The sequence below is a fragment of the Microtus oregoni genome, unplaced genomic scaffold (genome assembly GCF_018167655.1).
Source record: "Microtus oregoni isolate MIOR12 unplaced genomic scaffold, Mior012 000068F_ref0000429, whole genome shotgun sequence".
NCBI classification, from domain to species: Eukaryota; Metazoa; Chordata; class Mammalia; order Rodentia; family Cricetidae; genus Microtus; species Microtus oregoni.
Window position 1 is genome coordinate 1,720,744 of NW_024543975.1, and position 218,237 is coordinate 1,938,980.

A 218,237-nucleotide genomic window follows, 5' to 3' on the forward strand; every position below is an offset into this window, starting at 1 on the left:
CTGTTACCAACTGAACAGTTGCTGTTCTTCAACCAAAATGACATCCAGTTATTCATCACTTCCAGGAAACAGCGTTGTCTTTCCAAGTAGGACTGCCTGGAGTGTAGACAGGAGCATGCTGCCTTTCTTCAGAGGCCTGTAGCCTGAGTGTACCCGGGAAGACTGACAGCTGGGAGACCCAGCTGAATAAACAGGGTTCCTGACCATGCAGGTTTCCATTACAATAACACAGGAGTCAAGGAAGACTTCAACACAGCCCCGAGAAGCCACCTCTGTTTGGGTTTCAGCAGCTGTCTGCCTGTGGAAGGCTCCAGAGTCGCTGACATGTATTTACAGTCTCCATTTGCTAACGTCATAAGGAACAAATATGTTCAGAGTTTTCCCAGAGGCACAAGGCCATTTGTATTTCTTCAAATTAAAGGGGGAAGGGCAGCAGGAAAGGGAATGATGGACCAAATCATCTGTGAGCACAGTTATAGCAGTGTTTAATTTGCCTAATGGTAGCCCTTGATTTAGAGGTTTGTCTCAGAGTAACCGTTTCCTTCGTAGACATGCTGGCAACATGGCTCCCATCCAAAGGAGGAGGACCTGGGAAGCGAACTCCACAATTTCCAAACAGCCACATCACCAGAGTGCATGGAGAAGCTTCTCAAAGTGCTTCCAGGAATGGGGGAGGGGCTGCTAGGTGCACAGCCCCCATCTCAGTGGCAACTTTGCGGACATGTCCCATCACCAGGTGTTCCTCTGGGGTTTGGATAAATGGTCCGGAAGGTTAGGTTTACTCGCGGTTCTCTGGAGTGGTATTCTTTGGGCACGCGGTGCTAAATGGAAATATTAATAGTTGTCCGGAATAAATACACGTGCATTTTTTTTAGTTCAACATGATTTACAACTTATTTATGAAGATATGGAAATAGCTCCATTTTATCCCTGTCTAAACGAGCAGGTGTTCTACAGTCCCGTGGGAAAAGGTCTCCTCCTCTGAAACAAAATTCCTTGATCCCTGGCAGCAAGGCATCTCCACCCTTTCTAATTGTGGCTTCTATCTAATGTGACTTCACCCACACTGACCTACAATAGTTGTTGTGTTGTGAGTCCCAAGATGGCAGCCACTAAGATTTTTACAAGTAAATTCGTGCTAGTCATATTTGAAGTGGTCAGCACGCAGTGGCCAGAGGCTGCAATGGCAGCACAGACATGGACCCCTCTATCACTACAAAAACCAACCAGAAACCTCTGCTGAGGGGTCTGCTCTGACCGACCCCTTGGGTATGACATCACGTTATTGCTACTTGCTCAGTGTAAGCACTCGCTTCCCTCCCTACGTGTACTCTGAAACAGCTGCTCCTCAGTAGGGCAGAAGCTCCCTCCAGAGAGAAACTGGTGGTAGTTTCAAGTCCTCACCTGCCAGTCAGCTTGTGTGGCTCCTTCCATGATTAGCAAGGTCCCGTGATCCAGTGGTATCTTCACTCTTTCCACGTATGTATAGTCTCCATTCTCTTCCTAGAAGACAGCAGCCATTCCACTCAAGTGTTTGTTCATATGGTCAAAAGCAAGAGAACCTGGAGGCAGTTCCTCCTCAGCCAGGCTGTGGGAGCTTGCTCTGTCCCTTGGCAGCCCCTTGGCCTTAAGGCAGCTAGCTATTTTACCTCTCTACTCCTTAAGGAACTTATTTGTGACATGGGAAAGAAGATAAAAGTAGTAGCATTTGCTACACAGGGCCAGTCTGTGTCTTAGATGATGTGTGTGAAGGACTTGGGGACCCGCAGCAGGAAGAACTGGGTAATATCGTGGAAGTCACTGCTCCCCAGGATGTTCAGTCCATCCTGACCTAGGAGGGAGGTTCAGATTCACCTACCTCTGCTACACAGTGCTACATTACATACTGGGAAGAGACTGCCTTTGATCAAAGCATGCTTCACCTGGCAATAATATGCTAATTTACTAATTCGTAATTATTTTAAAACAATGTTTCTCAACTCGTAATGCTGTGACCCTTTTTTTTGTTTTTTTTTGTTTTTTGGTTTTTCGAGACAGGGTTTCTCTGTGGTTTTGGAGCCTGTCCTGGAACTAGCTCTTGTAGACCAGGTTGGTCTCGAACTCACAGAGATCCACCTGACTCTGCCTCCCAAGTGCTGGGATTAAAGGCGTGCGCCACCACCGCCCGGCTTGCTGTGACCCTTTAATACAGTCCCTCATGTTGTGGTGACCCCCAACCATAAAATCATTTTTTAAAATATTTATTTATTTATTTATTTTATTATGTATACAACATTCTGTCTGCGTGTATGCCTGAAGGCCAAAAGAGGGCACCAGACCTCATTACAGATGGTTGTAAGCCACCATGTGGTTGCTGGGAATTGAACTCAGGGCCTCTGGAAGAGCAGGCAATGCTCTTAACCGCTAAGCCATCTCTCCAGCCCTCCATAAAATCATTTTTGTTGCTGTTTATTAACTGTAATTTTGCTACTGTTATGATTTCTGATGGTCTTAGGTGACCCCTATGAAAGGACCGTTTGACCCAACCCCATAGGGTCGCGAGCCACAGGTGGAGAGCCACTGCTTTAGAACTAACCCCAGCTCTCCCCTTAGCTACTCTAGGTGTTTGGGAGATGTATTCTCAATAGCAGGAATTTCTCAAAGAAAGGCGATCTGGCTTGACTTGGTCAGTGCTGTCAAAGCAGCCTGGCTGTTTGATGTCTATGCTTTTGAGAACGGATCACAAATCCTGAGCACAGTGGAGAGTTCAGCTCAGTGCCTTACACTTATAGCACACCTGCGAAAGAAGTCAACAGGTGGTTTGCTCCTCTTTAAAGCGCTGGTGCAGCGAACAGCTTTCTGGCTTCCTGGCTCAGTCACCAAGAGTGAGAGTCAGCCTGGGTGAGAATGGGACAGATCTGCGCTTCCTGCTTTCTTCACTTCCTGTGGGCAGAGACAATGGGCCCATCCGGCCATCTGCCTCCCTTCCATGCAGCGGTTCTGTTTGGGTTACTGCAGGGTTTACTGTAGTGCGAGTCTGTTTATGTTTATTACTGCAGGGGTCTTTCTGAGAACTTAACTGTTTACAATGATTTCCCCAGGAAAATCTAAAATCAAAACAATACTGAACTTGTACAAACAGTCTACGTTCCAGGGCCCAACCCTTGGCAGTGACTTTGTCAAGGACAGCCAGAATTTTTACAGACAGAAGACATAAGCAATGTTTGAAACAACTTTCGATTGGTTGGCTGGTTTTGTGTGTCTGCCACCTTTTCTCTTCCAGGAATAAGTAAGCAGCAAACAATGACCTCTTGCTGCTCAGTCAAGCAGAGCGCACACTGGGAGTGGCCCTGCCCTTGGAGGCCCATGCTCACCTCCACATTCACCTACACTTCAGAAGGTAAAAGTTGGTGCTTGGAAAAAGTATGCCAGACACAGGACATAAATGCCTTGCTAGAGAAAAGAAAGCAAAAGAGAGGGTCCATTCTTCATGACATCAGAGGGTATCAAGGCTTAACATAGACTGAAAGGCAGGTCTGCTCAAGTTAAAACTTGGCTGGAGGCAGAAGGCTCTCTCCTGCTCTCTATAGTATCAGCGTGTGTGTGTGTGTGTGTGTGTAGGGGGTGGGGAAGAGTCAACATGGCATGAATCTGTAACTGTCTAGACACCATGATGAGAGCGAAATGACACTCAGAGAAGACTTCACACCACTTAGGGCAATTCTGAGACCTTCTAGAACATCCACAACACTGCGGGGAGGTAGAGGTGCTGAGAGCAATGTGGGGGTTGGGAGTGCACACTATAATTCCATCTGGAACCATGAAGTTGACTGCATCTGAGGCCAAAGAGAATTCTGCATGCAAGAGGCCAGCACCAGTACTGACAGGAATGAGCTTAGCACATGCGCTCTCCACTTGATACTCTATGATCTAAATTCTTCAAGGAGACAAAGTTTCAGGCATATTCTGAACACAATATTCAGCACAGCCACTAGCCACACCAAAAGACAGGTCCTTGAGGGTGAGCATTCACGTGGTGCTCAGCATGTGGTCAGAGAGGTAATACTGCTTCTTCCCTGCTTGTAACGTATCCCTCCTAACACCAGCGACTTAGAAAACTATTCCTAATTGCAGGAGATGGGCAGTAATTAAGGCAAGTGTGGTGGTTTGAAAGAAAATAGCTCTTCAAGGAGTGGCACTATTGGGAGGTGTGGTCTTGTTGGAGGAAGTGTGTCACTGTGAGGGTGGGTTTTGACGTGTCTTTTGCTCAAGCTTCCCTCAGTGTGGCTGTTGCCTGCAGGATGTAGGGCAACTCCAGCACCATGTCTACCTGCATGCCTCCATGCTCCCTGTCATGATGAAACTGTAAGTGAGCCACCCCAATTAAATGTTTTCTTTATAAGAGTTGTAATGGTCACAATGTTTGTTCTGGGCGATTTGGGGAGCAGGGGCCTCACTATCAGAGAAGTTGGTTCATAGCTACCAATGGCTACATCACCTCTGTGACCCTCTGCTGTACCTAAGCAGGACAACAATGTGCAGCTTAAGATGAAAATGTCTATCCCTGCTATTAGCTAAAAGAAGCTTCCAGGCTAACAGTCCACCTATGGGGAATGATTGGTGACTGTATATGTTCTGAAGTTTTCCCACTTATTGTAACCTAATAAATAGAAGGAAAAGCCACAGGTTGTTTATTTTTCTACCCTCACTGAAGAGAACCCTCACTCTCCAAGTACAGCAGTTCATCTGGATGCTTCGGGTCCTCTTTCCTAAGGAATGCTGGGGCTCTGCATTCCTGCCCTCATCCTACGAAGGTGTCATCCTATTTACTTTCCTTAGGAAGATGGTACTTAGGGGGACATCCTGGTTATGTTCATTGCTATGTCATTGTTGACCACACAGACAGAAAACCAGGTCATTTCCTTCTCTTAAAAAGGTAATGCACATGGGCTTCCCACAGGTCAGGGAACCCTGATTGCTCTTCGAGCAGATGAGGGAGGGGGACTTGATCGGGGGGAGGGGGAGGGAAATGGGAAGCGGTTGTGGGGACGAGGCAGAAATCCTTAATAAATAAATAAATTTAAAAAAAAAAAAAAAAGGTAATGCACAGTATGGAATTCGGGTTTTTCAGGTAATCACCTCTTTCTTGTCCTAAAGGGTGTTAGAAATTTCAGCCATCATTACTTCAAAACCTTCACATTTTCTTATAATAATACATCACGGCTCATGTTCTAACTTTTCAGCGTCAGTGTTGCCACTCACAGTTGGGGGAAGGGCTGTGTGCTGCTGTTGGTTAGAAACACTCGTACTAGGACACATCAGTAGATGGATGCTAAGTGACGGAGGAAGTGCCAATGACACGCAGACCAGAGTTCACATGCAGTACTCCATCTATACATCACTTCCGCTTCTAATGGATGAGCACTTGGCTGTCTTTAAACAGTAACAGTTCAAAAATGCTGCCATGTAATATTGCTTTGCACAGCATCTTCTTTTCTTGACACTCATTTGACCATCTGTGTGCCAGGCACTGGGCACAGTAGTGAAGATTAATCCATTGTGAGACTGAGATTTTAATACCCCAGTGTTGCTGATCTGCTGCTGCTGCTCTTTGTAAAGGACTAAGAAAAGGTTACTCAAGCAGACTTGAGGCGAAGCATCACTAAACATAATACCTTGGGTAGAGTATTAAAGATGGAACACCTGGGCAAAGGTATGACCTTTAAGGTGCTTGAATATGGTGCCAAACTGCTTCCTCCAAAAGCTTCTGGCAGTTGGTAATTCTGGGAGGAAAATATGGCACTACTGATCTTCTGGTGAAGACCACCCATTGCTGGTGGTGGGGAACGAGGAAAGAGACAACACAAGGAAGCAGCCAGCTCCACATTCCCCATGTGCACACCGCTGTCGCCTCCCCACTGCAATCTCTGTCCGCTATGCTGTGGGGTTAACACTTTCTAACTCATCCGTGACTGCAGACACTGGCAAACCGTTCACCTCGGCGTAAGTGTGGCAGGTACTGTCCTTGTACCCTTCTGCCTTTTAACTATTGTTTGATGTCGGATAGCTCAAGAGTTTCTGGTCATGACTCAACTGACCTTTCTTTGGCCTCTTTCATGGATTTTATGCTTAGAAAGGCTTTTTCCATCCTGAGGAAAGTTAAAATATACAACTGCATTTCCTTAGGGGAAAAAAAAAGAGCTCACATTTTTAGACTTAACTCTTTAAACTACATTTTTGTTTTGTGAGCTTTTGTTTGTTTTCCATGCTTTTGGAGTTGGGGAAAAGGGGCGAGGTTTCATGCATGGCAGGCAAGCACTCTACCCCTGAATTACCCACTAGATCCAATGTTTCTCATAACAATATCCAAGTACTGAATGGAAGGCTTCCTGCTAGGCTTGTAGACAGGTTTAACCATGCTGGTAGCATGGTGGAGGTGGGCATGTCGGGCACTAAATACATCACACACAGCCATCATTAATCCTCAATGCGAACCCACAGGGAAGTTCTATCCATTTCTCATAAGCTCAGGGAACTAGAATGAAAAGCTGGCAGGAGGCAGGGCAGGAGGTGGGCACAGACCTGTGAGTGCCCAAGCCCACGATCACGTCCCTCACAGCTTTCACATGGTGAACTCCTATCCACACTGCCTCCTCATGACATGGCACGTTCACCTTACAGGAGGGAGCCAGCACCTTCGAGGAGCATAAAAAACAGATGCAGCCGGGGTGACAGAGCAGGCAGTGGGGACCCCAAGGAGCCCAGTGTCTGCAAACTGGAGTGAATGCTGATGCAGAGCAGCCTCTCTCACTGTTGCCCAGCACTGGCTCATCCTCTGGCTTTTCTGGGGAAGAAGCTAAGTGGGGATTTTATATGAAATCTCCAGTTGGAAACGTGGGCAGTTAATTTAGTCTCTTTAAATACACTGAAGGCCACACCTAGCTCAAGGTCTTCTCAGCGAGCTGCTGTAGGACCTCAACCTAACTGTCCTGCTTCAACACCAGTCGGCTTGGCTAGTCTGTAACCTCCCAGAGCCAGCTGTCTTTGCTGCTCTTCCTTGACCCCTTTCCTCGTGCCACACTCTACTCTGTCTTCAGATATATATCGCTGTATCCCCCACAGCAGAAAAGGCTCCCCAGTGTGTGCTGGGCTAACAGCAGAACGTCTGGTACTCTACATCTCTCTGAGCCCCCAAAGAGCAATTAAAGAAAACTCTCACTTGTTACTAGGACCCTAATGAAAACAAGACACAAATGAGCAGAAAGGGCAGTCAAGGTAAGCGCCTGCTACCTGCTTCTCCTGTCCCAAGCTCAAGGATGCACCGGGCACATGGCAATCGCTAGTTAGCACACTGGAGGCATCAGAGGAGACTCACAGGCTCCAGTGGCCCTGGAAGTCCAGACAGTACTTAACAAGGAGGTATCAAGCATACCTAAAAGGCAGGCAGATAATTTAGGAGAACAGAGACCCACACAAGGAATCATGGGAACACCGTGCAGGCCAGGTGTAGATAATGTGCACACCTGACAGCCTGGTTGTGGGTTCCTTCCCGCCCATTTGTCCTAGCAGCAGCAATGGCCTTTTCTGAGCTATTAAACCAAATGACAGAAACAGCTCCAGGTCAGCTCTGAGCTCCTTTCCCTCTGTTCTCTTGTCTTGGAAACGACAAATCCCACTGCTTTAGTACTCATTAGTAAACTATTACTAACTTCAGCAGTTTCTAAGCCATCCTGCAATAAGGTGACACTATGTCTGTCATCACCTTATTTGTACAACGAGCACAGTAACAGCAATAACTTGAGATTCAGGAAAGAAGGGCAAAACTTTTAGAATGTGGCCCTGTAGATGGGCAACATGATAAATGACATTTGTTATCAGAGCTTCAGCTGGTGGAACTCACGGTCTGGATGACGTCTCTGACAACTGAAGCCATGTAATGGCCTACTTTACATGTGTAAGTTCCAGGCATCATAAACCTAGCATGCAGGACAAGAATTCCTGGGGCTAGAGATTAAGAACACTTGACGCTCTTGCAGAGAACCTAGGTTAGGTTCCCTGCCACCCACATGATGGCTCACAACTGCCTATAATTCAAGTTTCAGGGGACCCTATGCCCTCCTCTGACCTATATAGGCTTGGCACATACATGCAGACACTCAAAACACAAAAATAAATCTTGAAAGGACCTCTTTACAAAAGGATAAAATCGAATCAAGAAATCTTTCTTTTACCACCTGAGATAACAGCAGCACCTCCATCCACCAAGGAAAAAAGCCAAAACCATGGGAGCCATTCCTGATTCTTGCACCCACATCTGAAACACTGGCAAGTTCTGCTGCTTCATCTCTCCAAACATCCCTCAAATCTACTCTCTCCTCCTCCTCCCATGGCATCTGGTTCAAGTTAGCAGCCTCCCGTTGGGTCTACTGCTTCCCAGGTAGTCTGTCTACTGCTATTGCCTGCCCCGCTGTTATCCACACAGAGCCACAGTTATCCTTAAACATGGGAACAGATCACGTCCCAGCCTGCACTGATTCCCACTGTGCACAGAGTAAAACCCACACTCCTTCCAATTGTACAGCTCCTGGGACTTCCATCTTTCTCCTGCTCAGTGTCATATCCCCAGAGCTAAGCACAGTGCCCAACACACAGTAAGTACTAAGTTAATATCTGGTTGGTGGGGAGGAGAAAGTTGGAAATGCCACCACTCCTAAAATTACTATCTGGCATTGGGGCAATGGGCAGAGGATGATACAGAATGGGGCTGAGAGCACCCAGGGAAAGGCAGTTTTGGGCATTTGGATATGTAGTAAAAGAGCCTGGGATGAAGATGTCACCGGGAGATGGATGAAATCTTTAGACATTTCAATGAAGAACTAGCAGCAAGACAGGGCAGAGGATGGTGCATGCCAGCATTTTTGAGGCAAGAGGATCATAAGCTCAAGGCTGTCTTGGGCTACATGGCAAGAAAAAAAAGAAAAAAAGAAAAAAAAAGAAAAGAAAGAAAAAAGGAGAAGGAAAGAGTGAGAGAAGAAAAGGAGAGAAAGAAAAAAAGGAATCAGAAAGCCAGGACAGTGACATAGTAACTATAGTCTTTTGGGGGGCGGCCAGAGGGGGGGGGTGTTCAAGACAGGGTTTCTCTGTGTGTCTTTGGCTGTCCTGGAACTCACTCTGTTGACCAGGCTGGCCTCAAACTCACAGAGATCCGCCTGCCTCTGCCTCCCAAGTGCTGGGATTAAAGGCATATGTCATCATGCCCAGCTGTAACTATAGTCTTAACAGTCTAAAAAGCTGAAGAACGGGGACTGAGAGTTCAAGGCCAGCTTGGGCAATATTTTATCAAAAAAGAAAAATAAGAATTCAGATCATTTAGACACTGATTTGATGAGAAACAGGGAGCAAAGAACTAAATATAGCATTAACCTGGCCAAGAAATTAGTGACACAATCAACAGAAATGGATTTCTATGCAGTGCATTGTTGGTTTTTTGTTTTTTTTTTTTTCTGAGAAAATAATGACTCAAACTTTAAGGCTGAATTCGGAACTTCCATGTGCTATTATGAAGTAGAAACATCTCACAAATGCAGAGAAAGTGATAGCAGAACCTGGGATGAGAGATTGAGAAGTCGTTCTCCAAAGCTCAGTCGAGGCATGAGATCTGAGGACCTCCTATTTGTTTGCTTATTGCTGCTTAATCAAATCAGTGCTGTGCACTGGGGACACAGTGACAAGACAGAGGCCTCCCCATGTGGCATTTATAAAGCAGGAGAAAGATAACAGAACCAAAGATAAGCTCTAACATCCTTATTTAATCCATCTTAGAATGTCAAGAAAAACCCCAAAGGAGATAAGAAGTAACGAAGAAGGTACATGACTAATCCAGAGAGGACAGGATTGTAGAAGCCAGTAAGAAAAAGACATGGAGTTTCACACTGCACAAGGTGGACAGCACTGAGCAGCAGTGCGTGAGGAGAGGACAGCAAGGGAAAAGCAGTGCTTTTGGCTTTAGATAACGGCATCCACACACTTCTAACAGAGTAGGGCAGGGGAGCAGATGTTTCAAGAGGGACGACACAGACAGTTCATTCAAACCAACCTTACCTCACTTCTCTCTTCTTTCTTTTATAACCTCCCCCTTTCTCATTTAGAATTTTCTGTGTGTACAAGCGCATAGCCATACAGGTGTATGTGGAAGTCAAAGGTCAGTTTTCAGCTTTCGCCGTATTGAGGCAGTCTCCGTATCTGTATCGCTGTCTAGTTTCAGTCATTTCACTCCACGCTAGCTGGCACATGAGCTCGCCTCCCACCTCTGGAATCTGGGGACTGCAGATGTGCATCACTGCATTCTAAAGACAAGCTCAAGTTGTCTGCTGGTCAACCATACTGGTTGGTTCAACTTGCATGTTTGCTCTTTTGCTCCCCTTCCCAACAGCCAGCTCTCTGCCCCCAGAGGGGCAGTGTTGGGGGAATTAGTCCGAGGGCCCTGAAGTACTCTACCACTCCTCCATCCTTAAATCTGTGCTTCATAACCAAGAGCAGCCAAGGCGCTGGAACATGGACAGAAGCAAGTAGAGCTTCCTCAACAAGACAGCAGATAAAATGGAGGCCCCACCCCTACCAGCTCTCTGGTAAAACTGTTTGCTAAGTATACTAAAAGCTGCTGCTCCTTTTTTTCCCCCCAATCTGCAATATTTTAAACAGTAAATGCAGCTACCTATGTGCTAAGGCCACATGTCCCCCTTTTGCCCTACCTCCCAATACATGGCTATGCCAATAAAGGCCCTTTCATCAACAATACCATTCCATTGCAGCTGGTTTCCCTACAGTGTTTCTATTACCTGTGAGCACCTGGCTGGCACTGACGCTGCTTCATGGGTCAGGCACACCAGCAGCAATACTGAATGCAGTGGTGAAAAGGGACACCACAAAGACATCTCTGCAGTTATTCTGCTCACTCACCTCACAAAGGACAGTATCCTGGGCATTGATCCGAAGCACACTACTTTAAAAACAGAAGTAGCCCCTCTGAGATGAGATCTGAAAAAGCAGAGCTTTGGACCACAGAGTTCAGTGGTTCAAAACCAACCATTTGAAGTTCTCTTGCTATATACAAATGTCTGGAATTTTAGCAAATTTTTTCTTGGTTTTTGGCATTCGTTAGGTTTGAAGGGTTCTGGAGAGTAAGTGAGAAAAGTAAGCAGAAAGGGAAGTGGGTGCGACCAGTTACCCCACTCCAGGCACTGATCTTGCGGGACCACACCAGTGCCTTGATGGCTCACAAGACAGTCTGGTGGCCTGAGCAGTCCCTGGCTGCAGCACAGTTCTTTGTAGGCAACAAAGCAGAACACTGCAGCCCACACCAGCAGGCAGATCCCTGGCCTTCCTCCTCAACCAGCCGTGCTAGAAGGAAAGCATTCGCTGATGGTGTTTACTATTCACATTTATTGTTGGCACAGTCCTGGGGGTTGGGTGGGGCAGGCAGTTATGGAACTGAAGCAACAGCAAGTTCAGCTTTTCACTCAGAGCTGTAGCCACTCGAGCTACTGGATGTTGCCTGGAAATCTGAAGTTAGTGATGAGGATGCTGTTTTTAGTGACACACACTTCCTAGAGATGCAGTCCAAAGGAAGTGCTATCATGAAAGAGCGCAGCCCAGAAACAGCCTTCATCCTCTGAAAGCAGGAAAGCACAAAGCTGCCCGGCATGCAGCTGACCACACCACTCCAGAGGTGACCCACCAATAGCAGAGTGCTCATCCGCCCGGCATGCAGCTAACCACACCACTCCAGAGGTGACCCACCAATAGCAGAGTGCTCATCCGCCCGGCATGCAGCTAACCACACCACTCCAGAGGTGACCCATCAATAGCAGAGTGCTCGTCCAGGCTATTCCTGGGCATGACCTGACCACACACACCTCACACTTCCTCCTGCGCCTTCCATCACATCCTCTGGCATTCCTGTTCACAAAGAGAAAGGCTGCCTACATCCTCAACCTGAAGGGACCCTCTTCCTCCTCATCCTAACTGAGACCTAGCAGTCTCCAGAAACACAAACATCCCCTGAAGCCCTCTCCTAAAGGAGATGATCTCCTCTCAATCTAGTAAGAGAAGAGCATTCCCTACCCCAACACCTGTGGACCACTGCTGCAATATCTCCTTAAACATTTCTGCTCCCTCCAGCTCAAGTTTGCTCTCCTCTGTCTTCTTTTCCCTTGGCCCCAGCTGTAAACAACATCTAATAGGCTCCTCATTGGCCTTGCTCTGCTCTTGCTCCTTCTAGCTTGGGCTCCACATAAGAAAAGCACTGACCATTTACAGCATTCATCCAGAACATGTTCTGTTCCACACGTTCATTGGCCTCTTCGTGTACTGAAATGTCCTCCTTGAAGTTCCCAAGAGTCTGCTGGATCCAGCCCTGCCCATCTCCCCTTCTCTTCACCTACTGTGCTCCTCATGCTGGCTCACTGTGCCCCAGGATGGGACTTCCTATCTCTTCCAAAACACTAAGTCCCTTTCTCCTAAGTTATACAGCCATCCTCCAAGAAAGAATCACCAGAACCCTCAGGAACAGAACAGTCTTAGAGTATTGCAAATGGTGGGAAAAAACTCTACTGCTCTGATAAGGCTTGAAGGACAAATTTGCTGGCAAACTTCATGCTTAACAATGGCATACATGGAAATACAATAAATTATTTTGGAAAACATGGTTTTAAATCCAGGAGTACAGAAGAGAAGATGACTGATAAGGCATGAGATACCAAGTCTGGATCCCCATTATCCATAGAAAAAGCTGGGCATGGCACCATGTGACTGCAATCTCAGCACTGGGGAGGCAGAAACAGAAGGATTCCCTGGGGCTTGTTAATCACAGTTTGGCTGAATCAGTAAGTTTGTGTTCTGTGGGAAACAGTGTCTCTAAAGATAAGGTGGAGAGCAATCAATGAAGTCACCCAGAGTCAACCTCTGTTTTCTCCACACATATATAGACACCCTTCCCCAACACTAAAAACCAAACCAAACTACTAAACCTAGGGTTGGCAAGATGACTCCTATCATCCAGCCTGATGATATGAGTTTGATTCCCAGGACCCACATGGTGGAAAGAAGAGAACCAACACACTCCTAAAAGTTGCCACCAATCTCACATGTGTGATGTGGCACACACAGGCCCTGACACATACACATATTACTGATATACACACATGCATATGAATGTAAATGAAAAGAAAACCTCTAAATCACTTCACTGGGTATGGTAGCATACCTATAATCAAACACACAGAAAGCTGAAGCAGGAAGATCCAAAATCCCAGGTCAACCTGGGCTACACGGTGAAAGGCTTTACAGATAAACAAGCAAAAGAAAAACTTGGGAACTAGTTATTTCCAAAACATATCAGGGCACAAACTGTGGATGAGGCAAGGTCCCAAGGAAGCAAATGATAATTCCAAGTCTTCCAGAGCTTCAAGTCTGAAGGTAATGTATCAAGTCCTACAGGGCAATGCTCCTTTCTTTACTCACCCTCCCAGGCACCTTTCTTTTCCCACTCCCACCCTCCAAGGAGTTCAAAGCCCCTCACTATTTCTGAGCGGTGGCTGCCCCGTTCTTGGGGTCCCACTATACTCTTACCACGGTTACTTTTTTAAGCTCCAGCATAGCATTTAGAGTGGCTCAAATCCACTGACTACTCCAACAGCCCTCTTGGAAAGGCATTTCAATGATTCCCTTGAACTTCCTTTCACTGGATGGTGTTTGAGAAGAACGCGGTCATCAGGGCAGACGCCTGGGCGGTGGTCAGATGTAATGTCAGCCCCTGCGGGGAGGCTAACTGTGAGCCTGAGGCCAGGGGAGTTAAAACAAGAAAGATTCTGTCTCAAAACAATTAAAAGGACAGATTATAATAACTAAAAACTGTAGCAGAGGGGCCACTGCCTGCGGTGGAGGCTCAGTCACTAACTTTGAATGCCACACAGTTCCAGGCTGTCCAGCTTCTAAGGTTAAGCCACTCAGTGCTATAACATCTTAGATCTCAATATCTTCCTTGTTTTCTAACGCTCTGGAAAAAAAAATCAATATTTATGAGCAAGAGTATTCCCAGGAGTGAGTATATTATAACTCATTAGTGAAGCGTGTTCTCAGAGACTCTACCATTAGTCTTCCTTTTGCAGCCACCCCTCTGCTGTGAGGCACACCCTTCTTCCTTGCCGGGAAAAGGAATGGCCAGAGAGAAGCCTCCTTTGCCTCAACTCAATCATCACAATGTGGAGAGAAACCCCTCCTACAGGCACGATTCAGCTGATCAGGAAAAGAGCTCATCCAAGGTAATTTGCTACAAAAACAAGGCTTTTGGCATCTAACCCTCCAGTGCATCACAAACTTCCTGCTATTATCTAATAACCCCCCAGCCATCACCGTTTCCACGGTAACCGACAGAGAAATAGCAGCCTGCCAAGCGCCTTTTGTAGCTCCTTTTCTAGTTTGCTCTTCTGTATAGAATTAGTTAGATGGGGAAAGAACCAGGCTAATCTTTGCAAACAGGAACATGATGTAGTCTGGAAAGTACAACTGGGCTCTGGATAAGTAGTGCAGAAAAGCTTTCAGAAACCCACTCTGATAGGGTACAAAAGGTCTTTTGACGTGGATTTGCTAAGTTTTCCCTCATCTTTGGACAGGGAGGCTGGTACTGGCCAGTTTCGGATTTAACCCACACCAAAGGAAGGGACAGGATGCAGAACAAGACCAGCAAAGACTACTGTGCCCTTTGTACCTTACTGCCACTAGAGGAAAAATGAGAGTCAGACTCCACAGGCTGGGAGCAGAGGACAGTGAAGGAAGGATAGGCACCCTGTTCTTCCATGTTTAATCCTGAAGACATGGGCTCCACAAATCAGAGGGTGTGTAGGGATCAGAGATCTCCTTCCATGTCAGCCAGGAAGAAACTGTTTGAAATAGTGTGTAGAACATGGGGCAGCTTTCAGAAGATCAGTAGCCAGGCTGATCTAGGTACCAGACTGCAAAGCAAGCAGCTGTTACAGGGGTGGAAGAGTCTGAATTTGTTATGAAAAAACAATTCTCTTTCTGGGCACGGTGGCAAATGCAATTACAGCACTGGGAAGATAGAGGTAGGAGGATCAAAAGTTCAAGGCTATCTTTGTTACACGAGATCCTGTCTCAAACAAACAAACAAACAAACACACAAGAAGTCTTCGAAAGTAGCCCCCAAAGGCCTCTGTCTCAAAATTCCACAGATAGGTGAAACACATAAAATCTCTTGGCTTTTATTTGCTTCAGATGAGAAAGCAAATCAATGACAGCTCTCATCCGATAGGTCAAAGCTAAGAGGAGCGTAGAAAACTCCCTCCTACAACCATCTTGTTGGCAGACAGGAAAATTACAACAGTAGTGACATTCAGAGACAGGTCCTAAGAGTACTGCAAGTCAGACTCCACGTGCCACACAGAAGAGTGACTTATCCTGTTTAACTTTGGGTCGTGAGTCATGAGTCTTATTCTCTGAGCCACCACCTGAATTTAGACAGAAAAGTAGACAAAGATTTGAATAGCTGACTCCCTTGAATCCTTCAGGAAAAGGCCTATTTGTAATAAGATGTATGCCCTGAAAAATATTTCCATGGCTGTCAACTCAAAGTAAGGCTTCTGCATTTGGTTACTTTTATGGGCTCCAAAGTTTTGTAATCTGTTAATGAAGTCTGAGTGAGTCCTCCAAAGTTTAAACATGTGCTGTGTTTACTCAAGTGGAACTTCTAGGCTGTAATCACCAATGTGTGATTATAATCTCGAACACACTAACACTCAGCTTCTCCATCTTAAACAAAAGTCAAAATTGAGAGTATGTACAAGAATTATGCCAAATTCAATCCCAGTTGAAATCAGGCCAGAAGTCAAAACTTACTAGAGCCAGTAACCTGGGGTACTGACTGTTTATGTTTCTTCCCAAACTCATTTCTGCAGCCAACTTTATTTCAAGACCTCAGATAAATTTTCTCACTTATGAGATGTATTATGTTCCATTAACTCAGCTGGCACAGCTGGAGTCCAGGGACACCGAGGGGACTTGATCTCTTCCATCACTCCAAGACCTATGCTTTCCCCAGGTTCCTGAGAACAGACTTCAGGAAGCCTAAGGAGGCAGCCTCAGTGTGGGCAGTCTCTCTTAAACAGAGATTTGTTGCACACGGCCACACCCAAAAACAACGCTGTATGTGTTTGTTGTATTTGCCGACCAACCTACAACGTAACAAATTACTACCAAGACGGAATTCTAGGCCACCATGTGCTGGGCTTTTGCTTGGTTTGTTTGTGGTGCTGATAGAACCGGGGCCTTGCTCATGTGCTCTGAGCTACAGCCCTAGGCCCCGAGACAGGTCTTCCTATGAGAGAATGAGGAGCCCTGTGCTGGGAGGGCGACAGTCAGGGTGTTTCTGGGCACCCAGGCACTGTTAATGTTTAGCAGTTGGGAGCCACATGTACACTGAAACTAACTACCCAGAAAGCATACTTTGGGGATTCTTAAGTTCCCACCTATACATAGGCCCCTAATTTTTTTCATAAGGGGGTGGTGCTGAATGTATGTGGGCAAACGAACAGTCACTGAAACACTTGGCAACAAAGCAAGTAACTGTGAAGAACCAAACAGAGAGTGACACCAAAGCTTCCAGTACGAGAGCGAGGGGAGCTGCATCTCCCCTACAGCTACACCTGCAGCCCAGGACCCACCGGGAAAAGGGATGGGGCCCACCGTCTGCTTGAGAAGAGGGTCTGAAATGCCATCAGGCACATAGTGCTCCCCCGCTATCTCTAATATCAGAGTCTTACACAGGCAAGAAGAACTTTTCATATGTGCCCCTGGGATCCAAGCGCGGGCCCGTGTATAGAAGTGTAATCATGTGTAAAAGACACCAACAAAGGCCAGATATTTGGTGCTCAACTCACACTCCCTAGTCCCCAAGAAGGCTGCTCCCTAGTTGTCGAGAAGACTGCTGGAGAATATGGTCATGGTTCTTACCCTGGTGACTGAGAATGCTCTACCAACAACAAACAAAGTTTAGGTGGGAACCAAACTGAAGCAAAATTGATCAATGGAACTGATACCAACAATTGGAGTTTGATGTTATACGTGCCAAGTAACTCAGTATGCTATAAAACAGCACGCCTGGAAACCCAATGGCACTGCAGCCTGAATGGCCTGTTAACCGCATTCTTACAGAAGTATCTAATGCAGAGGAGACAGGAGCTCTGAGCAAGTCAGGAGGACTGAATTAGGTCATAATCAAAACACAGCCTGCTGGCCTTCCACACTGATGGGGCCTGATTTAATGATGCGAGCTGAATAGCCGGAACTCTGGAATCAAAATGACTTAGTGAGATTCCTCTCTGGGAGTTTCTTCTAGTTTTCTTTCTTTGTTCTAAGGTTCCTTTTTGATTCAAAACATTAGGGCAGGACTTGAGGATCAGTAGTTCTGAATCTTTCTAATGTCATGTAATCTACATGAGAACTAGGGTGAAAACTGAAATTAAAGTTAGTTTAGTCACTACTTTCCAGCCTCAACTTAGGCACACTACTGCCTGAGAATCTGGGTTGAGCTTCCTCTCGCTCAAGAAGTCACAGGCTCACACACCCTTTCAGAAGAAGACTAGAAGACAAAGAGGATTTGCATGATGCTCCCTCCCAGAACAGAGGTATGCCACACAGTCAATTCAGGGCCTCTTTCTGGAGTTTCTGGAGTCTCCCCAACTCCGAGTCACCCTTCTGTGACTCTTCACACACAGCGTGAGTAACAGGTGCAATCCCTCAGATGCTTTGCATAGGACTGGGACTGTCCCTCCTTTCCAGCAGTGGCACTGGGCCCACAGGACCTGGTGAAGGGGACAATTCCTGCTGGATAAACAAATGCACGAGTGGGTACTTTGGAAGCCACACATTCGGAGGAGGCAATCAAATGAAAATGTTTCACCAATGTTACGTACTCCTACTCCTAATCCCAGAAAGGGCGGTTTTTAGGAGGTCTGGGTTCTTCACCGATTAGGAGGTAAGGGAGGAAAACATGTGTTTAAGGCAGAGAATACTTACAGGTGGGGGTTTCTTCCTCATCTCAAAAGTCCGAGTGGCACCAAAACTAAGTGACGCAATGACCGGGCAGCTCCCCAGCGAGGGTTCGTCATCACTGTGCCAGTCCACACTGTCCTTCTCGTCCCGGTAAAGATTGCACAGCAAGGAGTTGAAGGTGTGGCCAGTGTTCTCCTCAATGCGGCTCTTCAGAGTGCACAGCACAGGATGCCACTGGCAGCAAGCCGAAGCAAGTGCAGGGACAGGCACACAAGGCACAGTAGGCAGGCATGAGAGAACAGAAAAAAAAGGCAAAATGAGCCAAGCTCTGAGCAGGGCAATGTAATAAACAGAAGGCAGAAGAGTAGAGTAGTCTCCTCCCTCCGTCTCTATGCTGAAGCAAGTAAACCTCCTCCACTGGAGTAGGAAAGCACTAAATCTGAAGGCTGGAGCCTGTCCACCCTCTCGTCTCTCTCGCATCCTCACAAAGTGGCCAACGCCAACATGCTCAGGGTGGCTCTGGAAAGGCAGTGCTGTGCTAAGTGGAGCAGTGAAGTGACAGCCAGTGAGTCCACACACTCAGGCTCAGGTGAAGAACAGGAGCGCTCTCAACTGGGTGCCTTCCATCCATCCTATTCCTATTTTATCTCAACAATAGATTTGCTTTCTTGAAAAATAATTACTATTAGAGTAGCTAGCTTCCTAAAAAACAGAACCCAAATCTTTGGCATGGTGGTGTGTGCCAGTAATCTTAGCATTCGGGAGGCTGAGGCAAGCTTGAGGCCATCCTGGTCTAGGCTATACCAACAATCATAAGTGGTCCTTTTCTTTTCTCTAGAATGGGACTCAGAGCACACTCTTAGAACTGTAAAGTTACAGACTTAACCATACTGTGATGTAGTTTGCAGTGTGGCCACGTACACAGGAAGTTACTGTGACATCAGTCACAGGCTGTGTGCACTGGTTCCACGAGAGCTCTGTGTCTTACTAAATCTCAAGAGCCCAGCACACACTTTAGGACAATGGCTTTCAACCTTTACACTAACAAAATGATTGATGTCCTCACTTTACTGTTGTTGATGGAGCCAGGAGCTCACTATGTAGCTCTGGTTGGCCTGGAACTTGCTATGTAGATAAGGCTGATCTTGAACTCACAGAGATCTGCCTGCCTCTTCCTCCCAAGTGCCGAGATTAAAGGTGTGCACCACCACACCCAGTCTGAGCCTTCATTCTTTTAGGTTATAGTTATTGATATTTACTATATTAAAATTAAAGCTGAACTGAGAGTGGTGGTACATGCTATAAAGCCGGGGAGGCTGAGGCAGGAGGATAGAGTTCAAAACTAGCCTGGGCCATACAGCAAGACCCTGTGTCCAGATAAATAAATATACCATTGGCAATTCATTCAAAATGCAACAGCAAATCTGTATAACTGCGTATGAAAAATGTAATTTCAATATAAAACTGTGGTGAGAGCGGCTCTGCTTTGCACACAGTCTACACGGGAGGCAGCGGCTCCCCTGCTTCTGCACTTACTCTGCTAACATCAGCGCACAGCCCTGTCAGAGAGCAGCTCGCTTTGTGACTGCATCCAAAGCTCAGCAGTGGCGGATCCCTTGAGGTAGCCCCACACGGGATCTGACGCTATTTCAAACTTTTCTTGTTTTTCCAGTGGTTTACATCAAAATCTGAAGGGATCTTTACCCTTGCATGGTTTTTGTCACCTGGGAAACAGCAGTCACTGAGTCACACAGACCTGCTAAACCTTCGCGCATGTCACCACCCAGTCATGACACTGTAAATACTGTCACTGACTTCACCAAACAAGTCTAGGTCATGGAAAAAGCCAGGTTCACAGCGATGGACGCTTAGTTTCCCCAGAGTCTGGTTTCCGCTTAGAAATTCAACTTTTATCATTGACAACAAACCCTGGCCACTGTTTTCACTAAAGTGAAACTAATTTCATTTACTGGTGAGGAAATATCAGTCAGATTCTCAGATCTGACAAAGAGGTCTGTTGGCCACCTGTTTTATATAAAAGCCGTCTATGGGGAGAACAGCTTACAACTCAATCACACTCAGTTTCTAGGAGATATGCCTTATGTATTCTTTCAGTTTTATCAAATGAACTACTAAGATGTACTTGAAATTAGTTTGTTTTTTTTTTTTTCCGTCTATCTGTCTGTTTTTTTAAGACAGGGTCTCTCTACATAGCCCTGGCTATCTTGAAACTCTCTCTTTGTAGAACAGGCAGGCAGATCTCGAAGTAAAAGCACTCACCACTCAGGCCTGCAATAGTATTTTTATTTTTAATTGGAAAAAAAATTTAGATTTATTTTCACCTTGTGTGTATGTGTTTTTATTTTATGAATGTGTTTTTGCTGGCATGAATGTATTTGTACTATCTGTGTGCCTGGTGCTCAGAGGTCAGAAGAGGGCATCAGATCTCTTAGAACCACAGTTACAGACGGTTGTGAGCAGCCATGAGCATAGGGAACTAAGTCCAAGTCCTCTACCACAAGCAACAAATGCTCTTAACCTCCGAGCTATCTCTACAGTGCCTTATCTTTAACTGTTGAGATGACATTCTTTTATTGTGTGTGAACATGTGCCCACGTGTGCACAGCAACCAGTTCTCCACTTCCTCCATGTGGGTTCATGGGATTGAACTCAGGTCACCAAGCTTGGGGGGAGGGGCGGTCAGTGCCTTTGTCCACTGAGCCATGTTATGGGTGCTAAACTGAGCATTTTGAAAACCCTAGGTAGGAATGTGCTGCAGTGGGGGCACAGCGGCCACTGGCAGTTTGTTGGAGGTGCCCCCCCATTCACCATTTGCATTTCTATAGCATCAGAACAAATGCTACAGTTACAAACACACACTCTTCGTACTGCTGTGAAAACAGTGCAGTACCTGCAAAAGCTTCCTGGACCCATGGAATGTGCTGCAGGAAGCTTCCGGAAGAGCCTGCAGTGACAGGATGGGCACTCAGAGGACAGTGCAGTCCTGAGTCTGCCCCATCCCCGCCACAGAAGCACTGGCAGCACAGCAGTGTGAAGCCCGCATGAAAGCCAGGCCTCTCTGTGCTTATCACATCACATCTACTAAGCAAAGGATTTAGAGAAGAAACAGAACTCAGGTCAACAGAGCAAAACAAGAAGGTTATTAAGTTGGCCCTTGTTCAAGAGAGCAAATTCTAAAGTGAAATCCCAGCTACGGCACAGGCAAGCTGTGCTTCCTGCCCACCTCCCAGCTAGAATCTACCTTCACAGAGAAAGAGAAAAAGCAGATGCCTGAACTACACATCTAACAAGAAAACAAGAATGGAAAGAAGATGGCTCTAGAATGTGACTGTGAATCTCATTAGCACTTGCCTGACTCGCTTGGGACTCAACACTGTGACAACATCAAGTTTGCATTATGTTTCTAAGTGGTATATGGTTTTTTCTTGGCTATTTTTGGTAGTGAAGTATAGAGAAAGGGAGACATGGGATGGGTAATGGAGGACTAATTTAGACTCTAACCAACTCTCTAAATAGAGATCCTTTAGAACTGAATGTCTAAATTAAAATTAAGCGTCATCTTGCTGCTCAGTAAAGGCATTGTATCCTCAGGAGACATCTGAAGGACAGTGGAGAACGCAGCAGTTTCTAGAGTGGCTCAGTGACACAAAGGTGGGCCTGGGTCTCCAGAAAGGTCATGTCGGTGGGACTTGCAGCTGATTAAGTTTTAATCTACTTTATACATCAGGCCCAATATCATTCAAAGATAAACAAGTTTCAAGACTTACATCTAAAGCTGGGCATTGTGGTCATGCCTCTAACACTATGGAGGCTAGAATATCAGGATTTTGAGTTTGAACATCTTTAGCTAGAGAAATTTGAAATCAGCCTATCTATCTAATGAGGCCTGTCTCAAAATAAATGTATATATACTAAATACATTAGCAATAAACATACAAAATTCCATGATAGGATTATAATTTGAGACTTTTTTGTGTGCATGTGTTTGCACGTGTATATGCTTAGAGAACAGAAGATAATGTCTAGTAGCATCCCGCGGGTACAGTCCGGCTCTTTCTTATTTTGTCTGATGCAGGATCTTTCACTTGCCTGGAATTCACCAAGTAGGCTAGACTAAGTGGCCAGTGAACTTCTCAGCACTGGGATTCCAAACAGGGATTACTGAGACTGGAAAGTGGGTCTCAACTCGGGTCCTCAGGGCTGCGCAGCAAGCACTTACTGGCTGAGCAATCTTCCTAGCTCTGTTCTGGCAATCTTAATGTCCAACAAGAGGCTTGCTTGAATAAATTAATGTAGTCAAAGACTATGAAATATTATACAGGCATTAAATCCATATAGAATATTTAAGACTTGTTAATGATATATAGTTAAGAGAAACAGATAATTTTTAATTTTTATTCATTTAAGGGGCTTTGGTTTGGTTTGGTTGGTTTATGTTTTGTGGTGCTAGGAATAAAACCCAGGGTCTTGTGCTGTTCAACCAAGCCACACCCAAGCCACTTTTGTTTCTCCAGAGAAGGGTTTATTTCAAACCCAGAAGCCCTCTTACATCTTCCTAAGTGCTGAGACTACAATTTCAATAAGGGTGAGATGACAGTTTCAATAAGGGTCAAAAAGATAGTCAGTGAAAAAAATTCTTTTGAAAAATTGTTTTAAAAAATGACTCTAAAGTGAAAGACAATATCCAGGAAGGACCGTGTGGCTTCTGTGTACTCTAAAAATGGTGGTTATTAAGCCCAGGAACTGCCCCCAACAGACATACAGCAATGTTGACCAAAAAGAAAGCTGACTGAAAGACAAGCTGGAACAAAATGAAGAAGGACTTCCCCACAGCCTGTTTAGCTCCCAGCTTTGCCACTGTGGTCATGGACAAGCAGGTGACGAAGTGGGGGCAGCTTCTGTTGCCCAGGTCTCCAAGTCTACTCAGAGAGAGGAGTTTCACACCTTCTGCAGTCACAGCCTGCAGCCTGCTCCAGGGAAGCGCCCCCATGGCAGCAGCCACCTCCTCTGTGCAGCCACACTGTGCTCATGTTGTACCGGGGACGTCAGCACACAGGACCTTTGAGCTTACATGTTGCTAAGGCTCTAAAACACGCCACACTTCTGTGTGTCCAAATGAATAAGCAAAACTCCACTTCTTCAAAGTCTCTTTCAGTAAAGCAGAACATTTTTGCCGAAGGCAAGAGTCCAAGAACTGAACTGGGAGCGCTTTCTTGGGCCTCGACTCTAGCCTTTGACAAGCTTATTTATAGACCAAAATATCTTTGTCTACTGACATGGATTTTTTTTATGAGATAGGGCTTTAGTGTGTTGTTAAGGCTGGCCTTGAACTTACAATCACCCTGCCTTAGCTTCCTGAGTTGTAGGACTGTAGGCATGTTAGTACCATGACTGCCTAGCTATCATGGAAAGCTTCAAAAACAAAAGAAGCAGTAGAAACAAGGCCAAACAGCAGTAAGCTAGAAGTCTGGAAACTGTACCCACAGAATATAAGTATAAACTTAACAAACCCCAGATTTTTTTTCACAAGTAACAACAGAGCTGAGAAATGGAAAGGTGCCCTACCCTCACTGGCCAGCTGTAGGGATGTGCTGCACAGCAAAACACGGCAGTGTTCACACAGGAGGGGCTGGAGAAGCAGCTCATCCCCGACCCTTCACTCAGTCCCAATTCCTCCCGTCCTCTGAGCTCACTTACAACCAGGAGCGCAGAGGACGAGAAGCGGGCAGTTTCTGAGCCAGAGCACTTTCTGAAGCAGGAGCTGTCATATGCCTCTCTGAGCAATGACTCTAGTACTCAACACTTAGACCAGAAAACCACACCAGTGACGTCATTTCAACATACGTGAGGATTTGGCTCCATAGTGATTCTTGAGTAAGTGTAAGGAAGCTCTCCATACCATGCTGTAAGTCTTGGTTGCGGATAAGTTATATCTAAGAAAGAAAATACAGGGCTCTTGAGATGGATGCCGTGGTAAGGTGTGCCCACACTGGAGGAGAAGTGTGAGGAACACAAGGAAGAGGAAGACTGACCCAGTCCCTTCCTCAGGATATGGGAGGTGGCTAGCGGACGCTGGAAGGGCTACACAGGAAAGACATGCTGGCAGGGACAGCCTGGGCAACGGCTCTGGGGAGGGAAAGTGTATGATCTGTTTGTTTCAGTCACAGAAAAAAAAAATCTCAAAAAGCAGAATATGGAGCCTGAGCCATGTGAAATGGATTTGTAGTAATAATCCGCTTGAAAAGCAAGAGAACCTAGTCATCTATATATGTCACAGCAACACTGTACATGTCCTTCTGATCTAAAACAGTGGAAGCAACTGTAACACAACCTGCTTTTGTCACACGTGGATGCTATCTAAACTGTTTTAGAGAGGTCAGGGGCTACCATCTCTCCCCAACAGACATCGGTCACAACAAGATTAACACAGGACTGAGGACATGAAGCTCAGTAGTAGAACTTTCTAAACCTCTAAGACTGCATAAAGCCTTGCATTTGAACCCAGAATTGCTGAAAAAAGGAGTTGGGGGAGCCAGTGTTCATTAAAGGACACACACACACACACACACACATAGGCATTCTGTTAAGCAAGTATCATGCATCATTTTATTTAATTAACATGAATCTTATAATTTGTGTACTATTAGATAAATTTTAAAGATAAGAAAACCTAGAATTACAGAGCCTCTGAACTGTAATTTGCTCAAAATTAACAATTACTTGGAACGCTAAAGCAAGCACCCAAAGCCACACTGTGAAAACTCCTAGAGTAGGGAAGGCTTCCTTAAAAAGGCTCCTATTCTGACACCCGTGTTTAAAAGAAAAAAAAAAATGAAGCCAGTTCACATGCACTTTGTCTCTTTCTTCACAAGCAATTCAAACTGGCTCCAAGTCCTAGGGAAGGAGCTTATGTCAGAGCACAGACGCCTCCTAGTGGCCAAGTGAGGTAGCACAGGCATTGCAGGAGCAGGGAGAGCAACAGTAAGGGGCAGATCAGAGTAAGGTAATCAATGGTGCTGCATCTTCACAAGCTCAGGAGAGGGGACATTGAAACTGAAGGAGACTGGCTGACTCCAGTGAAAGGAATGAGAAAACACAAAGTCAGTAAGTAGGACTTCAGTAAAATGTGTGCCAAATGGAGTAGCAAAAAGAAAGCTCTGGAAACTTCTATAAAGAAGGAACAAGCACCATCAGAAGAGAGAAGCAGTTAAAGCGAAAGGGAGGGCATGTCAGGCTTTCTTGGCTCTCTGAGCTCTTGCCTCTCTCTTGTCCACTCTCCCTGACCTCTGGGTCTCTGCTGGGCAAGACTTCTGCCCGGCACACTAATTCCTGTCTGTCCCTTAGAGAGTCTTGGCTTTTATCCTGTTTGAGACCAGCTATGTTAAGCAGATGCGGGGAACTGCAAACATTTGAACGGGGACTGTGCAGCAGCAACTGTGCCCAGAGGCCTGCTTACCCTCTTTGATGCCCATCCTCTGTTTCCAGGGGACATCCTGACAAAGGCGCTCCAGTATCCAGTCAGCTTCCTTCAAGTCCACGAAGCCAGGATATAAACACACCCTTAATGCAGAGAGAGCGGTCATTAGTGGAACTACACAGAAAAGGCGGACTGAATACCGGCAGAGTTGACTAGACTTTCACTTTAAAGGGCAGATGGAGCTATTTTCCTTCCATATGATCTTCACATAAAATAACACACTCCATTTACGGCACCACTGAAGACACACGGCCATAAGAGGGACACATGAGGCTTTCTAGAGTTCTGCTTCAAACAGTGTTCAAGATACTTTTCTGCCCCGGAGAGAGGAGGCAGAGAGTACTAGCATGGCTCTGTTTAGAAACATTGGACAGGCACTTAATGTCCCTCAGTTTCCAAAAGTATAACCTAAAGATGACATCCATTTCATAAGGTCACTATGAAGAGGAACTAGTAAAATGTAGAGGTCAAAAACTATTTTTTAAAACTATATCCATTAGAAGACAGAGACTACCATGGCTATCAAAACAAACATACCCAAATGAGGTTTCCTTTTACTAAATACATTCTCATCCTGTTACAGATTCAGCTGAAAAAGTCATTTTGTATCTCTTCCCTAAGAAAAGTCTAGAAGTGCACTCTCCTGCAGTCTTGACAGCAGCAAGCCCTCAGAAGGTGCATGTGCGTTAGAAGACCCAGAGACCATCTAAAGCTACCTAGTTAACACAAGACCTGGCTGACCGGGACAACACAGCTGGTCATGCACACTGGCTGGGAAAGTCTTGCTTCAAAGGGCAGTGTCTCCGATAGATGGCTGGTTTGCTTTGTTGTTACTGTTTTTGTTTCTTGTCAACCTGATACAATCAAGGGCCATTCGGGAAGAAAGAATCCCAACTGAGGACTTGCTTCCGTCAGACTGGCCAGTAGGTGAGTCTTGACTGACGATTGGGGTGGGAAGGCCCAGCTTACTGTGGGCAATACCATCCCTGGTCAGATGGTCCTGGGGTGGCTAAGACAACAGATTAACCCAGGAAGAGCAAGTCAGTAAGCAGCATTTCTCCATGGCCTCTGTTCTGTTCCTGCCCGACTTCTGTGACCCGGGAGTTGAAAGGTGGAGCCATCCCTTTCCTTCCCACATTGCACTCAGGAATCGTATTTATCACAGCAATAAAAAACAAAGATTGGGGTTTAAACAGTAGCCACACCAGCCAGTTTTACAGGGTGCTCTATATCCAGAAGAGGATCCTGTTAAGCAACTTTCATTTGTCATTTCTGATGTAATTGTTTATCTCATTGGTTTATGGTGGTAGTTAATATATTGTGCATTAAAATATTTTTAAATAGTGACTACATGTAATATATATATAACTTTACCTTCTTATATATATTTAATATATATTTAACTTAATATATATTTAACTTTACCTTCAATTCACCTTAATGTGGCAATGTAACACTATATAATGAATATATACGTAGTTCATGAAATGCAGCAATAAATAATGAAGCACTCACTAAAGACTGGAGCCAGCTCTGGCACTAAGCTACTGTGAGTGGCGGGGGTGCAGGAAAAGGACTGTCTCTCTGGGCTTGGCTTCCTCGTGAGACTGTGGTCACAACAGTTGCTCTAACAGTCAGAAGCTGTGAAAATGTTCTGATGCTAGAAAGAGTTTGTAAAAAGGAAGTATTACCCGAGTCTTGTTCCTTAATAAGGGGAGGACAATTTCAAGAGCCTATAACTCAGTGACAGCTGCAGTCACGCACCAATGAGGAGTCACCTACCTCGACACACCAGTGGGTGACAGGCTGATTTCATGCACTCCCTCCCTGCTAAAGAAGCAGAGGAAAAGCACGTGTCAGTGTGAGGCAATGGAATCCACCCTGTTTGTGCCCTCCCACGGCCCTGACTCATTAGGATTGGTGGTTACCTTTAGAGAACACTAGGAGGGGGGCATAATCTCCACCCTCCTCCTCAACTGCTAGACAAGGGGCAAAATGGTGGCACATCATTAATGGTACTGGGAACAGAACCCCGATGGGATCAGGCCATGGGGACAAAAGCGGGAGATAATAACCTCTGACTCTACCCCTTTAGGTTTCATGCATGATTTAGGCTGATAGGATCCAAGAACCTATCACCAATGGAGAGTTTAGAATGAGGACTACAGCCCAGGGGGCAAGTGCACACACCTCAACACCTAGAGCATCTGTTACTTTCAAGGACAAATGTCTAGTGAGTTCTTCCTCTGGGTAGAACTCCTTCAGTGTCCCCATCACTGCATTCATGGTCCTTGAGACCTAGACCTCTCTTCTGATGACTCCCACAGAGCCACCATCCTCAGCAGCAACCGCTTGCATTCCTTTACTACAGCACTATAGGAGTTTCCAGCCCATGTTTCTGTACGCAGGAATACTTCCCTACCGGCCAGCAGCCCCTATCCAACTCACCTCCCAGTCTGGTGCAAGGAAAGCTTCTCACTTCCCCTACAAAAATCTCACTGCACCTCACCTCTAAAACTTCCCTGACCATTAATTTGTGCCAGTAACATGACCCATCTCACCCTGTGCCAGTATTAGATCTTATGTACAAAATTACAACTTGTTTAAATGTCTATTCTATTTGTTAGATGTGGGTATTTTAAGGGGCAAAGAGTGGCTTATTCTCACACCTTACACACAGTGGATGGGTGATAAAAGCTTGCTGAATGCTGGGCAGAGGTGGCACATGCCTTTAAGTGTTTGGGATGCAGAGGCAGACAGACACATCTCTGTAGGTTCAAGCCCAGCCTGGTCAGCAGAGCAAATCCCAGGACAGGATCCAAAGTTACAGAGAAACCCTGTCTCAAAAAATAAAAACCAAACCAAACAAACAAACAAAACTTGCTGAATTTAATCCAGTGTGGAAAGGTGTGAAACACAGACATACAGGTGCAAGTTTTATGGCAGAAAAGCAACAGAGCACACAGATCATTTACTACTTTAAAGGTTTTCCTATCACCTCTCTCAGGGGCCAGTGGTTCCTGACCTCTGCACTAGGCTCCTAGGCAGCTGAATGAGCACAACTAGCATTTATTTCTCAAGGACCACATTCTACTACGGAAGTTGTCTAAATAGATTCCGAGGATATAAATACTGTGCTTTAATGAGATATACAGAACTGTATCTAGAAACTCTCTCACTCCAAACATGGAGCACATTTCTGGGAACTGGCAAACAAAGCCTAGGCGAGTTAACTTTGGACACAGCAAGGCTGAGCCCCAAACACCTAGAGAGAGATGCTGTGACATTTCCCTCGACTTGCAAACTTACGACTGCATCCCTCCCTTTTAATCCCAACTGTAATGGTTTCGTGGCTTTGTTCTCTCTACCACCAAAGGAGGTGATACTGCATAGGTACCGTTCAAACAGTCAAAGACTAGTAGACCTAAGCCGGATTTAAGTGACTTTACTACTAGTCCTTAACATACAAAGAAGAAAATCAAATTCTAGAGAGATGGAAAGAACTCAGGACTAGTTATATAGCTAACTAGTTGCAAAGATGTGACTAGATAATTACTGAAATTATGTTGATATTTGTGTGAGTTTCAAATTCTTGTAAAACCAGTCTACAAATATCTTTATAGCATAACAGACTGCTCATAGGCAAGAACATCCATCTGATGCTAATTGCTAACATAAAAGTATAGCTCATACTGATAGCTTATTTACATCAGGTGGAAAGTGAGAGGCAGGAGAAAAGAAGCCAATATATCTCACACCTGCTTTGGAAAACATTCCAGACATAAATGAATACAAGAGGAACATTTAACATTGCTTAAATTGCTCAGCACCAAGCCCATGGTTTTAGGACATGGGATGCAGGGTCATCTAGTTCACAGCAGTTTTCATAAGGACTGCTAGCAAAAGGGCACTCAGGGCTTCCCAGCAAGCCAGGCTGCAGTGACTCAGGACAATGTCTTTTCTGTACCCAGTCTACCCTTCCAGAAACCAATGAAACGGGGCCAGGAAATCAACCCCGGAGTTAGAACGGAATGTGCAGAGATCTTGCTGTTTTCTATACCATCGGTAAACCCAGGAAGTCTCCTCAAAAGATCAAGTTCAACGACTGAGGTAGACTATTCCTTCCAGCCATGTTCTTTTTAAAGGGAAAGTCATCGAGGGAAAGACCCTGGCCATGCACTTCACCGTGGGCAATGCTTACTTACTCAATCACTCTGGGCTCTGGGACTGTACGCACAACCTGCAAGGAAACAGGCAGATCTGAACTCGGGGATGGTTCCCAAGGGTCAAGAATAGCACATACCTCTCATTTCTAGCCAAAACAAGGCAGGTTTACACCCATCCTTTTTCCATCCCACCACCACTACCCCAACAAAGCATTGTTCCTGCAGTTCCTAGAACTATGTCACACTGGCCAGATGACCGAAAATGTGATACAATTAGAACTAGCCAACTTTCCCGTTAGCCAGACACTCTGCAGAAACCTTTTATTAATAAAAAAGACTTTTTTTTTAAAGTAGATGATACATTCTAAGAGGAGTTTTGATAATTATTATATCAGCAGTTCTCAACCTGTGAGCCATGACCTCTTTGGGAGCTGAACGACCCTTTCACAGGGGTCGCCTAAGATCATCGGAAAACACAGATATTTACATTACAATTCCTAACAGCAGCACAGTTATGAAGTAGTAATGAAATAAGAGTATGGTTGAGGCCACCACAACATGATGATTATATTAAAGGGCTGCAGCATCAGGAAGGTTGAGAACCGCCCATCTATATGATTGTTACTATACCAAGATCCCTAACTTTTAAACTGTATTTTTTTCATTTTATTATTCTTTTAAGTGAAGGGGCTGAGGAGATGGCTACAAAAGCATGAGAGACTAAACTCAAATTCTCCACACCATGTAAATGCTGAGTGGGTGCAGAGGCTAATCTGCAATGCAGAGCTCGGGGGGGTGAAGACAGGGAACTCCCAGGGCAGGCCGGCTCATTAGAACATTCTGTATTCAGCTGAGACCCTGACTGGATATAAATGTGGGGAGCAACTGAGGACAATACCTGATGTCAACCTCTGGCCTCTGCACACACGTCTATAGGCACATACACATGTGTGCCCATACATATAAACATGCATTTGCATAACACACACATGAAAATAAAAAAAGAACTGGGAGTTTCTTCAAGAGAGAGCACTTCCCTAGCATACGTAAGACTCTGGGCTTGATCCCCGCCCTGCAATGCCTTTGTCCCCCCAAAACTGAGTCATCTATGTTTTTTACATTTATTTCCTATGGGGCTGGGGGCTAAAAAAATCAGGCATTTTGGTATAATCACTGAAATTTCAGAAGGATTTTCTGTAACAATTCTGAAGAGAACATCATTATAGAACTGTTAGATCTTAGCTAGATAATGCAAGCTCTTGTCACAGTATACCATGAAGCGGTAGCCATGGTACAGCTTCCCTGCCTCTCCCCGCCAAAAAAGACAGAGGGTTTGGAGGGAAACATGGCCATGCAATGAGGACAGAATACAAAGAATCTTCAGGCAGATAAGAAAACCAAAATAGTTCACATTTCATTATGATTAGACTCTTTTTGTTCTGCTACTCTTAAGTACACCCATTCAGCCACCGCTGGGGCACTGGCTCCAGAAACACAGCTTTTGTAAGCACATCTGTTACCACTGAAGGAGAAACAGCAGTTTACCAGCTGAGGCTCTTTGAACACAAACTCTCTGTCAGGCAGCTGCTTCCTCCGCCAGGCCTGCCCCGGTGTCTGGGGAAGATGGCTCCTACCAGTAGTAGCTGAAACAAGAGAGAAGGGCCTCAAACAAGAGCCGATAAACCTCCCTGAAGATGACTTATGACCCCAAAATGTAATTGGCAAGGCAACAACCAGGCTCCACCCACGCTGAAGGTACTGACTAAACAGGAGGAGCCAAGTTAATGCCCTTAGCTCACCATCGACCAGATCAGACAAATGCCAGGCATTTCTAAAGAAAACTGTGAACAACCAGAGTGGGCGTTCATTACAGAGCAAAGGGTAAAAACAGGACGATGGCGGCTGTCCACACCCACACAGTCCCTGCAGGTTCTTGCCTGGCGGAGCAGCCCAGGCTCCCTGTACTCGGGCTCGCCGTCTTTTGTCGTCCATATTGAACACAAAGCTTTCTGTTCTGAGATTTCAGAAGATTTCATTCCTGAGTCAAACCATGGGATGGTTACCTGTGTTCAAAAAGAAACGAGTGCTTTGTTAAAGACGGTGAGAGCCTGGCCTCCTAACGGGTAATTAAAGCCCTTTTGGTCAGAAGAGACAGCACAACAGCAGATAGAGCTCCTACATAAATCAACTGTCAGACGCTGACTCACTAGGACTGCTGGCTATCACAACACTTTCTCAGCAGGCAGTCAGTCTATCACACATAGACTGTGCTATTCATATTAGTCTCAAGAGCAGAACACGCCCCTTAGTCCTTAACATGAATATTGAAAAACAGGCCAAGTCAGGTATGGCGGTGCTTGCTTTTAATCCCAACTCTCAGGAGCCAGAGGCAGGAGATCTATGTGAGTTCAAAGGCCAGCCTGCTCTACAGAGTTCCAGGACAGTCAGGGCTACCCAGAGAAACCCTGCTTCAAAAAGCGGGAAATAAGAAAACGTCAAGACCCAGCTTCCTCGTGCATTACTGCTTACACTGGTTGTATGAGCGTCCCCAGAAGTTTTAAAAGTAGACATGACAGAGGAACCAGAAGGACTTTGGCCTAGTGTAAGAGAAGCACAAACAGGCAAATCCTACATGACCTCACACATAAAGACTGAAGAAAGCTGAGGCCCTAAGAGTAGAATGTGATTCCTTGTGACTAGGGAAGGAGGCTAAATGGGAAAAAGGACACTGTGGATCCAAAGTACAAAGATTCATTTGGACAAGGTGAGTTTTACTGATCTACTGCATGAACAATAACCATAAACACCAAAATCCTGGGTATTTCATAGTTACAAAGAGTAGATTTTAAATATTTCTGTCACAAAATGGCATGTGAAGTAATAAATGTATTCATTTTGTGTTCTTTCTATATCACAAGCATGTATCAAAACGTCACAGTATCCCATAAATACATACAAGAATTTGTCCACTAAAATTAAATTTAAATTAAAATCTAAAATATTCATATCCCACTTTCAAAACTATGATTTAGGAAAGATTTCATTTCTATGCTTACAAGAAGCAGAGAAAGGTAAGATGCTAATATACATGGGGAGCAGGGGTTTAGTGACTTACAAAGTCACTCAGAGAAATCAATACCGACTAAAAGTTCAGCTTTTATCAAGGCTCAGCCTTAAGCTAATCAAATCCCGTACATTTTCGCCCACTAATTATACCCTGTGGCAAATACAGAATACAGGAGGGTCGGGACACATGTTCTGAATTTATGAGCCACTTCTTTATGGGTCTAGGAAAGCTTCAAGTTCCCAAAGAGAACACAGTTATATTAACGCTCAGCCTACAGATCCCCAAGCCCCATCTCCTAGACCTTCTGATCCACAAGAGTAGATCTGGATTCGGGACTCCATGCTTATAAATCTCCTTAAGTGATAAGAAGTATGGTTTACCAGCACACTCCTGTAATCTCAGCATCCAGGAAGCCTGAGTTAAATATTGAGAGCCTGTCTCATCAACAACAACCTATATCAGGTAGAGACACGAAGAGCCTGTCAGCTGCCCCAAGGCGTTAATGAAACGATCAAATCCAACTCTCCAGCCGAGCGAGATGTGCGAAGGAAGCCCTAGGGCATCTCTGAGGTCTTAAAGGCATAAGACGAGGGTTAGCGGGGGTCCCCAAAGGCCTCTGACCAGCGCACCTTGCTGCTCATTCACACAGGAGCGATGTCATTCGTCTAGGGCAACTGCTGAAAATCAAAATTCTCAGAGCCGTCTGAGACTTAGTCTGTGGAGTCCCTGCCACCCTGACACCCAAAGCTTGAAACCCGTAAGAAGAACAAGGGCTCTGGCGGTAGCGGGAACTTGCTTTGAATGCAGATCTGTCCCACCTGCAAACACCGCGCCAACTGACGTTACCGTCTGAGCCCCAGCCTCTCCTTCACAAGCAAGAGCTGGAGCCAGCACCGCCCTCGGGGTTGGGGTAAAGAACAGCGGGGAACAGCCTGCTGATGTGACGGGGGAGCTGGGCTCCTTTCCCTAATTCAGACCGACTCCCTTCCAGCCGGTGGCCTAGGAGCAGTCCTCACACGCGCCGCAAGCCAGGGCTGGGCGTGCCGGACCGAGCCGGCTGAGCTCGCGGAAACTTCCCAGCTTTCCCGACGCTGGGGAACCTTCAGAGTGAGGCACCAGCTCCTGTAACGCCCAACCACAGGCCGCGCTGTCACCTACTTCCTCTTACGTTAAACATTGCCACCGCTTCCGGTGTGTACCCCGGAGTCCGGGTCACCCCATATTCCTGGTGCCTAGAGGGCCGAGTCGAGATACTGAAGGGAACCAGATTAGAATTGTGGACAGGCGCGGGGGTTTAAGACGGCCAATGGGAGGAGGAGGTAGGAATGAAGATGAGTCTCCAAGGCCTATATCCCCACGACGGAAGCTCCCGAAACTAGTGCTGGCATCTTTGGTTTGTTGTGGAAAGAGCAACTATAGTATTCCGGAACTTGGTGGACGGACCCGGGAGTTGGAAGGACTCGGATCATAGTGTGTTCAGCCATAGACTTCCCAAGTGCTCCGTTTCCTTTTTAAATGATCATAGCTCCTGTTAGTGGGATTAAATAAGATCAAAATATCTAGAACACTATATAAATTTAATTATTCAAGATGGCTCAACGTGTCTCCTCACGCATCCAACCTCTTGAGAAGCATCTTTAAAGTTAAGCCCTTGTATCTTACAACGTAACTAATTGTAGCACTGAATTAAATATTTTCTGAAAGCTATTCTCTAAAATTTAGCCAAGCATGATCATTGCCACAATCTTTCAAATAAGCCTTAAGAGTAGCAATAATGACCTTTTAAGGAAAACCCTCCTCTGACTAAGAGAATAGAATCTCCGTCCTGGGGAGACCTAGCCTTGCTATTGGTTTGTGTCAATTACCTGGCCAAAGGACTGCCCCTAGGAAGGAAGGCTTGCTGTAAGCAACACTAAAGAGATAAGCGACTTTAATAAAGTCCTTTAATGAGATACTGTGCTTCACCTCTCTGAATTCCCACCCTCTACCACAGTCTCTTACAGAACATGGGCATAAACAAACATAGCTTTCTTTTTTCTTGCTCTTTCTGCTCTAAGCATGCTTCCTGTCACACTTCAGGCTTCCCCCAAAATTATGTGCTTCTTTAATGCTTCTCTTCTGCCATGGTCTCCCCTCCCCCTTCTCCATTATCTTCCTCTGAGCCCTGCTGAGATTTACAACTCACCTGCCCTCAAGTGTTTTTTTTTGTTGTTGTTGTTGTTGTTTATTTGTTTTTTTTTTGTTTGTTTTCGAGACAGGGTTTCTCTGTCGCTTTGGAGCCTGTCCTGGAACTCCCTTTGTAGACCAGGCTGGCCTCGAACTCACAGAGATCCGCCTGTCTCTGCTTCCCAAGTGCTCGAGTGCTGGGATTAAAGGCGTGCGCCACCACCACCCGCCACCACCACCCGGCTCAGGTGTTTTTCTTTTAAACTAATAAATTGTCCTTGAACTTCTTTTTGAGTCCATTCTTAAATTTTTTTCCTAATGAGACTAAAACACCACGAGGCAATACTAAATAGTGCTTGGCTGTAGCAAGCTCAATGTTCCTGAAACAATGTACTGATATTGCTGCCACTTTCAAGTACAATTTTCAGTGCATCTATTTTTTTGTTATACTCTTGACATTGAGAGAAAAATGATTTATCCCAGAACTGAAAAGAGAGGCAGCTGGATTGTAATTTTTACTGTTTTTTTCTCCATCACCTAGTAATCATTCGATGCCTGCTTCTGGCTCAGGAACACTTGATACATCTCCTAAAGGGTGTTATTTCTTTCTTTTTGATGATTATAGTTTTTGAACTGCAATAGAGATTCCTGGAATGAAGTGCTTCTGAAAATACTGATTAGCACCTAGTCAGCCTCTAATGGAATGTTTTAAAAAATCAGCCCATGACCTGTTGGCATCTGAAATCACAGCACTTTCTTTCGTTTCTTTTATAATATATTATTTAAAACAATTTTTTAAATTAAAATTTAAATATATTTTGTGATAGTCTTCCCATCTCCAAAGTCCTTCCAAATTCTTTCCTCATCCCTACCCACCCAGCTTTAAGTTCTTTCTCAAAAAACAGAAATTCAATACAAACAAAACCCCCCAAAACAAAAATAAACCAACACCAACAAAACAAAACAAACAAACCCACCCAACTGTAGCCAAATAAAAGCAAACAAAACCTGTAGGGCCCATAATATATTGGTTAACTATCACTGAACATGAGTGTTTGATATACCCATTGTCACTTTATTGGAGAAAATAGACTTTCTTTCTCCCAGCAAGTATAAATGATAGCTCAGTTGTTAACCTTTATCCTAGTGGCTATGTTTCATCCATCCATCCATCCATCCATCCAATCATCCATTCATTCTTTTGTGTGTGTGTGGGGGGGGTGTTTCGCTACATACAACAAAATGAAATATAATAAAACAAAAACTTTCACATGGAAGTTGGACAAGACAAACCAACAGAAGGAAAAGGACCTAAAAAAAAAACCCACAAGAACCAGAGACCCACTCAGGAATCCCCTAATACTAAACTGGAAGCCATAATATACACGCACAGGACCCGGTGCTGACCTGGACAGTTCCTGCCTGTGCTGCTCCAGTCTCTGTGAGTTCATATGATCTTTGATCATGTTGGTTTAGAAGGCCTTGTTTTCTCGGTGTCCTCCATCTTCTCTGGTTGTTACTCTCTTTCCACCTTCTCTTCTGCAGGGTTCCCCAAGGTCTTCAGGGATGGATTTGATGGAGACATCCCATTTAGGACTGAGTGTTCCAAAGTCCCTCACTCTCTTCATAATGACTGTCTGTGGGTCTCCCTCTGTATTTGTTTCCATCTATGCAAAAGGAAGCTTCTCTAGTGAACAAGGGCACTTATCTATGGGTATAGCAAAGTATCATTAAGTCATTTTATCTCTACACTTATTATCTTTTCTTAGACCAGTATTAGGTTCACCAGAGGTTCCCAGGACATCTAGTCTCAGGTTCTTGGTCACCATCTCATGGGGTGGACCTTAAGTCAGTTCGGTACAGGTTAATTACTCCCACAAGCTCTGTGCCACCATTGCCCTAGTAAATTTTTTAGGTTGTGGCTGGCTTGATGTTTACCTTTTGCTTTTGATAGCCTGCAGGGTACCTTTCTGTACCAGAGATGCTGAAATGTAGAGATGAAGGCTCACTGTAGGTACCAGGTCAACATCTCCATGTCCAGTGAGTTGTGCAGGCGTTGTCTTCAGCAATGGGGTCTTGCTGTCAGTTTGTGGAGAACACCCTATAGTCCTGGCAACAGTTTGAGTTATTTGGGGATTCCCATCGGGCTCTGTTAGCCAACAACTCAATTAGATGTAACCACTTCTCAGTACTGGAAGCTTCGTTGGTAACAAAAGATGGCAAATTGGGGTTCTATCTCCCCCATAATTTGGAGATTTCATTTAGATCACCTTCATATATGTATATATTTTAGGAAAATTTTACTGTATTAGGTTACCATTCTGCCCCTTGAATGCCCCATAAGTTTTCAGTCTCTTTCTATATTCCCTTCCGTAATCATTTCTTCCTGTCTCTACTTGACCTTCATATTCCAGCCCTCCCCCATTCATCCATAACTATATATTCTATTTCTCTTTCCTAGTGATATCTATCTGTTCCTTCTAGTTCCTTAATCTATATCCACCATCTGTGGTTCTATGGATTGCAGCTTGATTATCATTGACTTAACAGTTAATATCCACATATAAGTGAATATAAACCATATTTGTCTTTCTTTCTGGATCTAGGATAACTCACGCAGGATGATTTTTTTCTAGTTTCATCTATTTGCCTGCATATTTCATGATGTCATTTTATAATGGGTGAGTAATACTTCATGTTAAATGTACCACATTTTCTTAATCCATTATTCTGTTGAGGGACATTTAGGTTGTTTCCAGTTTCTGGCTATTATGAACAGAACAGCAATGAACATGGTTGAGCAAGTGTCTTTGTGATAGGATGAAGTATCCTTTAGGTACATGCCCAAGAGTGGTATAGCTGGGTCTAAGGTAGACCAATTCCCATCTTCCTAAGCAGCCACCACACTGATTTACACAGTGGCTGTAAGAGTTTGCATACCTACTCACAATGGGTGACTGTTCCTCTTACTCCATATCTTCACCAGCATAAGCTGTCACTTGTTATATTGGTCTTAGCTATTCCAACAAATCTAAGATGAAATCTCAAAGGAGTTTTGACTTGAATTTCCCTGATAGCTAAGAATGTTAAACATTTCTTTAAGTGTTTTTCAGCCATTTGAGTTTCCTCTTTTGAGAATTCTCTGCTTAGATCTGTACCCCATTTTAAAAACTGGGTTATTTGTTTTCTTGATACCTAATTTCTTTAGTTCTTTATATATTCTGGACACTAGCCCTCTATTGGGTGGGGACTTGGAAAGAATCTATTTCCATTCTGTAGGCTGCTGCTTTATCTAAATCATGGTGGCCTTTGCCATGCAGAAGCTTCTCATTTTCATGAGGTTCCATTTATTAATTGTTGATCTTAGTGCCTGTGCTAATCGTGTTCTATTCAGAAAGTCTTTTCCTGTTCCCATGAGTTAAAGACCACTTTCTCTTCTATCAGATTCGGTGTATTTGGCTTTATGTTAAGGTCTTTGATCCATTTGGAGTTGAGTTTCGTGCATGATGATAAGTATGGATCTATTTGGATTCTTCTACATTCAGCCATCAAATTTGAAAAGCACCATTTGTTGAAGATGCTGTCTTTTTTCCAGTGTGTGTCTGGCAACTTTTTGAAAAATATTTTTATTGAGCTATATATTTTTCTCCCCTCCCCTCCTTTCCTCTCACTTCCCCTTCTACCCTCTCCCATGGTCCTCATGTTCCCAATTTACTCAGGAGATCTTGTCTTTTTCTATTTTCCATGTAGATTAGATCCATGTATGTTTCTCTTAGAGTCCTCATTGTTGTCTGGGTTCTCTGGGATTGTGAATTGTAGGCTAGTTTTCTTTGCTTTATGTCTAAAAGCCACTTATGAGTGAGTACATATTATATTTGGTGGTCAGATAGGATGCAGGGTGATATTTCAATTTTCTTGTACCTGTTGAGATTTGCTTTGTATCTCAGTATGTGATCAATTTTGGAGAAAGTTCCATGAAGTTCTGAGAAGAAGATCTATTCTTTGTGTTTGGATAAAATGTTCTGTAAACACCTGTTAAGTCCATTTGGTTTATAACTTAAGTTAGCTCCAGCATTTCTCTGTTTGGTTTTGTCTGGATGGCCTATCTACTGGAAGACAGTGGGGTATTGAAGTCTCCCACTATGAATGTGTGAGGTTCAATATATGATTTAAACTGTAGGGCAACATGAGGGGCTAGGCCGGCTTGTTGGGGTTTTTGTCCCGCCCAGTACCCCCACCTGTTTAGCCCTAAAGAAAATCACATATAGGTCTCCATAAATTATAAGCTGACTGGCCCATTAGCTCTAGCCTCCCACTGGTTAACTCTTACATCTTGATTAACCCATTTTTCTGATCTATGTTAGCCAAGTGGCTCAGTACCTTTTTTCAGTGGGGCAGATAACATCCTGCTGCTTTGGTGGTCCAGGCAGGAGTGTGAGGAATCAGCTTCTTCCTTCCCAGAAGTCTCCTGTTCTCCTTACATCATTTCTACTTCCTGTCTGGTTTTCCAGCCTGTATTTCCTGCCTGGCCAATCAGCATTTATTTATAACATGATTGACAGAATACAGACAATTCTCCCGCACCACTTTTCCCTCTTAAAAAAAAAGAAAAAAAAACAAAGGAAAATATTCATAGTCCATTTTTTGGGAATGTGGGTATAGTATTCTAGGCTACTTCCAGCTGGTTGGAAGGGCTGATAATCTTATGGGGACCTAAAGAAAATTTAGAATTATGATCAAGTGTTGTAGTAAGAGCGGCAGGGCTGTGTCCCCGGCACCCGGCCGCCTGCACGGCTAGCTTTACCCGAAATAATTACATGGAAACTGTATTCTTTTAAACACCACTTGGCCCATTACATCTAGCCTTTTCTCGGCTAACTCTCACACCTGGGCTAGCCCATTTCTAATATCCATGTAGCTCACGAGCTGGCTTACCAGGAATGATCTTAACCTGCGTCTGCCTGGAGTGGGAGAATCATGGCGACTCCTTGACTCAGCTTCTTTCTCCCACCATTCTGTTCTGTTTACTCCGCCTACCTATGTTTTAACTTATGAGGGCCAGCCAAGCAGTTTCTTTATTTTTTAACCAATGAAATCAACAGATTGATATATGACACTCCCACATCACTATGTAATGGGCCAAGTGGTGTTTAAAAGAATACAGTTTCCATGTAATTATTTCAGGTAAAGCTAGCCGTGCAGGCGGCCGGGTGCCGGGGACGCAGCCCCGCCGCTCTTACTACAACAGATGGCGCTCAACGTGGGGCTTGAACCCACGACCCTGAGATTAAGAGTCTCATGCTCTACCAACTGAGCTCATAGTCCATTTTTTGGGAATGTGGGCATAGTATTCTAGGCTACTTCCAGCTGGTTGGGAGTGCTGATAATCTTATGGGGACCTAAAGAAAATTTAGAATTATGATCAAGTCCAGACTGAAGTATCCTGTGAGTCTTGATCATCTCAGGCAGCAGTCTTGAACCTGTTCTGGATGAAGAACTCAGACATCTGAGCCATTTATTCCTGCTGTAGATTTCTCAGGTGGTCTTCCTTGATCAAAGCTGTGGAAACAAAAGCAAAATCTCTTCTCCAAAGTAACATACATTTTGACTTCAATTTTGAAGGCAAGGTATTTTCAAAATACCTATCTGCAGCATTTACAAGCAAATATCTTTTAGCAGCTGTTGCTCCTTCCTCAGCATTCAAACAATTCAAAGAGAGCATAACAACATACAGTATCAAGATTCTCTGTGGATTTTCCATCTTTACGTGGCTTTATTTTAACCTCTATTTCTTTTATTTTTACTTTTAACTTTTGGCTTTTTGAGACAGGTTCTCTGTATATCTTTGTCCTGGAATTCCCTTTGTAAACCAGGCTATCCTTGAACTCAAAGAGATCCATCTGTCTCTGCCTCCCAGGCTACTCTCTCTCTCTCTCTCTCTCTCTCTCTCTCTCTCTCTCTGTCTCTCTCTCTGTCTCTCTCTCTGTCTCTCTCTCTCTCTCTCTCTCTCTCTCTCTGTCTGTCTCTCTCTCAGAACTTTAACCTTTAGCCTGTATATATTTTTAACACACTGTAAACCATTTAGAGGTTTTCTTACTCTTTGAATCTCTCTTTACTGTATATCTCTCTTTTTCTGACCACATGGGTCTTTAATTTGCTAAGGAATATGGAGAAGTTTTTTGTCACAACTCTATGGCATTTGAAGGTCCTTGCCAGGAAGCAAGTTGCAACAATGTATCCATAGCTTCATAGTCCGAACTGTCTGCTTGAAAGAGTCAGAGTTTTCCCTGGCAGGAAGGCCCAGAAAGCTGGCATTTTAAACAGAAGCTTTTTTTTCCTGCTATGGCTGAAAACCGAAATGTTTTGCTCTAGTCTTTTCCAAGCTTTCTCAGGCTTTCTGTGGATGCAGTTATCCACGTGGGCGCCATTCTGTAACATGGACGGGACCTGGCCTGCTTGTTTGTTGGGATTTTTGTCCCTGCCTGGTTCCCCACAACTGTTTAGCCCCAAAGAAAATCACATATAGCTCTCTATCAATTATAAAGCTGATTGGCCCATTAGCTCTAGCCTCCCACTGGCTAACTCTCACACCTTGATTAACCCATTTTTCTGATCTATGTTAGCCATGTGGCTCAGTACCTTTTTTCAGTGGGGCAGATCACATCCTGCTGCTTTGGTGGTCCGGGCAGGAGTGTGAGGAATCAGTTTCCTCCTTCCCAGAATTCTCCTGTTCTCCTTACATCATTTCTACTTCCTGTCTGGTTTTCCCACCTATATTTCCTGCCTGGCCAATCAGCATTTATTTATAACATGATTGACAGAATACAGACAATTATCCCACACCATAGTAGTATTTCTTTTATAAACTTGGGTGCCCTTGTATTTGGAGCATAGATGTTAACAATTGAAATGTCTTCCTGATGGATTTTTTTCTTTGATGAGTATCCTTCCCTATCTGTTCGAACCAGTTTTGATGTGAAGTCTATTTTACAAGATATTGAAGTGGCCACACCAACTTGTTTCTTAGGCCCATTTGCGCTTGGAATATCTTTTTCCAACCCTTCACCCTTAGGTAATATTGATCCTTGATGCTAAGTGTTCCTTGGATGCAGCAGAAGGATGGATCCTGATTTCTCATTTATTATGTCAGTCTATGCCTTTTTAATAGATAATTGAGATCATTAATGCTGAGAGCTATCAATGACCAACGATTGTTGATTCCTGTTATTTTATTGTTGTTGTGTGTGCATGGAGGCTTCCCTTCTTTTTATTTTGATAGTCTGGAATTACTTATTTCCTGTGTTTCATTGGATGTAGTTTAACTCTTTAGGTTGGAGTTTCCCTTCTAGCACCTTCTGTAGGGTTGAATTTGTTGGTAGATATTTCTTTATTTGACTTTGTCATGGAATATCTTATTTTTCCGCCTGTGGTAATTTAATGCTTTGTGGGATATAGTAGTCTGCGCTGGCATCTGTGGTCTCTTAGAGTCTGCAGCACCTTCTCCAGGCTTTTCCGGCTTTTAGAGTCTCCATTGAGAAGTCAGGTATAATTCTACTAGGTATGCCTTCATATGTTACTTGGTCTTTTTCCCTTGTAGCTTTTAATATTCTTTCTTTGTTCTGTATGTTTAGTGTTTTGATTATTATGTGCCAAGGAGACTTTTTTTCTTGTCTAATCTATTTGGTATTCTACATGCTTCTTGTACTTTGATAGGCATATTATTCTTTGGAGAAATTTTCTTCTATGATTTTTGTTGAAAATATTTTCTGTGCCTTTGATTTGTGTTTCTTCTCCTATCTCTATTCCTATCATATTTGCACTTAGTCTTTTCATAGTGTCCTAGATTTCCTGTATGTTTTGTGCTAGGAACTCTTTAGATTTAACATTTTTATTGACCAATGTATCGTCTGTCATGTCTTTAATGCCTGTAAGTGTCTTTTCCATCTCTTGTATTCTGTTGGTGATGCTGACTCTGGGGTTCTTGTTTGAGTTCCTAAATTTTTTGTTTCCAGATTATCTTCATTGCGTTTTTTTCAATTTTATTTTCATTTTCAGGATTTTATTGAAAAATTTTATTCATTTCCTTCCACTATTTGTGTTTTCATAGATGTATTGAAGGAATTTGTTTCCTCTTTAAGGACCTCTATCATAAAGGCTGTTTTAAGGTCTTTTACTCATGCTTCAATTATTCTGGACTATTCAGGAATGCTTTGGTAGGGTTGTTGGTCTCAAGTTGGGACATATTGTTCTGGCTGGTATTGATTGTTGGTTTTTTGTTTTGCTGTGTGTGTGTGTTTAAAATTTTGTAGACCAGGTTGACCTCGAACTCAAAGATTCACCTCCCTTTGCCTTCCAAGTGCTTGGATTAAAAGCATGCGCCACCACTGCCTGGCTTGATTGTGGGCTTTTCTTTGCTGGCTTCTAAGCTTCTGCGGTTGGGAAGATTGTAATTCTAGGTACTAATCTCTAGTCTTGTCTTTGTTGATTGGGTGTTTCGTTCCTTGGTTTCTTCTGTTTCCTCTCTTGTTCGTAGGAGGGCATGGTGACTGTGTTGCCTATAGGAAAAATTTGAAGTCCTGCTAGGTGTGGGCACAGAGTAAAATGTATTTCTTGGTTTTGGCACCTGAGACTTAGAAGTGGGGATGGGCCGAAGGCAATGGAGGTGCTTCATAAGAGGGAGGAGATCAGAGTGTTCCACCAAGATCTACTTATTTCCCTGGGAATGAGGTCAGAGAGTGAGGAGAGGCCACAGCAGAAGGCATGCTACAGAGCTTGGGAGGAGACAGCAGATTGGACTTGAAGAAATGAAGGGAGAGGTGAAGATCAGTAGTTAGCCTACTTGCTTCCTTGGTCAGAGTGGCCTGTGTGTTCCCAGAGAGTGCCTGCAGGAGCTGGGAGCTGGGCCACAGAACTTTAAAAAGAACAGAATTGACTTTAATCCAGGTACTCAGGAGACAGAGACAGGTGGATCTCTGAGTTCAAGGTCAATCAGAGCTACACAGAAAAACCCTTTCTTTAAAAAACAAAGCAAGCAAGTAAACAGACCAGAAACACACCTGGATATGACAGCACACCTGCAGTCCCAGCATTTGGGAGGTAGAGGTAGCAGGATCATTCTGAAGCCAGCCTTAGCCATGTAGCTAATTTGAGCTCAGCCTGGGCTACCTGAAGGTCTAAGTCAAAACAAACCCAAACAAACAAAATGATCGCTTGAATTTTTATCAATGCCCACAGTAACAATGTCACATAGAAAATATGAAAACATCTGGGCCACTAGTAAGATGAGTAGTCAATTCTAGTTTGACCAAAACAGGCTTTCTATGCTCATAGTTCCTGAGCTGTGTGAGTTTATGGCATTAGAAAGATTTCGTCATGGTCTGGGCATTTACACCTGGGTTTCAGTTCCTCATTTCTATTTGAGTTATTTGTGTGGCATCTGAGGAAAAGTAAAAGAGGCTATAGGAGAGAAAATGAAGATGTGACCATTGCCATCTAATCCGTCCTCTATTTCCTGGTCCAGAAGACCAGAACATTTCCCCCTTGTCATCTGTCCAGTGGGCAGAATGCTGTAGGAACATTAAAGGGGGCTGGGCCCACACCCTAGTCCTTGTTCCAGTGTGAGCGCTGCCAGTCATCTCCATGCCCAATGTCTGACCAATTATGATATTAGTTGAAACAAAGAACTTCTAGGAGTAGCGGCCAAAATCCTGGCCTCCATTTTCACAGTGAACAGACGTGACCCGTCAGTTTCTAGACTTCATGTATATAATGTAAATTGATCTAAACGCCTATATTCAGTTAACGATTACATTTTTAAAAGATTAAATTCCCACACATTTTAGGGCCTGGACTCAGGACTGAAGTTAAGGTCATCAAGATGGCTCAGTGGGTAAAGTACTTGCTTATGCAAGATTGATGACCTGAGTTCAATCCCCAGAAACAGCGTAGAGGTGGAAAACAGAACAATTTCCACAAAACTGTCTTCTGATTTCCACAAATATACCTCCATGTTCATTCACATCACACACATATTCACACAGGATTTTGATGTGGGAGTGATTTCTTTCTAATCTGTTGCTTTCGTTGGTTAGTTAATAAAGAAACTGCCTAGGCCCATTTGATAGGCCAACCCTTAGGTGGGTGGAGTAAACAGAACAGAATGCTGGGAGAAAGGAGCTGAGTCAGGCAGTCTCCATGGTTCGCCCACTCCAGACAGATGCAGGTTAAGATCTTTCCTGGTAAGCGCACCTCATGGTGCTACATAGATTATTAGAAATGGGTTAAGAGGCTGAAACTAATGGACCAGGCAGTGTTTAAAAGAATACAGTTTCCATGTAATTATTTCGGGTAAAGCTAGCCGGGTGCCGGGAAAGTAGCCCGCCACTCCTAAGACAACAGGATTTAACAAAAAAACTAAAGCTATTTCCTCAGAATCTAAAATACCTCTGTGGTCTAGTAATAAAAGTTAGTAAGAGCGAGAGATTGTGGTACTCGTGTGAGAATTGGAACGGTGGCTCATGCTCGACTCACAAGAGGCTCGGACGACCCATGATTGCTTCAGCAACCATCAAAGCCTTGTCGGACGACCCATGATTGCTTCAGCAACCATCAAAGCCTTGTCGAACGACCCATGATTGCTTCAGCAACCATCAAAGCCTTGGAAGAATGGGATGTGGATGCCTATCTCGTCCCCATTTAAACCATCACTGATGGCCCACTCTGTGGTGAGAGATTGCTGTACTGAGTCATGAAGAGTGGGTATTGGGTTCCCTGGATAGTGAAGACACTTGACCAGCAACGGGAAGACTTGTGACAAGGCAGTCTGGGGGAAAGTGAAGCGGGTGACAAATAACGAACATGTTTGTGTACAGTGTGAAGGCTCAACAAAGGCCTTCCTGCTCCCTGTAGAGGAGGTTTTTATAATCACTTGATACAGGACATGCCCTATCAATGCCAGCCTCTTCTCAGGCCTGTCCAATTAGTTGTCTAAACATAGACACTGTGACAGGGATGGAGGATATGTATGGACTCAATGACATGAATTCTCCCTGCCAACACTTAACTGGCTACTGCTACTATTTCAAACCTAATCTGCAAATGTTGTGACCCATTATGGAGTCCTCCACATGTCACCATGCTCCAGGCAGCCACCAAGTCACTTGGTGACAGAATAACTACGTGGCCCCTTTCCATTTTGATGAGGATAGAGGCTCATTCTCACTGGAGTGTAAACACACTCTGGAAACCTTCCTGGCCCACGCTGCTTTGGCCAGCGAGAGCATCTGTGGATGCTCAAATGTCTTATTCACCAACGGCATCCTCAGGGTATTTGCAGCTCCTGATCAAGGAAATCACTTCGCAGCAAAGGAAATACACCAGTGGACTCAAGTCCACGGAATCAAATCCCCACCACCTAGAAACAGTCGTGCTCTCTAAGAGGGTGTGGAGGAGTGAAACAATATTCCCATTGAGTGGGCATGTAAGACTGCCACCTGGCCATCTTGGGTTCTTTATGTCACTGAACTGAAAAGCAAGGAAAAGCTCTATTCTTTCATCTGAGGTGACTGATCCCAATTACTGGCGGAATTTATATTTGCCGCTTAAGTTTTTGAGAAGCACTTAGTATTTTAAGAAGCCATCCTGGTCAGAAAAGGATTACAGATATGCAATAGGGACATATTCAGACATAAAAGTCCTCTCAATAAGACACAGTGTGTTTAAAAAATGTACGCAGACTTGGGAGAGAGAAGAAAAAAAGAGTAAAGAGACAGTAAATGTAATATTATTTCGGGACTGAGCAGCAGGGAACTAACTAGTGGCCAACTACACCATCAACTGACCCAGGGCTGGGCTGTGCCAGCTCTCAGCTCCAAAGCCACTGTTCCCCGTCTTGTGTGCACACTTCAGCAGCTCTCCCTGCTGCCTGGCGCAGGACTGAGCTTCATTAGTGGAGGGGCCTGCGGGAGATCTCAGCTTGTTATGGTTTGAATGTGGAATGGCCCTAACCAAGCCGAGGTGTGCTTGAATACACTGTCCCCAGCTGGGGGCGCTGTTTGAGACGTTGTGAATCCTCCAGCGAGGGATGCCTCGCCAGAAGACACAGTCTACAAGGAGAGGGCCCTTGAAGGTTATTCCCACCTCCTACTGTGCTCCAGTTCTCTGCCCTTGGCTTTGGAGGTGTGAGAAGGCCTACACACACACTCCCAGCACTATGGAAGGAGTGCTTCCGTGGTCATGCCTTACCTACAGTGCTGACCTGAAACCCTGTGAACCAGAAAATTGATCCAGAAGAAATCTCTTCCCCTGTAAGACATTTCTCTGTCAGGTGTCAGAGAAAACTAGCTAATACAGAGCTCTCCTCTCCGGTCCTGGATACTCCTCTGTCCTTGGTTGAACAGTGTATCCCCCAAATTCACAGTCACTCAAACTGTGAGTGACCTTATCTCTGAATAAGATCTTTGCAGAAGTGCGGGATTTAAGACGAGGGCCTATGGGATCAGAGTGGGTCCTACTCCACCCACTGATGTTCTTTTAAGAAGAGACAGAGGAGCAGAGAGACACAAGAGAGAAAACCAGGTCTTAGGGTCACCACTGCTGTGGTTAAACATAATGACCAAAAACAACTTGGAGAAGAAAGTGTTTAATTTGATTCCATTTCCACATCACAGTCCGTCATCAAAGGAGGTCAGGACAGAATATTCAAGGCAGGACCCTGGAGGCAGGAGCTGATGCAGAGGCTGTGGTAGAATACTGTTTACCAACGTGTTCCTCATGGCTTGCTCAGCCTGCTTCCTTGCATACCCCAGAGCCGCCCGCCCAGGTATGGCACCACTCACACTGGGCTGGCCCATCCCACATCAATCACTAATTAAGACAATATTTCCACAGACTTACCTATAAGCCAATCTTAAGGAAGCATTTTTTTTTCAACTTAGTTTCCCTCTTCTTACCTGACTCTAGCCTGTGCCAGGTTGACATAGAAACTCACTCACCAGCATGCCATGAGGAGAGAGAGGCTGTTGAGATACCGCCACAACCTAAAACTACCAGAGGCCGCAGAGGGCAAGGAAGGACATCTGTGTTGAGGAGAAGCACCTCCCTGTTCTGGTCTCTGAATAATTAAACTTTCTTTCAACTACCCCACCTGTAGTAATTCGTTTTGGCAACTCTGGCACACTAGTGCCTTCCCTCAACTGATGCTGTGGGAATCACTTCAACATCCCAAGTACCACTATGCATTTCCAAGGCTCACCTTCGGCAAACTTCTCTACCATTCAGCAAAACCTGGCCATATTATTCCCAGAATCCATCCCAGAAACCAGAGCCAAGCCTGATCTGTTTCTTTTGCTGTTCTGCCAGTTCTGACCATGTGTGCCCGAGTCTTCAGAGTTCTTCACCCTGCTCATTAAGCCCTATAATGGTTAAGGATGCTGATGTTTGAGCCAGGTTCATATAACCAAGGCTTTGAACTTGTTACGTAGTCCAGAATGACCTTGAACTCCTGGCCCTCCTGCTTCTACCTTCGTAGCGCTAACGTGACAGGAATGCGCCATCATGGCCAGTTTATATGCCTGGGATCAAATCCAGGCCCTGCATCTACTGATGAGCTACTCACCAGTCCCTAGAAAATTACCCTCCAATTACACTGTCCTGTCTGTCGTACTATTGGCTTCTATCTTCTGTCTGAGTATTCACTGTGACAATGACTTTGATCTCAGAGGTTGGAAGCAATGTTTAACAAGTGTCTGGACCAGAGCTGGATTTTGCAAGTAACTATCTTGTCTGTGGCTGGGGTCCTCAGTTCCCACAGCCCTCACTGTGTGTTGCTCTGTTCCTCTCTTCCCAGTGATTACCCTATGATAGGTCACTTTGCTTCCTGCCTTGACCCTCATTGAAGCCAGACTTTCTCCATATGTAGCTGAAAAACCATCTGCATCAGGGCCACGAGGGGAGGTGGTAAAAATGCATATTACAGGTCGGGAGAGAGATGGCTCAGCAGTCAAGAGCACAAACTGCTCTTCTAGAAGACCAGAGTTTAATTCACAGCATCCATGTCAGGCGGCTTATAGCCACTTGTAGCTCCAGCTCCAGAGGACCCAGCACCTCCGGCTTCTGTGGGCACCTGCACGTATATGCATACACACACACAGACACATACAAATAATTTAAAATTATGAAAATATTTTGTTAAAAAATCCCTATTACTTCCACTCCTGAGCCCTAGATGAGGAGCTACTGGCAGGCAGTGACTGCTGGGAAGGGAGGCACTCTTCTCTGGGAGTGTGGCATGAGTAGGTAACTCAGACCTTAGTGTGAAGCACAATTAATAAAAACTTAAGAGAAATTGGGGTTCCACCTGAAGATCCAAAAAGCAAAAGTCAGTCACTGTCTCTTAGCGCAACCTCAATCCAAAAATGGCAATCCTACCTCCAGGGGTCTTATTTTATAATCCTCTCTAGTTCTGGAGTAAAAGCGGGCACCCCTGGGATTGAAGGCAACTAGCATGTTACCATTCCCTGGTCTGTAAGGCTGGCCAGTGGGGCTGTTTACTCTCAATCTTCAGGCAAACTTTATTAAAATACATTTGAAATGCTACTACATTAGTGGATGTGCATAGAGCAGCATTAATTGAGCTGCTCAGTGTGTTTAATCAATTAGTTCCCTTGTTAATTAGTGAATGAAAATGAGGCTGGAGAGGTAGGTCAGCTATTAAGAATTACTGCTCTTCCAGCGGTCCTTGGTGTGGTTCCCAAAACCCACACCAGGTGGCTCACGACTGCCTGGAAGTCTAGTTCAGGAGGATCCAGCATCTTTGCAGATTTTGCACACACACATGTGCACATTTAGGCATTCATACACACACACACACACACACACACACACACACACACACACACACACACAAAGACAATAAATATTTTTAAAAGAAAAGGAAAGACAGGTGAATTGCTATAAGTTCAAGGCCAACCTGGTCTACATAGCAAGTTCCAGCCAGAGCTCCACTGAGAAACTTTTTTTAAAGAAAGAAAAAGAAAGAAAAGGAGGACATTACATTGGAAAGTAGTAGATATGATGACCCAGGGTGAAATGGATAGAGAGGAATGAGGAGTGGATGTAATTAAGATACATTGTATTCATGGATGAAGTACATTTTCAAATAACAAGTTTTTAAAACTTCAGAAAAATTGCCTATTCCAGGCCCTGTCACAATTTTGGTCAGTAGTTCTGGGGCGTACCCAGCAATCTGCATATACGACACTTGGTGTCAGGTTGCAAGCACCTGCAGAGTGCTCTGTCCATTCTGCGGCTGCTTGGTTTCTGCTGCAGGAGACCAGTTTGCTCAATTTCTATCCCAGCTCCTGGCTGGAAAACAGAGAGATGCTTTAAGGGCTGCTGGCTCTTACATATGGTTCAGAGTGCGCTACATATAAGCCTATTTTCAGAAGCCGATTTTCACACCAGAGTCTTGCCAAAACTCCCTGTTTCAATCACTTGTAGTATGCGGAGTGCCTGCTGCTGTACTCCTGAGAAGTCCAAACCAAGGAAAATAATGACACACTATGTTCACAGCTGCCAGGGATGCTCCTGCATGAAGACAGCCCCAGCTCGAAGGACTGTAAGGGGATCCTGCTGGCTCGGGAGCAAGTTCACTGTGAGGCTTTCAAGTCTGCACCAACTGCAAGCAAGTTTGAGGGACTGAGGGTGTTTCCCCAGACTCCAGCAGGGAACTGGAGCTGCCAGTGCTAGCACCACTGTAAATGCTGGAGAAACAGACAGAGCCCCAAGCTGCAGGGAGCAGTTAACTGTCTCTTTGGATGTGGAACTGTGGAGAGCAGACAGGGAGATTCGGAGGGGTAACAGCGGTCATGAAGGTTTGGTGGAGGTTTTACTTATTTTTACTAAATTTAGTGTGTGCGCACGCATGCGTGAACACACATGTGGAAGTCAGAGGACAACTTGTGGCCATCAGTTCCCTCCTTTTACCATATGGGTCCCTGGGATCATGCTCAGGTTATCAGACTTGGCAACAAGCACCTTTACCCACTGAGCCATCTCAACAGTCCCAAGAAGGTTCTAGAATAAGTGGCCCTAAGACAACGCAGAGATAACTCGGAAAAATCATCCCCCAAGACGTCACGACGGCTGGCCTAGCTTTCTGTAGGCTTGGAGACTGAACTATCAGCACATCCCCCATCACTCCCAGTCCAACCCAACAACTGTCCTAGGAATTTTAATTGACTCCTATGTCTCAATATACTCACTTAATACACCCTTAAGTAATCTTTATTCACAAATTGGTCTCTTTCAGTGATTCAACCTAAAAGTTTTTGACTTGAAAATGGTGTAAAAGTGGTACGAATACAGAATGAATGATGCTTTGGATTCTGAATTTTTACCCTTTTCAGCACTAGTGAATGTCGTATAGGATGTCATGAGGTTGAGCAGGGGTCACAACCCACAGCCGTGTCTCCAAGGGCAAACAACCCACAGTTGGTAGTGCACAGGTCAGAAGCAATAAAGATGTCCTTCAGGAGGTAGTAGGAAGTGATAGCAAGCATGGCCTCAAAAGATACTAAGCTTCAATGCACGGTGATAAAGCACAGCACTGTAGGGTCCTGCCTACATAACACTCCAGGAAAGGCAAAATTCCAAAGGCAGTAAAAGGGTCAGAGCCAAAAGGTTGATTGTGGAGGAGGGGACAGATGCTTAGGTGAACCACAAGGGATGTTCAGGGAATGGAAACCATTGAATGTGACATGACAGTGGGGGAACATACGCCACAGTTAGCTGGAATTCATAGAAAAGGGTGAACCCAACGGTGAAGTCCTTTAGTGTAACAACATAACGTTGTCCCTTGTCAGTCACAGTGTATCATTCTGCAATAACCTGTGGGAGGAAGGGGCTTTCTGGGAACTCTTCTTGCTCATTTTCTTGTAGGACTAAAACAGATTTAAGATGCACCCCAGTAATTGTGGGAACAGGAGCTATCTGCTGTGTATTAGGTAAGTGTACCCCAAAAGCCTATACTTTAAAGGCAATCTTGAGGGCTCAGGGAGGTTCTAGGAGATGGGCCTGGTTGTAAGTTTTCAGTCACAAGGGAATGAGCCCTTGGTGAGGGGTACATGGGGATGCTGGCACCTACTCTTTCTTTCTGCTGACTTCCTGAGGTGACCCCATTCCTCTCCACAGCCCCCATCATGAAAACTGCTCATCCCGAAAGCAATGGAGCCAAGATCATAGACTATAACCTCTAGAGCTGTGACCCAGGGGCTGGAGATAAGTTCAGCTGTAGACAGCTTGGCTGGTGTGCAGGAAGCCCTAGACTCACCTAAAAGAGGCAATTCCCAGACCCACCTAAAAAAGGCAATGGGCAAAGTTGTGTATATCTGGAATGCTAGTGCTGGGGGCAGTGGCAGGATTTTCAGAACTAAGGCAATCAGAAATTCAAGGTCATCTTCTCACGCGGCTCTAGAGCAGCCTGAGGCACAAGAGAAGGATTGGGAGTGAAGCTCAGGAAATGGAATGCTAGCCTAGCACGCCCCAAAGCTCGGGTTCCACATAAACACGTCAAGAGAAGATCAGAACCTTAAAAAATTAAAAGAAAAAATTGTGGGGGCTGGAGAGATGACCTCACAGTTAAGAGCACTTGGCTCCTTATGTAGGGGACCCGGGCTCGATGCTCACAACCACCTGTAACTCCAGTTCCAGATGATCTGATGCCCTCCTCTGGCCTCCTCAGGCACTGATTACAGTTCTACATGCAGGCAAAACATCCATACACATAAAATAAAAATAAAAATTATTAAAAATTGTGGGTTAGGTAGTGGTGGTGAATGCCTTTAATCTCAGCACTCGGGAGGTAGAGTTGGAGACCAGCTTGGTCTACAGTGAGAGTTCCAGGACGGTCTCCAAACCTACACAGAGAAACCCTATCTTGGAAAAACCAACATAAATAAATAAATAATATTGTGAATGCAAATAAACTTTTCCTCTTTTCAAGTTGATCGTTCCATGTATTTAAAGTTATTTTTACAATAACAGAGAGTGGCTAGCCAAACATCCAATCTGTAAGAACAAGGGGAGGGAGAGAGAAAAGAGGAAGAACTCCATGAGGCTTCTGGCAGGAGTGGCAGGAATCTGCAGCTTCCTGTAAAGTTAGGCGAGGACGAAGGGAGGGTCTCAAGGCCCTGCCAGAGCCAGCTGGAAGCTCTTTCTGTTTCCCCTTCGGCCTCTGCAGAAGTCTCGTTTCTGCGTGCTGTTTTTATATCTCTATCAATACCCACCAATTTAAACACAAAACAAATAATTGGTCCAGACCCAAATCCCTGCAAAACGAATTAGTTAACACTCTGAGCATTTTAATGCAAGGCTAGATTCACAAGAAACCAGTCAGCTCTCTAAGGGCCAGAAGACTCACTAAGCCAAAAGGGGAAGAACATATTAAGAAGCTGAAATCAATGGGTAGTGAGAATAGGAACCCAGTAGCTTCCCCTGAGAGTACTGCTGAAACCCAATGTGGGGACAGGAGACTAATTACAGAAATCTCTAGAAAGCATAAGAGCTGAGCCGAGACAGTTGCCTCACACGGGGATGGAGTCGTGCCAGCTTGTCAGAAGCCCCAGGCTCAGAAAAGGAGAAAGGAAGCTTTGAGCTGCAAAGGAACATCCCGGCAGAGCCCTCGGAGTAACACAGTAAGCCAAACAGGACTTGGGACAGAAACACAAAATGATAGGGCTGGGAAGATCATGGCTTAGCCAGTAAAAGTGTCTTCTCCTCTTGCACAGGACCCAAGTTCCATCCCCATCACTCACATCAAGAAGCTCACAGTCACGTAACTCTTCCTCTGGTCCCTGAGAGCACCCCCACACATGTGGTGTGTGTACATGTGCATGAATGCGTGCATGCTTGTGTGTGTCCCCCACACCCCGACCACAAGAAAGACAAAACAACAGGACCACCAAGATGGCTTAGCAGGTAGAGACACTTGCCAAGCAAATTTAGTGACGAGGGCTCACCCTCTGGGAAGCACATAAGTGTGGAAGCAGACAACCAACACAGCAAAGCTGTCCTCTGACCAATGCCCACGCCCTAGCGCCCACATCCCGACGTGTGCTTCAGTGCACCCCACCTGATGTGTTTCAAAACGCTTTAAAAGCAGCGCACACACATGCATACACAGCAGACACACACACCCCAAAGAAAACAAACCATGAAAAATACAAATGCTGTATTTAGAGTGGGAAGCATTAAAGCTACTGGACCTGGCGGGTGGTGCACGTCTGTGACGTCAGAGGTGAGGACAGAATTGCTGTGAGTTTGAAACTAGCCTGAGCTACATAACATGCTCCAGGCCAGCCTGAGCTACATGGAAAGGTCCTGCCTCAAAAAGCTAAAAGCCAACAACAGAAATTAAAGCCATTAGAATTGCTAGACATAGGTGATAAGAGTGCCAGCATATTGTTACATACACAATGTACACTGAATTGCATTTGTTTATTATTTTGTATGGTGCTGGGGATGGAACCCAGTGCCCCACCAATGCTAAGCAAATGTTCTACCACTGAACAGCCTCCCTTCAACCCCTGAAAACTGAATTTTTAAAAACTGAAAGATTTAAAGAAATATTTTTCACAAAATATATTTCAGTGATATATTCTCTACCCATTCAATTTTGTGTTCTCTTGGAAAAAAAAAACAAGAAAATTCAAAACAAACTAAAAAAGAAAAAATAAAGTCAGTGATAAATACCAAAACAACACACACACACACACACACACACACACACACACACACACACACGTCTATTTTGTGAACAAAAGGGTTGGCCTAATAAGGAAAGTAAATGTGGAAGAAAACCAACAGTTTAGAAAACCAGGGACCATAATTGGACTGAAAAGCTGTGACAATTAGATCCAGCGGCAGCAAGATGCGTGAGGGGATCTGAGAATGTGTGGACCAACGGCAGGAGGAAGCCTTGGCAGTGAGCAGGACACAAGCAGATGATGTCCACTCACCTTTCAGAAATGAAAAGAGGACAAGAAACTGGAGAGATTTCACACCAAGCCAGCTGATAAAAAATGGCACACTCCGATGCACCTACATAAAACCTGGAACAGCAAGCAAGTCAGGTGTCATCTCTCTGATAGTGACTGCCAGACTCACAGCGGAGCTGGGGGAATCCCGGTCTTTTAAGATATTGTCAGAGATGTAAATCACACTACTGTTTGAAATAATACCAATAAAGAAAAAAGTGATGCCAATTTATTAAGGTCTGGGGTGACAAGGGAAAGGCATGTGAGGAGCTAGTAAACAAGGGACAGTTTATTTTATTTATTTATTTATTTATTTATTTATGATTTCTGCCTCCTCCCCGCCACCGCCTCCCATTTCTCTCCCCCTCCCCCATCAAGTCCCCCTCCCTCGTCCGCCCGAAGAACAATCAGGGTTCCCTGCCCTGTGGGAAGTCCAATGACCACCCACCTCCATCCAGGTCTAGTAAGGTGAGCATCCAAACTGCCTAGGCTCCCACAAAGCCAGTACGTGCAGTAGGATCAAAAACCCATTGCCGGGCTGGAGAGATGGCTCAGCGGTTAAGAGCATTGCCTGCTCTTCCAAAGGTCCTGAGTTCAATTCCCAGCAACCACGTGGTGGCTCACAACCATCTGTAATGAGGTCTGGTGCCCTCTTCTGGCCTGCAGGCATACACACAGACAGAATACTATATACATAATAAAATAAATAAATAAATATTTAAAAAAAAACTCATTGCCATTGTTCTTGAGTTCTCAGTAGTCCTCATTGTCCGCTATGTTCAGTGAGTCCTGTTTTATCCCATGTTTTTTCAGACCCAGGCCAGCTGGCCTTGGTGAGTTCCCAATAGAACATCCCCATTGTCTCAGTGTGTGGGTGCACCCTTCGCAGTCCTGAGTTCCTTGCTCATGCTCCCCTTCTGCTCCTGATTTGGACCTTGAGATTTCTGTCCGGTGCTCCAATGTTGGTCTCTGTCTCTGTCTCCTTTCATCACCTGATGAAGGTTAATATTCAGGAGGATGCCTATGTTTTTCTTTGGGTTCACCTTCTTATTTAGCTTCTCTAGGATCACGAATTATAGGCTCAATGTCCTTTATTTATGGCTAGAAACCAAATATGAACGAGTACATCCCATATTCCTCTTTTTGGGTCTGGCTTACCTCACTCAGGATAGTGTTTTCTATTTCCATCCATTTGCATGCAAAATTCAAGAAGTCATTGTTTTTTACTGCTGAGTAGTACTCTAATATGTACATATTCCATACTTTCTTCATCCATTCTTCCATTGAAGGACATCTAGGTTGTTTCCAGGTTCTGGCTATTACAAACAATGCTGCTATGAACATAGTTGAGCATATACTTTTGTTGTATGATAGGGCATCATCTCTTGGGTATATTCCCAATAGTGGTATTACTGGGTCCAGGGGTAGATTGATCCCGAATTTTCCGAGAAACCGCCACACTGCTTTTCAAAGTGATTGCACAAGTTTGCATTCCCACCAGCAATGGATGAGTGTACCCCTTTCTCCACAACCTCTCCAGCAAAGGCTATCATTGGTGTTTTTTATTTTAGCCATTCTGACAGGTGTAAGGTGGTATCTTAAAGTTGTCTTGATTTGCATTTCCCTGATCGCTAAGGAAGTTGAGCATGACCTTAAGTGTCTTTTGGTCTGTTGAGAATTCTCTGTTCAGCTCAGTGCCCCATTTTATAATTGGGTTGATTAGCCTTTTACGGTCTAGTTTCTTGAGTTCTTTATATATTTTGGAGATCAGACCTTTGTCAGTTGCGGGGTTGGTGAAGATCTTCTCCCAGTCAGTGGGTTGCCTTTTTGTCTTAGTGACAGTGTCCTTTGCTTTACAGAAGCTTCTCAGTCTCAGGAGGTCCCATTTATTCAATGAGGCCCTTAATGTCTGTGCTGCTGGGGTTATACGTAGAAGTGTTGTAGAGTACTTCCCACTTTCTCTTTTATCAGGTTCAGTGTGTTCGGACTGATATTGAGGTCTTTAATCCATTTGGACTTGAGTTTTGTGCATGGTGATAGATATGGATCTATTTTCATTCTTCTACAGATTGACACCCAGTTTTGCCAGCACCATTTGTTGAAGATGCTCTCTTTTTTCCATTGTATACTTTTAGCTCCTTTATCGAAAATCAGGTGTTCATAGGTTTTTGGGTTAAAGTCAGGGTCTTCTATTTGATTCCATTGGTTGACTTCTCTGTTTTTATGCCAATACCAGGCTGTCTTCAATACTGTAGCTCTGTAATAGAGTTTGAAGTCAGGGATAGTAATGCCTCCAGACGATCCTTTATTGTATAAGATTGTTTTGGCTATCCTGGTTTTTTTTTGTTTTTCCATATAAAGTTGATTATTGTCTTCTCCAGATCTGTGAAGAATTTTGATGGGAGTTTGATGGGAATTGCATTGAATCTATAGATTGCTTTTGGTAGAATTGCCATTTTTACTATGCTGATCCTCTTAATCCAAGAGCAAGGGAGATCCTTCCATATTCTGGTGTCCTCTTCAATTTCTTTCTTCAAAGACCTAAAGTTCTTGTCAAATAGATCTTTCACTTCCTTGGTCAGAGTTACCCCAAGATATTTTATGCTATTTGTGGCTATCGTGAAAGGTGATGCTTCTCTGATTTCCCTCTCTGCTTCCTTATCCTTAGTGTATAGGAAGGCAACTGAGTTTTTGGAGTTGATCTTGTGGGACAGTTTATTTTTATGGGGTGACAGATGTGTGTCACTATGGCTGGCATTTCCACACAGTTTTTAGGGAGAGGAACTTAGGACCCTGGCTTGCAAGGCAGGCTCCTTATACTAAACCATCCTCCTTAGGCCAGTCATTTTTATATAAACGTGTGTGCATATAAGAATCATGAAAATATCAATACATGGGACTTTAAAAACAGAGATTAGAATTTTGATTCACAATCATATATAATCACAAAAGGGCTGCTCTTAAGTCCTTATGATGCAAGAGGGCATTCAGGGACCAGAAAACTGTCAGCTGGATTGGGCTCCAAAAAGAGATCAGGAAAGTTTAGGAGTGAACATCAGAGGGTACTACATACAACTTCCAAACTAGAGACAGAGACAGAACCTAATCAAAAGTGGAATACACTGCTGCAATGAAGTCAGCAGAGGATGGCTCAGCAGGGAAGGGTGCTTGCTGCAAAGCTTAAGGATCTGAGTTCAACTCCCATAACACACATGGTAGAAAAGACTTGATTTCCATAAGCTGCCTCTGATGTTCACACACAAACACACACACACACACACACACACACACACACGTAAAAAAAGAAACCAACAGCACAAAATCATAGGATTCTGTTGTGGGAATGACATTTCTAGGAGATAATCTCACAGAAAACTCCCTGCTCTTCTGGCTCTTACAATCTTTCCACCTCCCTCTGCTGATCTCAGCACCCAGGTTCAGGCCTCGTGTTGTACATTTATAGTCCTGTCAGGGCTCCACAGCCCTATTTGGGTTGGTTGTGGGATTCTGTAATGGTCTCTATTTGTTGCAAGCGAAGTTTCCTTAATGAGGGGTGAGAACTATACCTGTCTGTGGGTATAAGGACAAGTATTTAGAATGGAGTCAGGGACTAGGCCAGTTTAATAAAGTAGCATTTGTAGGCACTCTTCCAAGATCCAAGACTTGAAATAGCCCCAGGTTTCCAGTATCAAACCTAATGTCCCTCTGGTTGAGAGGCCTTAAATCCAACAGAGGAGCGGGTGGTTCCTTTGGAAGCTTGCATGACTTCTTCAGTAATCATGAAAGCTAGTCCTCAGGGAAGAGGCTTTGAGGCCAGACCAGCTTGGGTCCTCTGGTTCCTGTGTGTATATAGGGTGGGTATATGATGACTTCAATAGTAGGGACCTACCCTTCACCTCCAGGGATCAAGTAAGGGCAATGCCAATAGCCTATGGCGTTTCAGGACTGTCACAGACCACTCTGACCAAGAACTCAAGAGGGATTCTTGTGCAAGGTGTTGGGGTTTTGTTGGCTTCTGGGGAGAACACTGTCAGTCTGGATGGGGAAATTCCACTTAGTTTATATAAGGGAAGCATACGGACTTACCTGTATTATAGGTATTTTTAGGTATAGTCAATAGTATGATTTCTTGCGAATTTTTCATATACCCTTACTGTTATTTAAGGCTCCCCTCCCTAATTAAAGACCCCATATTTTGATCATATCCCCCATTATCCTCTATGCTTTTCCAGCTTCACTGAACCCCTCTTCCCAAGTTGTCTCCTAATTTCATGTCCTTGTGTGTGTCTCACTGAGTTTAATTAGGGGCGCATGCATGAGCATGGATGGGAGGTTATTTGCTTAAGAGCAGAAAAAAAAAAAACCTCCCTTAAGTGCATTTGGAACACTTAAAAAATTGGCCACTCCCGGACACAAACCAGTTCCAAACAGTTTCTAGTGGGCAGAGATAGAGGGTGGACTCGACACTTGTATCCGTTTCCTAGGGCTACTATAACATTTTATCGCTCCCTAGAGCCAGAAGTCCCAAGCCAGTACTACAATCCAGAAATGAAGTTGTTGGCAGGTCCTTTATCTTCCAGAATTCCTGGGGAATCTCTGCTCTGCGGCTCCAGCAGGCACTCTGGCCACTGCCTGCAGGGCCTCGCTGCCTCACACCCACCACCTGCTGTCACCCGTGTCTTACTGTGACTGTTCTTAGACACTCCCTCAGCACCCCACCCCCATCGCTCTAGCTCAATATTCCTTTTTCGTTTGTTTTGGTTTTGGTTTTTTCATGACGAGTTTCTTTGTGTAGTCCTGGCTGTCCTGGAACTAGCTCTGTAGACCAGGCTGGTCTCAAACTCACTTTAATTTCTGCCTCCCAAGTGCTGAAATTAAAGGTGTGCACCACGGCGTGGTTCCAAGATTCTTAACCACATTTGCAGAGACCTTTCGTGTAAGGTGACTACTGTTCAGAGTGGCTGAGGTGTCATCCAGCACACTACAGCAGTGACACACTCTATACCATGCTAGGTTCTTTGTACTCAAAGGTAGTGCTTGCTGCTCATCAAGACAGGAGAGGTGCTTTTTTCATGTCAAAGGGGGCAGGGCTGAGTTAGAGGCACCAGCAGCCCTCCTGAGCTTAGCAGTTTGCAGCTCCGAGCTGTTAACCGAAACTACTACTTAGCTTTCTATTTGAAATTCCCGATTTACAGGAAATTCACAAGCACAACAGTTCACAAATACTTTCGTCTAGATTCTCCACGTTAACGACGAACTCTGTGCTGCCACTCCCTCTGCGGGTTTCAGTGGGTTTTTGGGAGACCCAGCTACACATACCATGTTCCGTTCTCCTTGAAAAAGATAACAGCACATTTAAAAAGTTACCAAGTTACTAAAGTAGAATCATCCAAGCTCAGGAAGCTAATTTATGGACCTTCACTTAAATCTGACCTGTGGACTAGTGTTCCACTAAAAAAGAAGGGATGTAAAATAGGATCCAACCCCGGGCTACTGCATGCTGCACTCAGTCGCCAAGGGTCTCTAAGTCTCATTTGAAATTCGCAACCTTTGGCGAGTATAAACTCATGAGAATTGTTTGAGAGACATCATCTCTGAATACAGTCCAGGCTGGTCCTCAACTTGACAGCCTTGTACCTCAGTACCCCATGTGCAGGGATTACAGATGTACAACACCATGCCCAGCTCGGGCCAGAATTTTGGAAAAATATTCCTTGACTTACTTTTCCTGCTACTTCTTGACTAGCTTCAGGTTATGCATTATGGTCAAGGTTTTACGTAGGTGTTATGTAAGTCGTTGTGCACCATAACAGGATGAACAAATAAAAAGTTGTCTTAATGGGGGCTAGAGAGATGGCTCAGCAGTTAAGAGCAATGGCGGCTCTTCCAGAGGACCTAGGTTCAATTCCCAGCACTCACAGGGTAGCTCACAGCTGTGTAAAACTCCAGTTCCATGGGCTCTGATACCCTCTTCCAGCCTCTTTGGGCACCTGGCAAACACAGGGTACACTGACATACATTCAGGCAAAATATCCATACACATAAAATAAAAATAAAAATTTGTCTTAATAATGGCAATATTAAAGTGTGCCCCCCCTTTTGAGATACCTTGCAAAAATAAAAACTTGGGAGTTGGGTGTCTTAGGAGAATACAGGAAGACTTGGAAAGTGACAATAGGAAGCAGATATGATACTTCATGGGTTGTATGCATGAAATTCTCAAAATAAGAAAAGTAATCTTGCTATATAGCCAAGGTATAGTGCTAGGGATTCAGTTCAGTGGTAGCATACTTGCCTAGAATGCAAGAGGCCCAAGGTCAATCCTGTACCAGCCAGAGGAAAACTATAAAGAATTAACTCAAAAGAGCATTAGGTGCGGCAGTGGTAGTTCACACTTATGAGGCAGAATTAAAGATCAAGGCCATCCTCAGCTACAAAATGAGTTTGAGGCCAGCATGGACTACATGAGACTTAGCACATGTGAGAATACAGAGAATATGAAGCTGCCAACAGAAAGCTGGATACTGTAACTACAAAATGCGCTTCACTGTTTGAATGACTTCTAGTACATGGTTTTACTAAAACTTCTTTTCAAGGCACTTACTGGAGATGTATGTCTTCCTGTCATACTGAAGTAGCTACAGCCAGAACAGGGGAAAGAGCAGCGAAGGGATTTCCCAGCTGGGGTTACAGCTACCTTCTACCTGGTTATAGGAGACAGATTTTGCACCCTGCAGCATATCCTGCGTGTAGATCAATTCTTTTCGCTGTCTACAGGTGCAAATCTGCCACCTCTCAACCAAAACCACCAGAACAGCCAGAGTGGAAGCACACAGAAAATATCACCCAGGCTACCAGTTCTACAGGAAACAATGGGGGGAAAGAACAAAGATATGTAAATGTATCACATTTTCCTTATCCATTCTTTGGTCGAGGGGCATTTAGGTTGTTTCCAGGTTCTGGCTATGACAAACAATGCTGCTATGAACATAGCTGAGCACATGACCTTGTGGTATGATTGAGCATCCTTTGGGTATATATCCAAAAGTGGTATTGCTGGGTCTTGAGGAAGGTTGTTTCCTAATTTTCTGAGAAACTGCCACACTGATATCAAAAGGGACTATACCAGCTTGCACTCCCACCATCAATTCAGGAGTGTTCCCTTTACCCCACGACCTCTCCAGCATAAGTTGTCATCAGTGTTTTTGATCTTGGCCATTCTTACAGGTGTAAGATGGGATCTCAGAGTTGTTTTGATTTGCATTTCTCTGATGGCTAAGGGTGTTGAGTATTTCCTTAAGTGTCTTTCAGCCACTTTAAATTCCTCTGTTGAGAGTTCTCTGTTTAGGTTGTTACTCTATTTTTTTTATTGGATTATAGAGTACTACACAGCAGAAAAAAATAACGACATCTTGAAATTTGCAGGCAAATGGATGGATTTAGAAAACATCATACCGAGTGAGGTAACCCAGACCCAGAAAGAAAAATATCATATGCACTCACTCATAAGTGGATTTTAAATATAAAGCAAAGAAAACCAGCCAACAATTCACAATCCCTGAGAACCTAGACAACAAGGAGGACCTTAAGAGAGACATACATGGATCTAATCTACATGGGAAATAGAAAAAGACAAGATCTCCTGAGTAAATTGGGAGCATAGGGACCATGGGATAGGATTGAAGGGGAGCGGAGAGAAAGGGAGGGGAGCAGAGAAAATGTAGAGCTCAATAAAAATCAATAAAAAAATAAAAGAGAACAAAGATATACTTTTCATAAAGCTAAATGTATCATATTTAAATAATTATCCTATATTCTGAGATTATTTGTTCCTAACTGGTCAATGCTAGAATACTTTACACAATGATTTTAAGAGCAGATAGCATTTTGTCTATGTATGTTGGGGGTGGGGACGTGTTTTCCTAGCTGGTGAAACTAACAGCTTGAAATACTTAAACACTTCATCAATTAATTTTTTAAAAACAGGTTTGCTGGTCGTTCAAACTAGGAATTGCAATCTGTGTACACAATGATGGTCCTTGCATATTTCACAGTACTGAATCCTTCCTAGTGACATCTCTGTGTATATTTTGATGCTTACAGTCAGTCTTAGCTTACTTCATGGCAGTGTAACTGGGGCTTTAGTTTCCATCATCAAAAAATACTTTCATTCAATACCAGTTACATCATTTTTTATTAAAAGCATATATATGAATTCTAATGGAACACCAACTTAGAACAAGGCCATTCCCATGGCCCATCACTACCACAGAAGGAGTCTGTCGGGTGCAGCGCAGACATGAAGAAGGCTGGGTGTCCACACAGGCTGCTCCTGGATCCCAGTGGCACCAGAGGATGCTGCTGGTCTTGATGTACACTTCGGCCTATTTGCCTTTACATTTCAATCATATTATACAGCGTTCAGCATTTACATACATTTGAACAGAGAAGACATAAGATGTGTTACAAGGATGGATGGATGTTATATGTCAGAAAGAACTCTGTACTTCGATTCTCTTGATGTCATTAGCTACTCTAGAGAACTTTTCCATATAAATACAAGAGCTGGGACTTACATTTAGAAAACCTTAATCTATGTAAACTGCATTGTGTCCACCCATAACAAATCAACAAAGCCCCGTTCCCTCTAATTTTAAAGAACAAAAAAGTAGCTAGCCCTTACACGCTATAGTAGGTTTCAGATAATACATAAGGTGATCATTGGCATGCTGTCTACTTCTGTCATTCTGGGACTTGTTCCTTTCTGTCAAAGTGTTCTCATTCATTTGGCAAGAGCATATATACTCAACTTCAAATTACTCCTGGATGTATCCAGAATTCATATTAAAAGCCTCTAAAAGGAGATTGTTTTTCTACAATTATGCCAACATTGGGCCATGTTAGTAATTACTGAAACAACAGTGGAGATTCTGGGAGCAGACAGCACCCTGGGTGAACGTGCACAGGTCCAAGCATCTGGCCAAGGGGCTCAATGACTCATCAACACTTAGTTCCTCTTGTTTTTCTTCAGATTGCGACTCCGCAAGGACTTGTTTACACCCATTGCTATTTTAAAATAAATCCAACGAGGCAAGATTGAATTTATTGACCCCTAGGGAAAGAAATGGGGAGATACATAAGCACAGCCCACAACTGAGCTAAACCGAAGCCGCCTGTCAGCCATCTTTCATTTCTCTACACTATTACTTATAGAGATTTAAAGTTCTTAAATATACAGTTTGAAATAAAATATAAATTAGTCTATTTTAGGATTAAAGACATATACCACCTTGTCTGGCAAAGTATACATCTTGATTCTAAGAGATCATACAGAAAGAAAAATATGTTTAAGATCCAAAAACATACATACCATGAGAGCATGGACCACATACCCCATGGTCCGCGACTGCAGACCCACCGTTTTGATTGCAGACTTCACAAACGTCTCTGCAGAGGGCTTATCCAAAGTTGGCTTCCGTATTTTCGCCAGTTTTGTAGCTACAAAGTATGGCAGGACACTCTAGAAAGGATACATACACACATACAAACAAAACAAAACAAATCATGCCATTAGTTAGGAAGGCTATCAACTCACAACCGAGGGTGATGATGCCTGACCGTTGGTGGCAACAGAAGAATCCTCATGACATCTAGAGTTTGTATCTTTAGAGAGAGGGAAAGACACACTGCTGTCTAAAGTCGCCTTCACAGAACATATAGCAGCAAAATCATCAACTGTAATACAACGACCTTGGGGCAAAATAGAATTGGAGGCCGGGAAATAGTAAAAATAAGCAGAAACAACCATTTCTGAGTCTTTAAAAGGAAAGCAGCGGGCAGAGATATGGGAGCCGAGGCTCAAAACGCCTTTCCGTCCTGGTCAAGCGGGACTGTGCTCTGCAGTCAAGCATGAGGTTTCTGGTGTCTGACGGAGAGCACTGCTCTACTCCAGCACTCCTGGGGAATTAAGTGTGTTATCAGCTTTAGTCTCTCTCAGGGAAACATGTCACTTCCCTAGCTCACCACTTCTCATCCTTCATGTCCTCACATCCTGTTCCTGAAATCCCATAAGCTGCTATTGTTAAGACATCTTTTTTGACCCTAAGTTTGGGGAAGAGATAGTGTAATAAGAAGAAAATACCCTGGATGACAAAAGTCGCACACCAGGACAAGTGTAGGGTTGTGAATATAAACATGAGCTTTTTCATGTACAAATGCTAGGTTCTCCATTGCATACGCACCCAGTATTTTGGGTGTGACAGAACAGAGAACACAAGGGACCGCCATCATAATGACTCTTGGACCCATGATGAGAGGTACCTTCTATGATCCAAAAGACCTCAGGAGTACAGTAGTTCACAAACACTTGTTGTCATCATGGTGTGAAAGAAGGGATAAGAATCACTATACCAGGTCAAGATGTGGTTAAAATGAAAAATGTTCATACCATAAATAAAGGTGAGGTCTCTCCACACTTTGGATTTCTTTCCTGCTGGGAGTGGAAGGAATGACCCTGCATCTCTTTGGCAGTTTGCATATAAATATATTTTTTAAACAATTTTATATTCTTCTCACTCCCAACTATAAGTCAAAGAATATAGCTTACAGTCCTTAATGTGGGAGTTAAACTCTAACCATACATTAGGAGTCCAATTCCTCATATCTGGTGCGACTCTCCGTCTTGTTCACCCTCATAGACTACGTTACTATCACTAGAGCACATCAACAGCAGGGCGGCTCTGATTATGCACTTTGGCTTCTGAGGATTTATTTATTGGGATTATTAGTACATTTGTCTCTTTTTTCAACGAGTAAAGTGTTTTGTCCATTTTGTTCCGTCAGTATGAAGATAGACTAGGCCGTCTCAGGCTGATGTGCTGTGAACTGTGGGTCCAATTGTGAAGTTCTTTGCTCACCACCTGGAAGAGCCAAGCAGGGCGGAACGGTGTGCATACAACTCTGACAGTAGGTGACAATATGCATGTGCACAGCTTCCTCATCCTCCTGACTTAGGCTTCCGGGTTAAAACACTGAGAAGACAGTCTACGCGGGGCGCTGGGGTGTCTTGAGCTCCAGTGAGAAGGCCAGTCTGTGACTAGGCCTTTCACCTGTGCATAACACTTTGCACCTTTCTCTCATCTGTTTTTCTCTCTCAGGAGATGTAAGCGGCATTCACTGGACTATTTTGATAGTGCAGAATTCAGTTGCACTGCCTGAATGAACCACATGGTGGCACCACAAGATAATGCATGGATTTAGGGTTCAGTTAGCCTGTGGTGGGGTTCTGAAGGAGCCTCCAGCTACGGGGGGGGGGGGGGGGGGGGGGCAGGGAAAGACATGCGTACTTGGGAATTTCTGGTCAAGCTATATTTTCCCAACTAAGAAATGGAAATTCTAAGCTGGAAGGCTTGCTTGGGCACACACCCTGGATATACCAACGTGCCCAACAGTGGCCTTCTGAAGTATGAGGGGTGCAGAGGTGACAACCGCCTTGGGACTAAGCCCTAAAGGAAATAGAGGATTTAAGTAAGAGATAAAGGAACAACAGGATCAGAAGAGCTGTGAAGAGCAAGGCACTCCCGGGGAATTGCAAGGACTCTGACAGGGTCCAAAGAAAACAAATCCAAGCATGGACGAGTCTAGCACACGATCAAGAAGAGCGCTGTATCCACCTCCGTTCTCAGGACCAGGCAGTAAGGGACATCTCGTGTGAGGAGCACTGAACACACCGAGGCCCTGTCCTCTGAGCCAGCATTTGAAATATTCTGAAGCTTAAGCAAGATCATCTATCTCAAAAGCAAGCCCACTGATCTAGCTGTGAAGGATACTAAAAGGCACATGCAAAGTATAAAAATGGAAAAGTACAGAAATGTTTATATCAAACCACCACCAAGGTAAAGAAATGCCCAAGAAACAGTAATTAATCCATCCTCTACCTATGCAGGAAAGCATTATGGGAAACAAAATCAGAAATATGACTGTACTTCTACAGAAAGTTTTTCAGCAGAATAAAACTGAAAAGCCACTTAAGCTCAACCAATCACCATTACAAATTTTTCCCTTCAGAAGCAGCCTGACCCTGACAGCCACAGCTGCAGGTGACTACCCTAGTCTTCAAATTAGAATCTCAAACTGGAAATAATTAGTTAGGCCACAAGACAGAGCTGATGATGCTATGGCTCTGCACAGCTTATTAAATAAAAGTCCCTGCAGACCACAGCTTGATATATTTGTTCCCCTGTTCCCTGGAGTAGATTGCTTAGACTGTGGTCTTCACAGAGCACATGCTCTAGAATCTTGGCTCGGGGCAGGAAAGACACTATAACCGGATGCCATGGATTGTGGAAAGAAGATGGCCTAAAGACACATGGCAATATGTTAAGAATCTAACACCGAGTCTTGGAACTTCACATGGCAGAGCCAACTGTGAACTAAATAAGGCTTCTCAAACCTAAAAATGGTTAGAACTTTCTGTGATAACGCTTTGGGAAAATGTGAACCAAGGGTAGCAGACTTTGCTCTTTGAATAAGATTCTACATGTGGCATCTAACTGTGTTAATGCGCCTTCTCCGGGTCCGTGGGGCTCCTCCCTCCCTGATAGGTTCCTTACCTTTCTTCTGGTCCAGCAAAGTAAAGAAAGTGCATAGCAAAGCCAGCTCCAGGGCAATTTCAGCATTAGGCTGACAAGAGTTGGCACACAGTCTTTTGTTTTGTTTTATTTCTTGTCCAAGTTGTATATGATGTATGTACTTGTTAGAAGGGTGCATGTTCAGATGTCTTTCTTTGATTACTCTCCACTTTTATTTTTGAGGGCAGGGTCTCCTGTTAAGCCTGAGGCTCACCAACAGGCTTCAGGAATCTGCCTGTTTTTCCTTCTTTCCCCAGAGCCACCAAGCCCAGCTACACTTCACACTTAATTACTGAGCTATCTCTCTATAGCTCTGGGGTTCCTATGAGTTCTTTTTTAAATCTGTGTCTTCACCTACAGAACCTTTAGGATCAGAAGTTCCCCAGAATACCTGAGTGACTAAACACATATCATATAGTTCAGCTATTTACATTTCTCTACTGTGAGCTTTTCCATATAAGCCCTTTTGACTTAGTGGCTACAAAGAACTTAAGACAATTCTAGAAGATGTGAGGTAAAGAAATCTTTCTGATGATAGATTTGTCTGCAATGGAAATAAATTATAGCATTTCAGCCCAATATTTTGTGCACAAAGAAAATCTTAGATACACTCTGGGTACTACTGCTCCTACAAAGAACCCGCTTTCACACAAATGGAACGTGCATGCTAATTGTACAAAAATGGAGCCCCCAATTTTACAGAGAAATGTGCACTGCACTGATGGCAGAGGCTTTATCTGCAGTTAGGTTATCAAGAAAGACTGCTCAAATAAGGTCATATTTGTGTGATGTCCCGACATTCCACAGGCAGAGGCTAACCCAGGAAGATCTGACTGCAGCCAATCCAAGCACTGTGGGTACCAAAATGTAGAATTTTACTCTGAAGGACATGAGAAGCTTTGGTAGAATTTTAAGCAGGGAAGTGAAATGACTGGCTTTGCTTTACCAACTGCCTACAGTGAGCAGACAACAGACTATCAGCAAGGACAACAGTAGAGAGGGTGTTGTAGTTAGTGTTGCTATTGCTATGATAAACACCATGACCATAAGCCAGCTGGAGAAGAAAGCTTATTTCAGCTTAGTTATAGCCAGTCCATCATCCAGGGAGTCAGGATAGCAACCCAAGCAGGGCAGAAACCTGGAGGCAGAAATGCCGAAGTCATGGGGGAACACTGCTTACTGGCTTGCTTCTTATGGCTTCCTCAGCCTGCTTTCTTACAGCACCAAAGACCATCAGCCTAGAGGTAGCACTGCCCACTGTGCGGTGTCCCCATCTCCAGCCCCCATCAATCATCCATCAGGAAAATGCCCTACAGGCCAATCTGGGGGGTCAGGGGAGGCATTTTCTCGGTTAAGATTCCTTCTTCCCAAATGACTCTAGCTTATGTCAAGCTGACAATCTAGCACAGGAGGCCAGATAGGGAGGTAGTTCAGGGTAAGATACAGTGGCAGCTGAGATTAAAGGAGCGGCGGTGATGTCACACCTCCAGGACAGACTTGACTTGATACCCAGTCAGTGACCCGATGGACTGCATCTTAGAGAGACAAAGAGGCAGTAGGGGTAATAGCAGAGGAAATCAGACCAGCCTGAGCTTAAATCTGGCTTGCTACATCCTATCTACATGACCTAGATCCAAACTTTCAATCCCTATCCAAGTGGGAACAACTGCAGTTCTTTTCTCTATTGGGAAGGGAATCAAATCAATAAGCTCAGTATGAGGATTGAGCCCTAGCATGTACTAGCAATTCTCTTCTAAGTTTTCTAATGATCAGAAGCAATGATTTTGCCAGGCGGTGGTGGCATACACCTTTAATCCCAGCACTCAGGAGGCAGAGGCAGGCGGATCTCTGTGAGTTTGAGGCCAGCCTGGTCTACAATAGCTAGTTCCGGAATAGGCTTCAAAGTTACAGAGAAACACCGTCTTGGAAAAAAAAAAAAGGATCCATCTCAATCACTGTACCCTATGAGAGGTATAGAAACAGGAAGTTCCAGGGGAAAATCTGCCTGTGGAGGATTCACCTGCTGAACACACAGCACTCCTTTCAGCCTTTGTTATGTAGATCTTCTGGCAAAGGGCATAGGAAAAGGGTCAAGAAAAAGGCACATCGCTGGCAACAATGGAGATTTAACTGGTTGGAGTCCATTTTCTCCAAAGAGGCACAGCTGTGTTCCCAGTAGAGTCCTGTATCACTTTCCATTTCTACCGGACTCCATGTGCACTGAGAACGCCCGTCATGTCTTCTACCGTCAGCAGTAATTACCCAGGAGGATGCATGCGGATTTCTGTTTTCAACTTCCGTAGCCATTTCTCAACATTCAGATTTTTGGCTCTTTGAAGCCAATAGATTCATGATTACTATAAGCAACAACATTTTAACAAAATCTGAAGTTTATTTTTTTATCTTTATTTGTCCCATTTGCTTTAAATCTCACAGAAGCCAAATCCTTTTTGATTAAAAACATGTTTTAAACTGAATTAACTATCAGCTCTCATCACAAAGACCAAAGCGCTGGAAGGCAGCAGCTTCATGGAGTGCGGAGCCCAAAGGGTTTCTTCATGGTATGAAAGAAGATTTAAATGGTGTATTCTTTGGTCTTGCTAAGGATGAGAAAAGCCACTTCCACTTCAGGCCGGCTGAAACCCACAACTGTGCTCTCCAGGTTCACAAAGTCCCATCCCACTTTCTCAACTTTCCTCTCATACAAGATCAGACAAAGTAAATTCTAGGGGTCAATTTCAGTTGGCAACCGATTTCTTGGTTTACAACACTTTAGGATCATTTTCTCGGGCTCAGGGAGAAAACGTGTGTGGTGCAGACATCTCCACCACTGAGAAGCAAGGCCTGCAGACTCACAGTCTTGGGTTTACATAAGCCTGGCTCAGTAACTTCCTACACTTTCTGCACCTGCTGAGATGCACAAGCGCCATTAGTTTCCACAGCACTGTGACACCAGGGAACCACCACAGCCTGTTTTCTTGTTCCCCGTTTTTCCTGCTACTATATCCCCAATTGTCATTCCAAAACTCACACTCGTCATACTTCCTGACTGAAGAAATGTGAAACATAATACACAGACTCTTGCTTTGGGCCCACTGATGGGTGAGATGTTTAAATGTCTTCTTCCTCTGAGGGCCTTGAGGCAGGGGTTGTGAGTCTTATTTACTTTTGTCACCTCACTGACAAACAGCAGACACCCACTGACTTTAAGCAAGTTATACAATTGTTAATTTTTATTTTCCAATCTGCAACATGGGGTCAGGTTAATATCAAGTTCAAATGAGGTAATAATGAGTGAGCATAAGATATTATAGATACTGTATAAATTCATGTTTCTTCTCTATACTTACTATTACTTCCCAGTTTTTGATGTCTTTATATGTTACATCTTTCATCCCATTTGCCTTCAGAAATTAAGGCTTAAAGCAATAGAGAAATTTTGCATAGGTCAGATGACCACCGAGCAGTGACAGTGGACTGCTGACTCTGCGCTCAGTGTCTTTTCCTTCCTGTCTCTAAGTATACAGGTGATAAATGGGGTTTGCATAAAACTAGACTGGACTGAGAGAGTGTCGAAGTCACCGTGCTTTCATTTTGACTGTGGCTTTGGAATGACTAAATCCAAATGGATTCTCTCTTCATAAGGCAAGTTTGTGAAGAAAGAGCATAGGGTGCTAAATCTAAGGTAAACTATGTAAGAAGTAGGATATTTGCATGTTTTAATGAGTCTCCCCACTGATGGCTTATTAGTACCACAGACAGAGATTTCTGCTCTCCTGGGTGATATCCTAAGAAGGACACAGCAGTATATTTCTTCTGTTGTGGGTAGAAAAGTATAGCCTGAATCTAGCCAGGTATATGTATCAGATGAGCCCCAAATACTCAAGACAGAAGAGTGGGGAGGAGTGCACTGTTCTCCCAAAGTGTCAGTGGCATGGAAGAAGTGACAGAGTCCTGGCTGAAGGAAACCCAAGAAATAGGAGAATGGAATACCTAATTCTAGACTGAATGCTTTGCTAGAGAATAAAACATTACCAGAGCAATGGCTGGGAACATAGCTCAGTGGCAGAGCACTTGTCTAGCGCTTGCTGAGAGCTTCTACAATCCTCAGCACCAGCTAAACACAAGAAAACGGTACAGAGGGTGACAGAGCTGGGCATGAAGATGCACGCTTGCAATACCAGCACTCCAGAGGTAAAAAGACAGGACTGAGTTCAAGGCTGGCCTGGGCTATATGAGAACTTGTCTCAAAAAGTAAATAAATGAACAGGTAAAAAAATCAACACAGATGATCTATTCAATAACATTATTTCAACATTCAATCACAAGTTGTTAATTCTATTTTGACAATCTTATTTTTAGATGTCCACCCATGAATTTGAGGCAAAGTGAAACAATATATGCAACTTACTCTCTAATGATAGATGGAGTCAAACAATAACAAAAATGAAATATGGGCAAATACATGAGGGTGGTATTTCTTTGTCCAGTTTTTATTCCTATAATTTAAAAGAAAAACTTTAAAATTATCTATAAATCAAAATGACTGAAGAAGGAGACCAAGAGGACTGTGAAAGCTGAGTTTTGGTCCCAGGTATTTCACACTTGCTCAGCATTCATTGCCAGTGAGCACAGGGCAGACAGGAGCCAGGGACTAAGGCCCCTTCTTGTCAGTTAGACTGTGGATGAGTTTTTTCTTTGAAGAATATATGCATTTAAGTTCCCTTTGCCCCTTCCCATGGGTCTTCAATTGTAAGAAAATAAAAATATTACCAACACCAAGAAAGCAACTCTGTTTAGGAATACACTGCAACCTGGCTTTAAGAAGGCAGAGGCAGGTACATCTTTGTGAGTTCAAGGCCAGCCTGGTCCATACAGGAAAACAATTCCTCAACAAACAAACAAACAGCCACTTTAATGAGCAGGCCAAGGAAAGGCCATGAAGCAGCAGACAGAGGCATGAGAGGCCCAGGGAAGAAGGGAAACAGGTTGAGTGTCTTTGCCTGAGACACAGTGACTGAGGGCAGATGGGCTGTGATCTGAGCCTTGACAAGGCATGGACTTCTAGGGCTTAGGGACAAAGGGCACTTGGAGGAAATGCGGAACAGACCTAGGAGTTAGCCATGGGTCCTTCAAAACATGAAGAAGACACCACACAGTCGATTCTAGCCTGAACATAGGTAGGCAAGAATGCTAAGAGCCTTATGGGGTTTGAATTTAATATTAAACTTCAGGTACAGCCACCTGAGGCCAGTGAAAGAAGCCACTGTACCCGATCTGGGTGTGAATGAGATCACCCGAGAAACATGGGATGGAATCCAAGGTGGAATAAGCATTCAATTCCCCAAGTCCCCAATCTGGAAGACATATGCCACCCAGAGAAAAATGGGTAAGTTTCAGCTTCATTCAGTGGCTTGGGACTTATTCCCACAGTAAGATAGTCATGTTTTTCTTCATAAACGTGAGTTTTCTTTTTCTTAACAAATTCATTCTAAATTTAGATCTTAAGAGAATCTTAGGAAGAAAGACGATGATGGATGAAATTAAATAATTTAAAAATCATTAATGGGAATAATACAAGCTCATCAAAATATGATATTTCAGAAGGCAAACACTAATGTACTTTGGGTGGTTGCTAGTCATATCAGGCTAGTAATATCAGGCACAGAATCCAAGGAAACTAGCTTTGAGGAAAATAGGTGTGAACCAAGAAAAGGGACAGTCTCAGCTACCCCCAGAACTGCTTTCTGTGTTCTCAAGGCAACACTACTTCATGTCACTGGAGTCTTCGGGGTACCAGCCAATGGACCTTTAGAATTCCTGTAGAGTCTCAGTGGGGCTTTAAAATGACTAAATTCACCAGAAAGACAACACTGTAACACTGATTGGCACAGGAGCCTCACCTCTTATCAATATTACTGGTTTCCCCGCCGCCAAAATACAATCTACAGGGTGATCCCAGTTACCAGTATTACAAATGGTATCAACATGGAAAGGCATAAAACTCAGGATTCTACAAAACCCTGTCCTCCCCAATGTAGCCTATAATTATGGGGAGCTGAAAATTAAACAATACCAAGTCAGTGGTCCGTAGATGTCCCTAGGAAGTAAGCTAGGGAGAGGGCTTGGAAAGATGAAGGAACATTTGCCTTGCTCTTCCTCAGGATGGGCGGCTTAGCTCCAGTATTACTGAAATAAAAAGGCTTAGAGAGCACAGCTAGAGAAGCGTGAGGCCCCGCCTGATTATCTAGCAACAAACAGCCTAGCACTTCCTGGTTTCATCATTTCTAGAGCATAGATGGGTCCAGTAGCCTAGGGTGAGAACAAAGGCTTTAACAGCAAACAGACCTATATTTTAGTCCTAGATCAACATGGAAAAATAGGTTAACTGTCTTAGCCTCTATCCCCACATTGTGCTATGCAAAAAGAACCTAAGATGCTACACTAAGTGATCTGATCACAGAAGACCAAACACTGAATGGTTCTATTCAGAGGATGGACCAAGAACAGGTATCACTAGGGAGACAGAAAAGAGAATAGTGGTTGTCAGGGGCTGGGGGAGAGAGAAGGGAAAGTTCAAATGGTGGCAGTGACGGCTCAACAGTGTGAATATGCTCATGCCACTGAACGGCATGCTTACAGATGTTGAAAATGCTATCTTCTATGTTATATAGTTCCTACCACAATTTTAAAGAGTCAGTCAAAATAAACCATGAGAATAATCATAATCATTCACAAAAATGATGCTTCAATTGCTGACATTTAGTTCTAGTTCAGATAGCCTAGTTAAAAATTTGAGAGGCTAATTTTTAAAAACCTAGACCTAGGAGCATAAGGGAAAAGAAACCATGTCTCTAAGGGAGTGCTCACGTCACAATAGCTTACTGAGGAATGTGATTTTCTTTCGTTGCCAAGACAGCAACTGTTGCTGTGGAAACCACACAAAAACAGGGATACTTAACTGAAACAAACTCCACTCACCTGCACAAAGATGCCCTTGCTCTTATACTCCTCATGGAGGCACTGAGAGAAGAAATCTACAAAAGCCTAGGAGAGAGGTGGGAGTGAGAAAGAAAACACATATATTACATCAATCTGCCTGGAGTGTAGCCATAGAAACAACAAAATAATAAATTAACCATTTAACACTACTGTTTCTAGTCATTCCTTTCATTTCAAATGCAGAAGAGATAAAAATACCTTAAAACCTCAGGAGGTTTTTCTACCATAAATGACATTATCTTACCAAATTTAATATTTAACCAATTTTGACTTAATTAGAAAAGGTTCCTCCCCCCAGAAAACTATCCCCCCAAAAGGAAAAAATTCATTCTATAACAAAGGATATGCTCCATTTTCTACTTGCTATTCTAGCAGAAACCTAGAGTGAATTCTGTTCAGCTCTGTTTTGCTGCTGGGTCCTGTGACACTGCATGATTTGAGAAACCCATTTGTAAACTGTGCCAGCCACTTTTCAAATGTGGACTCAGTATCAGGCTTAAAATGCCAAGTTTAATGACAACCCAATGATGGTCTCTATTGACGATAATCTACCTCTGTGGAGAACAAACCAAATACTGGAATTCTAACACAAGATGTCATGTAAACTGCTGACAGTGTGTGTCAGCCACAGAGAAGGCAGGCAGATCATGGGGCTGAGGGGCTGTACCAGAGCTCAGAAGACAGGAATGACTGATTTTCCTCATGTGAAAAGGAGGTGTTTTACACTTTTCCTTCTCTGACAAACAATAAGTTCTTACAATGTATTATGATTTGCTTATTTTCCCCTAAAGGCTTACTTAATTTCAAACAATTAAATGGTTGTTCTTTTCCCTTCAGAAATGTTTTCCATGCCTCAGTGAAGTATCTGAAGTTGAGGCTATTGGCCTGTAGGCAGGAGAAGACACGGTCAGTCTAAATTATGATCCTATCAGCAATGTAAGGAAGTGAATGACAATGATGTATGATGACACAGAGTAGTAGAATTCTAGAAAACATGGCAGAATATTCACACTGCTGTTGGTCTATTTCTTGTCTGCTGAGTATATGTGTGGTGCTGGCAGGATGCAAGTCCTTGCTGTGGGAAGCTGCCTTGTTCATGTTACCAACACTCTTGACTTTAGACTCATTAGTATTAGGTTCTATCACTTGGGCAGACTGGTTTAGGCTAGGTCTCTATGGAAAGCATAAGTGTCCCTGTTAAAATCAGCAAACTACCAGGGAACAAAATCAGTGGCTGTGATACACTGGTATTCCACTTATAAGTCTACATCTATCTGTGGTATTCCAGAAACCCATGTGGGGCACCTTGCTGTCCTTCTTGGTCCACTGGAAAACTACCAAGCATAGCATTTCAACAAAGTTGAAGCTATAGTAACTTCTTGGACTAAAAGTCACCCCTCAGCCTTATACTGGCTTCACTGACTGCAATGCTTTTCACCTTGGTCGCAGAGTAGATGGTCAGCAGTGGAACTGGGAGCATGCCGCTGGCAGATGAGATGTTGAGGATCACCCCTTTAGATCTAGAATTGAAAACACACTACATAAACAGACGGAAATTATATGCACATTTGCTTGGGAATCACAGTCAAGACAGAAACAGAGCAACAGGGCTGCTGCTCTCACACACGTCCCCCTGCCGCTCATGAGCATGTGGCATGTCTGGCTGGTGAGCGAAGCATAATCCCATGAGCTAAAAATAGCTCTTCTTTACGATGAGCTCATTTCCTAGTCTAGGAATCCAAAGCATGACTGCATCTGCGAGATGTCTCCTTTAGTTGTGCCTATACTCTCTGGAGTCCTCTGTGGACACAGCATCAAAAACTCTCATTCACACAGTGGGGATACTGCAGGGTGGAATGCTTGCCTAGCATCCAAGGCACCACAGTCAATCCCAGCAGAGCAAAAGCAAACTGACACCCACACAGACACCTCTGCTCTGACATACTGTCACACTGCAACAGTCCATTGTGTATGTGTAAACACTTCCCTCTCAACAAAGTCTTGAGTTGCTAGACAGCAAAGCCTACTTTTGTTCCCACACAAATCAAGTATTTCATACACCTCTTTATAGCAAAGGTGACAACTTTATGAATTCCCTAGGCTGTGAGTTATCGGGCAAAGAGCTACCTTGAAAACTGCATCTCTGTACTTCATTAACTATATTATATTGCCAAAAGATGAAGTTCAACTTTTCCTGTTCTTTTAGAGACTATTGAAAGTTAAGTCAAGCACCTACCAGGAATTTGTTTCTACAGATAAACGAAATCAGTTTGTGAAAAGCAATGTTCTAGAGACCCCAGTTGTTAGCAAGCACATAAAGGTTCAGCAAGGTGTAGAATTATAACTTTAGGAATATGAAAACTAGCTACCAACTTGCTCTCTCAAATGGACATTGGGAATGGAACCCAGGGTCTTATGGATGCCAGGAAAGTGCTCCGCCAGCTGACCTAGGCCCCAGCCCAGCCTCTCTTCTCTAGCTACTGAAATCTCACCCCACCACCTCTTGTTCACACCTCAGCTTCCTTTCCTTCTACATAGTCTGCTGTTGTCCTCTGTCTGGCTTTCTATTCCTAAGTCCTGTTTTTTCACTATTTCGGGGAGGGAGAAGACCCCTTTTATGTAAAACAGCATAGGAAATATGATTAAATGGCATATATGAGTTATTTTGGACACAAATCCGAAAAGAAATAATCCTCAAAGGTCACGATTCCATCTGTCAGCCTTTAGGCAAGATGCCACTGCAACCATTGAAGGGACTGAGCCCTCTGTTTCATATGTATCACCAGAGACTAGTCAACTGTTTATACAACAGTCCTTATTAGTAACACACATTTTCCTAAGCAGCAAGACCCACTAACACCTTGGTGATAAAAATAAAATTTCAAATTTAAGAATGATATTAAGAATTTTTTAGGTTAGAAGTGGTTAATGTCTTAGTACATCATCCTTATATTGATATCTTTTTTTTTAAGGCAAAAATGGATTTTTTTTTAAATCAGAAGTTAGAACTCAGGCCTTTTAGATAAAAATAATAAACTAGCAATAAACACCTAGTGTTTTCAGCTATAAGAAATTCCTTTGATGAAAGTGGAGCAAAAGAATCTTTTATTACAATCAAAGATTGTCCCTTGGATAAAAATGGAGTAAGAACTACATCTTCAAAATTATCATTTCAGTGTTGAAAATATTCTCAATTAGATTGCGGTGACAGCTGTCCAGCTCTGAATATGCTGAAAATGACTGGACTGTACAATTCAGACAGATGTGTAGTTCACATGTAAAATAAGCCAACAAATCTGTGAAACACAAGGAACGTCTGTTTCTAGTAGAACACATAGCCTTTAGGATGGGTGGGGTTCCAATGAGGTGGGCGCACAGGGCTACAGCTGCTCAGACAACCATGCTTCCTGGGTAGCAACTCCACCTTCACAATCACTCCACAGTAACCTTTAGCCAGGAACTGCTCCATCTCAACCACGCAGTGGAAGGGAGAGAATGCTTATCTGCAGCAGATTCAGGCAATGCTGTCCTTGATGCTGCAGCCTGCCATCACTGCTTAGAGCCAGACATTCTGTTACAACCATGCTGGCTGGGGCGGCTGCACACCCTTGAACAACAGTCACATCTTTCATTCTGTTACCCACAAATGATGTGTAAGGTTGAAGGTAAAAGGTTAAAATTTCATGCTATGGCTTCATTAGAGAAAAAGTCATCTAAAGATAATAAAAGCTCTTCTCCCATTTTATAAAATAACATCAACAACCTAACATGTCACAATGATGCAATCATTCTTTTACTTACCTATTCTTGAGGTAACTAAGATCTTTGTTTCTCAAATATTCTACTCTGACTGAAAATGTGTAGGAGCCGAAGAGATGGGTTGGCACACTGGATATTATTGCAAAGACCTGAGTTCGATTCCCAGAACTCACATGGCAGCTCACAGTTATCTGTAACCCCAGAGCTAAAGAATCAATGCCTTTTCTGCTACATGTGGTGTACAGACTTACATGAAGGAAAAATATCTTTACATATAAGTTAAAAGTGAATAAAAACCCAAAAGAAGAAAAGGAAAAGGAGAAAAGAAAGAAAATTACTAGTGTGTAGAGCTACAAAGTCAAAATTTTCAAATACTTTCACAAAAAACAAAGTACTTATATTTCAAAATACAACAAAACATATTTAAGACTGTCAAAGTACTGTATAAAATGAGAATGTACTAGATGTGAGTAAATACACAGCCAACTCATAATTGTGTCTAAACGACAGCAGAGAAAGCACCCCACCTACCAATCTGCCACTGTTGAGATTATGCATACTTGTCTACTAAAGACCTTCCTATGACTGCCAGTAACAGCATTCAGATCTCTCTCCTCCAGGGAAAAACTATTCTATTTCATTTTGTCTGCACCCCAAACTGAACACTAGTACACCCTGTCACAATCTCTGTAAGGTATCTCCTTATGCAGAAATGGGGTTGAATATTTGGGACTAGGGGTATAAGGGCCTCATCTTTACAATCAACTACTTTGTCTAGCTCTAATCCTTCTAAGCAGAATTAGTGACGTTAAACCAGTTTCCATGGCACAGCCAGGCTCATGACAACTCTGTTACATCAAGCAGAAGGGCAAAATAGGCTACGCCTAATTGCACACAGAGACAAACATAAGTCAAGCTGGTTAATCTCTCACCTTCTAGAGGCTTGGGAATAATAGAAGGACACTAAGAATTTCTTTGAAGGTCTATTACTGAAGACCCGTCTTGCCCATACTTCGACACATTTCCTAGTTTGTTGTGACATCAGATAAACAAATGAAGCAACATTTTCTGTGGTGCAATATTCGTATCTGACCGTGCCGCTTACTTGCTAGCCATCCTGTGATAGTGACTTGGGTGTACAGACCTCTGAGAAGCTACAGGAACTATAATGTTGCCGAAACAGCAGAACAATCAACTCCACTTAAAGACACACCTCTTCATCTCCAGTTACCTCCTTTTTATTAGTCCTCCTAAAGCCAGTCAATAGGCTTGTCAGGTCCTGTAAAATTCAGCATCTTGCATTTACAGCTTCCCTACAGCTAAATTCCCTAGGATTCCCTTAGACTTCGGCACTCCCAACCCCCGCAAGATTCCCTTTAATTGTCACCTGGATTAAAAAAAAATTGCCAAGCTTTTGTTCTATAAATGCCTCACTATTCTGTCAGGCTCTGTGGCATCCCTGTCGTCACCTCTATGAACACTATGGCTGTGGAGGAATAGTCTCTTTTGAAAAAGTCAGATTCTGGCCTGACTCAGGAGAGCTCAGCATTGCCCCACTCTGCAGCAGAGGGAAGAAGGGAGGAGAGCCAGAGGTCAGTGCGTGTAGACTGCTAACCAGTCACAGAATTGTGAGATACAGACTCCATCTCAGTCCTATGCAGTTCCACTACACATGAGAGAAGACAGAAGTGCACTCCTGCAGGGTCATTACAGAGTTTTCTAAGCTTAGACGGAAAACGGAAATTGGTGTAGACAGTTCTCTAATTAACTCCTAAGAACACAGAGAAACTATCAAAACAGAGCTCAATGTCAGAAAAGAATCATGAAACATGGGGTCAGGCATACAATTAGAACCAGCAATCAAATGCTCACACTATACAAATATTGCTTTGTTGAAGAAAGTTTGCAAACATTTAGCACATGAAAGAGAATTACCTGCCCTAAAACACCATAACATGTCATAATTCCACCTTAAGCAGTACAATATGAAAGACGCTATTTTTAGCCTTTCCACAGTTGTTATGGCAACCACCTCTTGGCTCCAGCTGTACACAATGTTTGTAATTCCAGGGAAGTAGAGAGAGCAAGTTTCCTGATAATGTAATTATGCACTTTCTCTGTGTGTCGGTGATAATGTCAGTCTGATTATTGATGCTTGTTTATTGATAGTAGGTTGGCTATAGTTCTAAGGCTTGGAAAAATCTCACACATCAGAGATAGAATCACTGAAAGGGAAGAGGGCAAAGAAACCACCAACAAAGGGCTCCTTCTAAAGGGCAGCGTTCCATTCTAGCTGCTCTTCACACCTCCCCAAAGTGGCCTGTCCTATGGTGGCTTCCATAGGATTGGTATTCTCACTGAGTAAGAGCACTTGTAAGGAGTCTGGCATTCCTTATGGACTAGGTAGAAAAATAAGGGAAAAGAAATCTTTACTATGATAAATCATGAAGTTACAAAGTTAGGGGTTAATCTATCACTCCAGTCAGAACATACTGACTAATATACCTATTAACTCCTAAAACTCCACTTGACATGGATGTCCCTTGTGCTAACACAGAGTACTGATTAATAAGCTTTACACATGTCTAACTAGTCCTTGGCCAGCACCACAAACACCACCCCCCCTCTATGATTCCAGCTTTTCACAGCTTTTATTGGCTTTCTACTAGGTTGTTTCTCAACGTCAGCATAAAAGCAACTTGAATTCTTGAAAGGCAAGGATTGAACTCATTTGGATTTTCCAAGCTAAGCTCTGCTGGATGAACATGAATTCCCCTCTTCATGCTGGTCTTTCATATCCAATGTCAGCTGTAATTGGTGGCATTGCCAGGTCTAGAAATGGCCCTAGATCTCTAGATCAGTCTCTAGATCTGCCTCTGCTTCATGTGCTTCATGGCACCCCGTATCACTGAGTCCTCACCTTCTGCAGACCTAAACAGGGTGGAATTACTTTCAATTAATGCAATGATCTGGGCTTGCCATTCTATGGATACAAGACTTTCTGCTCCAGGAAATGACTTCAGAGCCACGACTTCCCTTTATATAGTTTTTACAGTGTACTTTAAAAAATTCTTTCATAACACTTTTGTGGCACACAACTTTGATGTCCTTATTTTGTTTTTTGTTTTTTGGTGTTGGAGATGGACCCCAAGGCATGCTAGGCAAATGTTGTATAACCGAACCCTACTCCAAGTCCAAAGATTTCTTTATAGTGCCATTGCAGATGTTAAAACTCAGATTAAGACAGTGGCTCAAATTTCACTTATTGGATTCTACTCTGTCCCTCTTAGAGTTCTGGTATGGTTTGATCACTGTCATTTTCATGTCCTATCTTTGGAAGCATGCCCCACTGTCGGTCAATACTCATCTTGAAGGCTTTAAAGGGAAACCTTACTAAAATAAGACAATTAGAATATACAAATCAGTACATTAAAACAGAATTAAACAGTTTCTTAACCAGTCACTGCACTGCACGTGATCAACAAATGGACTCCTAAACGGTGTTTCCTCACCCACAAGGTGGAATGCGGCACAACATATGGAAGGATTTGATATGCATATACTTGCTAGTCTTTTTCTGTTTGTTTTTTGAGATGGGGTTTCTCTGTGTGGTCCTCGCAGTCCTGGAACTCACTCTGCAGGACATGCTGGCCTTCAACTCACAGAGATCTACCTGCCTCCACCTCCCAAGTGCTGGGATTAAAGGCATGCACCACCACCAGCCTACATCTGGTCTTTTAACAGAAGTGGATCCTAGTTTCATTCCTCCCCTGTCAAAGCTTTGACGAAGTGCTAAAATAAAATGACAAGCTGGCCCAACAGTCAAACCCAGCTCTCTTCAGCAGGTTTTCTTTGAATGCCTAGGCCAACATTTCGATTCCTGTGACAGGGAAACAGAGTTAAACTTTATACTCAGTGCTATCTATCTCACATGTGAAAATGCAACCACCCACTTCTCAACAAAAGTGCAGACATTTAGGGAATTCTTCAATTCCAACTGAAACATTAGTAATAGTGGACTTTGCTTTTTCCTCTAAGTGTCAGTCGGACATCTGGTCACTTTCCACCATGCCTTGTCCCTCCGGTGTCCACTCCCTCTCTGGAAATACCAGAGGAATACATCTTACTTCAGGATACTCTACCAATTTAGGCTCTAAGTGGCTACAGCTTTAAGGAGGCGTTCCCGGGAATATCCCAGGAACTCTATCCACCCCCTCAGAATAGCAGGCAATTGAGTTAGTGATGGTGACTCAGGCTGGCTTTTTAATCCTGATCTAAAGGAACCACCGCAACCCTAGAGAGGGAAATAACAAAGTCTAGTGGAAAAGGCCTCCTCCACCAATGACTCATGCTCCACAGTGTGACTCGCCTGGTGCTAAGACAGAGTTGGGTTCATTAGTCACTTTAATAAAATTCTCAAAGAAAGGGTTCTCCCTATAAATAATAATGAGCTCTGCATCCACAGTGTTTGTGTGCGAGCGTGTGACTCACCTTTCTACCATTCCAGGCAGCACCAAGCGTGTCACCTGCAAGACAAAACAAAACATTCATGATGGCTGAGGACACAAGCAACAAAGGAGTGAAGGACATCCGCCCACACCAAAGAGAAGGGAATCACGAATCCACGCATCACTCTAAAGAGAGAAGCTTATTTTATACATGCCATTTAATTTTACTGTGCTAGGAGTACATAAGGAGAGCACACCGAGAAAGTTCTCTGTGAACGTGGCAAGATTAGGTCTTGTCTGAAAAGTAAGGCTGGCATGGGCACCTTCAAATAACAAAGACTCTATAGTATGTGGACATCTCTACGTCCATCCCAGAAGAGAATGATGTTATCACATGTAACATTTCACCTACCAAGATGACTTAGGCTTTCTAATATTAAGACCTCAAATCTTAATTCGATCTTTTCTGATCAAAAAAGGCTTTATAGAGGCAAACGATAGCAAATTTGGCAAATAGTAAGTGCATTCTTTTTTTCCCTGAGGTCCAGCTAGCTGTGAGCAAAAAAAAAAAAATCGGTAACTTTAACCATTTGTGGTCTGTAGTAACCAACAATGAAAAGGTGATATGTGCAGTTTAGCAACTTCATAATTACTGGCCAAATATACGCAACGATGAGATAGGCTACAACTGAACTGTTTGGGGATATTATTCTTCAAGAAAAGTTCGAAGTGCAATCTTTGTCAGGATGACCTCACAGTTAATCAAGTCCTGATTCACCTTGTGCTGATTTTCTAAGCAACACAAGAAGCTGAAATGCTTGGCAAGCATAGACATTTTAAGCCGTTTATATTGAGCAATATCATGCACCAATCAAAATGACAGCCTATTGATAAAAGACTCTGAAGAAAAGGCCATGAAGACTTTCTGCAGAGTGTGCACTGTGGACGTACAAAGGTTAGCTCCGGTCTGGTCAGCGCTCAGCAACAGCGCTCAAGCTCTCACCATATCAAAAAATGGACAGACTATCACCAACTTCAGAGCAAGGACTGGCTTCAGAGTTTAGGGGAAACATTTCAAAAGAAAGATCTGACCAAATCTTCTGGCCCAGGTGCAAAAGGAGAAACTGTAAACCAAGTATAGACAAGAACTTCCCGTGTTCCCTCCTTAACTTTTAGCTGTCTTCCAGCATTTGCTCTTTCCTTTATTAGACTGCAGATAAAGTTTCAGAGCCACTCTTGGTGGTTCCCATAAAAAACATGTTTACAATTTCTCTGACAACTGCATGTGGCTTATAACTACTTTATAAGAAGTAGGACAAACAACGTCTTGGTCATGGACTCAGAAAAGGAAAATAGGTTGTCTTCTCTGCCATCTTTTCCCCTTCTTTATATATAGAAAGTGGATGAAGGGAAGGAGTCATCATGGCATCAGAGTGAATGCCATATGTGGTAGGGTGACAGGCTAAGGATCCCTAGGGACAGAGGAGCTACTGGGTAGCACTCTGAGCACCCGTTCCACTAAGCACCCTGATTTTTAACTTGCTCTGAACCTGACAACCCATTTTGATTCTGTTTATGTTGTGAATGCATTTGTTACAAGACTTATCCAATATTCTCTTTTGTTTGTTTTACAGTACAGGCATGAACCTTGAGGCCCTTTTCCCATGTTAAGCAGGTATGTACTACTGCCCTAGGTACCCAGTGTTTTAGCTAAAACTCTAACTACCAAGATTGACCATTTACGTTGGTAAAGACTGATCAGTGTTAACATTTCACGACTCCTTCCCCAAAAGAATAGTTCCATAAGCAAAAGATTAAATATTTTACAGTTTTGAAAAGACAATCCTCTCCAATTTTCTCAATTTCTTTGACCCAATTCAAAATGTCCCTACTGGGCTTCAAACTAGAACCAAGTCAAAGTAAAGGTTGACTTCAGAGTTTGTCTTTCCAACACAGTTACTTTCTCTTTCCTTTTCAGGTTAAATATGAATTTTAACTTTGCTCACGTTTTTCCCGAGATTTGCCTTTCCAGAGGCAAACAACAGCTATTTAATACATAACCAAAGAATGTTAAGGCAACTGTGCACTCAGGCCCTAATTCCAGCCCTTCTTATGACAGTGTGATTCTGAGCTACGTTCTTCTTCTCTGAAGTCCTAATATGTTAAATGAAGATTTAAATACACCATACGGTATTACATTCTTGACTTAAAATAAAGATGTGTATGTGTGTGTGCATGCGCGTGCATGCGAGACCCCACAAGCAACACACCAAATACCTCTGAAGGGACACTGGTGTCTCCCACAATCACACTACACTACCATTTAGCACCCAGTGCTACCCCTAAGCATTACATGCCCCGTAGTTTAGAACCAAGGTCAGAAACACATTTCAAGGTCATCCATTTCAACTGACCATACAAAAGTTTCTAGACATTTCTTTCAGTATTTTAAAATATTTCATTTGAGATCTCCTTTGGATAGTGGAATAATTTTAAGATTAGGCTGTAGTGATGATTAAAACTCTATATTTACCCAAAACAGAAAAACAAAACTTGAACACTCAAAGCAGAAGAATTTTGCAAATTCATAGTTTTAGGAGAACTAAAATCACAAAGTACTCTTGATGCAACTTTACAAAACCCAGGAGATAAAGACACTGAAAATATTCTCTGCATATCAACTGAGGGCTAGAGCAACACTAGAGAGTAAGGAGCCGTCCTTCTCTTTTCTCTGCAGTCACCAGCATGGGTGAGAGGAACTCAAGACCCACAGCAGGATACTCCTAGAGCAGACAGGGCACTGGTGCTTAGAAAAGGGAGCAGCTACAGCTAGGAGCCAGGTAGAGTTTCAGAGATTATGGAAGTTCATGAGAAAAAAAGTCAAACATCATTAACACTGAAAAGTTACAGAAAAGTTAATTTGAACACTTCATGCTTTTATAAAACCAACTGAAGGTCTGACATTACCTTTCCTGCCAATCAGACTCTAAGTGATAAATCCAACTCCAGGCCTTCTTTTCTTGAGCACATATATACAAATAATTTAAAAATATTCAACATTGATGTGGGAGTGTCATTTATCACTCTGTTGATTTCATTGGCTAAGTAATAAACAAACTGCTTGGGCTCATAGCTTAGAACATAGGTGGGTGGAGTAAACAGAACAGAATGCTGGGAGGAAGAAGGAGTGAGCTCAGACTGATAGCTCTGCTCTCTGGAGCAGAGATGCCATGCCCCACTCTCCCGGGCAGACGCGATTCAGCTCTGACCCAGGATGGACGTAGGCTAGAATCTTCCCGGTAAGAGCATTTTGGGGTACAACACAGATGATTAGAAATGGGCTAAATTAATATGTGAGAACTAGCCTAGAAGAGGCTAGATAGAAATGGGCCAAGCGGTGTTTAAAAGAATACAGTTTCCGTGTAATTATTTCGGGGCATAAGCTAGAGCTAGCCATGTGGGCGGCCGGGTGCCAGGGATGCAGCCCTGCCGCTCCTATTACTACACAACATATAAGTAGACAGACTTCACTATGTTCACATTAAATTCTCTCTAACATCACAATTACATAGGACATTTTAAGTTGTTAAGTCTCATTTTACTTTGCATTTATTGACTAGTATCTTAATATAAGGGTATCTATACCCATATACCAAGTATTTTTATGAAATTTTGCCGTGCATCTGCACTCTACTTCACAGCTCACAGGGTGTTTCTGTAGCTAATTCAATATGCTAATTTTAGACCATTTGCAGGTGATAATCACTGTGCCAGGAAGTCTGATGTTTCTCCTTACATATTTCTAAAATGATGTTATCACAACTGTGAGCTCAGTGGTTAAGAATATTAGGTACATAGTAATAATAAATGTGACTTCCAGCCTTTTTTCTTTTCACTTGAGGTTGCCTCAACAAATGCACAGCAAGTAATTTTAACTCCATTCTATGGTGGTTGGAATGAGAATGTCCCCCACAGGCTCTGTATTTGAATACTTGCTCCCCAGTTGGTGCTATTCTTTAAGGAGGCTTAGGAGGTGCATGCAGCCTTGGAGGAAGCATGTCACAGGAAGCAGCTTTGAGGGCTTAAATACTCGTGTTATTTCCAGTTGGCTCTGGGTGGGGTTCAGCGTGCAACTTGATGCCATGCTTTCCCACCACGATGGCCTCTTACTCCTCTGGAACCACAAGCCCAAACAAACTCCTTCTTCTACACGCTGCCTCCATCACTGTGTCATATCACAACAACAGAAAAGCAACACACAGTTTTCCCCAAAGACAGAAGTCATCACAAAAAGAACTTTTACAATAAGGAGAACTTCAAAGACTGCAGGAAAACACAAATGTTTCATAATTACACATAAACATTTATAGTAATGTTTTCACTAGTCCACACTACTAAAATAAGACAAAGACACTTTAAAACCTAAAAAGTTAATATACATTGTCTCACATGTAGCTCTAGTATCACTTCATAAGTGGCACACAGTACATAAATGTACATAGATATATGAAGGGCTTCACAACAGCTTAAACTAGAATTCATGGGAGGAAGCCACATTTTCAAGAGTAAAATATTTACTGGTACACATATGCATAATCAGGCTAGGAAAGAAATATGAAGTTTATTTACCCCATACAAAATCACAATCACTATTATTGAATCATTTAGTTGAAATACATAACTCTAAAATTAACTTGTTGGCCTAGAAAAATCCTTGAAAATGTATTAAAATGTAGCCATCTGTGGCCAGGATTACACAGGATTTATTTTCTTCTTAGTGTTCATATAGCTTTCAAATATTTTTGGCAACAATCTTGCAGTGCTTTTATAATTAGTAAAGTTCTCACAATCTTATTTCTTTTTTTCCCTTACTTCTAGAGGGAAAAAAAAAAACCAGAAACAAAACTGTCAAAGCCTAATCTGAGTATTTTTCCTTTTATTTCAACAGCAGCACTCCCTGCTGCTGAAGGAACTATATGCCCAGGTGGCTGTCTCAGTGTTCCCACTCTGGTATACAAATTGATATAATACACATATTAGGCAGCTTCTGGTACTTGGTCGTGTGTCCCAACACTCCTATAGTACTCAAAGGCTTAATAGTCTAGAAGAGACAGAGGTCCCTGCCACTCCAGACACACAGTGGTTGAGTGTTTGACAAAGGAACAGCCGACTTTCTATTCTTGACTTGAGACTGCTCCTTTCTATTCCTCAACAAAGCAAATACCAAAATGCAATAGTCTTTACTCAAGTGGAGGTGTTCATGAATTTTACCTGGGCTATAGCACCGTACATCTTCTTCTCTGTTCTAAGGAAGGTAATTACAAAGGTTAGAATATTCCCTCTGTGAGGATGGAAGCCTTGATTTTCTAGCTTTTACTGTATTTACCAAGGCCTGTAGGAGCTTCAGGGGTGAGGACCATAGGAAGGAATGTTTCGCCTTCCTTACGCAGGGACTGTGAGGAGTTAAGGTTTATCATGTGGACAGTGCTCATCTGGAAAGGAGAGAAGTGTCCATCTTTTCTTGAGGTCCTAAGATGATGACTTCAAGAATTAAGGACAAGTACAGTTTGAAAGAGGAAGAGAACCTCAAATGGGAGATAGTGAAAATAACAGAAAGAAGCAGTACAAACAGGATGAGTTTTGCCTATGGATTGCTGTAGAATCCCATACAGTCAGAAGAAGCTAGCCTTCCATTTGCCGGACTCTGGAGCTGTGGCTCCACTCCCATTTTCCAGGCAGTAATCAATAGCAGTTGAACAATTTCATTTGTAAACTTTCCATATTTAGGGAAGGAAATCCCACCAGGCACAAAACAGGAACTATTTGACATGAGGCAGGCTCAATATCCTCACGTCTGTTCCTAATTCACCTATATTTGGAATGAAAGTCATTGTTCTGATGAGGTTTACCCAAGATTTTAGTCACAGAACATCGGAAACTGGGGGAAACACTACCTGGTAGGACTTCTCTTCAAGTCTGATCTATCTGCCATACAGGCTACCTCTCAAGAATTTCTACCACTTACCTGCTATACAGGGAACAAAAACAAGGCTAAATTTAATCCCTAAAGGATCTGAAAGCAGTACTGGAAGAGCAAGCAACAAGACTTTAAAGACTAATGAAGTGAGCCACATGGAAAAACATCCAAGTCATGGAACAAGATTTAAAGAAGAAGCAACCAGGACTGAGAGAGGGCTCAGTGGTTGAGACCACTTACTGCTCTTGCAGAAGACCTAGGTTTGGTTCTCGGCCCCTACATGGTGGTTTACAACCATCCAGTGCAGAGAATCCAACACCCTCTTCTGGCTTCTGTGGGTTCGTGCATTCATGGAGTACACATAAACTCAGGCATGGATGGGCACATGGGCGCGCGCGCACACACACACACACACACACACACACAAACACACACAACAAAATAATACTTCAAAAATAGCCTGGGAGAGCTGTTTACTATTAAACACGAGGGGTGTGTGGCCACAGCTGCTCCGGTTGATATTTCTTCCCCAATATTCGCCTGGATCATCTATTTATCCAGCGATAACCTGAAATTCTTTTGAGTTCAGGATTAATTTACTATTATAATGCAGGGCTTACATGATCTTTACAATCACCTGACCTACTCCCACAGGGTAGGAGCACAAGTCCTAGGATTAACAGGTAGGACCCCTGGTGTTTGTCATCATTTTAAAAAATGGGCTAGACACTTTGCAGGGCTGTTAGATTTGTGCTATTTCATCCATGACACACGCAAGCACTGTTTGGTCTTTAAGCAAGGATGAGATGGATCACATGCTGATATGTGCTAGGAAGCTGTGTGAAGGGCACAGTCTGTGGCCACGGAGTAGAACAAGCTCCAGAATTAAGGGCAGAACCTTGGCCTATTATAGTTAGTATTCTACAGATGGCCAGCCAAAAACTTCATTATGTGGGAAACAGGAGGCCAGCATCTTAAAGCAGTGTCACCAATGAAGTGTTAGTGGGCAGGACTACAAGAGAAAAGATGGGGATCCAGAATAAAACCCTACACAGGTGACTGAGTGGAACAAGTCCAGCAGACAAGCCCATAGCTGGAACTAAGAATTCTACAACATAAAGCTTAAGCACCCGCACAAGGCTTTCTCATTAACTTAGGACTGCATACTGTGAAACACCTCACACTGCCTTCACAGTCATTAGTTTCAAGCACCATAAAAAAAAATCAGAACAGCAGCAATACCATTCATTTTAAAAGGAAACCCAGCACTTGGGGAGCAGAGGCAGGCAGATCTCAGTGAGTTCAAGGCCAATCTGGTCTACACATCAAGTTCCAGGACAGTCAAAACTGTTTCACTGAGAAATTGTGTCTAAAAAAACTAAGAAAAGAAGAAAGGAAGAGTCTTATATTAATTTCTATTTAAAACCTTTGTTTTCTAAAAAAAAAAAAATAAGACCATTATTGCATGTATTTAACAATTAGTATCAGTTTTGAGTTTAATAGCAATAAGAACATTTTTAGGTTCTCTCTAGCTCTCCTTTCTTTCCCACCCCTTCTGTCTGTCTGTCTGTCTGTCTGTCCGTGTGTCTAACTCTTTATTCCTCTTTGACCTTCTCTCCAGGGTCTCATGTAGTTTAACCTGGCCAAGAATGACCTCCAATTTCTGGTCCTCCTACCTTTATTCTGCTTCCTAAGGTACACACAAGCATATCTGGTTTTATGAAGTTCTAAGGACTGAACCCAGGGCTTTGTGCCTACTAAGCAAGCACTCTACATCCCCAACTCTGAGTTTTAGAGCTATTACCTTGTTTCATTCAAACAAGTCACTGAGGTAAAGAAATATCATCTCCAATTTACAGATGAAAAGTAAAGTGAAGAGTAATTTACCCCAAGACTAAAATGGCTAAAAATGGTAATTCCTTAATTATACTGAAATCCTAGAGAGGTTGTTAAAGAATGAACATTTATATGAATCTGGTAAAGAAAATGCCCTTAAAACTATTTAATATATTCCTATTAGCAAAAGCACCAGTTTGACAAATATGGGTCTTGGTCTTCATCTACTCACATCTCCACTGGTTAATCATCTACGTGCTTAAACTTCAGTTTATATAAAAGCCAAACTGCGCGAGCGCGCGCGCGCGCACACACACACACACACACAGGAGTGGGGGAAGGACCCTTGATCATAACAAGGGAAAAGATACAGTGTAGTATCGAACAAAAATATTTGCCATTTTGCCACATAATACATTTGAGTGATCTTTTAAGTAATAAACCAACATTCCTTATCTGTAAACACTGAATTAACACATCTAATCATTTACATTACACGGGGAAATCAAAGTCATACATGAAAAGTCAGGCCAGGTGTAATAGTACTAGGTTCTTGGACTTAAAACCTGTCATGTGAGGGTCATTGCTTGTTTCTCTTGGGATATGAAGACATGGAGATAGTTTTTCTCGAAAATTCAGAATAGAGAAAAACACTAAGTTTTTCCCACCACAAAGTGAAACATTTAATTCTTACTTATATTTTTCACTTTGAATAGTTCTGACTCAAACTATTTTTTATTTCCTTACCTAAACTAGTATATATACGAGTTATTCAAAGTGTAGTGGCTTTCTAATTTAAGATGTAAGAATTAGTTAGTAAGAAGCCTGAGCTAACAGGCTAACCAGTTTGGACTTCCTATACAGCAGTGAACTACTACATACGTCTGGATGGAAACAAATCAGCATGAGCAAGTGGCTCAGGTCAATCAGCCTTTAACCTAAACAAGGTTTTCCAGTCAGTCCTGGTACTTATCATGGTGAATGTGCACAGAAGACATGTGAGAATTGTTAGGGTGTTGGAAAGCAAACTAAGATGAACAGGTTTGGGGTCTTTTTTTTTTTTTGCTTCCTGGAGACAGATCATATTCTCCTGGATACACACGGTAAATAAGAGTTGACAGAAGTGAGCCAACAGACTCCATACCAGTTTTTTTTTTTTTTAGACAGAAAGAGCTAAAAAACATGACAGATTTCTAACAAATTTGCTTACCTTGCAAACAGAAAGAACATTAATATTTATCAGTTTCTTGATGACCTGTAAGAAATGGAATATATAATTTTATTAAGTAATGATGTTACAAATATACTTCGGGGGGACACATCTGAAGTTTCTTTAGATATTGCAAAAAACTATAACTACAGTAGGAGCTGGAGTCAAGAGACAGATTTTTACTTTATCTCAATGTTATAATATGTGTAACAAAAGCAGCAATCCATACTAATATGGAAAATGTAAGGTAAATGAGCAAGTCAAATCTGAAAGTGAAGAGACACATTAAATCCAAAATAAAACACTTAGTAATTTCCTCCCAACTAATAGGGAAAGTGGAGATGATTGGAGTTAAGAGTTTCACTTGATTTTAAAAACTGTCACGGTCCTTCAAGGATGTGACTTCTTAGTTCTCATTAAAGGATTACGCATGTATCAAGGGTGCAGCTTTCATTTTGGTAAAGCTAGTTTACTTCAATCAACTATGTTCTATATATTAACATATTTATTAGTTTTTAAACTGATTTTTGATGTCCCAATACTTAAAATAGAGCTATCTTAATCTAATAAAAATAATAATAATAAAATTACAGTTATTATTGATCCTGGCAATGTATAAATGACATTATATTTTTCATTCAATCCTTCTAGCATTCCTATGAAGCTGCTTACTTTATATTTGTGGGCGAATAAACAAACTACCCCACAAGAGCCAAGCTATGAGCTGTAGAAAGCTGGATTCTGATGCTCAATCTGAATCAATCTTCCATACTGTCTCACCGACACTTTCATGTATTCCTTTGTTACCATAATAAACAAAGAAAGACTCACATTGTCCAAGTCAGGAATTTCTAAAAAGTATTCCGGATACTCGTATGACATCCCCACATTGTTCACTGAAATAAGACAAGATTGTTAGCTAGCACGTTTATTTTAATAATGTACTGAAATGTTGAGATTAACTTATGAGACTAAAATGATACATTTGAAGGTATATCTAAAATACTCATTACTCCAGTTTAAATGCTCTTTCTTTCATGAAGCCTTTCTGTACTTACCATCTATATGTCTTTCCCTGTCCACACTAGCTCTTGGGAGCGTGTGTTCTCCCTCTGTACTAGTCATCTGTAGACAATGCCAATCAATTCTACTCTTTACATCTTCATGTTGTCTATAGAGAGCAGAGAAGGCACAGTGCAGGAGACTGGAAACTTGGGGTCCACTTACAGCCATGGCACAAAAATGTGTGACCTGAAAAAGTCATATCCAGTTCATATCTCAGGCTGCTCAATGCTAATGTAAGAGTTTACTCAGTTATGTGACAGATATTTGCCACAAGCTTGGAGGCAAGGTATATGCTGCTAGAGACTAGAAAGGGCAGGTTCTCATATCACATGGTTTACAACCTGGTAGGAAGAGAAAGGTTCCCAACCCAAAGAATCAGTTATTTCACAACCAAGTGTCCAGTGTCCATTTCTAGAGAGCCTGACTTCGAGGCTTCCTTGTGGTAGCTAAGAGGGCGGATCAGACCAAGTATCTCTAATAAACGGTCCGTGGAAGGCTTTCCTTGAACCCACCCTGCATGATCATCTAACCTCAGCCTGGCACTGTAAGACTACAGATTATTTGGACACTCCTATATTTGAATACTCAGTTATTAATGGTTTCTCTAGACCCAGAAAGTCAAACACGAAATAAGGAACATTCCCAAGATAGATGAAATATCCCCGACTTTACATAAACTAATTAACTCACTAAATACATTATCTATTTCTCTACATTTATTTAACTGCTACAAGCCCACTAGGTAATTTCTAAATTATACCCTAGAAACGGAAATCCACAGCATTTACATGGAATGTGCCCAAGATCACAGGGCAAACTATGCCAGAATTCAAATTCAGAAGTCTGACTACAGAGCCTCAACTTTAATCACTGAAGCCGCCATACACCTTCACCAGGGATTCACTCAGGAAAAGCAACAGTGGTAACTGGAGAACAAACAGGGCACTGAGAGCAATGTTTAACAAAATCGAATTACTAGATCAAAGTTTCAGGTACAAGAAGATAACAATTATGGTCAGTTTGCTACAACCAAATAAACTGATAGGTGTACCTTTTCCATACTAAATTAATAGTTGGAAGGACAGGGATAGTGTTCTCTATTTAACTAAGTCTGTCACTGGAGTCTAAGCCTTCAGATATTCCTTGCAAAATCCTGTACAGGTGGCTTGAACCGCTCACGGATACCCATCTGAAAAGAGGAAAGTCCATGGGTAGGAGTCATGCTGACCTGAAGTGGGAGAATATCTAAAAGGCCAATAACAGTAGATCTAAATTAATTTTTATCCCTTTCCTCCCTCCACCACGTGTCTTGGCAATCACATGTATAAAGGATGTTAAAAATTAAACCAGAAAAGGTCTCAAGTGTAGTTGACTTTAGTTTAACCACAACAGTTATAAAGAATGAATAATTTATAATTATTAAATAGTATAATTGTAAATCTTTTAAGGGCCAAAACTGGTCGGCTATTTTTGTTATTGTTCTGAAATCTAGAACGTTGTAGGTAGAACAACTGACTTGCTATCATAGCATGTGCTACAAGCACAAACTTGAACTAAGGTAGCACAAAAATAACTCAGCAAGCTGGGGAGCATTATTCTGGTTAAAGTATCAACAACGGACAGCTTTCTGATCTGCATCTTCTAACTGAGCAAAGGCAAGTAGCAATGCTGTCTTCTCAAACAATGAAAACCGGGAACTCTTTCCAACAGAGTCATATTAAGAAATAATATACTCTGGTCCAAAGTAATAAACTATCATGCAGGAGGACTATTTAGTATCTTAAGTGCCTAACAAAAACTGTGAAATCTAGAATGGGATTTCAGAGCATCAAGTCTAGGCTTATGAGCTGGATGAGTAAAAACAGATATCAAACTCATCATGGCAAATGCACAGCAGGCACCAGGACTCTTGAGCCCTCACTGCTTCCCAGTGTACATCTTCTGCAATAGCGTGCAGGCTAGCTATCATCTTTCTCAGGGCGTACTCAGTTCAGAGTGCTGTGAACAACTGCTGCTCCTCTCAACACTGAGGAAAGAGTAGCTCCAAACACAGTATCTTGGGATGCTGAGATTTTATATTCAAGTTACTTCAGATTCAGCAGATACTGGATGAAGCTCTGAAGTCATCATCACTACTTAAAGAGCGAACCACTGAAGATGGAGAGAATCACCTTCTACCTTCTTACTAAAAGTTAAAATCACAAATGAGACTGAAAATCAGGCATCATGCCTACGGCTGGAGGAATGTTATCACAGGCCATTAGCTCTTCTCTGTACTACACATCACTTCTAAAGTCATTTCCTGCCCCTCTACACCTATATTCCTCCTACATTCCTCCCCTATGGGGAGTGTATTAAGCTTTAACCATCTGAGTTGAACTGCCCATTTGTGGGTTTCAGTGTACGTGTGTGTTAACAAATCTGTCTGCCATTTCTCCTGCTACTCTTATTGTCGGGCCATTTCTGAAGGCTGTACTACCAAAAATCTTCTGAGGAAAAGTTCGAGTGTCATCACACTCTTCAATAACTGTTTCTACTTAAGTGCACAACACTGAGAATCTCTTGGGAAAAGGCAAACCCACTGCAGTTTTATTTCAAGGCAGTAGGTGACAGCAATAACCAAACAGCAAATAGGAAGCTTTCCGAGAATGCTGAAGGAAGAAGTGCTTTGAGTAGGAGGGAAAGATGGAAATATTCCTATTACAGCTTAATCTCATTAAGAACGGGTGCAAGCAGTGCCACTGCTTTATATATTTATTACAAGATGCTTTACAGCATTCACAAAAACAATCTCTCAAGTTGTTCTAACATTATTAGAATAGATAGTATCTTAAATAATCATTAAACTTGCGCTGTCAGTGAGTTTTGTAGTTTCTTCCCTTCAAGAACCACAGTTCTTTGTTGCTGCTCCCAACCCCAGGGCCTGTAAAACCCTTTCAGTAGTGAATACAGAATCTCATTCAGAAAGCAAAGAGCATCTGTGTAACTTCAGAATTCTCACCGTTCCAGTAATCAGTTCAAGGCCTTTAACACTGAAAACCTTCCCGACACTCTTTATGAAGTTACAAGACTGGGAGAAGCTTGTCTTTATCTCTTGTTCCATTGCTGTGATAAAACACCTTGACAAAAGCAGTCTAAGGGGGAAAAGATCCATTTCTGCTCACCATCTGCGGTCATCCTCCAGGAAGGCAGGAAAATGAGTGTAGGAGTAGCTGGAGGCGTCCGTCACATTGCATCCACCCATAGATAGGAAGCAGGATGATGAACGTCACGCTCACCTCACTTTTTCCTTTTTAAGCAGTCCAAGACCCATCCCAGAGAAATAGATCCGCCCACTTTTAGGATGGCTCTTCCCACCTCAATTAATTCCCCACAGACATGCCCAGAAGCTAAATAATCCTTCAATGGTATGTTTAAAGGCTTGTCTTCTAGATGATTCTGAATCCCATCAAGTTGCAATTAAGTTCAACCATCACAGAGTCCAATAGGAGAGGTGGGGCTGAGAGAGTAGTAGAGACAGACTGAGAAGGAAGGGGAAGAAGAAAAGCATTGGTGGTGTCAAAGGAGCCATCCTTACAGACCAAATCCTCATGGAGTTGGTCCTTGCAGGAAGGACTAGCAGGAAGCTGCACTTGGCTATATTCTCGCGTGCCTATTCTGAATCCCAAAGAATATTATTGTCAAAGTAAATGCTACATTTAGAAAGTAGACTTGGAAAATCCAGAGTAACTCTGGGTGTTATATTAGTATTTTAAATCATATCATAACTGCTTAAAACCATTTCTACATCTCATTCTTTAAAACAAGATTTTGTTCCTTTAAGGTTCATGCGCTGCTGATCTTCATGGGCCTAGAATTCTCCATCACAGTCAGTTACCAGAGGAGGAATGATGTCATTAGAAAATTAGATTTCTGGTATCTGGGTTGGGCATGAGGGTGGAGCAAACAATAATAAATTGCTAGAAAATGAAAATCCATTCATGCACTAACCTCACACAGACCACTTTTAACTGGCTTCATTTTTTACATTAACCAGAAACATAAGAAATTAATGTGGTTTAAAAATACTTTGCCTAGTGGTTGGGCTTCTAAATATAAATTACATAACACAAAATATCTCTGTTTCCTATTGATGACATCAAGGCAGAAAAGGATAAGCTTACACTTTAGCTACATTCATAGTTTTATAAATATATTTGAATCCTGTCCCAGCACTTCAGAGTTTATTAGTAAAACCTGCTTCAAACAATGATGTCATTTCACTGTATTTTGAAATAAATGTTGTTTTTTTAAAATGTGGGCTTCAAGAACAGTCAATGTACCAAAGACTCAGAGAGTGTCTATGAGGTGTGTGTGTGTGTGTATTGGGGGAATAACACTTTCTACCTTACAATTTGGTAAAATGGTCTGGGGTTCGACCTCGGTGGTAGAGCACTTGCCTAGCATGTGGGAGGCTCTGAGTTCCATCTCTAGCACCATATAAGAACAACTGTACAAGGCTACAGAACTCAGAATCCAGCTGAGCTAGGATTCAACCCTGCTCCATCATCACCACTTCAAAAACTGGGGCATAAAATAAGTCTGCATCCTTACTATTCTTCCTACATGGAATAGGAACAATCATTTCAGCAAATTTACTGTTTGGAGCATGGTTAAAATGTCAATAAATGGAGGAAAAGCTACTGCCACGCGGTCACTTAACCGACAAATATTTACTGCCCTCCTATTCTGTGCCCAGTACCAAGAATCTTGCTTTTATTATGTATGATCAGCATCAACACAAACAGATCCCTCTGCCAGGCAGAGCTCAGGGCAGTTCTCAACAGAATAGCTGTTTATACTAGGTAAATTCATCCCAGCACCTCCTCTGTCCTCTTCATTGCATTCAACAGACCTAGTCTCACAGTTGTAGGGAGATAGTGACAGAGATGCAAAGAAATTTCCTTTTTTGCCTTCTTAACATATTGCTAGAGCTAGCACATGTTCATACACTGACAGATGATATTTGGAACACGATGTAAAACATTTTGCAAACTTTACAGTTTTCATACACTTGTAAGTAGCAATTTCCAAATAAAAGAGTTTACAAGGCTTTAAATTTGCAGTGCCTTTAATCAGAAATTAAAAAATTCAAGATTGAGCCAGAGGCAACAGTACACACCTCCCTTTCACTGTTTGATTATAAACTGCTACGTGACCAATCCTCATTACAAAATTAGGTAGGATTTGGCACACACACACAATTGGAGTGAGGCTACAGAAAGAATAACTAACACAAGGCTGATGGTTCAAAGTTAGCTAATAGGGGGCTATCTATCAATTTCTATTTACATTTCTGAAATCACAGAGCTAATTATCCACATTTAAGTTAAAGGTTCTGCTTTAATTAATGCCATTAGCTGAGTCTGAGTGAATGGAAATAAATCTGAATTCTAACAGTCTTATGCTCACTTTGGAAGTCTAATCTCAGTCAGCATACTTGGTGAGATGACAGGGCACTCTCCTGGATGGTGCTCCCAGGATTGCCCCCATATAAACGGGCCCCATGCCTTTGTTTCCATGAAAGCCTTTTACCAGGCTTCTCATGCCATGCAAAGGGTCCCTGCAGGCAAAGGAGGAGATTCTTATCAGTCAATCCTTCTGGCCACATGGTCTGCACTGAATTTCTTTCAACCACTCGAGGCAGCAGAGCTCCAAGTACAGTCATCATTTTGCTTTACAGAATTTTCCCTGCATCCAGAGTCTCTTGTCTAGAAAAATATTTCCCTGTTGTTGAAGACGAAAGCTGAAAGTTGCATTGGGTGGTTACTAATTCTGAACAATGCACTTAACCTCTCTCCATTTGTTCCTTGCCTGTCAAATGGGCGGGGGCTTTAATTTATTTATTTATTTGATTGCTTATTTGTTTGTTTAGAAAAGGTCTCTCTATGTAGCCCTGGCTGTCCTGGAAAACTCTATGTAGACCAGGCTTGCCTTAAACTCATGCAGAATCCTCTGCCTCTACTTTCCAAGTGCTAGGACTAAAGTTGTGCACCATTCTGCCCAGCTTGGGGCACAGGAATGTTCAGATTTAGTTTCTTAGTCATTTCTACCTGTTCCCACTGCTGCCCTCCTAATAGCTGCCTTCACCATCATATCTGCTGGAAGAGCCTTACTGGTTTCCTTACATTCCTTGCCTTCTTCCAATGGAAGTCAGAAGGACTCAATAAAAATGTTATCAGTTTCTGCTTAAAATTCTACTGTGGCTTCACAAAAAAGACTCTTAAACTAAATTTGACCTGAGAATACTTCCATATGTTCACTCCTACTTAACAAACTATAACTTTACTTAGCAAGTAAGCTAACTGAAAACCTAACTAAGTCAGGTCCAAAAGAAACTGGGACAAATGGCTAACTGTTGTGCTTATTAGCACGAAGCACATGCTATCTGAGCTATCTGAGCATAGTAAGTACCTGTTACAGAGTTCTTGCTGGCATCCTGACTGTTATTAGCTCTTCTTACCACACCCCCTTCCCTAAATTTCTCCAGTTCATCGGCTTCCCTTCCCTAAGCTTCTCATTCCTATACAACCCATGGGCTTTCTTGGTCCTCCTCTCTCCTCCCACTTCTCTCTTGCTCCTCCTTTCCTGCTTTCCTGTCTTATGACCAGTAAAGTTCATTGGCCATAACTTCTCTCCCTGCTATGGACCCCTCCAGATGCCTCTGGCTATATGCTCCCTCATATCTACAATAAAAACCTTCTTAACCATACCTGGGAGCAGTCATGTCCTCAGTTTACACAACTTAGGAACATCCTCTGAGACAGAGAGGGTGAGTGATACTACAGCAGCCAAGTCAACCCCAGGCAGACAATGGCTCTGATTATGCTCAAACAAAGCAAACAAGCCACCTCTGTACCTCACCTCCATTTTCTGCCCACATCGCAGGGCAATGTGGTTTTTGAGACTCTGCTCTCAAGGTAACTCGAGGTATGAACAGTTCTTTGCTCAAATACTGTTAAGTTTAGTTATTCTAAACTATTTCCTTCAACAGCTCCGTATTTAGGAAGCTGGCTTTCTAAGCCTTCAAGATCTGCCTAATTACCAGACTCTTCTGCTATGGTGTCCTCTAAAATCCTGCTCCACATTTAAAGATCAACTCTGATGTCCTCTAATATATAAAGACACAGACTTTAAGTATTTGCACACGATACTCCTTCTGCCTGGAAACCCTTCCCACACCTCTTTTTTGCCCTTTAGTTTCAATTTAAACATTACTTTCTTGGGAAGATCACATGTGATGCACATAACTGTCTCAACAGCTTTCTCTTTCACTACATGCAACATACGTTCAAGTAATTGCTTAATGGCTATATTTCATGAAAGCAGAAACAACTTAAATAATTATGCAATTTTACTGTTTTGTCTAATGCAAGAGTTCTAGAATTTTAATAGTTTAACAAATTAACATAAAACTGGTTGAATGAATCAATTAACAATCAAGTGTAGAGAACCAAATGATGGTTAGCTATAGGTAAAGAGCAGTGTAAAAAAAGAAGGATGAAGAGAATAGGTAAGAGTACAGGAGTGCAGCGGACTAGGAGGGAAATGTTTAATGATCTACAGCATTGTGGGGTAACTCTGATTCACAGCCATCAGTGGTAGACTTTAGTATAACTAGTAGGATTTTCACTGTTTTTTTGAGTTTTTCTAACACAAAGTAATAATGAAGGTTTGAGATGACAGAAATTCCAATTACCCAGATTATACCAACTCATATTATTTCCTGCATATAAGTAGCATACTGTCCCCCAAATATGTTTTAAATATAAGGAAAAAAATAATAAAATAGAAACAGCCTGGCTCTTTAAAAACAAAATCTGATTTTTAGATTATTTTACTTTATGTGTATGAGTACTTTGCCTGCATGTGTGTGTGTATCACATATGCCTGGTGCCTGCAAAGGTCAGAAGGTACCTGACTCCTGGAACTAGTTGCCTAGTCACAAGTGTAGGTGGCCTACAGACATGCAACTTGCAGTTGGCCTTTGAAACAGACACATGTTGGGTACTGACTTTGTATCTGATAAAAGCTCTGCTGCCTCTGGGTGGTTGTGAGAAGTTTCACCTGTCCTGAACTGCTAGAAAGGAAAACTACTCCCTCCCCACACAGCCTTCCTGATACACTCCTGGGATCCTGTCCTACACACCTCACCTAAGAATTCCTGCTCGCTCTTAAGTCTCAGTCATTTATAGCTGTGCTTCATGAAAGGCTTCTCTTTGCTACCTCCCAAGGATCATGCTCTCCTGCTCTTCCCCCATTTTCACATCATGTTGACCATCCAACTCTAACTACAGCTTCCTTCAATCTAATCTTCCCCATTTCAAAATGACTCTTCCATTCCTTTCACTAAATAAAACAACCATCTTTTTCAAAGTCACTGGTGTTTTGAATAAGAATGCCCCCCTCAATATCTTTTAACACACTCAGCAGTTAGTGGCACTACTTGAAAGGACTAGAATAGGTGGTGTGGCCTTGTTGGAGAAGTATGCCACCAGGGGTGGGCTTTGCATTTGAAAAGCCCATGTCAGGCCCAGAGTCTCTCTCTACCTATGTGTCAGGATATACCTCCAGCAGCTGCCTGCATGCCACCTGCTCCTAGCCATGATGATAATGAATTAAACCTCTGAAATTGTAAGCAAGCCCAATTTAATGTTCTCTGTTATAAGAATTGCCTTGGTCATGGTGTCTCTTCGCAGCAATAACACTGACTGATTAGCTAAAAGTACAAAAGTAATAAAATGAATAACTAAGCCGGATAAGAAGAAAATGACAGAGGTATCTATACTTCAAAAGAAGATAACAAAACAAAACAAAAGTTTAAAGTTCCTGAGAATAGGAAGAAGATAGGCTACAAATTTATAGATTTCTAAACTGTCTAAAGAAGTAAGAGTCTTTTATTCCTAATTTCCCTAGTCATCCAGGACTACAAAGAGACATAATTTCCTGTGTGGCTTAATCCCCCTTCCTTCCACACAACTCTATAGCTTTCCTTTAACACAGTTTTGCCACTACTTGGTTCCTATGACTAGTCCTCATTGGATGTTTCTGGAACTGAAACCTAAGAAAGCCATTGCCACCAACAAGTTCAGAATTTTCCTAAGTCCTCTTGGTCTTATGTTAAGAAACTTGGAAAGTGGTGTGACTCTGGGACCTCCAAGGGAGTAGACCTGAGCCAAGACCTCTATAGGTCTGGGCATGAGTCTGGGACCTCTAAGATAGTAGACAGGAACAAAAAACCTCTGGGAGTCCAGGTATGAGAGTGGGACCTCTGAAAAGAGTAGGCCCGAACCAAAACCTCTGCAGGTCCGGGCATACATGAGTTGGGACTCCAGGGGAGCAGAGTGGAGCCAGAGACCTTTGTGGAACCAAGCCCAAGTCAGACACCTCCACAAGAGCAGACCCAGACCTCTTTATGGAAACAGGAGCACCAAGCGACCTCCAGGAACATGGAGTCACCAACAGGGTGACTGAATCTGTGGCCCTGAATGCATCATGAGGAGTAACCATTTGAGCCTTGGATCCACTGGCACCTGGAAGATTGATCACCAGAGTTACAGAGGAAAAGATGTAGACAAAAGACCACAAAGAGCAACACAGCACCAGTAAAAAGTAGTGACCCTACAAGAGCAAGAATTTAACAACCAAATATAGATGAAGCAGAAGAAATGACCTAAGAAATAACTTCAGGAGAATGTTTGAGGCCCTTAAAGAAGAAATGAAAAATTCCCTCAAAGAAATGGAGGAAAAGATGAACAAAAATTGGAAGAAATCAACAAATCCCTTAAAAACAAAACAAAACAAAACAAAAGCAACCAAACAGATGAAAGAAATAGTTCAAAACTTGAAAATTAATAAAATAGAGACAGTAAAGAAAACACAGACTGAAGAAATTATAAAACAGAAATCATGAAAAGACAATCAGGAACCACAAATGCAAGCATAAACAGCAGAATACAAGAAACAGAAGAATCTCAAACATTGAAGATACAACAGAGGAAACAGACTCATCAGTCAAAGATAAGATTAAATCTAACAAAAGCTTAACACAAAATATCCAGAATATATGGGACAACATGAAAAGATCAAACCTAAGAATAATAGGGATAGAAGGACAGAAAGTCCAACTCAAAAGCACAGAAAATATTTTTAGCAAAATCATGTAAAAACGTTCCCAACCTAAAGATATGCCTATGAAGATACAAGAAACTTACAGAACACCAAATAGACAAAAAAAAAAGTGCCCTCACCACATAATAATAGAAATACTAAACATACAGAATAAAGAAAGAATATTAAGAGCTGCAAAGGAAAAAGGCCAAGTATAAAGGCAGACCTATCAGAATTATACCTGACTTCTCAATGGAAACAATGAAAGCCAGAAGGTCCTGGTCAAGCATCATGCAGACATTAAGAGATCACGGATGCTAGTCCAGACTACTATACCCAGCAAAACTTTTAACCACCATAGAAAGACAAAACAAGATGTTTTATAACACAGCCAGATTTAACCAATACCTACCCACAAACCTAGCCCTACACAAAGTACTAGAAGGAAAACTCTAATCCAAGGAAGTTGGCTACATCAACAAAAACACAGACAATTAATGATCTCACAGCAACAAATCCAAAGAAGGGAAAAACACACAAAATAACATCACCAACAATGAAAACTAAAAAAACAGGAACTTGCAATCACTGGTCATTAATATCCCTTAATGTGAATGGACTCAACTCACCTACAAAAAGACACAGGCTAACAGATTGGATAAGAAAACAGAATCCATCCTTCTGCTGCATACAAGAAACACACCTCAACTTCAAAGACACACAACTCAACAACACAATTGCATTCATGTAAGCAATCCTAATTAAACTCAATGGGTCTAGTCTATTTCTATTTCTCTCTCTCACACACAAAGACATTAGAGTGCAAGGAGGATGAGTTGGGAAAGGTGATTTAGGAGTGAGATGGGACAAGACAAGGTAACTGGATGTGAATATGATCAAAATACATTATTCACATGTATAAAATTGTCAAAAAAATTAAAAATTAAAGCTATCTATAAAAAGTATTAAATACATTAGTAGAGTAAGTATTTACTTATAAAGGGTATAGGAATAAAAGAAAATAAGGTTCAGCCTAGGTAGATATATATGTGTGTGTATAATAATGATATACATGTATTTCATATGTATAAAATTTCCATTATTATACATTATATATATACATATATATGTATATCATTATTAAAATGAGGCCACTTAAAATTATGGACAAGTTGTATGAACAAAACCCAAAGGCAGTTACTTGGCTTTGGCAAATTATATAACTGCGATGTATTGTGCAGAGTCCTCCAAACCAATCTGGAACACAAATGAGTCCCCTCCTAGATCAAGTAAGCATGACAGCAATCATATTTGGTTAACCAGTTGCTTTCTTAGTCAAAGAACGCACTTTTCTCTAAATGGTGAAACTTCATAAGCTTTCTGGAATCTGGACTTATTGGCATTTGCCTGGAAGACAACAGCACCTGCTAACTTTTTTATATAACAGACTATGGATCTAACTTCTCAGCCTATGCATTTTTAGTCTCATCAGTTTATGGTGACCTTTCAGTATAAATTTGCACAGTTCAGAGCTGTTTTCTTCCCACTTACTTCATTGAAATCTTAACATTTCCTTCATTATAAAAAGCTTTAGCATTTTCCTTTCTAATTCTGAGAATACTAATTTTCCTTATTAAGTCTTGATTATAGTTTTGTGCTTATTGCTTTTCAAATAGTATATCCTAGTGATATTTTTATTTCTACTATTACTAGTTATAATTAATACTCAGTAGGAAAAACTCTTCCTGTAACTTTAATATTAATTGCTAGGTTTGGGGGTCTGGGGAGATGCTTAATTGGTAAAGTGCTTGCCATGTAAGCAAGAGGACTGAGTTCAGATCTTCAGCACGCGCATTAAACAAAGAAACAAACAAGAACAACAACAAAACAAAGCAACGCTAGGTCCAACTGCACATGCCTGCAATCCCAGTGCCGGGAGGCAGGAACAAGAGACCTGCTGACCAGTAAACACCAAACTTAGGAACAGACCCTGTCTCAAAAACTAAGACGCAAAGCAATAGAGGAAAACAAGCCCCACCCCAAACAAATTCACACATACATGTACACAAACTGCTGCGTCATTTTAGAAGTCAATTGATACTTAAGAGTAAACTGGGCGGTGGGGGGAGTACACCTTTAATCTCAGCACTCGGGAGGCAAACGGATCTCCATGAGTTTGAGGCCAGTCTGGTCTACAGAGTAAGTTCCAGGACAGGCTCCAAGGCTACAGAGAAACCCTGTCTTGGGGGGGGGGGGGGGGGGGAGGATGCTATCAAGATCAGAAAAAGGAAGGTAAAAAGAAAACTAAGAATCCATGAGAAATAAAACAATGAGAGACTTACCTCATAAGTTTTAGAGGGTTGCACTGAGCCTGCACATTAGAGTTGAAATATAACATAGGAGTAAGATAAAATTGAGCCTATGAAGGTGCTTTGATAGTGACCTCAAAATTACAATGCAAGATCCAGGTAACCCATTTGCTAGAAGAGACAATAGCTAAGGAGACAATACAGAATACAAAGCAACTTGAAAGCAAAGCCCAGCTAATGAGAACGTGCGTGCAGGTACTGCAGTGATTTTTAGTGCTGATAAAAACATCAGCTGTAATTATTTTTATTATTGACCTGAGTTCAACTAGAAATCAAAACCAAAGCTGTATTGTATTTCAGCAAGTATTCAATCAGTAACTTTATGTGTGTGTGTGTGTGTGTGAGAGAGAGAGAGTGTAAACATGCATGTGTAGTTCAGAAGACAATCTCAGATGTTAGTCCTCACCTTTCAACTTGTTTGAAGCAGGGTCTCTTGTCATTTGATGTTGCATCTGTAAGGCTAATTGGCCCAAGAGCTTCCAGAGATTCTCCTGTCTCCATCTCACAGTAGAAGGTTGAGATTATAAATGCAAACTACTGCATCTAACTTTACATGGATTCTGAGAATCTGAACTCAGGTCCTTAGAATTGTGCAACGGATGCTTTAACCACTGGGCCCTTTCTCCAGCCTCGACCAGTAACTTTAAAGTAGGGTTTTTTTTGCCTAAACTCTACTGACATTTCATGCCAGTCTGCTTTTATGTGATACAGTGTGCTCAATGGCATCCATGGCCTTGACCTACTATGAGCAAACAGAACAAATAGACTGAAGTGACAATCAGAAATGCTGAACATTGCCAGGTTGTCTTTAATTGACAATACAGCTCCAGAATCTTAAGAAAAATGTAGCAGTTGCATTTCTGGCTCTCCATATAAACTGAGAATTAAACATGGCAAATGGGAGCCGAATACCTGGTAGACACATGTCACATGTCCGAATGAGTACTTAAAATATGGCTAGTAAGAACTGAAATATAATCTAAGATGTATTTAAGATTTCAAAGATTTAGTATTTAAAAGAATGTAAACTAGTTAAGTAATTTTGTTTATCTATTATTAATTAATTAATTAATTAATGTCTTTTGAGACAGGAATTCTGTATGTAGCTTTGGAGCCTGTAGACCAGGTTGTCCTTGAACTCACAGAGATCCACCTGCCTCTTCCTCCAGAATGCTGGGATTAAAGGCGTGCTCCAGTACTGCCCAACTCTACTTAAGTATTTCTAAAAACACTTATTTTATTGATTACTGTGTGTGAATGTCAGTGCAGGATGTGAGGGTCACAGGTACACATGGAGATCAGAGAGCAACTTTTGGTGTGGGAAGTCCTGTATGTGTTGCTTTTATTGGTTAATGAATAAAGAAGCTGCTCTCAGTCAATGGCTTAACAGAACATTGCCAGGCTGGAAGACACACACACACACACACACACACACACACACACACACACACACAAACACAGAGAGAGAGAGAGAGAGAGAGAGAGAGAGAGAGAGAGAGGAGGGGAGGGGAGGGGAGGGAGAGAGGGAGAGGGAGAGGGAGAGGGAGGGAGAGAGAGAGAGGGAGAGAGAGAGAGAGAGGAGGAGGAGGGGAGGGGAGGGAGAGAGAGAGAGGGAGAGGGAGAGGGAGGGAGAGAGAGAGAGAGAGAGAGGAGGAGGGGAGGGGAGGGGAGGGGAGGGAGAGAAAGAGAGGGAGAGGGAGAGGGAGGGAGAGAGAGAGAGAGAGAGGGAGGAAGAGAGAGAGAGAGAGAGAGAGAGAGAGAGAGAGAGAGAAGGCAGAGTCAAAGAGAAGCTATGTAGCCCCGCCGGAGACAGACACTGGAACTTTACCTGGTAAGCCACAGCCACATGGCGGTACACAGATTAATAGATATGGGTTAAATTAAGATGTAAGGGGTAGCCAATAAGAAGCTAGAGCCTATGGGCCAAGCAGTGATTATTACAGTTTCTGTGTAGTTATTTTGGGAGTCTGGGAACCAACAAGCAGCCTCCTTACAACAAACTTTCAGAAGTGTTTTCTCCTTCCACCATGGGATAAGGTAGTCAGACTCATGTAATCAGGTTTTCATAGAAAGCATTTTTACCTATTGAAGCCATCTCACTGGCCCTATTTTAATAATTTTTACACTGGTTATAGGTTAATGTGTTAATGTTCTGGATATACTTAAGTTCAAATAAAAGATATTATAATTAAGTCCACCTGTTTACTTTCATCTTTTTTAAAATGTGGGGCTACTCCCTGGTAGGTTGACCTAGCCCCAATAAATGTCCCTATACCCATGGTCAGCACAAATTAGGATGCATTGATTATTATTTTTAAAAAGAAGACATGAAAATGGGAGGGGTGGGAGATGAAAGGATATGGGGGAAATTAGATGAGGGGAAGAGTAGGGACAAATATGATTAAAATACAAAGTAGGAAATTCTTTTTTTTAATATTTATTTATTTATTTATTTATTTATTATGTATACAGAGCATTCCTTCCATGTATGCCTGCAGGCCAAATTATTTATTTATTTATTTATTTATTTATTTATTTATTATGTATACAGAGCATTCCTTCCATGTATGCCTGCAGGCCAAAAGAGGGCACCAGACCCCATTACAGATGGTTGTGAGCCACCATATGGTTGCTGGGAATTGAACTCAGGACCTTTGGAAGAGCAGGCAATGCTCTTAACCTCTGAGCTATCTCTCCAGCCCCGAAAGTAGGAAATTCTTAAAGAATAAAAATATATCTAAAATGTGAGCTTACTGAAACAGGAAGGCATATGTAACTTATATTACAGCTCTACTGAACAGAGCTGAACTTATACAAAGAAAATTCATCCTCCACACCACTGGTGGCCTTAGATGAGGGAAGAGCAATCCACAGAGCTCTGTCTTCAGCTGTCTTCTTGAATTATCTCCAGTCTTTCTGCTCCATTAAAAAACTATTCTTAGATAATCAGACTCCAAACCTATCTCCAGTGAAACCTGGATATACTTTTCCAACTATCTACAATACCACTTGGAGCAGTGGTTCTCAACCTTCCTAGTGCTGCAACCTTTTAATACCTCATGCTGTGGTGAACCCCAACCATAAAATTCCTTTTTTGATACTTCATAACTGTAATGTTGCCATTGTTATGAATGCAATGTAAATACCTGTGCTTTCCAATGGTCTTTTGAAGGTCATGAGAACCACTCACTGTCCTAGAGGCACCACAAACTTAAATGAGCATCTTCCTAAAAGGTTACTCCTCAATAGTTCATTTTAGTATATGGTGCTTAATAAATGGGTGTGTCACCTACAGATTTCCTTCCCTGTGCCATCTGAAATCTGGCACCACCACCAGCTTTTTCTATTTCCTAAATATTTCTGGACTTTTCCTTTTGCTGACCCCACTGGCTAAGCCAAGTCATAATTATGTCCCCTTTTATCAACTCCCCCTGGCTCTTGTTATAGTGTGCCCTATCCCAGATAAAACAAAACAACTTTGCTCATTGTTGTCCTTTCTATAGAACACTACCCTACATAAGGACATATATATCTTTCCTTATTCTCTGTCACACCTCTACTTCACTCATTTATAAATTAACAAATGAACAATCAAATACAAATTACTACCTCACAGGTTTCCACTTACTAAGGAGCTGGATTATGCTGATTCAATTAGCATGGGAGGCATGGAAAACATCTGTCCTGTGTATATATATCAGTGCATATGTACTAAGAAAAGTACTAGAATTCTAGAAAGGAGATCAGGAGGAGGAGTGGGGGAAGCCAAGAAGTGCTCGGGGACCACATGCCCTGAACTCTTATCTCTAACAAATTTACTATGCCTGAACTCAAACTGAAGCCTTTCTTCAGTTCTGATACAGTCTAGATGAGGAAAGAGTGCCCAAACAATCCCCCAGTTTTGCACAAACCTGATGTCCAATATCTCCAATCTCAAATTTCATGATCCTACAGTATCCACCATTTAGCAATGACTCAGTGAAAAGTAGCTGAGATGTACAAAGAATAATTACAATAACACAAACTACTTCTAAAAGCAAGCCATTCTCCCACAACATAACTGTTTCCCAGTCCAGTCACCTTTTATTAGGGATTACCAACCATCTTCCTGCCTAAGATAGCCTTCACCATTCCCCGTCCATCACTAGTCTGAAGGTGGGGAAGGCCATGAGCATCTCTATTAACAAGCAAGTTTAAGCTTCTTTTGCAAGCTTAAAAACACTCAGAACTTTCCCTCGTGTTGGTGGTATTTAACTAATCCCACATTTAGGGTAAGGAAGAAGAACTTTTAAAGATTTCTCCCAATGTATGTATTTACAAAAGAACAGATAGACACAAAGGTGAACACTAGTCCTCTGTTTTTATTCATCTAGTTAGTTCTACAGAAAGTGAGGCAGGAGTATAAATTATACAGATGGGACAAGCATAAGGATGTATGGTATAGACTAGGCAGGCCAGGTTAGCTACATGTCCAAGAATATTTAATGGGATTATACTTGGGTAAATGACTTTAAAAACGGCTTTATTTAGGAGGCCAGGCATGGTAGTGCACGCCTTTAATCCCAGCATGCAGAAGGCAGATGCAAATGGTTCTGAGTTCAGGATCTGTTTAGTCTATAAAGCATGTTCCAGGATAGTCAGGGCTGTTACACAGAGAAAGCCTATCTCTAAAAAACAAAAAACAAACAAACAAAAATTATAAAAAGGCCATCCTAAAGGGACTGGGAAGAATGGTCAGTGTGAGCCTTGTAACCACAAGCAAACAAGTTCAATTCCCAGCATCCTATAAAAGAGACAGGCATGATAGTGCCTAACTGTAATTCCAGCACAGAAGTATCCCTGGGCCCCAGCCTAGCCTAATTGGTAAACTTCAGGTTCCAATAATGGGTCATCTTAAAACACAAGGTGGACAGAAAACAGAGACACCCAAGTTTGAACTCTGGCCTTCATGTGCATTTGCACAGAGACAAGCACACACATGGTATCTCATGTATTTTTTTACTCTTAGCCCCACAACCCTCCATCCCTTTATCCCTTTTCCCCTTTTCCCTCTACTTACTGGTTCCCTTCTTTCTCATAGTTCTCTTTCTGTACTAGTAACTGGTATCATATGTATGTGATTGCTCTCTCTCTCTCTCTCTCTCTCTCTCTCTCTCTCTATATATATATATATATATATATATATATATATATATATATATATATATATCGCAGATTCCACACATGAAAAAATGTGATATTTGGTCTCTTATTTTCCCGTCAGTACTATCTGATAATTTTTTTTCATATCACAGTTCAATACTCCCATGATATCAGCAAAATCATTTGGTTCTCTAGGAACAGCAAGCAACTGAGGTAAAACAAAACACAGCAATAGACTTAGAGAAAACAGAAGAGACAGGCTGGCCTCGGTCTTTCTGTTACTTTAGACAAAACCCAAGGCTCTTGACAGCATGCATTTTAACTGCAGTATTTCTGCGCAAAGAGATGAAACATGGAATATGTGGAGGTTTGAATGTGTATGGCCCCCACAGACTCATGTGTTTGAGCACTTGGCCTATAAGGAGTGGCACTATTATGAAGTATAGCCTTGGAATAGGTACTGCCTTTTTGGAGGAAGTGTGTCACTGTGGAGGCAGGCTTTGAGGTCTCATAAAAGTTCACGTTATGCCTGGTATGGTACCCAGTTCACTTTCTGTTGCCTGCAAATCAAGATGTAGAACTCTCAGTTCCTTCTCCAGCACCAATGTGCCTCACACAACCATGAAGATAATGGACTAAACCTCTGAAACTGTAAGTCACCCCCAATTAAATGTTTTCCTTTCTAAGTGTTGTTGTGGTCATGGTTGCTTCATAGAAATAGAAACCCTAACTAAGACACAGTATGTATGGAAGAGTTCTTTTGTGTATAAAGCAGATAAAAATACTTTTTCTGCAGTGTTAACATTTCATGAAATTAAGACTGTGGACAGTATCTACAAAGGCTTTGCAGGGAACAAGAGTTAACAACTTTGGTAGATCTCCATCTCCTTAGCCATGAATGGTCAGCATCATGCACCTTAAAGGACAGTTACCATAGAAGCATGCTTCTGCCTCCTGAATACTGGGATTACAGGTGTCACTACCAAGCCCAGCCTTTCATTGTGGCTAATATATACAGAGAAGCTGGGACTGGACATAAAGTAAACAAAACATAACTGAACTGTAAAGTCACTGATCTACAAGCAAAGCTTCAAGTACATACAGGTTAGCTATCAACTGGATCAGTAATAATCTTACCACTAAACACCTAACCTCCAAAGAGAAAATAAACACACAATAAAAGCCAAAGAATGAACAAGATGAGTCATAAATGTGGCAAAAATACAAACCTAAAACGCCAATTTCAAGACCGTCCAGGCCTGTCTTAATTTTATCATAAATATCATCCAGTGTAAAGTCAACAGCAATGGTCCTTGTTTCCACTTTGTATTTTTCTTCTGGAAGGAAAAAAAAAGGACAAATGATGAGCAAAAAGGAAAATTAATACATGGCAATTATGATTAAATCACTGGATAACATTATCCTTTCAAATTTTCTCCCCCCAATTTGATATGACATTTAGAGCAGGATAATTTCAAGCAATCATGAGACTATGTAAGAAATGATAGAGAGTCAACAAAACAATAGTTCAGCAATTAAAAGTCCCAGCATCCTTACTGAGTAACCTGAGTGTGCCTTGTCAATTTTCCTCTTGTGAATCAATAACGGTAACCACTTTTTCAAAGTTAAGCACAAATAACACAATATGATTCATATCACATTATATACTCTTTAAATATCACTTCCTTTGTGATTTTAACTGTAAATTGATGTTTCTTAACCTCAGGAAGAAGTCTTTATGGTATAAAGTAGCTTTTAAAAAGATTTTTTTTTTTTATATTCATTGGTGTTTTGCTTGCATGTACGTCTGTGTAAGCACACCAGATTCCCTGGAACTGGAGTGACAGACAGATGTGAGCTGCTCTGTGGGTGCTGAGAATGGAATTCAGGTCGTCTGGGAGAGCAGCCAGTGCTCTTAACTGCTGAACCACTTCCCAGGCTCTGTTGTAAAGTATCCCAAAGTGAGAAACATTAAAAGAAAAAGTTCATCTTAGGAAAAGGAATATGATCTTACTGCAGTTTTTGGATTGGATAAGTTAGTTGAATCACTACACTTAAAAAGCAACATCAAGTGCACAGCAATAAATATACAAAATGACTTAAAAACGACCTCAGTGCTTTCCTCAAGATGATTAAGATCCCAAGAGCTGGGGATGTAAACAAGAGTGAGATCTACAAAAACACACTCATCAAGGATAGCATACAACTTCCATTTCCTTCTATCTTCGCTAGCCAAACCCTTTGAAGAATGTGGGCTCTGAGGTCACCCAGACATAGACACCAATTTCATTCCTATACTTCTCTATAGAATGACTGTTGAGCAAGACAGACATCCTCTAGGAGCCTCAGCATCTTCTGAGACAATGAACTAACCTCTATCCAGCTTAGTCCACAGGCTCAGATGATGACCACTGGTGCAGGAGGCACTTCACAAATGCTAGGCCTTCCCTTCCTCTGCCGCTTGCGGTGATATTTCATTTCTATTTTTTTTTTTTTGAAGATCAGAACACAAAACAGCCACACTGGTCAGACATACAGACCAGGCAGCAATGGCATACACCTTTAGTCCCAAAAGTCAAACTAGCTAGCCACAAAGGCCCGGTGGTGGTGGTGCTCGCCTTTAACCCAATACTAGAGAGATATATAAGGCAGTATGAGACAGGAACTCACTCTCTTTTCAGTCTGAAGATTTAGCTCTCTAGAGGTTTGGCTGCTTTGCTTTTCTGATTTTCAGGTTGAACCCTATTATCTATCTCTGGGTATTTATTAATCGTGATAAAATTGGTACGAATTCACAGAAAAGCCATTTGCCTTTGGCATTTTAGCCACCAGCACCTGGCTTGGCTTTCTTTTCTTTTTTTCCCCAAGCCTCAGAGCAAGTTTGGGATTTTCTTGTTGTAGCCTCTCTGAAAGTCTCCAACTGCCAGCCAAACTCCAGAAGAACCTGAGCTCGAAAGTCATGGAACTCATCCACCTTAGAGAACAATCCCCACATATTTTTCAGACAGTTGGCTCTCTCTCTCCCTCTTCCTCCCTCCCTCCCATTCCTCCTCCCTCTCCCTCCCCCCTCCCCAATCTCCCTCATGAACATTGCTGCAAAAAATACTCAATAAAATAATGGCAAATCAAATCCAAGAACACATCAGAAATGTCATCCTATGATCTAACATCAAACTATAATCAAGTTGGTTTCATACCAGAGATGCAGGGATGGCTCAACATATGAACATTTGTCAATGTAATCCACCATATAAATAAACTGAGGGAGGGGGAAAGGGATGGGAGGAGGGCGGGGAGGGGGGAGGGAAATGGGAGGAGGTGGAAATTTTTAAATAAAAATAAATTAAAAAAATAAAAAATAAACAAACTGAAAAGAAAAAGATCATCTCATTAGATGCTAAAACGCCTTTGACAAAATACAATATTCCTTCATGATAAAGGTCTTGGAGAGAGCAGAGATACAAAGAACATATCTTCCTATACTTCTCTATAGAATAACTATTGAGCAAGACAGACATCCTCTAGGAGCCTCAGCATAATAAAGGCAATATACAGCAAGCCAATAGTCAATATCAAACTAAATGGAGAGAAACTCAAAGTGATCTCACTGAAATTAGGAACAAGACTAGGTTGTCCACTCTCTCCGTATCTATTTATATAATACTTGAGGGTCTAGTTAGAGCAATAATACAACAAGAGGAGATCAAGGGGATTCAAATCAGAAAAGAACTCAAACTCTCGCTATTTGCTGATGATATGATAGTTTATATAAGTGACTCCAAAAATTATACCAAGGAACACCTACAACTCATAAACACCTTCAGTAATGCAGCAGAATACAAGATTAACTCAAGAAAAAGAAAAACATCAGAGAAACATCACACTCCACAATAGCCACAAATAACATTAAAATATCTTAGAGTAACTCTAATCAAAGGAGTGGAAGACCTGTATGACAAGAACTTTAAATCTTTGAAGAAAAATATTGAAGACACCAGAAATGGAAAGATCTCCATGCTCTTGGGTAAGTAGAATTAACATAGTAAAAATGGCAATCTTATCAAAAGCAATCTACAGATTCAATGCAATGCCTATCAAAAATCTCAGCAAAATTCTTCACAAACCTTGAAAGAATAGTACTCAATTGTAAATGGAAAAACAAAGAATACAGAAGAGCAAAAACAATCCTGTACAATAAAGGAACTTCTGGAAGCATCACAATCCCTGACGTCAAACTCTACTACAGAGCTACAGTACTGAAAACAGCCTGCTAGTGGCATAAAAATAGACAGGAGAATCAATGGAAGTGAATCAAAGACCCAGATATCAATTCACACACCTTTGAATACCTGATTTTTGACAAAGAAGGAAAAAAATATAAAATGGAAAAAAGCATATTTAAAAATAGTGCTGGCATAATTGGATATAAACATGTAGAAAAATGAAAACTAGATCCGTATCTACCACCATGAACAAAACTCAAGTCCAAATGGACCAAAGACTTCTACAGAAAGCCAGCCACACTGTGTAGGGTTAAGCCAGCCCATTTAGGGGGCGGGTTTGCCTTGGGCGAATGCATACGAATAAAACAGGCATGCGGGAGGCCGCCCGCCCTTTTCTTTCCTACCTCCTGTGCTACGCGGGAACCTCGGTTCTGTAAGTTTTATTTAATAATTAAATTAGTATATATTCTTTAATATTTGCCTGCGTTTATTCACACCGATACATTTGGCGCCCGCCCCGTGGGGCTTTGCGGAGACCCGCCCCAAATTGGAGTCTCTTGGGGCCACCACCCCCAGCGGTGGTCTCCCTGGGCGCGCAGACTGTACCCTTTCAGCCAGTCCGACTACAGGCTGGGGACACAGCTGAGATTCTGAACGACTCGATCTTTCCTGGTGCCGGCTAAAAAGGGGGCCGGGCGGTGGTGGCGCACGCCTTTAATCCCAGCACTCGGGAGGCAGAGGCAGGCGGATCTCTGTGAGTTCGAGACCAGCCTGGTCTACAGAGCTAGTTCCAGGACAGGCTCCAAAGCCACAGAGAAACCCTGTCTCGAAAAACCAAAAAAAAAAAAAAAAAGTCAAAGGGGAAGGGAGTATTAGCACTCCCCGGCCCCGCCCTGCCTGACAGTGGCACAAGCGCCTCTGTAACAGCGTGATCAGTCTCTGTTCCCCTCCCACCTCCGCCAGCCAGCGCTCGGGTCACATGACGGCGGCACTGCGAGCCGGCTCAAACACACCGGTCCCTTTGATTTGTTCACTTTGGCGGCTTTCTCTCTGTTCCTTTTCGGGCCCAATTGCTATTAATCAGCCTGGTGTCTGCTCCAATTTTGTTTTTGAGTCATTTATTTCAGACTTAGGCCACGTGGATTCAAGTGGACTCTTTTGCCACCACTGGCAGGAACCGGTCATTGCAGGTAAAAGAATTTTTTCTTTTATAAATAAAATGTCTGAGAACGTGAGTATTTCAGATTTCAACAGCTTTTTTGAGTGTATCATGTGGGAGATTTTACAAGAGGTGTCTATCACCCCACATCTATGGATATTTCTGGGATTCTTAATTTCCTTTAGCACTATGTGGTTTGATAATAGGAAAATGATAAAAATCTCTTAAGGCAGAGGTTGAACGTTTAAAAACTATTGAGAATGACAACAATCTTCTCAAGAATCAGTTTGAAGTTCTCCAGGAAGAAAACAGATCTTTGTTTAACATGAGCAAAATTTAGAAAAGGTACAGGCTGATGTTAAGGAGAAATTCATTACTATGGAAGAAGGAACAGCTGAATTAGATCGTAAATTCCAGTAGTCCCTTTCCGTAGGAACTGAAACATTAACTGAGAGAATCAAAACTGCTGAATGTGACAATCGGATTTTGTCTAAAGCTTATGACAGATTGGCGGTAAGATTATCAATACAAGAAGGCACGGTTTATGCCATAAAAATTATGTCCAAAGATAACAAGTTATCTCTAATGGACAAATTTCATACATTAGAATCCTCAGTGAAGGATTTAGAACATAATTCTGGACAAGAGATTCAGACATTGCAGAAGGCAATGGTGAATAGAATTGAAAAGATTGAGGAATTTCTTAATTCTGATGAAGAATAGCAAAGGGTAGAAAGGCAAATTTTAACTACATCTGTGGATAAATCCCTCCGGGACAATTTCCACAACGCTCTACCTACAGCTCTACATGGGTTTCCAGTAATAACAACAGAAAAGGTGATTGGTTCCAGAAACCCTAGGGTCATCAAGGAAGATACATGGGAGCCTGTCCGTATGAATGATCTCAAAGAAATTAAACAGGCTGTCATGACTTTTGGGATGCATGCCTCTTTTGTTAAAGAGATGCTAAAATCTTGGGCCACAACAAGCAGAGCAACCCCCTTGGACTGGCTCCAGCTGAGCTCCGCGGTCCTTGAGAGTGGACCGCAATTGAAATGGAAATGCTTATTCAGGCAAGAGGCTATGATGGAGGAAGGTCATTGGCTAATAAAGGCACTGCCCTGGCCCATTTTATTGGTTAGAGGATAGGTGGGGGGAGAAAACAGAACAAAATGCTGGGAGGAAGAGGAAGTGAGCTCAGAGTCTCAACAGCTTTCCTCTCAGGAGCAGACGCCTGAGAGAGACGCCATGCTCCCGGCTCCTGGGCAGACACACGCCATGAAGCAAGCCGCCAGGTTAGACATGCTGAACCTTTCCCGGTAAGACCGGTGCTCACCGATGATTAGAGATGGGTTGATCGGGATAACAGAATTAGCCAGTAAGGGGTAGGGCTAAAGGGCCAAGCAGTGTTTAAAAGAATACAGTGTCCGTGTAATTATTTCGGGTCATAAGCTAGCTGGGCAGGCGGCCGGGGTGTTGGGGACGCAGCTCCGCCGCCGCCCTTATTACTACAAGGCTAGACTTTTAGAACAGCAGGAAAAGGCGAAGGAAATTGACATTTCCCTAGATAAAATTCTAGGTGAAGGGCTCTTTTCCGACCCTCAGGAACAAGCTAATTTGGATGAAAACACACTATCCATGTGTACTACAGCAGCCTTAAGGGCTTGGGACAGGGTACAAGACCCAGGACAGAGAATGGAATCATTTGTCAGAGTTAAACAGGGTCAGAGAGAACCCTTTAGTGACTTTTTACAAAGACTAACTAAGGCTGTACAAATAGGGATATCTGACCCAGAAGCAAGACGTATAATGATTGAGACTTTGGCTTACGAAAATGCAAATGTGGAATGCAAAAAGATCTTGGGGCCTTTAAAGTTCAGATCAGCGCCCTTGGAAGAATGGGTCTTGCATACACTGAATGTTGACACATTTGACTATGGCACTGAAGCATGGGTAGAAGAAGCAATTTCCAATGGTAAAAGGAGACACCAGAATACCAAATGTTTTAATTGTGGCAAAATGGGTCATATGAAAAGGAATTGTAAACAACAGATATTCAGAAATAATAATAATGCATCTTCTAGAAATAACAGAAATAGAAGGACTCAGCCTTCAGGTTTATGTAGAAGATGTGGAAAAGGCAGACACTGGACGAACGAATGCAGGTCTACAAGGCAATCTGATACAGACGGGAAACGTGAGAGGGGGGGCCTCACAGGCCCCCATGGCAAACATGGCTCAGTCATTTCCAGTTTCTGCAGAGAACATGCCTTGTCAGGACAATTAGGAAGCCACATGCCTACTGTTACAAGCACTAGTAATCAGAAAGATGAGTTACGTGTGTTTTGGCAAACTTCTATAAATGATCAAAGACCTAAGCTGAGAGTGTGTGTAAATGGCATTTTTATTACTGGCCTGCTGGACACAGGTGCTGATGTAAGTATCATTACCCCAGAATCTTGACATCCATATTGGCCTCTTCAGAATGTAAATATTCAGCTCCTGGGAATTGGAACCCTATCTCGAGTAAGGCAGAGCACGAGATGGGTTGAATGTATAGGGCCAGAGGGACAAATAGGAAAATTAAGGCCATATGTAGACAATATTGCAATGAATTTATGGGGTCGTGACAACAATGGAATACCCAAATTAACATTCCTGCTACTTCTAGAGCCTATATTTCTGAGAATAATATTAAAAGATATTACAAACGGAGAAAACCGGCCATTAGGGCTTTGCAAGAACAAGCAATTGATGTCCCTTCAGAGATACCAACAGCCTTGCCTCTAAAATGGTTGACTGAGAAACCAATATGGACAAAGCAATGGCCTTTAGCTGAGGAACAGTTACAGGCTTTAGAACAGCTGGTACAAGAACAACTAGATGCTGGACATATAGAAGAATCTACCAGCCCTTGGAATTCTCCTGTATTTGTGGTTAAGAAAAAATCAGGTAAATGGAGAATGGTGACAGATCTCAGGGCCATCAACAAGGTTATTCAACCTATGGGCCCTCTGCAATCTGGAATTCCTTTGCCCTCTTTATTACCAAAAGGATGGCCTCTCATAGTTATTGATTTAAAGGATTGTTTTTTCACTATACCTTTGCAAAAAGAAGATAGAGAAAAATTTGCCTTCACAGTGCCTACTTAAAACAATTCTCAACCTTCAAGGAGGTACCATTGGGCCACCCTCCCCCAGGGTATGTTAAATAGCCCCTCCCTGTGCCAATATTTTGTGAACCAACCATTGCAAATAATACACAAGAAATTTCCCAAATCTATAGTATACCATTACATGGACGACATTTTGTTATCCGATTCAAACATAGATACCTTGAACAGACTGTTTGAAGAAATAAAGATACTTTTTTACCCAAATGGGGATTGCAAATTGCTCCTGAAAAGATTCAGAAGGGAGATTCTGTTAATTATTTAGGTTATAGAATAGGTTTGCAAAAAATTAAGACACAAAAGGCACAAATTCGGAGAGATCCCCTACGGACTCTTAATGACTTTCAAAGAGTGTTAGGAGACATTTCTAGTCTGCGACCAGCTATTGGGATAACACCTGATCTAATAATTCATTTGAACAAAACCTTGGATGGTGATAAAGATTTAAACAGTCCCAGAGAATTAACAGCTGAAGCAGAAAAAGAACTGACAATGATTGAGGAGAAATTACAACAGGCACATGTGGACAGAGTGAATCCAGAGCTCGATTGTATTCTCGTCATATTACCATCAAAAATTTCTCCTACAGGAATTTTAATGCAGAGAGATGATATTATTTTGGAATGGATCTTTTTACCACATAAACCAAGTAAGAAACTGAAAACTTATGTGGAAAAAGTCTCTGAGTTAATTATAAAAGGCAAGCTGAGACTTCGTCAACTAGCAGACATAGACCCAGCAGAAATTATAGTGCCTTTCACTGCTGATGAACTCAAGAAATTATGGGAAGATAATGAACCATGGCAAAGAGCTTGTGCTAATTTTTTGGGAGACATTAATAACAACTATCCAAACAGCAAGCGGCTTAACTTCATAAAGAGAACTTCTTGGATCCTTCCTCGAATTGTCCATGATGCTCCAATAACTGGAGCCCGTACATTCTATACTGATGCCAATAAATCAGAGAAGGCAGGTTACAAATCAGAAGACTTGGGTAAGGTGGAACAAAGTCCTTATGATTCTATCCAGAAGGCAGAATTATATGCCATTCTTATGGTACTAAGAGATTTTAAAGAACCTATTTTAAAGTTACCGATTCACAATATGCAGAAAGAGTTATTTTACATATTGAAACTGCTGAATTTATACCTGATGATACAGAACTAACCTCATTGTTTATCCAGGTTCAAGATTTGATCAGGAACAGGCTTTGCCCTATGTACATAACACACATCCGATCCCATACGGGTCTACCAGGTCCTCTAGCACAAGGTAATGCAGAAATTGATCAATTATTGATTGGTAGTGTGCTACAAGCCTCTGAATTTCATAAAAAACATCATGTTAATAGCAAAGGTTTGAAGAAAGAGTTTTCTATTACATGGCAACAAGCTAAGGAGATTGTGAAGAAATGCCCTACCTGCTCTTTCTATAACCAAACGCCACTGCCAGCAGGGGCTAATCCGAAGGGCACCCATAGGAATGAAATCTGGCAGATGGATGTGTTCCACTTTGCAGAATTTGGCAAATTGAAGTATGTTCATCACACTATTGACACTTATTCAGGCTTTCAGTGGACAACTGCTTTAAGTTCAGAAAAAGCTGATTCAGTAATCACTCATTTATTAGAAGTCATGGCTATCATGGGTATACCTACACAAATAAAGACAGATAATGGTCCTGCTTATGTCTCTAGGAAAATGAAACGGTTTTTTGATTATTACAATATCAAGCATGTTACAGGTATACCATACAATCCTACAGGTCAAGCAGTCATAGAAAGATCAAATCGAACTATAAAGGATATGTTGAGCAAACAGAAAGGGGTGGAAAACACCCCCAGAAATAGGTTACATAATGCTTTGTTAATCTTGAATTTTCTCAACGCTAATGAGAAGGGAACGACGGCTGCAGAAAGACATTGGATAATGGAAAAGTCTGCTGAACTAAATCAACCAGTTTATTTCAAGGATGTGCTGACCTCACAATGGAAGCCAGGAGATGTGCTGCGTTGGAGAAGGGGTTTTGCTCTTATCTCCACAGGTGAAGAAAAATTATGGATACCGTCAAAATTAATAAAGGTTCAGTTTGAAGAAGAGAAGTCACTTGGAAAAGATAAATAACAATTCATTCACAAGGATGGCGAGCATACTGAGGGTAAGGTTTACAAATCAGTTGGGGGCAGGGTTCTTTTCTTATCTCCACAGGAAAATACTCATCTTCAAAGAATTTAAGGGACCCTGAATATTTAATTACTGATGGATGGAAAATAGTTACGACCCACTAAGTATCAACAATAAAATTCTATACATATTGTAAGTATTGATTTTTTTATATATATTTATATGTTTTATTGAACACTTCTTTATAAATGTGCAGAGCTGGTTTTGGAGTTGGACTATGGCTCAGTCCCTCTTCAATTCCAAGCCTGTTGATAAGAGATATTTCAGAGTTTCTGTCTCAGATCAGGAGCCATGAAATGGGACAGAATAAGAATAATTTTATACTTGATAAACTTTCTTTGCCTTTCCTCATATCTGTGTCTTTCTTTATATGTCAGTATATGTCCTTGTTGTTAATGTTTAAATTTCCCATAACAAGCAACATATTTTCCTACAGTAATCTTTGAAGTTTCCAGGAAGAAGATGGGGTCCCACAACATCAACTCAATCTGGTTTTTATGACGTCATGAATTTTTTTTTAAGCGCTAATATTAGACCTGTTTTTTTGGTACCAACTGCAGGAGACAATTTCGAATGATGCACATTTTTGACAACACTCTGGCCGGACCTTCTCAAAATGCTCAGAGACTAGTTATAATTTTCTTAGGTCAAAGGTTAATTTGGAAATTTTACCGTCATTTGCTTTCACAGGGGCCCCTAAGAAGAACATCGCCCCCATGTCAGCTAGAAGCAATCTAAGAGGACAACGTCCCCTCTCCCTACAGAGTTTGCCCACAGGGTTAGGGACATCTTTTAGTGGTTGGTTTAGGGTTGAGGGGATGGGGAGATATTGTATGGAATTAGGGGTATATTCCAAAAAAGGGGGGGGGTTTAACTGCTTTGATGGGATGATTGGTATTTGTGACTGTTTTTAGGAAATTATATTGGTACTGTTTCTTGTATATTGATATATTGAATATTGAATGTGAGTGTTCCTACCTCTATTTTTGTATAAGAGTATGCTTATATTGTATGGATACATCTATCATATCACATTGTAAATTTCTACCTCTGATACTATTTATGTAATAACATTGTTTACATTTGATATGTAATGGCACTGTTTACAGGTGAAGATCATTGTCTTCATATTTTCCACAGTTGTTTATTCTCTTAGTTTTCAAATTAGATAGGTATTGAGAATTATATGTTTGTCATATTTATTTTTAGGTTAATCAGGTCTTTTAGATACATAGAGATTACTTTTAGTATAGATAGTATAATCTTCAGCCTCTTTGAAGAGCTGTAGAAAATGGCCTTTAATCTAACCTAGAATTCTGTGCCAACAAGACACAATTACTCCTGGCAACACCACTCTACTCCCGAGAGAATGTTGAGCACCAAAGACACTCCACTGGGAGCTTGTCTTCTTGGCAGAACTGGCCTTTGGGTTAAGAAAAGCCCATACCTCAACTACTGACTAAGTTATGAAACAGGATTGTCTTATCTTGCCAAGACAGGGTAGGATAATTCTAAGAAAGTTCCTTGCACTTGATAATGGTATGTCAGTTATGTTAGGCCTTAGCCAAAGTTGGTTGACTCAACATTGCAAACGAGACTTTGGGTGATTGCCCAGGTAGTCAGTTGTCTCTGTCATTTGTTGCACATTTTGGATATCTCTCATTTGTTAAGTAATATTTATTCCCTTCTCAGATCTTTGATGGAGTTGAAGATTATTTAATTGCAGTTACTCTCTACATTATTTAGACTCCTTGAGATAGAATGTCTAGAAAAACTTTTGTTCTCAATGTTGTTCGTTATATTTATCATTTGTTATTATTATTTATAGTTATATTTGGTTTAGTTCTGTCTTATTTAGACAAAAGGGGGTGATGTAGGGTTAAGCCAGCCTATTTAGGGGGCGGGTTTGCCTTGGGCGAATGCATACCGAATGCACACGAACAAATCAGGCGCGAGGGAGGCCGCTTGCCCTTTTCTTTCCTACCTCCTGTGCTAAGCGGGAACCTCGGTTCTGTAAGTTTTATTTAATCATTAAATTTGTATATATTCTTTAATATTTGCCTGTGTTTATTCACGCTGATACAACACTGAACCTCACAGAAGAGAAAGTGGGAAGTACACTTGAATGCATTGGCACAGGAGACCACTTCCTACATATAACCCCTGCAGCACAGACAAGAAGATAAACAATTAATAAATGGGACCTCCTGAAACTGAGAAGCTTCTGTAAAGCAACGAAAATGAGCAACAAAACAAAACAGCAGCCAACAGATGGCAAAATATCTTCACCAATCCCACATTGGACAGAGGGCTAATCTCCAAAATATACAAAGAAATCAAGAAATTGGTCATAAAAAAATTCCAATAAAAAAATGGGTATGGATCAAAACAGAAAACTCTCAATAGAGGAAATCTAAAATGGCTGAAAGAAACTTAAGGAAATGTTCAACACCCTTAGCCATCAGAAAAAAGCAAATCAAAACAATTCTGAGATTCCATCTTACATCTGTAAGACCCAAAGAATGCTCTATCATACCCCAAGGGCATGTGCTCAACTATGTTCATAGTAGCATCGTTTGTCATAGCCAGAACCTGGAAACAACATAAATGCCCCTCAACCAAAGAACAGATAAGGAAAATGTGGTACATTTACACAATGGAGCACTACACAGCAGAAACAAATAATGACATCTTGAAATTTGCAGGCAAATGGATGGATCTAGAAAACATCATACTGAGTGAGGTAACCCAGACCCAGAAAGACAAATGTCATATGTACTCATTCCTAAGTGTCTTTGGACAGAAAGTAAAGCAAAACCAGCCTACAATTTATATTCCTAGAGAATCTAGACAACAATGAGGACCCTAAGAGAGACATACATGGATCTAATGTACATGAGAAGTAAAAAAGGACATCTCCTGAGTAAACTGGGAGCATGGGGACCATGGGAGAGGGTAGAAGGGGAGGGAAGAAGAAGGGAAGGAGTGGAGAAAAATATATAGCTCAAGAAAAACAATAAAAAAAAGAGAATAGAACAGCTTAAAGTTTTCAGACAACCACACTTAATATAACCAGTAGCTTTATGGAATTTCCAAATGGTAGAGGTTTTTTTGTTTTACAGCTAAGTGGACTCCTGTGCCAATGTTAGATTTAAGTTGATTCAAGGAAGCTGTAGTCTCATATGACTTAAGAGTCACCTTTTGTGAAGCAAATGTTAAACTCGAGGTCTGTCTGTAATAGAATTATATCTGAAGAATGGATAGAGGTTAAAGGTGTTTTAGAGCCTGGTGCGATAACAATGGAGTACCAGGTTCAGTGAAGAGGCTAAGACTATTGAACAATGGAGTAATGCTAGAGGTAGGGAAATCCCCCTATATCAAGTTCTTAGAGATGATTATGCTACTATAGAATGGCAAGCTGTATATGATGACTATACCCTGGATTTATATCATGCAGGACTTTTGAATGCTAGAAACAGAATTGGAAAAATAAGAAAGAAAATGGAGTCATTTACAGAAGTTATACAGGGTTCAAAGGAAGTCTTCACAGATATCTTACAAAGATTGACTGAAGCAGTAAATAGAATGATACTAAATTCAGAAGTCAGACAAATAGTAATTGAATCTCTGGCTTTTGAAAATGCCAATTCTCTATGCAAAAGGATAATTAGGCCATTAAAGGCAAGGTCACCACCTTTGGAGGAATGGATTCGAGAAACTATTAATATTGAATCTTATGAACATGACAATCCATGGAAAGGTGAGTTCTAGAGGTTTGAGGGAAAAAAATCAAAATGTCAAATATTATAATTGTGGCAAACAAGATCACTTTAAAGGGTATTGTAAACAGGGCATTCCTAGAAACACTTTTTTTCCTAAAAATAATCCATTCAAAACACCTGGATTATGTGTACACTTTACAAAGATAGGGCAAAAAAATAAGGAGAAACCACAAAGCGAGTATTTTGGAAAACTTCTATAAATGAACATACACCAAAATTAAAAATACAAATAAATGACATTGTCATTGAATGTCTGGTAGACACAGGTGCAGATGTAACAATAATTTCATAAGAATCTTGGCATTCAAATTGGCCTCTTCAGGGCTGGGGAGATGGCTCAGCCGTTAAAGGCTAGGCTCACAACCAAATTGGCCTCTTAAGGATATAAATGTTCAGTTTTTAGGGATTGGAACTTTATCTCAGGAAAAGCAGAGCACGAGATAGGTTGAATATCTAGGGCAGAAAGGACAGAGGGTAATTTTAAAACCATAAGAGGCTAACATAGCAATGAATTTGTGAAGAAATGATTTTTTACAGCAATGGAATACTCAGATTAACATTCCCTCAATCTGAGAACCAAAGCATAAATTAACATATGTTTCTGGGGAAACTATTAAAAGGCTTTATAAAGAACAGTTACCAATCCATTCAGGTTGTACAAGAACAGGGCACAACAGCTGCTGGTATTTCAAAGGCACCAACAGCCCTACCTTTAAAATGGTCAACAGACAAACCTATATGGGTTAAGCAATGGCCTTTAGAAACTGCAGGCTTTAGAGCAGCTGGTACCGAAGCAACTAGATGCTCAGCATATTGAAGAATCAACCAGCCCTTGGACTGTATTTATTGTTATAAAGAAATCTGGAAATGGAGAATAGTAAGAGATGTAAGAGCTGTTAATACGGTAATGGGCTCTCTACAGTCTGGCATTCCTCTGTCTTCTCTATTACCTAAAGCATGGCCTCTTACGGTAATTGATTTAAAAGGTTGTTTCTTCACTATACTCTTACAAAAAGAAAAAAGAAAAAAATTCCCTTCACAGTGCCTACTTATAATAATTCTCAGCCTGCTAAGAGATCAATGGAAGGCTGTCCCACATGGAATTTTAAATAGCCCCACTCAGTGGCAATATTTTGTAAGTCAACCATTTGAAATGATATGTAAGCAATTTTTCAACTATAGTTTACCATTACATGAACAATATTTTACTATCTGATTTAAATGTAGTTACTTTAGAAAGAATGTTTGAAAAAGTAAAGAAAATTTTGCCTTGGGGAATTACAGATTGTTCCTATAAAAGTACAAAGAGGAGATTCTATTTATTGTGTAGGTTATATAATAGGTTTACAAAAAATTAGATCCCAAAAGGTACAAATTAAGAGATATTGACTGTAGACTCTTAATGACTTTTTGTAGAATTTGGAAAACTAAAACACGTACGCAACAACATCGATACCTATTCAGGTTTTCAATGGGCAACTGCTTTGAGTTCAGAAAAGGCAGATTAAGTAATCACCCATTTGCCGGAAGTTATGGCCATGATGGGTATACCTGTACAAATAAAGACAGACAATGCTCTAGCATACGTTGCTAAGAAATCAAACAATTTTTTGTAATATTTATATTGTAATATAAAGCATATTACAGGTATATCACAAAATTCTACAGGCCAGGCAGTTATAGAACTAACAAATTGAACAAACAGAAATCTTGCCAGAAACAGACTGTGTAAGCGTTATTAACTTTGAATTTTCTAAATGCTAATGAGAAAGGAACAACTGTAGAGAGACACTGGATAGGAAAAAAACTACAGAAAAAAAAAGAATTAAATCAGCTGATATACTTTAAAGATTTGCTGACTCAGAATGGGCTATTTCTGTCATTTCTCATATTTTTTTGAAAGTTGATTGCTTGTACTTCCTGCTTACTCAGTTAATATTATTTCCTTCTTGGGTCTCTGAGGGAGTTGAAGACTAGGTAGTTAAGGTTTTCCTTGTTTATCAGATGCAGGAAGCAAGTTATGATAGAAGGTAAATTAGGTACAAGACTTTGGACTCACCAAGATAGAATACATATGAAGTATTTTTTCTTTATTTGTCAAATGTATATGAACTAGACATTGTTGATTATTTCCTGACTGGATATATTGCATATTATTGTACTTATTGTATATAGCTTTTCTTATATTAGTCATACCATCTTATTATCTTTGGCAAAAAAAGGAAATATAGTGATATTTCATTTGTATTTTAATAAATAAAGCTTGCCTGAAGATCAGAACGCAAAACAGCCACAGTAGTCAGACATACAGGCCAGGCAGTAGTGGCAACACACCTTTAATTCCAGAAGTCACACTAGCAAGCCATAGAGGCCCAGCAGTGATGGTACATGCCTTTAATCTCAGTACTAGAGAGAAATATAAGGCAGGATGAAACGGAAACTTGCTCTCTTTGCAGACTTAAGATTTCACAGAAGTAAGAGTTCTCTCATGGCTTGGCTGCTTTAGTTTTCTGATCCTTCAGGTTGAATCCTAACATCTGTCTCTGGGTTTTTGTTAATTGTGCTACAACTTCTTCCCAATAAAGCTAAGAATGTCCTTCTTTGACTTAGGGTAATACAAAATAATCCATTTAAAAACTCCTGCTTCCAAAAAATAAACCATTCTTCAGTGGAAGGCAATGTGAGCTCATCCTGCAGTTTTCACAATGAATCTCATAGGAAGTATCCATTCTTGGTCTCAATGGATTTGTTGCTGTAACTAAAGAGCTGGTTTGTGACAGATTAGATCTTTAGTTAGACTCAACGAAAAGTATTGACCCTATATAGAAATCAATGAACAACCTAGAAAGAACAACTGAACAAGAAACAGCTTTCCCGGTGTTAAAGGTAAACACAGTTCCTGTACAGTCGGTAAGATGTGTGTTCATGCACTGGAGAATAACTGTCACTTATTGCTGCAATTCTGTCTTACTAGAACTCCCTACCTCTCCACTGTACTTAACACCGACTTTAAAACAGTTCCAGAGTAACATGGAAAAAGAAGACCCAAAACAAAACACTAAAAGATACATTATATTCAACATAAAACTTTACTCAAGAATAAAATACTTATAGCTACTTGATTTGAAAAGCAATGCATTTTTTTTCCCACATAAGCACTGAGAACTAAGTAAATGTCTCTAGAAACAAAAGCCCAACACACCACTCAAATTCACCCTGCATATCAAACAGGATTTGGTGAAGGCGCCTGCATTAGTGTACGTCATTGGATATACATGAGGCTACAATCAATTTGATGGACTTTTGGAAAGAAGGCTCTGGGTGAAGAACTCTATAAAGCTTTCTTTGCATTCACACCGTAACAGGCAACATGGCTCCTGCAAGTTTTTCAAGACAATTAAACATTTTTAAGTTATTCCCGGGTAACCTCAAAAATCATGTTCTGGTCCAGGAAGCACTACTACATATCCGTTTTAACTTTTTCCATTGCCTCGACTCTAGGCCTTCTTCTGTTCCTCCAGAACCTCTACATAGTCCCACCTCTTTTGTAGTAAGAGCTGGAAGTCCTTGGCAAGAAGCCTGCTACTTCTCTTGCTCATCTCCAGCTATTCTTCCTACTATTCCTCAGTTCGAGGCACAGGGTTCCTCATAGTTCCTTGAACACAATGTGTTCCAAATACATCTAAGGCATTCACACCTCCTTTTCCTTCTGTCTGGAATGTTCTTTCAAATTCCTTATCTCTGTTGGGTCCTTGAGCAGACAGATATTTACCTTCTCAGAGAAGCCTACTTGCCCAACTTTTAAAGCATAGAGCTCTCTCCCTTAGACACTGACAACATTGCTTTTAATAAAGTATGTACCCATTTGTTTATGTTTATCTGCCCAGGTAGAACTGAGTTTCTGAAAGACAAGGTCTAGGCTCTGTTTTGACACATGTGATCAAAGACTTCCCCATTGTGTTCTCGTCTACTTAGGTTCACTCCCCTTCTTGATTTAATGAGGGCCATTCCTGTATCATGCTGATGACAATGTCCAGTGGAAGAAGATGGGCATTTCTTGGTAAACCCCTTTCACTGACAGGAATCTTGGAGATATCTACTACAATTCCTTCCTAAGATCATGTTCTTGCCCAAGCTCAGGGACAGGCCATGAGAATTCCATGAATGGGTCCCACATCCTCCAAGCTGAGGGAAAGGAAAACAACAGTGCACATCAAACCTGGACAAAAACTCTTCTCTGTGACCAAACACTCAGACGAGAAGTGCTTATGTCCTTAAAGGCTGATATGGTAAGTGGCTAGCATTTGTTTGATTTATTTTTTAAGACTATAATTACATAATTTTCCCCTTCTCTTTTCCTCCCTTCAAACCCTTCCACATATCCCTCTGTGCTCTCTTTCAAACTCATGGTCTCTTTTTTACATATATATATTCTTAAACACAACCTACTCGGTTTGCATAATGTTATTTTATATGTATAATTTTAGTGCTGGCAATTTGGCATTAGATGACCAAGTTGTATACTGTTCCCCAAGGAAGGCTATTTCTCTCACTCTCAGAATGTCTTAGTTGACTGCAGTTCTTTGTATAGAGTTGAGGCTTTGCGGGACTTACCCCATCACTTTGGCATGTCTACTGCTGTTGTCCTTGTTCAGTCATGTTGGTGAGACGTCATGATTAGCTTCTGATATTACTATAGATACACTCTCACGACAAATTCCCTTATCCTCTAACTCTTACAGTCTTTTCACCTCCCCACTCCACAATGTTCCCTGAGTTAACATTCCGGAGTTTGTTTTTGTAGATATACCCACTGGGAGAAGTGGGTTAGCTTCTTAAGAAACTAGGGGAATAATTCTAAGCTAGGCACATCATTCCCTTACTCCCAGCTTTGCTTCTGACTCCACCGCATAATTGGCAAGAATTATCTAACTTTAAATAACACAAGGGTGGAGTAAGCACCATGAACAGAAACACTGACCACTGTATAAATACAAAATAAAGTAACCCTTAACGCCACTTTTACTTCACTAAGACACCAGTCGACAACCAATTCAGCAGCAGCCATCTGCTGGGGAAGACTAAGATACACCAACACCTTAGAATGACTTGTGGCCAGTCTGATCCTTGTCCCTTCTCACCCTACAGAGACCTAAGGAACAACACAGCTTCTATTAAATCTCTTATAGTAGGAACTATTATAGAATAAAATCAAGGTTCTATGGTGATATGCAAGATATTCGTCAGTGTGGCTATGGGACAAGGCCAGTTCAGGCACCCTCTCCTCTGCTGTCCAAGGATAAATCAATCAATAGGAACAGACAAGTAGAACAAACCTACAACAGAATCTGGAGACTGCTGTGGACCTGAGATGAGCCATGTCAGTTGCTTCAACAAGACAATTTTGTTGTTCCTAGTGTGGCAGCCGTTCAGTCCCTCTGGGATTGCCTGGCCCAAGGTCATACCTTTCTGATGGGTCCACATCCAAGGAATTATCATGGCTGGAGTGCAAAGCCATTGAAAAACTGTATCTTCCAGGATGATTCTCAAATTAGAACAAGGAAACAGATGAACATCATGATACTGGTCACCTGCTATTTTTCTGTTCTTTCTTAATAGCCTGCTTTTAGTTATTCAAGTTTCAAGATAGGTTTTATTTTTATTTTTTTAAAATATTTATTGCCGGGCGGTGGTGGCGCACGTCTTTAATCCCAGCACTCGGGAGGCAGAGGCAGGCGGATCTCTGTGAGTTCGAGGCCAGCCTGGTCTACAAGAGCTAGTTCCAGGACAGGAACCAAAAGCTACGAAGAAATTCAGTCTAGAAAAATAAAAAAAAAAATTATTTATTTATTATGTATACAATATTCTGTCTGTGTGTATGCCTGAAGGCTAGAAGAGAGCACCAGACCTCATTACAGATGGTTATCAGCCACTATGTGGTTGCTGGGAATTGAACTCAGGACCTTTGGAAGAGCAGGCAGTGCTCTTAACCGCTGAGCCATTTTAATATCTTCAGCTGGACAAATCTCTTCAGTTGGTCTTCTCTTCCAAGTTTTTGCTTATTCTCATCTGTTTAGTTTTAGTTTTTATTAAGTTTCATTAAGTATTTCAATTAAATTTACAAAGAATAACTATATGGTATTCTCTTTTAAGCTCTCTATTTATTCAATGCTTTATTTTTTTCCATTTATTTATTTAAGATTTCTGTCTCTTCCCCGCCACCGCCTCCCATTTCCCTCCCCCTCCCCCAATCAAGTTCCCCTCCTTGTCAGCCTATAGAGCTATCAGGGTTCCCTGCCCTATGGGAAGTCCAAGGACCACCCACCTCCATCCAGGTCTAGTAAGGTGAGCATCCAAACTGCCTAGGCTCCCACAAAGCCAGTACGTGCAGTAGGATCAAAAACCCATTGCCATTGTTCTTGAGTTCTCAGTAGTCCTCATTGTCCGCTATGTTCAGCAAGTCCAGTTTTACCCCAGGTTTTTTCAGACCCAGGCCAGCTGGCCTTGGTGAGTTCCCGATAGAACATCCCCATTGTCTCAGTGTGTGGGTGCACCCCTCGTGGTCCTGAGTTCCATGCTCGTACTCTCCTTCTGCTCCTGATTTGGACCTTGAGATTTCTGTCCGGTGCTCCAAAGTGGGTCTCTGTCTCTGTCTCCTTTCATCGCCTGATGAAGGTTAATATTCAGGAGGATGTCTATATGTTTTTCTTTGGGTTCTCCTTATTTAGCTTCTCTAGGATCACGAATTATAGGCTCAATGTCCTTTGTTTATGGCTAGAAACCAAATATGAGTGAGTACATCCCATGTTCCTCTTTTTGGGTAAGATAAACGGCTCAATGGGAAATCTTGTGATTGTAGGTCATTAAGAGAAAGAATTTAAAAATTCCATTGGGAAAACTGGAGATGGCTCAAATGGTCCTATGATGCTGCAGCCACCCCATGATCTGCTAAATATGGGTGCTCTCTGATGCTGCAGTCATCTTATGAACTGTTAAATACGAGTACTCTCTGATGCTGCAACCACCTCATTATCTGTAAGTATGGGTACTCTCTGATGCTGCAGCCATCTTATGACCTGCAAGTACGGGTACTCTCTGATGCTGCAGCCATCCCATGACCTGTAAGTATGGGTACTCTTTGACACTCTAGCCATTCCATGACCTGTAAGTACTCTGATGCTATTTTCTCCACCTACAAAACTTATCTGCCAATGGAAACACCTGAATTATTTGTTTGTTCAGACAAGAGAAAAAACAGAGAGGAGATTCCATTACTGTGCTTCAGTTACAAGATGATATTGCCAGGAACACAGAAAGAGAGCTCACGGGGAAGAGAGGAGATGTAAGTAGAAAGGCAGGACCTGAGTGCTAGCTCCAGTGGGGTAGGCAGAGGGCTGCTCACTCAAGATGCTCAGCTTTCACCCCATCTCTTGGCCTGTGATGCACAGGCAAAGCTCTCTATCCTGCATGGCTCCTGTAAAGACACTCTGTGATGGCATGTTAAATGTGCCTTATGAAACTCTACAGCTAAGGAAGTGTATTTTGATAATACATAAAATGGTGCTATGTCTACAAACACAGGTTGCTGTGGGGATTATTTATGATCCCCCATCCCAATGATGATCAGGAACATCCAACTCTACATTTTAAGTTGACTTATTTATTGTGTTATCACCCAGGGGATATGTGTCATAGTATTCTATTTTCAGCTTTCCCTTCAGTATCCAGCTAGTTCTTTGACTCAGTCTGCTTTAAATTAGACTTTTGAATCACTATATTTATCTAATCAAAGACATACATTTTTATTCATCTTTGATCTTTAGAATCATAAAATCTCACAACTGTTAGCAAGTCTGCTTTCTCAGTGCTTGACTTAGTCACTGTTCTATTGCTGTGAAGAGACACCATGACCAAAACAACAGTTTAAAAAGAAAGTATTTAACTGGGGCTTGCAAATAATTTCAGAAATTTTGTCCATTACCATCAAGGCAGGAACATGGTGGTAAACAGGTGTGATACTGGAGATGTAGCTGAGAGCTACATCTTTATCCACCAGCAGGAGGGAGGGAGGGGGAAAGGGAGGGAGGGAGGGAGGGAGGGGAGAAAGGGAGGGGAGGGGAGGGGAAGGGAGGGGAGGGGAGGACAGGAGAGGGAAAACTGGACCTGACTCAGGTTTTTGAAAACTCAAAACCTACTGCCAGGCCGGGCGGTGGTGGCGCACGCCTTTAATCCCAGCACTCGGGAGGCAGAGGCAGGCGGATCTCTGTGAGTTCGAGACCAGCCTGGTCTACAAGAGCTAGTTCCAGGACAGGCTCCAAAGCCACAGAGAAACCCTGTCTCGAAAAACAAAAAAACAAAACAACAACAACAACAAAAAAACCTACTGCCAGTGTCATACCTCCTTCAACACCTCCTAATCCTTTCAAACAGTTCTACTCCCTGATGACTAAGCATTCAAAGATATGAGTCTATGGGGGCCCTTCTTATTCAAACCCCCACAGTACTTACAAGTGGCATGACTACTTGCCATCAACAGTGTCTCAGATTTGATAAAAGCCCAAGACGTTGTTGACATCCACAAGATGGCATTAAGGAGAACAGATCACAAATAAAAGGTTTTGGACATCTCAGAGCTTGTAACTGGCCTTTCATCACTAGAAAAGGAAGCAGAAGACCCCTGTTAAAGCCACGGCCTGAAATTAAAGGCAGGAGGTATTTGCAGCCAGCAGAGCACCTGCTCTGAAGGTGCAGAATGAGTGCGAAGTCTGTGTTGTCTGTTTTTCATCTTTGTCCCTCAGTGTTCAACAGTACCTGTGCATGTAATAAGAGTTCTGACTGAATAAATTCAAGAAACACACTGAGTAGCACCCACATGCCAGACTTTGCCCTGAAGACAACAGTTAATACCCTCAATTGGTGAAGGGGACATATACTGTTCTAATAAATGCGAACAGATTATCAAAGAGAAAGCAACATGCTCATTTTGAGTACAATTTTCAAATAGGACATGACATTTGCATGAAGTGTTTTGAAAGGAAAAACAGGAAGTAGCCATCCAGAAAAGTAGAAAAAGGCAGAAACTGAAGGAGAAAAAAACATGTGTTACGAAACCCCCTGTGGATGCCATGTGGATGCATGGAGAGACCTGGAAAGAAAAAAAAAAAGAGCACTGCAGAAAGAACCTGGTGGAGGTTGCAGGTGTCAGGACAGCAGGTGGAACCTGCTTCAGAATTTGTGGGACTCAGTAGGAAATAATGTAGTCTTTGTTCAAAATAGATTAAGATTTTCAGGATAGTAACAGCAGACCATTAAATAAGAATAGGCCCTTCCAAGGGTGGGACCCTGTACCTATAAGATGTTTCTATGGCAAGTTAACATTTGCCTGGTATTGTAAGCACTTGGCATCCTGTATGTTGTAACTAGCAAGCTAGGAAGTGACAAGATCACATCTGTTTTTCAGGAAGGACATGATGTGAAAAAATAGAGGACCCATAGCTTATTATAAAAAAGCAACAGGTGACAGAGAAAGGACTAAACACCTGCTTCACTGGTCTCCAGAGAAGAGAGATCAGAACAAAGACAGCCATGGAGGTAGGAGACAGGCCGGGGCATGAAAGACTTTGGAGTGGGTGTCTGCACGATTTCACACTATTAGCTGCCCAGCTTTAGGGAAAGAGAACATAGTAGTTTTATCCATTTGCTTTAGAAAACTGGCTATTATCATATTTTACAGCTAAAACAGTTCCCTTGGTCTTACAGATTCTGTGATTGCATCTCAGGGTTTTCTCTTTTTTTCTTATTTATTTATTTATTTATTTATTTATTTAAGATTTCTGCCTCCTCCCCGCCACCGCCTACCATTTCCCTCCCCCTCCCCCAATCAAGTCCCCCTCCCTCATCAGCCCGAAGAGCAATCAGGGTTCCCTGCCCTGTGGGAAGTCCAAGGACCACCCACCTCCTTCCAGGTCTAGTTAGGTGAGCATCCAAACTACCTAGGCTCTCACAAAGCCAGAACGTGCAGTAGGATCAAAACCCATTGCCATTATTCTTGAGTTCTCAGTAGTCCTCATTGTTCGCTATGTTCAGCGAGTCTGGTTTTATCCCATGCTTTTTCAGACCCAGGCCAGTTGGCCTTGGTGAGTTCCCGATAGAACATCCCCATTGTCTCAGTGTGGTGTACCCCTTGCGGTTCAGGGTTTTCTTAAACCATGTTAATACAGCGTTTCTGCTATGTTTTAGAATAAATTTTTCTTCTCTTTGTTGGCCAAATAATGATGATGATGATGATGATGATGATGATGATGATATGAGCCATGTAGGGTAACTAAACTAAAAATCAAGTTAGATGGCAATCAAAGTTATGTTTGTAATCTACCATAAAGGAGAAGGCAGAGATCCCCAGCACCATTCTAACCTGTGTAAGTTAGTATGCTTCTAAAAGTAATTTGTCTTATAGTACTACTTTGTAAAAGAATCCATTCTGGTTTTGTGAAATCTTGCCTGGGGATATGCTTTTCAAGATCTGAATTTGTTATTTTGGTTTGGGGAAGGTTCGGCTTTAAGGGGATTGTTTTGTTCTGCTGTGCTGGGGGTCAAACTGAGGACTTGGCAAAGACTGTTCTAAGTTAAATTACTAATCTCACTGAGGTAGTCAGAAGGAAGATGGCTTAACAATTGCTTTCACTTTCAGTTCTTTTTGTTGTTGTTGTTTTTGAAAACAGGATTTCTCTGTAGAGCCCTCTTTCATCTCAGCACTCAGGAGGCCGAGACAGGGGGATCTCTGTGAGCCTGTTCTTTTTTATTAAAGAACTTAGATAAATTTAATCAAAATCACGAAGTTAAAACGTGTGTTTATTACTTTATCACAATAAATACCATGGAATACCAAGTAGCTCAGGATAGTTTGGAACTCACTGTGCAGCCAAGACCTTGCTCCCCACCCCCCACACCATGGGTTTCACTATGTGACCTGGAACTCCCTATGTAGACTAGGCTGGCCTTGAACTCTGCCTGCCACTGCACCCTGAGTGCTGCAGTTAAAGTCAGGACCACCTCACAGGCTGACCTTGAATTCATGGTCTCCCTACTCCTACCTCCCAGGTACGTAATTAACACTTTTGAAATGATACAATTATTTTTTTTTAACATTCATTAACTGTGTGTGTGGCCTAAAATAGAGGGGAATTTGTACAAATGAGTTCTCTCTTTCTACTATATGACTTGTGGAGAATGAACTCAGGCCGTGATGTTTTACTTGCAGAGCCATTTCACTGACCACTTAAACAACATTTGGCCAAGAGTCGAACCACCTTCCTGCTCAACACAGAACATACCCAATACCCATTCTCATTTACACTATTAAGACCATCGCTTTCATACAGTAAAACAAAATGAAAGCAAAGGTAGATGATGTTCAGGCTCATTCTTTAATACCAAGAATAACAACTCGGTACACAGCATTCTGATCACAGGGTGCCCTACAGGACACACAGTACCATGTAAAATGTGTGGAGCTGAAATTAATATACTACCATCAGAATAGTAATTATTACAGCAAACGGTTACTTAAAATTAACTATGTGCCAAGAACATTATGTCATTCATTCTGTATAAGACTTACTGGCATATTGCTAAAGTTTGCAAATGATTATTCTCAGAAATATCCGTTTTCAATGTTTGAAAAACCATTATATATGCATTTTTACAATAATCTCAGATTTAAAGTACTGTACAGTGAATCCCCATTCCTGAGTCATTTTAAACTGCTGCCTTGATGCTCAGTATCCAAAACTACTTCGATGTGATGTTCCTCAAAACCCATAGTCAATGACAGTCAAATACCAAGGCACTCTGCTGTCTTCACTATGTTAACAGAGAGCAAGGTGGGTGAGGCAAATCAAAGCAGTGGTAGTCAATGTACTGGAGGTCCCTGCATCCTTCACGTGTTTATATCAAAAAGACAAAAGTCAATTCCATTTAATAATGCTCCCTGATCAAGCACTAAAATTATTAGTTTTAATGCATGACTATCCTTTATATACAATTTTCAAAGTTCTATGTGATAAAATGGGATGTATACATTCTTTCTGTGTATCTAATACAATGGCTACATGGAAGTAAAAGATTTGAGTCACTACCAATGTGCTAAATTGATTCCCTTTTCATGTAACACCACTTAACTATAAAAAACAAATAGTAAAACAATATTTACTCAGATTTGGCAGATACTGTATCAAAGATGAATGAGCAAACCTGCCACTTCAAGAAAAGCAAGCAACATTATTTTTGTCCACAATAAAATTTTAATATTTTAAACAACAATTAGTTTTGGAAGACATATCACCACAAGTCTGAGAAAAAAAGATTTTTTCTGATGAGAAAGGGTTGATTCTAACATCTGTGATTAGTCCCCAGATTGATAATACTGGGGTAAATCTATAAAACTCACAAATCTGCAAAGGTATTTTGACACAATACTTTGCAGAAAAATGTACCTTGTGCTATGCTAAAAACCTCTGCTGGAACATTACCAGGAGCACTGTCCCTTCCCCAGAGGCCCTGAGGATTGGCCTGGGCCACCATAACTCCACAGGGTCTGAAGTCACATGGTAAAAATTATCTCCCCCTGGAACTTCCCTGATGGTAAGACTTTCAGGACAAGGCAAGACTCATGGCTGGTTGGTTCCTGGAGCTGCAAGAGGATGTCAGCACTCCTTCACTGTGGGTTGCTGGTGTAGCTCTGCTGCCATGGCTGGGTCTGTGTACCACTACCTTTGGATCCCTCTGTACTGGACAGAGCAATGCAGAGCTGCAGTTGCGGCCCTCTAACAACAAGAAACAAAACACCAGTGTGGCAGTCTCTCCTCCACACCTCCCTTATTTATTTCCTTACTCATTTCTAGACAAGGTCTGGTCTTGAATTCCCAATCCTCCTGTCTTCACCTCCCAAGAGCGCCCAACACCACACTGGTTCCACAGATTGTTCATCTGTGCTGGTGGCAGAGGTTTTGAAGTCTAAATCTTTCTGTCTGGGATGACATTTTGAGCCACCTATGGCTTCTGAGCACCTTCAGTGTGGCCAGTCAAGCCTGGGTCTCAGACACAGTACAAACAATCATAATACCAGTGAGATGGCTCAGTGGGTAACTCAAATTCAATCTCTGGAATCCACATGGGAGAGGGAGGGAACTGGCTTACACCAGTGGTTCTCTGAACTCCACATGTGTGACATGTGTGAGTGCACACACATATACAAATAAATAAGACAAATAATAATTAAACGAATTTAAAAAAAAACAACAACTCATACAAGTCAACATTTCCAAGAGCCCAAATGGATAAAATCATGGCAGATACAACAGCTATTCCAGGTATAAGTAGACAAAGAGTTTTAATGTGACCAACTATGAAGATTTCATTACTATTATTTCTGAAACCATAATGAAAGAAACTTGTAAGAAGCCTCCACCTAGACTTTTAAAAATCTGTACGCATTTATGGACATTTGTGTGTTACAGAGTGCTTGCGGAAGTCAAAGAAGAAGTGTGGGAGTGAGCTATCTCTTTCCATTATGCAGGGTCTGGGATTCAAACTCAGGCCTTCAGGCTTTGTATGTAGTGGCCATCAAGCTAGGTCCTAGTTATCCAGTTTTGATATATCAAAACAATACCAAAAATTACTTGAAGTGGCTATTAAAATTTTTGCTATGTATCTATGTAAAGCTAGATTTTCTTCTTACAATTCAGTCAAAACAACAAACTGTAGACATTGATAAGCAAATCCAATTACCTTTTACTAAGTAAGACACTAAAGAGATTTTTTTTTAAAAAGTATACCAATGCCATTCTATTCAATTTTGTTTCAAAAGTTATTCCCCCAAAAGTTTTCTATTACCATGTAACAGATTTACTGTTATTATTCTTAAATAAATATTATTCTTTTAAATCTTCCATTTGACTAAATAAGAAAACAAACATTAATGGTTGCACTGCACACAAACACAGATTTTCAGATCCTCAGTAAATGTTTAGAAGCTACAGTAAAAGGATCAGAAGACTATAGCATTTGATAATGCTTGCTTAGCATGTACTTACTCAAGATAGTCCCTTAATAAAACCAACCAGATCAAGAAATAAAACCTGATGTAGTACTGGAATCTTCAAAGTCTATTCCATACTTACCAACTTTTTCAACAACTGCCTCTAATGTGGGCAGTTGCCTCTGTATGCTGTAAATGCCATTGGTTAATAAAAAAACTGCTTAAGCCTATGACAGGGCAGAATAGAGGTAGGTGAAAAAACCAAACTGAATGCTGAGAGAAAGAAGGCGGAGTCTAGAGAAGCCATGGAGCCTCCAGAGGGGAAAGACCAAAGCTACTAGCCGTGGTAAAATATAAAATAATAGAAATGGGCTAATTTAGGATATAAGAGTGAGGAAGAAATATGCATAAGCCAAAAGGCCAAGCTGTGTTCTAAATAATATAGCTTCTGTGTGATTATTTCAAAAGTCTAGGCGGCCAGGAAACGATCAAGCGGCCTCCAGCTGCATGCCTCCATAGCAGACATACTGAGTAGCAAACCATGTGCTGACAGCCGCCACTGCCAGCCTCGCCAACCTGGAACAATGTTCTCACTGCTTTGGCTCTTCATGCTCTGGCCCTCCGGAAATTACAGGCCAAGGACCTTTGGTGCCCTAGATGTGGGTGTTCATTTCCCATGGTAGCTTCAGGCCCTGTACGTGTGGAAAGGAGAGCACAGAAGCCATGCTGTGCTTCTCCCTGCATCCTAGCAGGCAACACAGGATTCTGACATGTCCCACTACTCTACCTTCTTAAGGGGTGTCTGCCAGGTTCGTCTCACTGCAAACTTGCTAATTTCTTTTTTAAATTCACAAGAACTTTGACATTTTGTGGGATTTGCCACCATATGAAATTCCATTCTGCCTCAAAATTTCAACTCATTATTTGTCTGAACATATCAACGTATGGAGTGGTGTGAGGGGATTTCTTAGTGATCATGAAAAAACTCCAAGAAAACAAGAAGATTCTTGTGACCTCAGTTTCTTCAAAAAACAAGTTGTTCTTAGAATGCACTTTTATGTCCCTCACGGGTATAGTGGAGTGAATTTGTTTTAGATTATTCATTACAGCTGACTATTGTTATTTGTTTATTTGCCTCTATGAAAAAGATGTTTCTGCCACATACAGTTTGTCCCCACCAGTGGCTTGCCCTTGTGACTATATGCTTTGCTCATATGACTCCTCTTAACCCTCAGATTCTAAGTTATTTGATGCTCTGAATAAAGTTGACTATTGCATGGAATTTATTCTGCTTCATTTTTAGGTTCCTTTCTCCCAAGTTGCACTGCCTTTAGAGTGGTAAACAATTATTAGGTACAGGGGTTGATGATTTCACTTGTTCATTTAATGGATTATAATTTGTTCCTATCATTTCCATTTTAATGCTCAATTTGTCTCTTTAATACAACCTCCTCATTCCTTGGATTTTCTTTACTGTTTTCTGTCATAAAGAGATATTCTAGGTTCTTCTTGTTCTAGCTTAGAAGTAGTGATTTCTCTCTCTCTCTCTCTCTCTCTCTCTCTCTCTCTCTCTCTCTCTCTGTAAGTGCTAATTCTGCTCAGGAGCATAGGGCGTTATCTCTACAAAAAGGCTCATAAGATTAAGTTTTTATCTTCTGCATGGCACAGGACATGGATGTCTCTCCAGGCATTAGTTACTGGCTGGGACATTAGCTAGAATCCTCAAGAGTAACCAAATATATGAGATAGACTTGGGGTTTGCCCTAGCTAGGGAATATCATCTTAATAAACTCACACACTTACATGGTGAAAACAGATTAGTAAAATACTCCACTTTAAACCCCAGTTTAATGAGCAACAGTTTTATTCATGTGAGTAAAAGTCTAAATATATATTAGCACTCTAGCTACAGTTCACCTCTCACACTCATGATGGGAATATATAGCAAAATATATTTTTGAAAAACTTAAGTCTAAACTTACAAAAATAAAATAATAAAATGCAAGCTACTTTTTCAGTGTTTTTAAAAGTCAAAGGCTGAGCTAATTAACCAAATGCAGACATAAGCAGTTCATACAACAAAAACTTGATATCTAAATTTATCCCTTACAAAGTACTGTGCAATCTCAGCTCAGCTGAGGGGTTCAGGTGATAATGACATGCCAGCACAAGACCATCAGTCAGGACAGTACTCTGATCCAGACCTAGACTGAAGGGAAAGCACCCAGCATGTGATCCAGATTGTGAAAAGGAGTATCAGGCACTTAGATCTGGCGGTGGTGGTGGGGGACACGCAGCAGGAATGTGAAAGAGTTCTGTACTTTTTATTCAATTTTCTATGAATTCAAATAGTTCTTTTAAAAAAATGCCTAGAGTACACAGCAAAATTGTTAGGTCTTAAACCTGTGGCAGCTGAGAGGCCCATTAACATATCAAAGCTGACTTGGACTCCAGTTTCTCCCAGCATCCCTCAGTTCCTACTCATTACAGGGTCCACCTAGCTGAGGTGCCCTCCTCCCAGCTACTCCTTTCTATATAATCCATCCATTTTGGCTATGAGGTCTTTTACCCTTTTACCTTTAAGCCTCTCTGGCACTCTCCTTCCTCTGGCCCCTCTCCTCACATGGCCTGGCTCAGGGTCATGGTCACTGTGGCCTCTTCTAGGTGTCTCTGGCTGTGCTCTCCTTCTACAATAAACTGGCCCCACCATACCTAGGAGTAGTCCTATCCTCCTTTTATTCTTTTTTTTTATTCAAAAACATTCCTTAAATCTACAAAGACAAAACTTTCTCCATAAAGCATCCCTCAAGAGATTTCTAAACATTATGGAAGTGGCTTAGGAGCTTCTTATTTTACTGCCCCATACCATTCATAATTAGAAACAGCCTATCTTCCCATGAGGCTTTGTTCTACCCAAGAAAAAGTAGTCGCTACCACGGCTTCATTCCCATCCACAGATGGTCAAAAAGCAGCACTGTAGACACTTAACTCTTAGACACATTTGCACCCCTTAGATTCAGTATAGTGGTACTTCATTTCCTTCATCTACCAAGAACAGCCAGGCACCTTGCAAAAGTACCAGAGAATATGCTGCTATGTAATGATCACTAAGCCCTTCTAGAAAAGTCAGTTATAATCAGGACAAGAAAAATTTTAATTAACAGCACTTTAGTACTCTACATCAATGTGTGAGGGCACAGTAAAGCAAGCATGGAAATAGCACTCCACTGGGGGAAGGTTTTTATTGTAAGGAAGAGAGAGAACTCCAGAGGCATCTAGTAGAGTCCAGAGCAGAGGAGAGAACAAAGAAGCAGACTGCACATGGTCGGGGCTTCTGTCAGAGAAGAGAGAACAAGAACAGTGGAGAGGAACTCGTGTACAATATAAGGAGGATGCATAGCTTCAAGGAGGAAAGCCCCTGGACTGGAGCAGTCTGGGAGTTCAGAATAGAGGAGGTAAGAATGGTCACAGTGCTAGTATGGGCTTTGAGATGTATGGCAAGTACATATGCTAGAGACCTGAGGAGTCTGCGGACTAGCAATGGCTTTGGTAAGCACCAGAGGTGCATGTCACTAGGGAGCCAGATGCCTCATCCACCAGAGAAGAGATAGGGAAGTAACTTTTCCTGGCAGACAGAAACTGTTTCACAGGTTCCTGAGGAATGTTGAAAGTATCCACCAGCAATCTAGTTTAGTGTGAGCTGAGCCAAGACTGTCATTATGGACCAAATCAGTTTTGGAGTGCTTGGGGTTTCCCTTCAGACCTGACAGAATGGTTGCTGGAAAGAAAGCAATGCCAAAAACAAATAAAAACAAAACAGAAAAAAAAACCCCACAAAAATAATGTAACTATCAACATGCATCTGTTCTATGACATTTTCAAGAATGAACTTCAAAAGAAAACTGGAGCTGTCGGCTTGCTGTAAATTGCTTTTATTATATTTAGATATGATCCTTGTATCCCTAATCTCTCCAAGACCTTTATCACGAATGGGTGTTGAATTTTGTCAAATGCTTTTTCTGCATCCAATGAAATGATCATATGGTTTTCTTTTTCTTTCAGTTTATTTATATGGGGCCGCTGATAGTGACACTGGGACGTGTCTCTACTGCATATACCGGCTTCATGGGACCCTATTCCCTTTGGATGTAAACCTTGCTCAACCTAGATGTAGTAGAGAGGGCCTTGGACTTTCCACAGGGCAGGGTGCATGGCACTCCATTAGGGTTGGAGGGATGGGGTGGGAGGGTCTGTGGAGGGAGAGGGAGGGGACTGGGAGGACGGGAGGGAGTGGGAATTTGGATTGGTATTTTTTTTAAGTAAAACAAAAAAATTAAAAAGAAAAAAGAGAAAACTGGAATGGGAGAAGGGGGATCAAAAGATGGCTAACTTCCCAATTAATGAACAACGTGCAGCATATTCAGCCTCTGCCATTAACATAGTTTTTTTAGGATGCACAGTGAAGGCTCTTGCTGTTGGTGACTCAGCATTTGGAAACATGCCAAACAAAGGGATGCTTCCTGGTGAACCAACTCACAGATACTTCATAGAATGAAAATTCAAAGCAGATAAGTAAAAAGGTTGGTTGTGAGGTTTTGAAATATCTATATCCTGTTGAGTTTAAAATTCTCAAAAGGTGCCAGAAGTTAAGACATAAAAATAGACTACTAGTCTCAGAGATCATTGTTGCATCTGGTTCTGCTTTTAAGATGACTGTACACAGAGAGACTTAAGGTTCAGGAGCTGATTCTGGCTCTGTTGCTGGACTTGCACACCATGATCTTCAACACTGCACTTGTTACCTATGTACCAAAGAACCTGAGAGAAACAGCAACACCATATTCTTTAGAAAAGGTTGTCACTACACTTCAAGAATATGAGTCTACTCTGGATGAACTAAGGCCAATAAGAACGGAACATGTTGCCCCTAAACAATAAGATTGCTACTGTTAGTGGTATTAAACTGGAATGAACTCAAACGTCAGCAAAAGAAATCTAACTAAATTATGGCATATCTGTAAACCGAATAAAATAAATGAACTACAGCTACATTTAAACACATGGAAAATTTCAAAAACGTAATTCTTGTTAAAGTCAAACGTCAAGATAAAAACTATTGTATCATGCAATGTGCTATGAAGCTTAAAGAAACTAAAAGTAAACAGTAATATGAGCAGAAGCTAAGCAGCTGTAGGGCTTGGGGAGACAGCAAGAGTGACTGATGAGACTACTAGTCAGTCACAACCAGTCAGTGACTTCCATATGCATTCCACAGGTCTCCAGGGTTCTAAGCATATATGGTAGTTGTAGTACCATTTCTAGGAATGCTTCTATTATGATCCAAAAGCAAAATTAATGGAAAATGTGTATATTGTATTAAGATACCCTACTAGAAGTGAAACCAAATTTGACTATCAGACTATTGAAATAATGGAACCTAAAGAAATGTCCATTTTCTTAGGACTCTCATGATAGGAGAAAGAAAGGGTATCAGTCAGAGGGGAAACTAATCTCACTGAAAGAGATTCACACAGCTTTAACAATTTTACATGATGAGACTGAAGCCCAGAAATGATGGGTCAGAGGTAGGCAGGCCACACCTTGATGGTCTGCTTAGATTAGATATGCATATCGTTGTCAGTCTATTTAAACTTTTATCTTATTTAAGGACTTGGAGCATCTTCAACACATCTCCTGGTCCCACTTTCCAATGCAGCCATACTGATTAAATCTCCTTTTTCTGTTTTTCACTTTTAATTTCACTCTTTTGATTGTCTTACTAAGAATGGGTGGTTGGACATGGTTAGGGGCACAGTTAATGACCCCAAGTTTAAAAACAGAAGAAATACATCTTACTGAAAATAAGGTAAAGCCTAAAATGCTTTTATCATATAAACAATGCCGAATTTCTTTTTATGCATGCCAAGAAATCTTAATAGCTGAAAGGTTGCACATTTAATACCCTCTGGGTCAAGTATGTTACTGAGCAACACTGAGTATGAGGGGCTACAGAAAACATGATGTGATGTATTCCATCTGAAGGACAACTCTGTCATATCTCCAGCTGATAGTAACCCTGCAGGAACATTGGGCAAATGGACTAGACATTGTTGATATATTTATTGACTGTATATATTGCATATTGTTATTGTACTTATTGTATATAACTTTTCTTATATTAGAATGGCCTTTTTTATTTTAGACAAAAAGGGGAAATGTAGTGGCATTTCATTTGTATTTTAATAAATAAAGCTTGCCTGAAGATCAGAAAAGTAAAACAGTCACACTGGCCAGCCTTATAAACCAGGCAACAATGACACACACCTTTAATCCCAGCAGCCACACTATCTTACCATAGAAACCAGGTAGTAGTGGTGCACGCCCTTAATCTCAGAAGTAGGCTTATAAAACAAGAGGAGACAGCTCTCGGTATCAGTCTCATCTTCAGATTTCCTGGAGGCAGATCATTATTTCAAGAGTGAGGTAGAGATAAGAGACAGTGGCTGGCTATTTTGTTTTTCTGACCTTCAGGTTGAGCCCCAATTTCTGTCTCTGGGCTTTTATTAATCGTGCTACACAAGAACAATGGGCCCACCCAGGAATCAAAGATCTTTACATTTAAAAAAAATACAATATTCTGTCTGTGTGTATGTCTGCAGGCCAGAAGAGGGCACCAGACCTCATTACAGATGGTTGTGAGCCACCATGTGGGAATTGAACTCAGAACCCTGGAAGAGCAGGCAATGCTCTTAACCACTGAGCTATCTCTCAGCCCAGATTGTTACTTTTTTTTTTTTTTTTTGGTTTTTTTTTTTGAGACAGGGTTTCTCTGTGGCTTTGGAGCCTGTCCTGGAACTTGCTTTGTAGACCAGGCTGGTCTCGAACTCACAGAGATCCGCCTGCCTCTGCCTCCCGAGTGCTGGGATTAAAGGCGTGCGCCACCATCGCCCGGCAGATCGTTACATTTTTAGGAAAAAACTATAAATTAAAATTTATGTGATGAAAAAATACTTGATTTTTTAAAACAAAAGGTAAGCCATCTACAGAGTATTAGTTAGAGATATACCAAGAGACTGCTAATATAAACAGTTCCCCAAGGACCCAGGCAAGAGATAGGACTGAGATGCCAAGAGAGGGCTGTCTTTTTAGAGAGGCAAACACGTCTTTCTCTGAGGAGAAGGAAAAGTAAGATATACACAGACTTGGGAGCAATGACAGCGGCACAGCAATGTGGGGGCTCTTTCTAACAATGGCTTCTGAAACTCCTCACCACAGGCCCTTTTCCAGGAGAACGCAGAACTTGCTAAAGCACCCTCAGCAGAGCCTGCACGTGGCTGTGCTGATGGTGCCGTCTGCTGCCCACTACCAAGTGTAATCAGAATACATTGAACGCTAAATTTCAGAAATAATCTGTCCTCGAGTTTTAAATTGTATACCTTGTGAGTGGCCTAATAAAACTGCATTCCATCAGGCTCTATCATGCATGGGATGTGTGTGACTCAGAGCTTGGTCCAGCATATCCATGATGTATATGATCCTTAACCCTTAGCCCTTTAGTTTTGTTACTCTGACCAACTGTGCTGATACTGTAGTGCTTAAGTTTAAGTAACCCCATATATAAAGAGTACGTATATAAAGGTCATTAAATATGGAAGGCCAAAATAATAACTATGTTACTATGCCATAGCAGCAGGACAGATAGGGAAAGCACTGTCCACACAGAGTTCAATATTACCTGGGACAGGTGACTATGTAAAAATTGATCAAAGTGATCAACAGTAATTGAGAAAGATCCAAGCCCTAGCCAGGAGAGTGCCCTCACATTGCTGGTCCAACATCTGTTTATACAACCACTACTAAATGGTACACAAAGATTAATAAAGAATTTCTAGCAGAGGTTAGTGAGAGCGGCATCCACCATTAATTCAGAATCATAAGCTCTGACTTAAATGACAAGGCTAGAAAACAAAATTCATACTAAATGAGCTTTTAGATTAGAAAGTAACACCATAAACTAGAGGGTTGGAAGGCTTAAGAACTGTTAAAAACAGGAAAACTAAACTGGAACTATGACTGAAGTCTTCATATGACTTCATAAGCCTATGACTGAAGCTTAGTTTCATAGCCTGCTAAGCGGTCCTGGGTAATCTGAATAGGTCTCTGTCTTCACAGTTGTTCTAAGGGTTAAAACACAGCTGCTCATTTCACTGCACATTAGGAAATGCTGCAATGGTTAGTGCAAGACCATCTGCTTTTACCAAAAGTGTAACAGACACAAAGTTGTCTTTAGGTATCCCTTACTAATCCAAAATGGTAAGACAAGGACAAGTGACCTATTTTAATCAAGATGTGTCTGTCTCTTAAAGATGCAATGATACTATCACAAGTCAAGCTGCATTTCTCCTCTTGATGTTGCATTTTGAGCTGTATCTTACAGAAGTTACCAGTTAACTAACCATTTTCAGTATATTTAACAATGCTGAGTAACGGAAAGCACAAAATGAAGTATGAACTATGTCTACTTCTGCCACTAATTTACGTATTACTTGGTCTTTCAAACTTGGGTTTCTGGATATATAAAATAAATTAACCTATCAGATGTTCATAAAATAGAGAAGATTAAAATAAAATCATGGAGCAGGGGCTAGTAAAATTGTTCAGCAGATATAGGCACAGACTGCCAGGTCTGTCACCCACATGAAAGGAGAGACCAATGCCCCCAAGTTGTCCTCTGACCTCCACGCATGTACGCATACTCATACAAGTAACATTTTTAAAAAGCATTTTAACACATGAGTATGTTTTCCAAACTATGTATGTCTATAATTGAATATTCAGCAATGGGGATATAGTTACATTGTAGCATATATGTTTTGAAACACTCCAGTAAGTCTGCCTTAGACTGGACATTTCTACAGTATTAAACGTAAGGGAAACACAGTGAAAACTTATACGTATCTGTCCTCTCAATAGTAATGAATTGTTTTTACAAATGAGAAGGAACTAAGTAAATCATGTGTGAAAGTTCCTCATAGTTTTAGTTTATAGTATTGCATACTGGACTAGGTATTTAAATCACCTCAGTAACTGATTTTAAGTTTAGTATCTAGCAAAAGCTGCATTAATAAGTAATGGGCAAATGAGATTAACTGAATAACTGGTAATTGGAAAGAACATATATAATTTCATTTTAAAATAACCATTTATATTAAAGTTTCAAAGTATTTTTCTCTTTCTGATGAAAAATTAAGCAAGTCTCATATAAAATTACTGCATTCTATGAAAATTTCAAAGAATATGCCTTTCTACAAATTCTTTTAGGTGTAGACTGTACAATTACAATTATCCACTGAGGGCTCAAGCCTACAGGCAAGAGGAGAAACACCAACCATCCACTTAGTTTAGACTAACTTCAGAGTATCTTGGTCCCAAATTTCCAATCCCCCAAAAAGAGGGCCTTTTTATACAAAAGTCATGGAACCATCAATAATCCAATTGCAAAGACCACTTGCTGTTTTACAGAAACATAGGCAAACATTTTAATTAAGAGGTGCAGCCAGTGTCTGGCCATGATACAGGGCACTCCCACATGCCTCATGCCAGCTGCAGAAGAGCAACATTCAAGCAGCTGACTTAATTGGAGATGCAAACCAGCACATCCTTATTTGGCTGGGTCGACTAACTGGGAGGTCTGCACGTTTCTAACAAAACCCACCCATATTACAGATGTTGTTCTCTCTATCAGTAAATGACTGGTAACAAGCACTAGCGGAGCTGAAATAAGCTCTACTTGGTGAAGTCAGTGAGTTCCACAAGAGCACCATAGCCAGCAACACAACATCTGAGAAGTGCCCACATGCTGCTGAATGAGGTCAAGTTTGCTGCAAAAAATGCAGGACTTGGGCCTTCTCTCTTTAGAATCTGATGTAAACCAAAACATTTATAGCCCTGTGCAAAAAAACCAAACATTTATCAGCAATGAATGGTTTTAAAAAGGGGGTGGCAGAGAAGGTCCATACATCTGCTGCCTTTCGCAGCATAAGACAAAAATTACTCTTTTGTTTCAAACTGGAAAAATATATGAAGCAATATTTTCTCATCTGATAACAGTGCCCCCTTAAAGAAATGAAACAAGTGGTTGAGCCCCATGACTGTCGTCACTACAGCCTGGAGAGATTCTCTGAGGTGGTGAAGAGACGTGAAACTCAGCCTAGCTATCCCTTCTGATCTGAGGATCCAGTACACAAACATCAAGTCATTACAAATAGTTTATATGTCTAAGGATATAGATGACCACTTAAGAAGAAATAAAAATAAAATAATGATTTATTAAAAATTGTAAAAGAGCATGATTAATAGAAAGCAAAGAATGAATTAATAGATTTTAACCCAGCAGATTTCAATTCAGATTATTGGCTCCTTTACATGTAAAAGAGAATCTAAATAGTTTATAGACACTAGTTAATGTACTTTCTAAAGCTAATAAAAGGAAATGAATGAGAATTATCAGACAATGGCAACTGTTCTAATGCTTGAAATGGGCTCACAGTTTCAGAAAGGTCAATTCTTACAGAAATGGTGAGTCTGACTACCTTAAACCAGTTGTGCAGCCCAGGCTGGCCTTCCATCCCTTGTACTCGCTCTGCCTCTCGAATGCTGAGATTACAGGGATAAACAATCACTCTGTAAGTTAACTCTAAACTTTCGTGCTACAAACCATTTAAACTCAGTAACTTTGCACAACCTGTGGAGAAATCAAATGCCATCTGTTTGACAAAGGTGGTACCAATGATGATTCGACTGCGCTGTAAGGTCAATCTAAATATAATCTCTATGGTTCTTAACTATAAAATACAGCCACAAATCAAGGTTGGTTAAATAATGAAGCATCTTTGGTTATGTGGACAAATTCTAAAGATAAAAGTTCATAAAGAAAACTCAAATTAGGATGGCAAACTCAACGTGACTGTCATGTGTACCAACTTACAGCAACACTATGTAAAGTTAACATATTTTAAGGCAAAATTGGAAATGCTAACTTGTCTAAATTTATGTAAAATTGGAATATAAGACATTGAAATAAAAAGTGCTCATGAATTAAACAGACTGAAACCAGTTGTTGATGGGAAATTGATCTTTGAGAATATAAAAAAATATCCTGTCTTGTCATTCTCCACCCTGGCAAGTCAAGGCTCCGGATTTCCTCAGAACACTCCCTTCTAAAACAGTCTGTTACCTTTTTTGAGCTGCTATGTTGACGCTGCCACTTGCTGCTGAACATATTTTGAGAAGTTTGTGTCTTGCAATGGCTCTTTCCTTGACCTCTGTCACTCTAAACTAAGCGCACAGCCACCTCTATTCTTGGCCACCTATGACTTAGGCTTATACTGTGATATAACTAATTTCCTAGCAACTCTTTATGTTTTTTAAAATCTCTTTACAAATTTGGACCCAATTTAAGAATAAAATTATTTGCTAGAATACATTTTTCACCATATATATATATGTATATATATATTTATAATATATAAATATATAATATATATAAATATATATAAATATATATAAATATATATTATAATATATATAAATATATGTATATATATTTCTAGGCAGACACCAGGCAGCACTACTGAGCAGGAGACCACATACGCATACATTCTCCATACTTTCTTTTAGCTCTGCTCTCTGCTGAGAGTTGCTCTATTCAATCACTGAAGATGGTCAACATCCTGGTCAACTGTGTGTAGGCAAGGTGTAACTAACAATGAATACAATCTGATATGTCACACTTCTGAAGATGAATGAAACAGATCTTTGATCCTCTGCAATGACAGACTGAAAATAAAATGTTTTCTAAGATTATGTCTCTAAATACAGAGTACTCTTGTTAAATGGCAGCAATTTTAAAAAATAATTTATGAAGGTCTCTAGAGAGTTTCCAGTACCTTTGGTATACTAATAAGGCTCATGCCCCCAGGATAACCATGACTAAATCATATTAATTGGTTCTACATTATATTCCACCATGACAGTGTTTTAATTACAATAATAAAATTTTAAATTTTAAGCGGTTCCTACTTTTCCTAAGGTTATCTAATATCCCTAACCACACACCAGAGGTCAAAAACCTGAGTCCCAAGGAAGAAACATGAGAAATGGCCCAGTGGATAAAGCACTTACTGTTATTTCCAAGAAACACAGTTTGATTCTTAGCATCCTGTCCTGAAACTAGCTCTTGTAGACCAGGCTGGCCTAGAATTCACAGAGATCTGCCTACCTCTGCCTCCTGAATTGAAGGTGTGTGCCACCACTGCCTGGCTATACTTTCATTTCTTTTAAGACACAAAGAACCACAGCAAACAAGACACAACCAGAAACCAAATTTTTCCTTACTTCTTACAAGTTTACTTAAAAGTTTTCAAGTATTTTATATTCAATCTTAGTCAAGCAAATTGGAAAGGAATTTCTGTGAGAACTTATTTTTCAGAGCCAGCAACAGTCTTTAAAGAAATAACCCTCCTTTTTACAATAATACCTCATCCTTTCAGAATATGAACCCCAGTGTAAGTTCACAGACAAACACAACTCATTCTTGGGTAGAAAGCAATGTGACTGAAACAACGTATAAACATACAAGCATCACATACCACATCCAGAAGCATGAGCCCTACAGATAGTTAGCACACTGATTTACCAAGGAAATGAACAGCACTGATTATATAGCTGCAAGTTTAGGAAAGTCAGCTGAGAGACTGTTCATGTGTCAGAATTCAGGTACAGACCAAGTGTAGCTAACTAACACAAAAGACTGAAGCAGCGTCCCGGTCACACATGCTAGTTCCTGTTCCAGTGGCTCTCAATCACATGTTTTATGTGTTGAAAAAGACTGGAATTCAAAATATTTCAGGATATTTTTAAAATAAGTAATTTATTTTAGTAGAAAATGACAAAATAATTACAATTTAACTCTTATTTTAATTAAATGTGTCATTAAAAGTCATTTTAGTCAAATCACAATAATTCTAAAATGAATTCATGAACTTTCAGAAGAGTAATAAAAATTTCTAAGTTAAAAAAAATCATAATCTTAGCATTCAGGATGCTGATTTAGAAGGATCCCAAGTTCAAAGCCAATATGCTATGTACAGAATTTAAGACTATATCTCAATTTTTAAAAATTTTATATTAGACATTTAAGACGTGTTGTTAGCAATATGGAAGGCAGATTCAGCATTTATAGCATGAGAGGAGTGTGCCACTTCAACTGGCTACACCACCGTGGTGGTCCGGATTTAGAATGTGAAAACTTACTGATTGCGCTGGAAACCTGGTTCAGTTTATCCTGGGACCTGCTGATTAGGACAATCTTCATTCCACGCTTTGCTAACTGAAAACAATAAAAGAGACATGAATCACATCTGTGACGTTTATTCTAAAACAGAAATTAGATATATTCCCATTTAAGAAAACCTGACCAGGTGGTAAGTCAAACTTAAAAAAAAGTATCAAGAGCTGGCAATCCAAACGGAACACTGATTTCCCAGAACCCTAGGTTTCTAACAAAGCACTGGAATCTCAAACCATTTTGGAAGAATGATGATTTGTACTTTTTTTTAGGCCTAAATACATGGTGTGGGCTTTTTTTCACATTGTTAGATGTCCACAACTTCTGTAATTTCAAATTTAGGATTTGAAAAGCTGTCATAGGCTAGATACATAAAACAGGTATCAGTGGACCAACAACGAAAAGTACAGTCAAAATGTCATCAGTTCCTATAAATACAATCAATCTTAAAATAATGTATTTGGGGCTGGATAGTTAATCTTCACTCTCAACTGCATTTGGAATCCCCATGGAAGCATATTTCGGGTGTGTCTATGGGGATGACTCTGGAAAAGTTTAACTAAGGAGAGATACCCACAGGAAACATGGGCAGGCCATCCAACTAAGGAGAGATACCCACAGGAAACATGGGCAGTCCATCCCTTGGGCTGGGGTCCTAGGACCACTGTTAAAAAACTGAGCACAAGTAGTGCTACTTCTTGACTAAAGATATAATAGATAATAGAGGTGTAAGATAATCAGCAGCCTGGAGGTCTTCTGTCATGACTTCTCCACCTTGAACTGGAAACCAAACTAAGCTTTCCTTAGGTTTTCTTTGCTCAGGTATTTGTCACAGGAATAAGTAACACAGACATTAAGATTAAAGGGCAATCAAGATAAAGTACATTAACTATTGCTAATGAATACATTAACAAATAATTTCTTGAAGAGAATCGTCTATATACATATGTACTTAACACTATGTAATATTGCACAGAGTAACAAACATTCACAGTGATGTACCCTGTCCCAGAGACAAATAAATACAAAGGTAGTACAAATAAGTACAAAACTTTGTACTGAACTATCAGACAGTTTACAAGTGAGCAACACTCTGGGTAATATGAAACAGAAGTGATTCAGTACACTAATTCCCAGTTATAAATCCGAAGTCAGCTTTTATTAAGTAACAAGTAATATTGCAAATGAGGCTGCAGAAGATCATTTTTTATAAAAATAACAAGGCCTGGTAATTCACTAAATTAATCTGCTATAAAACCACTAAAGAATCCATTAGTCCACAGTGATACTTTAAGAAAAAAGAGAAACAATTAACAAAGGAGGAGGAGCAAGGAAAAGCTCTTATTTATAGAAAACACCAACTGAGCATGATGGGTCATGGCTGTAATTTTATAGGGATTATAGAATTGAGGTCAGCCTGAGCTACATAATAAGTTCTAGACTAGGTTAGGCTACAGAGAAAGATATATTAGAAAAGCACTATTTAAACTTTACAGTAAACTAATTCAGGCAAAATCAATGGGTGTGAAAAACCCAGTAGCTAGAAATTAGCTAGAAAATATGGTATATAGTCCCACAGTATGCATATATTCCCTATTACTAATATAATGAAGAATTGTGATAAACAACACCGTAATGAATTGTCTGCCTTAACACCATCAATATGGAGCACATCAGTGTGTTGAGCCTCTTGGTAGGATGAGGTCAGAAGGATTAATATCACTTTTATTACCATTTTTGCTAAATATGTTTGCCCTGAATTTAATAATAAGGAGACAAATTCAATTTTGTCTGCCAAACAACAGCCTTGCATTTTTCAAAGTGTCACTTTATAAGGAGCTGAGAGTACACCTCGGTAGTAGAGCCACTCCCTAGACAAGGACTGCAGCCAGCAAGACGGCCCAGTGAGGAAAAGCACCTTCGCAAACAAGCCTGCTGACTTGAGTTTGATCTCCAGGACCCGTGTGTTAGAAGGAAAGAAACCCGCAAAAGTTGTCCTCTGACTTCCACAAGTATGCTGTGTGCATGCATCTACAAACCTACATACACAAATAAATAAATGTGGGCTAGAAAGCTAGCTCAGCAGTTAAGAGTATACTGCTCTTGCAGAGGACCCAAAGTCAGTTCCCAGAATCCACATTAGGCTTCTCACAACTGCCTTTAAGTCTAGCTAGAAGATTCAATGCCCTCTTCTGCCGTCCTGTGTGGTATAAACACACACACACACACACACACACGCACACATAAATAAAAATAAATTAAAGTCTTTAAATATATGTACTCAGAAGGCAGAGGATCTCTGTGAGTTTGAAGCTAGCCTGGTCCACATAGAGTTCCAGGCTAGCCAAGGATACACAGTGAAATCCTGTCTAATAAATAAAACAAAATGACTGTAATAAAATTTTCATCAAAACTACTATTTGAGAGATTATTTTTTCCTTATTTTTAAAACAGACTCTAAAAAGCACTTACCTCTTCTGCATATGATTTTCCAATTCCATCAGTGCCACCTGTAACAACTGAGAAAGAGAAGAAGAATAGTTTAGCTTAAGAACTACAACAAGGAAGTGGTCCAGCTAGAGAACACCAGCATGCCCAAGAACACTAGCACAATATTTGATGGGAAAAACAATATCCAGAGCTGGACATGAAGCATAGTGGTAAAGCACAGGACTTCTCATGCACAAGGCCCTAGGTTCAATTCCTGTTGCAGAATACTTGCCTGCACTGTGACACTCTAAAACTGTTAAAGTTAACCTTGAATCAGGGGGAAAAGACAAGCTGACCATAAAGAATTTGGAGGACCCACGATATGATACAATAGAGAGACGTAGGAAAGGGGAGCAAGTGGCTTAGAAAGATTTACTTGGGGCGGCGGTAGTGCACACCTTTAATCCCAGCACTTGAGGCAAAGGCAGGTGGATCTCTGTGAGGTCGAGGCTAGCCTGGTCTACAAGAGCTAGTTCCAGGACAGCTAAGACTGTCCACACAGAAAAACCCTGTCTCATAAAACAAAACAAAAACACAGAAACAAAACAAAACAAAAATATACACTTGTGTTTCAATCTGGGAAGGGGTATCAGTTGGTCATTCCTCTGCCACTTTCTTGATCTATCAGGTTTTTACCCCAATATCTGACTCCTAAGTTTTTATGAACAATAAAACTTAAACACTTTAAATTACTAGTAAAATAAATAAATATATAAATAAGCAATACCAGTATTCAAATTTAGAATTAACCACTCATCACATCTCAAATTGAAAAGACCAAGACCAAAATATCAAGTGCCGGTGAAATATAAAGAAACTGACAGTCTCCCACTTTCCAGAAGTACCAGACCGGCACAATCCTTTCGGAAAAACTATTCGTCAACAAGCTCAGTACTAAAGATATGTCTGCCTTTTGAGGCAGTAATCCTCAAGAGAAGAGTGGCTGGCGCTCATGGTGGCCTTACTAGTGTTTGTGCTATCTGGTAGTAAAACATAAACATTAACCTCCAGGAGAATGAGCAAGTGAACCGGCGCATAGACAGCGCATAACTGACAGCGGCGAAATGAACTGAGACACACACAACACACGAGTGTGTACACTAAGTGAAGAACATGGAGGACACTCTTCTCCTAGTGCCACTGAAAGGAATGTACATTTATCAAGTGCCTGCTCAGTCACCATCTTTCCAGAAGTTTTTAAATCTTCTTAGAATAAAAAGTAAAAATGAAAAAAATAAAAAACCAGGAACAAATCTTCACATACCTATGGCCCAGTGAACCAATGATCAACTTCATATTAATCTTAGTTTGTCTATAACTGCTTCCTCCCACCTCAGATTTTCTATCTGATTTTTTAAAAACTTTGCATGTGCACGTGTGTGCGTGCATGCATGAGTGGAGAAGCATTGTGTCTGTATGTGTGAGCCAGAGAGAGACTGTGTACAGATTGCTCATGGTACCACAGTACATGGATGGAGAAGCATGTGTCTGTATGTGTGAGACAGAGAGAGACTGTGTACAAAGTGCACACGGTACCACAGTACATGGATGGAGAAGCATGTGTCTGTATGTGTGAGACAGAGAGAGACTGTGTACAGATTGCTCATGGTACCACAGTACATGGATGGAGAAGCATGTGTCTGTATGTGTGAGACAGAGAGAGACTGTGTACAGATTGCTCATGGTACCACAGTACATAGATGGAGAAGCATGTGTCTGTATGTGTGAGACAGAGAGAGACTGTGTACAAAGTGCACATGGTACCACAGTACATGGATGGAGAAGCATGTGTCTGTATGTGTGAGACAGAGAGAGACTGTGTACAAAGTGCACATGGTACCACAGTACATGGATGGAGAAGCATTGTGTCTGTATGTGTGAGCCAGAGAGAGACTGTGTACAGATTGCTCATGGTACCACAGTACATGGATGGAGAAGCATGTGTCTGTATGTGTGTGAGCCAGAGAGAGACTGTGTACAGATTGCTCATGGTACCACAGTACATGGATGGAGAAGCATGTGTCTGTGTGTGTGAGACAGAGAGAGACTGTGTACAAAGTGCACATGGTACCACAGTACATGGATGGAGAAGCATGTGTCTGTATGTGTGAGACAGAGAGAGACTGTGTACAAAGTGCACATGGTACCACAGTACATGTGTGGAGGTCAGAGGACAACTTTCAGAAATCAGCTCTTTTCTTTAAGGGTACTCAAGTTTGAAGTAAAGTTTTTCAGGCCTGGGGGAGGGGGCAACCAAATGCTTTTACTTGCTGAGCTCAGATTTCATCCACCCCCCCCCCCTTTGTTTTGGTTTTTCGAGACAGGGTTTTTCTGGAACTATCTATATATATAGGCCAGGCTGACCTCAGACTCACAGAAATCTGCCTATGTCTGCCTCCCAAGCACTGGTATTAAAGGTATGCACTACCACTGCCCAGGCTAGATTTCCAAGTTAGTCCCAAACATATTAATTCATGTCAAAATATACATAAAAAAGCAAAATTAGTCATCAAATTTCTGCAGTGTCTCTCTGTTTCTTCCCCTCTCTTCCTTCCCCCCAACTCAATTTAATGTTGGACATCCTACATGTGGGTTTCTGCTTTTTCAGTCTGTTATTTGCTGACTGCATTCCCCTGATATAACATAACATGTTCTTCTGTTCTTTGGAAGTTACTGGGAGATAGATAGATTCTTGATCAAGTTCAGGTTTAGTATCTGTGTGTATGTGCTCATGCGTGTTTCATTACTTCATTAGGTTGCAAAAGTGGCATCTAATTCCATAATTTGTCCTCATCTACCAGCGGAAATATCTCCACGGCTAATTGGTTGCCATAACATAGAACTCGGATGTAAGCACAAAACATATACTTAACTTCTCCCATTATCAATTCTCAAAAGAGACTGCCTGGTAATTAGCAGGGTAATTCCTCTTTTCTTATTGATACAGCTTTGTAAAGAACATTCACTCAGACCGGGCGCACGCCTTTAATCCCAGCACTCGGGAGGCAGAGGCAGGCGGATTTCTGGGAGTTCGAGGCCAGCCTGGTCTACAAGAGCTACAGAGAAACCCTGTCTCGAGAAACAAACAAACAAACAAAAGAACATTCACTCACGGGATCTACAATGAATGCTTAAAACTCTCTATACGAAATGGCCAGCATATGAAAGTCTCACCCCGTCTCTGGAGACCAGGGTTCCAGATTTCATCCTGCAGTGTCTCCAGACACCAACATAACACAAGCCTAGGACAAGCAAATGCTAGATTTTTCAACTCTCCTCTTCTCCTTCTCTTTCAGACTCTTCTGTTCTCTTCAAGATCCCAACCCTCACTTTTACCTGGTACCTTTCAAAGCCTTCTTCAGGCTCTATCAACCTCAATGTTCCAGAATACTGAAGGCAAAAAAAAAGAGCCCGCTCTCTGCCCGCCGATGTCTTCTCTACTTTGCAAAGCTGTATGCACTACAGCACTTTACCAAAGTCAATCTGAATTGTACTGCTGCATTTTCTTGTATATTTTTGTTGTGAGTGCACAGTGAAAAGCCTTCTGATTATTGGCAATAGTGGGACTGCAGCCACTTCCTTTTCCTCTGTTTGCAACTGGGCCACAACGATTTGAGAGGTTTGCTATGCTACATGTCCTGCTATGGGGTGTGCTGCTCTCCCTCCAGAGCCCTAAAAGTCAGCAGACCACACAATCATAGCCAAGAATCTTCACACTGTGAATTAAAATAAACCTTTCCTCTTTTAAGATTTATTTTGTTTTTTATGTATATGTGTGTATGCCTGGTTCTCTGCATGTACACCATGTGCAGAAGCCAGCAGAGACCTGACGACAATGTCAGATCCCTTAAAACTGGGTAATTGTGAACCGCCCATTATGGGTGCTGGGAACCTGGGACTGTGCAAGCACAGCAAGTGCTCTTAACCAATAAGCCACATCTCCATCCACCATCCCTCTTTATAAGCTGATCATATCAGGTCTTTTGTTCAAGTAAGAGAACGCTGATTAATACAGTCAGCTCCTCCCTTATCCATTCAATTGTCAAGTCTTACCTGCTGTCAGTTTTTGACCTCCTGTATTCTAGTAACTGCCCTCATCCAAAGACTACATGCCTAAAATATGCAGGCATGAAAGTTGGGCTCCTTGCCTCCAGCATCTGAAGGACCAAGGTCTCTATGACTGCTAAGCCTACAGCTATTTCACTTCTCTCTCAGTTCAACTCTGTCTGCCTCACTTTCCTTACAACTGCCATCCTGGACAGCATTCCCAGTACACCCCTCCCCCCCTCCCCCCACACACATCAACATTCAAATCTGGTTCACCATATTTGGCAGCATGCAAGGAGGCTCCTTTCTTTTTCAAACTGATTTTACTTATATGGAAGAACACAAGCAGTGTTGAGAACAGTTTTGAGCGGTTCAAACTAAAACAGCACTACCTTATACCATTTCTCTGGGCCCTATTACTCCACCCCCGGAAGCAACAGCTGTTACGTTTTTCCTTCTGTCTGTATGTACATTCTAGACCCTTTCTGTCATCTCCTGACCAACTCTTTTTAGTACTAGACTTGCAGCTGATGAAAATTTCCCCACCTTTCTCATTCTCCATCCTCCCAATTAAGTTATATTGCAATGTTCTGTCAATAATTGGCATTTATGTTACTGGAACACTGAAAATACATCCCCCTAGTAACCACAAGTTGGTACAAAGCTGGGGGTGTAGCTTACTAACACTAAGCTAACACATGAGGCTCTTGGTTAAAGCTCCTGAAGTGTAAAAAGAAAAACTGGGGTAAGACAGAGGTATTATCTCTCACAGGTCCTCAACAAGACTACCCTCACTTCAGATACACTCCAATTTCAGAGGTCTCTAACTAGCTTAATCGAATGACTATAATTTAGGGGATTTCCAGAATCTTCTCGAGTTGGATAATTCAAAATTCATAAAACTCAGCCTTCTAATTCACTTTACTGCAGAGCATACGAGTCAGTACCAACTGAAGGGCAGGCTGGGTAAGGTCTGAGAGGGGCTCACATGCAGTTTCCATCCTACCCCTGGGAAACAAATCACAGCAAGGACATAGTCTTCCCAGTACATACATGGCTTTCCCAACCAGGACTTCCACTCAAGCTCAGCTTTCATCATAAATACACAGGAGGGAATCTACTCCTTAACTCTCCTCCAGAAACCAGCAACCAGCAGGCTGAGCCATTACCACTAAGCTCAAAGCTTCAACCTCTAATCACACAGTCTTTCTAGAATGAACAGTTCATTAGCCTCAACTACCGATGGCCCACCTATAAAATAATAAAAATATAAGAATATAGGTGCTCCAACAAGCCACCCCCCAACCAAAGACAAGAGCCAGTCAAGGTCTTTGTTACACCATTATTATGGTTAAATATTCACAACTGAGCCAAATACTAGTCTGTAATTACACTGCACTTCCCAGTCAACCTTCTATTTTTCCTGAACACAAATTTGTCCCTCCTCCTTTATGTGGTCTTTTTAAATCCTCTTCCATCCCCCTAACAACCTCACTTTTGCTGCTGCTGCTGCTTCTTTAAGACAGGGTCTCATGTAACCCCAACCGGCCTCACACTTGCTATATGGGAGGACTTTCTCCTCCTGGTGCTGAGATTGTAGGTATATACAGCCCTGCTTTAACAGCCTCTCGATACAATGCTCCACACAATCAACCCCATTCCAGACTTCAGGAAGGACCTGCCCAGAGCACTCCAGCTCATCTTGCACTGCACTCTGGACTACTTCTCTTAACCTGTTACACCAGAGGTAGATACACCGCCTTGGAATCATCTTCCTCCCTCCTGTACTGAAGCTCATATTTTATAGATCATGGCTTCCTGCCTCAGTATAATAGTAGACTTGGCAGTATCTTCCCAAGGGAAAAATGTGTTGAGACACTTTAATAAACATGTTTTAAAATACATTTTAAATTTTTCAGATAGTTTTAGATGCACAGTTTTTAAAAAGTGAAGTTATTCAGTTATCTCTTCTCCTGTCCCAGTCTCCTGCTAACAGCCTACATGACTATGGCAGCAACACAGAAACACAGCATCTACAGTCCATCTTCTAGGCAGACCTCCTTACTTGTCTCTAAATGTCTTCTTCCGGTCCTAGTATACCATCCAGGGTAGTATTACACTTCCTCAACATGCTCCTTCTGTCACAATGGAAAGCAATGGCTTTACCTTGCATTATCTGTCCTTTAGCTAATTTAAAAAGTGTGTGTGTGAGAGACACAGAACCTGGAGGTGGAGTGTTGTGAGACATTTCAGAGGCGCTCTGACACTCCCAAGACTGCCAATAAAGTTAAGCCTGAAATCGGAGGGTGGCATCAACATTCAGTTGGCCAGAATTAACCATAGAGTTTTTGGTAGACACAGGAAGAACTAAAGGAAGGGGTTAGAAAGATCAGAGGGCCTTTCTGATTTGCAAGTGTGAAGAAGCAGGATCAGGGGCTCATTCCTCTGTTGCACTTTGGATCGATCAGGTTTTTACCTCAATATCTGACTCTGGAGTTTTATTTAATAATAGAATAATATAAGTAATCACTTCAGTGGAGAACTCTGTTAGACACCTCAGCTCTTCAATAACCAGTGCTGTATACAATGGCCAGACAATTGGGGGTTAAATTATCATTTTCACAGCAGAAAAAGTGACAGATCTTTCTGTTTTCCAGGACATACGCCAAATACTACACTTTTAATAATATACAATACAGAGAAGCAATTCTCAGTCAATTCGATAACTGTAGGAAAGAAATGAAGACAGAAATTGAAGAAGGATGAGGAGAAATGTATTTTTCTGCGTTAAAGTTACAACCCCTCTGCAATGAGTTTCAAGGTTAGTATTTTTAAATAAAATAACACTGTGATTCTCAGTGTGAACATTTCACCATTTTTACTGTCAGGAGAGTTAAACTCCATTGTTAACTCAGGAATATAACCGAAACATCATCTTAAATTAAGAGTCTGCTGGTTGCAGCTTCTACAAAAATAGAGAAAGACCTTTTTTAAAAAATTCCTTTTACCATTAAACCGTTCAATCATATGCAGGCATTGCCTTTCCACAAAACAAGGCTCTTTACTGTTAGGCATACAAAGCTAGGAAAACTGAGCCAGTAAGCTCCATTTCTACTCCAGTTTCCCAGAAGGCAGTGCTTCCCAAGATTACTCAAAATTTTCTTAAGGTGAATCATTCTTCTTAAAAATGATGTAATAGAAAACTTAATGATCTGCTTTTTATTCATTTGTTTGATTTCTATTTGAAAAGGCATTAGTTCCTAACAGATTAGTGACAGAGTGACTTGAAAACACTCAAGAGCATCTCTTGATTTCTCTGTAGGAAACAAAGATCTAGATTTGTTTTTATTTCTACACACACACACACACACACACACACACACACACATCAAAAACTAAGCACTTAGAACTGCAGTGAAATGAAAAGATGAAGTGTGTAAAAATGCACTTTCATGTATTTCCCGGGTTAGAGCTTGCTACTGCCTTCCTTACCAACTGTGCTCACTTCCCTTACTTCTTTGCAATGGAAAGTTGTTCTTCCCCAGATATAATAATGGTATGCACCTATAAACCCAGACTGTGGGAGGATAAGACAGGAGGGTTTTAATTTCTGAGCCAACCTAGGCTACATGACAGAGTCCAGGACGGCCTAATTATATAGAAAATCTCTCATCTCAAACAAACAAACAAACAAACAAACAGATTCATAGGAGAGAGTGGTTAAGACTTGGGTTCAATTCTCAGCCTAATACAACAGAGTGGCACCCAACATGCTAATGAACTCCACGTAAAACCTGAGAAGGCTTAAAAATAAGGGAGAGAGAGTTTAACACAAATTTTTGCTGTTTGTTGGTGGCGTGCTGTAGAGAGATTTCCTGATTCGGCATCAGCAGCAGAAAAAACGCTGCGTCATTTTAAAGTGCAGCTTCTTGGGGCTGTGCTGCCAGCGTGAACTCCGGCTTTAAGGCATTTCAATGGATTTTATGTTTGTGTTCCCGCTTGGGATCGGAAGGAGAGTGCTCTGAGACCGTGCTGATGGCTTAGCGCTCCCTGCACCTGGGCAGACAGCAGAATCAGGCTTAGGTCCGCGGAAGAGCATGGCGGATTCCTGCCAGTGTTTTCAGACTGCACAGTGCTCTGCGTGTCAGATTTGGATGTAACTTGGATGAAAAGAATTTCTGTGCTGCACGCTCAGTCTCAGAATTAAAGTGCTGAGTGCCGCTCCCACCTGGCGGCCCCAGAGCTAGCACAAAATGGTACGTCCTCCATTTTGAAATTTTCCTGACTCAGCAGCAGGAAAAAACTGGCTGTTTTAAAATGCCAGCTTTCTGGGCTGTGCCGCCATTGCTATCTGTCTCCTGCAGGAGACAGAGCTTTTGAATGGAGCATTTGGAGTAAAGTGCTAGATTTGTTTGATGGCAACTAGACTGCTGTGTGCCTAAAAGGGGGACATTGCGTGCTGCAGCTCAGAGGCACAAGCAGCTCCGCCATGCTAGTGGTGCAATGTGCAAGGATCAGAGGCACGAGCGGCTCTGCCATGTTGGACTGGGTGGGGCCAGCAGGCAGTACCTGTTTTTGACCTAGGAATGTCACAGCTTAGATTCTTAAGCACCTAGTGATTTAAAGGCACAAATCAAAAGTGCTCCTGGATAGTAAAAAATTGCAGATTCACAATAGGACAGATTCAGACCACTAAATGAGTCACACTGTTGGATGAATGTATGTAGGCTTGAGAGAGAGAAGAAAAAGAATATAGAGAATAAAGTTAATGTTTTTTTTTTAAAAAAAGGTAAAGTCTTAAAAGAGACAGAGTACAGATAGTTAAGAGATTAAAAGAAATAAAGAAAAATAAGCCACGTAAAAATGGAAAATTCACAGAGAGTCTGGATTATGTACATTGTGTTTTCTTTAAAATTTTTGACTGTAAAGGAACTAAGTACAGAGAGACATTTCATTACATGGGCTGCCAAGCTAAACCAGAATGGATACAAGGGTATTACGATTTCAAAATTTGGGTCTAAGAATATGATGCTTTGGAGAGGGTCTTCTTTTGTTTTCACAGAGGACCAGACCTTGTGGATTTCTTCTATTCCAATTTGGTATGATAGACCACGCCCTCCTGAAAGGTTGTTGTGAACACCCTCAGAAAATTGCTTCGCTCAACTGCCAACTGAGATGAAACTAGCACACAGGTTATACCATGAAAGACCTAATTAACGACGCCCCCATTCAGCAGGAAGCAGTTTGGAGAGAAAAAACTACGCCCATGTTCCCAAAATATTGTTTATAAATGTTCTTTTACATTTAAAGGGGGAAATGATATAGGTATGAATAATTTGCATTGGTATGGATTTTAAAGTCATTTTTGTTATATGTATATGTATTTCTGATCTTGAATAAGGTGTTGTGATTGTGTAGTTCATTTTTAAAATGTAATGTATAATTAGGAAATATAGGTTGTTGATGGATAATCATAAATAATAGTCAAGTGTGTAGTCATGTCACTTAGATTTTCTAGATATATAGAGATATATTTCAGATAGGCATTCTTCATATCTCTCAAAGGCTACAGAATATGGCATTTAAAATATTTTAATAACTTAGGGATTTTCATGACAATGAGACACGTCTGCTCCTGGCAGCACCAATCTACTTCAAGAAGAAGATGGGCATCAAAGAGGCACCTTATGGAGTTTGATAGCCATTTGGGCAAGAAACTGCTCTTGCCTGGACTGTTGCACAAACTGGACACAGAGAACCCACAGAGAGAGGACTACTGAACTTGCCTAAAGGTGAGATGATCTTTTGGGGTTCCTGATTCATGAAAGAGTCTGTGAGACATTCTGCAGGACACAGCAGATAATGACTGACTGCCTTTGAAATTTCCTGCTTCATGGAAATGTCTCTGGATACTATGGGCCTGTAGGCCGAAAATGGATGCCCCAATGGTACAGAGGAACTTTGGGTGACTGTCCAGGCAGTGAGATGTCTCTGTCATTTCTAGAGCTTTGGATTTCTTGTTTACTTAGGTAATATTATATCCTTCTGGAGTCTTTGATGGAGCTGAAGAATGGATATAGTTTTCCATTGTTATGATAAAAGATAAAGTAGATATAAATATTGTAACTGTAATTCTTACTTGATAACTGTTTTGTTATATGTAATTTTGCTATGTTAAAATGAAAGCCTTTCTTTTTTGTTTAAACAGAAAAGGGGGAAATGATGTGGGAGTGATTTCTTATTAATAAAGAAACTGCCTAGACGCATTTGATAGGCCAACCCTTAGGTAGGCGGAGTAAACAGAACAGAATGCTGGGAGAAAGAAGCTGAGTCAAGGAGTCGCCATGATTCTCCCACTCCAGGCAGACGCAGGTTAAGATCATTCCTGGTAAGCCAGCTCGTAGGCTACACAGATTATAAGAAATGGGCTAGTCCAGGTGCGAGAGTTAGCCGAGAAAAGGCTAGATATAATGGGCCAAGCAGTATTTAAAAGAATACAGTTTCCGTGTAATTATTTTGGGTAAAGCTAGCCGTGCAGGCGGCTGGGTGCCAGGGACGCAGCCCCACTGCTCTTATTTCTACAAGCATCTACGTGGCAGCTCATAACCATCTGCAACTCCAGTTCCAAGAGATCTGATGTCCTCTTCTGACTTCTACAAACTCTTGTACACAAATCGTGCATATACATACAGTCAAGCACATACAGATACATGCACACAAAATAATACATAAATAAATACTTTAAAAATTATCACTTTTAGGAACAGTTTATACTTTATAATTTCAGTCATTTGCCAAGAAGTGACAGTGTCCCTCCTGTCAACTATATAAAACCAAAACCACAAATCCACTCACTTCTTCCCACTGCCACCACCCAGAGTTCCTCTCCAGGAACTCCAAAAGCATCGAAAGCATTTGCCTCACTTTATTCTTATCCCCCGCCGCCGTTCATTCTCCATACCTGGGCCAAAGTAATTACTCCAAACTACAAATCTGAACATCATTTTCCTGCCTAACACCTGTGAGTCAGTGTCTGTCTATTTCTCCACAAAGTACTAAGCCAGTGGCTCCAACACGAGACGATTAGTGAAGTTCTGGTGGATGGATGAATGAATGAGTGAATGACTAAACTCCCCCACCTTCAGCTTTTACCAAGCCCTTGGTAAGTTGACCTTACCTCCCACCAGACATGCTAGAATGTGTCCACTCCCTCCAAGGCAGCACTCTCTTTATGAGCACAATCCTATTTACTCCCAATATATATTATTATGGTTTGAATATGTCCTTGCTAAAATTTAGATGTTAAAACTCAATGGTCAATGTGATAACAGGCCAAGGTGGGGCCTTTAAGAAGTATTTATGCCATGAGGTTTCTACCTTTTTGCATGAGATTCATCAAGACTTTATAAACCATGCAGCCTTCACTTAGCCTCCCCGCGCTCTGTCCCTGTCATTCAGGGAAACCGCATTCCAGGGGTACAGCAAGTCACTGAACTGGAGAATACTTTCAAATACATGCAAGTCTGTTAGCATCTTGATCTTGGACTTCCCAGCATGCAACACAATGGGGACTTAAGCTTCTGGCTGTCTCAATCTCTGCAGCTGTTCTGGCAGCTCAAACAGAGGCACACTCAAAGCAGAATTCTGCTTTCTATCCTGGAGGTTTTCACTTGAACATCTGCTCTCCTTGCCCCCCTTTACGACTAGACTGTTAGAATCTCACAGTCCTCTATACTTCCCCTCATGGCATTAATTACATAGGTTTCCACAGCACAAGATCTGTCTGGGTCTCCACAGTCTATCTGCTAGGGCAGTGACTGATTTAAAAAAAAAAAAAAGTAACAGAAAGACAGTTCAGTGGTCAAGAGCACTTGTGGCTCTTGCAGACGACCTGGTTTGGTCTTAGCAGCAACAAGATTGATTTATAAACTATAATTCCAGTTCCAGGGAACCCAATGCCCTTTTCTGACCTCCATGGGCACTATGCATGTACATGCATACATGCAGGTAAAACACTCATACACATAAAATAAGTATTTTTTAAAATTATTTTAATGAGACATTCTTGAGGCTTTGTTGAAGAATGGATGAGAGAATGAGTAAGATTCTGAATAGAAAGGTGGCCTTTGTAACAAGACTTAATGCTTTACTCACTCCTTATTTGGAAATCACACCTCATCTCCCCTCAACATCACACCAAGAATCAATAACCCAAAATGAGATTTTAAAAACATGTTACTCTGAGATGCTTAACTTGTATATACTTATAACTTGTTAGATATATATTTTTTAAAGGAGTCTATGGATCTCTTTCAAAGAGCTGGCTTTCACTGGGTACTAAGGTACCGGGGTTGGTCTGCAGTGACACAGTTCCAACAGGATTAGAAGAGGGAAAGCAGCCACTCTAGATTAGTTAAGAAGTCCAAGTTCACTATCCTCATCCCTAAGATTTGCTTCTTGGGTTATCAGTGGGTATCCTCAAATCCCATTTTGGGAGTAAGGCAGTTTTCCACAGCATACACAAGAAAACTACCTTGTGGGTTGGGGAAATACAAGTATGGCTACGAGCAGAATGAGAATGAGAAAGGAAAGGAGGAGATGGGGAAAGGAGATCTTCAAAAGGCTTATGTCTGTACAGATAAACATAACACCAGACCCCATATTTTCAAAAGGCTTATGTCTGTACAGACAAATATAACACCAGACCCCATATCTGCAAGCGGTTGAGAAGATGAGAACTGACAGTTATAAAGAATATCCCAACTTGGCATCCAGAAGTGTTTCTCTTGTTACGGATTATATAAAATACTGGCAACTGACCAGGATTCTACTTTCAGATTTTATACAGTCAACAAAAAGTACTTTAGTCTGTGTAGGTTAAAAATATTCTACTCTTTTTTGTCCTCAACTTGCTAGGAATAGATATTTTTAGTAAGAGCCCAATCAACCTTATCAAAATCAAACATCAAAAATAGACTAGAGGAACACTGGAAGCAAACATGCTATTTTTAGCTCTCCGTTCTCTTCCCTGCTTCTGCCCACTAAAGTCTGACTGCAGAGCCCATGCATAAGAGCTTAGTTATTCTAAGCAAGTTCCTTTTGTGACTCCTCCCTCCCCCATAATACCTGAATGCAGAAACACTCAACTGATTAAAGATTAAAACTGCCACAAACCATGACAGCTGCCTTTCCTGACTGCTTGGGGCGGTGGGAGAGATAGAAAGTGACAGAAAGCTTGGATCAGTATTCCTCCTGGGGATCTATTGCATGGAAAGAAAATTGCTATTTCAATTCGCTTTTGTTGCTAAAAATAGCAGTCTCCATTGATTCAAGCAAACAGTCTACAGGCTTAGCAGAGCTGAATTTAGAAAGCACTGAAGTCCCTCAGAGCAAATGCTAACGTAGTCTAACATATGCCAGCTCATATTTAACAAAGAACAAAGAAGAGAAGCATGCAGGGTGCAAGTTCATAAAACACCAGTAACTTCCTGCATTTTTATTTAAAAGAAATAGTGAAAGTAATACAAAATAGGAACAGGCAGTAAGAACTTCTTCTCCTACTCATAACTTAATTAAAAATTATTTTTCAGAAAAAACTAAATTTATGAATAAACCTAAACATGTGGACATTTCCCACAACTACAGTGTGGGATCATATTTTTTTTTTCCATACAGCAGAGATCACTATGGAATGAGGATGCCCACTTTACTACGGCACTACTATACCAATATAATGCCACCTGTCTCCCAGGCAGTTCTTACCGGTTTCCCATCAAGCAATTCTCTCCCACTTTCTACTACCTCTCTGCCTGGTAGATACTGTAGAGAGCAATAGCATGCCACTTAAAAAGAACACAAAAACCAAAATCAAGCTGGGTGGAGGTAGCACAGCCCTTTAATTCCCAGCACTTGGGAAACAGAGGCAGGCAGATCTCTATGAGTTCAATGGTCTCCGAAGTGAGTTCCAGGATAGCCAGGGCTGTTACACAAAGAAACCCTGTCTTGAAAAACCAAAACAAGCAAGCAAACAAACAAACAAACAAATAAACAGAAAACATCTAAGTACCCAGCACTAGTGCACCTATGGGTTCAGAACAAAGGTAAGAATTGAAAAGCAGGATCCCCTTACAGAGACAAATCTCCTGGCCAACTTCAAGGCAAGGTTGTTGTCTGGTTTTTGTAAACCCTTTACTTGGTGAAGATCTTTCTAAGCAATGATTCATTTCAATTAATGCCGTGTCCTCTTTAAAAATGCAAACACGATGTGAGAATTAAATGGCTATCAATCCTCATGCAAACATGTGACTTCATTAAACCAAATGAGAGGGGAGAGCAGCGGAGGCTGCAGAGTGAAGGGATCTGAATGATCACCACCTTTGAGTCACAGAACTATTAAGACACCATACAGAAAAGACTTAAATACAAACTCAGTAAAATAAGTCAATAAGCTCTTCCAATCAAATCACAACAGCAAAGGTTCAAGGCCAGGTTCAAACCCTGACTCTGCCATCTTCTATTGTTTATTTGTAAAGTTAACATTGTCTATGAATGTCTCACAGAATCATGATTAAGAGTCACAACTACCGAGTAACCACCATACTAGACTAGGAAAATATTAAACGGGGCAATGTATATCATGTGCTTACCGAAGTACCTGGACACAGTCAAGTTCTCAACTACTGTTAGCACTGAGATGAGGAGTATTAGGAAAAAGAAACAAAGGAAAATTGCTATTAATATTCCTTTTTTTCCCAAAGGAAATTGCAATTAATCTTGCTTCACAGTCCCTTAAATTAGAAATAAAACTTCAATCAATGTATCATTCATTTACTTTACACTACTTCATAATATGAGGTCTGCATTTGGACTACTCTCTTGGTTAGAACAGGCCTTTAGGGAAACTAGAGTTTCCTGACTACCTAGCATGTGCCAAATAGCAGCAAACACTTTACAGATGCCATCTTAACAAGTTGTTGCAATTACGAACTGCCCTGACAACACTATGAAGAAAAAGTTAAAAAAAAAAAAAAAAAGAATGGTACCTTGTGATAGTACCTAATTCTACAATGAGGAAACATCTCTAAAGTTAAACAAGTAGCCAAAAGCCATACCGTGCCAAATCTAATGACTAGAACATGAATCTCCTATACTAGAAAATTTGCCTTATGAACCGTCACAGTTGGGTTTAGCAACAGTATACTATATTTACATGAATACACTAGTGTCTTTCTCATTAAACTGATGATGCTAAATCCATTTTTTTCTCTGTTCCTTAATCAGCCTCCCCTCCAGCCAAACTGCTTCATGTTTCCCATACGGAACACAACAGGGAGTCAGCTCCATGTGTGCCTGACACTCCTCAGACTGACAGAAGCATTCTTTATTCTCCATCCACATCAACTATTTTAATAACTTAAAACTTCTAAGCTTTATGGACTACAGCAATCATCCAATATGGCTGGCTACTGGCTTTTAGGATTCCAATCCCAACTAATTTCCTAATAAGAGAGGCTAGATAATGTTTTCACATTCAAAATAGCCACACAGAACCAGAGTTCTCCAACTTGTTAAATCTGGTTAACACTAATCATTAATTAGATCATAAAATATGCTGGGGGGGGCTGGGAAAATAACTCATCTGGTAAACCACTGGTCAAGAACACCTGAGCTTGCACCCCAGATGGGTGTGCTGTCAAACATCCGTAATCCCAGGCTGGAGAGGCAGAGACAGGAAAATCCCCGGAGCCAGAGTCTCCCACTGAGTTCTTTAAATATTAAATATGCCATAGTCAAAGTTACTTTGTGGACCAAAGTCTGGAGCTCATACTTTCTAGCAAGAGCAGGCTGTGGGTATGTGTTCCAGACTGAAACTCTGTCCCACCAGTTGCCTCTCTTCTTATTGTCCTTAAAGACAAATAACCCTGGTCTAAGCTACTGCTCTAAACTAAGTTCATTTGTCCACAAAATAAGAACAATGGTTGCAACTGGGCAGCAAGTAAAATACTAGCAAGATTAGAAGACAATGAGCTGGACCTCTCCCTCATAAGAAACAACTTGCAAAACTCGGGCCTAGAGGGTCAGGACTCTTTAATGATCCGAAGAATGGGATGGGACTGAATCCTTTCTCTCGCCTGGGAGAAGATGTGACATAATGAATGGATAGGAAGGTCATTAACTGGCAACTATCTAAACCTTACAAGATCACTTACTAACAAAGATACACACACCACTTCCTCCTCCCATGGGCCTGTCAGTCACCTAAACAGAAAATGGATTTCAAGAAAGCTGCAGCAGAGGGAGGGGGGAGCACAGAGGTTAAGAGCACTAACTGCTCTTCTAGAGAAACCTGAGTTCCGTTCCCAGCACCCATGTCAGACAGCTTAAAACCACCTGTAACTCCAGCTCCAGGGAATCCAATGCCCTCTTCCAGGTCAGCTGTTTGTTCTACACAGCACTAGAGACAATTCAAAGACTTCCTAAAATGTAGAGTTGTGTATAATGATCCCTATGACCACTGCCCATTCTCACCTTGAGTGTTCTATTCTGCAGTGGTCCTGTGGCCACCTACACTCTCAGCCTGAGTGTTCTGTTCTAAAGTGTCCTGTGGTCACTGTTCACGCACATCTTGATAGTTCTGATCTGCAATGGTCCCTGTGGCCACTGCTACTCTTAATCCTGAATGTTCTGCTCTACAGTGATCTTGTGGTCACTGTCCACAGGATTATGTATGTGTGTGTCTATCATCATTAAGTACTTAGGATAATTACTATATATTACAATCAATGATTATTACAGTATCTGTTAACTGTTATAACGTAATATGAAATACTTTATCAAATTTTATCAAGAATAGATTTGTGGCTCTTGATTGCTTAATGAATCACTAAAAGTAATTTTGATAGAATAACTCATTCTTTCTTATAACTCTTTCTTTGTTAGTCTTCTCCCACTTAGCCCACACTCCAAAACTGTGCCATTTGGTTACAACCTAACGTAAATGGTCCTCCTGTACAAAGCTTTTGATGAGTCCACCTTCTAACAAAGCAATAATTTTTATGTTTTTTTAATCTCTCTCTTTCTAACTAGATCATAAACTTCATGAGGAGAGGCAACGTTGTGCTTTTACTGACAGATGAATACCTGTGCCCTGAGTAATAACTGGCAAGCAAATTATCAATAAATATTGAATAATTAACATTCAACCAAGGCTACCCGGGCTTCTCTGATGTTAGATATATTCTTATATGTTCAAGCCACCAGTCAGCTATTCCAACCTAAAGCTGGAAAATTCCTAACTGCCGCAGAAACAAAGAAGACTCAGAACACTCACAAGCTCCTCACTTCTGCTACTGTTCCAAACTAGAACACGCTCTGTGTTCCAAGCACTAAACTCGGTCATGGGGTGGGAGGACGGTGTCGTTTTCTGTTTTTTGGGCCAGTGTCTTAGCATATAGCCTGAGCTGGTCTTGAACTCATGATCCTCACACGTTGGGACTGCAGTTGTGCACCATGATGCCTGGCTAACTAACGCTAGGTATTTTCTCTACAATGCTGAATAAGCAACACCTTTTTTAAACTTTTACAATAACATTTAAGTTACCTATCAGTTTTTAAGATGAAGTTTCACAGATGGGTTTCAGAAAATCTAAAGAACTTGCCCAAGGTAACAGAGCTAGGGGAGATGAAGCCTAAGTCACAAATCCAAGCTTCTGACTTTAGTGCACACAGTCTGACGGAGAATGCTATACTGCCACCAATGTGAAATACCCACACAAAAGTCTTTCCTTTTTAAAATGCCATGTGCTCTCTAAGTCAACAGTCCTGCTTTCCAAACCACTACATCCAAAGTAACTAGTGCACTAGGCCCTTAAGCTGACACTCAGTGGATGTGTTAGACAGACACGTGAACTCCAGCCCTAAATTTCATGAAAATGAGACACTGAGCTGAGTGTAAGGCTAGCTTGGCCTATATAATAAGTAACAGGTCAATCTGGGCTACCCAGTGAAACCTTGTCTCAAATAATAATGATAATGATGATGATAACAACATAACAATAATAATAAATAGCTTATATTACTATCATAATAGGATGTGCCCCTTGTCTTCCCTTGGTTAATAGAGACTGTCTTCATGTTTTATTATCGATTATATCACTCAAGTATCTAGAATCAAAATTCAGTGTCTCTGGGGTCTGGATGTTTGGTGTCTTCCCAATTTACACACATGTTAAAAATGGTCATCCTTGTGGTAAGGATGCTCTGAAGTGGACCTTTGGAAGGGGATGAGGACATGAAGACAAAGCTCTCATGAGACAAAGGGCTTCCTCATCTGCTTCTTCCATGAGAGGACACTGGGATGTCTTCTATGAGTCAGGATGCAGACCAAGAAGGCACATCCATGAACCAGAACCCAGGATCCAGAACTGCCAGATACTATGCCTCCATCTTGACCTTTAGAATGATGGGAAGTATATTTTTATTTTCTCAACCAATCAGTTCATAGTCTTTTGTTGAATTCTAACCTATAAAGGATAAAGATGGATTTATGCACACCCCAATGGGTGGGGAGGACAGTATTGCTCAGGAGGAGAATGCCTGTCCAGCATGTGCAAGGCTCTGGAGCTGACCCTCAGCACCATTAGAAAGCAAACTGAGCTACTGCCAAGACCATGTGTGAGACAAGCAAGTATAGGAACATATTATACATATATACACAAAGCAACACATCTGGAGAAGGTAGGCAAAAACTGCATGTACCCTTATGTACACAGCTTTCTCTTCCTTGACTTCCACAATGATCTGCAACACCATTCCATATTCAACAGGAAGCAGAAATGAGTAAACAGCAGCAGCTAGATGAATGAACTGTGTGATGCTGAAAATCTCTCAATTGAAGTATCTAATAATGAATTGAGAAAAAAAGAGAAAACTCTCCTCCTCCAAACAGCTGTACAAACAAATCAGAGAGAAAAGAGGAGTTGGAGGGAAAATGAGTTGAAGAACAAAATATGGTCTGGATGGCACATTTATAAAACTGATGGCCTGTCAGCAAGAAACTGATGAATATTTCTGCAGGATAAAAATGGCAACCTGAGTCTAAAAATAAAGCAGTGTGCTGCAGACCTGTCTGGTTCAGCTACACCACTGGAATACAAACGCCTTGCTAACCAGGACATTTTCACTCCTGGCTTCACAAAGAAGAAAGAACCGATCGTTTTGCTAGCAAGATAAGATATTTTATATGCTTTTAAATCAGATGTTTTCTATATAGTATATACTGAAGTTTAAATTGTTTTCATTTTCTAAAACTAGGTAAAAATAAATGGTGAAAGCAATAACTATTAACTCATCTTTTATAAATAATTACTTCTTCCCAACCCCATTATAATAAAAATAGACTGGTATTATCACCATCTCAAAATAATATCCCTTTAAAATATAAATTTAAAAATAAATGTAAGTTATTTCTAAGCCAAATGACTTGAACAGATGAGCTCATCCAAATTCTGTCTTCATCTAAATAACTTTGGGTTTTGGGAAGGAGTTTAAAAAAATCTATTATCTCATTTTATACCCAATTTACAGTAAACAACTGACGGCTAAAATACAAACATGACTAAGACTTCACAAGCAGAGTATTTATTCATCAAATTCAACCCTACGTTACAGATGATTCTGGTCTTAATTAAATGGTGGCTTGAACTTTGCCCAGGCTGGTCTCAGACTTGTTCAAGTCATTTTCCTGCCTCAATCTCCCAATTAGCTGGGACTACAGGCACACACCTCTAGGAAACCATTTTTAACAATAAAACTGAATTAAATTTCCATAACAACAAAGTATACTACTGAATTGTACTTAACACTTTATAAGCACACCCAACCAGAAGAGACAGAAAACAGGAAAGTGGGTGAGCGTGCCAGGCCCAGGCAAATGCGCACTACAGAATAACAAGCCCTTCCTAATTACTGATGATGTTCAACAGCAAACAGCCGCACATGAAACATAAGCATGTCCTCCAAGATACAGCCACGTGCTTTCTCCACTTACATACTGCAAAGTTTGCTATGGTGAAAAAAACACATTAAAGATCATAAAGTGAACAAAATTTCTTTGTGAGTTTTCACCACTAATCTTTTTTTGTAGAAGTCTTTGCAAAGTTAATAATGATCAGGATAATATTCTTGCTTTCCACTCCAAGCTACTGTCAAAATGGGTTGTAGGCCCACCTACTTATCCATACGCACAAGTCAAGAGCCTCAAAGTTGGTTTGATTCTTCTTGTTCCTACATGCCATATCCAAATTATCCATCCAGAAGACCTGTCTACAGCCTCTCAACTTCACACCAAATATAACCACTTCCCATCCTCACAGCACACATTCAATGTTGTAAGGAGACACTTGTTGGTTCCCAGCTGCTCAGCCCTGAAATAATCACACAGAAACTGTATTATTTAAATTACTGCTTGGCCCATTAGCTCAAGCTTCTTATTTGCTAACTCTTACATCTTAATTTAACCCATTTCCAGTAATCTGTGTATCACCACGTGGCTGTGGCTTACCGGCTAAAGTCCATCTCTGGCGGAGCTACATGGCTTCTCTCTGACACTACCTCCTTTCTCCCAGCATTCAGTTTAGTTTTCCTTGCCTACTTAAGTTCTGCCCTATCTGCAGACCAGGGAAGTTTCTTTATTTACCAGTGGTATTTACAGCATACAGAGGGGAATCCCACATCAATTCAAAGCACTATCCCCCTACATGACTGCAAGGCTCCTATGAGTTCATCCCGCTTCTACCCTTGGCCAGTACAGCCTATGCTAACACAACAGCAAGGAAATAAAGGACCACATCACTGTGCCTTTGAGTTCTCTCAAATGACTTCCAACACCCAGCAGAAACCCAAAGCTGCATACATCCTACAGTGCCTATATCCACCTTTTATCTTCTGCCATCACTCTCCATCTATTTGCAGCACAGGTCCAAATACACCAAGTCCAGGCCCACTTGTGGTCTTTCCACTTTCAAACTTTCTGAAATGATTTAATGACTGGCTCCTCGCCCCTCTATTGGCTCCACTCAATGTCCTGTCTTCAAAAAGGTTTCCCTGCCTACACTGTTTAAAACCCCAACTCTACCATTACATACCAGTTATTTCCTATCCAGATCTTTGCTTTGCTTCATCTCCTCTACTTATATCACCTGTCCATCTCCGCTGCTTAGTCTTAGCTTAAAAAGCTAATGTCCTCAATCTAATCCCTTATAGCGCAAAGAATGGAAACTAAGATACCTACAAGGGCCAGCTTGGTAATAAAAGTTTACAAAGAGGCAATTCTAGTTTAAATGGTAATGTAGGCCCAAACAAACAGAATTTTTCAAAATATGACATATAACACAAACTTTTGGATGAAATCTTCCAACTGTTTAATGTTGAAAATGCACTGGTTTTTCTTTTCAAAAAAAAAAAAAAAACCCTATAAGGGTCAAACAAGCCACATCTATAAGCCAAATAAATGAGAGGCACTACTTATTAACTTCTCACCTATAGTAATTCCCAAGTTTATAGTTAAATTTTATTCTAAAGATCACCATAACAATCTCTTCTACTCCACGTGTCCTTCTGCAATGTTGTTTTGCCATTCCTCCCATCAAAATATAGAATCTATTCTCCTTCTTAGATGTGTAACTTGCTTTAATTAACATGTTTCAGTTTCTCTAATATGGTCTAGGCCTTAAGAGGCCACATAAGGAATTCTCATTCAAAACAATTGGATAAAGTTGGGCACAGTGGTTCAGGCCTGTAATCTCAGCAAGTGGGAGGCTGGGGCAGAAATATTACCATAAATTCTTAGCAAAGCTGAGTACACAATGAGATGCTGTGTAAAAGCCCAAACTACTGAATGAGAAGCCTTGTGGAGGGGAGTCGTGATTCCAGATATAAATAAGGATATCTTAGGTCTTCTGGCAATCAGAAGTAGGCCCTACAAAAGTAGAGTCAAATGTTAAATCTTCCTGCCCCAGCAAAGTCATCTTTGTTGATCCTATATGGTACAAAGGTAAGAGAGCTTCGTGAACCCAGCCCAAATTTTGAAGCATTTTACTGCAATGAAATGGCTATTAAGCAATCACATTATAGAGTGATTTGTTTTCCAATAAGAGTAATTAGACAGAAAATGATAACCTAAAAGTGAGGTACCAAAAAATACCACCTAGCCCGGCATAGAAGCACATCCTTATAATCCCAGTAGTTAGGAGATAGAGTCAGGTAGATCAGGAGTTCAAAGCTAGCTTCAGTTATATACCTAGTTCAAGGCCATCCTAGGATACGTGAGACCCTAGCTAAAGAAACAAAACAAAACACACAATCTCTTAAAACACAAAATATCAGATTTAAAAACCTAATACCCAAAGGAGATTAGAAAAGTGATAAACACTTTGTTAGCAAAAAACAGAAAAATCATGAAAAATCTGCTGCTAAAACAGAATGTACAGGTCATGGCAGTGCAATCAGACAAATGCACTCCAAGTTGGAATATGAACTATCAGGCATGTTCATTCCAGGTAGAATACTGAAAGTAAAGTGGCAATTGGTTATTTAATCTATACATAAAAACAGGAGGAGAAAAATCAATGAAAAAAGAAAACTTTAACTCCTAAGCAGAATTAAGAGGACATGCAGGGTGCTGTGGTAGTCTCTTCAACTGGCAAGGATTCTCAACAAGAAACAGGTTTCCAGTAAAACTCAAAAAAGAGTGTGTCCATACAGTTTCTTGCTGAGAACCTGAAAGGATTTAAGGTACTTCCTAAAAGGATTCATCTACACAACTGACTTCCAAGAATCTTAAGGACCTTCTACAACAGTCTAATAAATCCAAAAGGTAGTCTGTCTTGGAAATGAATTATGGACGTGGGTTTTGGCACAGATAATCAATTCTCAATAAAATTCACAGAAATTCTCAAAATATTTAAGAAAAGTGTAGTCACTAAAAGTACTACCAGCTTGTATTGAGACAGAAGCATTTCAAAAGATTTCAAAACCAAACAGCCACAAAAACTCCAGGACATGGGAAGTTGTTATCCTATAGGTAGAAGCACACCCATTTCTCGTGAAAAACAAGAGAGTACCAGCAGAGCGGAAAGTCCAAGTGATAGAGAGAAGTCTCAGAAAACAACATTTCTAAGCTAAGAAACATTTCCAGGAGAAAACAGGGCACAAATCATGGAACATTCCTGCTAAGTGCAGTGGGAGAACTATGGACACACTCCCCATGGATTTCAAAATTGCTGTGGACCAGTGATAAATGTGTTTGAGTTCTTGAGTAGGAGAGTTCATTGTTTCCTTGTTCCTTTCTCAATGCTGTATGGTGGATGGGGGCGAAGAGGGTTAGATAATTTGTCTTTGGTTCTGATAACTTAAGGAGCTCTATCATATAACTGCCTACGAGACCTCATATGCACCTGGATTTTAGTTAGATGATTAAGATACTAGATTCCAAGTTGATATCACAATGGACCACGACTTCTAGTGGAGTGGTAAGTATATTCTGCATATAGAGGTGTGAGAAGAATGTATCAAACCATTTCCAAACATGGCTGTAACAATAACACCCATCTTCTCCCACTTTAAGAATCTGTCAATGTCCTATGTCCCATCAAAAGGTGGTATCTCTTTCTTTCCATTTAAATATGGGCTGATTATGTCTCCATCCAATGAAATGTGGAACTGGCTTCCACCCTGTACCTGCACCAGTGAATGGCAGTAAATGAGGAGAGCCATGGTTGCTCAAAATATTGAGAGTAAGTGATGGCTGAGGGCTCAGCTCTAAACAAAACATTTATACTACTCTCTCTAAGGTTCAGAGAGTGCTGTGGAAGAGGACGCAAGTATGTAAGAACCAGAAGCTGCTGTTGAATGGCTGTGAAATGCCATCCTCTAAACTCAACATAACCTCTGCAATCAAGAACTCTCAACAACTACAGTTACCTGCACTGAGCTGCCACAAAAATGGTCCTATCAACAATCAGTCATGTACAAGGGAAGGACTTATGGGAACCTACCCTTACTGCTGAGCATTTGGCTACTGTTCTAGGGAGATGGAGAGTCTTGTCTTCAGGTGTGCTCCAACTGCTGAGTTTATCAAGCTCCCAACAGCCCTACACAGGTGACACTGACTAAACTCAGTAGTTAACAAGATAAAACAAGCAGAAATGGATGTAAGGAAGAAATTTGTAGGGGCATGGAAGAAAATGAGTAGCAGGAGACAGAAGAGGGTGATGGGAGAGAGGTCAGGTATGTATTAAGTACAGATGTGAAATTGTCAAAGAACAACTTTAGTTTGAAAAGAATGCAGTAGGACTGCCTTGATACAGCTTAAGCCAAAGCCTTAAGAAATATACTTTACAACTTTTGTCTTCACCCTCTCCAAATAATCTCAATACCACATAAGGATGCTATCTAGACTAGTGACTAAGCAGAGAATGGAACATTGCAAATTAACTAGCTGCAACACGTGGACATGGAGGAGATGCCATCATGAGTCTGTTGGCTGCAGTGAGGAAATCCTAGCCAAGAGAATAGAGAAAAGCTGTCTTCTCCTGAGTCCCAAATTCATGATCTGTAAAATTCTGAGCAATACTATAGGTGATCAGAATAATAACCTAGGACCCATCTCTTCTTTCACAACCACCAACTGTACCCTGAGTTCCAGATAGGTACCAAGCACTCTTCTAGGTCCTGAGAAAACAAGAGTAAAAAACAAGGGTAGAGCTCCTAGAGTTTATATTTTCATGAGGGAAACAAGTAAATAAGATGTTTCTCTAATTTTCCAATATTCTAAGAGTTACTGTTTGCCAAGCAAGTAAATCTGGTTTTAACTTTCTCCTTGAAATTGTCACTTAGATATTTCATCACTGTGCCAGGAGCTATTTTTAGCTCAGCTTTTTCTTCAGACTGAGCAAGAAGAAAAACAAGGTCAGGATGATATAAGACCACTAATAAATTTGGTGCACCTGAATCTTCACTAAGTAATGCCTCTGCTTACTTGGAACATGAACACTTTCTCTCCTCTTCCCACATCCTCTATTAACAAATGTCACATGCTTACCCTGCCTGCTGTACCTGGGAAGTCCTGACCACTCAAGTCACCCTGCTCACCTGCACCTACAGACAACACATTGTGAGTACACCATATTCTAATTTTGTGTTCCATTGTTTAACTGTCCCCATAGATTACTAGTCCACCATGGAAGGAACTATCCTTCCAACATAATGTAAAAATTTGCATATAATTTTAAGTGATCAACAAATGTTTGTTGACTAGATGAACCTTAACAGCTTGATTCTCTCATCAATAAGATGGAGCTGACAACCCAAGAAAAATGGAATTACAACTTCTTAGGAAAGCACAAAGCACGATTTTATCATTACTGACCAGATGTAAGAACAAACTGCTCCTTATTAATAGTGAAGTTACTCTTGTGTAGCACAAACCCAGAGTCAGATATTGGGGTTCAACCGGAAAACCAGGAAAGCAAAGCAGCCAAGCCACTAGAGAAGTCTTACCTCTACCAAGGCTGGGCAACTGCAGACTAAGCAGACTAAGCAAGCTAAGCAGACAGAGCCTCTCTCTCCTCTCATTTTATATTCCCTTTAGTGCTGGAATTAAAGGTGTGAGGCACCACCACCTGGATTTGTTTCTGCACTGATCTTGTGTAGCCCAGGGTGGCCTTGAACTAACAGAGATCCTTCTGTTTCTGTCTCCCAAATCCTGTGATTAAAGGTTTGTGCCACCACTGCCTGACCTCTAGTGGCTTAGCTTTGCCCTTCTGATTTCTAGGCAAGGTTTATTTATTAAAATGTAAATAAAATCTCACTATACTCTCAGAGCATTAAGATCTACTTGCTACACTTAAGGAAATCTGGGTTAGCATATCAACTCCTCAATAAAGTTCCACACAGGTACATGCAAGTATTGCTTCACTGGCGCTTCTGTTGTATTTTCATTGGTCACTTTGGCTCCTGTCATTTGTCATAATCTGTCTCTTATTTTTCTTTAAAAGGCAAAAGTAAACCGCCAGGGTTCTAGGTTACGAAAGAGTAAACACAGTTTGTAGGGTTTGTGGTTGGTTTTTTGTTTAAGTTCTAGAATTCTTTACCTAAGCAGACTTACCAACTCAGTTTCCAGAACACTACAGTAGTCATTTGAAAACAGGACCATAAATGATCGCACAGAGGGTGGAAGGGATAGGCATAAACATTATCAGAGCTTAATTCAATCCCTGATGTACATGAAAGACTTAAACTACATTATCCACTATGGTAGCCATAAGACACATGTGGCTATCAAAACTTCCAATCAAAATTAGAAATTTTTTAAAAAATCCCATTACCCACACTCCATGTGCTCAGTGGTTCCTGACTACCAAACACTACAACACAGAGATACTATTTTCATCTTCATCACCTCTGAAAGTCGTACTAGTCAACAGCGATTCAATGAATGGAACCATCTTCATATCAAACTACCGAGAGAACTCTAAAATGGCTTTCTGCCTACAATAAGGAAAACTGTAATATTTCGCAAGAAATAAGCAGTCTGGAAATACATCGTTTTCATAAATTAATTAATGCAGTTTCTATTAAAATTTGTTGAGATGACTAATATTCCAATTACAGACAATTCACTGTATTTTCACTGTAACAGTCCTTTTCTTTCATCTCACTCATCTCAGTTCTGCAGCTGGAACCCATGGCTTCCTGTCCCAGGCTGAATGCTCTATACACACCATGCCCCGTGGGCCTAAGAGCTCTGTGGGCATCTTTAGCACTACCTACCACCTTCGCAGTCTAAGTTAAGGAAGCAATTTTTTACCCATTTTAAAAGCCTGAATATTTTCTTCAAGTTAATATACCACACCTTAGTTTTAAAGTATTCAGCCTCCTAAATATATCATGTATACCTTACTTGGACTCTAAGAGCTAGATATTGAATTCATAACGTCTAACTGCAGTATAAACTTTAGTATCTTCTTTTTGAAGACAAAAATCTGCAAAATTAAATTTAAAAGAGGTATTACTCGATGGCCCAGGCAGGTAGAAGACACCCACAGGCCTGCCTGGATCCTCATAACCCAGGCTGGCTGAAAACATCCACAGGCTCACCTGGCACCAGAATGACCAAATCAGTTACCACCCAGACCCACATCCAGGGCTTTGAGTTGGCCCATCCCAACACCTACCCCATCTATATGACCTGTCAGTGTGCATAAAGAGACTGGAACCATAGCCCCAGAATCTCATACGTCAAGGCAACAACAGAATATCTGAGAGGAGTTTTGATGGAGAGTCCAGCATTGATGGTACACCAGAAGCAGAGGACTTGAACCAAACCAACAACTCATTGCAATGAACATCTTGCAAGCAAAGCTTAGCAGACAAAAGGGTATGCTGTAGGACACACCACAGCTCCCAGAGCCACTAGGATGAATGAAGGGTGTTGGAGAGGCAGGAAAGACAGAGGAGTGAAGTGGGATTTTTTTTTATTTTGGTTTTAATTAATACTGTTTTAATTTTCTTTTTTGGGAGATGCTATGGGATGAGGGGCAGACATGGTGAGACTGAGAAAAAAGCAGGATTGGGGAGCATGATGTGAAATTCCCAAAGAATCAATTTTCCAAAAAAGATAAATTACTCTATCACTAAGAGTTATATTTTAAAACCAAAAAAAAATGCTTTAATATTGGATGCTTTTAAAAAAGGATTCAAAGATGTCTTAGAGTTTTTATGCTGCAACGGAACACCATGACCATAAACAAGTTGGAAAGGAAAGGGCTTATCTGGCTCACACTTTCACATCACCGTCTATCACTGAAGGAAGTCAGGACAGGCACTCAAACACAGCAGGAGCTGATGCAGAGGCCATGGAGGGGTGCTGCTCACTGGCTTGCTCAGCCTGCTTCCTCATAGAACCCAGGGATAGCATCACCCACAACAGGCTGAGCCCTCTCCTATCAATCAGTAATTAAGAAAATGCCCTACAGGTGGTTCTTATGGAGGCATTTTTCTCAGTTGAGGTCTTTCCTTTCAGATGACTCTAACTTGGGTCAAGTTGCCACAAAACTAGCGAGAACAAAAGATAACTTATGGAAATTCCACAAATCCAACAGAAGCCTTAAAGAATTTCAAAAGACAGAAGTAACTTACTCAATCAAAAAACAAAGTATTTTGCACGGAGGGCAAAATGAGTGTTTATTTCTACATACTAGCTAAAATTCAAAAGAAGCTTCATCTGAATAGATGTCATCTTCCATGTAAATTCTAAAAGTCTCCCATGTTCATCAGCCTCTCTAGAGTATATTATTATAGTTCACTTAATCTTACAAAACAAAATTTCATCATTTAAAAATAAAAATACAGGTAAAGAACTTTTTATAACTGAAGTCATACTGAGCCTCCTTTAGTGAGCCAGTTCTCTCTCCCTTCTAGAAGGGCAGAGAAACTGGCAGTGCCCTTGGACACAATGTGCACACCACCATTCTGTAGAATTCAGCATCCTGAGACCACAGGGCCATGTACACCAGACCAGACTCTGTCAGGCACTCCATCACCCGCAGTCACTATTCGCATCCACGAAGTCCAGTATCACCAAGAGGCTATGCAGCAATCACATCATAGCACAAGACACAGCCCTTTCTCTTCAGAACAGGGAATAGTAGCCAACTGCCCATATTCAAAGTGCTTTGAAAAAAAAACACAGAAGTTCAGCAAAATGCAAAATATTTCTTATTAATATCCATTGAATAAAAGAAAATTTTTATGTTGCTAAAGTTACCATTTGAGTTCATTGTAAAAGGGGGAAAAACTTACTTTCTGTTAACTATTCAGAGTTGATTAATGTCTCATAAACTATGTCATTACACAGGACAAAAGGCCACAACACACTGTGTAAAAGACATCAAGACAAAGCACTGCTTCTCAGTCACTCCTTAAGAGTTAACAAACCAACAAAAGATGACCTACCATCATATTCTGGGATGCAAGAAACAGTCACAGGCTTGGTTGGTACATGGATTCATTAAATCTGTTCTTTCCCAGTTGTTACTTGAATTGTTTCATTGCCCTGTGTTTTCTCCACTGGAGGGCACAGTGAGCTAAAAGAAAACTTAGCAAACCTAATCTGTTGTGTCATCCCAGAGAAAAGGATAGGTAAAAATGGTTAGAGCTGTGGTTGGAAGAGTCTTGGCGATATTTAAGGATTTCACTTCTGTTCCTGAAAACCATTACAAAGGGTGCTCTTTAACTAGCAAGACCAACTATGTTCCAAGCACCACTATCTATAAAATATATATAAAAGATGAGGGGAAAGCAAGGAAAGATAAAACTATGGTAGAAATGGCAGAGAGAACACCAAGCCTGCAGTAGCATCCGTTCAGTACACCAGCTGCAGCTGTGCCGGGAAGACATGGCTGAGACAAGATGGTGCTGAAACATTCCATTTTCTCATGAAGACATAAGTCACATGCTCAACAATAATAAGGTTTACTTTTATTTTTTGTATAATCATTTTAGAGTTACACCAGTAGTTTGCTGCTCAGCAATTCAGAGCTATCTTTTCTTTGTACATTTAGAATTGATTCGGTTAATAAAGAGAAATATTTTCCACCTACTTAGATCAGCAGATAAGCACATAAATACTATACTCATATATAATCAATAAATGTGCTGTTCTCAAAGAAGCTTAGACAACAATATGCCATTTTATTGCTTTTAAAAATTGCTTTAGAGGGTGGGCTTGGTCGTGCCTGCAGAGCAGAGGCTAGTAAATCTCTGTAAGTACAAGTCCAGCCTGGTCTACTTAGCAAATTCCAGACCAGCGAAGGCTACGTAGTGACCCTGTCTCGAGAAAAGAAACAAAAAAGTTGCTTTAGAATAAAATTGTTGCAGAGATGGCTCAGAAGTTAAGAGCACTGGCTGCCCTTCCAGGTCCTGAGTTCAGTTCCCAGCAACCACATGGTGGCTCACAACCATGTATATTGAGATCTGGTGCCCTATTCCGGCATGTAGGCATACATGCAGGCAGAACACTATGACATAATAAATAAATGAATCTTTTTTAAAAGTAAAACTAGACTTCTACTTAACCACAAAACTTTCAATCTTTTCTTTATGGTACAGGTAATGTGGTAAGATTTTTATTAGTTTAGTGGAGAGAATGTTACAACTGTGCTGTAAAACTAAAGGTTATCATCTCTCTCCCCAAGCTCATATATTGACATCTGTGTATGAGATCTGCGGTTATCGGGGAAGAGGCCCTATCTGAGACTGGGGTCCTTTTACAGGAGAAGAGCAGATGGCGACTGGCACCCCAGGAAGTGTCCTCTCCTGGCATCACATGCCTTGATCTTGGGCTTCCAAATCTCCAGAGCTGTGAGATAAATGTCTGTTATTCACACGAGCCAGGCTGCAGTGTTCTGTTCATTTGGTTCAAGCCAAAGAAGATTATTTAGCTTTTTGTTATACTTAGTCCAGATTAATTTTTTTATAAGAAGCAAGTAAAGCAAAGTAATTTTAGTGGGACTCAGTCTTCAAAGGGATCCAAACACCATGTATATGCATGTGACGGGCCTCCGTTTAGATGCATTATTTCAAAATGATTTACCAAAGAAACACAAAAGTCTCATCAGGGGTTATCCATGTAACTCAATAACAGCCAGGTTCAGCCTGTGCAGTTCTAGAAGAATTCCATTTGCCTGATAAGAGTTAACCACAATCCTCACCCCCCCACACACACTAATTTAAATTATGGCTACCTATTTAGAGTATTCAAGGCAAAGGAATAAACAAGTACAAAAGTTAATTGTTAGCCAAATTTGCTACAAACAATGAGGCCTATATGGTTGGAAAGGAATGAAGAAATTTCATCAGATCTCAGTTTAGCTGTCACGTGAATGGGAAAGTCTGCCCAATCCTACATAAAAGGGCAGGGATAAACTCTCTTCCCACCCTTCCTCCTCTCTCTCTCTCTCTCTCTCTCTCTCTCTCTCTCTCTCTCCTTTGATCTCACCAGACTTGCCAAATATTTACTTATTGTCTGTCTTCCCATATTAATATGCAAGCTCTATGAAAACAAACATTTTTCCATTTTGTTCAATGTAATAATACTCACAGCACACTGCAAAATACAACACCCCAAAAGCAATCAAATACTCGTATCTAAGCTGGGCGATGGTGGCGCATGCCTTTAATCCCAGCACTCGGGAGGCAGAGGCAGGCGGATCTCTGTGAGTTCGAGACCAGTCTGGTCTACAGAGCTAGTTCCAGGACAGGCTCAAAAGCCACAGAGAAGCCCTGTCTTGAAAAACCAAAAAAAAAATAAAAAATAAAAAATAAATACTCGTATCTATTAAGACTTCCAGTACAGTGATTGTATGGGATTCCTGAGTGTTCGAATAAGCAAACTCTGATTTTAGGGCATTCTCTTGGTTGTTTCCTTCTGTTTGTTTCTCTTGTCTAACACAGATGTGATAATTTTTTTGTTTTTTCTATTCTATTTTATTTTTGTTTTATTTTATTATTCCTTAGAACCCTGTTCTTTTAAAAGATAAAAAGGGAGTGGGTCTGGAAGGAAGCAAAGATGGGACGTAACTGGGAAGAGTAGAGGGAGGAGAACTCAAAGAAAGAAAAAGAAACAGGAAAGAAGGGAGGGACGGAGGGAATGGGGGAGAGAGGAAGCGAAGGAGGGAAGAAAAGAAGGAAAGAAATAAAATGTAACAAAAGCTTAGGACTTCCAGGTAAGGTGCCTACAAGTGTCAGCTGACGGAGAGAGTGAGAATAAGAAAAACTAGATTTATTCCAAAAGCAAACAGGAAAAGATTCAGGAGTCACAAAGCAGGTGAAAAGACACCTGAAAAGTGCAAAAAGATAGCAATGCACCTAGCCCAGGTATGTTGGAATTGCAAAGCAATTTGCTTTCTCTTTGCTGAGTGGTACTGGGAATCAAGTCCTCAAGAAGAGGCTGCTCAGAGGTGGAGAAATGGCTCAGGGACTAAGAGAGCTGGCTCCTCTTCTAGGGGACCTGAGTTCAGTTCCCAAACACTCACATCTGTACTTGCAATCCTAGGGGTTCTGATGTTCTCTTCTGGCCTCCTTAGACACCAATCACAAATGTGGTGCACAGGCAAACATCTATATACATAAAAATAATATAATTTTTAAAAAGAATAAGCTGCTCAAGTAAAACCAGAAGATGCAGTCAAGGCTACAGATACATAAAACACAACACAAAGCCCAAGAAACATGAAAGAGAGGCAGTGTGACTCCTTCAAAACATCACATTCTGAACTCACTTACTGAACTCAAAGACCCTAAAATAGGTAAAATGCCAGATGTATACAAAAGTTAATTGATAAAAAAATTATCAGAATCCTCAAGGAGGATACAAACAAGGTGCCGGAGTAATGCCTCAGAAGTTAAGCGTGTACACTACTCATCAGGACCAGTTCAGTTCCCAGCACATACAACAGATGGCTCACAACCACCTGTAACTTCAGCTTCCAGGTATCCAACACCCTCTTAAAGCCTCCGTGGGCACTGGACAGACGTACACACAAAAACCCACATTCAGAAACACTCGTGCGTATAACTTTTTAAAACCTTTTTTAAAAGGAGAATACAAACAGGGATACAAATCCAATCTAGTACCTGGGAAGTCAGCAAATGAAAGAAAAAAAATCAAAACTGATGAGAGTCAGCAACATGAACAAAAACTCAGCAAGTGAGGCAGGGCAATAGCACAAGCACAAGGAAGCACATACAAACTCACAATGAATAAGCAAAATTGGCCAAAACAACCTGTCAGCAGACCAAAAGCACAGTAACTAATGACATGCACTCCTAACCAATCACAAGCCAGCAGTGACTGCCCATAGTACTCCCCCTACTCCTCGTGCCCTGACCCCAAAGAAACAACAGGCAGCAGCAACAAGCCCACAACTGGCACCCAGTATGGATGGACCTTTTCCTTTTGCTCACCTTCTGGGTCCTCCTTAATACTCTTTTCTGGGCATTTTCCTTTGCGTTTGCTGCCCCGGCTGCTGTACCCATCCCGACTATCTGCCAGAGTCTTCAGTTTATTCCCTTCTGTTGTTTTCGGTGAGTTGACCCCTACTTTTGTTTTCTATGCCCTTGGCAAGTCGGGGCTTTCTTTCCTATCTCTACATTCCTTGTTTCCCCGTTTTTCTTCCTAGTTAGAACACTCCATCGTGACTCGGTGTGCCCCAGTACCTCCACATAAGGGCTGACCACCCTGGAGGTAGAACCAATAAAGGACCCTCAGTCTGGTCCTTCTTACCCGGAGACACTGTGTGAGCACAGGGACGCGGCCTAACAAACCACAGAAGTCCCTCACTATAAGCAGCACACTGGGTCTGCAAGCAATACTTTCCCTTCTGTCCTCATCCTTGCGCAGACTCCCTCACAGCCTGAGAACAACTGATGACTTGTCCAAGGCCACTCTCCAGGATTCTCTGAAGGTTCTCCTTGCTTTACAGGGAGTCCCGACTGCTCTTCAGAGTGTGGACTTTTGGATCTTTTCTCTCCACTTCTGTCCCTTCAAAATCCAGTTACGTGACCACCAGTTAAGAGCCATCAGGGCAGTGACTGGTCTCTTAATTCACTGGAAGGCTTTAGCTGTTCGACTGTGGTTGAATCTCCTTTCCCTTGCAGGCCTAGAACGTTCTCCTCAGACAGCGGCTACTTCCACTAGCTTAACCCCGGGGCGGAGCACACGGACCAAGATGCAGTTGTTGCCGCTCACCCCGTGTCTTCTGGCTGCTTTCTTCTTTGCTGCCCTCCTCACAGGCTCCCCTTGTCTTCCTCCTGGGACCCATTATGAATGGCGCCCCTTCCCCGGATGACGAGGCCTTCCATTCTCTGCCAGCACTGCCACCACCCCGTCTCACAAGTTGGCAAGAGTTCTGTGAGTCCCATGGGAGGGCTGCTCTCCTGGATCTTGCCCGCCGTTTTCACCTCAACCTGGCCTCCCATCCACAACACACAGAGCCGGGAGCACAAGTTGCCTTTTCTGGCAGCTTTCCTGAGCTATTCCGGCAAAACTTCAAAACTGAGGTGAACCAGGCCTCGCACTCACTCACCCTACCTGTCTTGGCCCCGTCGAGCCCTGTCTGTGGAGATTGCATCACCACATGACTTGCCCCTTGAAAACTGCAGGGTGGGTGGGCCCCTGGCTGTGTTGGACCCACCTCTATCTTCTGAGGACCTAGCTGGCCCCTTTCCTTCCTCAGTCTCTTCCTACTCTACAATGTCCTCAAAGCTGAAGCTCAAGAAATGCTTTTTCCTCCGTTGAGTGAGTCGCTCAGTCAGAGGCTCTGTATTGAGGCATTCGGCAGTGGCGAGGGGCCCTTGACTCTTCCTCCCCAGCTGGACCTCTGGAGATGACATCAGGTCCTCCAGCCCTAGGTGGAAACAGCAACTCCAACTCCTCTGGTGGTGCAGGGACAGATGGTAGGGGATTGGCTAGTGATGGCACATTCCCTGGGGAGAGATGGGCTCACCCCTTTGAGAGGGCGAGACTGAATCGTGGAGGGGGAACCTTGAAAGACGGGGCAGGAACGGTACAGAGAGAAAAACTTCTCAGTTTTATGAGGGCTGAAGAAGGTGACCTCGACCCAGCAGGAGTGGGTCGTGGAGGATGGGCGGCTGGGCTGACCTGGGGTGAGGGTGGGGGGCAGCCTCAGAGGCAAAAGTGTTGCCTACTGCTCCAAAGTGAAGGAGGAAGAGGAAGTCACTTGGAGTTCTTCGTATAAGGCATCCTGGCCCCTACACAGCATTCTCTGCTCTACTATCACTGATGTCCGCAAGCCACGGCCCTAGAGATGCCTGACAGGGAGAACACATTTGTGGTTAAGGTACAAGGCCCTTCAGAGTACATTCTGGAGACGACTGATGCGTCTGCCGCCCAGAACCTTGCCCTGCTATCAGCCCTCCCCCCATGACCCTTTCCCTGGTCCCTGGGACCTCCTTCCTCACAAAGAATAACACAGACAGCCTAGAGTTGCCTTGCCTGAATCATTCAGAGTATGCCCAGCCAGGATCTGATGCTGGTACCCTGGGAGAGTAACAATTGCCTGTCACAGGGGACTTACGGGAGCCTTTCTTTTTTCTTTTTTTTTTTAAAGTCCTAACTCTTTATTTATGTATGTATGTATGTATGTATACAATATTCTGTCTGTGTGTATGTCTGCAGGCCAGAAGAGGGCACCAGACCTCATTACAGATGGTTGTGAGCCACCATGTGGTTGCTGGGAATTGAACTCAGGACCTTTGGGAGAGCAGGCAATGCTCTTAACCACTGAGCCATCTCTCCAGCCCACGGGAGCCTTTCTGACTGGTCAAGAGCATCCTTCTCCTCTAATTGTGCCTCCATTGCTGCCTCACACTTTGACCCAACAGAACTTCTTCCTCCAGAATTGCCCCCACACATTCCCATTGAGGAGGGGGCCCCAGCAGGGATAGTTCATCCCCCTCTCAGCCCCCTAGCCTCACATGGACACTCCAGACACAGTCACAGGGTCATTCCTACTCCAGTGGGAGTCAGAGGGCACTGGGGGGCAATCAGCCCCTCTCAGGATATCCTTGGTTCCATGGCATGTTCTCTTGACTCAAGGCTGCCCAGCGGCATTGGCTCCCATGGTGTCTTCCTGGTACATCACAGTGAGACAAGTCGTGATGAATATTCCCTTACTTTCAACTTCCAGGGCAAGGCCAAGCACCTGCGTTTGTCACTGAATGAGGAGGGTCAGTGCCAGGCAGGGAGGGTCAGTGCCAGGTCTAACATCTGTGGTTCCAGTCTATCTTCAATGAGCTTGAACACTTCCACGTACACCCTATTCTTCTGGAGTCTGGAGGCTTCAGTGATATTGTCTTTGTTAGCTATGTGCCCTCCCAGGGGCAGCAGGGACAGGAGCAGGCTGGAAGCCATGCAGGGGTGTGTGAGAGCAACCGACGCTACCCCAATTCTCCTTATTTTGAGCAAATACTCAGACAATGGGCCATGCAGCACCAAACCCATTACAATTGGCACTCCATGCAGAAGGCAGTCCTTGACCCCTCAGTTTTCCTCCAATGGCACTCTGTTAATGATGATGTAGCAGAAAGCCAAGCCCGAACGAATTTGTAATTTGGACTTAACATTACCCTCAACATGCTTACTGACCATGAGCAATACACTGACCTGTCTCACAATCCATGACTGGCCTACATACCTATTGACAACTGTCCAACCTAGCTTTCAACACCCTCGAAGTCTGTATACCCCAGGACAGTGGAGGCTATTTCCACAATCTTCTCCAGCAGGCTGTGGAACCATTTCCTAAATTTCTGACCCATGTCACCAATGCTGTTAAAAAGCACGTCCCATCTGGCTCTACCAAGGATATTAAACAGCTAACCTGGGAGAGGCTCAGACCATCACCCATAATGCCATCAGACCTGTTAGAAATAAGGATATTCGTAAGTGGGTGTTCGCCACCCGTGATACTGAAACACAGAACAGGTACATTTCCGCCCTTAGGGCTTCCATCAATGCCTTGGTCAACGTAAAACTTGACAAGGACAATAATTCCACCCCGCCAGACTGTACTTGTTGAGGATGTGGATAGTCTGGTCACTTACGTAACGATTGTCCCAGGGCTCATCCAAAGACCTAATGTCCTAAATGACAAAAGGGCTATCACTGGGCATGAGACTGTAGAAGCTCCCAATGGGTTCTGATATGAATGATAGAGTAGACAATGGCTTCATACTCCTGGTACATGAAGTAAGTGGTGTGCCTTGGTTTGCAATGGTTAAGGTGAACTGGTTCTCATCCACTAGGCAGATCGCTAGTAGATGTCATTTAAAAGGACAAGTTGCACCAATAATTTTGTTCTCTCTGCTGAGATTACTTAAACATCAGTAGTTTCTTATAGACTTTGGTGTCTTTGTGAGTTAGCTTGAGAGCACTGTGAACACCTTTAGGTCCTCTTCCAGAGCCAAAGTGGCAGCAGGGAGTTTCTGTGGCTCATGTTCTATGTGCTCAGCCAGCTTCCTGGAACAATCTATGAAAATAAGCCATTTGCTGCCCTTCAGGCCAGTCTGCAGCTACTTGTAGTACTTGGTATACTCCCTGACCCAGGAGTTACAGTTAAAGATAGAGACTGCAGAGACATTGTCATAAACAAAGCCAGAAAAAACAACCAACCATTTAGAGAGGAAGTCTGTTTTAAAGTGATTGCTAGGTCCAGTATGAGCATGCTGGATAATCATTTCCCTCAGGACAGATGACTTTCTGCCCTCCGCCTTTTAAAATTAAAGATAAAAAGTTAAGCCACACCATCAAAAAATGCCATCCCTCTGGTCATTATAGCCTTTACAGATGCCAATAAAACTAATTTTGGGTTAATAATAATGGGAGTTAATCATACAGAAAGAGCCTTCACCCAACCAAATCCTGGATCAGTACAACTAGGGAAGTTATTGGTGGTCCTTAAGGTATTGGAAATGACTCAATCAGAACCTGTAAATATTTTTTCAGTTAGCCGCTATGCCACACAAGCATGCAAAATATTATCTTTTGCAAAATTAAAGTCCCAAAATGACTTCAGCTCCAAAACCATGCAAACTATTCAAGACTTATTACAGTCCAGAATACAGCCCTGGCACATGTCCTACATCATGTCTCAGACACGGCAGCCAGGAATGTTAGCAACAGGCAACCAAAAGCCTATGACAGTGTCCTTCCCTTGCTGGAACAGGCTAGACTCCTCTATCAACAATTTCATTTACACAAGCTTTTATCTGGTTTACCCTTGCCCAGCTGTAAACATTTAATCAGAACCTATACAACCAACTCAACATAAGTCCATTCACTGGACCTATCTACTATATTCTATATAAATATATCTACTATATTTATGTGATACTATAGGATCACATAAAATCCCTGCTAGACCCACCTAAACTTGTTGCATGGTGCCTTATGGGAGGGGTGGTGGTGGCTCTAATATTTCTACTTAAGTGTCTCCTACAGCTAAGATCCCAACAACAGCAGGTGAACACAGCAACACTCCAGGTGTTAATGGCTATGGAGCACACTGGACCAAACCTCCAAAAGAGGTGATTCACGCTTGGCTAATGCAAATATAGGAGGCCATTTAAAGTCTTAGTTATTCTAAAAGTCTCCCCTTGTTTCTGACTTCTTGGGACCTTCCAGGGAGCCAATCTTTAGAGGACTAGTAGCCCAAAATGCTGGGGGGGAGGGTCCCCAAGGCGGCATTATAAAAATCCTTAACTCCCACAAGGTCACCCAATAAAAATAAAATAAAAAGGGTTAGATGAGACAGGGCAACAGTGCAAGCACAAGCAAGAGCATGCTAACTCACAATGAATGAGCAAAACTGGCCAAAACAACCTGTCAGCAGACCAAAAGCACAGTAACTAATGATGGACATTCCTAGCCAATCACAACACACCAGCAGCGACTGCCAGTTTCAAAAGGACAACCAACTGCTGTAGTTTAATTTCCCTAACCCCATAAAAACCCCGACCCTTGCCGGGCGGTGGTGGCGCACGCCTTTAATCCCAGCACTTGGGAGGCAGAGACAGGCGGATCTTTGTGAGTTCGAGACCAGCCTGGTCTACAAGAGCTAGTTCCAGGACAGGCTCCAAAACCACAGAGAAACCCTGTCTCGAAAAACTTAAAAAAAAAAAAAAACCCAACCCTTTCATAATAAAGAACTTTTACATTGCCTTAGTGTCTCCTCACTGCCTACCCCCCAAGGAAATGGGAATTGCTCAACAGGCAGCTGCAACAAGCCCACAGCAAGCAAGGAAACTGAAATTAAATATATATATATATATATGTGTGTGTGTGTGTGTGTGTGTGTGTACAACAGAAATTAAGAATTCAATGAATCAAATGTATATGAAACCACAGTGGAGAGCATCACCAACTGACATGGCTGGGCAAGCAAAAGGAGGAAGATCAGGAAGAGAGAACAAGCTCACTAATGCACTACATCCAAACATCACTAAGAAAGGAATAAATGAACATGGCCACAATCCAGGCTGGTTCCATTTCCTAGCTACGGTGAGTAACACAGTCGGAAGCAGGCAGGAGAACCTCCGTGATACACTGTCTTATTGGTGGCTGCATGTATTTACCTTCCTACCAGCAGTGAATAAGAGTTCTTTTCTCTACAAATCCTAGCCAGTATGTATTTGCTTGCTTCCTTCCTTTCTTTCTTTTCCTTCAGTCGCATGGGCTAGTTAGAATTTTTTTCATTGGGTTTTTTGAGCAGGGTTTCCTTGTGTAGCCTTGGCTATCCTGAATCTCACTCTGTAAACCAGGCTGACATCAAAATCATAAAGATCTACCTGCTGCTGCCTCCCAAATGCTGGACTTAAAGGCGTGCACCACCACTGCCCAGCTTCTTACTTGTGTTCTTGATGGTAGCCATTCTGTATGTGATGGAATAAAATCTCGTAGCAGTTTCAGTTTGCATTTCCTTGGTGGTTAGAAATGGTGAACAATTTCAAATATTTGTTGGCCATTTTTATTTCTTTTAAAAATTGTTCGACTTGGGCTGGAAAGATGGCTCAGTGGTTAAGAGCATTGCCTGCTCTTCCAAAGGTCTTGAGTTCAATTCCCAGCAACCACATGGTGGCTCACAACCATCTGTAATGAGGTCTGGTGCCCTCTTCTGGCCTGCAGACATACACACAGACAGAATATTGTATACATAATAAATAAATAAATATTTTTAAAAAAATTGTTTGACTTATTAGCACACTGGACTTTTGATGGTGACAGGAGTCACAGACATCACACAGACCCTAACTGCCATAGGACCACAGACACACACCCCATCTCCCACAGCTTGGGGCCACAGGAACCCAGAACTGTATGGCAGCAGCCTGACACTCAAGCATCAACATGGCCCCAGGTGTAGGCCCAGGCCCTAGGCATCTATCTGCACAGCCTTTGGGGGTAAAGGGTGTCACGGACATCAAAGCAGACCCTGGCTATAGCAGGGCCATGGATCCAGACATGACCTTCAGCAGCAGCTTAGGCAGGGACAAGACCCAGGTCCTAGGTGGGATCGTAGGTCAGCATGGCCCTAGCAGCAGCATGTCACTCAGACTCCAACATGGCAACCCAGAACCTGAGCTTCCTTGTGGCCTTTGGTGAATACATGGGCCACAGACATCAACCCAGACCCAGCAGCAGTACAGACTGAGACATGACCCTAGGCCACAGCTCAGGCCTAGATGACACCATGGCCCTGGGTGGCAGTGCAGGACTGTATGGCCCAGTAGCAGCATGACCCTCAGATGCCAACGTGGCCCCAGATGTCAGTTCAGACCCCTGGTATGTACTCAGCCTCTGGCAGTCATAGGAACCACAGATATCAACTCAGACCCTAGCTGCAGTAGGGCCACCGACCCAGACATGACATTGGGCTACAGTCCAGACACAGAAGCCTCCATGGCCTCAGGGGGCAGGACAGGTCACTCAGATCAGTTCCTGTTGCAAGGCCCCCAGGCACCAATATGGCCACATGTGGCAGCCCAGACCCTGGGCGTCCTCATGTCCTTCTGTGATAACAGGAACCCCTGACATTAAAGTAGACCCTGGCTGCAGGGCAACAGATCCAGACATGGCTCTCAACAGCAGTTCAGACCCAGATGACAACATGTCCCCAGGTGGCAGTGCAAGCCAGATTGGCATGGCTCTAGCGGCTGAATGTCCCTCAGACTCCAAAATAGCCACAGGTGGCAACCTAGAACCCAGGCATCTTTGTGGGCTTTTGGTAGCAATGCAGGCCATCAACATCAACACAGAATCTGGCTGCGGTAAAGCCACAGACCGAAACGTGGCCCTCGGCTACAACTGGGGCCCAGATGCCTCCATGGCCCCAGGTGGCAGTGCAGGCCACTCAGATGGGGGAAGGGACCTGTGGTGACATGGCCATCAGGCACAAATGTGGCAACCTAGACCCTGTGTGACCTCAAAGGGTTCGATGATAACAGGAGTCACAGACGTCAACAAAGACTGTCTTGACAGCAGCCCAGGCCCTGACATCAGCATAGCCCCCAGTAGCAAACAGGCCTCCCCTCCCAGTCTGTTCCTCACTGCCTTCACTTCTTCAGATCTGCCACTCTCAACAGAACATAAGCCATTCTGCACCCCCCCTCTCTTTCCCAAACCCCACCATATATTGGCTTACCATAATGGCACCCTACCACCCAGTGCCACAAAGTGCCAAACTGGCCTGCGGTTTCACCTCTCTGCCCAAGGTGAGTGACCCTGGGCAGACATGTAAGTGTCCTTCATCCACCAGGCCCTAATAAGATTTTTATTTTTGAAGTTACTATTTCTCCCTGATTTCATTCTTGGCAAGTTTGTGCTTGCTATATACAAAAGCTACTGTTTATTTATTTGAGGCAAGATGTCATGTAGCCTGGACTGGATTAAGATTCACTGTGTATATTAGGATGAACTTTTTGGTTTTGCTATTGTTTGTTTTTATGTTTTGGTTTGTTTGTTTTGTTTTGGGTTTTTTTTTTACCAGTATTATGCAGTTTTTGTTATTATGTCTCAGTAGTATAATTTGAGATCATGTATTGTGATTTCTCCAGGACTGGTTTATTGGGGGAAGATATTGTTTCGTTCCCGGCTGCTCCAACCCAAAATAATCACACAGAAATCAGTATTAATTGCAATACTGTTTGGCCCATAGTTTAAGTGTATTTCTGGCTAACTCTTATATCTTAAATTAACCCATTTCTATTAACCTGTGTGCTGCCATGTAGGTGAGGCTTACTGGCAAGGTTTCAGTGCATCTAACTACACTCTCTACATATATCTTTTCCAGTTCGGCTATATTCTGTTATGCCATTAGTTGAAAGCAGCTTCTTTATTAACCAATACAAGCAACACATACACAGAAGGATTTCACACACCATTTCCCCTTTTCTGTTTAAAGACAAAGGAAGGTTTTAACTTTAATATAGTTAAGATTACATGTAACAAAACAGGTATCAAGCAAGAATTGCAGTTACAATATTTATATCTATTTTATCTTTTACCTTAACTAAGGAAAACTATAATGATAACTACCTATTCTTCAACTCCATCAAAGAGTACAGAAGGATATATTACCTATGTAAACAAGAAGAGAATTGTAAGCAACTTCCAAAATTCTAGAATCAATAGAGACATCTTGCTGCCTGGACAGTCACCCAAAGTTCTTCTGTAATGTGTGGGCATCCATCTTCAGCCTACTGGCCCATAGTATCTGGCAGACTTTTCCATAAAGCAGGAAATTTCAAAGACAGTTCCACCTATGTTGGCAGTTTTTCAGTCCCCTTCTTCTGTGTCCTGCAGAATGTTTGGCAGACTCTTTCATTAAGCAGGGACCCTGAAAGACTGTCTCACCTTTAGGCAAGTCATTTGTCTGTGTGTCCTGCGTGTCCAGTTCATGCAGCATAACATCAAGCAGTCCAGGAAAGAGCAGCCTCCTGCCCAAATGGCTAACAAAGTCCATAAAGAGCTTCCCCAATGCCCATCTTCCTCTTGAAGTGGATTGATGCTGCCAGAAGCAGATGTGTCTCATTGTCAAGAAGAGTCATATAATGTTGAAGATCATCTTTCTAACTGAAATATATCTCTATATAACTAGAAACCCTAACATGACTGCAAGCTTGACTATTAGAGATGACTGTCTATTAACCTGTGTTTCTTAATTATACATTACATTTTTAAATGAGTTGCACAAACACAATACCTTAATCAAGAGCAGAAATATACATATAACAAAATTGACCTTAAATTTGTATCAATAAACCAAGATCCATACCAATGCAAATCTCTATAGCATATCCCCCTTTAAATATAAACAAACATTTATAAACAATATTTGGGAATTTGGGCATAGTTCTCTCCAAAGTGTTCCCTACTTTTTGTTGGGCAAGGTAATTTTTTAGGGGTGTTTATGGCAATATTTCAGGGGATCTTGGTCCATCAAACCACATTAGTCTGGAAGGAATCCACAGGTTCTCCTCCTCTGTGGAAACAAAAGAAGAACCTCTTTTCCAAAGCAACAAATCCTTAGACTGAAATTTTGAAATCAAGATACCTTTAAAATACATATGTTGGTTTAGCTTAGCAGCTCATACAATGAAATGTATGTACAATGAAGCTGTACTTAGCTTATCACAGTCAAAAAATTTAAAGAAAATACAACATGTACATAATCCAGATTGTATACATTCCATCTTTACATAGCTTTTCTTACTCTATTAATTTTTTAATCTATGACTGTCTGTACTCTTTTATATTACTTTTACTGTCTTTACTCTTTTTTCCTCTCTCTCAAGCCTATGTACATTTATCCAGCACTGTGACCAATTTAGAGGTCTTTTTTATCTGAATCTATCTTTATTGTGTATCTGTAATCTTTTTCTGATCAGGACTGCTTCTTAAAATGCAAACTGGCATAGCTAGGGCTAAGGCTGCTTTGCCTTTTGGCTCCTCCCAATCCAACATAGCAGAAGTCCATTCATTGCCTCTGAGACTGCCAGGTGGGAGCCACGCTCACCACCTCAACTCTGGTAACCAGTTGGCCCATGATGCCACTGAGTAACTTGCAGCATGCTGTCCACAAACCCCATTCAAGTGCTCAGTCTCCTGAAAGAGCCAGAGTTCCTGCTGGCAGCATAGACCAGGAAACTGCCCTTTTGAAACCGCTCATTTTTCTTCTGCTACCACTGAATCAGTAAGACTTCTCTTTAAGGAGCAACAGTGCTCTTAATTGTTGCAAGCAAACAGAGCCCATCCACCCACCTTGGCACCAATTTGTTGAGGGAAGATGTTCATTCGTTCCCAGCTGCTCTGACCCAAAGTAATAACACAGAAATTTGTATTAATTTCAATACTGTTTGACCAATAGCTTAAGAGTTAAATCTTTTATCTTAAATTAGCCAATTTCTATTAATCTGTGTATTGCCACATGGCTGTGGCTTATTGACAAGGTTTCAGTGTATCAGTCTCCTGCAGGCAGCTACATGGCTTCCCACTGACTCTGCCATATGTGTATGTATTTACATACATACATACATAAAATCTTCCAGTCTGACTATTCTATTAAGCCATGGGCTGAAAGCAGCTTCTTTATTAACCAATAAAAGCAACACATATACAGAAGGACTTCCCATACCACTGGCTTTTCTACCAAAGATTACTTTGCTCAGCATCTTTTTTCCTCCTCCATTTCCCAAGCGCTAGGATAGCAAGCAAAGACCACTACACCAGGTTCAGAAAAGTTACTGACTTTTATATCTAGATATGGAGGACTTTGATCAACTGTGAAATTGCATTCAAATCAAGAGCAGTTTTTCCCTTTCTCCTCAGTCTATAGCTTAGAAGTTCTCCAGTGGCAATCAACAGAAGTCTTTTTCAGGACAGTGGGATTCATCATCTCAAAGTCAAGAACAGTGTAGGTTTCCACCAGCATCGGAGGTCAGCAGCTTGGTGCCAGGCTCAAAGAACCCAGTGCCTTCCATCTTTCTACTCTACACTCCAGGCTTAGATCTTTCCCAGTGTTTCCTCTAATAGCATGGATGCCTGCTAACATCACATTCTCACATAATTACACTTTCTCTTGACTATCTTTTAGGCTCCGGAGAGCATCTGAGAAGCCCTTCTTCCAGCAGACCTCTACCTGCATTCACTGCTACAACTATCCAACCCTAACCAACATGCAAGGCGAAGATAAAGCAAGCACTGAAATAACTGAAATTTAATCCCTGCAGCAGAGGAAAGGCCCAACCACCACCGAAGTATTCACTTCTTATACAAATTTGAAATTCTGTCAATAAGCAACCTACTCTATGTGCTACAACTTACCTAAGAGTTGTAGCTAACCTGTAGGGGACCAGTAAAAATCATTTTCCATATCATGAATCAGTATTAAATTATGAAGAGGAAAAGGTTAGCTCATACACTTAAAACAAACTCAATATTTAGTTAATGGTCACCTATATTTATAGAAATTAATATATTTATATTACCAACAGTTAATTACCAGTAGTAAATTTTGTTAATTCAACCATTATGATATGATAAAAGCTCCACCAACAAGACTGTAACACACATCAACTCATGCTTCATTCAACTGTATTTCTTTTATTACCTAAAGAACAAGTTTTCCATCCTCACACATTGCTTTGTTTAAAGAAAATGGAACCAAATGCAAATATTGTGATGAATATTGCAGCTATGTTAGTAGTATCCTGCCCATATGCCCTCTGACAATCCCACTGGCAGCACATTCTGTTGGCATCTCTCCACCCATGAACTTCCTCTCATGGCTGAAACTAGCATCACCCAGGTGCACTGAAGAATAGTTCCATTAAAGGGATGTTCCTCTCTAATGAGACTTCAACTAGTGACTAGTGGCCTCTAGTGTATAAATACCAGAACTTCTGGCTCCTGCCTTGGATTAACTGAACCATGAGCTCTGCACTAGTGCCAAGACTGCAGTGACATTAAGCTTCAGCAAGTCATTTAACAGGTGCCCTCTAAAGCCAATTCAACTTGTCTAAAAAAATGCTTCTGGCAAAATCCAAAACACAAAAAGTAAAAAGTATTTCCATTCATAGTAATTTTAATAAATAGTATGGATTTAAAAAGAATTCATTCATAATCTCTATAACAAAATAATAAATTTTCAAGTAAATATTTCTAAAAGATTTGATAATCTTCAACATACAATCCTAACCTTGATTTTTAAAAGAAGATTCAAAGCAAATTCTAAAAAATATTTCATTTCAAAAATGATACTTTGTTCCTCCTGTGTAGTACTGGAACTTGAATTCAGAACCTCATATATGGCAGATAAGTCTACCACTGAATTAAATCTCAAACCCAAGAGTTGACGTTTGCTATAAATAGGTACTGTTGTGTCATAATAGCATAATCCTAAGAACCTAATTTTGAACTATGAATAAAAATCTATTTTTAAAAAAAAAGCATTCCTAATTTCCTTTTAACCGGAGCTGTGAACAGTAAGGTACTGAAACAGAGATGACGTGAACTCCTAACTATCTCTTAACTAATGCCTATAATAAAATAATGGGAGTTATGTCAAACTACAAAAATCTTCTAATTATATGGCAGTTGAAATGTCACTGCATTAGTAATAATTTCACTATATTCTTAATTCATTTCCATACTTTTTATGCCTATTAAGATCAAAGTTTAAGGAACATCTTTAACACTGTGATTAAACTAAGTGAACTTTTGAATCAGAAATAGAGCTTACGTTGATAAAATTGTAGGGGGGAATCTATTTTAGCTACCCTCTAAAACTGACATGTATTAGATAATCACATCAAAAAGAGAATCAGATGTTGATCATGACAAAGCTGCAGCAGAACCCAAAATAAGCCTAGCAGCAATATGAACCTCACAGTTTGATTGAATCATGGGATGATTCTATTTCCAGGTATCTAATTGAAAATGGAAGTGGGGAAAAGGCCCAAGGTCCAGAGGCTGCACAATGCTTTGCACTTCTACAGTGCCTCCAAGGACTCAAATGTCTCTGAAGATGGGCAAGGTGAGAGTTTTTGGATAAACCTAAAAAATTGGTGGTGAAGGACCAACATGGACAGTTGACCAAAATAAAGCTGAGATACTGATTCAGCTCTTGTATTTCTCACTGTACTTCCTGTCCAAAACTGATTTGCCAACCTACAGTACAAGGTGCTTTGGGAGATACATGCCGACTGAACAAAAATAATGTTCTCCAAAAAACTAACAACAAACAGTATTCTCTCTTTCCTAAAATATTATGCACTAAGATTCAAACTCTTCTAGACTAGAAACCACAGCAGGTAATTTTGACACCCAACTGTTAAGCCAAAGGATTTAAGCACAGAACACTAGGCTCAGCCTGGGGTTGACCTATGGTAAGACGGCATGGACATCACCCAGAACCTGACAGCACAGTACTTATTTTCTCAAAGACTGCTCCCTCTTTTTGCATTTTACCAGTGCAGAGCCCCAGCACTGCACAGTTCCCTGAACTCTGCTGTCTCCCTTACCCCCATGAACATACATTTACCCAAAAAAAAAAAAAAGGCACCTACAGTCTTTGCTTCCTTGACCACCACCAACTGCTATACCTAGTCTACCACCAACAATCCCCCAGGTTTCACCCTCAGCCCCATAAAAGCTTTGAAAAAAATAAAGTCTAAAGGAAAAAACTTTAAATACCACCACCTGTGCTATCCTATTCAATCTACTGCCCTTTTGCTGTTTGTTGTTATTGTAATTTTTTTATACTGGGTCTCATGTAGCCCAGGCTGGCCTCAAATTCACTCTGCAGGGAAGAATGACCTTAAGCTTCTAATCCTCTTGCCTCTACCTTCCATTTTGATCCTTCAAAGACTCCTCCTTCAGGGGCTAGAGATAGCTCAGCAGTTTATCATATGCTGTTCCCAGCACCCACAAGGTGGCTTTCATTAACTCCAGTTCCAGGGGATTTGGTGCCTTCTTCTCATGTCCAGGAGCACCTGGAATGTACATGGTACATGTACACAGTACACATACATATAAGCAAGTCAAATACTTATGTGTTGGGGAATATCATTTTAAGGTGTGTTACTTTTGTTTATGTTGCATTTGTTTAACACTGAGAAGCTGTAATTCTTTGCCTGTCAAAAATATCTGATGGTCTAATAAAGAGATGAACAGCCAAAAGCAAGGCAGGAGCAAGGATAGGTGGGGCTAATGGGCAGAGAGGATAAACAGAAGGAGAAAGAAGGAAGAGAAACAGCAAGAGAACAAAGAGAAGAGAATATCAGGTCCAGCCATCCAGCTACACAACAAGTCACGGAGGAAGAAGTAAAGAAAGGTATACAGAAATAGAGAAAGATAAAAGCCCAGAAGCAAAAGGTAGTTGGGATAATTTAAAAAAAGAACAAGTCAAGGTAAGACCAAGAATAAGTAAGAATAACTAAGAATAAGCCCCCATGTGTGAATTATACTTGGCAGCTGGGTGGTGGAACCCTCAAAAAGAGTAAAGGAATAAAACATCACATTAGACTCATGCACATAAAATAAATCTAAAAAATAATTTTTATTTAAAGAATCGTCATAGCAGTCTGGAGAAAGAGTTCACTCAATTAGTAAAGCAAGTGCCTTGAAAGCATAAGGATCTGAATTTAATTTACAAAACCCACATTTAAAAAGTCAGTCAGGGTAGTAGATTGTTGTAGGAAGGTCACCTGTTTGTTTCCGGCTGCTCAGGCCCAAAAATAATCACACAGAAACCATAGTATTTGCAACACTGTTTGGCCAATAGCTTGAGCATATTTGCTGGGTGGGAGCCGTCCTCACCACCTCAACTCTAATAACCAGTTGGTCCATGCTGACACCACGTAACTTGCAGCACACTGCCCACAAATCCAATTTAAATGCTTGTCCTCCTGAAAGAGCCAGAATTCATGCTGGCAGCACAGCCTAGAAAGCTGCCATTTCAAAACGGCATGGCTTTTTTCTGCTACCGCTGAATCAGGAAAACCTCTCTTAAAGGAGCTAAGGCATTAAGCCATGCTTAACTCTGTTTTGTTTTGGTTGGTTGGTTTTTGCTTTGTTTTATTTTGCCTAGATTTTTCCCCCAAACTCTCTCAGGTTTTAAGTGGATTTTACTTGGCCCCATGTTGGCACCAATTTGTTATAGGAGGCCGCGTCTTTGTTCCTGGCTGCTCAGCCTTGAAATAATCACACAGAAACCATATTATTTGCAATACTGTTTGGCCAATAGCTTAAGCGTATTTCTGGCTAACTTACTAGGTAAAGTTCTGGCATCTGTCTCCGGCAGGGCTACATGGCTTCTCCCTGACTCTGCCTTCTTTCTCCCAGAATTCAGTTCAGTTTTCCCCACCTAACTCAGCTCTGCCTTGCACAGGCCTAAGACAGTTTCTTTATTAACCAATGGTATTCACAGCATACAGAAGGGAATCCCACATCAGTAGACACTGTAATCCCAGTGCTGGGGAGGTAGACAGGGAAATCCCTGGGGCTTCCTAGCTAGCCACCCTATTCTACTTGGTGAGCCCTAAGCCTATGAGAGACCCTGTCTCAAAAAAAAAAAAAAAAACCTGAGCACACACTTGCACACACAAAAGAATCAGTACCCAGAAGGTTGAAACAGAAAGGTCACAAATTCAAGGTCAGCTTAGCTAACAGTAAAAATGTCTCATAAATAAAGAAAAAAGAATCTTCGCCAAGAAGTAACTCATATTAACTTCACAATAAAGGTAATCTTTTAAAAGATTTATATTTTTTAATTATACATTTGAGGGAGGGAGATGCAAATGAGTAAAGTGCCCAGAGAATCCAGAAGAGTTGGATTCCCTGGATGATTATGATCTGCTTCATGTGGGTGCTGGAAACCAAACTCCAGTCCTCTGGAAGAGCAGAAAGCACTCTTAATCAGCACGCTATCTCTCCAGTCCCCACAATAAAGGTAATTTTTAAACATCTACCTATAAGAAAAGAAAATATATTTAAAATTTTCTTTCCTCTAAATATAACAAAAATAAACTAAGATTTCTGAGTGAATAAAAAGTCACCAAAAAGAAAAAATAGCAAGTACTGCTTTTTCAGCTCTTTACATTTAAATTTTCAATGTCTTCAGCTGTGTTTCTATGGGTCTATCTAAAATAGCAAAATTTAAAACTTCTATTGTATCTGCCCAAAATCAGTTTTACTGACTACCCTCTCCCCTCATGCCCAGCTTCCAACTAGGGACAACTGAGACACACTGAAGGTGCTCTGAGCACATAGCAACATACTGAGAATCAAATGTTTTCCTTCGTTTTTAATCTGTCCTAAGCACACAAACACAGAATTGGCCAATTCTTCTTAAATAGAGAATTTGGCCAATTCTCTAACATTTAAAGTTGTAGGCACATAATAAATACAGAAAATACTGGAAGTTTTAACACCATTATAAATCAAACCCTGGTCTGAAAAATGGATACTTGGCTTAAAAGTTTGCATGGATTGAGGAGACGCTGACCACAATAGTGTTTCCTAAAATAGTGTATCTTAAGAATTCACTTTTAATGAATACATACACACATTTATTCTTTGTTTTTGTTTGCTTTTTTGAGACAGGGTTTCTCTGTGTAAATCCTAGTTGTCCTGGAATGCACTCTATAGTCAAGGCTGGCCTCGGACTCAAAGAACACCTGTCTCTGCCTCCCGAGTGCTATGATTAAAGGTGTGCACCAGCACTGCATGGCTATATATTCTATAGGCTCTGCATGCCTGTATCTGGGTGTGTGTGTTGAATGTATAGCTATGACTATGTGTGGATGCTTGCTCCTGTATGCATGCAGAGGGCCAGAAGAGGATACTGGGTGTCTATCTATTCCTACTGAGTCAGGTTCTCTCCCGTCTTTTCTTCAGCTAGGCTGAAAGTCTCACAAACCTAGTGAGGATACTGTCTCCACTGGCCCCAACCTTGAGAGTTGGGGTTGCAGGTATTTGTCAGGACATCCAGCTTGTTACATGTGCTGGTACCTGAACTCGGGTCCTCATGATTACAGTGCTTTTAGCTGCTGACCTATCTCTCTAGTCCCTTAAGAATCTTTATCTGTGGACAAGATGGCTAAGCAGGTAAATACATCTATTGCCAAGCCTGATAATCCAAGACTCCCATAGAGGAAGAGGAGAACTGACTCCCTCAAGTCTCCTGATTTCCACAGGCACCATGTTACATGTGCATCCTGGCCCCAAATAAATGTAATGTTTTTTTAAGAAGAAATTTTTACTGATTAAAAATAATTTTTCAGGACAGGTGTGGGTGACACATTATAATTCCAGAGTTCCAATAGGAGGCTTAGACATGAGTTCAAGGTCAGCCTGGGCTACACAGGGAGAAAAGTGGAGGAGGGGAAAGACACACACACACTTTACATTCTTTTCCTAAAGTTTTGGACTCAGTAGGTCTGTACAAGTCCTACAATCTATTTTGAACAAGCACACCTGATTCTTTAAGTCTTGCAAGTTTAGATATAGCCATGACATAAAAAGACCTTTCACATTTAAGCAACATTTGAGGAATGCTTCAACTCATGAGCTCCTGTGCCTGTATTCGATTGCCTTAAAATCACCCTTACTCAGGAACTTGGAGAATAAATTGGAAAGAACATGAAATTTGAAGTTAAAAAAAAACAAGATTCAATTTTTTCTGACATTTGAAAGCTGTATAACCCTTATACCTACCACTGTATCGCCCCCTGGCACAGATACATAACGTGGAAATAGCAAACCAGCACTAGCCTTCCTCACAGGGTTGCTGTGGAATCATTTGAAAATACTCAAAAAGGACTCTGCAAAGATGTCATCATTACAATAACATCGCATGAAGTCAGTGTCCTTTAATTCAGAATTCAAGAATGTTGCTGCCCGGCCTGCTATGGAGCTGCTGTCTTTCCACATTATCTACAAGCAACATTGCTCCTTTCACATGACAGGCATTGGGTACTGGGGCACAGAGAAGCTCTAGGGTTGGATTGCGGGATTAGGTGCCTGTTTACTGCAGCAGCACTGTTTATGTGACAGGGCTGGAGTCTCAGCCATCATTAGGGCTTGGCTGGCAGTATTTCTACTGGAAGCTAGCTTGACTGTGAGCAGTTAATGTCAGTCATTAGAGAAAAACCGATCTAGAGAATGAGTTTTCTACATACTATAAATGCTAAGGGGACTTTAAAACTGATTATTTAAATTTCTAAAAGAAACTGTCCCCTTTCCTGACCGCCTTGAAGCACTTGAAGTACACTAAAACTACACAATATTTCTCTGGCAACTCATTGTCATTCACAGAATTAGTGGACTGGGTTATGAGCACAGCTGAGACTCTAGAAATGTTGGATCCACCAAATTAACTTGCAACACTACACAAAAGGAACAAATCCCTCCCCCATTTTTAATGTGCAGGGAGGGTCTACCAAGTGGTGCAATGGTGCCCTCAGGGCTAGAGGTACCTATGCTTTCTTTACAACTTCAAGCTCTTTTGCAAAAGGGGCCATCTTTTTCCTCACACAAGTTGCAGGAATGTCTGATAATGTTCTCCAGCACTCTTTCTCATTGTTACAGATTGGCTATCCAAAATGTGCAGGACCAGAAGTGTTTCGGGATTTGTAGGAGTTTTAAATTTTGGGACATACACATAGACTTTATCAGCTGAACACCAAACCACAAATCTAAAATCCTAAACTCCCAAATCTGAAACTCTGGGGACAGCACATGCTCAGGGGCATTAGATTTGGGGGAATATTTCAGATTGGTGATGCTTGCCAGGTACCACAAATTGCTGTGGAATAATCCTTCTGTACACTGTATGAATTGGTTTAATAAGGAAGCTGGCTGGCCAATAGCTAGACAGGGTAACTTAAGTGGGAGAACCAGACAAGGACAATGGGAAGAAAAAGGGTGGAGTCAGAGGAGTCACCATCCAAACAAGAGAGGAACAGGAGGTATAAGATGAAAGAGAGGAAACTCCTTGTCCTCAAGGGACAGGAGTGTCTCTTACTGTGTGTTAGGACCCCTCTGCCTTGTCTTGTAGAGGTGAAGTGCCCCTTGATCATGTCCAGGGTTTTGTCTTTCGCTGTCTGAATCATGTTCCAGCTGCTTGACCCTACCATGTGGGTCCAGAACTTGTTTGGGCATACTAAATCTTCTTTTCCAGATCAGTATAATAAAGGAGTGATGTGCAATAAAAAAAAAAAAAGATGAAAGAGAGGTAACACCAGGGGGCAGAATGTAGATTAATAGAAATGGGTTCATTTAAATTATAAGAGCTAGTTAGTAATAAGTTTGAGCTATTGACCAAGCACTCAGAAATAATATTAAGTCTCCGTGTTGGTTATTTAAGAACTGGGGGCAGGAAAGGACAGTCTGCCTACAACAAATCATCTCTCTTGTTTTTTGGGTTTTTTTCCTCTAACTCACCTCAAGAATTTTCACTATTCTGCCATCGTGGCCTGCTTTCAACACTCCCATTGCTGCTTTTTATCAATCTACCTCAGCTGTAGCTAACTGCCTTTGAACACTGAATTATCTATCTTACCCGACCCTTCTCTAAACACATTTATAATCTTGATTGTATAACTGTTTTCCTTACTGTGATCTGACAAGAACCAACTTAAGCCTGTGAACTGATACACAGTTTAACTTTCTTGCAGTTACTGTTTCTGTATACAGTCTGTCTTGGAGCATTTTCCAGTATTTTAAAATAAAAGTCTAAAAGTTACACCAGGCATGATGGCACAAGCCTGCAATCCTAACACTTGGGAGGTGGAGGAAGAAAGATTCAAAGTGCAATGACACTCTTAGCTAGTTCAAAGTCAGCCTGGGCACATGAGATCCAAACAAAAAGAATTTCTTTTAATAAGAGTTGAAGGTTCTAGAAGGCATGGATTTATTTCAACAGAAATCCAAAATTTTTAAGAAACTATTTTGGCCAAATATACTAGAATTTCAGTTTCCACAAATTTATCTTAGCTCTCCCAATTAGCAAGATTTTATTCACTTTAGTTGAAAAAACTTTCTTGATAGGAGAAACCTATTCAGAGCAACTTTATAAGGAAGATACAAGCATGAATGTGTTACCAAGATTCTATTAATATTCAAATAGTTACTAAATGTAATTGTGTACATATATCCTAAACCATAGAAGAAAGACTAACTTGTCATCATGCCACTAATGGACTGACGGAATTTCTCAGTTCAAAACAATTGGAGCTGAAGAGGACCAGCATGCAACAGGGCCACTGGGCACAGGAACACATGACAGCTGCAAGTGAATGCACAAGACCTGCAAAAATCAAGCCAGCCAGAATCCCAGCTCAGGAACTCCCACCGCTAGCTGAGGAGCTACTGGGAACTGATGGCTGCAGGAAAAGGGAGTTGGTTTTCTTCAGGGATGCAGCCTCTGATGGGCTAGCCATGCTCCAATGGGTGACCAAGTCTTAGTTTCTAAGGCTGTGATAAATGCCATGACCAAAAGCAACTGGGAGAGGAAAGGGTTTATTTGGCTCTCAGGCCAAAACCAAGGCAGGAACTCGAGGCAAGAAACTGGAGGCAGGAACTAAAGCAGATGCCAAGGAGAAATGCTGCTTATTGGCTTGCTCCTCAATGGTTTACTCAGTCAGCCTACTTTTTTCACCCAAACCACCTGCCCAAGGGTCACGCCTTGACCATGGTGAGCTAAGAATGCCCACATCAATAACTAATTAAGAAAATGCCCCATAGATTTCCTGCTGTCATAACTTTGTAACCAGTCTTGTTGGAACAGCCTTGGTTAATTTCAATCTAGAGTTTCAGAGGCATGTGATACCGTTTTAAAACAAAGAGGGAGAATGCACAAATTATTTTACAAAATGCAAAAATAAAGTTAATCATCCCACTTCCAAACAAAACACACTAGTCACTAAATAAATTATAATGAGCTCTTGAAGGGCTTACAGTTTAGAAAAACGAGATAACATTCACTCAGATGTGTAACTGTTGCACACATACAATGTACCCACACTAAGGTGACAAATGCGCAAACACACAAAGTATCGTAACTGCTCTGAAGCGTTCAGTGACGTCTCCGTGTAGACCTGGAGGAAAAAAAATCATAATGTATGTTTTAAAAAAGTAGAAAGAATTTACGAGCAGAGAGTGTAAAGACAAAAGTGGAACAGGAGAAAGACTATCTCAGACAATAAAACCAATTTCAACACCTGATGTCTCTGCACAAATAAGATAATCAAAGAGGAAGAAAAAAGCATTAATAAGTCTGAGACACAGAAACCCATGAGAGATACAGTCAAGAAAGAATGCACAGAGGCTGGAAAGGTGGCTCAGTGGTTAAGAGCATTGGCTGCTCTTCCAGAGACTACAGGTTAGGTTTCCAGCATCCACATGTGTGTGTGTGTGTGTCTATATTACCATGTATGTGCCTGGTTGGTGCTCAAGTAGGCCAGAAAAGGGCATCAGATGCCCTAGACCTAGAGTTACTGATGATTGTGAGTCACCATGTGGGTGCTGGAAATTGAACCTAGGTCCTCTGGAAGATTAGCCAGTGCTCTTAATTGTTGAGCCATTTTTCCAACCTTCAATCTTTTTTGCGAAAGATGCAAAAACAGATGATGACAGAAACATACGTGATAAAAATTCAAAAATGTGCCAAAAACTTGAAGTTATCATTAAGTTAAACTTTGTGCAAGTGTAAGGAACAATTTGACTGCAGGGTTTATGCAACAACATACCTTTTCAAAGTGTCCTGTAAGGAAGAGGCACTTGGCAACACAGATGATGGGGGACTGCGATAGTGCTCAGTAAGAGCTGGCAATCTCCAGTCTAGTTGCTACATTTAATTAAAGATAGGAAAGAAAACTGGCCACTTGTTGAATTTGGTCCACTAGTCCATAGATAAGTGAGAAATTTTCAAATCCTTAAAAATTAAACTTTTTACATAGTAATCTAGAGTTAGACTCCTGTGAAGACCATTGCTAATGGGTGTTGATAAGTGACTGGCAAAGCCAGCAAGCCACATCTGGTTTGCAGGACATGTTAATACGTTCAAAGTCCACGGAATCAGTAACATCTGCAAATTCAGCTATTTCAGGGAACCCCCAGAGCTGTCAATCAAGCAGCCACTCCCTCTGGATCTTTGAAAAGTCATCATGACACCTCTGGCTGTTAAATCTTCCATCAGCCTAGGGGACTCTAATCCAGTCTTTGACAATCGGAGAAAACTCAACCACTGAATCCCCCAGACAGCCATCTATCCAGGTGCCAGAAGCGCTGATTGTCATAGCTATTGCTCCAGGAGTCTTTACTTGAGTTATGAAAGGTACAGATGACCTTTAGCTGACTGGCCGCCCCATAGTCACCCTGATCTCCTTCCTGTCCTTTATCTGGTGGGGGAGGAGCACCTCCCCCACCCATAAATAGCTAGTACACTCCTGAGATTGGTGAGATTTGGATGAGCAGCATTCACAGAGCATTCTAGATCTTCATCATGGGCAGAAGAGTCTGAGCAAAAAACAGTAACCCCCTGGGGCCCTCAGCCCTAGATACACCCAGTAGCAAAAGAATCCCAGATTAGAGCCAGGAGCAGGGGCTTCAGAGAGCTGAGGCTGTGGGAAAGCAAGAGCTGTGAAGAGCCAACAATGCAGTTGCTGCAAGCTCCAGACACCATTGAGACTCTCTACCTTCAGAGCCTTGCTAAGGAGCTGACTGACAGTCCCCATTCTGTGAAGCCCAGGCCTGTAGCACCCTAACCTCAGAGCTCCACTAGCTGGCCCCAGCATCCTAGGATCTGAGCAGGGACACTAAGAGACGGCACTTTGCCTACTTAGGCGTTCCATTTAATAAAACAACCAGAACTGGGCTGGTGATGACACAGGCTTTCCACAGGTCATATTCAGGGGGATCTGGAAAAACACAGATTATCAAGGCTTAGAAATGATAGAATCTGAGTATTGTGAAGTTAGAGTCAAGGGAATTTCCCAAAAGATTAAATCTGGAGAAGGATCAAAGATGACTTAAAGGTTTTTCAAATGTACTCGAAAACTGAATTTCTCTAAGTCTATCCTAGCTTGAACTTATTAAAGGGAGCCAGACACAAACAATTGCCTAGCAAATTTTTACCAAGTACAGAATTCTCCTGTGGCCAGGCTCATTACTTTCTAATGATCTTTTTATAACTTCAGACTGCCAGCATGAAGTTGGCTACGTGGACTACAAATGTTTCCTCATGACAACAATCCCTACTAATCAAATCTGTGGGCTGTGTATGAACAAAATATGTTCAATGTTACTTATTACCCATGAAAATGCAAGAGACTGCATTAGGAACTCACTTACCTCATTTAAAAGATGAAGTTATACTTAGGTTAGCTGTCTTTGTTCAAGGTTAGTTTAGTGAGCAAAACTGCTTGCCCTTGCCCAGATAACTCCAAAGCCAATCTGTTAACTATATACTACGATGTAATACAATGTAAGAGGCCCTCATTGTTAACGTCTTTAGATTGTCTACTCTTTTCTCCAACCCTCCTATGACTAGGCTGTTGTACTTAATGGTGGTACAGATAACTTTTTAGAAAGTAGAGTCTTGCTGGAATTCCCAGTTGGAGAGAAGACAAAATTTGCCTTGTTTTGCTACGGGGTGGGGGGGGGGGGGGTGAATCAGAAAATAAAACAAAGCTGTACTTCTGACAGGCTTTTCAATTCACACTATGGTGTTACGGGTGTCCTTGAAAAAATGATAATCCAGTGCCTGGCATTCAAAAACCTTATCACTCAGACCCTGCTAACAGAATTCTCACACCACAGTGGTTTGATTTTTCCTTCCCTGTCTGTTTGGGGGTGGGGGTGTCTGCAAGGTTTTCTTCCCTCTGTTTTCTGCCACCCTTCATCAGGCTAACTCACAAGGGCCCTTCAGAGCTGTTTGGGAATCACTTCCAGGGACAGCTCTGATCTCCCTCACAGGCTTCCCTTTAACACTGTTTTCCCACCACAATCCTCTCACCGGGTCCCATTTGCCATACACTGGCCCTCACTGAAACAGAAACTTACAAACTGCATTTACTAAACAGCACTGGCTCCCTGCTTGGGCCCATAAGGTAACCAAGTGGAAGAGGAAAGCCTAGCATCTCTGTCTTCATTTTGTCTCTGTTTTTCTCACTCTCTGGCTACTGAAATCATGTAACCTTGCAGTCTGCAATTCCAGGAAGGGCAGTGGAACAAACCCTCCATACCAGGTGTTGACTACTAGCTATGAAACCAGAGCTATACTCTGGAACAGAAGTGAACACCCACTAGGAACCAGAATGGTCCCCAGAAGGACAACTAAGACAGGATGACAGAGGAAAACACTTCTCAGACCAGCTAAAGGGACCGGAGCTGAGATAAGAAAGGGTCAATGGTGGTCAAGACCACACCTTGACTAGAGCTGCTTAATTATGCACACCACTGATATGGGATTTCCCTCTGTGTGCTGTGATTACCATTGGTTAATAAAGAACCACTTTGGGCCTATAGCAGAGCTATAGGGGAACAGAGCTAGGTGGGAAAAACTAAACTGAATGCTGGGAAAAAGAAGGGCAGAGTCAGAGAGAAGCCATGTAGCCCCACCAGAGATGGATGCCCGGAACTTTAGCAGGTAATCCACAGCCATGTGGCAACACACAGATTAATAGAAACGGGTTAAACTAAGATGTAAGAGTTAGCCGATAAGAAGCTAGAGCCAATGGGCCAAGCAGTGTTTTAAGTAATATCGTTTCTGTGTGACTGTTTTGGTTCTGGGCAGCTGGGATAAACAAGCAGCTTAATGCAACATACCACATGCCACATGCCTTTTGCCCAGTTCTTCCTCTATTGAATCAACAGTTTTTGGCAGAAGACACATGGGATCACTGGACCCTGCATCCGGTCCTTTCCCAGTGTGGTCAACTGAAACAAACTTTCCTCTGCTATCACCATCATCTGGAGACAGACAGCTGAGCCTAGCCTGCTAAAGATATCAGAACACAGGAGTTTCTGCCCTGAAAATTCACACTAGATTTCATGGCCCCATCCAATAGTGTTATACCATACTAAGAACAAGAGAAGTAAAATAAAATGTTAACTTTCCAAATGTATCCTTATCTAGACATAGCATTTAGTGGCATTGGAACTGATATATACAAATCCATTTGCTTAGTTAATCTTACTAATTTTATTATGCTATTAATTCAGCAACAATTATGTCCTAGTTTGTCTCCACTACTGTGATAAAGACCATGACCAAAACAACTTAGGGAGGAAAGGGTTTATTTCACCTTCTTTTTTGTTGTTGTTGCTGCTGTTTTTGTTCTCTCTCCTGTCCCAAAGTTCAGCTCAAATTTCTTTTTTAAATTTTACATAATAAACTCTCCCCTAATTTACCAATTTCCCGTCCTGTGGAGCCAAATCTAAGAGCAAATGTTCCTTTTCCAACAGCAATGTCACCTCCCTTGATGTTCACCATGGATCTGTGTGTATGTGTGCATTTACCATGTGAGTTTTAGCCTGTACAAACATGTTTAAAAAGAAAAACTGAAGTAACACTAGGCTTTCTTTGCAAAAGTATCTTATTGGACAGCTGATTCCCTACGGCATTACTGTCATAATGACTTTAAAAAAAAATACAAACCAGTTTTTCAAGCTGAAAACAATGAATACGAGCAAGCCAATTGGGAAATTATAACGTAGCTCTTAGTAACACTGAACACATTTTCCCAGGGACTGTGAAGAGATAGCAGGTGATTTTGAAAAGCTGTGCAAAATCACTGTTTGCCCCACATCAAGGAACGACCTCACAAACTCATTTCTACTTCAAATATTTCCCTACAATAGTAGGTCGTTGTCCCAAAAGATTAACTGTCATGTCTTTCCTGTTAAGTTGTCCAAATGTTCTTTAATCAACAAAACAAAAAACCTGAAAAGTAACATGATGTGTTTTGCACAAAGACAACAGGCAACCACATCCCAAAAGTCTATAAAACGTTGAGAAGTGAACAATGAATTACAAAACACCAGAGAACCACAAATACGTCACAAATAATTAGCTATTTTTTTCAAGGGTCAAAAAGAAGTGAAGAAACAAAGGGGGTGGAGCCGAACCACCACTTACTCAACTTCTCTGGTACGACCTTTGTTCTAGTTTTTAAAATCTGCCACGCAAAAAGCACAAGGTTCCCGTGTTTTGTTCACTTTTTGTGAAAACACTTTTTCTCAACCCTTTTGCAAAAAGTACTGCCGATTACGATATGAAGACTTGCTGTTTTCCCAGCACAGCGCTTCTTGCTCATAGGAACTCCAGAATAGTTTAGCAAGAATTCCTCTGACCCCTCCCCTAGCTCCCAAAGGACTTTGTAAATGACATGAAAGAAACCCAATCCACGTAACTGGAGAGGCAAGTTTCGCAAAATCAGGACTTCTGAAACTCGCTGTCCCCGCACCCCTTCCTCCTATCCTCACCTATGCTTCTCATCCATAGCACAGGCCAGTTTTCAAGCCAAGTGAGAAACTTTATTAAAATAAACACTGCAAGGGGCAGAGCAGACAAGGCACCTGACTCCGGCCGCCAACTCAGGATGGTTTCGACGACGGGACAAGCCCCAGGGAGTTAAGAAAGGTTTTCCTTCGTGTCCACAAGGCTGCAGGTCAGCTCCTCCAGAACCCGCCAATGCTCGCAGGGTCTGCACAAGTTTGCGCGCTGCAGAAGCCGGCTCGCGGCGGGAGGACCACCCCGGGGCCGCGAGATCCACTCACCTGCCCATTCTCCGAGCCGCGGGCCGACGCCGGCCTCGTTGCCCACGCACCACACCTGGAAGGCCCTGAAGAGCGAGTACGAGGCGCGCAGGGCCAGGTAGGCCACGGTGCTCGCGCCCACCCAGTACAGGAAGCCGGCCGCCGGGAGAGTGCGCTCCATGGCTCGCGACTAGGCCTCACTACCACCGTGAATGGGGAAGAAAAAAAAAAAAACGAATGAATGGAGCGAGGAGGCGGTCCCGGCCGTGACGCCGAGGACGCCGCTGACAGACGCCCCCTTGGGACCCAAGGCCCGCCCACAGCGCCACATCCATGTCGCCATTGGTGGCTTTACCTCCCTTTGAGCGTACTGTGTCTACCATTGGTTAGACTCCTTTTAGTGGCCCCGCCCATACGCCCCGCCTTCGCGCTCAGCACCCCATTTTCTATTAAGAGAGTGGATCGCTCACATGCCACTCAACATTTGGCCCCGCCCACAAGCTCACATCGCGCCACCGAAGCTCAGGGATCTCTCATTGGCAGAGGCGGCCCTCACGACTGCTCTTTGATTGGCCGATGAGACCTAACCTCGTATTTCAGGAAGGAATGGAACCGGAAGGGGAAAATTGTAGTGGAAGGGTGCATGAAGCGGCGCTTACGTTTACGCCTTTGCATTAAACACTTTCAGACTCCTGTTAATCCCATGAGCTTCTCGGATGAAGGGTTGCGGTTCCCCGTCTTCGCCGCACGCTTTCGCTCCAAATTCTAAATGCCTTCCTTAGCTCCCATATTGAGCTTTAGACTCGTGGTTCCCAGTAATTCGGAATTCCAGACTACTACATAGTAGCGTTAACAATTGTAATATGAATAGAAATACAAGAACACAGCTTGTGGAGCAATTCTCCTTGGAAATGTTTGGTTTTTGAGTGGACCTTGAAGAACCAGAATCACATTATTTCTGGTTTTGTGGGAGGATGTGGAGTGAGGAGAGTGGGTGTGTTTGTCCGACTTTGCAGGAGTAAAGATATTCGAAAGAGACGTTCATGTTCTTTAACTATCAAGACTATTAAAACAGTGGACTCAGAAGAGGAATCTATCCATACCCCCCAGGCGTTTTATGCTGTGGTAAAAGGAAAGCCTAAAACCTGGGCAAACTCTTCTCCCGGAACACCTTACAGGAGAGACAATGAGGGGTCAGTGGTGGTGGCTGGCACACTTGGGCTGGGACTGCTTAGATAAGAGTAACTCTGGCCTTCTTCTTAAACCATAACCGCTCTTCAGAACCTGAAACACAGCCTTGGTGGTCGGTGCCAGTTCTCTTTTGTACTTCTTCCTAATGTGGCCACAGTGAATCTCTCTCTCTCTCTCTCTCTCTCTCTCTCTCTCTCTCTCCCTCCCTCCCTCCCTCCCTCGCTCCCTCCCTCTCTCCCTGCTTTTCACTATTAATTCGACTCCATTAATTGACTGTTCAAGGACAGGTGGTATATGCCTTTATATATGAGAGTGTACAGCCAGAGGGTGACATGGGTGTAATTTTTATTTTTGGTTTTATTCTGGCTTGGAGGCAGTCTCTACAAAGCCCTGGTTGTCCTGGTGATAACTAAGTAGGCCAAGCTGATCTCCAACTCAGATATCTGCCTGCCCACACCTCCTGAGTGCTGGAATTTAAGGTGTGTGTCACAATGTTTGCCCGATTTAGGGTGTCTTCACCTATCTGCCCTTTTTTTGGGGGGGGGGGGGGGGGTACAGGGTCTCACAGAACCTGGTGCTCATCTATTTAGATAAACTATGCTGTCACTGCCTCCCCAGTGTTGAACCACCGCACCCGGCTTGCACATGGTGCTAGGGATTAAAACCCAGGTCCTTACACTTGAACAGAAAGCATTTTACCTACTGAGCCATCTCCCTTGCCCCTGAAAGGAAGTTTTAAGGGGACACAAAAGTGTCCAGTAGAGCATGGAAGTTCTTCAGCAAAGTTCCCAGGGTGGGAGTGGGGATGCACACATGTAAACAAATGGAATCTCTGTTCAGGGTCATCTTCTGCCTTCTGCTCATATGTCCAGGTGCCCATTCAACGTCTCTGCTCAAGCTTAGTATATTTATTGGTTGTTAGAGGATGTCAAGTATCCCAATCTGGTCTGGAATTGGCTATGTAGTCAAGGATAGCTTTGAACTCCCAATCCTCCCGCCTCTACCTCCTAAGGAATGGGATTACATGTGTGTGACACCACGTCTGGTTTTTCAATTCAGTGCTGGGGATTGAACCCAGAGCTAATTAAGCACTATATCAACTGAGCTACATGCCAACTCAAACTTAATATATTTAAAAGTAGAACTCCACAGGTGCCCCTGTATACTGCTTGTGGTGGTTTGAATGGGAGTGTCCCCTCATAGGCCCCTCTGTTTGAATGCTTGGCCTCCAGCTGGGAAGGATTAAGGAGGTGTGACCTTGATGGAGGAGATTCGATCTTATTGGAGGTGTGTCATTGAGGGTCGACTTTGAGGTTTCAAAAATCCACGTAAATCCAATTTAGCTTGCTCTGCCTCTTGCTTGTGGATCGGATGTAAGCTCTGAGCTGCTTCTCCAGAGACATGTCTGCGTGCCTGCTGCCAGGCTCTCTGCTATGTTGTTCATGGACTTGCCTTCTGAAACTGTGAGCAAGCACCCAATTAACTGCTTCCTTTTATAAGTCGCCCTGGCCATAGTGTCTCTTCACAGCAATAGAACAGTGACTAAGACACATCTTTACCTTTTCTATCTCCTTAACTGGACCACTACTCATGACTGTTCTGGGATGCAAAACCGAGGGGTCAACCTTCCTTTCTATTAAATCCT

At 41.8% G+C, this 218,237-nt stretch overlaps 2 protein-coding genes and 1 pseudogene across 8 annotated transcripts; 1 reads left to right on the forward strand and 2 right to left on the reverse strand.

Annotated features, from left to right (window-relative positions):
• Positions 1 to 462: 462 nt before the first annotated feature.
• On the reverse strand, positions 463 to 33,891 carry Alkbh3 (alkB homolog 3, alpha-ketoglutarate dependent dioxygenase). 7 transcript variants are annotated; one of them, XM_041641290.1, is made up of 11 exons: positions 33,595 to 33,889; positions 33,157 to 33,229; positions 31,647 to 31,772; positions 31,255 to 31,352; positions 29,749 to 29,783; positions 27,326 to 27,373; positions 25,523 to 25,626; positions 23,911 to 23,999; positions 18,070 to 18,279; positions 1,405 to 1,503; positions 463 to 821 (listed from the first exon to the last, which is right to left on the reverse strand). In XM_041641290.1, exons 3-11 carry the CDS (start codon positions 31,699 to 31,701, stop codon positions 702 to 704), a joined length of 858 nt encoding a protein of 285 aa, XP_041497224.1. In that variant the 5' UTR covers positions 31,702 to 31,772; positions 33,157 to 33,229; positions 33,595 to 33,889; the 3' UTR covers positions 463 to 701. The 7 variants fall into 7 exon arrangements, with proteins under 7 accessions (XP_041497224.1, XP_041497228.1, XP_041497227.1 ...); XM_041641294.1 differs by lacking the exon at positions 33,157 to 33,229 and having other exon boundaries at positions 27,326 to 27,370; positions 33,595 to 33,891; XM_041641293.1 differs by lacking the exon at positions 33,157 to 33,229 and having other exon boundaries at positions 33,623 to 33,889.
• Positions 33,892 to 63,150: 29,259 nt separating this feature from the next.
• On the reverse strand, positions 63,151 to 215,629 carry Hsd17b12 (hydroxysteroid 17-beta dehydrogenase 12). The gene is made up of 11 exons (XM_041641325.1): positions 215,423 to 215,629; positions 154,939 to 154,985; positions 152,433 to 152,508; positions 111,791 to 111,898; positions 92,668 to 92,732; positions 91,837 to 91,881; positions 82,857 to 82,891; positions 76,045 to 76,126; positions 74,586 to 74,651; positions 64,346 to 64,495; positions 63,151 to 64,087 (listed from the first exon to the last, which is right to left on the reverse strand). The coding sequence occupies exons 1-11, from the start codon at positions 215,580 to 215,582 to the stop codon at positions 63,983 to 63,985; spliced, it is 939 nt and encodes a 312-aa protein (XP_041497259.1). The 5' UTR covers positions 215,583 to 215,629; the 3' UTR covers positions 63,151 to 63,982.
• Positions 188,887 to 191,194, forward strand: LOC121440528 (annotated as a pseudogene).
• Positions 215,630 to 218,237: the final 2,608 nt, after the last annotated feature.

Excerpts from the sequence above, each read along its gene's own strand:
- Alkbh3 (XM_041641293.1), bottom strand. The coding sequence starts at position 31,701 with ATGGACGACAAAAGACGGCGAGCCCGAGTACAGGGAGCCTGGGCTGCT. Across the intron at positions 27,374-29,748 it reads CCAGAGCCCAGAGTGATTGA|CAGGGAGGGAGTGCATGAAA; the intron begins GTAAGTAAGCAT and ends CTGCTTCTTTAG. Across the intron at positions 18,280-23,910 it reads CTATGGAGCCAAATCCTCAC|TGGCATCCTGTGCTGTGCAC; the intron begins GTATGTTGAAAT and ends GCTTGCTGCCAG.
- Hsd17b12 (XM_041641325.1), bottom strand. The coding sequence starts at position 215,582 with ATGGAGCGCACTCTCCCGGCGGCCGGCTTCCTGTACTGGGTGGGCGCG. Across the intron at positions 154,986-215,422 it reads GCGGCTCGGAGAATGGGCAG|TTGTTACAGGTGGCACTGAT; the intron begins GTGAGTGGATCT and ends TCTCTTTCTCAG. Across the intron at positions 76,127-82,856 it reads CTGCCTGGAATGGTAGAAAG|ATCTAAAGGGGTGATCCTCA; the intron begins GTGAGTCACACG and ends TTTCAATTCTAG.